Raw genomic sequence first — 288,358 nt, forward strand, 5'->3', positions numbered from 1 at the left:
AAATTAATAGAAGACTTGGAAATAGGATGATGCTTTTCATGTTATAGTTGATAGATCACCCCATTTCTCTTAATTTGTTTTTATTTCAGTACAGTTAATCACAAATTGAATTGATGTGTGCAAAAACAGCTATATATTTTCAAACATCTTATTTAAATAGTTCTTTTATATACTGTTAAACTGTATCAACTACAAAGTATTTAGCAAAAAATTATAAGGTAATAAATTTTGTAGATATAATTTATGAAAATTTATAATATATAGAGATTAGAACACAATCCTCTGAAAGAAAAAGAAATACTCAAAAACTCATTAAATATATTTTATTAAAAATAACAACATACAAAAACATCCATGCAAACCGTAATAATCAGAACATTATCCACATTATACTTTATTAAATTTGTGTCCACACTCCTGTCAGGAAAGCCAGAAATGTTTGTTTAAATATTAAGTTATTTTAAATTGCCAGAAACACATGAGAATATATCACAACCACAACTATAGGTTAATCAGTACTAAATTTTATACCTAGTAAGTGATGCGTTAACTAACAAGTAGAGGATAAAAAACAATTATTAATATAGAGTGTACTATACAATGTCCTGCTTATTTATGAAACGACTTTCACTTCAAATATGAGGAATACCAGTAAAATAAAACATAATTTTTGGTTTGGTTTGGTGTTTGATATTCTAACTACATCTATTACAAACCTTAAGTGCTTTTAGTGAGTAACTGTATTTTTTTATTATTCTTTGTGTATCCTGTAAAGTAAAAAATATATATTTTAAGAAATATAAAAACAATGCAATAGATATCAAACAGATTCATAAAAACTACTTACAATTATTGTACATAATTATATATTTCAAGTGTTATTTGATGTTTCGTCCCATTACCAACATTACCTCATTTAGGTCTTCTCTACTAACTCAACTTTTAAACCTGTTTTAAACCTTCTTTATATTTTAAAACTGATTTACAACAATCTGTAATGCCCGCGTTTCCTGAAATATAAGTTTTAATCTATTTATTATCATATAGTACATATTACAAACCTGAAAATTACTGATACGAGGAAACTTCTCAAAATAATATAATTAGAGACCTTTTTACAAACATCTGGACTAATTTATTTTCACGAATTTGTGAACGAGTCAATGTTTTCTAATACGTTTTTAAGCGTTTTACACAATTTGAATATCTTCCAGCCTATTCGTCAATTCTTGACCGGTGAAAAGATTATTAATAACTATATAATTAGTACTGCAGGTTGCAGGTTAAATAAAAGAACAAAATCAAGTAGAATTTGTGAATAAAAACTCAAAAAATAATGAAAATATTTAGAAAAAGGCACCGTAAACGTCAATGTCAGCCAAGTGTCAGAGTTCAATTGGATTTACCACAGATTATCAATTTGAACGATTTGAAGTACAGTCGATTCCAGTTTAGAGATTTTCGTTTTTTAAGCCTCCCATACTGAAGTCCGCCATATTGGGAAGTTTTAAATGAATACAAGTATATAAGGCGTTAGAAAAATAGTGCTTAAGAAGTTTTAGAGATTTTTTGAAACAAAAAAAAGTAAAATTAAAGAATTGAAGCAATATGAAGTGCCACTAGAAATTATCTTGAGTACTTCCGTTGTTAATAAATTCGAACATTATCTTATGCATAAAAAACACAATTTTGAAATCATAATTTCATGAATGAAGGTGAACGGTATCATGCTTATTATTCGTGTATAACATTTACAGCTATCTTTTTTACCCGTTTTATTGCCCTTCGTTTTTTATACTTCTAGAAAATCTCCATTTACTCGTCTATAACTACTTTAATGTTCGCATTATTTGATGCGTTTTCAACGGCGACGTTGCCAAAATTAATATTCTACAATTTAAGGAATGTTGTCAATGTAACAGATCAAACACACCAGCTAATGGGGTTTTCTCGTTTTTATGAATAATTTAACCAATAGCATAATGTTAAAATAATACTAAATGCAATCATCCCAAATTTTCTACAACTTCATACAGTCAACTTTATACAGGGTCCGGCTATAGGGCGCCGGGCATCTCTAGCCCCTAGAATAAAAAACTTGGAAATTTTGTTTAATAAAGTTTGGCGTAGAATTTTGAACATACTGTATGTTTTACGACTACCATATTTATAGCAAAGAAAGCACAGACCATCTAAAGTAAATACCTAATATAGTTTTGATTTCAGGACAGTTCTTGCATAATTAATAATTTTTTTAAAGCTTGTTTCATGTAGACGCGAATTACGAATTGCGGAAAGCGATTCGCCAAAAAATATTCATAAAATTTGGACCTATTTCATACAGTCGCGAATTTTTAGGGACATTTCATTTTTGCTCCACTGAAAGTTACCAAAAAAAATCATAACCTGAGATAACTTAATTTGTTTACGATCTTTATTTTACGTGTTTACGATCTTTATTTTATATTTTGTAGCATACAATATGATATGAGTGATCAAAAAGGAAGCCAAAAATACAATAATATACAAGGTGTTCCATTTAAAAAAAAATCATCCTTATTCACTCACACTTTTTTGAGGCACCCTGTAGAGATTAAAATATTTTCCTGAAATACATCCTAATACATGCTTTAGATCTGCAGTTAAACAAAAGTCCTAACTTTTTGTATGATATTGTATAATATTTTTTAATCAATATGGGGGAATAAATATATTTAACGATATTAAGTAATATATTACATATTTTTTCTGAGCTGATACACACTCTCTGGCAATGGAAATTTGTTTAAAAAAAGTTTTAAAATGAAACAAAATTATTGTTAACTTCAATCATAACGTTACTCTATTCTGTTACCGTATTTTAAAACTTAATTTAATTGATTTATATTTATGGTATCTTTTTATTATTATTATTATTTATCTCCTATAATTATATTTCAACGTTTTATAAAATCTTTACATTTGTTTATCAATCGGTCTATTTGCGTTGTCGGTTGGGTTTTCGATTTCTGCACTTGGGTTTACAGAGTTCCAGCTCTAAATTTCGCGAAGGCCTTGCACTGCGTTGGCTTCTATCCAACCACACGACGTCATTTTTTAAGTGAAACCCCGTCTAATCTCAGGAAATTAAATATTTTTGTGGGCTTTTCAATTTGAATGTGACGTCTCGTTCTTTGGGGCAGCGGTTGTTTTTTTTCTCGACTGAACAATTATTTTTCCGTTTCTAGTAAAAATATACAAGAGGATAAATATTCCATAAAGACAATGTAATAAATTAAATATTAATTTTTTTTTGGTTATTAGTAGCTAAATATTTTTTTTTCAAAGTAAGGCAGTCAGTGTAAATCGATTAATAAATAGAGTACTTATCGAAATATTGAATTTTATTATCATATCATCAGTATAGAGGGTTTTTCAAACAGTCCGTTTATTAAAAGAATTTTAGGATTTTAGGAGTAGGTACTAGCCCTAACAACTAAATATTCGGACAAATATTTTTTTTTTTGAGAACTTTAATTTACACAATCGAACTGAATTTTGATTAAAATAAAGGTGTTATTCGTCCTTGTATTCTTTAGTCATTGACTTAAAGTTATTCTGAATATAATGTTTATCATTGTTTTATGAGAACCGTGTATAACATTTTACCAATAACTATAAAAATTCTAATAACTATTAAAATTTAAAAAAAATAATAGAAAATAATTACTTTTCCAGACTTGCAATAAATATTTATTAAAAAAATGCTAAAAAATTGTTTAATGACTCATTAAACACGATCAATATGACCATTAAGACAGAAGTGTTGTCTGGATTTGAACGTGTGATGTAGGCAGCTTAATGGAAAATCAAATGTATTAAAGAGATAAAAGTTGGGTTGATACATTTCTTCTATGCGGTATTGTCGGATTTTGAATCAAACGTTTAAATTGCACAAGTAGGCGTTTATGGAAAATGTTGCATCTAGGGTTCGAACCTTATTTTTCACAATTAGTTACTCATTTTACTACAGATGTACCTAATAGATTATATTTAGCTTAGATATATTATCTTCATTTCAGTAGTATAGTCTATAAAATGAATAACTTTGAATTTTGACCGTTATTTTTTACCAACATGGCAAATATAAAATCCCTCTGTCAAAAAAGTTACTGATATTCTTTCAATTGAGTGCCTGAACGAATCAGTTAGGTAACTCTTTTTACTTTGGTGAAATAGAAAAGGAAAATAATAAAACAAGTGACAGTTCTTCCTCTTCTTGCAAAAATCAACACGAAATGTCATGATTGTCAAAAGTAAAATGTCATCAGCTTCTAAATATCAGACCAATGCCGTCTCTAATAGATCAGCCTAGGAGCGAGATTTATGACGTCACGCTAGTTAGATAGTACGCATTAATAAATATGTTGTAGAATACATAGAAAACGTAATTATTCCTCGTATTTTTGGTTTGTATTTTAAAAATGATATAGTTTGAAAGTATACATGAAATATACATAATATGCAGTTAATAAATACAATATATCTCTATATATATTATGTCTATGTCTATTTATAGTAATAAATACTTTGGCAAATAAGCTATGAACCATACAAATGCAGCAAATGTTTTACAATATACAAATAATGAATAGGTACATAAGATAATGGGTAAAATGTAAAATATATTTTAAATTTTGGAGTTTGAAAATCGATCTAATTTAACAAAAAAACATTTAATATCTACTAAATGTGATGTATTAACATTTGCATTCACAAAATTTCTATGTATATTGTGCAAGTATCAATGTTCGAAAAATTATATTTGCAAATAATAAAATATCATAGAAAAAAAGGCGTCAGCGATGGCTATGAAATAAAGATCGCTGTCATTTTATATGTAAAATTATTCTAAAATTTTAGATTTTCTTGGGATTTAGGTTCGGGAAAAGCGCTGATTAAGTTTTCATTTGGTTTTTCATTATTTTTATTTGGTTTAAAAAAACGTTTCGGCTAAGACTATAGCCTTCATCAGTGTTGTGTCATATGAAAAAATAGTGTCGAATATAATCCAGAAAATTACATATAAAATATTCACACCACACACTACATAATGTTTACTGCAATTAATAAACTAATACAAACTTGTCAAAAGATGACCACAAATTTTTTAAAATTATTATTCTTAACACTAAAACTATCTACATTGACTATGGAGTACGATTTCAGCCATAGTCAATGTAGGCAGTTTTAGTGTTTTAATATTCTACAACATATTTATTAATCCGTAGTATCTAACTAGCGTGACGTCATAAATCTCGGTCCGAGGCTGTTCTATTAGAGACGGCATTACGTCAGCATGGCCGCAAGTTGCTAACCTAATAAAGTTAACCCTAGAAAAGCCCGCGGGAACTGTCAAATTCAAAGTTATTCGTTTAACAGACTATACACACGAAAGTTTTTAAAATATATTTTTTTCTACACAAATTTTCCTACAAACGTAAAAACCGGCAACACTGTATGCCGCTTTTGATTTTGTCTCTCCGTCTGTCAACCGGTCATTTATATTCTCTGTCTTACACGTTAAAATCCAAACCAGACTTCTAAAATGACCAAATCGGTATATTATTATACATATACAAAATACAAATAATTGTATTTAAAGTAGCTTCTCATACTTTTAATAAACGGGTTGTGTGAAAAAGCCTGTATTAACAGATAGGCAGATATTTAATATTACCAATATCTATGACAAGAAATAAAATGCTAATCTTTTCTATCATTCTGTCTGTTAAAAAAACTATTATATAGATATAAAAAAGAGAGAATGCACAGCCAGATTTATAGGAATTGTGATGTAATTGTGGTAGTAGATTTGCAAAGATTAGATTTTGAATATAAGAATTTTAAATGACATTTTTTGGCCCCGATGCGGATGTTTTTTCATCGTGTGCAAAAAATTATAAGTGGTTTTATATCCATAGATACTGAACAAAAAGATATTGTATAATACTTACTAATTTCCTTTTGTATATGAAAGTAAAAACTATACTCCCCGGCACAACATTCCGCAACCCGAAAAAATTTGACCAAGTTTGATGTTTCATAACTTTTTTTTTATTGCCGACAAATTTTTCTAAAAACTAATACCATAATCATAAAAATCGAATTACAAATTAAAAAGTTATGGAACATCAAACTTAGTGAAAATTTTAGGGTGGCGGAATTTTGTGCCGGCGACTTTATATTGGATAAAGCTTTAAGTAGGCAATTGTAATGGGAATGGTGTAATGAAACCTACAAATTTTGTTCTTGATTGTCCTGTCTTTTCATTCTGCAAATGTAGATTTTCTATAATTTGTTTTAATTCTACAGGATTGTTCACCACATACGACACGGAGTATTGTAGCTAAACGATTAGATTTTTACAAATTGTAAGTTTGGGGTTCGTTGAAGGTCTATTAGAGCTACAATTTAAAAATATTTTTACAATATACAGAGTGTCCCAAATAAATAAAAAATATCAAAGTTGTATTTTTTTAAACGGAACACCCTGTATATTATTACATTTTTAGTTTCTACGATTAAAATAAAGGTAAATTTGATTAAGGTTTATTATACTTAAAACTTACCGTTTTTGAAATATTTTCAATTTTGTGAAATTGCAGTAAAAATTTTAAAGCTTCATTTCTCCAAGGGTATCAATGTTTTTAATACTAAATATTTAATGAAGTTTATTTATTGATCAGTTATTGTGTTGCAATAATAAAAATAATACTACCTTATACAGAGTGTCTAAAAATTTATTTTAAATAATTATTAGCTTCAAACGGCAATAACTTCTTTAATTTAAATGGAATGCCCTGTATATTTTAGGAGAATCAGATCATAGATTTAGTAAGAACAGATATCACATTAGACATTTTAACCCGATCAAACAATCGGAGGTTGACTACGTACTGTAAAAATCAACTGAGATAGAGAAGGCGACATTGCCGCATCTCAAATTTGCGCCTATCTCCTCAGTTTGATTTGCAGAAAAGGTGACTTTAAAACCTTCACCGGATATCAATAAATCTCAATTTCTTAATTAAATTAATAGTTTATTTTTAAAGAAGCATGCGGAATAATATGTTATTAACCAGAGGATATATGCGTTACTATTAAAGGACATTTTTACTGTTTAATGTGCTGAAACGTCTAGAACTATTGGCAACGTCGCTGCTAGTCTTCCAGAATGAAATGAGCCGTCCGTCCCACCACCCCTCGCGACGGCCCTTGGTCCGTTATAGCGTACTACGTTTAGCTTGCGGTGTGTTTGAAGTCGGAATCAAGACGAAAGTGAACTTTCAGTGTTTTTCGGTGGTTTTTGTTTTTGTTTAACGTACTTTTGAATCTGCGAATTCAGTATGGTACGACAGTGTCAAGTGTGTGGAAAAATAAGCTCAAATTACCCGAATTTGTCTTTTCACAGGTGGGTATTGTTTTCGTCATTGTACATAGGCGTCCCACAAGGGAGCCTCTCACAATCAAAATAATTTCTAATTATATTTGTAATAATTAATCTATTAAAACAAGAACGTAGTAGCCAGTAATTGAATTATAATTCGTCCCAATGACTGTTGTAGATCATAACAAATTTGAATATAAACGTTGCATTTGAAATTTTATTATAAGCCAGAAAGTGACATTTTTTTCTTAAAATTGCGTCATTTCTGGTCATTATATACGATATTCTAAAGGAATTTTGCTCAACAAATAAACAAAGGTGTTACCCGACCTTTTTTACATTTTATTGCTTTATTATATCTGCCCCTTCGGCCTTGTTTAGACAAGTCTGTTGAACTTAATGCAGAGAATAAGCATATATGTAGGGGTTAGGCCTTAATAATTTTTTGCTTCTTGTATTTTGTTTATTTATACATACCCTACCAAGCCTTGAGCTCCATCTACGGTAACGTAGATGAAGCAAACGTAATTCATTATTATGCGACAGAAATCCCATACTGTAGCACACATGTTTGATACTTTTAATGAATCAATTTTCAATTTTCTCATTAAATATTGATTTTAGGTATAGGAAGTTATTAATAATACAAGATTAAACAACTATTACACAGTACTTGGCAGGAAGCTATCGATTGCGAACTAAATCGTTACTAATTACTAATTTTGAAGTTCTTTTTAAGATCAAAAATGGTAAAACTAAAACCTAAACTATCATTCGAAATAATGTTGCCTATTCTAAACAAGAAAAATTTATTTATAAGTTTTATAACATCTCTAATTAAATTTGGACGCAAAGAATATTTCTGTTTGCTGTAGGTAATTTTCTCAGGGAAAATACGAAAATAAAATGACTTTTAAGTCAAAAAAGTCAAAAGGACAAGTTATTCCAAAAAGGACTGTCCTTTTCAAAAGGACAGGTGGCAACCCTAGGTATTTCTGGAATGGAAATTTAATGGCAAATCTACAACTTTAGTTTGAAAATATGTTCCGGCCACCTATGTTTACAAAATGTCTAAAATGTGCTTTACCATTGCCTCCATATTCTGAAAAAAATTGAAAGAAATATCACCAACCACAAACCTAATATAGAACTGTTTCGGAAGCCTGAGTCACCCTGTGAATATTCAAACGTAACTGAAAGTTTATATAGAACTAACAGAAAGTTTAAATTGAAAATCGACGTTGGAGCGATTTTCGAAAACCACCTACTAACGTTTCAACATAGGTATATGTGGGATATTAATTATAGTATTATATTAGACCTTATAACAAAACTCATCTGACGAAAAAGTGTTAATATAGTATATCAATATGGAGTATAAATTTTACTAATTAATTTACTTTTACTTTACTAATTAAATGCTTTCCAAAAAACGATACGCCACTGGCCATTAGAACAATCGAAATGCTCCTAGTTGCCGGGGTCGGAAATTTTAGACTTCTCTGTCTCTTCTGTCCTTGTTTGATACATTGGAATGTTTGATACACTACCAACGAGTATTTATGAATGAGATGTTCGGTCTATCTTTATAATGTCTTTGAATCAGATGCACAATTAAATTGTCTATCAAATTGTATTATACCATTTTTTACCTATCCCTTCAAGTTTTCGTAGAAAATGCATTTTCTTATAATTTAGACCTCATTTATCAATATATCCATGGAATATTGATTAATTAATTACATTTTAGATTGTTTTTAAAGCAACAAATGTACAAAATGTACAGACTAGTAATATTATCGTTTTTAGCAAAACGATAATAGTAGCCCATTTGTATGCAAAAAGAAAACTATTTAAATCTTTATAAAAGAGTATACCATTAATTAAATATAACACCATTATTTCCGCCCATATACTAATTAATTACATACTTAATTGTGTTCGTTAATAAATTATTATAAATAAATGTGGATTTGAGTCAGAAATCAATATAATAATAAGTTATCAAATTAAAGTCTCTGTTGTTATAAATAAGCATTTATTAAAAAATGAAATATCATTTTTAAGGTGTTACTTTTTATCGCCCATACAAAATTCAGTTTTTTAGTATTTGGAGCAATTATTATTAATCAACGCAAACAGTCAGTTAATGTAGTTTGAATACTGGAATCATATTAATTGGTCCTCTTTAATAAATATTTTAACAGTTTTTTTTAATTTTTTAATGAAATAAACGAATTATATCGACAATATTAGTATCTGTACTCTTTAAAAATTTGGTACATCTTTAAAAATAATCTAAAATGTCAATAGTCCATGGGTATATTGATAAATAAGTTCTAAATTACAAGAAAATGCATTTTCTACGGAAACTTAAAGAGATAGGTAAAAATGGTATAATATAATTTGATAGACAATTAAATTGTGCATCTGATTCTCGTAAAATATACAGGGTGTTCCATTTAAATTAAACAAGTTATTGCCGTTTGAAGCTAATAATTATTTAAAATAAATTTTTAGGCACTCTGTATAAGGTAGTATTATTTTTATTATTGCAACACAATAACTGATCAGTAAATAAACTTCAGTAAATATTTAGTATTAAAAACTTTGATACCCTTGGAGAAATGAAGCCTTAAAATTTTTACTGCAATTTCACAAAATTGAAAATATTTCAAAAACGGTAAGGTTTAAGTATAATAAATCTTAATCAAATTTACCTTTATTTTAATCGTAGAAACTAAAAATGTAATAATATACAGGGTGTTCCATTTAAAAAAATACAACTTTGATCTTTTTTACTTATTTGGGACACTCTGTATCTTGTAAAATTATTTTTAAATTGTACCTCTAATAGTCCTTCATCCAACCCAAAACTTACAATTTGTAAAAACCTCATCGTTTAGCTACAATACTCCGTGTCGTATGTGGTGAACAACCCTGTATATTAACCATAACTTATTTTATTAGATAAGGGAATATGGGCTTACACTTTATTACGGCAAGTATTTTAATTACACATACTTGCCTAATTTTAATGTTGTAATTATTGGATTTTTTATAACTCACCTTGCACTCAGTTCAAAAAATATGTGTTTTTAATGCGCACTCGGTATATTTTCGGTCCTTTGAGGTTATTAGTTAAATTTTTATAATATTCTGTTTAGGTAAATACTTTCTGATCTTAAGGCTGACTTTTTACTATATATATTTCTTTCGCTAGATTCGTTAACGCTATTTTTAATACGATTTAGTTCCTTAAACAAAGTGTTACACGCATAACTTAAAAATTACTCAAGGTGCGAAAAAAACGTGTTCATATTTATGCATTAGATTTAGAAATAAAAATATAGAGTGAATTTTTTAATATAAATATATATCCTTATAATACTAATTATAACATTAAGGGCTATAAATAATTATGGGATATTAGAACCGCATAATAAATAAGCTCCTTTAAAATGTATCAAGGATATTTTTGTTGTCGAAGCATTTAGGGAAAAATATTTTTATACACTATGTCTCATAGCTAATAAATAATAATTATTATAGTTACCTATCACAGGTAATATCTCATGTATATAATATTATCTTCTACTTTCATTTATCATATTTATTGAGTGTTTTATTATTATTAAGTAATGCTCTATACTCCGGGACACTGATGAGACATCCTGTATAATTTTGATCTGCAGACTGTTTATTTCATAATACACTAAATGTATTAAATAATGGAGATGCAAGGTTGGTTATTGCCATATGGGGAACATTAAAGTGACTTTTCAATGTGTTTAAAAAAATTAGCTTCAAATTGGTAAACATTTTTCGATGTGTTTTTTATCTGTTCACTGCTATATTAATGAAAAAGAAGGCAGGGTATAATGAGATCTACGAATTTTGATCTTTGGTATCATGCTGTATATAAATGTAGCTAACATTTTTAAATACATTGTTAATTTGTAATATTATATATTTTTTTGTATGTTGATTATTGTAAGTAATCAATTGTCCAAATGTAAAAGAATTATTTATAGCTTACAAATTAAATAGTGCTGTTGCATCTATTTATTTTTTCATGTTTTTGCTAGATAATGTTTGAGTTTCTGTTTTCACTTTGTTTTGTCGATTCGTTTGTGTTAAAGTTATTACTCGTATACATTAAATTAGTAATAAAAATGTAATAACTTTTCTACACCGGAAATTTTTTGGTTGCAAAAAGTAGAAATTAGTGCAATAGGTTTTTTACCCTTCCATAGGTTTAAAATCTAACGTCTGCTATAAATTGTAACAATATTTTTTAAGGTTAAAAATAAGCCACATGTTTGTAATAAAATTAAATTTTTAAAATACAATTTGTATGGTTTTATTTTATGATACATTATGTACAAATTTATTATTTGTTTCCTTTTCATAATCGTCCTTAAATACGTACCATTTTTCCTTGTTTAGAAGGAAAAGTATCATGAGAAGTGGTAAATGTATTAAAGAGTACCTAAATAATTTTCTAGATGATGCACTCGAAGAATCTTTGTAAAATTGATATCCTAGAGAAATTAGCATGATTATAATATCAAATATATATTTTCTAGTTACTTACCTAAGTAAATAAAATACAGGTTTAATGGAGTACACTCCAATAAAAACCACCAATTAGTCACATCTAATATTGGCGCTAAACAACTTAAACACTGAATGGCAACAGTATGTCTTAAAGCTACACGTCTGCACAAAGCGGGATCTGTTACGGCCATCATCCTGTAACCTGCTCTGGAATAGTCTGAACGTAGATTCCATGATAACGCATTAAAATGAGGAAATTGCCAGCTATACAATAGGGCGGCCATAAGAAAAGCACCTGGACCTAGAGAATTTGCACACGCAGCCCAGCCCATTAAAGGGGGTATTGCACCTACTAAAAATAAATATTTTTATATCACTTTTTGAAATTAATGAGTAAACCACAATTTAGGGTTCGAACACACTGGCGACCAGGTCGCTGCTATAGTCTGTAAAACGAATAACTTTGAATTTGACAGTTCCCGCGGGCTTTTCTAGTGTTAGTTTTATTAGGTTAGCAACTTGCAGGCCATGCTGATGCAATGCCGTCTCTAATAGAACAGCCTCGGAGCGAGATTTCTGACGTCACGCTAGTTAGATACTACGGATTAATTATGTTGTAGAATACATGGAAAACATTCCTCGTATATGTAATTTTTTGGATTATATTCGACACATTTACATTCGACATTTTTTTCATATGACACAGCGCCGATGAAGGCTATAAACGTTAGCTATAATGTTTTTTTAAACCAAAAAAAATAATAATGAAAAACCAAATGCAAACTTAATCAGCGTTTTTCCCGAACCTAAATCCCAAAAAATCAAAAATTTTAGAATAATTTTACATATAAAATGACAGCGATCTTCATTTCATAGCCATCGCTGACGCCTTTTTTTCTATGATATTGTATTATTTGCAAATATAATTTTTGGCACATTGATGCTTGCAAAATATTATAATAACTAATAATAAATATTAATTATAATATTTTATGAATGCAAATAATAATACATCACTATTAGTAGATATTGAATGTTTTTTGTTAAATTAGATCGATTTTCAAACCCCAAAATTTAAAATATATTTTACATTTTACCTATTATCTTATGTACCTATTCATTATTTGTATATTGTAAAACATTTGATGCATTTGTATGGTTCATAGTTTATTTGCCAAAGTATTTATTACTATAAATAGGTATATATATTGTATTTATTAACTGTATATTATGTATAGTTCATGTAAACTATATCATTTTTAAAATGCAAACCAAAAATACGAGGAATAATTATGTTTTCCGTGTATTCTACAACATATTTTTTATTAATCCGTGGTATCTAACTAGCGTGACGTCATAAATCTCACTTCAAGGCTGTTCTATTAGAGACGGCATTGATCTGATATTTAGAAATGTCAAAGGCTGATGACATTTTACTTTTGTCAATTATGACATTTCGCGTTGATTTTTGCAAGAAGAGGAAGAACTGTCACTTGTTTTATAATTTTCCTTTTCTATTTCACGAAAGTAAAAAGAGTTACCTATCTGATTCGTTCAGGCACTCATTTTAAAGAATATCGGTAACTTTTTGGACAGAGGGCTTTTATATTTGCCATGTTGGTAAAAAATAACGGTCAAAATTCAAAGTTATTCATTTTATAGACTATACCTCTAAACCATTAAATCAAATGATACCGCGCACACTAACGTCCTGGCCGTCCGTTGGTCGTGGCAATTATAATTTTCTGCCGCTTGTTGCCAGTTTTCTTCCAAATTAATAATTTTTGAAATGAAATCCCTCAAATTCAACGCACAATATTTTATTTTCTCTAAGATATAGTGTTTTAGTGTAGTTTTTGCACACGTGCAGAAAATCCAAAGAAATAGTATACAGACTGGATCAAAGGGAAACTTAAATCTAGTCCCTTTTTTATCAAGGGTCGATTCTAGTAAAAATTCAAAATATTTTTATATGACATACTCTATTTATGGTTGGTATGATACCTGTTATTATACCTTCGAGTTTTTCTACAACCACTTGTTTTTTTTATTAAGTTATTTTTTTTTAGTTGTATTGTAGTCATGTACAAGGAGGACAACTGTATTTTAAATATTATATTTAATTTAACGTTTTTCAAACAGACTATATTTCTACTAGGTACATTATTTTTTTAAAAAATTAAGAGTAAAAGTAACTTAAACATTCATAAAAATAGAAGTATTTACTGTTGTAGATTCTCAGTAACAATAAAAAAGAGGAATTTATATTGTAAACATTGAAATAACTGGACGCTAAACTTTCTACCTGCTTATATTTAGAGCCAGTGTCTGACGACCTTTTTTTACGATGGCCCTAATATGTTTACTTCTAAAGTCGATAAGAGCCATCAGTAGAAGTCCGTATCCGTAGAAGAAAGAAACAGAATATCTCTCTTTTTGTCGGTCGCGCGTACACAATGCTTTTTGTTCAGCCTATTTGTTCTACTTGTTCGTGCGCGCTCGGTTCGTTCGGGCTAAAATGCTCAAGTCTGGACGCACCTTTAGGAACAATACTGTTTTTGTCCTTTATTGATATAATGCTGAAAATCTCACGAGTTACATGTCTCACTCTACACATATTAAATTACATAGACGTAGGATGTAGAATATTCTGTTATGAAACGACTGATGGAATAACGACGTTCTCGTATAGTCGGGGTTGGAGATTTTACTTACTCCATTTACCACACCAGTATTTATTAACGAAAAATCCAAGAATATTTTAAATGCATTATTTAATATTAGAACATTTAATAAGCTCATGAATAGCAACTTCGCTTTTTAGTTAACTCGGATATTTTAACATTTCTGAAACAATATTTTCTAATTGGTAAAACGTAAAAAAACATTAGATCTGACAACTCTGTTGAAACTGGTCGTTCATCTGGCCGCAGCTATAAGGGCTCGAACTCACTGACGACCAGGTCGCAACGACCTGGCCGTCGGCTGGCCGGATGTATTGCGTTTTTAGCTGCGGCCAGATGAACGACCAGTTTCAACAGAGTTGTCAAATCTAACGGTTTTTTACGTTTTACCAATTAGAAAGTATTGTTTCAGAAATGTTAAAATATCCGAGTTCACTAAAAAGCGAAGTTGCTATTAACAACAAACAAAAAGTATTGTGTACGCGCGACCGACAAAAAGGGAGATATTCTGTTTCTTTTTTCTACTGATATGGCGCCCTTATCGACTTTAGAAGTAAACATATTAGGGCCATCGTAAAAAAAGATCGTCAGACACTGGCTCTAAATATAAGCAGGTAGAAAGTTCAGCTTCCAGTTATTTCAATGTTTACAATATAACGAAGAATCTACAACAGTAATTACTTCTATTTTTATGAATGTTTAAGTTACTTTCTTAATTTTTTTTTTCAAAATAATGTACCTAGTAGAAATATAGTTTAATGAACCCTGTTTGAAAAACGTTAAATTAAATATAATATTTAAAATACAGTTGTCCTCCTTGTACAAGACTACAATACAACTAAAAAAACTAATTTAATAAAAAAAACAAGTGATTGTAGAAAAACTTTAAATATTATTTTTTTTATTTTTTAACATCGAAACTCAAAGGTATAATAACAGGTATCATACCAACCATAAATCATAAATAGAGTAGGTATGTCATATAAAAATGTTTTGAGTTTTTACTAGAATCGACCCTTGATAAAAAAAGAGGGATTAGATTTAATTTTACCTTTGATCCAGTCTGTATACTATTTCTTTGGATTTTCTGCACGTGTGTAAAAACTACACTAAAACAATATATCTTATAGAAAATAAAATATTGTGCCTTGAATTTGAGGGATTTCATCTGAAAATTATTAATTTGGAAGAAAACCGGCAACAAGCGGCAGAAAATAATAATATTTCCGTGCAGTCTTCTGGTCGCAACGACCAACGGACGGCCAGGACGTTAGTGTGCGCTATATCATTTGATTTAATGATTTTAGAGGTAGCTGCGGCCTGGCCGGTGCGACCTGGTCGTCAGTGTGTTCGAGCCCTAAACGCAATACATCCGGCCAGCTGAGTTAGAGCCCTTACCTATTGAACCAACCCAAGTATTTAGAATGCTAATTCTTTTTAATGGTGTGTAAATTGAAGTATAAATAAATAGATTTGCAAATCCTAATAAAGCAGTAAGTCCATTCACACCATAATAAAGTATACTAAGTCCACTTGCACTAGCAGCGCAGGCAAATAAAATTGAATGGAGAGGTCTAAAACAGTTTAGTCCTTTGAAAGATACAAATACTTTTATAAAATGTCACTTACGTTAGTCGTCCACAAACTAAAACTCTATGCTTTGTTCTGGACATCTGTGCATCGAAAGGTACTTCGTGAAATTGGTTAACGGCATTAGCTGCACCAGAGAGCAGACCTGTGCCTGCAATGCTTAAAGCAAAAGTAGTCCACTCGAAGGGAGCAGGAGCTACAGCATATCCTGCCATTGAGGTGACCACAACAAGTGCTAAAATTTTTTGTTTACTGAGATAAAACTGAAAACAACTATCTATATCTATTTACCTGTTAGTCTGACCTTGGACAATTTCAGATAATGCTGAATTAAATTTGTTCGATCTGTAGAAGGTGTCGGTCTCCATGCTGGTTCGATTTTAGGTTTATCAGGTAGAGAATCTGCTAGACTCACATCCGCAGTAGAATTATTGCTCGACTGATGGACATAAAATAAAGCCGGCGGCGGCGTTTGGGTATTGACTTTGATCTAGAATTATACAATATATTAGATTCATAACTTCTTAGGAACAAAATTTCTTGCCTTTGACAAAAATAAAATATTTTGTAAATGTATACCCCCTGAAACAATATTGTGCCTTAGTAGTTTAGATTGTAGCTGAATTAACTTTGACATTATCTTATTGCAATCATATTTTAATCAATTTTAAACTTTATATAATTCAATTCAGTTTTGTTTTGAAGTGAAAAAAATAGGTTATAGGCAGAGAAATAGAAGGGATAGAGAATGAGCTTCAACATGCGCGGAAGGTCTAATCAAGTTGGGCGCCATATTCCAGGTCTTCCTGTGATTCCTGTCATTTTGTATATGAGTGGTAATCTATAAGTTCTATAAGTAATCAAATATCAATTTGCTGTTTTCAACCATACGGGGGGCAATTTACATTTAGTGAAATTATATCATTTATTATGGTTAGTTAACATTAATATGATTTATTTAATTATCAGTTTCAAAACTGCGTACAATATTGGTATATAATACACTAAATATACGAATATTCTGACAAAAGACGCTCGGACAGATGACCTTTTCGTCGTAAAACACTCGAAATGATATTAAATAAGTATTTACAATATTTCATGTTTACTTGTACTGAATTACGCGTTTCAATTTAAAATTTTTGCAAATTTGGTAAAAATTGTTCTAAACAACTTTTTGTTCAAGTTGTATATTCATAAAAAACATTTGGTTCATAATTATTTTTGATGATTATCTACCTTGTATTTTTAATATAAACCTAGAAAAAATATGTTTTTGTTTTATTTTTTTTATTCGTCCCTTCAAATTATGTTTCAAAAACTGTTACATAACATGTCCTCTAACAAATATTTTCATAATACATAAACATCATTGATTTTATTAAGGGTATTATTATTAGTATTTATCCTGGTTTTTGTCGACAATAAAAACTCAATCTTGTAATAGAACATCAATTTTATATTTCGTAAAATTATTTTGATACAAATTCGATTTGTCAAAATTCAAGTCATTAATATATTGATAAACAACCCAAATTATTCCTAAATATTTTATTATAAACAAAAACTGTTACCGGTAAGTTTGTAAAACACATTATGGTTTGTCGTAATACTAGAAAAAATCATTTATTTTTTGCACAAAAGAAGCTTGTCGATCCTTATTTGTCCATAACAAAATTCTGTATGTACATATACCTAATTTATTATTAAGAAAATTAGATTATATGATCTCAGAATTTTAAGAAATTTTTTTTTAAGATAAAATAGTTTCTTCTCAACTGTAATATTGTCAACTTTGGCCTGTATTTTATCTATTTAAAAACATGGGATTGACAATCCCCTTACTAAAATACATACTGGAAGGTACCGATTAAGTTTCATTGCATCAAATACCTTTACTATAAATCCTGGCTCACAACTCACAATTTAAGGCCATTGCAAAATGCTTTTGAACTTCATCATAGATTTTACAAGAATAAAAGTGTAATATTGAAACAAAGTAACACTGTAAGCTTCATGACTAATAGTCTCATTTTTAACACTCTTTAAATATCATCTCGTTAACAATTATGAATATTATATGATTTTTCTCAGTGATTTGTGGCACAGATACAAATTAATATATGCCCCATAACAGTTTTTAAATAAGAAACTTCTGCCTACAGATTTAATTTTCTTATTGGCATAATACCCTTTCTTCCTATATAAATCTTGCCATTTTTTCAGTCCAATGTTCCTTATTTTTACAGTTGTAGGAATACTAAAAATGTTGACTATAGAACTTGATACTATGTTTGAAAAAGCCTTCATACCTGTAACTGTGCATAAATCTAATTAACTGAATTCTCCTCTTGACACTCTGAACACTGCTGCTGCTAATGTTAGAAATATTTAGCACAAAACTACAACTACCTACAACAAACTTTACAATGAAAATGTTAAATTTCCGCTGTTCGATTAAAATACCCTATCTTATGTTTTCTTTTCCTCCAAATAATCTTCTTGTCAAGTAAGGACCAATCTTATTTGACATATTTCTGGTACACTTGAACTTGTGCTTTCATGGACACTATAAGAGTGCACTGTTTTACAGAAGCACGAACATTGATTCCAAGTATCTTCTTCCTCCACACGTAATAAAAACATCCTCTTTAAATGGCCACATCATACACTTATTTTTGACCATTCCCAATTACAATCACGATTTTTACAAATCGCCTTTAGGAAAACTAAAAATAAACAGTTTTGGATCATCTGTAAACACGATTATGTTGTATAAACTTACACATGAAAACTAATCGTTTTTCCCGGCGTATTAGCTTTCTTAGAATAACTATGACAATATACAACAAGCCTTTTTGAATTAGTGTTTAGAATAATTGAGATAATAATAAATTTTAACTAGATAACAACACAAACGAAAAAAAAAACAAAACCAACAGATGTCAATTAAAGAGGGGAAGTGACAGCGAGACCTGGAAGATGTCTGCCATCTTGCCGTCGACAAAAATTTGGATGCGCACTCGTCGAAGCTCATTCTCCCACTTCCATATCTCTGGTTATAGGTTATAGTGTTCCTTGGTTTAATGGCCACAACTGCCAGAGCTATCCAAGAAAAATCTTCTTCTTTTTGAAATTTTTATCCTTCTCTCACTATGGCCTTATGGGTTTAAAAAAAATAGTACCTACAGACAGGGTTCGGAAGTAGTTAATTTACCTCATTAACTACGTGTAGTTTTTCTTCAAAAACTACGTCTTTTCCCCTTCATTAACTACATGAAAACTACGTTAATAAACTATGTATTGATATTATGAATAATTTTCCTTTGTATGAGGTGTAATAGAGATAATATGATGTAAATATTATTATTTACATCATATTATATCTCTATTACACCTCATACAAAGGAAAATTATTCATAATATCAATACTTTAAATATAAATTTAAAGCCATATTTCTTCTGTTTTCTTAAATACATTATGTGTTTTTAAAGCTTCAACTTATTATAACCTCACCTCAAATCTTTGATATTTGAAAGTTATATGCATAGGTTACATAAACTATACCCTCTACATAAACTACATTAACTACATGTAATGTAGTTTATGTAGTAAAAGTAACATGTAGCTTTCCGAACCCTACCTACAGATTAACATGTAATTGATAAATAGTCCAGGGACGGACTAAGGCTATAAATCTCTGTTAAGTTTGCGGTTTGTTTCTTTAATCATTAAAGTTTGTTTTTCAAACAATATTATACAGGGTGTTTCAAAAAATATGTGCCTTCTCTCGTGGGGAGATTCGATCCTCACATAAAAAATAAGATTTATTTTTCATATCAACATAGGCCCGATTCTGCTTTGTTTCGTAGCCACAGGGTGTTAAAATCTTAATAATCTTTCGATTTATTATAATTTTCTTCCAAGTACTTTTAGTGATTCGAATGAAATTTTGAGGGTAAAAGTTGCTATAAGTGCTACATATTTTAATGCGAAAAAAGTGTCGATAAATTTATCAGGTTCATGCATATGGGATATAGGCAGGGTTCGAAAAACTACATGTTACTTTTATAAACTACATTTACTACATTACATGTAGTTAATATAATTTATGTAGAGGGTGTAGTTTATGTAACCTATGTATGTAACTTTCAAATATCAAAGGTTTGAGGTGAGGTTATAATAAGTTGAAGCTTTAAAAACACATAATGTATTTAAGAAAACAGAAGAAATATGGCTTTAAATATAATATTTACATCATATTATCTCGATAAATTCTATTACGCCTCATACAAAGGAAAATTATTCATAATATCAATACATAGTTTATTAACGTAGTTTTTATGTAGTTAATGAACGGGAAAAGACGTAGTTTTTGAAGAAAAACTACACGTAGTTAATCAGGTAAATTACGTCTTAATTAACTACTTCCGAACCCTGGATATAGGTTATCACTGGACTATTTTCCAATAAAAAAACATGTGCGACATGTTTTTTTTTTGGCTCCTTTTTTATATCAAAATTGTGTAGGCCGTTTAATGCCAATTAAAAGTTATCTCTTATTTATTAATCACAATAAAATTAATAAATTATATATTTTACCTAATTTATTATTAAATATTATTACTATTAGTTATTATTACTATTAGTTCAACATACAGCAATTTGAAATAAAAAACTAATGGTATTTAAAATACATAATTACAAAAAACCTATTTTTAAAAAGTTTTAACATCCTGTAACTCTAAAACTATGCATATTTTCATATTTTTTTTTATAAAGAATCAATGAGTACGTATTTAAAACTTTCGCAAGTTAATGATAAAACTTTTTAAAGGTTGCTATTAGACTTGGATCAGACTTGGGTCAAGGCAAATTAATAAAATTACGTTTATCTCATCAATGAGGCCGAAATCAACAAAATATTAACAGTCAAGTTTTAATCGGCTTAGACTATTTCGCTAACAAGAGAAAAAAAAGTCAGTGGCGTACATGCTTTTTTTAGAAAAATATTCTATTGATAACCCATATGCACGTCCCTGGTGAATATGTCGATACTTTTTTAGCTTTAAAATATGTCGCTTTTATAGTAACTTTTATTTTAAATTAAATTTTAGTTAATAATAGGAAAATTAAAAATTCGAGTGTTCTCAAAAACAAAGAATTTCCGCGGCAAAAATCAAATTATGTAGCGCTAGTTTTCTTGTATAGAATCATCCTATAAACCGATATTTATGTAACTGATTTCGGCTAAACGAAACTTGAGCCCAAAGCAGAATCGGACCTATGTCGATATGAAAAAAAAATCTAATTTTTACGTGAGGAATCTCGGCACATGCTTTTTAAACACCCTGTATAAAACTTATTAAGCATTTTTTGTAAATTTATCTTTCAGTGGCGAAATTAGCCCGGCTTTTTCCAAGCGATTCACAGACGGAGGTTTCTAAAATTTATTTTTATATAAACTCGTATACAAAGACGCGCGGGCACTTTAAAGTTAAAGAAATTAAGTCTTCAATTAAAATGGAGAGGAAAATTAAACGGAGAAAAGAGTGAAGCGTCGACGCAAATACTACACCTAACTGAAAAAGGCCAAATTATGGCTCGACAGTATAGTAGTAATAAAAACATACTTCCAATCTCATTACTTGGGAATAAAAGGGGCTCCCGGAAGAAATAATTTGGTCCGCGTCAGCTGCCTCGCCACTTAACGCCCTCGCGCTAGATCCGCTCCGCAGGGCGTAGAATATGGGGAAAGGCTGAAAATTTCCATTTTTACTAAAGCCACTTTCTACACAGAAAATCTTTAAATAAATAGTATTTTAAATAGTCTAATGTAAATCAAACTCTGACAAAAGAAACAATATTATTTCTCCGATTGTTTTTTTTATTGTTCAATATACAGTGTGGTCCGAATTTAAATCGAGAAAACTCCGTATAACTCAGTATATCATGCAGATAAAAATAAGTAAAAAAGTCCGTATAAATATAGTTGAATCATGAAATCAACAAGTGTCCCGCTTTTGGAAGAGAGTGCAATTTCTGTAAAATTAAGAACCATTTTTCTAATATGTGCAGGAAAAAGAAGCAAAGTAACAAAAACAATAAAGTGAATGAAATTCAAAACACAGAACAAATTAATGTTGTAAATAAAATTAATGATAATTTTCATTTTATAGGATCTGTAGAAGTAAATGAAATTAATAATAATTGATGGTTCTCTGTACTGGAAATAAACAAAAAAGAAATTAAATTAAAGATTGACACAGGAGCACAGGCAAACATTACCGTTAAAACTATACAACAGTTTGGGTATAAAAAGTAATTTAAGACGAGCACAAGTAGCATTAACTTCATATACAGGTAATAATTTGAAAATTGTTGGTAAATGCTATATTCCTTGTAAAAAGGATGATAAAACCTTTAATTTAGAATTTTATATAGTTGATTCAAATACTCAGGCTATTTTCTAGTCTGGAACTAAATTTAATTAAAAGAATAGATTCTCTAACAAAAAATTGTCAGTATAATGCCTTAATAAATGAATTTAGCGAGCTATTTGAGGGTATAGGTTATACTACTGTTAAAATATTAAAATCTGTCTTTGCCAGGCATGGCATTCCTCTAACGGTTGTGACAGATGGAGGACCACAGTTTTCTTCAGATTTGTTTCAGGCTTTTGCTCAGGAATGGGAATTTGATCATGCTCACTCGAAGTATTTGAAGATAAAAAAGATATTTATTTAGCTCTTCTTTTATATCGTAATATGCAAATTCATGGAGCTTATTCTCCAGCTCAAATTCTAATGTCCAGAAAACTCAGATGTATTATTAAGTTAATTGATACAAATAAATACAATAAATCTTTACAAGATACTCAGGTTAAGCAACAAATTGTGTTAAACAACAAAAGTATTATAATAAAAAAGGAGTCTTGAATTTAAAACCTATCGAAGTTGGTTCACATGTGTATGTACAGGTTGAACCTAATTCTAGTTGGTCTCCGGCTTTAGTTTTAGAAAAAGTTAGGAATAGAATGTATAGAGTTCAACTTACTAATGGTTCAGTCTTGTTAAGAAATCGGAAGTTTATTAAGCCTGTAGATAAAGGAAAATCTGTAATACCTGTTAGACCAACTACATCTATATTTGTACAAAATAATATTCAATACTTTATAGAGTTAGAACCAGATTGTGACTTAAATAATAGGGGTGAAGGTAGAAATTATAATGTTCAGGAGGAGACTAATGTAAATACAAGGAAAAGTGAGGATGATAATAGTGTAGAGACACGAAATGAGATATCGGTAGATAGAAGTCATGTTATGAGCGAAAACGAACTAGATCTTGATAATTCTGATAGTAATAGTTTTGTATCAGATACAAACTCAGATTATGAGCTTAAATATTTATATCCAGAAAAAACGATATCAGGTCGTTTAGTAGTGAAACCTCATAAACTGAATTTGTAGACAGTTTGTTTATTTTTAAATGTTACTACGTTGTGTATTTAAAAAGTATGTTAAGTTTAATTTAAAGAAAGGGGATGTGGGGTAGGCAACCACAGATACATTATGTAATTACGAAATAGCTTTTATATTATCTGTGGAAGTTAGTAGAGATAGGCGGTTATTGGTAAAAAACCGGTTATAGGTTAACCGGAATTATCTTTAAAAAATAATAACTTGACAAAATTAACCGACACAAATTAACCGGTTATTCAAATAACCTAACCTAGCAAAACTAAATATTTAGTTTTCCTATAGGTTTACTTGGTTTACTTACCTCCACACTCCATAGGTCTACTTCAAATTTAGATAATAAACTTAGTTATAGTTAAATAGAGAGTGTAGCAATGTAAATATGTATATGTACAAAATGAATTTAAATAAAAATGCTAACCTCACTTTTTTGAGTAGACATGTATATGATATTAAAACTAGTAATTACTTAACGTTCAAATAAACCACACAACTCACAAGTTCTACAATCTACAACCAAGTTATTTTAATCAAATACCAAAAAAAAAATAAGGAGACTGAATGAATAGATAATGAAAGATTATCTTCATTCATTACTTGAACTTCAATTTTGTATTCTTTAGTCTAAGCTTCAAGAGAGACTTCAAACTACAAATAAAATATATTTACGGTGAAACGTGGGTGAAACTAGGCGAAACCATGGAAAACTTTTGAAGAACCGTTGAAAATCCGTTAAAGTGGGTTAAAATTTAAATATAGAATTTAGAGAATCTATTTGAAGTTAGGTTTGTATCACTTGGCTAGCTGGTGGCTAGTAGTAGTCTATGCCATTAGTACTTTGTTTTACGGCCTGACCTGTCAGGGCCATTCGGCTGTTGTTTTGATTATTATCATCAGGTTTCGCCTGATGCCTGATTTAATTTTGACATTTGATGTTTGATGTCATATATTTTCGTTTTGGGAGCCGGAGCGGGATCTCCCGTTATCGTCGTAATATCTGGAAGATCCGTGCCGTTCGCTCCTTCGAAATTTACGATTCAAACAGCTAATATTTAATTGTTACTTGTTTTAAACAAGTACGATTTTTTTAAAAATAACCGGCTATAAGTTATTGACCGTAATGCAAGGTTATTAGGTTAACTGGTGAAAAAAAAAACTACCTTTAAATAACCGGTTATTTTAGAGGAAAATACCGGTTATTCAAAAAACCGGTTACTTTTGCCCATCTCTAGAAGTTAGTTGTTGTAAAGTAATGAACATGGCGGGCTTACAGAGCTGCATGTTAAATAAATAAGAAGTTTATAACTTCGGGAATAATATTGTGTTTTACTAAATACTAAAGAAAACATAACGTTACGGAAGTTCCATTTTTATTTCGATTTTTTCCAAATAATTTCTGAAGCAACGTCAATATTTGGATGAAAATTGGCCTCTGGGAGTTTTTCGACATGAGAAATTTGATTATTTGAAATTATTTGGAAAAAATCGAAACAAAAATAAAATTTCTACACCCTGTATCTCCGAAACTAAGCATTTTAAGACATACGTTTATAGGAATATTTTTACTTATTTTTATCTGCAGAATATGCTGCCGAAGTTTCCGGAAAACAGTTCGAACCACCCTGTATATTACTGCACATCAATTCCAAGACCAATTTATGATATACAAAAATTTGAAAAAAAATGTCTGTATGTGTTTTGTTTCATAATAGGCTCATATCTCGCTTGTTCTAAAATTGTTTGTTCCGCCACTGAGCTCAATCAGTCTCCACGGTGTTACCGAATACTCTCGGAACAAGGGGCTGTTGTCTTATCGCTCGTTATGACAAAAGCCTTGATGGCACTTGACTACATACCGATTTCGAGCCATTGTGTTCGGCGCTATAAGAATATGAGTCTGACACCGCCACTCTCGCTCTTATTTTCCTTCGGAGATGGATGATGATTGTAGAGATCCAATCTTCCCCCTTTCATATCCGTTTAAAATATAATGCCTAATATATTCGTTATTTATTCAGCATAATAACTAGGGATTGCAAATTTACCGACTTTTCAGTTTCGGAGATAAAGCAGAAATCGATCGGACCTTTTTTAAAAAAAAATATTTTTTTACTAAGCAACAACTCTTGGAGACACGGGTTTCTACAAATGTTTTTATACATACATATTATTGGGGAAATGAATTTGTACACATAGTTAGATATTTTATGAAATAATTTGAGATTAGAAATACTTCTTTTTATGAATTTATATTTTGAAAATAAAAATGGTATTCCACACCTATTACCCGAAATTACTATAATATTTTAACTAACCAAAATCCCTTTGAATAAGAAGACTAAGGAAGGAGCATATCAAAAATCTTAGGTACACCGCGATGGGCCTCAAATATGGCCGACTTAAATTCCGGTTTATCAGTGTCGTTCTAATTTTATTTAAAAAATGTAAAACTATGATGTAGGGTAGACGTGGGGTAGACTCAATAATTTGTTGTTTTATTTTACGTTGTGAATAAATGTTGGTAGTTATTAAAATTGTTATAAAAATATATAATTCTAATAAAAATAGATAAGTTATAATAAGTATTTATTAACACAAACATCCGATACGCTACTGAAGCAGGTAAGTCAAATTAACGTATCTAAATTCTTTGACATCTAATCTTTGACAAGTAATAAATAAAAGCTAAAATGCAAGAAAAATATATAATTTAGTTAATTTAAGTGAATTTCATAAATGATCGGTTTACTACACGTATGTATATTATATAGTCACTTACTAGCGAAAAGTTGTTCCATTATTTCACTCAATTTTTGCCGAGATCTACCGCACGTTACACAACCAACTATTTTAGAGTCTTTTTCGATAAATCGCGATAGTGTCACTGTTAATTTAAGTTCTGCCACAATTTCCATCTGGATTTACTACCTGTATACAACTATCAGTAGTAGAATAAATAATAAATAACATAAAATAAGCTCCGCAAAGACTGACAAATCCACAAAATTTCAAATCAAATTCAAATGTGTCAAATGAATCGTCAAACAGAACTGTCAAGGATCCCTACCCTAGAGAGCTTTTATGGTGGCTTTTCCGCCCACCATGCATGAATACATGGATAGCATTATGCTCCTTCCTTAGTCTTCTTATTCAAAGCAAAATCCCTTTACTGGGACTTTCGTGTTCTCATTAAGAATATTCCATCAAAAAAAATTTCAATATAAAACTACATTTAAACTGCATATAATTCGGTTGCGTTCTGGTAAATACGAGAATAACTGTGTGGTGCGGGTACTATTATACACCATAATAGTAAAAATATTTTGAAAGCGTCTACGCTAAATAGGAACCTATAGTTGAAAATAGGTTCGAGATTGACGAACATTGTAGTGCCAGGTTGTCGACAAAGACGTTGTGTGCGTATTTAGGGCTCGTCGTGGGCACAATGGAGGGCCACCGCGTTACGCCCAGTAGCCCCATATCGATTACACGCAGCTTAAGGACACAATCGTTAATCCCTTGTTTGCCGAAGGAACTGTCTGTCGGGTAGGTAGAGGGACCTCACACGAATAGAACCAAAATTGCATTTTAATATTTCTACTGTGAGTATCTACAAGTTCTAAGCTTGACCGGCACAGTGTTCCCCACTTTTATATCTTTTCTTTTAGTCAAAATAGTTTAGGAATCAAAAATAAATTAATTATAAATATATACTTAAACACTTATTATTTACATCAAGAAAACTCACTTTCTTAACAGCACTTAAGGGATATAAAGGGTTATTACTACCGCTTTCCCGTTCAAAATATTCTAATAAAATTTCGATGAGTTTTTTACGGCTATTAAGTTATCTTGTACCACTTCGCACTAAAAGAGGTTCTAAAAAGAACAATGTTCGACTGCTAGTAAACATTTTTAGGAAAGTATCACATAACTATTTATTTAAACCAAAAACTTAATGGATGACAATGTCAGGAAATAAATAAATAAATGCGGCAACAAAACGCTACAAGATTTTGGTCGAACCACTAATAAAAAATATCTTTCCTAAATTTTAACAAATTTATATTATGTTTAAAGGACAATTCACTAAACAGAGATAGAAACCACATAAAAATACATTAATAAAAAACGACTATACACTATCTTTTATTGACAAAACATTAAACGAAATACAAACCCCAAGTCATAGAAAGAATACACACAATGATAACAAAACACAATATATATACAACATACAATTCCATACATACGTAGCGTTTCGGAAAAAATAAGAAGGATAGGAAAATAATACAGGGTTGTTTTAAAATTGTAGGCTTAAGAAACCAGATAAAATTTCGAAAAAAAATTTGACCCTAAATCAAATGATGATACTGAAAAATTATTTGGAAAAGCGGAAAGGGTAGTTTCTGCAAGGGTAGGAGGTTGTTTTGTGAATAACTATTTTGAGGTTATTTATTTTGCAACGTGGGTTCATTTTTTGAAAACTACATACTTATTCCTACAAAAAAGGTACTCTTGTTGCACATCGCCTAGAGTGATGGTTTTCGAGAAAATTGAAGATAAAGAGTTTGCTCCGATGGGTTGCTAACTGGTTAATCAACATAAACTTATGAAAGTTACGGAGTTTCGAAAGTAACCAAGTAGTTATCAAATAAATAATTGAAAAATCAAAATTTCATGATTTTTCAAACATCATATTGCTTTAAAAAACGAAATAATCCAATTACCAAAATTCCTTATTAAAATAATGCATTCCTTAATTCATTCACAGTAAATGTTCAAAGTGACCACCATTCATTTCAATGTAGACATCTGATCATCTTCTCCACGATCTGCGTACCCTGTGGAATATCCTTGGTGTTGTCCGAATTTGATTGGAACCATAGACTTAAAATAAAATATAGACTGAGCATCTCATTCATAAATAGCTGGAACATGCGGTCAGACACTGTCTTGTTATTGTTGTGTTATTGTTTTAGGTTATAACGAGTGCGACACGAGCGATAGATAGGTTGTCTCTGTCGTAACGGTCGTTCCCTGACGACTCTGCCGAGAAACACAACACTGTCTTTCGTTTCTCAAGTACACCTGAACTCTCCGTATCATAGCCGGGTAATTTTTTTATTTTAATGAAGCTATAATTAAATTAAAAATATATCGTATTTAAACTTTTTTATATTTTATTAAGATTTAGGACAGGTTTTTTAAATAAAAGTTTAGAAAAAACAATTTAGAGTCCAAAAAGGATAAAAATAATAAAATACACGTTATATACACGACCCGGTATATTAAAAAATATTGTTTCATAATGTAATATCATTTTAAAATTCTTGTATGTTATTTTAGATTCTGAAGATAATTTTAGAATAAACCGGAATATATTTTTAATAAAAACATTATTAATTATTAACAGGGTTATAATTATGATTTTGTTACAATGTAAGTAAGTAAATAATGTAATGTAAGAGAAAAAATTCAGATTTTACATTTTACTAAAATATTATCTAAATAAGCGCCTTTCTACAACAACGCCACTGACTCCCAATGGGTAAATTGAGAGTTGCCTACCGGTCAAAAGTCGTTTCAAGACTTAAATGGATTATTTAAGTCAAATTTCTTGCAAATTTGGCACTGGCGAACCATATTTTATAGTTCTTGAACAGAAAAAGTCAATAAAATAAACACTTAAGCACTACAAGCTAAGAAAATGCGTTAATACAGCCGGGGAGATAGCGGCAACAAAGCTTTACCGCACACGTGCGACACGTACTACAAGGTAATAAATGAATGAATAGGCTCCCTCGCCTCTAATCGGTGTTGTCATATTGTAAAGAACTTATCCTTTTTAAACAGTATCCGACTTATAATTTAGTAGTATAAGGACTATTTAATACATCTCTGGAATATTAAAACCTACTTTATTAACTGTAGTATTAATATCTCAATATATGTGTATAACAAGAAAAAAAATATTGATAATATTAAAGACGTGACAACATAGGCTGGATGAGGAAGGCTCGGTCGACTGTACCCAGAAGTAAACATGTGTACAAAAAAGGTTGTTTGTCCGCGTTGAGATGTAAATAGTGTAGTCTATATTTTATTTTAAGTCTATGATTGGAACAGTCAATAATGCGTTGCCGTAGTTGCTCTTCAGTATTAGTCGGCACTGAGTAAACAAATTTTTTTTAAAACTAAAAAAGTTAAAAAACGGGATAAAAAAATATAGTCTAAGCTTTTGAATAGATTCCGCATAAGCTTGAATTTTCGAAAACACAACAATGTAATTTTTAAAAATGACATTCTTAAAAATGATATTCAAATAATACAAGATTCCATACTTAGAGGGAACATATAAACGTATTCGCTCAAAAATAAACTTGTCAATAAACCTCCCATATTTATTCATAAGCCATACGAGTCTAATTTCTCCCAACGACCCACAAATCGATAAAGATATCCAGATCTTGTTTGCGACAAATTCGATTTGAAACTGCATTGTACCGTAGTGGATATTATAAAGAGTGCACGCACACACCAGATGTAGATGCCGAGATTGAACCAAGGGTTGAAACTAATCCCGCCCCTAATCCGCACGCTAGATTAGCCCCATTCAATAAATAACATCACGGCCATATTCTTTCTAATCGCTGCGTTTGACAGTTTAACGTTAGCGTTGACGTAGGTCCGGTACGGTTTCATTTCCATCATGAAAGGATCTAGCTATAATCTCAAAATTAGGTTAATACAATATGCGAATTCCTATTGACGATTGATCAAATCGGTGTAAGAAATTATGAAGCTATAAAATGTTGTTTCGGGAGAGTTGAATATCCGGGAAAGTTGAGTTATTGAATGTTGTTGCACCCAACAACGCCCTAATTACGCTCTCCTTTACGCGTTAACATTTTAGGGCAATTTTATTAACGTTTGAAATTGTTACAACACAACAAGACGCCCAGTTCGAATTCTTTTTCGCATATTTTTTACTTCCCGAAACAGCTAGCCTAAGAGCTGACGACATATTTAGAGAACATATTTTAGGCAAGCTAGAATAACTAAAAATGTATAGTTTATTAACTGGTGAACCCTGAATCCTAAGTCTGGCTGGGGGGTTGGGGGTATTTTGCTACTACGCAACCCATAACATTTGCAAAAAAATAAATCCAAAAAATTGAAATTTGTTTATTCTTAAATTTTAGCATCTATTTAACCTAGAAATAAGCATGCCAGACTTTTTTTTCGGGTTTAAAGTGTAACCCGACCATTCCAAATATGTTTCATTATTATACCTGGAAAACATACTTTAGGCATTCTGAAATTTTTACAGCGTGTTTATTACATGATATTAAAAAATATGTGTTAATTGCCAGACGAATTCAATGGGATTTAATACTTGCCAGACGCGAATAAAGATTTTAAATAAGCCCGATAAGAAAGTCTTATGAGTATCTATAAGCGCGAGGAAGATAGTTTATTGAGACCCTGTCAGCAGCCGATGCGGCTGACGTAACAGCATTTTGGAGTTGTAAAAACTTAAAAAAAACTAATATTGAAAAATAAAAAGAAACATTTTTTAATAAAAATGTATGATTGAAATCCTTTCAATAAGAAGACTTTTCAATTTAAGTATTTTGTATCTGAAAGAAAAAAAAGACGAATAATTATTTAGAAATTAGCATAATATAAAATATATTTTTTTTGAAACGTCATAAAAGTATAATTATTATTATACTTTTGTGACATATTATATTATTATTAATTTTTGCGACCTGATTGAGACAATATAAAAAAGTCATTTTAATGCCTAAGCATAAAAGTAAAGCACTTTTACTTACTTTTGAATCTATTTAGAAAGATTAACAATGGTACTTTAATAAAATTCCAGATTACTTATTTTTTTAGCACTGTACAGTTGAACAAATATAGGAAGAGACTTGGGGATAGCACCGGTCGCGTGTTATTTTATATTTCTCATGTCTCTAGCTATACTTGTTAAGTTGTATATGGTACCTTTTTTTCGGGACTACGTTTTCTGGTAAAACCACTTCTTTAAATTTTAAACCATGTTGTTGGCGCACTTTTAAAAATTCTTTGCATTTTTGTAGTCTATAACTTTGTCACTATAGTAACTTTTTTACGAACTACACAACTTAAATGTTTTTTATCCATTGTGATTTAGTAGTTAGTACCGAAATTAGTAGTTGCTAAAATATTTATTTGCAGTAAGTATTCTAAACTATTTACACTATGCACGTCAATATTTAATTTATAAATACATATTTGTACATGGTAACTTAATTCCAACAAAATAATCTCTGAATTAAAAGCCTGCAAATAACTGAAATAAAACCGAAAAAAAATTGTTTTTATGAAAATTTGGAGTACTCCAAAATTCTGTTACGTCAGCCGCATCGGCTGCCGACGGGTCTCAATAAACTATCTTTCTCGCGCTTATAGATACTCATAAGACTTTTTTGTCGCGCTCATTTAAAATCTTTATTCGCGTCTGGCAAGTATTAAATCCCATTGAATTCGTCTGGCAATTAACACATATTTTATAATATCATCTAATAAACACGCTGTAAAAATTTTAGAATGCCTAAAGTATGTTTTCCAGGTATAATAATCAAACATATTTGGAATGGTCTGGTTACACTTTAAACCCGAAAAAAAAGTCTGGCACGCTTATTTCTAGGTTAAATAGATGCTAAAATTTAAGAATAAACAAATTTCAAGTTGCCTAAAGAATGTTTTTTGGATTTATTTTTTTGCAAATGTTATGGGTTGCGCAGTAGCGAAATACCCCCAACCCCCCAGCCAGACTTAGGATTCTGGGTTCACCAGTTAATAAACTATACATTTTTAGCCTAAAATATGTTCTCTAAATATGTCGTCAGCTCTTAGGCTAAGCGTTACATCACACAAACCTCGTACCTGAGTGGTTTATAGTCTCAATAACTGCACTAGCAAAAAACTAAAATACTTAAATATTACGACAAAATGCCGATTTCAATATTATTTTAATGCTATCGATATGACAGCGCGGCGCGGCGTGAACTATTTATTGATAATTTCTGATTTCTGCCGTAGAATGCGCTGCGGTCGGAATTTGTTGAAATCAACTGAAATGCACCAAACCTATAAGGATAAAAGAAGTAACAAGTGCGTGCTTCCAACAGTACTTTTTAATATAAACTTTTTATACCACAAGCTATTCATTGTGTTTAGATTAGAAGTTGTGGAAAACAAAGCAAGTACGTTCTTTAGATGTGTGTGTGCGGCCGAAAATCCAGATTTTTTCTTTTTGTCGGTGAACCTATGTCGCTACATACGTTTTCCATGAAAACCAACGCCAGACGGAAACAAAAGAATCTGTTCTCGTTTCCAGTATGTGGAAACAAAGCTGGAAAAAAGGACGCAAAACTCCAAAACTCGTAAAACACAAAAATAATAAATTGTCAAAAGAGAAAGTTCGCCGTAACACATGCACAGAAAATAAATCATAACTTTTATATTTTTAATACCTTAGCATTATAGTTAAAAAAGTATAATAAGAAATTCTATTGATGAGAAGAGGTCACTGGAATTATTGAACTCCATGTCATTGATCAGTAGCTTTAAAAATATCAATGCTTCCTATAAATTACTTTTGCTCCATATCACACTCTCTGAAAGGAGAGTTCAGAGGTCTTCAGCAAAATATATCTATAATTTATAGGAGATTTTGAGGTCTTCACATCCTTCACATCTTCAATGTGCACTTTGGTGACGTGCACTTTGTTGACACTTTTGACGTTTTTCTGATTTATCTTAACTCGCATATAGGTAATGATTTCTTAATTTCACCACGATAGTTTCTGGTATTTTTAGACTTCATTTTGCGTAAAACTCACAATGTTATCGAAGCTGTAAAACTGTTTTGATTTTGTACTTTCGCCCAATTTTCCTTATTTTGTCACTGATTCCTTTATAGTGAGAAATATGAACAGTACAGTTCTGTAATAGATTCTCGCTCGGTTGGTTTTCTTTTAAAAGTAGTTTTATGTCATATTTCAGCATTGTCGACCGCTTTAAAACAAAAGTGCGAAAATTTAATAGAAATATTATTGTGAAAATGGCATATATAAAAATACGAACACTGACGCTCATTTAGTCTCTTCTTGGCAACAAACAGAACTGCAAGCTCACAGAAAACTTAAGTCTCTTTTAGATTTATATCATTTTAATAACTTAAGTCATTTGATTTTAAGTCATTTTTCGAAAGCTGACTTAAAATTTAAGTAATTTTTAAAACGATTTTTGCGATTTCAATTTTTATTCCGAAATAGCAAAAAATAATAAGGAGTAAGTAAGTCATTAACAAGATTTATGTCCTTTTATAAAAAACTTATAAATATATAAACCGATAAATTTTTAACAGCAACATTTCTTGTTAAACTAATATTAGGCGGCAGCAAGGCAGCAGACAGAGTCGCGTTAAGGTTATTTGGTACCCTAGGTACCATTTATTTTGCCGCCGCCCCCTTCAACTAATAAAAATTCAAGTAAAACTTGTTTTTTAAAAAATGTCGCCCCCTATCAGCCTGCCGCCCCAGGCAGCTGCGTATCTTGCCTAATGGATAAAGCGGCACTGGCAGCAGATAAAAAACAACACTCATTACTACTAACAAATACAACATTAGTTTTTGAACTATATGTTATTTCTTTTGCTGCTCAGCATGGCCCAGAATTCATCTTACAACAGGATAATGCCTCATATTTTAGTTACTCGATACCTTGAAGAGTCGCCAATATCACAATTTTATTATGGATTGGCCTACTAATAGCCCTGATCTCAATCCTATTAAGCACCTTTGGGACCTACTAAAGAGAAGACTACAAAGTCGTCCACAAGCACCAGATCTTCAAACTTTAGGAGAAAATCTTCGGGAGGAGTGCAACGCCTTTCCTCAAGAGATTATTCGGAGTTCGGAGCCTCATTCAGTCAATTATGATAAAAATTGTTTAGCATTGTTTTCGATACATATTGTAGATATTCACAACGTAATAAAAATAGAATTTTCAGCAGTTTGACAACTTTTTTCACCATGAACACCAAGGTGCATCCACTACATTCAAACTTAATTCCTAAGGAACATATTGCTAAGTTTATAAGTTTCCATAAATATATTTTCTTTGTTTAAACGAAATTTATCAAAGTAATCTCTAATTCGTTAAGTTATTTTGATTTAAGTCATTTTGCCTACTTAACTCGCAGATCATCATGATTTAAGTAAATAAAACGACATAAATGACATTGATTTAAGTCTTTATGAAAAAGACTTGACTTGAAAGTAAATGATATAAGTAAAAGACTTTAGGTTTAAATCATTTTGATTTTAGAACTGACTTGTTGCAGCTCTGGTGACAAATACCTGTTTATTTTAAAATGTAAATATAAATGCGTCGTCAATTCGACGCTTTTCGCTTTTGATGTCCAGGAAAAAGGGCAAGTAAGCGCTCGGATAATGACAGGCAGTGTCGAATAAGGGGCGGATTCTTTGCTCTCGTCTCCGGAGGCGATGCTTATTTAGCTAATTTAAAACTTTTATTTCGACGACTTTAAGCTTAGAAGCCGGCAACGTAGGCGAAAGTGCCGAGCCGAGCCGGATTTGCATCGCTGTCACAGTTTATCCCGTGACAACGCAAAGCTGTCGGGCTTTGGATTTGCCATTGCGATAATTACTTTATCCACGGGACAGGGATGGACCGGGAGACGGTAATTTTATGAAACGCTAGTTGGAAGTTGGACATTTTTGGTATATGGAGAACAGGGGATCACGGTTATCCATCTAGGTTAACTTTTCCTGGTCGTATACATCTGAAATGTTTAAAAAATTAAAAGATACTGCAGATTTTGTAAATAGTTTATCATTGGGAAATAATTATCAAATAATTGTATAACGCGTCCTATCTTTCATAGATCTTCTCATCTAGGACATGTCCGGATTTTTAAAGTGTTCTAGGCGGTCCGGCCCGGATTTGGAAAAGCGTCCGGGAAACCTGCCAGCAAAAACAATTTAACCTAGTAAAATATTTTACTGTTACAGTTGAATTAATTTCTCAATTAGTTTCTTGAATATTTTAGTTTCTACAGTTCTAATTAACCGACACATGTTCGAAAGTATCCATTTCTATACTTTGGCGCTCAAATTTTTCGCTTTTCGTGCACTCCTGGAAAGTGAATGTTTTCTTGGTTGATATTTTGTTGATTCCGAGGCTATTATTTGCATTCTATGGATATATGATATTAATTGTGTACGCAACGGCAATTGATATAAAGCTGGTTAAGCTGTTTCGCGAAACAAAAGGTGAGCCGCTAGTTTTTTTCGAAACAATAACAAATTTCCCTTGGGTTGTCTAATTTAATGAATTTGAAAACAATAAGTTACACAGTGATCACCACAGACCTTTAAAAGTTCATAAATAAATTTATAGTTTCTTTTTTGCGACGACCGGATTTTTTTTTGTCCGGAATTTAGAGTTCACTTGTCCGGATTTCTGAGTTCATTTGCCCGGAATTTCCAAAAGCCTTTATGGAAACCCTAATCGTAAATAAAACAAACCAAAGAGGACCGACAAAATATACAGGGAGTTTCAATATTCCGTGGACAGAGAACAACTACGTATTTTTTGTCACTGAAAATCACATGGATTTGTTAATACCAACAGTTTCTTTTGAAACAGTGCACTCGTCTCCATGGACTGAGTTAGCATGGATTTTCCTATTAATTTTAGTAGTTCCAATTTAAGTACCGTATGATCGAAAAAAAACGTCGTGAGCGATGGCTATGAAATGAGGATCGCTGTCATTTTATATGTAGATCTATGGGAAATGTCACCTATCGTCATTTTCCAGCCAACTGGACGCCGTTTTTTTCGAACAAACGGTATTATTTAATGTTATCACTGTGATTTTAGATTACGATCTAAACGATCTCAAATACTAGTCTTAATAAAAATAATAAAGTGTTTTTTAAATAAATTCAACGCATTTATACTCAAAATACAAATTTTGAAGTATCTCAAGTGTAGGGTTTCCATAAAGACTTTTGGAAATTCCGTATAAGTGAACTCAGAAATCCAGACAATATCAGGACGCCGCAAAAAAGAAACTATAAATTTATTTACGAACTTTTATAGGACGCAAATAATAGCCCCGGAATCAACAAAATATAAACCAAAAAACATTCACTTTCCAGGAATGCTCCAAAAGCGAAAAATTTGAGCGCCGAAGTATAGAAATGGACACTTTTGAACATGCGTCGGTTAAGTAGAGCTGTAGCACTGTAGAGACTAAAATATTCAACAAAGTAACTAAGAAATTAATTCAAGTGTAACTGTAAAATATTTTACTAAGTTAAATTGTTTTTGACCTCAGGTTTCCCAGGACGCTATTCCAAATCCGGGCTGGACTGCCCGGACACTTCAAAAATCCGGACATGTCCTGGTAAATCCGAACGTTTGGAAACCAGGGTTGGCATGATTTAAATCAAATGATTTTTTTAATTTTAATCATGTGATTTAAATCAAAAAATCAACTTTTTTAAAACTTTACAATAAATCGAAAAATAACTGTAAAAGTTATAAAAATGTGTCCTAGAAAACTATAAAAAATATTTCTATAACTAAATTTCTACTATAATTCGTTAAATAAAATGGTACACTTGCTATTTGTAACGTTTAAATACGTTTAATAAATCGAAAAAAATTGTAAATGTTATAAAACTATATAAAAAATGATTTGCATAACACATATACCTACTACATATCTATTCATCAATTAAAATGTTGGACCGATTTTTGAAGTAATTTCGTGTGAATTAGACTTCCATTAGACTTCTAAAGGGCAGGGAGATAAATAAAAAAAATCCGATTTAAATAAAAAAAACTGATTTTTTTGATTTTTTTTAAAATATTGTTACGTTTTTCGTCGGTTCCGTGTGGATAGAAAGTCACAATTTATTTAAACACTATTTATTTAACACTAATTAACAAAAATAATAACGATAAAAGACTTATAGAACTATTTACAAACGATTTATAACTAAGAATTTATTTTGAATTTTCGCGCGTCAACTGCACTGGTATATTTATAACTGCCCTAAAAATTACTCTTGTTGATACTTATATCTATTCAACTAAGAAACAGAATACAGATGTTAAGAAAAAGATGTTGATTTTCGAATAAATCCTCGCCGACAAAAGGAACTGTTATTTATTCGAAATTATTTGCGTAAATCCAGCTAACCTTAGGGCTAAGGGAGGGCCTTAGATCGACTGCGGCATACGAATGATAATCGCCGTTAAGGGGCGTAAAACGATTCTAAACAGAAACCTGGGCGGCATAGAGAATTTGTCGAGCATAAATTATCGTACGGACTGATGTTAAACGTGGTGTTTGTGGTTCGTGTTAGGGCTATTGGCGTAAAATCCCGTGAAGAAACGGGACCTAGACAAGTATAATGGCCCTTCTTTCATCCCTTAAGAATGCCGGGTTTGAAAGAGTTCCACGCCGTGTCGATTTTACTTAAAACCTATCTATAACATGTTTATTTCTTTAATGCGAATATGAAAGTAACTTATTATGTTTAGTTTTACGAAATCATATAGATAATGATTATGATATACGATATAGATATACAAAATACATCAACAAAATACGTCAACATTTTAGATACTTCTTTTTGAAATTTTCAAAATTTCATTGTGAATAAATTTCGATAACACCCTATATAAAAAAAATTGGCGCCGGGAGACACGTGTAGCCGCCTATACTAACATAATATGTTAATAAAAACTTGGTAGGCAGTTCTTTTAGTTTCAATTATCTCAAAAACTGCGACTTTGACTGATTTTGATGTTATTACAAATTTTGTTGCAAATATTATTCCTAATCTTAAATTGAAAACCGCGTTTCGCTAGCTACTGTAATTTTGGAGTTACGATTTTTTAAAATTTTTAACCCCCTCCCATACCCCCTTACCAATCCCCCACCCCCACCAAAAACTAATGGCCAGATTCTCGGATGCCACAGTATTTTTGTGCCAAATTTGGTTAAAATCGGTTTAGCGGTTTTTGAGTTATCGTGTTACAAAGTTGACAAAGTTTGATGTTTCATAACTTTTTATTTTGTGATCCGATTTTTATGATTATGTTATCAGTGTGAAGATAAATTTATTGGCATTATAATTTATTATTTTAATGGCTTATATTTTTAGTCATTTTTACGTATAGTTCTCTTTCTAATAAGGAAAAGAAAATAAACAATGTGTACTTAGCCAGGAGATCTTACGATTATCTGGCTGCCCGCTGTTGCTAGTTCATTTAGAATTACCCAGGGTGCACCACGTGGAGGCGAACTAGCACTGCACCCCAAAAGCTGAGAACCGAACATGGCAGGTGCATGGATTCTCTCTATAAATGGGGAAAGACCACCACTCCGGTATGTAATTGTGGAGCTCTACGACAGACTGTTATATGTATGAGGTTATATAAGTATGAGGGAGATTTTGGAAATTTCCTGTGTGAAGGCAACACCAAGTGCGATTGATTATATAAAAAGCCTAGATGTTTGTTTGTGACAAGTTTGTTTTGTACTATATTTTAAATTTTCCTTTCTTACATTTTGTGTTTGTCATGTCGAATTTTTGTTCGTATTCTTATTATTAGTATATTTACAGCTGTGATAATGACAGTCATGGAACGACAACTTCTTGAAGGACATCCTCAATATAACGGTGGGCATTGAGAGCTCCATTTTCAACAAATTCAAAATTGTAAAAATATCAGTACTCTATTTAAAAATGTGTAGCTCATAAAATAATAGAGATAATAGGATAATAAAAAAATGAAATGTTAGGAATACATCTAAGATTACAGGAAAGTATTTTTTATCGAAAATGCCCGTCCCGTTTCATCCACAGGGTGTTTTGAATTTATTGCAAAAAACGAAGTTGTGATTTACCCCCGGTATAAACCCCCCTAAGAGAAATATATAAGCCATTAAAATAATAAAAAAATAATTCCAACAAATTTATCTACAAACTAATACCATAACCATAAAAATCGGATTACAAATTAAAAAGTTCTGAACCATCTCAAACTTAGTCAAAATTTTAGAGTGACAAAATCTTGTGTCGGGGAGTTTATTTATATTTCAATTAATATAGTCACAGTACAGAAGATATTTTTTGAAGAAACAGAATTAAAAGTTTTTATTTTCCTATTCTTTCATCGCGATGGCCTTTTCAAATCAACGCTACCAAATGAAATATAAAGAATGAACAAAACGTACATTCCGCGTTTCTTTATTCATCTATTTTCCTTTCCATTCTATGTCAGAACGTAAACAGGGAAAAATATAAAAGTTTATCCATATAGAATTGGGTCCCACATATATGCACAGCGAGAGTATTATCCATATTTTATAGGCCTTAACTCCATGATTAGGAAAGCAAATTTAATATCTTTGTTTTCCTTGGCGCAGTGTAAACCCATATAAAACCAAAATTAAACAGCGATGCGAGAACGTTTCATTTTTAAGCAGAATCAGTGGCGGAGATCAGGAAAAAATATCCTTAGATAGAAGTTTTTTACTACAGTATTCCAACCCTGGTCTGGTTTTGGAAGTTTTTCTCGGTTGTTCTCCTCCTCCTAATTTATGTTAATTTCATTTTCGCAGGGTATTTTTTTGGTTTTTAGCTTTGGCGGCTTATTCGAGTATATTTCTGTTTATTTTATATTTTCTTATGCTTTATTTTAAAACCATTCAAGTCACATACCCACTAATGTGGAAGATGGTTTATGGAAACTGGGAGAATGATGGATGATTATTATTATTTGGATATAAAACTAGGTGGGTATATTGAACATGGCTCTTACTTCACAATTATCCTGCACAAGAAAACACTAAATCACCACAGTCAATCAGCACAATAGAACATTAAATCACCACAATACGCCAAAACACTTTTACTTTTACACTGGACGCGCGTTTCGCTAATCATGTTAGCAACATCAGCAGAGATGACGCTAATCATGTTAGCGGTGTGAAACCATGTTCGCATAATCTGCTGATGATGCTAAATGTTAGCGAAACGCGCGTCCGCTGTAAAAGTAAAAGTGTTTTGGTGTATTGTGATGATTTAATCTTCTATTGTGCTGTTGTCAGGGGGGTAGATAGGTGTATGCTATGGGGGTGGTACTATGAATAAGTCGCAAAAAAAATCACCGTCGGAATTTTTTTGTCGAATTAAAACGACGGCGATTTTTTTGTCTTCAAAAAAGATATAAAAACATAACACAAAAATTAAAATATAGATTTGTAAATAACATAAACAAAAATGAAACAACGACGTTTATTAGTTAATTTTCTATAAACTATAAATAAAAAACTCTAAACTATCAAAAAAAACTATAAGAACTATAAACTATAAATAAAACTACAAAACAAAATCAAGTTTTCTAGTACGATGTTTGGAAAACCTATCAATAACAGCATCAACATTTTTTTCAATATCTTTATGGATATTGATTAGAGTTAACCCCACTAATCTGTCCTGGCCAATAAGAACACTTTGTGTGCTTTTAATTAGGTCGAACATATTATAAACGATAAATCAACATAATTAAAAGCATACAAAGTGTTCTTATATGTCGGATATTAATTAAAAAAAATCCTTTTATAGTCAATGACTATTTCAATTCTCGTATCTCGTCAAGCGTCAGGGGGGGGTACTGTCCCCCAGTACCCCCCCCTTATCTACGCCCTTGGCTGTTGTAACATCAAAGTTTCCAACCCCCAACTGTAATATACAACTACTATCCTGTTTAGAAAAAAAATTCTCCTTTTTTTATTCAATCGATTATACAGGATGTCCCAGAAATAAGTGCAAGTATTTTAAGAAGTTGTAGATCTCGATAAAAGGAACATATTTTCTCTTTATCGTTTTTCAAATAAGTCCAAAATACCTAACGAAGTTATTTTACTTTGAAAATTTCCAAAAAAAAATGATTTCTTGCTAAAATTTTGAGAACCACTGGATCTTTTTTTCATGTACATTTAATCTAATACCTATGTTGCCATATTATCAAGAAATTATGGTTTTTGACTAAAAACGAAAAAAAAAATTCAAAAAAATTTTCAAAAAATTTCGAATCTTCAAAATGTTTTTTTCGCGAAAAAAAACTCATTGGCGTGTTTCGGGGGTTGAACTATACTACCAGTTAAAATACTTGCACTGATTTCTGGGACACCCTGTATGTATAAAGCTTAGTTAAATCTTAAGTTTTACTGGAAGGTTTAAAATAGAGTCTAAGCAGATTGTCGCTGTTTTCTATCTGATTTTGAGCATGGCTGTTTAGAGTCTGGCTGAATATTGAAAGCCAAGTAGCCATAACCCCAAAAGAAAACTATCTGGAATGATTTATAAACAGTTATGTCGAATAATAGATTTATTTTTTGACAGTCTCCGCCACTGCAGCTCTATAGCTCTGGGCTCCTTTTTAGCGGGGATTCTTATTCTCGCATCCACATATACGTATACTTTAGATATTACTTATTCTCCCTCGGGCTGCCTTATTAGCGTCCTCAGTTTTGAGCATTAAACTCTCGGTGAGACGACGACATGCACTGGCTCAAAAATTGACTAATAAAATATGTGAAAAATAATGAAAATATTAATCTGGCATACATATCAAGTATACGTTAATGTGAACTTAAATAAATTCGTTGAAATAATAATTTCCGAATATTTTTCAAAACGTAACTCCCTATGGAAAAAATATTGTTTTATACACGACGATAAAATTACATTATCGTCTTCCGAAATTAATCTTTTCGGTCGATATGTATAAAAATAACTATTTTAGAAAAGACTTAAGTCATTAAAAGATTTAAGTCTTTTATCTTTAAAAATAAGTCAGATTTTTATATTTTTTGTGATAGATTTTTAACAGCAGCATTTCTTTTTAAACTATTTTAAGCAGCAGAACAAAAAAACAATGCTCAAATATAAAATTAAAGCTGAAATAAAAAAAATCCCCCGAAATATCGTCAACAAACCCGGACATTTTTTTTTAATTCGCTTCTTTTTCGAGTCGTCTTTCTTTGTCCAAGATGTAGTGACAAAGATCTTTAGCGCGGAGATTAGGAAAGGAAAAGAGCAAGGAAAGCTTAAAAAACAGGTAAGCATTAAGAAATAAGTTGAAAAGAATCTGCGAAAAGGATTAATCCGTCGACGGCAAAATGGGCAACCGAAGATTTCCTTTGTTAGACACTTTTTTAGCAAACGAACTGAAAGATCCTTTCGGTTGCTTAGGCTTAAATCGAGAATTAGCTAATAATAAAATGAGAGACGGCCATTCGATCAATAAATCGTCGGAATCTCGCGGTTGGACCATTTAAAAGTAGAAATTTTCACTTATAATATCACAAGAGCTTAAATTATTTTCGGAAATTTTTTTGAGGGCACGAATATTTTGAAAATTAATAATTTTCCTAAAATATTCGTGCCCGAAAGAAAATTTCCAGGAATAATTTAAGCTTGCGTGGTATTCGGTAAGAAAATTTCACACCTAAATTTGAAAAAAAAAATATTAATCCAACATGACATTTTAAAATAATTTCAATTTGTTAAGTTGGCCAAGGTATTGATGTTTTTGACATATTATGTGTTTTGTCATTTTTGTTTGCGATTCTGTCATTAAGCTATTACTAGTTTTAAAACGTCTGTACGTAGAGTAAGAAGTGTATAGCGAAATGTCGCGATTTGGAAAAGTAAACCAACAAGTCATTAAAGAAGAAATTGAAAATATAAAACCAGATAACACCCGAAAATCAAAATCAAGTGTATGGAAACAGTTTGTTGAATTTTGTGATGAAAAGTCGTATAATATTCATGAGTGTATGAGTGTAGTACAGCTGGCTACTATACTGGAGGACTACGCATTTAATATGAAAAAGAAAAATTTTGAAGATTATAAGGAAAGTGTGGTCAAAGTGATGTGGAACTCTACTGCTAAGCAGTTGCAAGAAATTTATTACGAAAAATATAAAATAAAATTTAATCCGTTTTCTGATGTGGAATTTGTGACCGCCAGAGCTGCACGCGATGCTAAGCGCAAAATACTACAGAGAGATTCAGCAAAAAGAAAAGTGAGTGCTTCAGCCTTAACCAGTGACGAATACAAAAAAATTATTGAAATGTGGGATGAAAATACTCCAGATGGGTTGCAGCGTAAATTTTTTCACATAGTTTCACATGAGCTGGCATGGAGAGGAGGGGAAGGACATTCTGCTTGTATCCAATACTTCAAAGAAGAAACTGATAATTTCGGAAACCCAAAAGGTCGGATAGAATATAATCCAATTTTCTCTAAAACCACACAAGGTGGTTCTAAAAAACTGTCGGATAGTAAATGGTTGATTAGAAATTTCGAAAATCCACAAATGTGTCCGGTTCGCTTGTTTAGAAAGTTGATGGAAAAAAGGGGAAATCTTATTCAAACCGACAGACTATTCTTAACACCAAACCCATACTGGAATCAACCCAATTCGAAAGGATGGTACAAGAATAGCCCAGTTGGTAAGAACATTGTATCTTCATGGTTTAAATCAGCAGCTTCAGATATAGGAATTGACACTAAAAAAGTTAAAATAACCAATCATTCTGCAAGAGCAACAGCTGTTTCGAATTTGGCCAAGAAAGGAGTTGGTGAACAACAGCTCATTAAAATTACTGGACATAGTAATAGTCAGTCGATCAAACCTTACTTACAGTTGGACGCTGAACATCATCAACAGATGATTGAATCCATGAGGAGCATTTCATCAAGTACTAGCCAGTTCAATCATGATCAGAGCACAATGCAAAATAAAACAGAAAATACCCAGATTCAAACCACCAATTCAAGCCAGCCTACAAACATTTACAATAATTGTGTTTTTAATATTAATAAAACCTATAATTACTAAATGTGTTTCGTTATTATTTTGCTATATTAGTCGATATCATTAAAGATTTGGCATTGAAGATAATTCAACATGAAATAAATTCTAAAAAAATCATATAGATATATCCATCATATTTCGTTAAATAGAAAAATACCAGCTTTAGTTAAATAAAGGCGGCAGAACTATATTTTTTAGAACATGGCAATTTCGAAGAAATTCATATGTAGGTATATCTAACATATTTCCTTAAATAAAAAATATTACCAACCTTAGTTACATCAAATGCTAAAACTCAAATGGGTAATATTTCAATATATAGACATTGTAGTTCATTCACATTATGATTGTAGATCTTATGTTTACCTTTTCAACTGTCAAAAAATTTCCACTAAAGTTTCGTGGCGCCTCGAAAAAATTTCCGGAAATTTTTTCAGTTGCCATGGTAACTAGTCAACATTAAAGCATGTTATTGGTTGAAAAGTAGAGGTGTGAAATTTTCGGGTTAATTATTATAGTCTAAGAGCTGGCTACATAAAAAACCTTATCATCGTTACATGGCTAATTTTTTGTGTGAAGTATCCTTTTGTGTATCCATTATGAAATAGTCATGTCTGCCAGCGCGATCCCGGTGCTTAAAACGGGGGCGGCCAATCGAAAGGGTGAAATTTTGACACTAAAAATATTATAAGATACATGAGTTATAATTGCGAAACTAGCTTTTATTTATTATTAAGAAACGTGGAAAATTGTTGGCAGACATTTTTCTAGTCGCTAAAATGCCGACAGACAACGCGAAAGAGGCATGAAATTTTAAAAATTATTAAAAAATGAAATTTGAAGAATGAAAAAAATTATGGAATATTTGCATGCCGATTGGTGAAATGTCATATTTATTTATTTTAAAAGCCGTATGCAAAAGGGCAGACAAAAAGATCGTGGCTCAATCAGCTGCAGACAGTTATCAAAAGCGCGATATTACTCTAGGGCTTTATTCAGGGAACGCTGGCCGCCTCATCCGTTTAAGTATAGATAAATCATATAATATACGAATATATTATAAATATATTTTTTTATTATTTCAATAACGATTTTTTTGTCTGCCCTTTTGCATACGGCTTTTTAAATTAATTAACAATAAACATGACATTCCACCAAAACACATGCATGTATGCGATGATTTTCTTTTGTCAAAATTCTATGCCTCTTTCGCGTTGTCTGCCGGCATTTCAGCCACGAGAAAAATGTCTGTCAACAATTTTACACGTTTCCTAATAATAAATAAAAGCTATTTGACAATTATAACTCGTGTACCTTATAATATTTTTAGCGTCAAAATTTCACCCTTTCGATTGGCCGCTCCCGCTTTAAGCCCCGGGATCGCGCTGGCAGACATGACTATTTCACAATGGCTACACAAAAGGATACTTCACACAAAAAATTAGCCATGTAACGATGATACGGTTTTTTATGTTGGAGATTTTTTGTATCGCCTAAAAAGCTCTCGGTCTATTATGTTGTTCTATTGATAAAAATTATATAATGGTATTAATATTGTTTCCTCATTATACATATATACATATACAGTGTGGTGCATCGGAACACGGGACATAATATGTCATCCCTTGTTAATTTTGAAAAGGTTATATTTTTAATTAAGATTGTCCGTAATTATTGAGATGATTTTATGCAAAAGTTTTATTAGACTTTTTGGAAGAGGCGTTAAAGTTGTACTTTTGTGTAGAATTTAATTACATTTTGTGTGTGGAATAGTAATTTAAAAATTATTTGCAAAAATATACCTTCAAATTAGTAAAATTTATATTACGGCCCAGCTATAAGCAAAAATGTGATTGTGTCACAAAAATTTGAAAATACAGAGTCATTTTGTATAGAATAATTATGAATTTCGATTTGACAATTCACGAGTCAAATTCCATGACAGTCACTCAATTCAATGACAGCTGCGGCCACTATTATATGACATTCCAAGAATTTAATTTTTGAAATAGATAGCCACATGCCACCCTTTTATCTCACAGTGCCTATGGTAATCACTAAATTTCATGTTTAGCCTATACAAATTTTTTGACGGGCAGTTTTTTTTGTCCAAAAATTTTAAATATTTTTTTTTTCAAAAACTGTTAATGTTAGGTATAGAGTTTTTAATATCAAAATTCATAAAACTTTACAATATGGAATAAAAAATGGAGGCACCAATTTAAAATAAGAAAGTTGCTGTCAACTTCCGGTATTTCCGGAAGAGCCACCATATTGAAAATATTTTTAATCGATAGATATCGCTGTGAAACAATGATACAAAAAATCTCCAATCTAGATATTGTAGTTTTCTAGGAACTTCTAATGCACGCACACCCTGGGACACCCTGTATATTTCTACAGGTTAATAATTTTATGTGATTTTTAATGGAATTCAAACCAAAAGTTAATACTAATTTTACTTAAAATTTTGAAAAAATTAAGATTCAAAATACACAAGGTTTAGGGTTGTTATATCATATGTTCTAAATAAATACCTAAAATTTAGGTCGATATTACCCATCACATATGCTTGCGATGGTCATTATTAGCCTTTAAAGTTTACAATATTCGCCGAAAGACCGCTCCTAAACGTATACCTACACCTAATTTATATTTTATCGTTGCATATGTGCCGAGATCAAATTACGCATCCGATGTGTTAATGGATTTACATACGACAAACAGCGGAGAAATCAAAACCAATCCAGTCCATTAAGTAAATGTTTGTTACATTTGATGCTCCCTTATGTCCCGATTTTCATAAAAAGCTTGCCTGCCAATAGTGTCAATCCAAAAATATGAATAAAAATATATTTGTAAGGAACAAAAAATATGCAAAGTCTATTTTTTTAACTACTGCTAAATTTCTGAGACTATTTATTAGAAAATATATATGCGTTTTTGTACCCAGAGTGGCTGTAAAAAAGAAGGAGCCAAGAGCTTCATCAGTGACGCGATTGTATCATCATTTAGCTTATTCCGTCCACTGCTGAACAAAAGCTTCCATCAACTCTTGCCATTTCTTTCATTTTTGTGCCACTTGAATCCAGTTTCCAGTCACTCTCTTAATATCATCTGTCCATCGACTAGGAGGTCATCCTCTGCTTCTATAGACCTCGTGTCTTGGTCTCTCTTCCACAAGTCTCTTGGTCCACCGTCCATCTGTTATCCTAGCCACATGTCCTGCCCAATTCCATTGAAGGTCTAAAACATATATCACCGCATCTCTTACTCCGGTTTAATTTCGTATGGTATGATTAGGTATCTTATCCCTATGTGTAACTCCCTTTTCATAACCTGTATTCTATGTATGTTCTTTTTTGTCAAAGTAAGTGTTTCAGCTCCATACGTGAGGACAGGCAGGACACACTGGTTAAAGACCTTTCTTTTTAAACATATTGAAAGATCAGATCTCAATATATACTTTAGTTTATCGAATGCAGCCCACGACAAACCTATTCTTCGTAGAATTTCGTGTGTCTGATTATCCGTTCTAATATCGATCTCATTTCCTACGTATTTATATATATGCACTTGTTTCAGAAGTATGTATTGTGTCTTTGATAAGTTTATTTTCAATCCGACTTTTTTCGAAGCATCATTTAATATATCCAGCATATTCTGAGCTTCCTGTATATTGTCTGTTATTAAAACAATATCATCTGCAAAAGAGAGATATTTATCAATTTGTCATCGATTTTAATTCCTGCTGAATCCTAGTTCATCATTTTTAACATACTTTCTAGCACAGCAACGAATAGTTTAGGGGAGAGTATGTCGCTTTGTCTTACCCCTCGATAGATATTGAATTTGTCTGTGCATTGATTTGTCGATTTGCTGTAGCATTATCATAATGTTTTATGATTGCTCTAGAAGCTGTCATTGTCTACCGAATCGAAGGCTTTCTTAAAATCCACGAAGACAAGCATTAGTGGTCTATTATACTCAATGCATTTCTCGATAAGGAACTTGACTGTTAGAAGATGGTCTTTTGTTCCGTAACCTGATCGGAAACCTGCTTGTTCGCTCGAAAGAAAAAAGTCTATTTTATTTGTCAATCGCTTAGTGATTAAGGTCGCAAGTCTGATTAGCCTATAGTTTTTATGGTCTGTATATAGCGTCACCTTTCTTGTGTACAATAATGATGGTTGCGTTGTTCCGCTGTGATGTGTTTATTTCTTCTTCAATGCATTTATTAAATAGGACATTTAAAGTTTTGATGATTTCTGGTCCTCCTTCTTTGTTGAGCTATTGATTAGGACAATAAGACTTTTGTTTAACGCTCTACTAACCGCCTCTTGGTGCCGCTACTGGGAAAATGGAATATTAACAAAGGCGAAGAGCCATAATTATTTAATAACAAGAGAAAATGTCTTTAGTCTATTTCCAGGTTAAGCGCGCTCGTTCCGATTCTTGCGACGACGACCCGCGTCAATATTTGCGTTTCATTCAAGTTCGGTACAACTTAATACAATTAACGGAGGCCTAAGGCCCTGTCTCGACGCCGCCGCTACAAGACGCGGAAGAAGTTTGACATATTAAAATATCGTATTGGGATGCAGATCCGAAAATGACCTTTATACTGAAACTTTCAATTGTCAGTTTTCATGGTGCCCGATTTTCGGTCAGCCCAGTATAGTATTTGGAGTTTTGGAAATTTATTTGATATACATTTATTTTTTTTTAATTTACCCATATTCACTAACAATTACGCGAATAGAAGCAAATACCCTCTGGTAGAACTTTAGATACTTTTCTTCCCAAATCTCCTAAGAACCAGACTAGATATTTTTGGCAAAAATTCAAATAGAAAGGGACCCACACTCCGTAATGTCAATATTGACAAGCTAATTGAGGAACTGCGCCGCGCCAATGGCAATTTGTCATGTTGACAATACGTCGTCGTCAAAAAGTACGGAGAGACGTGGCTGCAGGCGAGCGACGACGGGACCTAACCGGCAGCTGCCTATATGGACACTTTTTAAGTGTTTGTCAATTAGGGATGTCCATTTGGGAACAAAAATATCGATATATGGATTTCGTTGCTTATATATGGGAGATGGTAGAGCATGTGGCCCAGAGGGAGTTCCACATATGCGGAACTCATTAAATCTGGAAGCGAAAAACTGTTTAGAATGTTAACAAACATAATTAATCAATGCTTAAATGGTTATCCAGTACCTGAACAGTGGAAAAAGACATATCTCCTCTATACAGGGTGTCCCAGAAATAAGTGCAAGTATTTTAAGGGATGGTAGATCTCGATAAAAGAAACATATTTTCTCTTTATCGTTTTTCAAATAAGTCCAAAATAACGGAGTTATTTTATTTTGAAAATTACCAAAAAAATGATTTTTTGCTCAAATTTTGAGAACTACTGGATCTTTTCTGGATTTTCTTTCTTGTAAATTTAATCTAGTGCCTATTTTGCCATATCACCAAGAAATTATGTTTTTTAACAAAAAACTAAAAAAAATCCAAATTTTTTTTCAAAAAATTCCGAATTCTCAAAATTTTTTTTTCGCGGAAAAAACCTCAGAGGCGTGTTTCTGGGGTTGAACTATACTATCAGTTAAAATACTTGCACTTATTTCTGGGACACCATATAAAAAGGGCTCAAGGAAGGACCCAATAACTACCGGGGAATTTCGATCACCAGCACTTTGAGCCGGCTTTGTGGAAGAATATTGAGGAACCTAATTGAATAGGAATATTCCAGCTGCGAAGAAGAAGAACAGAATGGTTTCAGAGGCGGAAGATCATGTACAGATAATATTTTTGCATTGAAACAGATCATCGAGAACAAATATGCAATGAAGTAGTCCAGAATTAACGCAGCTCTGATAAAAGCTGTACAAAATCTTTACCATGGAAGAAAATCTCAAATAAAAACGGTGAACGGTCTCTAAGAGGAAATTTCTATCACTAAAGAGCTCCGACAGGGTTGCTGTATATCCCCAACATTATTTAAAATTCATCTTTGAATAAGAAGACTAAGGAAGGAGCATATCAAAAATCTTAGGTACACCGCGATGGGCCTCAAATATGGCCGACTTAAATTCCGGTTTATCAGTGTCGTTCTAATTTTATTTAAAAAATGTAAAACTATGATGTAGGGTAGACGTGGGGTAGACTCAATAATTTGTTGTTTTATTTTACGTTGCGAATAAATGTTGGTAGTTATTAAAATTGTTATAAAAATATATAATTCTAATAAAAATAGATAAGTTATAATAAGTATTTATTACCACAAACATCCGATACGCTACTGAAGCAGGTAAGTCAAATTAACGTATCTAAATTCTTTGACATCTAATCTTTGACAAGTAATAAATAAAAGCTAAAATGCAAGAAAAATATATAATTTAGTTAATTTAAGTGAATTTCATAAATGATCGGTTTACTACACTATGATCGGTTGACTATATAGTCACTTACTAGCGAAAAGTTGTTCTATTATTTCACTCAATTTTTGCCGAGATCTACCGCACGCTACACAACCAACTATTTTAGAGTATTTTTCGATAAATCGCGATAGTGTCACTGTTAATTTAAGTTCTGCCACAATTTCCATCTAGATTTACTACCTTTATACAACTATCAGTAGTAGAATAAATAATAAATAACATAAAATAAGCTCCGTAAAGACTGACAAATCTACAAAATTTCAAATCAAATTCAAATGTGTCAAATGAATCGTCAAACAGAACTGTCAAAGATCCCCACCCTAGAGAGCTTTTATGGTGGCTTTTCCGCCAACCATGCATGAATACATGGATAGCATTATGCTCCTTCCTTAGTCTTCTTATTCAAAGAAATTTATATTGCCAATGCCTTACATCTACGGAAAAGAAAATGTAACGGAATGGGTATAGAACTAAATGACATATTATGCTGATACACCTGGCAATTTGCAGACGACCAGGCCATAATTGCAAATGACAAAGACGACATGGAATATATGGTGCGAAAAATAATTGAAGAATATGCTAAATGGGGTCTCACATTAAAACAGAAAAAAACGAAATATTTTCCAAATGGGACAAATACAGAAAATCTTATTTTAGACAATAATATGGAAATTAGTGTACGTGAAGACGACAGGTACCTGGGTTCGATATTCACAGGAGATGGAACAGGCGATATATAGAGAAATAAACAACCGTGTAATACAGGCACGAATAGTTATCAGATGCGTAAATGGCATTCTATGGAGCACATGAAATGAAATTAGAAAATTACTCATTTAGATTTTCATCGACATATGTTCATATATCGATAGTTTTTCATCGTTCTTACTGTCAAGTAGATAGGGTGTGTGTGCAAGCGGGGTAAGAAGAACGGTCCGGGGCCAAATTTAAAATCAAGTTGCCGTGAAATTTTGTGCGCCAGCAACCACGGCCAATGTAAACAGAGATCTCGACGGGTTTGTTACCTGTAACTTACGTTGTGATTGCGGGAAAGATACATTTTATAATTTAGAGGATGCACGAGTCTACAGAGTATACAACAAAACTAACTTCAGTGACATTCTCAAAATTATTATGAAATAAACAAGAATAATTTTTACCTAAAACATGTGAAAGAAGAAGCAAACAAATCAAGTACAATTTTAAAAATAAATGTATAACAATTTTACTTTCGACTACAATGTAAAACACAAAATAACAAGATCTAAATGTACTGTATATTTATGTTTATATCTGAGCAACGACCAGATATATACTTTACTTATATACAGCACTTTTATAATTTTGGATATTTTATACAGGGTGAGTTTTCTACGATATTCTCTATGGGTATCTCGGAAACTACTGGAGATAGAGAGTCGGTTAAATGGGGAAAGAAATACAGTTTTGTGGGCGCCTCCTTTCTGATTTTTGAAAAAGTTCACGGCTTACTAGATATTTCGAAAAAAACAAATTTAGGCTATTTTAAAAATTGTCCCTAATTCCATTATAATCTATTTTAGACAAAAAGTTTTCAGACAAAAATTGTAGATAATTACATCCTTAATGAGATTAATTCTCCTCCGTTTTTTTTCCAAAGCTTGTCATTTTTGACATATGATTTTTTTAAATGGAAACCATAGTTGATCATGACTTCATAAAGAGCGCAATTTTTTAAGCTTTTCAGCGATATAAGCTATAATATGCTTCTTTCACAAAATTACTGAGTTATAACCTATTCTTATATTTCTTGACTAATTTCACTTAGTTAGCCATGGAAACAAGTTCAATCGTTGTTGCTCTCAGAAATGCGAAACTGTCACATCCAAACTTTGTAATTAAAATAAACAAACAGAAACAAAAATTGTAAATATGAATTTTTCAAATGAAGAAAAGCCTGTACGATTATTGGTTCAACTTTTTTTGGCCATACATTTTCGGGGATACGTTGACCGGTGAACGTTACTTACGTTTTTTAGAGAACGGTTTTCAAGACATAAAGAAGTTTGGCGGATTTTTTGTTTGTAAATTGTAAAGAACCGTTTAATATCATATTCTGTCTTTTTAGACGTTATAAATCATAACAGAATAAGAATAGCATGCCAACTAAGTGAAATTAGTCAAAAAATATAAGAATTGGCTATAACTCAGTAATTTAAAAAAAAAACTTATATCGCTGAAAAGATGGCGCTTTTTAGGAAGTCATGGCCTACTATGATTTCCATTTAAAAAACATATGTTTGTGTCATATGTCAAAAATGACAGTCTTTAGAAAAAATCGGAGAACACAAGCTCATTAGGGATGTGATTATCTACAACTTTTATATGAAGACTTTTTGTCTAAAATAGATTATAATGGAATTAGGGACAATTTTTAAAATAGCCAAAATTTGTTTTTTTTTTTCGAAATACCTAGTAAGTCATGAACTTTTTCAAAAATCTGAAAGGCGCATATTTATGACCCCACAAAACTGCAATTCTTTCTCCATTTAACCGACTCTCTATCTTCCAGTAGTAAAAATAATAAATCATTTTATACATTGTAAATTTTAATATTTTAATATATTAATGAAATAAGAATTAAAAAAACTGTAGGACTTTTAATTGAATGACTAAGTGATAATGTCAATGTTCAATTAAAAGAAGAGTTACTGTCATGAGTTAATAGGAAATATACATTCATCTGTATAGAGAAGCGAAAATAGGCGACTTTAGAAATTGAGTTTTGAAATTGACTAGCACAGGTAATGCAAACAATTCCTATGCGGTATTGTTAGTATTTCATTCAATAATACGCGTCGGAGTGTTTGTTGTGAGGCTTCGTTTCCAGGATTCGTTTGCGCTAATATGCAGAGGCAAGTAGAATCGTATTTTGGTTTTGACTAACTTTTTAATATTTTCGAGTTTACATTTGAACAGAGATAGTCATTTGCCGTTTGTTATTTTCCGTCAAAGTTTCAAATACCTACCCTTTTTAGCCGGCCATACCACCAGGTATGGTAGGCTATTAAACTATTAAGATCGACAAAAAAAAAGTTTTTTTAATTTCACTCAAAATGAGTTATTTGGGTCATAAATGACCTAAATACAAAATATTTTCATGATATCGTGTGTCTGTAACACGATAACTCAAAAACCGCTAAACCGATTTTAACCAAATTTGGCACAAAAATACTGTGGCACCCGAGAATCTGGCCATTAATTTTTGGTGGGGGTGGGGGGTCGGTAAGGGGGTATGGGAGGGGGTTAAAAATTTAAAAAAAATCCAAAATTACAGTAGCTAACGAAACGCGGTTTTCAATTTAAGATTAGGAATAATATTTGCAACAAAATTTGTAATAACATCAAAATCAGTCAAAGTCACTGTTTTTGAGATAAAAAAAATTGGAAAAATTCCTTTACTTTGAAGCTAAAAGAACTGCCTACCAACTTTTTATTATCATATTTTAGTATGGGCGGCTATACCTACGTGCCTCCCGGCGGCGCCAATTTTTTATTAACGCGCTGAAAGATTTTTAATACAAAATAAATTTATTTCATTAACTAGTTTTTGCTAAACATATACCCTCAAACATTAGATAAAAAACAGACGCATATATAAGGTATTTATTCAAAATCATCAGCTTAAAATATAATGAACCGACAATCTGTTTTTAATTTATGATTAAAACAAATAGAATAAATAAATTATTAGCGTGGAAATAGCAAAAAGCCTATACGAGTCTACGAAATAATTCATTATTAATTGGAATAATCATAAAATGTTATTTTAGCAAAAAACAACAAAGCGCAGTAATTATTGCCTTTTGTTGGTACAGTTTACACTCAAATGGCTTACAGAGGCCGAAATGTGCAATATTGCTAATTAAAATATAGACCTATTTGTTATTCATTATTGTTTAAAAACGACACATCGGCGGCGATTTGCTTTTGAAATGATCGTCGTTGTTTGTACAGCTCTTCGTATTGTTCGTTTTGTTCAAATAATGCCTAATTAGCAATTTACCGATATAATTTTATTTTCAGTTGTTAATGATTTACAGTATGTCACCGGATTTTCTTTACAAGAGGAAAAACTTTTTTATTATTGACATTTTGAAAAAAATGCATTTTTTATAAATATTTTTGGTTGTTCTGAAATGGTTAATCCCGTGCCGCTTTAGAGAAAATTAAGAAAAACAACTGTTAAAATTGCCTCATATCTCTAGGCGTAGGAATTAATCAGTTTAAGTGAAAATTTGCAGTTTCTTTCAGAACGAAAGAATACTACTATTATAAGGGAAATTATAAAAAAAGCAAAAATTGTACTGTTTTATAAACATATTTATTTATACATAAAAATAAATAAACTTTTTATAATATAATAACAAAAAATAACAGTGTTTATTCCACCCACCTACCAATTTTAACTGCAGGAGAATTGACTGTTGCAGGAAACGATCGGCCAATTTTTTTAAAGGGCATTAAAAATCTCATTTTCGAAAAAACTGCCTAATTGCAATAACAAAGTGAATATCCAAGCAAAGAAGACTTTACGAGAATCATGATCCTGAACCATTTTCAAGTCCAGTTTTAATCCTAAAACAAAAGTAAAATAGGTGTATTAATAAAGTTTCTGGTTACTATAAACCAGCTATAAACTACCTACCCAAAAAATGAAAAAAATTAATTGTATTAATTTGTTATGTTAAGAGAGGTTCGAAATATTTTTGACACTACTATACTTCTACTTTTTTCTTATTAAGATGATAAATATATAACTACTTACTTTTATTTTACCGGGTGTCTTTAACACATCTATCAGAGAAAGGGGGCACCAATGCATATAGAAAATAGATGATACTGGCTCTTGCAGCAAATAAAATAACAAATAGTATAACCCAAAATTATAAGTAACAAAATATAAATACCTATATGGAACAAAGGAATTTGTTCCCTATATTCATAAGTCAATAAAATTGAGGTAAATCACCAAAAGAAAAATTAACAAACATGACGAATTGTCATGATGTTGTCATCTTGACGAAAACGAAAGGCGATTGTTCTAATTTCTATTTAAAAATTACCTTTTATATGGCTGCTTCTTTCTCTCTTGTTATATTAGAATGAGATAGTGGGCCCAATAGACGCAATGCGCAGATCAACATAAATAGAACGAAATTTTGCGTTCTGAGTTGCGCTACGGGAACGTTGTCCCTCTCTTTGCCAGTCTCTTTTTATTTGTTTGTCTATGGTAGAAACCAACGCCAACCCAGCACAATATTTTTTCTACTCGTAATAAATTCCTTGAATTAATAATTTCTGAATATTTTTTAAAACGTAACGCATGGAAAAAAATATTGTTTTATACACGACGATAAAGTTGCATTATCGTATAAAATACCATTTTATCGTCTTGTACAAAAAATAATTATTTTTATATTGTCATTCACGTCGCAAAAATTAATACTGTTGTGAGATTCGAAAAAAAATATTTATCTTAAAAAAATTTGAGAGCAACGGGATTTTTTTCTGTATTTGCATCACTTATAGTGCCGTAACCTTAGAGTAAACAGGTAACCATGGTAATATCAGAGATTAAGAAATTATACCGTGGGAAAAATTGCGGTAAAAAGACAGTGCTAAAAAGTTTTCTAAAATCTACGGAAAAATTTAAAAGAAAATGTACGATTTTCAACTTCTTTTGAACATAGACGTGTTCCTGGGGTCGAAATATTCCAGCCCTAAAAATATTTGCACTTATTTAAGATTCACCCTGTATAATAAGTAAATAAATTAGTTTTTTCGTGTCTTTTATTATTAAAGCTCACCGAATCCATAAAGATATTATAAAAATATCTAGTTTATTTTCCAAAGTTTGTCTTTTAAAGTTTTTTATGGATTTTTTGTAGGGGTTTGTAAATCAGAAAACTACATTCAATTGACTCTTAGTTTGTTAATATGCAGAATAATAGAGTTTTCTCTCCATTTTACACAACTGGTTTGTGTAGGATTCACCGTTTCTTTGCAAATAAAAAGAGCCCCACATATTTCGTTCTTTTTTGTCATTTTTAATTGGTTTACACAATTTAATATAAAAGTAAATTATTAATTATAGGTTTAATTGCAATAATAATTTCATTATAATTTTGTTTTCTCGATTTTTTTTATACTGAAACTTCTTAATAAGTTCTTAGGGATTTTTTAAATAAAACAACCAAAATTTAAAAAAAATGATTTATATATTTTACAGGAAATTATAAGATCACGTATATAATTTAAAATCTAAACTTATACATGAACAGTTATTATTAGATTATACACAGTATGTACAAACAAAATATACAGCAAATCACTATATACGTCTACCTATGTCTAATATTTATGATTTTACATTATAGATATGTGCTATGCAATGAAAAAATGTATACAATTTTAAATAGTATTAATTCAAAATTAACGTTTTATACCTACTAACGTTAATCAGTTTTAAATTTTGAGGCGTTTTTCTTTCAAAGGTTATTCGTTAAAATTTGAAATACATGCTAGTATATTTTTTATTGGGTTTAGGTAAAACTTACCAATACATATTCTAGAAATACATTTATTATACATTTTATACAAAAAATATTTACAGTAACAATTGACTAGATCTCAGAAAGTAATATTTCGTCGGTCTACAAGCGAAACACACCGAGTCCAAAAAATAAGAAGTTTTCAATGTGAAATACGATCGCAAAAAAAAACGACGTCAAAGACGGCTGCGGAATGACAATAGATGATAAGTTTGGCGAGGTCAAGCCCTAGACGCCCTTTAAATGGTGTAGTTTAAAATTCGAGAGAAAATATTTGTTTTGGAAATTGATTTGTGTGTCTGGATATTTTGTTTTATGTCAATTTTTAGCAAGTGACGACTAGAGGATGACCTCGCTAAAATTATCATCGATTGTCATTTCCCAGCCATCTCTGACGCCATTTTTTTTCGATCGTACGGTATTTTCCTGAACACATATAAGGCTATTATAGACCTCAAGACAATAATTAAAAATTAGTATTTTAATAAAGCACGCTTTTAGATGTTTCAAAAAACTTTTAATAAGAGTAACTTTAACTCTACATATATGTTTCGGCTTGTTAGGCCTTTTTCAAGAGTTTTTTAAGAACTAATCGTCTAACTACACTGTAACTATATATATATATATATATATATATATATATATATATATATATATATATATATATATATTTACTATAGAATTGGATTCAGAGAGTTTACAATAGGGGTAATAAAAATGTGTTTAGAAATCCTTGTTGGTCTCGTTAACATTATTTTCGTTTTTAACAGATTTAGTATTTCTAACTTTGTTCAGTAACTTTCCCAAGCGTCTGCCTTTGTTTCTCATAATGTAGTAACTAATTGTTTTCATTAATTTTGTGATTGTTGCTGTACGTGAGTTGAGACCGGAGACTGTGCTGAGGAGATTATTAATAGACTTTGCATGTTCTTTAATCCTTATATCTAGAATTTCTACATAGGCCAAACAGGTAGAATTTAGATATGAGATTAAAAGAAACATGTAAAAGTCTATTATACGATATGTCACAAGAGTGAAAACTCAATTGAACACCTGAAAGAAACAGGTAGAACGCTTAAGCGGGCAGTTAAGCTAAAATCTGATAAGCTGAAATAATTGGCACGGCTCAGCACATTTTATTACTATTAAGCTCTCTGAACCCCACCCCAATAAATATATATATATAGTTACAGTGTAGTTAGACGATTAGTTCTTAAAAAACTCTTGAAAAAGGCCTAACAAGCCGAAACATATATGTAGAGTTAAAGTTACTCTTATTAAAAGTTTTTTGAAACATCTAAAAGCGTGCTTTATTAAAATACTAATATTTCAACGATGTTTCACAAGGAATCAACCCCAGCTTCAGTACAATTTAATAATTAAAAAATCGGTCTTAGTATATTTTGCCTAGAGCGACGATATGAGGAAAAGTTTGTATAAAGAGAATAAATATTAATATCTATAAAGAAGCCTCCATTAAAAAAAAATAAACATTAATCAACTGAGGTAGGAAAGGTGTATGAAGTTAGTAAATTTTTGTAAAAAGTCCAAGAAAATACGCTTTCAAATAAGAAGTTTTGGTAAAAACTTGAATTTTTCATATGAGTTGCCTAGTTTCTTGGACTATAAATCAGGTCGGCACAAACCGCAAAATCATATTCGTCTTAATAAGCGAGAAAAATCTTAATCGCAACTAAAATGGGACACCCTGTACATTTAACACCCTTAAATTCCCATTGCATTGTGTTTGTAATTTTGTCAGCGGCCACTGATAAAAATCACAAAGCTTTGTTTTGATTTTTTCGTTATATCGTTAACAATAATTAAATTGTTTTGTAAAAAAGAGAATTAATTAAGGTAATTTTATGCTACTTCCAGGTCTGAGGAATCGTCGTCGCTGAATTGTTGCGGCGGAGGCAAAATCCGTTGGGGATCGACGTTCGATCGCGTATCTTCCTCCTGTATCTTTCTCAGTCTTTCTTGTTCTTCTCGTTTCTGTTTCCGCCATTTTGCCCGACGGTTTTTGAACCATACCTGAAACAAAACGAAATGGTAATTAGTAGCTCATAAGCAGAACCGGATCTACATGTTGTACAGAAATTAAAAAGTAAATACAGTGTGATAGCGATTATCTCAGTTTACAACCTTTATTAGACGCATATTTGGAAAAAGCATTTTTTTACGAATAATTTGGTACCTACACACTGGGTATTTCGAGTCAAATTGTCGTTATGAACCGCATGTTACAATTTCAAATAAACCATATGCGAAAATGTCAAAAGTTGACATATGATATGTCATTCTATTCAGAGTGTCCATTTTCTATCGACTAAAATAAACAAAAGCCGAGGACGTTATTTAAGAATCAAAAGTTGTAGTCATTTCCGGTGAAACAGGAAGTGACCGAAATCAATTGAATACGCCAATAAATCCTAATTTCTGTCATATACTAAGATACCAAATCTGCTTTTTATATCTAAAAAAATAAAAAAAGTTATACAGGAGAAACACCCGGTATAACAGAAGTTAAGTTAAAGTTCTTTTTGTTATTAGGCCTACTATGAGGTCTTTTATTTACGCGGATTCTAGACTGCGATCCTCAGTCGTATAATGTTCTGTTAATCCGGTGTTTAACCATAGTTAGTAAATTTTTGTTATTTTTAATATAAAATTCAATTGAATGATTAAAAAGTACTCCCTCAATACAAATTTCACTGGTTTGAAAAGGACGCGTAGAAAATTGTGACGTCACCTATCAGTATTTAACTGAACAGTAGACAGAGGGCGCTGAAGAATAATATTATGGCGTGTCTAGTTCTCTGCTACCGTATTTACACCATATATCTTAAAATCACGTTAGATTTTTCTATTTTTATTAAGATCGTTAAGAAATAAATAATAAAAATTTAATTATTTATAATCAATATTAAATTTACTTTTATATTGTTTACTATACTAGTTACTGCCATTTTTATCGAAGCACTAAACACTATGTTCGAGGCATTCGAGGGTTTGAGGTTGGATTTGTATTTTGGTGGATTTTGCGTTTGGTGTTAAATACTTTGAGTTTTCAATTTTGTTTTATTGTACCCTCTTTATTATTTTTGTAATGAAGGGTTTTAAAGTTTGTTTTGTGAAGGGCTGTCTAAATAGCTCTGAAGGCTCTCCAGAAAAAGTTTTTATAACTGTTTTTTTGGATGAAAGCCGTTTTAGAGCTACTCATATTTCATATGAAAGTTAGATTTTGTGGGTATTATACAGGGCAAGTCTTGAATAAGTGCAAATATTTTCAGGGCTGGTAGATCTCGATAAAAAACCGTATTTTCTCTTTACCGTTTTTCAAATAACTCCAAAATAACTGAGTTATTTTACTTTAAAAATTTCCAAAACAAATATTTTTTCGGGTGTTTCTGTCTTGTAAATTTAATCTACTACCTATCTATGTTGTCATATTATCAAGAAATTATGGTTTTTAACTAAAAACTAAAAAAAATCCAAAAGGTTTTTCAAAAAATTCCAAGTTTTCAAAAAAAAATTTCGGGAAAAAACTCATAATCGTGTGGGGTCAAATATACCTACTACCCCTAAGAATAATTGTTTAAGACTCGCTCGACAAAAAATCGAATAAAAATAAAAATTTTATACTGCTAGATGTTATAGTAATGCATTTTCGTACAGCAAACTTTCATTCCCTATTCTACTCCCTAAGATTATAAATTTCATAAAATCGCTTTATCCAAATAATTAACTCATGTCTTTTCAATGATCCTTTGTGCCAATTTTTATGTGTATAATCCAGAGGTCACCAAGTTTTATATAAATTTTTACTAACTTTACCCATTTGGTTGATGAATTTCAAAAATCGCTTCTAATTCTTTTTGTTGGATTTCATTCTTCTAGACCACATAGTAAGGAATTTTCATACAACAAATTGTTCCGACATAATTTTACTCTCTAAGAGGATGAATTTCCTAAAATCGCTTTGTGTAGCTAATTCACTAATGTCGTTTAAACGAACCTTTGTTCTAATATTTATGTATCTAAAGCTGGCTGTATGAACTGATTCCTAAAATATCTAAAAACTTGATATATAATTTAACTGACAATGACAAATAATTTATTTCTGGAGGTATTGTGTGTAGGTGTTTTTCAGGTATGTTTTAATATTTAGTCGATTTACACAAAGAAATAGCCATTCAACAATTTAAAAATACTTCATAACAAATCTAGACATATATACCTTTCATTTAAAAAAAGAATCACCAAGATTGGTAAAGTAGTTTCGGCGGGATGGATGTAACAAAAAAACCCTTTGAGCTTTTATATCTGTATGGATTTTGTTGCAAATATTATTTCTAATCTTAATTTGAAAACCGCATTTCGCTAGCTACTGTAATTTTGGAGTTACGATTTTTGAAAATTTTTTATCCCCCTTCCATACTCCCTTACCAACCCCCCACCCCCACCAAAAACTAATGGCCAGATTCTCGGGTGCCACAGTATTTTTGTGCCAAATTTGGTCAAAATCGGTTCAGCGGTTTTTGAGTTATCGTGTTACAGACGGACAGACAGACAGACAGACACCATCAAAATATTTTGTATTTAGGTCATTTATGACCCAAGTAACTCATTTTGAGTGAAATTAAAAAAACTTTTTTTTTGCCGATCCTACACCACTACCCTCGCCCATTTTGAAGAATGAAGTAATTCCTTAGTAGATACTCCAGTTATTTTTTATTAGGTAAGAAAAACAAAACGCTGCAAAGTGTGCAATCGTGTCGCTAAATCTCCCACACACGGCTGCTCCTTTTTACTTAAATAACCCCACCCTCAATTAAGCGGAGTTAAGGGCTAAGGTTTCGAGAGGGATCTAGCCGAAACTTAGTCTCCAACAATAACATATTTAATACTCCGCCGCCATTGTTCGATCCCCGATGTTAAATCCACATCGGCCCATATCATCGCATTAATAAACACACAATCGTTCCCTTAAAATAATTTTCTTGTTTGTTTTAGGTTATATTCGATGGATGATGATGTGGTGTGAGGGTGAGGGGGGGATGGAGCAGGATTGGTATGAAAAGGAGAGGGGAACAATAGGTACGCTTAGAGTGAACGATTGTTTTTCGAAAGGGAGCTCAATAGAATTTTTTTATTTGTATTTTTTAATGATGTTAAATTGATAAACTAAAATGAATGAAACTAAATACTTGAAACCGTTTAAAACATCTAGATTTTAAAGTATTTTTCGTTTTTATAAAAACGAAAATACTCGAAGCAGTCCTTTAATTCCCGATATTTATTGCATTCTTCAATTAGGACGAAATATATTTCTGCTTCGTCAAACAACTCCCTTGTGAGATTTTGTTATTTTGTAATTTCTATTTCTGGAAAGACATTTTATATTACGAAATATTTCCCCAAAAAAGTGCTCGACAAAAGAATTTTCCTACATTACGGAGATTTTAATATCGCCAAATTCTCGGATATAAAAAACAAGTAATTTTTGTTTAGGATTTTCGTGTTATTATAGGTTTTGTTTTATTATAGTTTTTAGTGCGATCGGAAATATTACTTAAAACAGTAGTAACTTAGATGATTAAAAAAATAATCTTACTATAGAATTAGTAAAGAATTACGATCTATATAAGAAGTTATTAACAATAATTTATATATACCGTGTGGTACATCGAAACGCGGGATATCCCGTGTAAATTTTTAAAAGGTCAAAAATTATTGCATCACTTTTTAAGAGGCGTTCAATAATTGTACTGTTGTCTACAATTTTACTTTTATTTGGAATAGGCATCTAAAAGTCGTTGCTTGCAGATTCAGGAGTGGATTTATTAACGGCTCTGGTGCACAATAGGTCCCCACGCATTTAACACTTTTTTGGGATTTTTTTGCAAGATTATCTTAAACTGAATATTTTTAAGCATAAAAATTGTTGGATGAATGTGTTTTATCTTTAAAAAGCGGCAAAAAAACGTATTTTAGGTACAGGCGACGGACAGTAAATATGTTAAATTTTCTACACGGATTCAGTAAAAACATCACATATTAGTACTTTATTACCATAAATAGACGTGGAATGATCTAATTTAAGCACAAAAATGTAACGAATCTTCTTTGTAAGCATAAAAATTAAGAAAATATATTTATTTACATCAGCTCAAGCTAGCAATTTTATGACTTTTTCGATTGACAGTTAATCGATCATCGGTATGTCATCTATGGCCTTCGCATAGAATTTGCGACGTTGTCAATAAAATTACTTTATATGATTTTCTTCTGAAATAAAGTTGTTGTGGAGGGACTTAAAACGGTAAGTTATCACTTTAGTGCAACAAAAATTGAACTGTCTAGTAGCTTATTCGTTAGTGTGGATTATTTTAAAGCAATTTCTGAAATAAAATTTGCGGATTTTTCAGGTTCTACGAAAATATAAGTTTTTTTAATATATACTGTTTTTCGACGCGTAATCAATGAAGTTTTGTCATTAGGCTCAATTAGGTTAGCCTGGTTATTTGGAAGGTGGTAATGCATTGGTTAGCCTGGTTATTTGGAGGGTGTTAATGCAATGGTTAGCCTGGTTATTTGGAGGGTGGTAATGCATTGGTTAGCCTGGTTATTTGGAGGGTGTTAATGCATTGGTTAGCCTGGTTATTTGGGGTGTTAATGCATTGGTTAGCCTGGTTATTTGGAGGGTGGTAATGCATTGGTTAGCATGGTTATTTGGAGGGTGTTAATGCATTGGTTAGCCTGGTTATTTGGGGGTGTTAATGCATTGGTTAGGTTAGGTTAGATAAGCTGGTTATTTGGAGGGTGGTAATGCATTGGTTAGCCTGATTATTTGGAGGGTGTTAATGCATTGGTTAGCCTGGTGATTTGGAGGGTGTTAATGCATTGGTTAGCCTGGTTATTTGGGGTTTGTCTTTATGAAGGTTATAATAGGGAGTTTTCGCATTGAAATGTAGTGAAAATTTGGAATTTTCAATTATTTTTTTTCGTAGAAAAAGTGGTTCATCCAACATTTTTTTTCTTTTAAACTATTCCATTAACTATGGGATCGACATTAAAAATTAAAAAAACCACGATTTCGTGGGGACCATGTGGGGACCTGTTCTGCACAAGACCCTTTATTAACTGTTATAAGACATGGTGGTTGGCGCTCTAACACAGTGGCAGAGAGCTATATAGAAAATTCCAAAAAAAAAAAGAAAAGTAAGAATACGAAAGAAGATAAACGAAAATAAGAAAAAAGTGTCATGTAATATTTTGGGTAACATTTCTGGCAATGATGGGTCTTCAACAAGTTCCAGCACTCAGGAAATAAATTTACTTTCTAAAAATTCAACTCACCTGTCATCGTCTGGAATTAATTTAACCAATTGTACTGATTGTAATTAATGTTTACAATAAATAAACGTATTTAGGTACCATTTTTTGCTTGATTCTTATTTTAAAATTTGCGTGTTATGATGAATTCATAATAGCACTATGAAAGCCATAATGACATCCAAATGACAATGTTAAATACATAGATATAATAATCTACTATTAAGATAGATATGAACCTTAATTAAAAATAAAATCGATTTTTTTGCTTAACATCAATGGTACACCACTGCTTTTTTAAAGAAAATATATTTTTTTCTTGACTGGCCATCCTTTTTCAACAAAATTGATCTTTTGAGTTTTTCTTGTTCATCAAACGGTTGTCGAGAAAAAAAATAAATATACTTATTAAGAGCCCGCCTTAATTCGTTTTCTAACGATTTTTTATTTTTTAGATTAATTAGGAAACACCCTGTATACGCATATCACAGGCATCCAAATAAACTAGTAACCTCTAAAAATTATTTTTCCTACCACTAGCGACATACCGTGTTTTTAGTGTGTAGTAAATTATTTCATCAAAATTTCACCATATAAGTTTCCAGGCAATGGTTAGATGCGTTATAATGACATTGTCGTAGATTAAGTTGGATTAAGTTATTAATGAGCATTTAAATTTGCCTTTTTTCAAAATTTTGTCATCTAACCCCATTTTAAAACCAAAACTAATAAATATTTTCTTCCTATTTATTGCGGACATTTTTGCACGCCCTGTATATACAACTGACGTATTAAATTAAAAATACAGTTTAAATTATGTTACCAAATCTTTTTCCTAGCCGACTTAAAATTTAGGTGGATTACAACTTAATCCCATTAACATAATTTTACACCTACTTCACACGAAAGGACCGAACCATTCTTCGCTTTTACTACTCAATTATCACAGTATTGACGCCCAGTAGGAAGTTACTGTTTGCGGTTTTTCGGTAAATCGCCACCAGAAATCCTAAAGTAAGTGGATTAGATTGGACAATGGATAAAAATTTCAGTATCGCCTTCAAAGTCGGTCTCTCTGTGTATCTTCGTACATTTTAGATGATTCCTAAAAAGCTTTTCGGTCACTGTGTTCACTCTTCCTTCTGCCTCTTTAACAATGCAAAAGGTATTTGAAGTCTGGGGTGGTCAGGAAATAGACTTTATGTGTTTCTTTGGTTTTAATTATTTTTTTCAGATAAAGAAAAGGTTGCTCAACTATCAAAAAACAACCCCCACATCAAAAAAAATTATATAAAATCTCCCCTTTATGCTTTAACAAGCAATCAGCTGAATTTTTTCGCACTTATACACTTACGAGCCCTAACAACTATATGTTGGGACAAGGTCCTTTTTGCAATAAAAAACGACTCAATTTATTTTGTTTATTATTCTAAATTCAAACATTACAATATGATCTAAACAATTTTACTATATTTTTATAACTTTGCAAACAAATCACATTTGATAATAGCTTATTTTGCCAAAATCAAGCCATATTTGCTGACAACTATATATTGGGACAACACAACAAGAAATTTGTTTAATACGGAGTTACATCACCTTTCACCTGAACTCTTAATGGCATTGTATTTACCAAAGATAGGCACATTTCAGGAGAAAAATTATCTCAAATTTCCTGCAGTTTTGTCCGCAAATCAAAAATTATTCGTTGAGGGTGGTTTCTTAAATATTGCTTCATTTTATGCCACACGGTTTCTATAACATTTAAGTCCGGACTACTTGCAGGATGGGATAGAACTTTTATATTATTATTACCGAACCAATTTTTAGTTGATTTTGCTGAATGGCATGATGCTCCATCTTGTTGGAAAATATAGTCTTCGTTTGGAAACAATTCTTGAGCACTAGGCAAAAGTGAGGTCTCAAGTATATGTTGATATTTTTGGGCATTAACAGTGTCATCTCTAAAATTTAATTTGCCAAAACCTCTTGCTGACATGCAACCTCAAACTATAATCCCCTTAGGAAATTTAACAACCCTCTTTATGCAATCTTTATGAAAGACTTCTGCTTTATTTCGTATTATTCGTTTTCGATGATCTCCAACGCAGACATCAAATTTAGACTCATCGCTAAATATGACCTTATTTCAATCATTTTGTGTCCACGATAATTTAGATTTTGCCCAATTGTAGCGATTTTTCTTTTGAATTTCTGCCAGTAGCGGCTTTTCTTTGGCCTAAATAAGAATTTGTATCAATAATCTTCAGGTAATTGATTATCCACACAAAATAAAGTTTACCTTGTAAAACCCCAGACCGCATTTATGGATATATTTTCGGCAACATTCTCTTGATATATTTAAACCAGTTACAGTATTCCATTTAACTGTTACTTCGCGAAGAGTACTTCTTCTTGCAGACTTGCAAATTTTTACTAAATTTCGTAAATCTCTTTGAGATACAACTTTTGGCCTTCCCGAACTTTTACCTCTAACGTCTACATTGGCAGATTCGCCGTATTTTTTTTATTATATTAAAGACCGTGGTTTTTGGAATACTTAAATCATCAGAAATTTTTCGAATTTTTTATCCCGTACTGTATTGACGAATGATAATTTCGCGTAGTTTTTGATTTGTAGCTTTTCCACGGACCATTACTTTGAATTAAATAATTAACAAAATTGAAAATTAAAAAAATTAAAATTACTTACAGTAAATCTCACTACTCAAAGTATCGAGTCACTTACAAGCTGTCAATGCTGAAGTAAACAGTTTGCGACATTTGTAACTTTTATAGCTAAGCCGCCTATGATGATATTAATTATTTAAAAATATTTGTCCCAACATTTAGTTGTTAGCAAATTTGTCCTTTTATGAACAAAATCCGCTACTGTAAATATGGATTGATTTACAAATTCATAAAAATATTGTCAAGTTGTTTAGGATATATGGCTATGTTTATATTTAAAAAATTAAACATATATTTTTCAGTCATTTTGAAAAACTAGGGCAATAATTCCAAAATATGACCTTGTCTCAACATATAGTTGTTAGGGCTCGTATACTCTGTATGTTGTCAACGACTTATTCTGAACGCAAAAAAATATTTTCCCATATCTTGCACTCAAAGGTATTAATAATATCACAAACAACGGTTTACCTGTATATCCAAAGCAAACGTTCACCTGCCTTGGGTAGCGTTAACATATTCAACCGAGAGAGGTATAAAATTATACAATCAAAATAACCGTAGGTGGTTATTATCTACTTAAAAGCTAAAATTTTTGTTTAAATACAGTGGCGAAAACTTGAATAAATAATAGTGTTAATACAGGATCGTCAAGTGCTTGGATGACATCGGAGAATATAGGTACGACCATTTAAAAGTCAGTGGCTATGCTATTTTTTTTATTTCAGTCTATATCACTTTATTTGTTCTGTGGCAATTTTATTTAGCTACATATTAGCTTAATTTATTTTTAACAGATTTTTATAGTACAGAAATGATTCTGTAATTACAGGGAAAAAAATTACATACTTTCTTCAGTTCAAAATTTACGATGCACAACCCGATATAAGACAAAAATTGTACGACACTGTGTGTTAATTCGAAGCCGTGCCACCCAAGAAAGTCTTTTTGTTTAAACAGCACATATCTAGCCTTAAAAATCACTAATCGTTAGTGCTAGGCAAACAACTTAGGACCTCGGTATTCTCGGGTCCGTGTCAATAGAAATTTAGATAAAATCGGTAGCCTGTTTACTTTCGGACACTCGAGTGGTGAATATTAGATATCGACCAGAGTTTACGCTAGTATAGCCTAAAGAAATATTTTACAATAGTTAAACTATAAGAACTTAATATTTCAATAGAAGAGACATTTCATGTTGTTTAAATTCCAGTAGTTGAGAAACTCATATGGAATCGGAATTCATTATAAACTGTTTGTAATCATCTGCTGATGATGCTAACATGGTTGGCGAAACGCGCGTCCAGTGTAAAAGTAAAAGTGTTTTGGTGTATTGTGGTGATTTAGTGTTTTTATTTTGCTGTGTAACACCAAAGGTTCCAACCCTCAACTGTAATCTTAAAATTAAACATAGATAGTATTTTGGAATTGTTGACATTTGTTAAAACTACTTATTTCCAATTAGATAATGCATTTTTTCAACAAGATTTCGGTATGGCAATGGGATCACCTGTCTCTCCTGAAAGATTTTGAAAATAATACCATAAATAGTTTTTCAAAAAAGCCTGTAATATGGCTGCGTTATGTTGATGATATTTTTGCAATATGGCAACATAACGTTTCTGAAATAGACATTTTTTTGGATTATATAAATTCTCGCGAACCTAAAATAAAATTTACTTTAGAAGTAGAGAGAGGTAATCGTTTGCCATTTCTTGATGTTTTAGTGTCAAAGTTTCAAAATAAACTAATTTTAGATGTTTATAAAAAACCCACAAACACAGATAGATACTTAAATTTCACATCTAATCACAGTATCAGTGTAAAAAAGGTGTTATAAAAAGTTTATATGATAGGGCAAAAATAATATGTACAGACGACATTTCACTAACTAGAGATATAAACCACAAAAATACATTAATAAAAAACGACTATCCACCATATTTTATTGACAAAACATTAAACGAAATACAAACCCCAAATCATAGACACAATGATAACAATACACACAATATACAAGTTACAATTCCATACATACAAGGCGTTTCGAAAAAAATAAGGATAGGAAAACAATATAACATACGAACATCTTTCAAAACACAAAATACACTTAGATCCATTTTATCACATATACTAAACCAATGAATACAGAACAACAAACAAAAAATGTAATATACCAAATACCCTGTGAATGCGATAAATTTTACATTGGTGAAACATCTAGACCCGTAAATGTTAGAATTAAAGAACATAAAGATTATTTAAGAAAGGGAGATTTTCACAAATCTAAGATTTGTCAGCATTCTTGGGACACAGGGCACAGAATAAATTTTAATAACGCCAAAATTATAATGAAAGAAGCGATAGTCTCTAAAAAGAAAAATAAAATCTACTAAAAATAAATGTATTGCTCATGCATCTGTAGATGTTAGTAATGTATGGCAATCGCTTCTTTGATTTTAAAGAACAATAGATACAACAAGATAAATAAACATAACATACGTAAAATTTAAAAATAATCATACCGAAAGTTTGGGGCTTTTTGGTTTTACCTTATTAAGTAATTGTTATCAGGTAGTAATTGTTAATTTTGAAGTTTAAATATCAAGTTAAAAAAATGTCATTTTAACAGAACGTCAACGGTTTCTTGTAGACGTATCTGTTTTAAAAAAGTAAAGTGTTCTCGAATAGTTGAATTTAAATATTTTAAATAGTTTTTTTCTTTATTCTTTGTATTTTTTTTGCTTCCGACGACGGAAAGAGATAACTTTCCGAAACGTTAAGCATTTTTTTTTGCTTTGTTAGGCAAATTTGTATTACTGTAAACATAACTTCTGACAAGCAGCGTCCGTTTAGGTTTAACGCCAGAAGTGTTTACAAAAAATAACTATTTTATTTTGTAGATTTTCTTGCAGTGCAGTGGCGAAATACCCATAAAGGATTTTTTTGGAAAAATAAGGAATATTTTGTCGATGTTTGACCATCAAAATCTTAAAAATAAAGAAGTTGCCTAAAAATGTGCAGCAATACCGATATAGTATAATCCTTTTTTTTTCGCAACTACACTCTGATTATGAAGTTTTTACAATTTAGATGTAGTAAATGTAAACCGCCACGGAATAATTCGAACTCCTCGTGCCGGTTTAACTCGCAAACCAAATATTCAGTCTGAGGTTTAACTCTCTATCGGGTCACCACCCTTATTTCTCCAGCGTCAGCGCCCCCTGTCGGACTGCCCTTTCGCTTTGGCATCGCCAGTCAGATTATTCTATTACCGCGTATCAACATCGCTACGGTCTAATTTTGTTTAGTTTGAAAACAGACCATTGTTTCGGCGCGGATGAAAAATTCAACGCGAGCTTAATTACGATGGCCGAGGCGATGGCGGCCGAGACCGCCCGGGGGCGCAGCGCCTGTTTGGGGCCACCGCGAACCAAAAAAGGGCGCAGTCGGTTTTACTCGGTTAGGTTTGGGTGACGAGTCGATCGCGACTCGTTATTCATTCTGTGAATTGAAAAATCGAAGAAGTCGTATTCGATTTTTTGTTAACTCGCAGTTTCGGCCAGAATGGCATCGTTAAATGAACCTTAACATACATCGAAATTAATTAAATCAAACTGTTTCAAGTGATATTTTCAAAAGTCAATAACTCGGAAACGGTTGGTTTGAGGTACATTGTGTGTATTTCGATTTTTGCTTAGGATTGAAGGAAAAATTGAAATATGCAATAATATATCGGGGGTTCTATTTAAAAAAAAAAATTATGTGCCACGACTTTATGACCGACCCTGTATACTTAACTTTATTACTTGCTAATAGATATTTAAAAATCCTATATAACTTTTGTATTTAACTTTTTGCGGTACCTCCTATATTTTACCTAATAATCGCCCGTTTCATTAGAGGTGGGCAAAGACTGAACGAGTCGTTCATTCGAACAAGTATTAAAAATGAATCGTGAGATTCGATCCATTGTTTGCAATCCGGTTCGTTCAATTGAATCGTGGCCAGCACGGATCTATAAGATTTGAACGATGAGACGTAAAAAAGAATCGAGTATTGAATCGGATCACAATGCGATCGTTCGTTTCAACGGCGCGGCGCACAGTGGGGTATTTGACACCGATAGTTGATCGAAATTTTTTTATGTAGACCTTATATAAATTATTGCTATAGTCTATAAAATGAATAACTTTGAATTTTGACCGTTATTTTTTACCAACATGGCAAATATAAAATCCCTCTATCAAAAAAGTTACTGATATTCTTTAAATTGAGTGCCTGAACTAGCCTGAACGAATCAGATAGGTAACTCTTTTTACTTTCGTGAAATAGAAAAGGAAAATAATAAAACAAGTAATAGTTCTTCCTCTTCTACCACAAATCAACACGAAATGTCATAATTGTCAAAAGTAAAATATCATCAGCTTTTGACATTTCTAAATATCAGACCAATGCCGTCTCTAATAGAACAGCCACGGAGCGAGATTTATGACGTCACGCTAGTTAGATAATACGAATTAATAAATATGTTGGAGAATACATGGAAACATAATTATTCCTCGTATTTTTGGTTTGTATTTTAAAAATGATATAGTTTACATGAAATATACATAATATACAGTTAATAAATACAATATAATATATACCTATTTATTGTAATAAATACTTTGGCTAATAAACATGAACCATACAAATGCAGCAAATGTTTTACAATATACAAATAATGAATAGGTGGTACATAAGATAATGGGTAAAATGTAAAATATATTTTAAATTTTGGGGTTCGAAAATCGATCTAATTTAACAAAAAACATTCAATATCTACTAATAGTGATGTATTATTATTTGCATTCACAAAATTTATTTATATATTATAATGTTTACTGCAATTAATAAACTAATATAAACTTGTCAAAAGATGACCACATATTTTTTTAAATTATTATTTTTAACACAAAAACTATCTACATTGACTATGGAGTACGATTTCCGTCATATTGTAAAACATTTGCTGCATTTGTATGGTTCATAGTTTATCTGCCAAAGTATTTATTAATATAAATAGGTATATATATATATATTGTATTTATTAACTGTATATTATGTATATTTCATGTAAACTATATCATTTTTAAAATACAAACCAACAAATCGAGGAATAATTATGTTTTCCATGTATTCTAGAACATAGTTATTAATCTGTAGTATCTAACTAGTGCGACGTCATAAATCTCGTTCCTAGGCTGTTCTATTAGAGACGGCATTGCGTCAGCATGGCCACAAGTTGCTAACCTAATAAAATTAACACTAGAAAAGCCCGCGGGAACTGTCAAATTCAAAGTTATTCGTTTTACAGACTATATTTTCAGTTAAAGAGGAAATAATATGAACAAAATAAAGGATAACTCGTCGATTCTAAAAAAAGAAAGAAAAATCACTGTTCCAGTGTTTCCACGGTCAATGCCACTATTGCCAGTAGTAATATCGCAACTAATACTACTAATGCTACGACTGATCCGCGACCAATGCCCATACCACTAAAGCCGCTACTAATGCCAAATTGTGCTATAGTGCTAATGGCACTAATGTGATCGCTTTGTACACAACAATGCCATCGCGGTTTTCACCTCGCATTAGTATATCGCTGAATTGCAAATTAGAGGAAACCAAGAATGTTTTTCTCGTTTTATCAGCAAAGTCGCAAAAAGTCGCAGTATTTTATTTTACTGTATGAAGGCCCAATGTTTACTAGGTAAAACGTATATAGACGATATGCTGAATTCTTCGAAATGCGCAACTAAATCTCTAACTATAATAAAAATATCACAAATTTAATCACATTTTCTGAACGCCTAACTTTTAGTTGCAAAAAAAATCGCTAGTATAGAGAATATCAAAATAAATAATATGTTTTTGTAGAACACATACCTGCAGCGTGCTCAGCCATTTTCAATCAAAACAATAATATAAACGTAAAAGGAGCACAAAAACAACAACAATTTATAATTTTAAACATAAAATTTAGCCATTTACCTCTTATCTGTGAGAAGTAACAACTTTGACGTTTCGTTGAAACAAATGATTGCAACTAAACACACCCATAGCAACGCCATTCATGGCAGACATGATTTAACTTATCATTTACCTTTTTTTGGGAAATTTTAAACACATTTGCTTTTTCGAATTTCGATCACCTTTTTCATGCTGGGCATAAAATGCAAACGATAAGAAAGTTATTTACAAGAAAAAAAACTTATTTATACTGTGCTTAGTACGGGAGTATCTGTAAGGTATTTAATTTTCACGTTAATATTTTTGTTAATAATAAAATAATATTACCGACTATTAAATGTCGAACTAAAAGACGAAACGTGTTTTATGCAACGCCAAATAAATATTGTTGGCCTCTGCTCAATGTGATAAAAAAACGGCGTCAGCGATGGTTATAAAATGAAGAACGCTGTCATTTTATATGGAAAATTTATTTTTAAGTAAAATAATGGATGTTTACGAAGTTCATGAGAAAATTCAAATTGTAAAATGGTATTTCCAAAATAGGTCTTATCGGGATATACAAACAATATTTCCACAAACTTTTGTAGACAGACCAATTCCATCTTTACCTACTTACTGTATCAAGAGTTATTAATAATTTTGAAACATATGGGTGCGTGTTCCCACAAAAACAAAAAAAGCCTGATGTGTTGATTAATGAAGAACAGGAGTTAAAGCAAGTGTTCCTTTGTGCTACCGCGGATCAAAATCCCACGTTTTCAAGTAATCAAATTGCTGAGGCGGTTGTCCTGCCCACAATGCCCGTATTGTTCACGAATATTTGAACAATACTTTTCCCAACCGTTTAATTAGCGGATATGGAACTATTTTGTGGCCCGCTAGATCACCAGATCTTTCTCCCAATGATTTCTTTTTGTGGGGTTATGTAAAATCCAAAGTGTATGGTCATAATAGGGCTAATAATCTGGATGAGCTTCAAGTAAAATGTTACTAGTAGCTTGGTCTTCTCTGTATATAAATTATTGGATTGATAATTTAATATTTTTTTTCTGGTCCCTTAAGTAATTGTCCGGCCAAATTATCGCCGGTAGAGCATGTGGTTCGTTCAAATGAACGAATCGTAGGAATCGATTCAATATGAGAAATTGAATCGTGTGATTCGATTCATTAAAAAATCGTAATGCCCCTTACTAGTGTCCATACATAACAGCGACCTTGTTTATAATGACCAAAGTTGGGATCCGGGCACCCCGATGGCTCCCCATAGATCCGTCCCTGCCGTTGACTGTTGGTGTGCTGTCGCCGTCGCGTTGACGTTTATTGAAATCGGCGGACCAATATCGTGCTCGGCAGGTAGATTTTCCGACAGAGGAGAGAGAGTAGAGAAGAGTTTGGCTAAATTGGAATCGGTTCCGGTCGGGCGGTCTCGAAATCGCGCGCCTCGCAGCGTCACATCAAAGAGAGGCGTCGCGGCGCCACTCGTCGCCGTCGCGCGTCGTTCTCATAAAGCCGACGGCAAATCGGGATCCGCGCGACAATGTCGATTTTTGGGCCAGGACTCGATCTCAATACTACCGGATTTTAAATAACGCCTGAAAAATTGAGAGAATCTGAGTAATAGTCCTATATTATTTTAATTTAGGACCCCTGTAACTTTTTTATTTTTCAGATAATAAAACGAAATTGGGTAGGTACGTTACTATATGACATAAATCGGAATCGACTGACGTATTCAATTATTTCGGTCACTGTTTCGCCCGAAATTACTACAACTTTTGTTTTTTAAATGGTACCTTCGGTATTTTTGCGCTTTATTTGATGCAACTTGTATGCGTGTGTTAAAACCATTATTTTTTTATGGAGCTTTGGAAAAATAGATTTCATCGTCTAATGTTGTATGTGTCTTTTCTTGGTCAGTTAAGAAGAAAAATTTAACCATATTTTCAGGATTTTCTTCTCAAAACCGGTATGGAAATTTAGAAAAGTATAAACGGGATTAACCGTTTTTGAACAGGCAAAAATATTTATGAACAATGCATTTTTCACAAAATGTTAATAATAAAATAGTTTTTCCTCTTGTAAAAACCTTTTTCTTTTAGTAAAAATACGTGGAATTGAGTGGGTGTTCGACAGTGGTTGCGCTATTAGAACTCTGAATTCAAAAAACGATATATGGAAATCCATTAGAAATAATTGATTAAAATTAAGTCATTAAAATTACAAATAGAACATTCATGGACAATTGCAGAACACAAAAAACGTATCAAAAAGAGGTATCAATAAAATTTTAGAAGAGGAAAATTCTAAATGGATATAATTTTAAGAGTTATAAAATATTAAATACTCGACCTTTGACCAGTGTGTGAGATGATCAAAATTTTAAAATTCAAAATTCTTCATGATTAAACATCAACAAAAAAGTCGTTTACCGCATATAGGGCTCTCTCCAGCAAGTATTTTAGAGCTTTGCGAAATGCGGGAAAAATGAAAGCGACTTGATATTCAGCGGCAGATGATTGTACATTTTTTTTGGCATTGTACAGTATTGAGCCTTTAACTAGTTCTGAGCTCGGGGTTGGCAGATAAAGATCGTGCTCCGCATTCCTAAGTGGATAATTGTGAGATGGCCTTTCGGGAATAGCAGATATGTGCTTGCGGATTAAGCAAACGGATTCAAAAATGAATAAAGAAGAAAGAGTCAGTATCATTCAAAAGCTGAAGATTTCTGCCAGCTTTACGAAAAGTGTGAGCCTTTATCAAAAAAATCATATTTTAAATCCGTTCCTGGAATTTGTCATTCGGCCGGTATAACAAAGAGTCGCAGGCGAACAAAATGAGCGACATAATTGGTATTATTTGCGCTAAAGCGAAAAGCCCTAACGAGCACCTGAAATTATTCGAAATCGAGCGGCGTGCTTTGTTGCTGTTATTTGACTGGTGACGATGATGTCGCCGCTGTAGAAACGCCAGCGTTCGTTATTTGGTTAGGTCGGTAGAGGAGGGTGGCAAACGACATGGAAGAAAATGGAAAAACAAAAGAGCAGATAATGAAGCAAATTCATTTTTGTTTGGGGGGAGTTTTAAAACGTAAAACCTAATATTTAAAAATTAACCTTTTTTTATTTTTTTTTAATAGGGTGTGATTTATATTACAGTGACATTACAAAAAATAATTAGTCAAGTGCGAGTCGGACTCTTGCACGAAGGGTTCCGTACCATTCATTATCTATACAACATCAGACACTATAATTATAAACTTTTTTTCCGATTTAGCTGAAATTTTGAATGCGCGTATAAGTAATTTAAAAAAATGAAGAAACATTAAAAAAAAGTAAAAATAAATATGTAAAAATTAAAAAAAAACGATTAAAAAAAAGTCGCCTTGACTAGGATTCGAACCTGCCTTACTACGGCTCCAACGTCATAGCAGCGTAAAGTCCTAACGCTTTAAACCACGCGGCCACCGAGGACTTGAAAGATTCTATGTAAAATTCTTACTTAAAAGATAATGTTTAGTGAAAGTACTTTTTTATTTATAAACATTTATTTAATTCTGTTTTTTGTATTTGTTTTTATAACGGCAACATAGATACATTATCTGTAAAAATTTCGACTGTCTAGCTATAACGGTTCATAAGACAGACCTTTGTGACAGACAGACGGACGGACGGACAGCGAAGTCTTAGTAATAGGGTTCCCGTTTTTACCCTTTGGGTAAGGAACCTTAATAAAAACAGTCAAACTCGTCGATAATAGAACACCCCGTTTATATAAAATATTTTTCAATTATGGTTTCTATTTTTTTTCAATTGACTTTTTCCATAATAGCTATTTATGTAACTAGTACCTAAAATGATGTTTTTTAGGACGAATCATTACTGTTTGCGGACGAGGCGTTAGCCGAGTCCGAAATAGTAGATGAGTCCTAAAAAACATAATTTAGGTACGTGTTACATACACTATTTTTTGTCATACGCTTTTTACAGTTTTTTAGAACGCATATTTGCAAATTTTCCATATTTGAAATTATAATGTTTGAAAAAGTTGGCTTATAAATTCATATCTTAGTAACGAGTTTGTTTATTTCATCGCATTTTGACATGTCATTCGAAATTTGTCACAAAATCACACAAATTCATCAACAATTTTAAAATGTTCCAAAATCCCGAACATATTGCTAATAAGGCCAAAGAAATCGTGTTGGATTTACTTCCTGTGAAGTCTCGTGCCATTTACCAGAAAGAATATGATGTTTTTAATGAATGGAAAGACAAAAATGGCGTATTCGTTGTAAATGAAGATGTATTGCTAAATTATTTCCACGAAAAAGTAAGTACCTAGGTACCTATTTAAAGAGGCTTTTAAATTAAAATATTCTTAAATTACAGTCACAAACATTCAAACCATCGTCAATTTGGTCGAAATATTCCATGCTGAGAGCAGTGTTAAGTGTTAAAGAAGATATTTATATTGACAAATTTCCAAAACTTATTGCTTTTTTTGAGAGGAATTCGGTTGGTTACGAGCCTAAAAAGTCTAAGGTTTTGTCCATAAAAGAGATCGGTGATTTTTTTGGCCACGGCTAGTGATGAAACTTATTTACTTACTAAGGTAAGTTTGCGATAATGATTTTTAAAATATATAGATGGTTTCTTATTCCATTGTATTTGATTTTTAGGTAGCTCTTGTCATTGGCCTTTGTGGAGCATGTAGAAGAGAAGAATTGTACTCTCTACGAGTGCAAGACATCATAGAAAAAGACAACAGCTGCCTTTTAGTTACCCTTGCGGATACAAAAACTAATATCAAAAGAGTGTTTCCGGTGGTGAACGAAGGGAACGTTGTCAATCCAGTTGAGTTGTATAGAAAATATGCTTGTCTTAGGCCAAAAAATGTACCACATGATTATGTCTTCATCTCTTATCGTAAAGGAAAATGCACCGTGCAACGAGTCGGCATTCATTCATTTGGGAAGATGCCATCGATTGTAGCAGCATTTTTAAAGTTGTCGAACCCAAACGAATATACAGGTCATTGTTTCCGACGTAGTTCTGCTACTCTTGCTGCAGATGCAGATGTGGATTTTACATCGCTGAAACGCCTAGGAGGTTGGAGGTAAAAATTTTAATATTTTCCGATCTTGTTCTAAACAACAATAATTATTTAGGTCGTCCACAGTGGCCGAAGGTTACATAGAAGAATCTATTGAGAAAAAGAAGAAAGTTTGCAAACTGCTAATGGGGGAAAAGAAAATCGCGACCACTTCCACGGATGTATTACCAAGTACATCATCGTTCGCATTTACTCCACCTCATCAGAAAGTAAATTTACCTGCCAATGGAGGAGTCGTTTCGATTGCAGATGCAAGTTTTCAAAATGCACAAAATTGTTCATTTCATTTTTATTTTTCCAAATAACTTAGCTTTTGATATTGTTAGTATTTAATAATTTAAAAATCAAATACAATGGAATAAGAAACCATCTATATATTTTAAAAATCATTATCGCAAACTTACCTTAGTAAGTAAATAAGTTTCATCACTAGCCGTGGCCAAAAAATCACCGATCTCTTTTATGGACAAAACCTTAGACTTTTTAGGCTCGTAACCAACCGAATTCCTCTTCAAAAAAGCAAAAGTTTTGGAAATTTGTCAATATAAATATCTTCTTTAACACTTAACACTGCTCTCAGCATGGAATATTTCGACCAAATTGACGATGGTTTGAATGTTTGTGACTGTAATTTAAGAATATTTTAATTTAAAAGCCTCTTTTAAATAGGTACCTAGGTACTTACTTTAAACAAATAACTTAGCTTTTGATATTGTTAGTATTTAATAATTTAATTATAAATATATGTATAATTTTATGTGATTTTGTGACAAATTTCGAATGACAAAATAAAACAACCAAATAACGAATTTAGACATTTTAGTCCATAAAGGTTGCCATGACGACCTTTACGGCCTAGGCCGAAAAAGAAACATTTTACGGACTGAAATGAGTCCGTAAAATAGCTGTTTTTGGGAGCGTATGACAAAAAAGTGATTTTTTTAAAAAATGCCTCCTAGGCCTATTTAATAATAAACTAGGAGTTTTAAAAAAATACAGTTTTAAAATAGAATTTTTTATATCGTTTTTTTTTAAACGCCGTTACAAATAACAAGTTTAAAAATGATTTTTTAAAACTATTTTTATGTATAAAAAAATGTTATAATCTATTTTCATGAACCCCGATTTAAGTATGAAATTTAAGACGAAATCTGCATCAGCGTTACCTGGGTTTATATCAAAATTCTCCCTATCATACTAAGATTTAATTTGACAAATTGAAGTGAAGTGCGTATTATAAAGGTGATTATATTCGAGTAAAATCGACATCAAAGGTTCGAACGCTCAGATTTGACAGATGTTTTAGTCAAAACGGGGTTGCGCAAGATATAACAAGGGGTGCTAATAAAGTCGCTAGGGGCAGATTCACACTAATTTATTACCTATCTGTCTGAAATTATTTTACCAATGGATGATTCCATCCTAACTGTTAGTATTAATATCGTGTATTATTTGTACAGGGTGGTCGAAATTAGTCTGTTTTAAGAAATTAGTCTGTTAAACAGAGAAAACCTATTTCCTGACTTGATAGAGTAAAACCGACATAGATGCCATGCGCTCGATGCGCTTCCAACAGAGATACGTTTTTTTTTAATATTTTGGCATTTTGAAAATTGCCCATAACTTTTTTTTATTTCGCGGAATAATAAAATTCTGTAAAAACGTTCTTAAGGCACTTTTTTAAGCTCAATCCAGTGGCGTAGTCAGTTTTTTTCCTATGCTTACTATTTTTGTCAGACATAATAAAAAATATAATTTTTTAAATGGAAATCGTAGTGGGCTATGAACTTAAAAAAGTGCTGGCGTTTCACCCTTTCCAACGATATAAAGTTATGGATATCTATTTCAAAAAATGAAAGAAATATTAGGGTTTTTATCTTTATATCGAAACGGGCTTTGATTTTGAGTTGACCTATTTGCCTAATTATTTTTTAAATCACAATTTAATATTCTATATTATTATTTATCTGCATAATTAAAGACTTTTGAAAAAATAAATTAACATTCTATTATTATTAGTAATAGTAATTATTAGTATTAGTAATAATACATTACAATTCACATATATTATATGTTATATATATTCTATATATATTTATTTATCTGCATAATTTATCTATATTATTATTTATCTGCATAATTAAAGACTTTTGAAAAAATAAATTAACATTCTATTATTATTAGTAATAGTAATTATTAGTATTAGTAATAATACATTACAATTAACCCTTAACTGGTCCGGTAATAGATATGTATCATAAACGGTCCGGCGTAGTCTGTGGGACTACGCCTTCTAAAAAGTGAAAAAAACACACAAAAGCTAAAAAATAACAAATTTCTATTTTATTATATATTATATTATGTATTATTGAACTAATATAGACAAAAATGGGTTCAATTAATATAAACTTTAAGAAAGTATAGTACAAAATAAAATAACATACATATAAATTTGAAAAAAAAAACAATTAGATTTTTACTAAGCTCTAAAAAATAAAACCAAATTACTAACAGTCATTACAATACAGAAATATGTTTTAGTACTATATATAAAAAAACTAAGCTATAAAACTGAAGTTAAAGAAAAGGTTTTTAGTTACAGCATGAGGCAAAGTTCATTGTTTTCCTGAATATGTTTTACAAAATGGATTCGTACATTCTAGGCATTAAAAACAATTAAACTAGGGCATAACATTGTCTTTAACTAAGATAAGAACGCCGGGATAAGAATATCTGCGTAGGCGTGTTCTGGTTTTACAGGAATTGCAAGTATTATACCAATTGTAAAGTATATTTCTCTTGGAATATTGGACATTGTCAAACGCATTTGTCTGGCAGATTGTCATATTGTCACTGTCACAGTCCTCATCATATCATTTTAATAGAGTTTCTTCATAACTAGAGTCTCCTAAACGCACTCTTTTCGAAGGCCCGGCCATATTTTACAAAAGTTTGTCAAACACAAAATCTTACGCAAACGGTCCGGCGTCGTCTGAGAGACTACGGCTTAAGTAACTTCTGCCATAACTTCTAAAAAACTAATCCAGTTTGGGCATAAATATGGCTATCAGTAGTTGACCGAGAGGGGGAGGATTAGCTGGAACGCCAATTGTGTGAGCGGTCCCAGTAACTAATGAGAATGAGTTAATTATTTGGCGTAGTCTGTCAGACGACGCCGGACCAGTTAAGGGTTAAAATTCACATTAACATTCCAGTATATTTTGTTGATTTTTTGTTTATCTTACTTTGTACTCTCTATATTTGTAGACAATTTTTTTGTATTACCTGTAAGATATATTTCAATACTGTAATAATATTTATTGTTGATTCCTATTTAACTAACATTAAAGTTAGTTTATACTAAAATAATACACTTTGTATATATCCATATTTTTTGTTCTTGTGTACCTTTCTTTAAATATTTTTCCCAGGGCACAAAAATCACAGTAATATCTTACCGTTCGGACACGAATGATAAATATGTATTAAGGCCCCGTCTACAAGGTAGAAAAACACGCCGATGTCGAATCGACGGAACCGTAGCGCCATCTCGACGGTAAGATAACAAACGAATCTCAATTTTCTCTCGATTTGTTTTTCTGGTTTCCTTGGTAAAGAGGGTTAAGGGTGTTTTATTTTATAATTTTATCGTAATCGAGTTATGATATTCCGCAGTTAGACGTCCAAAGGAATACTGTTGCGGCGTTGCCTGATGTGATCAAGTCAGTATTTTTGTTACAATTCAAAAATTTTATTTTCTGATTTTTTTCATTGCAAAATAAAAACACTATATCACCACAATACACCAAAACACTTTTACTTTTACACTGGACGCGCGTTTCGCTAACCATGTTAGCATCATCAGCAGATGATTATAAACTGATTTAAATGATATTTTTGCTGTTTTTGACACACATTCAGCCACCATAGATAATTTTATTTCTAAGTTAAATAATCGTTTTCCTTCCACTAAATTTACGCATGAAATTGAGAACAACGACAGATTACCATTTCTAGATGTATTAGTTATTAGAAATACTAATAATTGCCTGGAATTTGATATTTATAGGAAAAATACGACCACACGCAGATATATTCCTAATGAATCACATCAAAGTGTTGAACATAAAATGGCTAGTTTAAATTTCTTAGTTCATAGATTACTTAGTTTTCCACTTTCCAACGAAAGATATGAAATAGAAAGAGATTACATTAGGAATGTAGCTGAGTGTAATGGATATTCTCCTTCACTAGTTGATAAATTAATTAGAAAACGTAGCTATAGGTTAATGATTTCTAAAAATTCGACTCTTCAAGTGGAGAAAGATACGTCTAAATATTTTTCGATACCGTTTGATAGAGAGTTATCCTGTGGTCTAAAAGGAATTTTTAAGAATGTCAATTATAAACTTGTGTATAGTGCTAATAATAAATTACAACAATTATTAGGTAATCCAAAGGATAAAACACCTCCACTGGAAAGCTCGGATATTTATGAAATTTCTTGTAAAGATTGCAGTCAGAAATATGTTGGGCAAACTAGAAGATCAATATTAACTAGATTTAAAGAACATTTAGCTCAGATAAGATATGGTAGACCGGATAAATCTTGCGTTGCCGAACATATTGTTTATAAAGAACATTGTATAGATCTTAATAATTTAAAATTAATTAAACAAGTCTCAAATTATTTGCATATGTATAACTCTGTCTATAACAGAGACAACGGTCCAATTCCTTCAAGTTCTTTGTTCCTACTACTCTAGTGGCGGAAATCTAACTGTTACGCTCAGTTGGCTCTGACTCGGTTGGCTAGATTTTGCCACGCCCACTCGGTGTCCACTGAGCGAGTATATAAACGCTCAACTTGTAGATTGTGCTTTAGTTTATAATCATCTGCTGATGATGCTAACATGGTTAGCGAAACGCGCGTCCAGTGTAAAAGTAAAAGTGTTTTGGTGTATTGTGGTGATTTAGTGTTTTTATTTTGCTGTGTAACACCAAAGGTTCCAACCCTCAACTGTAATGTTAGGTTAGGTTATTATTAGTAACATAGTGCTCTTTTTCTTAAAAGAAAACTATCGAATTTACTAAAATACTCTCCTTATTATAATTGAGCTGTGTATGAGACGCATTTTATATTTTCTAAATCATTTTATTTTTAGTTTTGGTTTGGAATGTTGTGATGCAATTCTTGGATCTCAAGTCTCTTAGTGACGATGAAAAGAAAGCTGTTGAAACCCAGAGACCCAGGTGGAAAAAAAGCATTTTACTGGTCACAGAGTTCAAGTTTAACACCCAAGTGTTTTATTTCAATCGGCTAGTAGAAAAACGAAACAAAAACTCGTTAAAGGTTTAGTAGAAGAGCATTCGCAAGAAGAATTGGGTTTTGCAACTACTATAGGCTTTAGGGATAGTGGGAGTTAGGATGCTCTTGTAATCGTTGAAACCTTAACTGAAACTACTACTTTAGATTTTATTTAAGTCCCAAACATCGTTTCTGAGATTTTGTCTCGCTAGAATTACCATCCGCTGCACTGTGCGGAGCGAAGGAAATTATTACATGTGTCTAAATTAGAAGAAAGAACAGAAATCTTGAATATCAAATAAAAAGAATAAAATAAAAAAATAGAAACACCAACAATCGAGAAAAATAAGGCTATAATATTTTCCTAAAATTTTAAGATGAATTGCTAACGAGTATTTTACACGCATCAGAAGATCGTCACGCCAGGCGTTTTCTTTCATGAGCTTTTCTGTGACTGAAAAGCCCGATACGTGATGTTATCTGTCTACCGCACTCCGGACATTCAAAAATCTCATTGCTTTGTTGTCTCTTCACTTTTTGGTTGTCGCTGTTAACTTTTAGTTTACAATTCTTCTCCATTGCGTACAATTATGAGTTGCTTCTTCGCACTCATTCAATGCAATGATGGCATTGATTCTGAAGTTGGACAACTAAAATTTGGTAGGAGTATTTTATAGAGATATAGAAAAAGACCTATGTAAAGATATTTTAGTTAGATGTTACAGGGTGTTCAAAATATATTTAGGAATTTATACTACTTAAAATTAAGGAATTTCAATTTTTTTAAATGGTACACCCTTTCTATTATCATCTTTTCTGATAGATTTTACCAAACTGTTCAACTTTTATTAAGAATGTCATATACCTATTTTTATTAGTTTGCGATTTATTCCATTTTTTTCTATTTTTACCCATATTTTTAATACAATTGCGCTATAACATCATAGTTGCCATGACAAAAAGTAATAATTATCACAATTTCATGTCTGTTAAGCAAGTTAATAACAAAATTTGAATTTTAGTTTAATTTGTTGTAATAAGTGTAAATGGTAGAGATAATAGTTACAGATTTTCTTGAAATGAATTAGTCAATGTGATTGATATACACGGACAAGCTTAGAAAACCACATTTTTTAGTTCAGTACTATATATTATATAGTACTTTGCTAACTACTATTAGGATAGATGTATGTATATTATCTAGAAAACATCTTCAGTGTGTAATGGGACGGTTTCGCGGCAGTAGTAATATCGGCTTTACCAAATAAATTATAAACCAGAATTACTACGAGAAAAAACTTTACTGTATGTCGAAGAAAATTCATATATCAGTAGTCTTCAGCAATTAGGTAATCTAGTATTACCCTAATCTGTGGCTATTCGCCCCGACGAAAAATCCCAAGTGTCATCTTTCATAATATAGAAATACACCAAGAAATTCACTACTGCGATTTAGTTTATTTGAGTAAAGTTAATTAATTTTAACTAATACCAGCAATTGTAACTAATTATAAAGCTACTTGTTAAAGGTAAGTAATAAATAGTTTTGTTTTGTCATGGCAACTATGATTTTATAGGATAATTGTATTAAAAATATGAGTAAAAATAGAAAAAATTGGAATAAATCGCAAACTATTAAAAATAGAGATATGACATACTTAATAAAAGTTGAAGAGTGTTGTCAAATCTACCAGAAAAAATGATAATATATTTAAAAAATTTGAGATTTTTTAATTTTAAATAGTTGAAATTCATAAACATATTTTGAACACCCTGTATCATTTAACTAAAATATCTTTACATATATCTTTTTTTTCATCTCTATAAAACTCTCCTACCAAATTTTGGTACTCCAACTTCAGAAACAATTTTTTTTACCACACTGCAATTTAACATTAGTTTAAATAAATTGAAATATTACAAAAACTATTAATTTTAGATATACAACATGATATATAAAGGTGCGTATTCATTATCCGCACGAACGAACGAACGAACGAACGAACGTACGCTAGTGGTATGGACGGGGACCGCACGATAGGACCGCACGAGAAGACCGCACGCATTTCTTCATTCGCGCGCCAGTTCAAATCGTCAAGATATTGTTATAAACCTGTTTTTTTTTGTTTATATACCGTCATTGAATTATCGCTAAGCAAGTTACTGTGGAGCAGTGCATAAGGAGTCGGGCTAGGAAGCGAGAGACCGGAGTTCGAATCTCGGCCGGAACATCACTTTTTATTTTTTTTAAATACTGTTGTATTCTATAGTTTATTTTTGTAGTATAAGAAAAAGAACTATTTATTCTGTATTTTTTAATCTCCGTTATTAATATAAATTGATTGTTAGTACAATACCTCATTTAATATAAAATAATATTCTACTTTTTGAAATGTATCGGGCCCTAATTGTACCTAAAAGTAATATATTTTTAGTGATATACCATATTGTAAACTATTTAATATTTTAGTCACTTAAAAAGTTAATTTGCATTGAATAATTGCCTACCATTAAAGGAAATTTGAGCTATATAATCCTTGATGGGCATATTCTGGGTATGCAAATACTTCCTTTAAATTTTGGGTGTCGTTCAACCGATTTATTCTCAAAACCAGAAACTTCTACATATAAAAAGAAGCAGAGGTCACTAATTATAATAAACTTCACCCTTGGTATTACTTCCACTAATTATAATAAACTTCACCCTTAGAATTACTTCTATCACAATTACAATACGTTCATCTGCATTGGCATTTTCTACTTTTCGATGGGAAACAATAAACTTCCCAATATTTTTTAAATGATGTAACAATTCCTCTTGTGGTTACTTTTCCATAGATATCCTCAACTCTGTCCTCATGTGAATTCAGAGGCAATGAAAATGAAAATTATTTACCATAAACATCGCAAACTAAAAACCTAATAACAATTTTATACCGAATATAGAAATAAATTTAGTATTTTTACCTATTATCGTCCAAATCCATGTTAATATATAATTATTATTCTTAAATATATTTTTGGAACTGCTGGTTTTAGTAATTATTAAATTAAACGAACTAAAAAGTCTTAAAAATAAAAAATTCTTAACCATAACCTCAAAAATGCAGATCTCCTGTCAACTTTCTTTATTTTTTATTTATTCCTCATTTTCCTAGTGACGTCACAGGTGGTATGCGCGAACTGAACGAAATTGGAGCCGCTATCGATCATACCGTGTATTCTTTGTACCATGACGTCTAAACGCCTTTGATGTACCGACTCGAAGCGGATGGTCGAGCGCACGAACGAACGAACGGCCGCATGCGTTCGGTCCCCGTCTAAATATACCGCACTTTCATTCGTTCGTTCGTTCGTTCGTTCGTTCGGATAATGAATACGCACCTTAAATCTGAAAGCGCACGCAGGCGAACGCCTTTGATGTACGGACTCGAAGCGGATGGTCGAGCGCACGACCGAACGAACGGCCGCATGCGTTCGGTCCCCGTCTAAATATACCGCACTTTCATTCGTTCGTTCGTTCGTTCGTTCGTTCGTGCGGATAATGAATACGCACCTTAAAAAAGTTATGGAATTTTACGCAGAATCGAAAAATAAAATAAAAAATAGGGTGTTGCATTTAAAAAAACATATGTTATAGCCGCCACACTTTTTTGAAGCACCTTGTATACTCTATAATAATTTTAAAATGTGTATCTTAACCATCCCTATAACTTTTATATTAAACATTTTTTTGTAAACCTTGAAACAAATGAGATAATGGACTTTACTCTATCGTTGATTCACCCTGTACACCGCAGGGGCGTAGATAGGTGTATGCTATGGGGGTGGTACTATGATTAAGTCGCAAAAAAAATCACCGTCGGAATTTTTTTGTCGAATTAGAACGACGGCGATTTTTTTGTCTTCAACAAGATATAAAAACATAACACAAAAATTAAAACATAGATTTGTAAATAACATACACAAAAATGAAACAACGACGTTTATTAGTTAATTTTCTATAAACTATAAATAAAAAAATCTAAACTATCAAAAAAAAACTATAAATAAAACTACAAAACAAAATCAAGTTTTCTAGTACGCTGTTTGGAAAACCTATCAATAACAGCATCAACATTTATTTCAATATCTTTATGGATATTGATTAGAGTTAACCCCACTAATCTGTCCTGGCCAATAAGAACACTTTGTGTGCTTTTAATTAGGTCGAACATATTATAAACGATAAATCAACATAATTAAAAGCATACAAAGTGTACTTATATGTCGGATATTAATTAAAAAAAATCCTTTCATAGTCAATGACTATTTCAATTCTCGTCAAGCGTCAGGGGGGGGGGGGTACTGTCCTCCAGTACCCCCCCTTATCTACGCCCTTGGTACACCGACTGAAAAACCGGTTGTCATTAATATCTAAAACTGGTTTTCAAATATCAAGACACCGAACAGGTCTAAGTCTATCTTGACCATACAAAAAAAAACTAAAATAAAATGCTTAGAAATTTAACTCGGTAAGAAAGAAGCGACAACGCCGAGATAAGAAGCGGCCTCTCTTCTTCCGGTTGCTGCGAAAACAGCCGCCCCATTTGCTAAACTAACTAAACTGCTTTGCTCGGCTATTTATTTTTCCGGGACCGAAATCCCCACCACCGGCTTCCGACCGGCGGCGGCGACGGTGCCATCCATTTCCTCAAATTTAAATATTATCCCTGGAAATGTAACCGGCGAGAGCGATTATTTGTATTAGGTAGAGGGACCGGTGGGAAAAGGGCGGCGAGTGGGGGCGGCAATGCGGGGTGGCGCCGCGCCGTGTTTTTTTTGTCGGGGTTTCGTTCAGCGGCCTAATTTCATAAATTATCTCGGCAGGATTTTGCGCGCCGATTACAGCGATGAGTTTGATATTACAACGTTAAATCGCGAAATTAGTGTTTCGATTCGGATTATAAACGTCAATTTATACAGGGTGGCCCTCGGTTGACCTTGTAGGTTGTAAATTTTATGGAAAGGGGAAGTTAATCACCGCGACCTATACACGGAAAAAATCATTTCTATATTCAAGAACAAGCATACACTTAAAATTTTACACTTTCTTTAAGGATAGTATTCTTTCCATGAGTACAACAAATATTTGGAACTCTTTTACTTTTACACTTGCTTTTTAAATATAGTTATAGTCACTTTAAGTAATTTTGAATCTAAAAAAAAGAATAAAACGACTTATATTTAAGAAAAACTTATATTACTATCAAGTGAATAAATCCTTTAGCAACGAAGAAACTATTATTAAATGAAGTATAAATGCTTTTATATAATAATAAGTCGTATTCTTAACTTTTTTAAAACTTTTACTTGAAATCGGTGTATTAAGACTAAGTATAAATAAGTTTAAATAAGTATATTATTCTCGGCGCGCGAGAATAATACCCCATTTCCAAGAGTTACTATTCTTATATTAAGTGACCATCCCCAACAGCAACAACGCAACAGTGCATTCCTATCTTCATTTCATTGGGTTTCTGTTTCTCTTCGGGTACTTTATATAAAGTTTTTTTGTTATCGTTTGTGCTTGTGATATGTTAAAATGGCATGGAGGACCTTCTTCAGGCATGGGAGATGACGGATTTGATCCCAAAATTTCAAGGTAATTTTAGCAATAATCCTACATTATTTGATGACATTGGTTTGAGGTTAGGGGGACTCCATTTTAATATGCATTATTTCTTATATACTGGTGGTAAACTAGGTATGTACGCTTTTAGAATGATTCAATTATGTTTTAACAATTTTTATTACTGTTTCTCGTTTTTAATTAGCGATGCCGCTGTCCCATATCTACCTATATTGGGAAATTACACAGTTTTATTGTATTTTCTTATTACGAAAAGCATATAATTTGGTAGGTGATGTTTGGCTAATCTAATTTAAAAAGTATTAACCATATTCGGGGTTATTCTGGTGATATTTCAAAATGCCATACCTATTGTAAATGGAAATTAGGAAAAGATTTTACCAAAACAAGAGTTTCTAACAAGATCGAACCCGAACCTCCGAAAGCATAGGGAACACGTTACCGAATTTTGTGAGAACTATATAGTTTTTCGATCCCGGTTAATATTCGTCTTAAGAAAAACTAGTTTATCCTAAAATCGGGTTTGCCCGGTAACATACATGAATATAATAGAGTTGGGACATGCTAAAAAATTTAATTTCCATTTCCCCCTAACCTCCAACCAATGTCATCAAATAATGTAGGATTATTGCTAAACTTACCTTGAAATTTTGGGATCAAATCGTCAACTCCCATGCCTGAAGAAGGTCTTCCTTTTTCACATATCACAAGCACAAACGATAACAAAAAACTTTATAATTTTATAAACTACCTAGTCGGCGCGTCTAGTAACTAACCTAAAAGTAAGAAGAGGCTTTATTTTATAGTAGGTGATATTACACTTGAATAAAGTAATTATTACATGTACACAAAGAATTTCTATACTTAATGCAATAATTTGCTAATTTACAAATAAGTATAAGTAGTACTCGAAACAAGATTTTATCTAGAATTGTCTGGAGTGTAGTTATAATCTTATTTTCAATACTAGGTAAATTTTAAATAAAAGATAAATTTTCTTAGCTTCTAAGGATAAGGTTCTCTTGAAAAGAAGTATAACTAGATTTGCGGAATGGAGAAACTAGCATATCGTTGGTTCAAGATTAATAATTTTTAAGCCAGTTTAGCTTTTTTTTCGTGTATCTCATCTACTATAATCGACCTATAGAGGATGCTAGCTATGATGCCCTCAAAGCTACGAAAGCCAGTACCTGAGACGATTTTACAGAGATTAGTTCTCTGTATGGTGGTCTGTACTGTATTCCAGAAACTTCGGCAGCATATTCTGCAGATAAAAATAAGTAAAAAAGTTCGTATAAATGTAGCTTATTATTACAGTTGAGGATTGGAACCTTTGGTGTTACACAGCAAAATAAAAACACTAAATCATCACAATACACCAAAACACTTTTACTTTTACACTGGACGCGCGTTTTGCTAACCAAGTTAGCATCAGTTATCATCAGCAGCATCAAAGCAGATGATTATAAACTTCAGTTTATAATCATCTGCTGATGATGCTAACTTGGTTAGCGAAACGCGCGTCCAGTGTAAAAGTAAAAGTGTTTTAGTGTATTGTGGTGATTTAGTGTTTTTATTTTTAAATGTAGCTTAGTTTCGGAGATACAGGGTGTAGAAGTTTCATTTTTACTTCAATTTTTTCCAAATAATTTCCGAATTAACGTCAATATTTGGATGAAAATTGGGGTTTGGGAGTTTTTTGACATGAGAAATTTGATTTTGGTGTCAATATGACTCCTACTTGTAGAGGGCGCCACCTACATATTTTAACTGGTTTGAAGAGCGATAACTTTTCTTCCGTACCTGTATAAAACTACTGAGTAAAAAAATATACATTTACGACGTTTTTTTACGTAAGAAAGATCTCTTGGTAAAAATCGCTATGAGTAATGGATCTTTTATCTTAATTATCTTGAAATTATAAAATGCGTATCATATACAGCTCAATTATAATAAGAAGTAATAAACTCACTAATTATAAACTACTGTAGCTATAACTACTGTCACTATAAACTACTGTAGCATACACAACATACACTGTAAAATACACTACATATACGACTATAAGTTTATAAACTGAGCTGCATTTTCTTGGTTTACTTTATAATTTATAACATTTCTTGAAATTTATCGACCTATTAAACCTTTTTCGCAGTTGATTTGTTCGAATTTCCGTAACGTTTAGCTAATTAGAAATTCAGATTTTCCCATTTTCCGTTGTTTAAGATATTTTATTACTTCGTTAATTATAGCCAATTAAATTTAATATTCGCTAAATAGAAAATTAATAATACAAAGTCGGCAAGTTGGCGCCCCGCGTCGCTGCTTTATATTCGCTCAGTTGCAAAACTTTCCCGTACCGAAACGATCTTTAATACGATTTTAATTAATTTTCTGGAAAACTGACGGCGGAAAAGTGAACGGAAATTGCAAGTTTTCCGAAACTTTGTATTTAATATCTAAGAAGGTGCCGGGTTAGCGAATAAATCATTTCGCGATTCTTTTGTATCACCCACCGTTCAAAATATTAAAAAGGATTGATTAAAGACGCCTTATTACTACCGTTTATTTCCTTGTTTGAAGCTAATTTTAAATTAGAGTTTCAATCCGATATTAATTCTTATACAGATCATTTTATATCAATGTATATGTCGTAGGCGTATAGAATAATCCGGATTTCTGCAAAAGACTAGTCACTTATTTATGTTATATACTATCTGAAAAAATAAAGAAGTTATAGGAGTGAGCCACTTTTGAGACGCACCCGATGTAATATTGTATCCCTTTGCACAGTGGTTCCCAGATAGGTCATTACTTAGAAATACTAATTTCAAAATGTTTGCATGAAACCGTTGCTAATACTTCTCTTATATTCCCCTGTAAACGATACATAATAAATAACAAAATCAAGTAAGTCTAGTGTAGCGCTTTTTTTTATTAGAAATGTCACATTTTTGCTACTGGTATCAAGCTGACATAAACAGTTGTCAGATAACGCCAATTAATTACTTATTTTATTAAAATTGATAAAAGCTGTTGCCTTTTCTGTAATGGACGTTCGAAAAGAGGGTAAAAAGAACTGGTTTTTCTTTTTGGCACTTAATTAAACCTAAGTAATATTAGTTTATGACAATTTATTTGAAGAAAAATACACGGTACATTGTGAGACAGGAAATTGTAGAGAGAAACAAGCCCTATAACATAGGATACAACATTTTAATGAACAGTGCTTTCCATAAAATCAATAAAATGAAAAATATAGGAAATAATATACAGGTACTGATTTCTTTCGAAAATTGACAACTATGAAACTATGAACCCTTCCTGGGCACAAACGGTACATTGTGAGACAGGAAATTGTAGAGAGAAATAAGCCCTATAACATAGGATACAACATTTTAATGAACAGTGCTTTCCATAAAATCAATAAAATGAAAAATATAGGAAATAATATACAGGTACTGATTTCTTTCGAAAACCGACAATTATGAAACTATGAACCCTTCCTGGGCACAAACGGTACATTGTGAGACAGGAAATTGTAGAGAAGAAACAAGCCCTATAACACATAGGATACAACATTTTAATGAACAATGCTTTCCATAAAATCAATAAAATGAAAAATATAGGAAATAATATACAGGTACTGATTTCTTTCGAAAATCGACAACTATGAAATTATGAATCCTTCCTGGACACAAACGGTACATTGTGAGACAGGAAATTGTAGAAAGAAACAAGCCCTATAACATAGGATACAACATTTTAATGAACAGTGCTTTCCATAAAATCAATAAAATGAAAAATATAGGAAATAATATACAGGTACTGATTTCTTTCTAAAATCGACATCTATGAAACTATGAACCCTTCCTGGACACAAACGGTACATTGTGAGACAGGAAATTGTAGAAACAAGCCCTATCACATAGGATACAACATTTTAATGAACAATGCTTTGCATAAAATCAATAAAATGAAAAATATAGGAAATAATATACAGGTACTGATTTCTTTCGAAAATCGACAACTATGAAACTATGAACCCTTCCCGGACACAAACGGTACACTGTGAGACAGGAAATTGTAAAGAGAAACAAGCCCTATAACATAGGATACAACATTTTAATGAACAGTGCTTTCCATAAAATCAATAAAATGAAAAAAATACGAAATAATATACATGTACTGATTTCTTTCGAAAATCGACAACTATGAAACTATGAAAGCTTCCCGGACACAAACGGTACCGTAAAATGGGGTTACTTAAGGACAAATTCACTATATTTTTTTAGTCATGTGGTAATTTATAAAAGTTTTTGTGAAGACAAAGCAACAATTTAATGAACAGTGCTTTCCATAAAATCAATAAAATGAAAAATATACGAAATAATATACAGGTACTGATTTCTTTCGAAAATCGACAACTATGAAACTATGAACCCTTCCTGGACACAAACGGTACATTGTGAGACAGGAGGAAGTGTGAAAGAAACAAGCCCTATAACATAGGATACAACATTTTAATGAACAGTGCTTTCCATAAAATCAATAAAATGAAAAATATAGGAAATAATATACAGGTACTGATTTCTTTCGAAAATCGACAACTTTGAAACTATGAACCCTTCCCGGACACAAACGGTACACTGTGAGACAGGAAATTGTAAAGAGAAACAAGCCCTATAACATAGGATACAACATTTTAATGAACAGTGCTTTCCATAAAATCAATAAAATGAAAAAAATACGAAATAATATACATGTACTGATTTCTTTCGAAAATCGACAACTATGAAACTATGAAAGCTTCCCGGACACAAACGGTACCGTAAAATGGGGTTACTTGGGACAAATTCACTATATTTTTTTTAGTCATGTGGTAATTTATAAAAGTTTTGTGAAGACAAGCAACAATTTAATGAACAGTGCTTTCCATAAAATCAATAAAATGAAAAATATAGGAAATAATATACAGGTACTGATTTCTTTCGAAAATCGACAACTATGAAACTATGAGTCCTTTCTGGACACAAACGGTACATTGTGAGACAGGAAATTGTAGAGAGAAACAAGCCCTATAACATAGGATACAACATTTTAATGAACAGTGCTTTCCATAAAATCAATAAAATGAAAAATATAGGAAATAATATACAGGTACTGATTTCTTTCGAAAATCGACAACTATGAAACTATAAACCCTTCCTGGACACAAACGGTACATTGTGAGACAGGAAATTGTAGAGAGAAACAAGCCCTATAACATAGGATACAACATTTTAATAAAGAGTGCTTTCCATAAAATCAATAAAATGAAAAATATACGAAATAATATACATGTACTGATTTCTTTCGAAAATCGACAACTATGAAACTATGAAAGCTTCCCGGACACAAACGGTACCGTAAAATGGGGTTACTTGGGACAAATTCACTATATTTTTTTTAGTCATGTGGTAATTTATAAAAGTTTTTGTGAAGACAAAGCAACAATTTAATGAACAGTGCTTTCCATAAAATCAATAAAATGAAAAATATACGAAATAATATACAGGTACTGATTTCTTTCGAAAATCGACAACTATGAAACTATGAACCCTTCCTGGACACAAACGGTACATTGTGAGACAGGAAATTGTAGAGAGAAACAAGCCCTATAACATAGGATACAACATTTTAATGAACAGTGCTTTCCATAAAATCAATAAAATGAAAAATATAGGAAATAATATACAGCCAATCTTGATATCTAACAGTTATGACCGCGCAGCTAATTAAGGGGAACCACTGTGCTTTGGGGTTATTCTGATTTATTATTCAGAGAAAAGAACTCTTATTTCTTTTAAATTTACCGTTTAAACGTAAAAAAGTGAACTATCCGGTTCTGGCATACCTACCAAACTCCTCAATTAAACTATAATAGCCATTTTTATTTAAGCATACCAGACCTCGAGAGCGATACTAATTTTATCCCTACACACATTATCCCCGATAATCAAATCGAGACTGATTAGATCATCCGCCCCGCCGACACCCCACGTCCAAATAACGTTGGCGACGCCTTACAAGCGCGCCCGTTTTATTTACATAAGATGAACCGCGCGGGGTCTCGAGTTAATAAAATCTCGGGGCGCCCCATTATCGCCGCTTTGTGGACCCCGGAAGCCCCATCTTTCCATCGGCGGCGACACGCTGCCAACAACCACTGGCGTACAAACTTTAGACTCGTATATCTACACTCTACACGCACGAAAAACGGGCACATTAAAATTTTCGTGCATTTTAAACCTTTTTCCATAGCAACTGTTAAAATTGCCTTATATCTATCAAAAATAAATAAATAAATAAATGCCTTTATTGTCAAAAAAATTTTACAATTTGTAGACAAAGGTAAAGTAAACAAACAAGGTACACAAACAAACAAACAAAAGATAATACAAATAATTATTGTCAGTCTTATTATTTAAAATAAACATTTACAAAATGTTTACAATCAATGTCAAAGAATAAAAAAAATAAAAATAATATTCAAAAATATATAGTTAGTTTATAGTAAATATCAATGACCTCTAAATAAATTCATTTCGGTGTCATTGGTAAATACAGCAATAGCAAACATTAGACCAGTGTTTACAAGATCAAATTCGATTATCAAAATATAATTCATTTACGGCGTAGAAAGCCTAGTCTAGTAAATAAGAGTTCAATGCTTTGCGAAATGAAGAAAATGATGTTATGGATTTGATTTCAAATGGCAGGTGATTGTGCATTTTTTTCGACTTGTATAATATTGAACTTTTAACTAACTCTGAGCGTGTGGTAGGTAGATATGATAGTAGGTATGATCTTGCTCCACGTTCCTGAGTGGATAAGTGTGAGATGGCCTTTCTTGAGAAGCTGATACATGTTTACGTATTAGGCAAACGGATTCAAATATAAATAAGGAAGGAAGAGTCAATATTTTTATTTTTTTAAAAAGTCCCGGCAATGAGTTCTGCTGTATAATCCCAGTGAATATCGAACAGCTCTCTTCTGGAGCCTGAAAATGCGGTCAAATTGAGTCGCACAACACATACCCCAGAATGGAAGGGCATACCTGAGGTGCGACTCAAAAAGTGCATAATAAACAGTTTTAGCCACTGACAAGTTAAGCTCCTTAGAAACAGACCTTAATGCAAAACAGGCAGAGCTCAATTTTTCCGACAAAGCTTCCATATGTATGTCCCATTTCAGAGAATTGTCCACAACAAGCCCTAAGAATTTTACAGATTTGACGACGTCAATGGTGGTGTTGTTAAGTACAAAAAGCTGCAACGAGTTTTTATACGACAAAGCTTTAGTTTTAGAAATGTTGAAACTTAGGAGGTTCGAATTGCACCAAGATTTAATGGTGATTAAGTCATTTGATATAATCCTATGAAGTGCCGTGATGTCCTTGTTGCTCCAACTGATGCTAGTGTCATCCGCAAAAAGACATATTTTGCCACTGATGTTTATGTTAGCAATGTCGTTAATAAAAAGAAGAAACAAAATAGGGCTTAGTACTGAGCCTTGTGGTACTCCACATTCTATTGGCTTGCTAGAAGACAACGTGGTATCCACCCTCACAAGTTGACTTCTGTTGCTCAGATATGACTTAAACCATTCGAGAGATGATCCCCTGAACCCATAGTGCTGCAGTTTATTAATTAAGATCTTATGATTTACACAATCGAACGCCTTAGAAAAATCACAGAAAATTGTTGCTGTAGAATGATGGTTGTTTAGGCTGGAGTAAACTTTATTAAGGAGGGAAAACATAGTGTCATTTGTGGACTTGTTGCTTAGAAATCCAAATTGATGTTCAGTAAGTATTTTGTACTTAAACAGAAAAGATACCAGCCTTCCTTTAACCAACCTTTCTATGACCTTAGATAGCGTTGGAAGGAGTGCAATTGGGCGATAGTTAGAAGCTTCATCGTTGTCTCCTCCTTTATGCAGAGGAATTATTATTATTTATTTGTAAAATTACATAGAAACCAACGCCAACCCAGCACAATATTTTTTCTACTCGTAATAAATTCCTTGAAATAGTAATTTTTGAATATTTTTTAAAACGTAACTCGCTATGGAAAAAGATATTGTTTTATACACGACGATAAAATTGTATTATCGTCTCCCGAAATTAATTCAGTCGCGATTTCATCGCTCGTGAATTTTTTTTTTGGTCGACGATAAAATACGATTTTATCGTCTTGTATAAAAAATGACTAGTAAGGGCAATATAAACCAAGAGCTACACCTTGTGTTCGTGGACCTGCAGAAGACATACGACAGCGTTCCCCTTGTGAGACTTTGGGAAGCTATGGAAAAAAACAATATAAATGTAGAGCTAATAAAAGCAGTGAAATCATTATATAAACAAACAAAAACTAGAATAAAAGTCGGCAAAAAGTTAACAACAGGATTTAATGGAACCAAAGGTCTGAAACAAGGGTGCTGTATTTCACCAACACTGTTCAAGATATATCTCGAACAAGTTCTCAAAGGTTGGAAGAAAAAATGTAGAAATATGGGAGTACCCATAGGGCATAACATGCTCTACACACTTTGCTTCACGGACGATCAGGTGATCATAGCACAAGATTACGATGACATAAATTATATGACACGTAAGCTTATAGAAGAATATTGATTTTATATTGACAATTTAACATCGGACCCACTTGATGCGACTTGGAAAGCCTGTTGCAAATTCGTCTAGACGTTATCAAGTCTAATATAATGAAGAAATGGTCTTTTTATAGAAATCTCTCAGAATATCGACTGGTAAATTAATTTTCTTATTATAATTTACCCTAAAATTAATAATAACATTACTATTCTCTTCGTCGATTCGATTTTTTTAATTTTTAATTTGTATATGCTATATCGAGTTATCGTCCTTGTCTCAGATAACGTCGGAGATTCAAAGCAGATGCTCGGAGAATTAGTGCAGGCCTCATTAAAAGTCGGTCTCCGGATAAATACGAGTAAAACGCAAATAATGACAAACTTAGTGCTGACACAGAACATCAGAATAGGTGACGCCGACATAAAAGAAACACATATATACAAATATCTCGGGCACGAAATACAAATCGGAACGAACAACCAAACACACGAGATACAGCGCAGAATAGGTTTGGGTTGGGCTGCTTTTGGCAAACTCAGAAATGGGGACTCGAGATCAATACTAATAAAACAGAATATATGTGTATCGGAGGAGAACAACAAGATCTAATACTAGAAGAAGGGAAGAAAATTAAGTGCTGCACAAAATACAAATATTTGGGTAAGCAAATCACAAATGATGGACTGTTGGATACAGCAATTAAAGAACGAAACCAACTTGGAAGGAATGCTATCACGGTATTGAATGGGATACTGTGGGACAGAAGCATAAACAACAAGAACAAAACTCCCATACAATACCATCATAAAGAGTATAACCACTATTACAGCTGTGAAGTCTGGCCAATTAAGGAAACAACAAAACGAATGCTGGAAGCTACAGAGATGGATTTTTGGAGAAGATCAGCAGGCAAATCAAGACTCGAGCGAATAACTAATGAACGCATAAGAGATTATGGAAGTTAAACATACGATAGTGAGACGACATAAGAACAGTCAACTACGGGCATGTCCAAACAATGGCAGAAATAAGAATCCCAAAACATATTATAAACTGGAAACCTGCAGGAAGAAGAAAACCGGGTAGACCGAGAAGAACTTGGCAGGAAGGGATTGACACGTTTATGGAGGAAAGATCTCTCGGAGACGGTGCATGGAGAGACAGACAGGCATGAAGAGATGGCATCGGAAGACGTAGAACGTTTTAAACCGATTAATATATATATATATATATATATATATATATATATATATATATATATATATATATATATATATATATATATATATATATATATATATATATATATATAAATGACTATTAATATATTTTATTATAGTAGGCCGATTTTGACGATCTCTTAAGCAATTTGTAGGTAAATTATATTTTTAGTATCTCTTACTAAATTAAAAATTAAAGTTAAAAAATTGTATGAGGGAAAACAAAATGTTGATACTTTGGTAAAAGTTTGAAACACCTGATGATTGCCCTGTACCTACGCCTATGGATCACTAGCAAATCAAGTTATCGAACGAGTAAACAGCTAGCTATTTTACTTTTTAATATGAAAATCGATCTCCGAATCCCTACTATTCTCCTTTAAATGCATTAGTGTCGGAAAATCCTAATTGTGCGCGGAGAAAAGTTGTTTTTTCGGATTTTTCCGGGCTTCCCGATCGGTGGGCGTGGGACGGGGTTGAAAAGGGGAAGAAACAGGAGAGAGGGTAAACGAAATAATGGGAAACACGCCAAAAAACGCTGGTAAGTGTGACTGTTTATATTATTAAATAAAGGTTGTTGATGTTGACCCAAATACTAAAGGGATAATCTAAAAATTATGGATTACCTATTGTTTGCTTAATTACTGACTATAGGTCAAAATATTTAAATATAGTCTATCCAACGCGACAGGGCATATTTCGATTGACCGTAAAATTCAATTTTCCTGAGAAGTAAAATGACAGACAACAATACAGGGCGAGTCTTAAATAAGTGCAAATATTTTCAGGGCTGGTAGATCTCGACAAAAGAAACATATTTTCTCTATACCGTTTTTCAAATAAGTCCAAAATAACGGAGTTATTTTACTTTGAAAATTTCGAAAAAAAAATTTTGAGAACCAACCACTGGATCTTTTCTGGATTTTCTTTCTTGTAATTTTAATGTACTACCTACGTTGCCATATTCCCCAGATAACACTATTAAAACTCTTATTATATATATATATATATATATATATATATATATATATATATATATATATATATATATATATATATAATAAGAGTTTTAATAGTGGCGCCCAGTATATTATAAAGACGTAAGTATCACAATTTAATTTTCACTAGCTTACGACCCATTGCTCACCGGCGAACAGCTCCGTCGCATAGTATTAATTGTTTTGATATTTTTTCCAAAAGAAAATTCTTATAAAAAACATTCCATCTTTTTTTATAACTTCTAATGCTACAAAGTTGTTAATAATGGTTTATACATTAAGAACAGCTTTGTGAGATAAGGTCATTGTACAGACCCTATCGCGATGAAAATGAGCCCACAATCCGTTTTAAGTTTTAAGCCTACCAAAAGAAAACATCTTAATTGATAATATATGGATAATTAATAGATAAATGCCATGCCTCTCATTTTATCTTTCCGGAAAAAGGAGATTCAGAAGAAAAACTAATATTTAACTTAAAATGAAACTGCAAAGCAAAATAAAATTTCGATAGTACAAAGAACTTTAACAATCAGAAAACAAACCTTCAAGAATATTCTCAAAAAGACATAATCCAGTGCATGAAATGTAAGAGCTGGGTGCACGAAAAATGTACTGGAATAAAAAGTCTTGAAAAAAACAATTAATTTTAGTAAATATTAATTTTATGTTTACTATAAATATAGTAGTTCTTTGAAATGGGACAATAACTGATATGACAATAATTACTAATTTGGCTCTGAGTAACAGTTTCCACATTTAATAAAAATACATAAAAAAACTATTAAAAATCTACTACTAAAATACTTATAATTCATAATTTACGCTTACCTCTACTCTTTCCTCCTTCAAATCGACTTTAAGGGCTAGCTGTTCCCTCAGCACAACATCCGGATAGTGGGTTTGTTCGAAAGTGGCTTCCAACTGTTCTAGCTGTTCCTCGCTGAAGATCGTTCTGTGGCGGCGTTTTCGTTTGGGTGGCTGATGGTGATGACCTCCGGAGGAAGCCAAGGAGGCAGCTTGGGAGGCTGCTGCCAGTGCGTGGACGTAGCCAGGATATAAGCCGGGGTAGGCCATAGCTAAAAATAAAATTACGGTTGAGAATATTAATCACTATCAGAAACAAAAGTGTACAGGGTGGGTCAAATTCGTCGCTTTTAAATTTAAAAAAAAAACACCCTTTTCTATAGGAGATAGACGAAAACTAATATCGGTGTCTGGAGCTCAATTTTCATCAAAAACATGATGGTGAAAACCGCACGTCAATATCTGTTACCGTTTCGGAGTTACGGGGTGTTTTTAAAAAATGTGCATTTTTTACAAATCGCTGTAACTTTTTTGATATGGAAAATTTAGTATTTCTATGAATACATTTCCAAAACACCCTTTTACGTAGAATTTAATGGTTTAAGTATAATTTTTTTTAAATTAATAATTTAAGAGTTATCAACAGAAAAATTGATTTTTTATTTGGGACACCCTCTATATTTTTAATTAACTGAAAAGAATTTAAAATTACCTTTCCAAAAGTATAGCACACTTGATACTTTGTTATAATCCCCTTTGAAATACAGAATTTTTAAAAGTTCGCCACTTTTAACTAGTTGGCTTTGGACCCCTTATTGATGATATGTCCTTAATGGAACTCGAAAACATATTTTTCCAGCAAGACGACGCACCGCCTCTGAACGCTGAAGTTATCAGCAAATTTTTGCAGCCAATTTCAAGAATAATTGAATAGCTAACCAAGATCCCAGCCGTTGGCCGTCGAGGCCGCCTGACTTAGTGCCCATGGATCTAATCCTATGGAATATTTGCGGAAGAATAAATGTTCCTTATTCTTCCGTATAATCTAGACAAGAATTAAAAATACTTAGCAGTTATGAGAGAGTATCTTTCACCCCCACTGAGTTAATGAATTCCGCGAGAAATGTTCAAAAACTGCCCAGTCTGTCCATAACAGAAGACGGTCGATATGTGGAACACCTGTAGCAAAATCTCATGTCTTGGTTTGCTATTTATTTTTATTGTTATTAGATATAGTTTAAATGTATTGATGTTGGTTAAATATATTTTAAATTGTTATAAAATTCTGCATCTCTCATAGCAAATATTATTTTCGTTTTAATTGATGCTCACAGCTAGAATTTTTTGCATTATAGCCGATGCCCTTCAAAGCCTACTTATTTAAAGCGGGCGAATTTTTATTTACTCCATATCTCGAAGAGGAATCGAGCAAAATATCAAGTGTGTTATATTTTTGGAAAGGTAATTTTAAATTCTTTTCAATAAATTAAAAATATACAGGGTGTCCCATATAAAAAAAATAAATTTTCTGTTGATAATTCTTAAATTAATTTTTAAAAAAAATATACTTAAACCATTAAATTCTACGTAAAAAGGTGCTTTGGAAATGTTTTCATAAAAATACAAAATTTTCCATAGCAAAAAAGTTACAGAGATTTGTTAAAAATGCATATTTTTGAAAAACACCCGGTAAGTCCGAAACCCAGTACATATTCAGGCTGCAAATTAGTAAATGTAAAAAAATTCAGGAGGCGGTTGCTTCTTTAAAAAATAGGGTAAAAGTTTTAGATTTAACTTTCCTTGCGACAATTATCGCATAGCATAGTCATTTTTTTGTAATCAGAAAAGCTGAAAAAAAATATTGTACTAAACGTGTCCCCACGTTGGGCACCAAAAGCAAGTGTGTTTTTCTGTTATACCCTGTTTCCACCACTTTCTGTACAGAATCGTGATAGGTTCGTGGATTCTTTTAAAAGATAGCACCACCTTTATAATACGATCGAAAAAAACGGAGTCGAAGACGGCTAGAAAATGACAATCTATTATAATTTTGGCGTGGTCAAGGCTTAGACGTCACTTACCCTCGTTTTTTTTCTTTATTAGATGACAACTTCTGACATTTTCAATTAAAAAAAATAGTATTTTAATTTGACTAGAAATACTAAGTATGTGGTATCAAATTATTCGTAAAAAATGCTTTTAAAAAGATTTAGAGTGTTTAGGAAGGGAGTTAATCACCGCGACCTTACAAATCTATTGTGTGTTCCCCTTTCTTGAGTTATAATTCATCATACAGTCTCAGGGCTTTAACAAAAGCCAGTATCTGAGACAGCTCTCCATCCTCGACATCAGCCGTACCAAAGTTCATGGCACGTACGGTTGTCGTCTCGGCGCACTCAGTGATAAGATTCTAGTGCTTCCCCATTTTCCCCACGGAATCTGCATTCGCCGTTGTTCCTCAACTTCAGCTTACTGAGGTGTTCGTTGAGGAGACAGTGTCCTGTTAGAAACCCCGTGAAATCCGAAGATTGTTTCTACTTAAATTAAAGAATTTCTTTTATTCTGATTTGTCTCGATCGTAAGTTCTGAGGAACTTTTTCGAGTGTCTTAGACCGTTGGAGCACACCCATTCCAGGTTACGGATGGAGTCTTGCAGATTCTTCAGTTCCGCTTTCAGTTGGTTCCCGAGTTTGGAAAACAGAACGGTTCTGGTCCAGTTAGTGGGGTGTTCGCTCCTTTTCTAGCCAGATCATTTGCTTTTTCATTGCCTTCTATCCCTTGGTGAGCAGGCACCCAGAGCAGTTTCTCTAGGCATTCTTTGGCCAACTTCGAATTGATGGTTACTGAGTTGATCGCGTTTAGTACTGCTTAACTATCGGAGAAGATGACTCTTTCCTGTTTTCGATAGTTCATATCTAAGATAAATTGTACAGGGGGGCTCGAATTCGACGCTCATCATTGGGATTTCGGAAACCGTAAGAGATACAGGATCGGTTAAATGGAGGCAAAGTTGCGCAATTTGATGCTCATTTTAAATGCCGTATTGCATTTTGAAAAATTCCGAATATATTCGAAAAAAAAACGGAACTTTCAATTTACTTTTCTATTGTTTCCTGGCTTTATTTGTTAAGATAGCTCTGTGTGATTAAATATTGACTCTGACGTTTCGGCTTTTGGCGACCATCATCAACTTAATTTTTTTAAATACGTACCTGATTTTTCTTAATTTAATTAAATCCTTTCATCACTCTTAAAACACTATATATAGTCACTTTGATATTTGCCGACGTTTCGTACAGAAAATTCCATCACCAGAATATTCTAGCAGAAAAAATGCAATACGGTATTTTATTGAGCATCAAATTGCGTGATTTTGCCTCCATTTAACCGATCCTGTATCTTTTACGGTTTCCGAAATACCAATGATGAGCGTCGAATTCGAGCCACCCTGTACACATCTTTCGATAGCGTAGATTTGTGCCTGAAGGATAGGGGTCTGGGGTAGGTACCCATTTTATTTATGACATACCTATACTAACATACCAAATTTCGTCTTTTTTATCTTAAAAAATAAAAACGTTATACTACACTTTTAAAAAACACCCGTTATAACTGTATCGGCAAATTTATCATAATTTAGCATTATTAGCTTTAAAAAAATGGCGAAAAAGTTTCAGATCCGGCTCGACGCCCTAAAGGAAAACATAACAGAAAACCTGGATATCCAAACAAAGGCGACCGACGGTTTTTCTCGTCGACGGGAAAAAGTTTTCCGTCGTGGCGGAAAGGAACGGTGCGGGATAATAAGCTTTTAAACGGAATTCCCGCAAGATTAAAATCCCCTTACGGGGCCGGCGAAAAAAACAAACAGCCTGTACTTTTTAAGTTACTTTTCTTTTAGTGGGAACCGGCCATGCATGCTAAGGAATCCGCCGCCCGGGGAACGAGAGATTTTTTTTAAACCCACGTCGTTAAATAACCCCACCGTTTTTAAGGCTCTACGGCCCTGATCCCCGATGTGGCGCACTCAAAAAGCATAATATTATTATTTCATATTTAAAAAGCTTGCGGGAATTCCTTCTCTCTACATCAGTATCGATTTAAATATATAGGGATTTTTTTTATTTTTAGTTTGTACCTATTATTTTTCCTTTTTTTCTTTTTTTAGAACAAGATATCTACAGGGTGGTCCGAACTGTATTCCGGAAACTTCTGCAGATAAAAATAAGCAAAAAAGTTCATATAAATATATGTTCTAAATTGTTTAGTTTCGGAGATACAGGGTGTAGAAATTTCATTCTTATTTCGGTTTTATCCAAGTAAGTCTAAGTAACGTCAATAATTGGATGAAAATTGGTGTCTGGGAGTTTTTTGACATGAGAAATTTGATTTTGATGTCAATATGACTCCTTTTTGTAGGGGGCGCCATTTACATGTGTTTTAACTGCTTTAAAGAGTAATCATTTTTCTTCCGTACCTGTATAAAAGTACTGAGTGAAAAAATATAAATTTCCGTGACCTTTTACGTAAAATATGCGGGCCCAAGTCATGAATGAAAGACTATGAATTAACCTGCGCATGACAGATTTTTATGACTTCGCCTTGTATAAAAATGTGTAGTGGTGGTTTTTGTATCTTTATGAATATTAACTTGTTCGATTCAAAACCTTTTTAAAACAAAAGAGAACTATAAAATTAAATTGAATGACTTGAAAAACTTATAGGTTTTTACAGTTAAGAAATCGAAATTTTTAAACCAACCCACAAATCTTTCTTCTGTTTTATACACCGCTAAACACCCCAGCGTTTTTAAACCCGTATACATCCCCATCCTCCCTCCGTAGCACTGTCGAAAATCATAATATTATTATTTCATATTTAAAAGGCTTCGGGGTGGCCCCCTCTCCACGATGCTATCGATTTTATTTTTACCGAACCCTTTTTGCCTTTTAAATGGATACAAATGTTATGAGTTTTTCCTTTTTTTAATATACGTACTTTTTTGGAAAGATATTTTTATTAAAACGCAAAAATATTAACTTGAACTTTTAATTTATCGTTTTTTATTAATTAAATTTTTGTCGTTCTTTCAAATTACAAATCTAAATATAACTCAAATAGTACCAATTCGTTTATTACAGTTATAGGTAGTCAGTTTTATATTTATGTTTCTTTATTAATACCAGACACCTAAAATACAGTTCATTTTATACATACTTATTTATTTATATTTTTATTTTAAAATACTCATAATGTGGTCGGAAAAAGTGGCCTTGGCCTTTGAAATTCGAATAATTGACGATAATTTCTGCCATTTAATAAAAATAATGAATTCAACAAGTTTTTAGTAGTAATAACAAGAATGGTCTTAGTTTTGCTGTCTTGGTCTTAGTCTTGCACAAAAAGCAAGACCAAGCATCTTTCTCCGAAATTTAAGAGTCTATTACGTTGTACTATCGAGTCGCTCTCAGGGGTCGGGTACAGCGGGTGTATGGCCGAAGGAAATATACACACACCGGAAAAGTCTAGGGATATTACAATTTTATCCAGCCATCATCAGTAATTTTATTATTTGCATTTCTGATATAATAAAATTAAAATAAACAAATAGTTTACAGGACGTATTGGAAATAAAAATGCGAAATTTACCAAATTTTTAAAATTTACCTTGATTTTTATTCTCTCAAAAAAAAACTCTATTCTCTCAGAAACTCCAAAAAATATACACATTTTTTTATTCTAAACTGTGAATTAAGAAAAAAAAAGATAAAACCATTTTTACTTAATAAAGGGTATGGCTTCCTCTACTCTTCATTACAGCCCTACATCGCGTCTCCATGCTCCTGATCAGGTTGTCGATCTCTTCTTGAGGTACAGCCTGCCACGCTGCATTCACGGCCCGAACCAGATACGAGTTTCACGAGGCATACCCATTCTCAAAATTCTTCTTTGGACCGCGTCCCATACGTGCTCGATGGGGTTGAGGTCAGGAGATTGTGCCGGCCAGGGTAAGATGTTTAATTGATGAGCATTGATAAACTCGCACCACTCTGTGTAAGAGGCCGTGCATTGTCATGCATGAAAATGAAGTTTCTCCCAAAATCGTGGCATATGGTAACACGACAGGCTCAAAATTAAATCACGATATATGATTCCTGTTAAAGCCTTTCAAGAAAAACGAGATCGTTTTTCGGCCTAACTGGACTCCTCCCCAGACTATAACTGTTCCACCTTGATAAGGGTGCACTTCCTGAACATGATCCAACCGAATAAGATTTCCCGGTTCTCTCCATACCCTAAGCCTTCTCGAATCCGGATGAATTCCAAAGCGTGACTCATCCGTGAAGAGAACATTGGCCCACTGTTCATTCGACCACTGAACATGATCTTGAGCCCACAAATATCGTACCTCTTGATTTCCTCTCGTTAAGGGTTGAACTTTCCAGGGGCGTCTGCTTCTTAAGTTGACCTCTCTTAATCTATTGCGAACAGTGTCAGGACTAACGGTTACATTCTGTGTTTCCTGGAGAATTAAACTAAGCTCTGGTGCTGTAAGAGTCGGTCGGCGTCGAGCATTTAATTGTAAAAAATGATCTTGCTGAGGGGTAGTAATGCGATTGCGCCCTGTGTGCCTTTCAGCAACATCACCACTTTCACGGTAGCGTGCACTTAATCGCGATATTACACTTTGCATTGTATTTAATGCTCTAGCTACGTCGATTTGGCGCATTCCAGCTTCGAGCATACCCATGGCCCTTAGCATTTCGTCTCTGTTAAGATGTCTATGCTCCATAATGTCGTTTAATACTAAACAGAGTTATTGAATGAATTCTGGCCAGTTATCATAAAAACATAGCCAGTACAGGTTAAATTCGAACAATTGAGGCTAGGTGCTTTTTATACATTTGACAAAAAATGCACAAACACTTCTGCAAATATCCCAAATTTAGAAATAACTAGTGTGACTACTTCGTTTCAATCGAAGTAGAGAGAATCGGTCTACAAATACGTGGTTGTTTATTCAAAACATTTATTTTTAACTTTAATAAAATGATATCCTTAGATTTTTCCGGTGTGTGTATTATATTTCAGAAATCTGCCTAAGGCTTAGCCCGATCCTGTCGTGTTAAGCCACACCCAAAATTCCAAACACACGAGCTTTGATTAAGGCTTGATTAAGGTTTGCAGAGCTTCAGCATTTGCTATAAAATAGCGAGGAATTTATTACAAAACCATATAAATTATATATCACTGTAATCAGAAAACTTCAATCTATTTCCGTATTGTAATGGAATTTTAAATTATGAGTTTATTTTCGAGAAAATTTAGTCCAAACCTACGGAATATTTTGTTGATAATTGACCATCAAAATCTTAAAAATAAAGGAGTTGTCTAAAAATGTGCTACAATACGGATATAGTATAATCCTTTATCTTTAATTTCTTTCTTCGTTTGTTTAAAAATACATACAACCCTAAATTTTCACCCTTCTACCATCAACCCCTATTTTTTAATAGCGACATTAGTAATTCAATAATTTTCAACTCCGTGAATAAAAATGAGAATGACTTTTGTCCGAAATGCATTTTTTTAGAAATTAAATTTATATACATATATACGGATGCAGTTTATTATTTTTTGTTGTTTTACATTTACTGGATTTTTTAAAGAATATTTTTGTTAAAAACGAAAAATATTTAATTAAACTACTGATGCATATTTTACGGGAACGGGGTTTTTTTATTATTATTTTTGAGCAAGCTTTCCGCTTTTTTTTTAATTAAATTCCCATTTGAATCGGGTTTTATTTTTTTAATTATTAGTCCAAAAACAAAACGAAAAATTGTTTTCATTGCCTTTTTTTCGTAGTTATTTTATATTTATGTTGCTTTAATAATAATGGATGAATTGATCAGTTGTTTTTTTACATATACAGGGTGTTAAGTAAAATAATCGTTTTCATTTACATGATATAATATTTTATGTAAACGGAAGGGAGCTGATACGGAAGGTATAGTGAGAATCAACCCTTAGTAATAAAGAAGATTGTAGTGAAAATCTCAATTCTTTTTATGTTGCCCTGTATAACTGAATTTAATAGTTGTTACATTTGTTGTAATCTATACTAATATATAAAATCCTTAAGTGACTGACATACCTACTGATTAATCACGATCCTGCTCAAACCACTCAACGTAAGAAGCTCAATTTTGGCACACAGGTTGATTCTAGGGTGTAGAGGTGCGATAAGAAGGGATTTTTCGAAATTCCAGTTCCAAGGGGGTGAAACCAGGTGAAACCACCTCTCAAATATTACAATATTTTTTATTTAAAAAAACGGTCAAGTTTCCGAAAGAACGCTTAAACACGTATATTTTATTTTGTTTTTTACACATTTTAAGATTTTTTTAAATGTATACAGGGTGTTTCGAAAAATCTTGTCATTGAATAATCACGATCCTGCTTAAAGCGCTTGGCGTAAAAAGCTGATTTTTGAAAAACGGATTAACTTTAGGGTGTAGAGGTTCGATAAGAAGGGGTTTCTCGAATCTCAAATTCCAAGAGGGTGAAAACGCCTCTCAAATATTACAATTTGTTATTTAAAAAACGGTTAGTCTTTCGCGAAAACGCTTAGACACACATAATTTATTTTGTTTTTTTACATATTTTGAAATTTTTTAAAAAAAAATTACAGGGTGTTCCAAAAAGGTAGGTAATTGATTAACCACGATTCTGCTTAAACTGCTTGACGTAAAAAGCTTATTTTTGGTAAACGGATTTTTCGAAAGTCAAATTCCAACGAGATGAAACTACCCCTCAAATATTACCAAGTTATATAATAATATCGCTATATTGTTTTTTCTCATGCTGACATAAATGTGAGAAAATTTTATCCAGTTTGTATGTTAATGGAAATTCTTGCTTTGCTTTATCATCACCATTAGAAATGATTAATTCGACGCGAACGAAGTCGCTGGTCCACGCTAGTTTTATATAGGTTCGTTCCAACCATGAATCATAAACAGATTTGAAACAATTTGCAAATCTTGTCCAATGCGCATGTCTGTAAAATAGATTGTTTTCTAACCAATTTGAAACTACGGTTGGAACACCAGACACATTTTAATATTTCCGGTGACAAATTCAAATTACTTAAAAACATAGAAACTCGATAAATAATCCTATTTATTGAACTAATTGTCACATTAAATCTATCGACAACATCTCGAAAACTTGTAGTCTGGTGTCCCGTATACCACAATAGATGAGAACCTGAAATTAAGTTATATCTTTAAAGAAAATACCAATTTCAGCAAATGATTATTTTATATTTTACTTGATGCAAAGCAGGAATATTGCCATATTGGCCAACTTGGCTATTAAATTGGAATTGGAAATTAATTGGAATCTTGAGGCACAGTTTCCTCTGAAAATATTAACACAATAAAATACCGGGTGTTGCATCGTCGAGCGGGACATAGGAAATCCCATGTAAATTTTAATGGAATCAATTATTGGCTTCCCTGATTATTTTAGAGAATAATTCTATTTAGGTTTATTGAAGAGCACTAAAACCCACATTCAAAAGAATAACTTTAGATATTTTTGATTAGCCCGTTTACGAGTTATCGCCGATTTCTTTTTAAATATTTCTCCTTTCTTATGGCCCTGTATTTACTTATGAGCACCAGTCAAGGTAAAAGATAACTGTCAAATAAAGTTGTCATTTAATGGTACCTAAATTAATAAGTTATTAAATATTGTAATAATACTATAATTAACCTTGTAATTGATTACTTTATTTTACTTTAATTCATATTAATTTGTATTTATAAATACATCTTTAAGATTTCCGATGTAGGAATGAGTTTTCAATAATAATAAAGCACTAAATAAGTAAATTTATGAAATGACAACATAATGACAACTTCATTTGACAGTTATCTTTTACCTTGACTGGTGCTCATAAGTAAATACAAGACCATAAGAAAGGAGAAATATTTAAAAAGAAATCGGCGATAACTCGTAAACAGACTAATCAAAAATATCTAAAGTTATTCTTTTGAATGTGGGTTTTAGTGCTCTTCAATAAACCTAAGTAGAATTATTCTCTAAAATAATTACGGAAGCCAATAATTGACCGCATTAAAATTTACATGGGATTTCCTATGTCCCGTCCGACAATGCAACACCTGGTATTAGATAAATTTATGTGCAAAAATGTCGATTTTACCTCAATAATTTTGATTATTAATTCTGTGCTCATCTAGTAGTAATTCTAAATCCTCCTCATCATTACTTTCCATGGACAACACGTCACTAATCTCACTACTATACTCTTCGTCGCTCATTGCGGTTTAATTATGATATCTATTTACAAGTCTTTAATTGGTTAGAACAGCCCGTTTAAATTATTCAAACAGATACGAGTATAATCAAATTTGCTATTATTTTATTATTTATGAAATGATTATGAGTTATAACGGTAATACGCATGCGTCGGATAAATGATAGGAGAAAATTTTGCAAACCGTTCTGACAGTTTTCAAACAGTTTTCAATTTAAGTTGGAACAGAAAACAAATGATTTACTAACCGTCAGTAAATCCGGTTGGAACGCTTTTCAACTTCTGCGCAAACTCCTTACTGTAAGAAACCGTTTCTTACGCGGGTTGGAACGAACCTTATATTTTTAACCATCGTTTTAAATCAGCTTTGTTGGAAATGCCTGCATCAGCTTTGAGAGAGCATTGCCTCCTGGGGGGCCCACCTGCACTCAAAGACGAAGCGCTAAAAACCTAAGCCGGCGTGAATTTCCAGTCGAAGGGAGGCGTACATTAACCGCCAAATCTCCATATTCTTACCGGATTTCTTAAACGGGGCCGCTTATTATCGATTCCGTACTTAGTTTTGCCGTCAGCGCGATGCCCGATTCGGCGATTGTCGGTGTGAGAACCGAGGAAGGAATGGAAAAAGCGAAAAAATCTGCCTTTTGTCTATTATTCCGGACCGATTGAGTAGAATCGAATGGATTCGGATCGATAAGATTACGACCGACGTGCTAGAAGAGGTTTTAACATGATGAAAATGTTTCTGTTAATGCGCATTCTCACGACTAGTGTACTTGACAAACATTTGTTATTGGAATATACTCGCCATGTCGTGAGAACGGATACTTGGTCACTCGACGCGTTCCCACTCTCTGTCGGTAAACGTATATAGCCCGAGTCAAAGGATCACAATTATTCGTACACTTGCCAAGTGTAGACTTGGCCAGCTGTTGGCTATACTTGCCGAGGCGCAACAAAACGACTGCGCAAATAATTGTACTGTTATAGTCAGTATGTCCTGTTTATTTCCGGATTGTAATGTTTTTCGAGTTAATTGCGGATAATTTAAAACGTCAAAACAATAATACAGATTACATATACAGGGTTGTTCACCACATACGACACGGATTTAAAAATATTTTTACAAGACACAGAATGTCCCAAATAAGTAAAAAATATTATAGTTGTATTTTTTAAATTGAACACCCTGTATATTATTCTATTTTTGGATTCTACGATTGAAATAAAGGTAAATTTGATTAAGGTTTATCACACTTAAACATTACCGTTTTTGAAATATTTTCAATTTTATGAAATTGCAGCAAAAATTTTAAGGCTTCATTTCTCCAAGGCTATCAAAGTTTTTAATACTAAATATTTACTGAAGATTACTTATTGATCAGATATTGTGTTGGAATATTAAAAATTTTACTACCTTATACAGAGTGTCCAAAAATTAATATTAAATAATTACTAGGTTTACACGGCAATAACTTGTTTAATTTAAATGGAACACCCTATATATTTTACGTGAATCGGATGCACAATGTAATTGTCTATCAAATTGTATTTATTACCATTTTTATCCATCTCTTCAAGTTTTCGTAGAAAATGCATTTTCTTATAATTTAGACCTCATTTATCACTATACCCATGGAATATTGACATTTTAGCTTCTTTTTAAAGACGTAACAAATTTTCAAAGGGTACAGATACTAATATTGTCGATATAGTTCGCTTATTTAATTAAAAAATAAAAAAAAACTGTTTAAATATTTTTTTGTTAAAGAGGACCAATTAATATGATCCCAGTATTCAAACTACATTAATTAACTGTTTACGTTGATTAATAATAATTGCTCCAAATACTAACAAACTGAATTTTGTATGTGTATTAGACAGTGTGGTAAAAAGTAACGCCTTATAAATTTTATTTCATTTTTTGACAAATGCTTATTTATAAAAACAGAGACGTTCATTTTCATAACTTATTAATATATCGATTTCTGAGCCAAATCTACATTTATTTAGAGTACTTCATTAATTAAAACAATTTAAAAGTATGTAATTTACTAGTTTCAGGGTCGGTCATAAAGTTGTGGCACATCAAACTTTTTTTTTTTTTAAATGAAACCCCCTGTATATTATTGCATATTTCAATTCTTCCTTCAGTTTTAAGCAATACTCGTAATACACGATGTACATAAATTGAAGAATTCAAATGTTAAACGATAATTTTGTAATTTCCAGACTTAAATGAAGCTGAACATATCGAAATTAATTAAATCAAATTGTTTAAGTGATATTTTCAAAAGTCAATAACTCGGAAACGGTTGGTTTGAGGTACATTGTGTGTATTTTGATTTTTGCTCAGAATTCAAGGAAGAACTGAAATATGCAATAATATACAGGGGGTTCCATTTAAAAAAATGAAACTTTGATGTGCCACGACTTTATGAACGATCCTGTATACTTAAATTTATTACCCGCTAATAGATATTTATAAACCTTATAACTTTTATATTTAACTTTTTGCGGTACCTCCTGTATTTTACCTAATAATCGACGGCTTCCATACATAACATTTGTTGAGTAAATTAAAATGTTTATTAATGGTTTAGTTATTTATTCTAATAATGTAATCAGATTTATATCAGATTATTGGTACTGCATTACGATTATTATTAGATCTGCAATTATTATTCTTATTAATAATTTCTGGTGTTCATTATTCCCACGGGAGAGGAAGAGTCTGAAATTTACTTTTCCCAAATAAAACGCATAAACACCGCGCTTCTCGGTCCCCGTATTTGTTCAGGCCCCATTGCCCATTAATAATTAATCATCGGTAAGGTGTGTCAATATTGTCTCTATACTTTCATTAATTTAAATTTTTAATTCAATATTTATTTTATATAAAGGATCGACTGAATTACTGGCCATCGGGGCTCGAATCTTTTTATTTTTATCGCATTTAGACGAACAAAAAGCAAGTTATTTTAAATTTCAAGACTTGTTTCATAAAAATTTGCCTTTTTGGCAATTACACAATGTTAACCTGAGATTAATCAAATAAATAAAAAATACATTTTTCAGCCTTGTTTAAAAAATTAATTAGAAATATAAGAAATGTCTTAAATCACACAGGAAAATTTACACACGAAATTATTGCACAGGGTGTTTTAAAGGTAGGGTGGAAAAACAACCCCTGTATAATATGCCAAATACAAAAGTTTATAAAACTTAGTTTACGAATTAAAGTTAATATAATTATATACAGTTTGCTAAAAAAAAATCAAGAAAATAGGGCTAAAAATAAGAAAAATATAACACTTCAAATTTGACCAAAAAAATTTCCGTTGCGTTTTTTTTGCATCTGATATTATTAATAATAAATAACGGTTTATTGTGTAAAAAGCCAAAATAGCTTCAAGTTATGTGAGAGGAAATAGCATGGTTTTCCCACGAAGACGCGAGCGAAACCGAACTTATAAATATAACCAAGCGCATTAAAATTGTCATTCTGTTCTTAACCATTGTATTCATTGTATCTGTTAAACATACTTTGTGAAAAATAAAATTTTTTAAAAAAGTATTTTCGTTGTCGAAATTGCAGAACACAAAAAAAGGCGTATCAATAAAATTTTACAATATAGGAAAATTGTAAATGGATATAATTTTAAGAGTTATAAAATATTAAATACTCGACTTTTGACCAGTGTGTGAGATGATCAAAATTTTAAAATTCAAAATTGTTCATGATTAAACATCAACATCGAACTGCTTTTTTATGAAGTTTGAAAATACGATCATATTTTGTTGCCCAGCAAGTACCCCAGAATGGAAGGGCATAACGAAGATGTGACTCTAAAAGGGCATAATAGACTATTCTAAAGGTTGATAAGTTAAGTGCCTTAGAAACTGATCTTAGCGCAAAAGAGGCAGCGCTTAGTTTCTTTGATAAAGCCTCGATATGCCAGTCTAATTTTAACGAGTTGTCTACAACAAGTCCTAAGAATTTCACAGAGTCCACGACGTTAATAGTGGTGTTATTAAGTACAAAAGGTTATATAGTACTTTTATATGACAAAACTTTAGTTTTTGGTAGGTTGAGGCATATAGGAGGTTAGAATCGCACCAAGATTTAATGCCGCTCCAAGTGAAACTAGTATCGTCCGCAAAGAGGCAGATTTTACCGCTATTGTCTAGATTTGCAATGTCGTTGATAAACACCAGAAACAAAATAAGGCCAAGTACTGAACATTGAGGGCATGGGCGCCGGAAGAATGAAATTTAGGGGGGGGGCAAGGTAAAAATGAATAAAAAATTGAAACACATTTTTGGTAATTATTGGGAAAACTGGAAATCGTCCGATTTTCACCAAAATTGGTATACACACTATTTTGAAGTCGTAGATTACGAATCTGGACCTTTTCTTGGCGGTCTCTTACCGTTTTTCAGAAAAACGGAAAATAATTTCAATATCGAATTTTTCTTAATTTCTTATATTTTTAAGGTTTTCTAGCACATATTTTGTTAGGTATTCAGTAATCAATGATGTTTTTGCTATTTTCTGTTACTTTTTTAACCAATTCTATGCATAATAAAGGAAAATTTGCTAAAATAAATTTGTAAAGAATATGAAAATGTTAGGTTATAGCTTTGTTCAGGTTCTTGTTATTACCGATTCTGAACCGTCCTAGAACTCTCTAGCGCATGCGCAAATGAAATAAGGTCTTCGTATTTCCTTCTGCGCATACGCATCACAGTTCAGGACGGTTCAGAATCGGTAATAAGAGAAACCCGAAGTAAGCTTTATGTGTTTCTGGCATTTAAAGCAACGTTGCCAATGCTAAACCTGTGTTTTTTTCGCTCATTCTGAATTACGAAAGGCGGTCGCCAGAAGAACGGCTCCTTCCCATAACTGCTATTTTACCAACGAGATCTGACTATTTATAACCACGAAGTTGCACGAAAAGAGTTTTGATTGCGTTTACAACTTCCACATGTGAGGGTGTTAATCTTTTGTTGTTATATTATATCAAAAAAAAGATTAACCCCCTCCGCAAAGAAGTTAAAACCAATGCAATCAAAACTCTTCCGCGTAACTTTGTGGATATAGGTGTATATTTAATTATTGTCGATCTTATAATAGGTAATTTATTTAAAATCCATAATCACCCGAAAAAATAGAAGATATGGCAACGTTGTAAATTTTCAAATTTCTAGAGTAGGTCTAGAATATATTTGTCTCTCTCATTACATAGGAGAGAGAAAGAAGGATATATCAAATGTCAAACTTCCATCTGGTCTCAATTTTCTTTGTTATTTTGTTAAGAAAAGTGTTTTTCAGTAAAATGTTGGACATTTTTCTATCCCCAATCAAGTGTGGCTTTTAAATAAACCATAATATAATGAAAATATAGCGAAATTATTACTTTAAAGGGGCGAAACAAAGAAAAATTCAATGTTGAAATAATTTTCCGTTTTTCTGAAAAACGGTAAAAGACCGACAAGAAAAAAGTAGATTCGTAATCTACGATCTCAAAATAGTGTGTATACCAATTTTGGTGAGAATCGGACGATTTCCAGTTTTCCCAATAATTACCACATTTTTTATTATTTTACAGGTAACACCTAAAAATTTCATAATAATGATTATTTTTTTACAGATGGATGTAAGAAGATAGCTTTTATTTTTATTGTTTCAATGGTCCAGGGGCAAATGCCCCCTCTTGAGGGACACCACAAGGCTTACAAGATGACATAGGCCGATAGGCTTACAAGATGACATAGGCCGATAGGCTTACAAGATGACATAGACGTATCAATCCTCACAAGCTGCCTTCTGTTGCCAAGATATGACCTAAGCCATTCGAACGGCACTCCCCTGAAGCTTGAAAGTAAATAATAGTTCTTTTTTATATTTTTTTGGTATGTAGTGTCTTGTTCTTGTTTGTTTTGTATTAACACATACCGTTTTTATTAAATAAAATAACTCGATTACATTTTTTCATTTTTATACAGTTTTTTTCACAATATTTTGAAGTAATCACTTGTCATCTTGTCAATCAAATTTTAAATATATCCTGCTATGCGTTCCAGTTGTACCAACTTATTTCTTTGTAAAATAAAATAAACTACTTTGAAATTAAAATGACAGACACATCTATTACTGTCAAGGATCTTCTCGTTGGACAGACTATACATGGACATTGCATGAACACTTTATGCGGAGGAATAATTATTGCTGTCTTAAGGCAGTTTGGAAAAACTTCTTTTTGGAATGACTCGTTAATTAAAGTAGTAAGATGGATTAATGTGCATTCCGGAAGTTCAGAGAACATTTTGAGTGTAAGCCCATCAGTCCCAGATGAGGATTTGTTTTTAATACTTTTAATTGTACTACGGAGCTCATCTGAGTGTATATGATCTAGGTTAAATCACTAGAAGCGTCTCAATCCTATATGGCGGTTCTTCGGATGATGTTGGTAAAGGAGGAGGGAAACTCCCCTTTGAGAGGAAGGAAACTTTGGCTTCAGTAAGAAATATTTAACAAAGTACTTACCTAGAAACTCAGCCGAAGCCGATCCAAATCCACCGCCGGCCGCGGCTATGTGTCCGAACCCGAATCCCCCCGCGTGGCCCCCTTGGAACATCGGCGGTCTGGGCGCGGTGGTCGACGTGGTAGGCCTAGGCCGCGCCAAAATACTATCTATGGTAAACAAGGAACTACCGCCCGTGGTCGAGGCTGAGGTTTGGGCCACAGCCTTTCTGTACACCGGCTTGAAACCCTCGCCCATTTGGTTCAGGAACATAAAGTGCTGCGGCAGAACCGGGCCTTGGGGCACGGATGTTTCCACCATTCTGGAAAAAGACAATTTTGTTTCACGAAATCGATATTATGCCGGGTCCAGACCAAAACGACAAAAAGTGAACACGATTTTGAGACAAAAACAAGACAAACTTGAGACACAAATTGTCCATATCGCAAGGACAAAAGTACAACAAAATCAAAAGTTTAGTTTTATTAACCATGTGTGATTTCACTGGTCTCCTACTGTTGGCAGCACACGCCATCCACACTGCGCCGATAACTTGTCGTGAAATATACGAACAAAACATAGACACTTTGAGCTTTACCGACTCGAGCCGGGACATTGAAAAGTCTCCGAATTTTGAAACAAAACAAAAATGAGACAAAAATGTCGCAGAAATAATGTATTGGATTTGTCGCAATTTTGTCGTAAAACATGAATGTTTCTGTCTTGTCGATGTTTTGTCTGCTTGGTCTGGACCCGGCATTAATCTTGGAACTTTCCGTTTTTTTGTTGCAAAACATTTTGGAAAAACTGTTATTTCTAAAGAACAGTTAAAACAGTTTACTGTGTTATCTATAAATAACAGTTAAAAATAACAGGCTTCTGTTATATAGGGTGAATATGCCAGTAGTCGGACATGCACCCGTGGTCGGTCAAAATGTATTATTTATTGGGAAATAAGTTAAAAATATGGCTTTAGAATTTTTTTAGAATTTAGAATGAGTGGGAGGGGGGTAAGTCACTTCGACCTTACAGATCCATTGTGTCCCCCTTTCTTGAATCATAACTCATCATACAGTCCCAGGGCTTTGACAAAAGCCAGTATCTGGGACGGTTTTATAGAGGGTAGTTCTCCATCTCCAATATCAGTCGTACCAAAATTCATGGCACGAATGGTTGTCGTCTCGGCGCACTCAGTGATGAGGTGTACTGGTGTTTCACCATCTTCCCCACAGAATCTGCATTCGCCGTTTCTTCTTAGTTTTCAATCTACTGAGGTGTTCATTGAGGAGACAGTGTCCTGTTAAAACCCCGTGACAATCCGAAGATTGTTCTTACTCAGACCCAGGAAGATCTGTGATTTTCTTGATCATAAGCCCTCAGAAACTTCTTCGAGTGTCTTAGACCATTGCAAGATTTCCATTCCAGGTTGCGGATGGAATCTTCCAAGTTCTTGAGTTCCGCCTTGAGTTGGTTACCACTTGGAAAGCAGAACGGTTCCGGTCCAGTTAGTGGAGTGTTCGCTCCTTTCCTAGCTAGATTATTTGCTTTTTCATTGCCTTCTATCCCTTGGTGAGCAGGCACCCAGTGTAGGAGGACTTTGTTTTCTTTGCCTAATTTATTCAGCTTCTCTATGCATTCTTTGACCAATTTCGAATTGATTGATACTGAGTTGATCGCCTTTAACGCTGCTTGACTATCAGATAAGATGGCTATTTCTTGTTTCCGATAGTTCCTATCTAAGATAAGTTGTACGCATCTCTCGATAGCGTAGATTTCTGCCTAAAAAAATATGGCTTAGTATTGCTTAAAATAATTCAAAACCCAATGCTGCCAATTCTTCTGCTTTGTTCTACAGGGTGGTGCGAACTGTATTCCGGAAACTTCGACAGCATATTCTGCAGATAAAAATAAGTGAAAAAGTTCTTATAAATGTATGCCCTAAAATGCTTAGTTTCGGAGATACAGGGTGTAGATGTTTTTTTCCAAATAATTTCCGAAGTAACGTCAATATTTGGATGAAAATTGGTGTCTGGGAGTTTTTTGACTGCAAAATTTATCTGCAAAATATGCTGCCGAAGTTTCCGGAATACAGTTCGGACCACTCTGTATAGCTTGCTAAAAAAATCATGAAAATAGAGCTAAAAATAAAAAACTTTAAATTTGAGTAAAAATTTCTCCGTTGCGTTTTTTTGCATCTATCTGCTGAGTGTATTTCATAAAATTTCATTTCCATGCCATCAATAAAGAAAATTTGATCAATAATTTAAACTCGGCTTTTTCGAAACTGTCCGACCACTGGCATATTCACCCTATATCCAATAAAATTGTTATTTGAAAAAAAAATTACGGGCCAGCTGATTTTTTTGTAAAATAAACAAAATAGGAAATTTTCCCCTTGTGGTTTTTGAGCAATAGGGCTGTTTTTTTTAAACTGTGTTACAACAAAATAATTAGACGCAAATTGTACATAAGAACATTCTCTATAAATTTGCCTAATTAATTTTTTTACAAGTTTATTATTTCCGGACTTAGCGGCCGTTTCATGAGCCCTTTGGGGTGGTTTTCAAAAAGTTTGTTTTACAGCAAATAGCCCGCATGAAAGTTGTTCATAATAAATGGACAAGCAACTTTTCCTCATGATTTTTTTTGTAGCTTCATTATTTTTGGAGATAGCGTCCAGTTCATGAACAAATTGGGGTAGTTTCATAATTTTTGTTTAGTTTTACAAATTTGCCATTATTTTTATGTTTTTAAGATGTTTGTATTAAAATTACATGCAAACTTCCCTATGATATGTATTTATTTCCCCAAAACGAAACGCGGAATTCATCAATTTTTCACATAAACACTTGTGAATTTCCTGAAAAAAAAGACATTTAAAGCTACCAATACTTGTTCATGATCTGGGCGCTATCTCCAAAAATAGTCAAGTTACAAAAAAAGTTCATAGGGCAAAGGTATATGTACTCTTATTTTGAACGAGTTTCCTAGGGTGAATTTGCTGAAAAAAGAGTAACATTGAAAACTACCCTAATTTGTTCATGAACTGGACGCTATCTCCAAAAGTAATCAAGCTACAAAAAAAATCATGAGGAAAAGTTGCTTGTTCATTTATTATGAACAACTTTCATACGGGTCAATTTGCGGTAAAACAAACTTTTTGAAAACCACCCCAAAGGGCTCATGAAACGGCCGCTAAGTCCGGAAATAATAGACTTATAAAAATTCATTAGGCGAACTTATAGAGAATGTTCTTATGTACAGTGTGTCCCATTTTGGTTGAAATCATAGGGTATCTCCGATATTAGTGAAGATAGAAGGGTGCGGTTTGCACAAACCTGTCCCACTTTTTCGTCAAACCGAAGATGCTGCAAACAAAATTTTCATAGCCCTCTTCATTTCTGAGCTATAGGGTCTTTTCAAAAATTTTGCAATTTGGGACACCCCCTGTATCTCTGTTATTGTTAAAGGTATCGAGAAGGCGAAAACTGCTTATTGTAGAACTTTTTACGTAGAATACAGTGGCATAGTCTGTTTTTCTACCAAAAAAATATTTTTGAAAATATGAACTAAAGTTATGTTTTTTCAAACGGAACACCCTATATATTTATAAATCATATGATCTGTTTTGCTATGAGCTTCTCAAAAATATATATCACTCTATATTTATTTTTACTATTTACTGCAATATTTAAAATATATCATTTTCTTATTAGTAGGCCGTGATAAATAACAAAAAATCAAAATGGTATTTACTAAAATAGTCATACACATATTAAAATTTATCTGGGATTGATATATTTTACTTTCGAAATAACTGTTACCACTGAAACTGTGAATATATTTTTCTTTTTTTATAACGGGATGGGTTTGCAAATATCTAAATCTTGAATTATTAAAGCATTTTTCAGGTGTTCGAAATTGTTGTAGTGCCCACGATATATTTCGTATTTCGAAAATCCTCAAAATCAGAAATCGAGAACGACGAAATCCGGGAATCGAGGAGGCTATCAATATGTGTTCATTGGTTCCAATTCATTGATTTGAAAAATAATAATTTAACAGTATTCTAATATTTCCATAGTTATGTGGGGGAATGTTCCCCATCTTGCTGAAAGTATATTTGACGTAAATTAGCTAAAGGAATATCTAAAATTGCCGATACGATAGATTAGTCTTACGTATACACGTAGTCCAAGATTTACAAATAGCGGTAGAGACTTAAGTTTCCCTAATATATAAAGAATTTATTAGCGGCTCCCAAAATAAAACAAGAGACAGATAGCAGTATACTTTTAATAATTCTTTAGTTTCTTTTATTACCAATCATGGCCTACTAATAAATATGATCTTTTAATAAAAACTTTTAAATATTGCAGTAAATAGTGAAAATAAATATACAGTGATATATATTTTTGAGAAATTTATGGCAAGACAGATCATATGATTTATAAATATACAGGGTGTTCTATTAAAAAAAACATAACTTTAGTTCATATTTTCAAAAATATTTTTTTGGTAGAAAAACAGACTACGCCACTGTATTCTACGTAAAAAGCTCTACAATAAACAGTTTTCACCTTCTCGATAGCTTTAACAATAACAGAGATACAGGAGGCGTCCCAAATTGCAAAATTTTCAAAAAGACCCTGTAGCTCGGAAACGAAGAGGGCTATAAAAATTTTGTTTGCGGCATCTTCCGTTTGACAAAAAAGTGAGACAGGTTTGTGCAAACCGCACCCTTCTATCTTCACTAATATCGGAGATACCGTATGATTTCAAGCAAAATGGGACACCCTGTAGAATTTGTGTCTAATTATTTTGTTGTAGTACAGTTTAAAAAAAACACCCCCATTGCTCAAAAACCGCAAGGGGAGAATTTCCGATTTTGTTAATTTTACACTCAGAAGACAGTCGCTGACGAACTCTGAAAAAATCAGCTTGCCCGTAATTTTTTTTTTCACTCTCTATATGGCGATACAATTTTACTGGATTATTCAAAAACTGTTTCCGGTAGGGTACTTATTATACCGTATTATTCTTATATACATAATCTAATATCTATAGGTACCTGTAGTCTTCCTCGCCGTAGTCCTCAGCTCCGCTGGACTCGCACCACTCCAAATCCGTCTCCCGTTTGACGTGAGCAGCCAGCTTAAAACGGTCGGTCGATCTCCAACAACGTCTCTACTACTATCTTTTAAGGACCTATTCACACGAACACGACCGCTGTGCACTCCGTCGCGTATAGAAATCGCGTCGCGGAGCCCATTTCTAAGGGACCGCCGGCCGAGACGCGGCCACGCCCTCCCCGGCCCCTCATTGGCCGGACGCGACCAATGGAAGCTGTCCGCGGCTTACCCCCGGGGGTGTGCAACGCGAAAACGTGGTAATATGGAGGCGGGGGGGCCGAGGCAGAAGGGGGCGCGAGAGAGAGACGCGGAGAAATCGAAATCGTTTGTCCCCCTTTGTGATATTTGCTGGGGCGTGTATCGGTAATCGGCTAGTTATTCAAATTAAGGGCATTATGCTTTCTGAGCGGGGGGTGGGGGGGAGGTAAGGGAAAAAAGGAAACGAAAAAAAAATGTGCGTGTGTGCGTTCGGAACTGCCGAGATTAGCGCGTGGACCCGGATTATCTCTTAACGAATTTTGTTGCTTATATACGGGGTATTACCAGATATTTTATTTAATGTCTATAGCGATATCTTTATTATAATACTGAGCGACGGATTATCTGTACAGGGTGGGTCAAATTGATATAATTATATACAGTTTGCTAATAAATTCATGAAAATAGAGCTAAAAAAAGTAACAAAAATATAACACTTTAAATTTGATCAAAAATTTCTCCGTTGGGTTTTTTGGCATCTAAGTGTATATTATTACCCGACCATACCAATAGTTATGACAGGCTATTAAGATGGGCAAAAAAAAAGTTTTTTTAATTTCACTCAAAATGAGTTATTTGGGTCATAAATGACCTAAATACAAAATATTTTGGTGGTGTCTGTCTGTCTGTCCGTCTGTATAACACGAAAACCGCTAAACCGATTTTAACCAAATTTGTGAGACAGGAAATTGTAGAGAGAAACAAGCCCTATAACACCTATAACATAGGATACAACATTTTAATGAACAGTGCTTTCCATAAAATCAATAAAATGAAAAATATACGAAATAATATACATGTACTGATCTCTTTCGAAAATCGACAACTATGAAAATATGAACCCTTCCCGGACACAAACGGTACATTGTGAAGCAGGAAATTGTAGAGAGAAACAAGCCTTATATCATAGGATACAACATTTTAATGAACAGTGCTTTCAATAAAATCAATAAAATGAAAAATATACGAAATAATATACATGTACTGATTTCTTTCGAAAATCGACAACTATATGAAAATATGAACCCTTCCCAGACACAAACGGTACATTGTGAAGCAGGAAATTGTAGAGAGAAACAAGCCCTATAACATAGGATACAACATTTTAATGAACAGTGCTTTCCATAAAATCAATAAAATGAAAAATATACGAAAAAATATATATGTACTGACTTCTTTCGAAAATCGACAACTATGAAACTATGAACCCTTCCCGGACACAAACGGTACATTGTGAAGCAGGAAATTGTAGAGAGAAACAAGCCCTACACTGATAAAAAAGATAGACTTGAACTAAAGTCGTCATCGTTCTTGAAAAAAAAAATTAGTGGCAAGAGAATTTATTTTACCGTAAAAGAAAATATTTTGCTTGAAGAAAAACTCTCTTAACTCAAGAAAACTGGTTCTCTTGAAAAATTTGAAAATTTCTCTTGAATCTATTTTCATTCAACCAAGTGCAAGTTACTTTGTTTTAAGATAATAAGAAAAATACGCTAGGAAGTACTTCATTCAAGAAACATGGCCATTTTTCCAATAGCTAAATACTCTTTTGATGAAAAATAAGAAGGACACGCAAAGACGATGACGAAGGACGGTATATACAATCAGTCGGCAGTCCGATCAGTCGTACGTCGCATTTCATAGGTCGCACATCATAGTACGCACGGGTTTTGTTGCTTGGAATTTTCCACTTGGAATTTTGCATAATTTGCTTTTTAAACGCATATCGTTAACAAATTAGTGATCGTTATTAACATGCATTTGTCATTTTTTATAGACAAATTTTAGGATTATGGATTCTTTAAAGGAGTTTCTGAAAAAATGGATATTAGAGCATTTATTTGCTATATTTGAAGGTAAGAGACATTTACCTAATGCACCTGTTTAGATAATGCGTGTGTGACTATAGATAGAATAAGAATATAGGTTTCGATTTTTTTATGCAAATAATTACTAAAATTTTAGAATTTCAAGTCGTCGTATTAAAAAATTCAAAATGTGACCAAAGCTAATAATTTTAATAATTTATTTGCTTTACTTTGATTAATCGTGATGTAACATTTTTTTGCAATTTGTAGAGTGATGAACCACCCAAAAAAATACCAAGGAGTGAAGAAGCAGAAATAACTACTATCGAGGAAAATAATATCACTTTACTTACTACAGACCAGGAAAACCTATAAATTTATCAGAAAATAATATACCTCGTAATATGCCTGTATATGATGTATAGACTTCTCTTAAATCAAAATAAATTTTATTTGAGTCAAAATAGTATTCGCTATTGGTTTAAGAAAAGTGTCTCTTTAATCAAGAAAGGTCCCTTTTCAATCAAGAATTTTTGCATGAATCAAAGAGACTATGGTTCTTGTAGCAAGAACTTCTTTGCATATTCATTTTGGGCCAAGAGTGAAATACTTTGGACAGGTAGATTCTCTATTCTCTAAAGTAATTTTTTAAAGCTTGTGAAAAGATAGTTAATGCTTTGGGTAAAGAAACGTCGTTCTTGGCCCTATTGAAAAGCGCCAATCTTTTGGGTCAAAGTCATATTCATTTCGACTGCGAGATCCGTGTATTTTCAGTATATAACATAGGATACAACATTTTAATAAACAGTGCTTTCCATAAAATCAATAAAATGAAAAATATACATGTACTGACTTCTTTCGAAAATCGACGACTATGAAACTATGAACCCTTCCCGAACATAAACGGTACATTGTGAGACAGGAAATTGTAGAGAGAAACAAGCCCTATATAACATAGGATACAACATTTTAATGAACAGTGCTTTCCAGAAAACCAATAAAATGAAAAATATACGAAATAATATACATGTACTGATTTCTTTCGAAAATCGACAACTATAAAAATATGAACTCTTCCCGGACACAAACGGTACATTGTGAAGCAGGAAATTGTAGAGAGAAACAAGCCCTATATAACATAGGATACAACAGTTTAATGAACAGTGCTTTCCATAAAATCAATAAAATGAAAAATATACGAAATAATATACATGTACTGACTTCTTTCGAAAATCGACAACTATGAAACTATGAACCCTTCCCGGACACAAACGGTACATTGTGAAGCAGGAAATTGTAGAGAGAAACAAGCCCTATAACATAGGATACAACATTTTAATGAATAATGAACAGTGCTTTCCATAAAATCAATAAAATGAAAAATATACGAAATAATATGCATGTACTGACTTCTTTCGAAAATCGACAAGTATGAAACTATGAACCCTTCCCGGACACAAACGATACATTGTGAGACAGGAAATTGTAGAGAGACAAGCCCTATAACAGTTTAATGAACAGTGCTATCCATAAAATCAATAAAATGAAAAATATAAGAAAAAATATACATAGATACAGTAATTTCAACAAATGACATAAAAAGCTGGAACTAAAGGAAAGGACTGGAACTATTTGGTATGGAAAATTAGATACCTATACCTGAGATATGATGTTAACTTTCCAAGTCAAAAACGCAACTTTATCGGCAAACTTTTTGATCACACGGTATTTTGTATAAACAAAAAATACAGAAAATACATCCTCGACATCTGTTGTCTCCCACCCGGTTGAAATTTGTTCTGGGCGGAGTGAGTCCCCATGAAATATGTACGATTGGCCGAGGCGGAGTATTCTCATTTCCTTCGCTAATCCCCTTAATCCTGCCTGCCTTCAGCGCATCGATTTCACAGCCAATGCCTGCCCGAAACCTACCAAGCCGTTTCCAAGTTTCTGGTTTTAATTCCATCACGACAACGTTGCTGCTAAGATTTATGTTTAGCAATAAACTACAGGGTGTTTCGTGCACTTGAAAAAGTGGACCAATATAGGATATACAGGGTGGCGCCTCTCATACGCCGCGAAAGCTCCAAGGAGAACGGTAGTTAAAATATACAGAATTATACAGGGTGCCTCGAAAAAAAGTTACACACTCTATATATTAATTGATTTTCGGATTCCAGGAAAAAAATAAAGCTAAGTTTTATTAAAGAAGCATATACCTAAAATCTAAGAATTTTGACATATTTCACAATTTGTAAAAAGGAAGAGTAAATTTTAAATTTTGATAAGAGTAGGTAGCTCTCAATTTTAGTTGACCTTGTATAGCCTTATATTTAACTACAGTAACCATTGTATGTTAAACCAAATTGAAATTTGACCCGAAAAGTTATACAGGGTGAGACAAAATGAATATGGAACATTAGCACAAATTAACTACAACAGATGCGAAAGAACACCGAATTACGCGTTCAGGTTTCTCAGAAAGAGTTCGTAGACAATCCGCATCAATGTATAGTTTGGGTGAAAATACTCTGCACCAATATGTTATCGAGGCATATAATCTCACAGTAATTTAATAGATTGCTCGTCATATTATATCAGTTCGTAGGAGATTAGGAAAAAAAAGATATTTATAGTATAAAAAATTAATTTATTTAACAAAATTTAATTAAAGATGTGACAAAATAGTTACTTTTCTATTGGTTCTATCGGACTTTTTTCGACTATATAAATCTTTATTTTTTTAATAAATAATTTAATGATGTAAATAAGAGGAAATTTCTCACATGGGTGGTCAAATTCTATAGTTTTCATTATATCAAACAGCCTCTGAATGTTTTCTTCAGTGCAAAACTCATCAAAATTTAATATAAATAATTTTTCCATTTCCAGTAAATAAAATGAACAAATTTTTCCACTTTCATGATCAAAGGCTTTTAAATGGGTAAATAATTTCGAGTTATCGAGAGATTCGGATTCTTTTGCAAATTTTAGACAAATATCACATTGATGTATTTGAAGAACCTTTTAATTGATGTAGTCAAACATAATTGAAGGCATTTTGAGTTGAAAACATTTCTCAGAGGCTGTTTGATATAATGAAAACTATAGAATTTGACCACCCATGTGAGAAATTTCCTCTTATTTACATCATTAAATTATTTATTAGATTGAAAATATTTGATGTATTAAGTTTACAAAAGTTTACAAATAAAGATTTATATAGTCGAAAAAAGTCCGATAGAACCAATAGAAAGGTACTATTTTGTCACATTTTTAATTAAATTTTGTTAAATAAATTAATTTTTTAAACTATAAATATCTTTTTTTTCCTTATAAATAAACACATTTGTATCCCATTTTAAATAAGATATACAAATTACCAAAACTTAGAAATAACAGTTCAAAAGTTCAACAAAAATCCTACGCCCGTTTTTAAAAAGAAACATATAACCACGCACTATGTCATTCCAGCAAGCGAATACGACACAGCATAGGTTTCCGGACTAAACGACTGGTGTATTTACACCACTCAATAGGCGTGTGGGGTTTACCGAGCGGTTTCCGATGCAGTCGCTTTCTTTCGGATCTGTTATAGGTAATTTGTGACATTAGTCACTTTTAAAAATAAGTTACTCTTTTATTTTAAGTAGAACACCCAGTATATTTTTCCGGTATTCTATGGGGAATTTATATATGTTTAAAATATTATTAAGGCTGCCTATCCGTCAGACAAAGATTTTCCTAGATATTTTAATTTTTATGATTTTGCGTCAGTATAGATCTTTATTATTTGAAAAAATAATAAAATGGCTCTGCAACCTTTTGTTAATTTAACAAAAATGAAAGATTGTAGAATAAAATACTCAACGGTAATAAAAAGATACACGTTTAAAACATATTTTAATTATTACAGAATTAAAACTAGTTATAAAAATATAATTATGTGACAAAAACCAAACCAAACCAAACTACTACGTATTTTTGAAATCAAAATAGGTTCATTGGACACAATTTACCTCTATAAAAAATATTCACAAAATAAACAAAATGATCTCTGAATTAAAGATCGATAAAAATAAATCTTATAAAGAACTGTCAAAAGCGAAAAAAAAGTTATAGACCGGAATATGAACATTATTAGAATAAAAAGAAAAGATGATTGTCCATGGATAAATCAAAATATTATAAAAGAAATAAGAAAGAGAAATAAACTTTATAAGAAACATCGAAAACACCCAAATAACGAACTTCTAAAAATAAGATATATTGAACAAAAACAATATACATTAGCCCTTATTTTTATGAGGAAAAATGAAGGACAAACAATATTTCAAAAGGAAATTTAATTAAAATAAAAATGACAACAAAAAAACTTGGGAATTCATTAATCCAAGCAAACACACACCAATAAAAATGTCAATACTATTAAAGAAATTACCAAAAATGATGGAATAAATAGTACTGATCCAAAAATTATATAGCAAATGAATTAAATAAAACTATTTTACTACAGTAGGGCAAATATTAAAAAGCTGAAGAACAAATATTAAAAAGCAAAGGAATACCTAAAACAACAACTAACTAAGGAAACTTACGACAAATGCTACATTAAAATTAAACACATAAAAGAAGAAGAAATGGAACAAATTAGTAATGAACTAAAACGAAACAAAGTACCAGAATTTGATAAAATAACAAATATTATACTCACACACACACAAAGATAACAAGAAAACTTTAATACCAATACTCCTAAAACTAACAAATGACATATTAAATTCAGAAATATACCCACAATACCTAAAACAATCCACAATAATCCCTATATACAAAAAAGGCAAAAAGAACGAAACACAAAATTATAGACCAATTACTTTATCAAGCACCGAACAAAATAATAGAAAAATGTTTACACAATAGAATGACAGAACACGCAACACAAAATAAAATAATAAATGCAGCACAATATGCTTTCCAGAAAAAGTCAGGCACAGCTCGGCTGTATATGACTTGATTGAAAACGTTACAGTATTTTTTGATATGAAAAGAGCATTCGATACAGTCAGTAAAGAAAAACTCTTAGAGAAACTCATTTCATACGGATTTGAAAATTACATCAACCTAGTAAAAAGTTATTTGAATAACAGAATCCAGAAAATAAAAATCGGCGACATAGAAAGCAACAGTAGCATAGCTCCATATTGCCTACCACAAGGTGGCAACTTGCCACCACTACTATACATTCTATATGTATACATACGATTTATTTGAACAAAATTTTTTTGGTTAGGTTAGGTAGTGATAAAAAGATTATAACAAATTACAAGTGAACCTAAATAATGATCTAAAGAAATCTGAAATGTGGTGCTTCAACAATTCGCTAACTATAAATGAATCCAAAACAGAATTTATAAGATTTTAATATAAAAAAGCAAACAAAAGACTTAAATAACTCTGAACGAGCAAAAAATAAAAGAAACATCTGAAGTTAATTACCTCGGCATTAAAATTCATAACAATTTAAAATGGGACACACATATAAATAGAGTTTAAAAAAAGAAAACGCCAGAACAATCGCCACACTCCCAAAACTTAGAAACGTAATACCACCAAATATGAAGATACCAATATATCATGCATTATATTTTCATCAAGGAATATATATTTAATTAATACGTGGAATAATACAACAGAAAAAAACTTAAACATGCTACAAAGACAACAAAATAAAATACTAAAAATAATATTTAACCTAGATAAACTAACACCAACAGAAGAAGTATACCAAAAAATAAAAGAACTAAACATCAGACAATTAATAAAAACAAATATTTACTTAAAAAAAACAAACAAAGACACACTTACGAAACTAGAAGAAAATCAGACATCAGAACAGCCAAGAGAACTCAAATAAAACTTTCACAAAAACTAACAACAGAAACTACCACAATATACTAATATGTTACCAAAAGAATTAACACAATTAAATTATAAAAATTTTAAGAAAAAAAACTAAAAACATGATATTTGAGAACAGCGTATAAACGTAGACGACATAGACAAATTTATTGAAAAAAAGAACAATGCCTTCGGTACTAATTTATATGATTTTCTCAACATATCTAAAATATAAAAATATACGATTTATTGTTTCCACACCACAAAGCGTAATATGTAGTATAAGGGTAGTATTAAGCCATAAAAAATATTATAAAAAAATCTTAATATCAATCCAATATGCTCAAAATTCAACCTTCACCATATTGTCAAGATTTTATTTTGGCATAACAGGAAACAAGAAATTACAGTAAATTAAGAAAAGAATAATCATAAATATACCTAAGAAATATACCAATATCGTATACATAATATATCAATATACCAAATACAGGGTGAGTCAACGATAGAGTAAAGTCCATTATCTCATTTGTTTCGTGGTTTACAAAACAATATTAAATATAAAAGTTATAGGGAAGGTTAAGATACACATTTTAAAATTATTATAGACTATACAAGGTGCTTCAAAAAAGTGTGGCAAATATAATATATATGATTTTTTTTAAATGCAACACCCTATTTTTAGATTCTGATATGAGATTTTTTTAAATTTATTTTAGAAAAAAAAACGTTTAGTTTTTATAGTGTTCCTGTGATTTTTTTTGTAAGAATGTATGGTTTAATTTTGCTTGTATCTTTTCAAACATTTACTTATTTGTAGTTCATATTATTTATATTTTTAGTATTAAACATGCAGAAGTAAAATTCAACGTTGGAAAAATAATTTGTGTCTTATTTTGTGCCATAGAATATTTTTTTTGTATTTAAAGTCTTTATGGACAATAATATCAAACATTTCAAATTGTATTGCATGGATTTGCGTTATGGATTGCGTATTACAAAAAAAAATAAGATGTTAGTTACAAAATATTTTTACTGCATTTTTAAAACCTTTGAAAAAATAACAGGCAAAAGAAAATACATAATTCCTATATTTCGACATATAAATTTATTGCTCTATACACACACGATCTATTAAAATTATTATAGTGGTTAGAGTGTCGCAACTTACTGTATATTTCCTGTGATACCAGACTTTACAATGGTCTGCTACTTTTGTGTCGTCCATTATCAACTCTATAGGTATCTTTGATTTTTCCCTGTTTTAATGTATATTTCCAAAAAAAAATTATCTAAAATGAAAAGAAAAATATCAATAAATAATATATTAGAGAAACCAGAGAGTTTTTAGGAGATACAAGATAAGTTAACGAAATGTTTACCAATTTTTTTTAAGTCCATCGCTTCACAACTGCCTCCCATCATCAAATTCTTGCAAGAAGGAACACCCAACATAGTTTTAACCTGAAATATTAATAAACAATATAAAATCTTTAGAAAAAATAACAATAAGAGATTAAAAAATAATATAAAGTAATAATTGTTGTTCTCACCGTAGCGAGTAGCTATTTCAAAAACTAAAATAATTTGGCAGCTGCTACTAATATCTTAAAATTTTATCTTCTACTCCTATCCATGCCCATATATTTCTTTTTCCATTTTCCAAGATTTTCTTGACATTATGGCGAAGGAAGATATAATTGGATTCAGATTTCCGATAAATATTCCCTAGAAATTTGATACAAAAAAAAGTATTAGTATTGATATAATGACTATAAAAATACAAATATAATTATAAACTAGAATTTTGTATTATAATAATAAATATTATGGTTTACCAAAATAAAATTCACAAATTTGCCACATATTTATACGTTTTTTTTTTATAAAATTTCTTACTTAGATATCCAATATATTTTATTTGTACACTTCAGTTTCGGTGCAGATGATTTTATCTAAAAAATAAAAAAAAAACATATTTAAAAACCTAGAAAATTATGAAGCTGTAAGAAGATACTTTCTTACCTGTAGCAAAGGTACCATGCTGTAATTTTTCTGGCCCATCTGTGGTACGTCCTTCTTGACAGGTATCCTGCCTATTGCCACTTGAGGATTTGAGTTTTGAGGGTCTTTTGTCGTATCCACTCTATTCATTTATGGTCTCTCTTGGTCATTCCCAGCATATTTCGTCCCATTGAGCGTTGTGCGACCTACAGTTTCCTTATAATGTCCGTTTTAACTGTTCAGGTTTCGCCTGTTTATGCCATGACTGGTAGCACACATTGGTCGAATGTTTTCTTCTTTAGATAAAGTGGTTTTCTGGATTTGAATATGATTGAGTTTCTTCCATAAGTACTCCATGCTAACTTAATTCTTCTGTTGGTTTCTGGTGGTAGAGATATCCCGAGCTCTGAATTAGTTGTCCCAAATATATTTAATCTTCTACTATTTCTAGTGTTGTGCTATTTATTAGAACGTCTTTTCTGTCTACTAGTTCGTTGTACATTACTTTAGTTTTTGCTTGTAGAAGATACATTAATTTTGAGACCTACTTTACTGCTGGCTGTATTTAGTTCGTTAATTTGGGCTTGTAGTTCTTCAGGACTATTGGCAATTAGGACTATGTTATCAGCGAATCTTAGATTGTTAAGATATTCCCCTTCTATTTTTAATCCTTTATTGGTCTAGTCCAATTGACGGAAGATTTCTTCTAGTGTTGCTGTAAACAGTTTTGGGGATATCGCGTCCCCCTGTCTTACCTGCAGTATATATCGCTATATGTTTTTTACACTCAATATTTTTTTTCACACTCAAAGTCTGTCTGATATCTTCACAGCACTCAACACTACCCTCCCAAAAATTCCACATATAGCGCCCTGAAAAAAAGGATATGCAACAACCAATCCACAATACCTACAGTGCAGCTCATACAGAGAACGTTAGCCCCTGAAGAGCTTGGAGCTGAATAAATTGAAACACTGAACATGAGCCAATGTGAACATGTAAGACATTCAGACGACCTTAACGATATCTACTCAAAATGACCCTGCTGTGGTTTCTTGGAGACTCATACAAAGACTGATAGTACTAGAGCATCTTGAACCAGTGCTGTAAAAAAATAGGAGCAACAAAAGAGTATCATATACATAGAAATTGTTTAGACTTCAATTTGGCTTCGACATGGCTCTCTAACCTGTTGCATACAGCTTCAAACAAAGTAGATGTTCAATCAACGTAAATCTATAAGATACAAGAAGAACCATACAATAATTTTCTGAAGGCGTTGAATCAAGTAGGCTGCAGTAGTTCCTAGGAAGCCTCGTACTTATGGATCATTATATTCCCATTCTTGCTTCAAACGTAGTAGAACTTCAACCCATGTGAACCTATGAAACACAAGAACCCCACAAAAATATTCTGCAGGCATCGACTCAAACTGGCTGCTGTGGTTCCCTCTTAGGCTCATACCAATACCTGTAAAAAATAGTGACAAAAAAAGACTACCATATACATAGAGATTGTGTAGACCTCAATTTGGCACCGCCATGACTCTGACTTGTTGTATACAGCTTCAAACAAAATATATCTTCATCCAGCGCGAACCTATAAGACACAAAAACCCTACAAAAATCATCTGAAGATGTCGACTCAAACTGGAAGCTCATAGTGGCTCTATCAGTCTTTGTAGAGCGCCAAGACCTACTGTTGTAAGAAAATAAACCAGACTTAGATAATATGACCCTGTTAAGTTTTGGACCTCAAAAATTTCAACTTCAACTAATGATGATCTCCAAAAGACCTAAAAATTTCTGCTGCACTGCTAAAAAACTCGATTCCTTTTTTCTAGGCCCTAGAATCATACCTGAGCTTCAAATGAAAATACAAAAACAAGTTTAAAACGTTTAGACTATTTGTAGTGAAAATTTAGTTATTGGCATGCGTTTACTCTAAAGTAGTAATAAGTAAAAGAAAGTGAGTTAAAAAATTAGGAAGTTATAAAGAGTTACCTACACCTACACGTTTAATTTAAGAAAATAAAAATATCTGTTAGACATTCTCCAGATTTCAATTTGATTAAGATAATATGAAGATTGATATTAATTATAGTTAATATAAGTTCTTTTTTTGAAATAGTTTAAATCAGAGAGAATCTAATCCCAAATAACGTTAAAAAGAAAACACTAAAACAATAAAAGAACCTTGGAATCCTCATTATCTTAGCATCTTCGATTCAACATTACAGAGGCTAGAATAGGATGATTATTCTATTAAATTTAGTTTAAAATTACAGAAAATACTAATATTAATAGTGACCTAGAAAGTCATAAAAATCTCTACTACACAACTTAAAAAACTTGGTTCCTCTTTTCTGGGGCCTAGAATTATATTTGAACTTGAATTGAAAATATAAAATAAATTTAGAAAATGTAGACTATTTGTATTAAACATTTAGTCATCGAAAATTGACATGCGTTTACTCTAAAATAGTAATAATTAAATAAAAGTGAGTTAAAAAATTAAGAAGTTAAAAAAATTACCTACACCCTACAGTTAGAGGTTTTTGTAGATTTTAATTTAACTTAGAAAATATGAACAGAGCTATAAGAACATCAAATACATCCTTAAGAAAAAACGATAGACATAACAACCCAATAAAAAGACCGATAGACATAACAACCCAATGGACCTCTGCTGCTTTCGAGAGGAAAGCATGTTCTTTGCTTCTGTGAGGAGCCTCCACAGAGGACGTTAGCCCCTGCGGATCTCAACCCAACGTGCTTCTGTGAGGACGCTCATACGGGGGACTTTAGCCCCGGTAGAGGTCGACTCCACACTCTGCTTCGCTTCTATGAGGGGCCCCACAGGTGACTTTAGCTCCTGCAGGACCGCGCTCACGCCATCTCCGGGAAAATAATCGAACAACCAAATAAACCAGGAAAAAATTTAAAAAAAACTTACGTTTTTTGCAGAGCGCTCCCCACGATTTGCATTCCATGTACAAAAAATATACGCTCACTAACCTGAAACAACAGAAAAAATACGTTAGTTGAAAATAATAAAAAAAGAAATAAATCTTATAACATACCTGATTTTATCTCATTCCATGCTCTCCATCCTACTGTCCTTTTCCAGAAAATCTTCGTTCCAGACCTGCACCAATCGTCGTGCCTCCTCAGAAACAGCCTTAAGGACAAGAGTACCTTAAGGCAACAGTTAGTGAAGAAGGTACTACGACTGAGACCTTGCACATCGGACATCTCAAGGCCACAAAAATTATAGATTTACTACTATAGGTAACAAGAAAGATTTAAGGTGTCTTTAACGCGATAAATCTGTACAGAGAACTATAGAGATTGAATAATAATAAATGAGAAAAATATGAGTTAATGTTAATTTCAACGAGAATTTACTTTACTCGAAAATACAATTAATAATGTACAAAATGCATTATTTTAAAATTATCAAATTTAAGTTTTATTATATTAAAAATGAACAAAATTAAAAATATTTTGAATGGTTTTAGTATAAACGTACAAGTTTATTAAGAAACATGATACCTTCACACCTTTTTTTAAATGTAAATGCAATTAGAGAATAATTAAAAAATAGTAAAATGATGATAGAAAAAGTTATATTTAATCCTATGACAATGCCCTACAGAAAACTGTTACAGAGACTGGAATAGAGTGATTATTGTTTGGAATTTAGTTCAAAATTACAGAAAATAAAAATTATGTCCTCTAGAATTTTTTGAAAAGAACCTAATCCCAATTAACGCTAAAACGAGAACACTAAAACAATGGAAGACTTGGAATCTCCATTGCCTTAGCACTCTCGATTCAACATTACAGAGACTAGAATAGTAGAGTTATTAAATTTAGTTTAAAATTACAGAAAATAAAAATGATATCCTTTAGGATTTTTAGGAAGAATCTAATCCCAAATAACACTAAACAGAAAACACCAAAATAAGAAAGGCTGTGAACCTAAATTACCTTGGCACTCCCCATTCAACACTACCGAGACTATAGATAAAAATATAAAAAAGAGTAATTTTTGTTATAAAAATACTTGAAAAAAAGAAAATAGTTAATTGAAGATTCGATTTCCTGGCACACATTTCATTAAACTTTAAGCAAAAAAATGTTTTTCAATATTAAATTAAACATAACAGAGTAAAAGTTAAATTGGGTTTAAATTATTTTGAGAAATAGACACCTCGAAAAAATTAAAGATATTATTTCTTGTGATTTTTACAAACGACAAGAGATACAAAGGATTATATATGATTCGAATCAAAGAAAGTATGAACGCAAAAAAAAATTTTGTCACCTTAAAATGCTGTGAAAAGCCTTAGAACAGTCCCAGAACCACGAACCGACGCGACCGTTATAATTATGCTTTAGAAATGGTCCTTCTAAATTTCCTCTTCATCTGCATAGGTACTGAAACAACGATAAAAAAAAAGATCAGTAAAGATGCCCAAGTCTAGAAAGTCCAAATAAATTCAACTCACCTCCATTCCACATTCTTTCACTGGCGATTCCTGCCACACGGCGTAAAAAGCAGTGTCGTCACACCGCGGGAGCAGAAGGACGCCCCTGGTCCCTCGGGAACTACGGACGGTCCCTGGGGAATCCCATTTAACGCGTCATCAGGATCGACAGAACCTGGAATTACTTTTTAGCAGCAGGACATCTAAAAACACAGACCGACTAAATTCACAAATAACACGCGCTGCGTACACGATCATAGTTCTAGAAAGATAGAAATATTTCTGAATTAGATTTATGGAAAAGAACTAGACAGGTGTGTGTTCAGACTTACCTCACTATCACTAACACTAGGCTGAATATGCTGGACTACGGCCCATCCCATCATTCCGATTAGACGTCAAGAAGTATGTCCCTCCCCCTCAGTGTTGGCTATCCATCCAGGGTAAATTTTATATTTTGAAAGAGCTCTACCGCTTTGACATGAGATTATTAGAAAAATTAGTTTAGATAAGATAGAGAGTTGTGCTCAAAAATATAGTTTAGATACAGCGATAGAGCAGAGAAAAATTTGATGGGGCAGAGCAAAATTTAAAAAAGAAATGGTCCCTTATTCCAATCTCTTACAACAGTGAAAAGAAAACCCTAAAATAACGCCAGACTGGAACCGGCACTACTTTAGCATTATCAATTCATTCATCTCAAAGACCAGTAAACTAAATAAAAATTATTATAAGTTTGATTTGAAAAATTTAGAGAATAAAACAGTTTAAATCAGAATGAATTTACTTAATTTATACGTGAATGGGAATACTAAAACAAGAAGGCTGTTACTCTTCGATCGTAATTGTATCATCCATTCACAAGAGACCATGTAAAAAAGATTATTTTAAACAAAAATTATGTTTTTTATTTTAGTTTTTAAGAGAGAGAATCTATTATAATCCCATTAACGCCAGAAAGAAGACCTAAAACAAGGAAGGTTGTAAACCTCCATTGCCGTAGCAACCTCGATCCAACATCACTGAGACTAGATAGCATATTTTAAATTTGTAGAAAGAATATAGTCTCAAATAACACTAAACAGGAAACGCTAAAACAAGAAAGGCTGTGAACTCAATTTTTATGAGAGAGAATCTAATCCCAAATAACGCTAAAAAGAAAACACTAGAACAATGGAAGACTTGGAATCTCCACTGCCTTAGCACTCTCGATTCAACATTACAGAGACTAGAATAGGGTGATTAAATTTAGTTTAAAATTACAAAAAGTAAAAATTATATTCTTCAAAATTTTTAGTGCGAACCTAATCCCAAACAACGTTAAAAAGAAAACACTAGAACAACGAAAGACTTGAAATCTCCATTGCCTTAGCACCCTCGATTCAACGTTAGAGACCAGACTAGCACTAAACAGTAAAATAAGAAAAGATGTGTACCTCCATTACCTTAGCACTCTCCATTCAGCACTACCGAGACTTGATAAAAATAAAAAACACGAATTTTTGTTACAATAATACTTAGCAAAATGAGTGGTTTATTGAAGATCCGATTTCCTGGCACATATGCCGTTAAAGTTTTAGAAAAAATAGGTTTTAACGGTCATAACTCCAAGAAATAGAACCTGCATAAACCGTTTAAATGGACAGACCAAAACACCGGAGAGACCCAAAGGCACGGCGGGTGATGTTCCAGTCAATTCGAACCTTTACGGAATCTTGGCCAAGCCTCGACCCTCCGATACCAGCTTGATCCTCCATTCCTGAGGACATTTGTTCCTTGGAACCCTGGCCAGACCAAAAATCACCGGGCTACAGGGCGACCCACCTCAAAAAGAATCAGATTAAGAATTTGACGGTGTCGTCGAGAAAAACCATTCGACAACGGTTTGATATTTTTCGAGTAACGAGGCAACCCGGAAAACAAGTTTATATGCCTGCGTTTTTCAGTTTGAAGAGGAGAAGGAAAAATATAAAGACTTTCACTAGTAAAAGCTTTATATTGGTGGTTAATTAGCAAGGCGACATCGGAGGCTGAGAATAACCACATAGTTTTATGACGTTCCGATCGGACAATTTAACGTAACGTCTTCTGCCAGATTCCCCACACTCAAGGACCAGCGTTTACCTGCCCTTTCCGGTCCAAGAGTGCCAGATGATCCCAACCCACTGCGCCCCTTTGCAAGCCTCCTAGTCCTCTAATTGAGCTGAGCCCCACTCCCCAGACACCCTTTACGTTTAGGACAACAACCCGGCCCCATGGGATAGCCTGCATAGCATGATATAAGCTTACGCCCGGTAATGGAGCGGTCGAATAACATACCCACTAGCAGCTACAACGCAACGAGCACCTGGGAACCCCGGCCTGTTACCGGGGCTGTAATAATATGCGAACGAATCCAGGGCGAAACAGTCCCAGGCCTCCGAGACTGGCCCCTCGCGACAGTCCCCACAGCCCACAGATTGCATCGCAACCACCCCGCAACGCTGCTTTTTTGTGTCTATCGATTTTAGAAAAATACGAGCACTAAGAAGTACTCGTATTTATTATATTAAAATACTAGCACTAAAAAGTACTGGCATTTAGTAGATACTTCATGTGGAAGATTCTGTTAAAGTGACATTTATTTAATTTAATTATACTTTCAAATATATAGAGATGAAAATCTCTGTTTTCATGGATAAAAGTCTATAAACATTTCTTATAGAGTTTTATTTGCTTTAGAGAAAAAGAGTGACACTTGTGATATTGAACCCAGACTATGTAAAACGACGGATTAATCTAACACGAACTCAGCGGTCATGTCTTTAGAGCCTGATAGTAGAGACATTAAACCGCACGCTTACTAGCTGGGAGCGTTGATGGATTTTCACGTGATAGCATTCCATGAGCCGTCTGCATGGGTAAAGTAAGTGTAGTTTGGTAATTACAATTGTGTGTCCCCATTCGATTGCGATCTGAAAAAAGAAAAAAAACTTACAAAAAGACCCCAAACAACCCTCTGGCTTTTAATAATATGTAATCTTGAATAATAATCAACCACTGTAGTTATTGAAAGTTAAAATAAAAAATATATGTAAAACTAAAAATTTAAAATAAATATACAGGGTATGCCAATATTCGCGCTTCAATAAAATAAAACACCTCAGTTATACAGGGCGTTAAAGAGTGTAGGTCTTATTAACTTTTAACTGCTCTATGTGACAGAGAAAAAATGTTTATAGAGAAAAAAGTTTCCAAATTGACTGATATATCATTAGAAAAATATTTATTTACAAATTGGTTGTAGAAAAAAAATATAGTAAAATATTATAAGTTAAGTGGCTGCGTGAACCCCCTGTATACTGTATACAACCAAATAATTATTCTCAATTTAAAAAAAAATTGTATTTAACTATATTCTAATGTGATTTGACTATAAAAAAATTAACTTTTTATAGTGTGAGCTGTTTTTGAAAAAGTAGGTAAATAATATTGCAATTTTGGTTGAGACAAAATTTATATAAATAATTTCAAAAATAAATATAAGTAAGCCAAAAAGAAAGAAGTATAAAAAATTTAAAATTACAATAAAGTAGCACTATTTTAAAAAAATCCTATGAAATTATATCAATGAAATCAGCTAATATTTTTTCTTAAAAATGTATATACAAATATTATAAAAAAAATAATACATATCCACATATTTCTGCAGAGATTAGTAGTGAATACGAAAAATTAATAAAACACCAGTAAAATATTTCAAAATCTTTGTGTGATCTGTTTTTGAAAAAGGGAGTGAATAATATCTGTTGTGATTTTGGTTCACCCTGTATACCTATGATCCTCTATGAATGCTCAGAAAAATTGTTACCAAGAAATTTAAATAACTATTTAATAAAAAATTATTTAAAAAATATACCTATTATTATGTAGATGTCATTAAGAAATAGAATAATAAAAATAAAATTACAATAAAGTAGCCTGGAAAGTAGCATTATTTTAGGAAAATCTAATGAAATTATATCATTGAAAACAACTAATTTTTTCTCTTAAAAATTTCTATACCAAATGTCCAAAAAAGAAAACAAAAATATATAAAATATATTTCTGTAGAAATTAGTAATGGACGAAGAAACAGTAAAATATCATTAAACATATGAAAATCTTAGTGTGTCTGTTTTTGAAAGAGTAGGTGAATAATATTGTAATTTTAGTTCACCCTATATATCTATAGGTACCTACTAAAAAAAAATTTACCAAGAAATTTCAATAGCTATTTAATAAAAAAGTATTTAAAAAATAAATATAGATAGATAAAACAGATAAAAGTCATAGAGACAGAGTATAACAGAGTATAAATAAAATATTACAATAAAGTACCATTGTTAAAAAAAAAACACCTGTTAACATTCCTTAAAAATTTCTTCGCAAATATTAACAAAAAAATAAAAATATATACATATTTCTGTAGAGATTAGTATAGTGTGTGAAAAGTTAATAAAATATCAGTAAACTATTTGAAAATCTTGGCAGAAGCAACAAATAGATATAATAGTTTATCAACCCCAAGCACATATTATAGTCTCTAGGAAATAAATAAAATCAATAATTTAGCAAGCAAAATTTACTAGCTTCCGAAAAACTATTAATAACAATAAACTACCTACCTATATTAATTTTCTAAATGTTATTTTGTTTAAATGCATCTTTTGTAAAAAAACATCTAACCAGTGCTTTTATAAAATGAATACAAATATATTTAGAAAAAAATAATCAGTGCACAATTAATAACATAGACTATAGAGAAATATTTCACAAACTTACAAAACAAGGAACCAGTATTTTAATTTTTAGGGTTTAGATCAGTTTCAAGAAAAAAATCAGCTGATTATCAATATAAATTTCACTAGTTATTCTTCATTAAATATTTTACTAATTAAAGCAGTTACAGGCAGATGCAATTATGTGTTTTACAGCTTTCTAAACTTTATTTAGATTATTTTATAAAAGATATGTAATACATAAGTATTCCCCTATTATATAATATCTTTAAGAAAAACCATATCAAATGCACCACTATAAAATATTCTTCATAAAATTCAGTGATTATTATATATTCACTTATTTCTAAAATTAATTAAGCTTTTATTTCTAAAATATATCTCAGACTTAGAAAAGGTATCTAAGTCTAAAAATTATTTATTTTAATACATAGATATCCTGGACAACCATAAAATAAATAAATTTAGGAAACTGTCAATCCACAACAAATTACATCTTTTTATAGCAAGCAGAAATTATAAAAAAGGCAAAACTTTTATACACTGCCCGATAAAATTTCGACCAATCGGAAAAGAAATGACGTTACATTCAGCCAATAGAATTGCTTTCAAGCCAGCCGCTTTAAGAACGTCCGATTTGTCGAAAAATATCAGGAAATTCATAGGAAAATGGTCGTACTTACCATCTCTCGAGTCCAGCTGGGCCCTACCCGCGATTGTACCGAGCAAAATGTGTAAAGGCGCACATTCACTCCCGCAGTGCAGCACGTCTGGATACAGCGCCCGAGCTCAGGTACGACCTGCGCTATATGACGTGTCCAGACCCATACCGATCCTTGGTCCATTCCATCCAAAGGCAGCCTGGTTTCTTTGCAACTTGAAGATCTGTGTTGATGTGTTGATATTCGTCATCTCCTTCTTCACTGGCAGCGTGGTCCTTGGATATCCGTAACCCTGGATAATTTCTGACATAATCTGAAACAAGACAAAATATCTTTTATTTACATAGTTCATATGTTAATAATTTTCTATATACAGAATTTCAAATAGATTATCTAATTCTATACTATACAGGGTCCGGCAAGCATATTTGTAAACAACGTCCATGATCGCGATTCGGTTCTAGGCCTAAGTACTAATTATTACCTTATATCCTTGTTTATATTAAGTTTCTAAATGTTATTTAGTATAAATATAGGCAGATGTAATTTCTGAGGTTCCTAAACTCTATTTAGATTATTTTATAAAAGATTTATTACATAAGTATTCTTCTGTTATATAATATCTTTAAGAAAAACCATATCAAGTGCACTACTATTAGAAATATTCTTCAGAAAACTGATTGACTATAATTTATTCACTCATTTAAGGTTTTTATTTCTAAAATACTATACTCATCAAACTATTTAAGTCTGAAAATGATTTATTTTGATACAGTCAACCATAAAAAAGAACTATTTATAGCAACAGAAAGTATAAAAAAGCAAACAGAAAGACACGGAAAGTTTAACAAAATAAAGGTGGCTTTGACTTTTTTTGTTGGTCTTGCGCTTCTACCGGGCGCCTTCAGATGGTCGGATTTTTCGAAAAATTTCGGGAAATTCGAAGGAAAATGGTCGAACTTACCCTTTCCAAGAGTCCAGCTCTGCACTACACATGATTTCCGAGCACAATATACAGGAAAAAGGCACTTTCCTTAAAAATTCTGGAGAGCCAACCGACAAAGATCTTACATCGTCAACGGTCCGTCTAGAAATGACGTAAATCGACCGAAACGACCAATGATATTGAGTTTTGGCGCTCGGTTTCTGATTTTTGACGCTAGAGCGAGCGCCAAATCGCGCTTTTCTTCTGTTTTACCGATGAAAAACTATGTAATTTTATGACCTAAATTTCAAGTTTAAATGAAAATTTAGCAATATAACGCTACATTGGAGACAAAACTACTACCAGGGAAATGTAGCTACGTGTTTTCTGAATAAAATGACATCAAACAATAAACGAATAAAGCCAAATTCACATAGATATCGCATTTTAATTACTCTAATGTCCCTAATTGTTAATATCATAAAAAATAGATTTTTTGCCTTAAAAACGATTTTAAAGCTTTAAAATAGTTAAGGAATTATATATTATCATTAAATATAGTTAACTAAGCAGTTTCAGATCTATTAAACCCATATAAATTAAAATAAAATTCAAAAATATGGTGGCGGTTCGGTAGCCTTCAGATTCTTCAATTAATATAACTTTGTTGTTCGATATTTTCCGAAATAATGTAATATTTAGTTAAATAGAGACTTATTACATCTATAAATTATAAAACAAGGCAGTTATACCCCTATTTATAACTTCTACAAGACATTTTCTTAGTCAATGTAGTGGCCAAGCTTTTTTGCTTTTATTTCACCTATTTTGCTATGAAATCAATAAAAAACTTCATTTAACATGATTCTGTGCTGTACAAATTATGTATTTGTAGTTTTTGTCAATTTCTCCAAAACAAGAATATATAACTCCTACAAGATAAGTATTTACTTTTTTTTCACTAATTTTCCCTTAAAATCAATGAAAAAAACACATTTAACAAGATTCTGTGTCCTATTAATTATGTTTTTGTAGATTTTTAACAATTTCCAACCCCCAAAACAACACAAGAGTAAAGAAGAATTTGTTGCCTCTTCGATACAAAATTTGTTCGATGAAAGCTTCGAGCACTATGTGTAAACAAGATGTTTTCCACATATAGTCTAAAAAAAATACGTATTTTTAAGAAAAAAAGCTCATATAAACATAGGGTCGTCTAAAGTGCTCCCTGTTTGATCTTCAAGGTGTTAAAATTTGTCACATACATACACCCAATAATTAAAATTTACATTTTTTTCTCATTTTTAATCTGTCAATTTAATTCACAAATAAAATGTTGTATTTTCTGTTATTTTTTAGATATCGTCTTGCGAAATCTTCCCCGACTCTTGGATTAACTATAGCCTTTATTTATTAACAATAAATATTTGAATTAAATATTAATACGGTCCTGTTATATCTCTTTTAGAGGTGGGTTGTGAAATCGCAGTCCGCTACTTTGTCACAGCTCCACCAACGTCGCAGTATGTGACTGCTCCAGTTCCAAGAAAATCGCAGTGACATTTCGGAGCAGTTTACAAGTTTAGGACATCTGCGCTCGTGAGTAGCAATAGGAGCAATAGCAGGCAATAGTGTAAATTCTGAAAATGCTCCTAGCCCTGTCGCCCGGTCAGACTGTCCAGTCACAGTCGTCGCAGGTCGCAGTCGACTGGAGCATAGTATATTGAGTATATTCTGTGTACTGGAGCTGTTGGGAGTTTGGGAACGGGAAACGTAGCAGCGTTCGCTTTTTCTTTCATGAATCTAAATAAGATATTTATGTATTATATATTAATCACAAACAGATGTTTTTGACAAAGGTAATTTTTAACTTGTTAGTATGTTTATTTGTTAGTTAATTTTGTATCTGTGTTTTGTTGTATATCCTAAATCTTTTATTTGATCTTATACATTCATATAAGTTTTATTATTTATATCTATTTTTAAGGTCTGATGATGGCTAAATAGCCGAAACCGGTCACTAATAAAGATTTTTTTGACAGTTTCGACTTTGAATTGAATATAACATTAAGTTTTTACCATGGGCCACCACTCTGTGAAAATGAACAGACTCTTTAAGATATTTATAGCAAAGTGCTTGGTACTTAGAAACACTCAAATTCTTCTGAATAGACTAAAAAAATATAGCAACATCTATCAAACTAAGACATCAGTATAGTACCGTACAGCCGCGATTTTAAGAGCTCTAGGGGCCCGTAGTTCGGAAAAGTTCGAATCTTGTTCGCAAGGGCCCGGGAGGCTTGGGGCCCGTCGGTGACTTACCCCGATTGCACAGACGTTAAAATCGCCACTACTGATCGAAATAAAAAACGGCGTCCAGTTGGCTTGGAAATGACAATCGATAACATTCCCCATAAATTTTACATATAAAATGCCAGCAATCTTCATTTCATAGCTATCGCTGACGCCGTTTTTTTCGATCATACGATATAAATAAATAAAAACTAGACGATGATGTTGCCTATCATAATCACACCTATAGTCCTGTACTTTTTTAGTAATGCAACGAACGGTGCCGAACACCGAGTGCGATTTTTCGGAGCAATTAACCTATAAAACTACATTTTTAATTTATAGGTTAATTGCTCCGAAAAATCGCTGCTACTTGTCACAGTGCTTTTATTGGAGCAGTCGCAGAGCGTAGCAGCTCCACAAAAATCGCAGACTGGCCCACCTCTAATCTCTTTTATTTTCCCTATGATTATATGCATATGTAGCATATGTAACTAATGCCCTGAATCTAAAAAAGGAGATTAGGTTTTCCCAGAGATATAGGGCTACCGAGATTGGGTGGCTTTGGTACCAAATGTCTTCTAGGTGTCATCGGTACGGTAGCTAAAACTCTCCAAACAGAAGAGAAGAAAAATTGGTTTGACATTGTATATGGGTGACAGTGACAGTTTTAGGTTAAATAAAAACACAAAAATTAAAATTAAGTAAAAGTTTTATTTATTATTAAATATTAAATTGACTCCAGAGGAAGCAAAATACGAAATGTTACCAGTAACTTCATTCCCAACTATATGCCGAACATGCTTAATTCACAGTGAACTGTATTTAATTGACGACGTTAACTGGGAAGGCCTTAATCTTAAAGAAGTAATTGAAAATTGGACCCCTCTGCAGGTACCTGAATTATTTGATCTAATACTGTCTCGATTTTTGTCATTTTTTTTATTTTTAAGTATTATGTAGTGCTATATTTCCACCAAGTAGGTACTTAAAATACATATAATTTTTATTGCATATGATCCTATTTTAGCTGAAAGAAAATGATATGCTGCCAAAAAACATGTGTAAATGTTGTATTCAACATATGTACACAACATATCACTTTTTATTCAAATGTAAGAAGTCAGAGAACACTTTACAAGAAATTATTCAACAAGAAATACAAAATGAACCAAATAAAGAAATATTGGATATAAAAGCTTCTGAAATGGGGATTGGTGAAAATACATATGATAAAACTGGTGTGTTAACATCAGATAATGATATTGATGATAAGTACTCAGTACACAATGATAATCTATCTGATTTTAATGATCCTGAAGAATTGAAAAGTGATCTGTGTGATGTCAGTGAGAAAAATAGAAATACCATTGATTCATCTGGACCGACAAAAACTAAAAAAGCAATCAAACATGTCGACGTAGAGAACAAAGTTAAGTTAAGGAAAAGAGCAAAAGCACAACTCATTACTTATAGCAATTTAGTAAAGAGTAATAAGAGATCGTATGTTTTTCGAAAAGGTGTGTTGAAGTTCAATTTTTGGTAAAATACAATTTTATTTACTGTTTATAAAATACTGCAAGTTTCATTTGTTACTAGGTCCCCCATATACATGCATTACATGCGATTCCTCCTTTCAAAACTACGAGGAACTGAGAATTCATAAAATCGAGACCAAGCATAAAAAAGCATTAAAGTTCATTTGTCCATATTGTCAACGGAAACACGATGCGTATTCTAAATATCTAGAACACATCAGAACCCATACAGGAGAGAAACCGAATATATGTTCTACTTGTGGCAAAGCCTTCAATTTTAAGACTGATTTAAAAAGGCACATGATCATGCATATGGAAGTGAAACCGTACAATTGTAGATTTTGTAGTAAAGGTTTTACACGAAGGCAGTATTTAACAGACCACGAAAGAAAACATACGGGGGAACAATTAATATGCTTATTTTGTGGAAAAGGCTTTCATTCGTATTCCACATTATCGTATCATGAAAAGACCCATAAAGGGCCTCCAGGATGTGTTAAAGACCCAATGTCAAAAGATAGATTATTCCAATGTCATCTGTGTGAAAAGGTGTTATTAACAGAACATACTTTAAAATCACACATACTTCTACACGGGCCGAGGAACTTTAGTTGTGATATATGCGGGAAGCTTTACGTTAGTAAAAACAGGTTACAAGATCATATTCGATTTTCTCATCAAGGTATAATTGTTTTAATATACATAATATATATTTTTGTTTTAAATTTTGATAATTTAAGAAAATAAATATTCATGTAATATATGTAACAAAGAATATAAACAAAAACTTGGCTTGGAAGTTCATATTCAGTCCCATTATGGTAAAAATAGATATGACTGTGACACCTGTGGAAAACAATTTTCGTGCAAAGGTACTTTGTATCAACATAAGAGAGTACATACAGGTAAAAATTTCTCTTTGTATTTTAGATTGTAAATAATAATTATAATAAATTTATGCAAGATATAATATATAAATAGTAAATAATTTAATAAATAAATATAATTTTCGAAAAAAATGAATATGAAGTTTTTGAAGTGCTTGAAAATACCTTTTAAATTATTTTTAAAAGAAATTCGTAGCTCAAAAACTCGCGGTGTTATGAGAAAAATAATATTGCCTAAAATAATGTCACCTCATTTTTTCCGAAAAAAATTAACAACAAAATTTATGAATAAAATCATAAAAATAAAAACTATGAATTTGTAGGAAATTACACGAGCTACAAATTAACCTCTATAGTTGAACAGTGTTGAACTCTTCATTTTTACGAGATTTTTGGGTTTTAAGCGCTCAAAGAAGGTGGTCCTTACACGCAAGTCAGACTGAAAAAACGTAATATCAAGTAATATCTACAGAAAAATGGAAACAGAGCAAAAATATTGCAAAAAAGACCTTCAATGTCTGTTGCATTTTTTACGTATCTTGCTTAGTTTTTGAGATCAGAAAAAATAATTTTCAACTTTTTTCCAAATTTAGGCATTCTAAACCGCTCGAACTTGCAGATACCTAAATATAGCCAACTGTACAGGGTGGGTCAAATTCGACGCTTTTAAATGGAAACACCCTTTTCTATAGGAGATAGACGAAAACTAATATCGGCGTCTGGAGCTGAATTTTCATCAAAAACATGATGGTGAAAACCGCACATCAATATCTGTTACCGTTTCGGAGTTACGGGGTGTTTTTCAAAAATGTGCAATTTTAACAAATCACTGTAACTTTTTTGCTATGGAAAATTTTGTATTTCTATGAAAACATTTCCAAAGCACCTTTTTACGTAGAATTTAATGGTTTAAGTATAATTTTTTTAAAATTAATAATTTAAGAGTTATCAACAGAAAAATTGATTTTTTATTTGGGACACCCTCTATATTTTTAATTAACTGAAAAGAATTTAAAATTACCTTTCCAAAAATATAGCACACTTGATATTATGTTATAATCCCCTTCGAAATACAGAATTTTTAAAAGTTCGCCACTTTTAACTAGTAGGCTTTGGACCCCTTATTGATGATATGCCCTTAATGGAACTCGAAAACATATTTTTTCAGCAAGACGACGCACCGCCTCTGATCGCTGAAGTTATCAGCAAATTTTTGCATCCAATTTCAAGAATAATTGAATAGCCAACCAAGATTCCAGCCGTTGGCCGTCGAGGCCGCCTGACTTAGTGTCCATGGATCTAATCCTATCGATATATTTGCGGAAAAATAAAGGTTCCTTATTCTTCCGTATAATCTAGACAAGAATTAGAAATAATTAGCAGTTATGAGAGGGTATCTTTCACTCCCACTGAATTACTGAATTCCGTGAGAAATGTTCAAAAACTGCCCCGTCTGTCCATAACAGAAGACGGTCGATATGTCGAACACCTGTAGCAAAATCTCATGTCTTGGTTTGCTATTTATTTTTCTTGTTATTAGATATAAATAGTTTAAATGTGCTGATGTTGATTAAATATATTTTAAATACTTATAAAGTTATCAGTAAATTTTTGCAGCCAATTTTATTTTAATTATATTTTTTTAGGTGATACAAAATATCAGTGCAAAGAGTGTCTTCACATATGTGTGAATAAGCGGCATTTAGACAATCACGTGCGCGTCCATACCGGAGAAAAACCTTTCGCCTGCGTTTTCTGTGGAAAATCGTTCGCTCAGAAAGCCAACATGCAAGCTCATACGAAAATCCATACGGGCGAAAAGAACCACGTTTGTAAAGTCTGCGGGAAAGCGTTCTACGATGGTAGAGGATTGAGGAAACACATTTCAGTTCACGACAAGGATGGAAAACTTGAAAACTCGGTATAAGTAGAAAATTTTACTATATTATGACAGTTATTACAACCGTGTGGTAATTTACAAAATAATGTAGAGTACGAACCCTAGCTAGTAGTACGAGAGCTAGCAACGTCGGAAAAATAAGTATTTTAAGACGTCTGGCTCTTTGGTATATCTTTTACTATGCTCTCTAGAACAGCATGCGGCTCGTCTGGCTGCCTGTAAACGTTGCGTTCCCTACTGCGCATTGAAAGAAGATCCTATATTTTTATTAGTCCTTTAAATTCTGGAATTGAATATAAATCGAACATGTCTCCATAGCGCAGTGCGTAGAGTTTCCGACCACGAACCGAGGATTCAGAGTTCGAATCTGGGTCAGGGCAAAGACTTTTTTATTTTATTTTCGTTTATAGTTTGATAGTAAAGTATTAAATATTTGTTTTTTTTTTCAATTACCAGAATTATTTAATACTTCACTATCAGAATATAAACGAAAACAAAATAAAAAAGTCTTTGCCCCGACCCGGATTCGACTCTGAATCATCGATTTGTGGTCGGAAACTCTACGCACTGCGCTGTGGAGACATGTTCGATTTATATTCAATACTAGAATTTATAGGACTAAATTTAAAAAAATATAGGATCTTCTTCCGATGCGCAGTAGTGGCAGCAACGGGTATCAGCAGCCAGAGGGGCCGCATGCTGTTCCAAAGAGCATAGTAAAAGATATATCAAAGAGCCAGACGTCTTAAAATACTTTCTCGAAAACGTTGCTAGCTCTTAGTCTAAACGTTCCATAAGTGCAATAAAGAGGATTTGAAAATGGCATGTCGTGATGCCGGGGACATATTTTTTAATGCTAAACTTATGGCGTTGATGTATCCACACGTAAGTAATATGATCTAGGGTACGAACCATAGACTTAAAATAAAATATAGACTACACTATTTACATCTCAACGCGGACAAACAACCTTTTTTGTACACATGTTTACTTCTGGGTACAGTCGACCGAGCCTTCCTCATCCAGCCTATGTTGTCACGTCTTTAATATTATCAATATTTTTTTTTCTTGTTATACACATATATTGAGATATTAATACTACAGTTTAATAAAGTAGGTTTTAATATTCCATAGATGTATTAAATAGTCCTTATACTACTAAATTATAAGTCGGATACTGTTTAATAAGGATAAGTTCTTTACAATATGACAACACCGATTAGAGGCGAGGGAGCCTATTCATTTATTTATTACCTTGTAGTACGTGTCGCACGTATGCGGTAAAGCTTTGTTGCTGCTATCTCCCCGGCTGTATTAACGCATTTTCTTAGCTTGTAGTCCTTAAGTGTTTATTTTATTGACTTTTTCTGTTCAAAAACTATAAAATATGGTTCGCCAGTGCCAAATTTGCAAGAAATTTGACTTAAATAATCCATTTAAGTCTTGAAACGACTTTTGACCGGTAGGCAACTCTCAATTTACCCATTGGCAGTCAGTGGCGTTGTTGTAGAAAGGCACTTATTTAGATAATATTTTAGTAAAATGTAAAATCTGAATTTTTCTTTTTACCATTACATTATTTACTTACTTACATTGTAACAAAATCATAATTATAACCCTGTTAATAATTAATAATGTTTTTATTAAAAATATATTCCGGTTTATTCTAAAATTATCTTCAGAATCTAAAATAACGTACAAGAATTTTAAAATGATATTACATTATGAAACAATATTTTTTAATATACCGGGTCGTCTCAAAAGTGGCTCAACCCTATAACTTTTTTTTATTTTTTCAGATAAAAAAACAGATTTGTATGTTAGTAGGTATATGACATAAATTAGGATTTATTGACGTATTCAATTGTTTTTGGTCTCTTCCTGTTTCACCGAAATGATTACATCTTTTGATTTTTAAAGGCACCCTCGGTATATTGCTACTTTATTCGATAAAAAATGACACTCTGAATAGAATGACATATCATATGACAACTTTTGACATTGTCGCTTAAAAACATATCCTATTTTAAATTTCAATCCAGTTTTTTTTCAATCCACTAAGTTTTAATCAAGGAGCCTTGGAAAAATAGTTTTGATCGTCTAATAGGTTTCGTGTCTTGTCTAGGCCGGTTAAAAGATGTACAAATCGTATTTTAATCATACATATATCAATTTTTTCAAATGGAACAAGGGTGACTCATTAGCATATTTGGAAAAGCATTTTTTATGAATATATTGATACCACACACTTGGTATTTCTGAGTCAAATTGTCGTTATGAACCGCGTGTTACAATTACAATTAAACCATATGCGAAAATGTCAAAAGTTGACATATGATATGTCATTCTATTCAGAGTGTCATTTTCTATCGAATAAAGTAGAAATATACCGAGGGTGCCGTTTAAAAATTAAAAGTTATAGTCATTTCCGGTGAAACAGGAAGTGACCAAAAACAATTGAATGCGTCAATCAATCCTAATTTATTTCATATACTAACATACTAAATCTTGTTTTTTTATTTGAAAATATAAAAAAATTATGGGGATGAGCCACTTTTGAGACGCCCCGGTATAATAAAGACAGTACCGAGTTAAATAAATGTAGTTTTTATTTTATCCACTTCCTATCACCTTCCTTGCTTTAATGGAACAGATTTATGTTTTCTCTAATTTACATAATAAGACATCACTTAACCAGAAAAAAAATTGCAACAATCATATTTTTTTTCTCTCCCTGTCGCCGTTTCTATTATATCTGTGGAATAGATCCTGTTTTCATTAATATTAGGGGTTGTAAATGTTTGACTAAAATTAATAATTTATTATTAATTTCAAAAATTACCTAATTTCGATTATAAAATTTCTTCTATAACGTGTATTTTATTATTTTTATCCTTTTTGGACTCTAATTGTTTTTTCTAAACTTTTATTTAAAAAACCTGTCCTAAATCTTAATAAAATATAAAAAAGTTTAAATACGATATATTTTTAATTTAATTATAGCTTCATTAAAATAAAAAAAATTACCCGGCTATGATACGGAGAGTTCAGTTGTACTTGAGAAACGAAAGACAGTGTTGTGTTTCTCGGCAGAGTCGTCAGGGAACGACCGTTACGACAGAGACAACCTATCTATCGCTCGTGTCGCACTCGTTATAACCTAAAACAATAACACAACAATAACAAGACAGTGTCTGACCGCATGTTCCAGCTATTTATGAATGAGATGCTCAGTCTATATTTTATTTTAAGTCTATGGTACGAACCAACTAAGAAAGTGTCACACGCGTCATCGTTTAGGCATCGTTTGTCTCGCTTGTACTGGCGCGAGTGGCGCGTCCTTGATTTACATAATACAACTGCATAATTATTAATTCATTACTTGAGCGATTTGAAATTCTTGAAAGAAAATCTGTCTTGAAGGAAAACTGACTTCAAGTTTTGATTTTGGCGTCAGTCATTATCATATACATGATTTATAGGCTTGGTGCATTTTATTCTATATTTTATATAGATTTCAACAAATTCCAACCGCAGCGCACTCTACGGCAGAAATCAGAAATTATCAATAAATAGTTCACCCCTCCGCCGCCGTCATGGCGATCGCATTAAAATAATATTGAAATCGGGGTTTTGTCGTAATATTTAAGTATTTTAGTTTTTTGCTAGTGCAGTTATTGAGACTATAAAAACACTCAAGTACGAGGTTTGTGTAATGTAACGCTGTTTCGGGTAGTAAAAAATAAATAAAAAATAATCGAACTAGGCGTCTTGTGTTGTGACAATTTCAAATGTTAATAAAATTGCCCAAAAAAATGTTAACGCGTAAAGGCGAGCGTAATTAGGGCGTTGTTGGGTGCAATAACATTCAATAACTCAACTTTCCCGGATATTCAACTCTCCCGAAACAACATTTTATAGCTTCATAATTTATTACACCGATTTGATCAATAGTCAATAGCAACAATGGATTCAAGCAGTTCGACGAAACTAGTGAGTAAACAAAGTGGTCGTTCCATAATCAAAAAATTAAATAGACATATAATATGAGAGGATGAAATATAATTTGTGTGCAATATTAATGGTATACTTTTTTAATCCACTAGTGTTAAATGTTTTATGAACATCTAAAATTATAATTATGTACCTTTAAAAAATGTTATAGCCAAAATAGCCCCAATTATGCATCACTAGCAAAACCGGTGATAAAACTATGCTCGCTACCATAGTTGTCTCATCTAAATAAAAATTTTAACTGGAATAATAAATTATAATGCAAGTTAGACCTTCTGAAGATATCAAAATATTTACCTTTTTATTTTTTGTTTAGAATTTCCACACATTATACTTTCTAACACTTTTAATATAATTATATAGTAATTTTTTCGTTTGCTCGCCATTTAAACCCATGTATTTGTATGGGTTTCGTTATTTACGATATTCTCGGGCAGTGGCAGCACCGGCGGAGAATGCACCAAGCCTATACCGACTTGGTCATTTTAGAAGTGTGGTCTGGATTTTAACGTATAAGACAGTGATGTAGGCAGCTTAATCAAATGTATTAAAAAGAGATAAAAGTTGGGTTGATACATTTCTTGTATGTGATATTGCCGGATTTTGCATCAAAAGTTCAAACCGCACAAGTAGGCGTTTATGGAAAATGTTGCATCTAGGGTTTGAACCTTATTTTTCACAATTAGTTACTCATTTTATACAGATGTAATAGATTATATTTAGCTTAGATATATTATCTTCATTTCAGTAGTATACATGATACATGAAAGTTTTTAAAATAGTTTTTTTTCTGCACAAATTTTCCTACAAACCTAAAAACCGGCAACACTATATGCCGCTGTTGATTTTGTCTCCGTCTGTCTGTTAACTGGTCATTTATATTAACTGTCTTACACGTTAAAATCCAGACCACACTTCTAAAATGACCAAATCAGTAGATATCCAGAAAAAGAATATATGACAATTACCTGTTGTTTTAATATCGCTGCTGCTGTGTTAAAAGTAGATTTATTTTTCTGTAATTTTTTTTGGAGGTCTGTTGAAATTACATATTCTTCTCACTGGTTATACTATACCTATATGTTTATGTTATGTACATACATTATAGCGTTACAGTAAAAACGGCATCAAGTTGGCTTGGAAATGACGAAATGGCGATCGATGACATTTCCCATTTACATACAAAATTTCAGGGTTCTTCATTTCCAATCCAACTCCAACGCTGTTTCTTTATCGTGTTATATTAATCTTCTAGGAATATTAAGTACCGTGTGAATGAGAAAAAAAAACAACGTTAATATGTTTTGAAAATGATTAATGACATTCCGACAGCGATAATTTCTAAATAGTCAACTGGGATGCTGTTTTTTTTTGCACTCTTATGCTAGATTGATTTAAGGTTAAAATAGTCATCGGCTTACTTCGGGTTTTTCTTATTACCGATTCTGAACCGTCCTAGAACTCTACAGCCCATACCCAAATGAAAAGATTGCCGCTTATTTTCTTCTGCGCGTGTACCTATATAAGTTTTAGGACGGTTCAGAATCGGTAATATGAAAAACCCGAAGTAAGCTATCATCAAAGCCAACAATATTATCTGTATATATTTAATTTATAAAACTCAAATTATGTTTATATAACTAATAGTTATATTAATGACTAAAGAATATAAGGACGTGTAACGCCCATATACGAACTGCAACAGAATTTGTGAGCTTTAGACGCCATTTATTTCGAAGTAACCAATGAGTCATCAGCGACAATTTTAGAGATTTTTAATACTTTGTTGTATGTAGTGAACTTTGTATAAACTTTATTACAAGCGTAATTTGTTCAGCTTTCAGCTGTTCAGCGTAATTTGTGCGCAATGATAAGAAAGAGCCAGTAGTTACGTTTCATAGAGAAATAAACAGTCCACTCCACCTTTTTAGCGTTTTTTTATTGAATTCTATAATTATTTTTCTGATACTATATGGACTTGATATGTGCTATACGTCGATACTAATTTTGCACCTTTTGTTAACATTTTAATAAGTTTTTTTCGTAATTAATTAGTATGACACCACCGCATACGCCATAGGCGTAGTCAAAACATTTATCATAAATATAAACATGGCTTCAATCGACTATGTTAAGAAAAATATGTGCCACGGCACTGCTTCGTAACAGTTTGGTCTCGGGTGTTATTTGTCCTTGTATTCTTTAGTCATTGATTATCCAAATCCACATACCGTATGATCAAAAGAAAACGGCATCCAGTTTGCTGGGAAATGACAATCAATGACATTTCCCATATAAAATCTTCATTTCTTAGCCATTTCAAGCGATCTTCATTTCATAGCCATCGCTGACGCCGTTTTTTTTTCGATCATACGGTATAACATTATTACTGGTTTTTGTTTGTTATGGATTTCTAAAATATCTGTAAAAACAGTAAATTTGGTATTCATAAAAATAAAATTGCATTTTATTCATTTAATTTTTTAATAAAATAAAAAGTTTTTATTTTTTACGTATAGGCTGTCAAAAGTACTACAAAATCGGTTAAATTTTATAAAAAAAAAACATATTTTTGTGGTTTTAGTTGTTCTGAAAAATAACCATTTTAGTCTCATCTTTTCAGTCATTTTATTGACTTTCTTCGAGTCATTTTATTGATTTAACTTGCAGATCAATCAGATCATCATGATTTAAGTCTTTACAAACATGACTTTAATTAAAATAAAACGACTTAAAGTCAAACACTTAAATCATTTGAACCTTATGTTGAATTTGACTTAAAACTTAAATCATTTTGATTTTAGAAATGACTTAAGACTTGAGACTCAAGTCTTTTTAAAATTGACTTATTGCATTTTTTTCTCACAGCTTCCTTTTTCCTTAAAGCAGTATTTTCATGGCATTGTTATACAGCATATGGGATAATAAATAAAAGAACAACAAATGATACATTTCATAAGTTACATATATTTCAACCTAATTTAATAAGTTACAATGTGATTCTTACTTGTTCTTATACTCACCAAATAGTAAAACATAAACATAGTTAAATTTATAGATTGAAAAAGAAGTTTATTTGCAATGAAGGGAAAGCCTAAAGAAATATTTTCAATAGGCAAGGATTGTGGACAGGAAGTTTCAATGGGCATGATGTTGGACATGGAGTAGGTGACTGACAGAAGATAACGAAGATATTTTGCAGCCATAAACAAACTTGTTTTTTCATAGAAATATTTTTTTCGACCGAGATAGATTTCATTCTTCAAATGGAAACTCTTGTTTCAATACAGTTTCTTGTTTTCATTCATTCAATTTTTTTCATAGTAGCGATAATGCTTCGCAACGTTTGATATTTTTATTTTCATTCATTTCTCAATAAACTTCAATTTCATCCAAAAGTTCCTGTTCTCAACCCTTTTTAAAAACACAGAAAAGCGAGATTAGTCAAAATTGATTATTTTATTTATAATCTTAAAATCTATTTCACATTTATAAGAGCGGACAAAATGTAAAACAACTAAGTCTAGATTAAACTGCAAGAGCTGCTAAAGTTACATTTAATACATCACTAGAGGAAATATCTACGCGAAACGTTTTCCTACAATAAATATATGGAAGTTGTAATATTCAAAATTGTAAGATTCTGGTAATCTTAAAAATCATATATGAAATGTAATATTAGCATCAACTCTTGGAAATATTTGGTGGACATTCAAAAAGAGCAATCTGTGCCTGAAGTCAATCATTTATAACGACGCTTTCGAGTGAATTTTGAAAAAAAATTAAACCCAAACTAATGTATATATTTCTAAGTAAAATAAAATTTTAATGCAGGTATGGCTCAAGTTACTGAGCCTTGAAGCATCCAAAATCACTGACCAGCTCCAAAGCTATTAACGACCTGAAATTCATATCAAATGAAAATAAATTAAAATAAAGGATAATAGATCGTCAATACAAAATTGTTATGAAAAGATAGCGAACCACTGATAATATAAAATGAAATATCTATATTACAATAGGTTCAAAAATAACTCCTAGAAAGGCAACAATTTTCCCTCCCTTACGAACAATTCAAGTTTTTGGTTTGATTGACTTTATGCTCTCAAATATACGAAAATTAAAATAATTGCCGAAAGAGAAACATCCCAACCAAATTATTTTGCTAAGCTCTGCTTTTTTTCTGTCCAAATGTGAGCGCGAATGAGCAACGATTTTTTGCTATACAAAAATTAGACAGATAAACAGCAGTTATTGCACCATCAAAAAGAAATCGAGAAAAATATAGAGTTTATAGAGCGCGCCGCCAACATCAAAGGTTTTTTAGAGCTTTGGCACAAATTGGACGTTGAGGATTTAAAACTAAACTGATCTCAGCAGTTGGCGAATAACACTGAAGATACCATATTCTGTGCATAGAATTAGACGGTGTATATCACTGATCTGTATTTGTTTCAGTAAAAGTGTGACTAACAAGATGTTTGTTTTCTGTCACTAATTAAAAAAAAAATTAAGTGAGAGCTCTTAAAAAGTTTATTTCTATTTGAATGTTGCTATCATAACAAAACTCATGGGGTGATTGTAGCTTAGAGCTTAGTAATAATATACAGGGTGGCCCAAACTGTATTCCGGAAACTTCAGCAGCATATTCTTCAGATAAAAATTAAGTAAAAAAGTTCGTATAAATGTATACTTAGTTAGTGTGGATGTGAAATAATTAATTTTATACTTTTAGATATTATTTTAGAATTATGGATATAATAACTTTGTACTTATTATTGTAGTAATGAAACCTCAGACAAGGATTTACCTTAAGAGGATTCTATGTTTATCTTCTATTGGATATGAAGTGTTATATACTTTGTAATTGATTATTTTGAATAAACATTTTTATTATTTATTATTATTATTATTATTATTTCGGAGATACAGGGTGTAGAAGTTTCATTTTTATTCCGATGTTTTCCAAATAATTTATGAAATAACGTAAATATTTGGATGAAAATTGGTATCTGGGGGTTTTTTGACATGAGAAATTTGATTTTGATGTCAAAATGACTCCTACTTGTAGAGGGCGCCACCTACATATTTTTAACTGGTTTGAAGAGTAATAACTTTGTACCTGTATAAAACTACTGAGTAAAAAATATACATTTACGATGTTTTTTAACGAAAAAAAGGCCTCTTTGGAAAAATCGCTACGAGTAATGGTTCTCGAGATATTTGGAATCGAAATTATCAATACCTGTTACCAATGACACAAATTAAACTAGTTCACTAAATAATTATTGAACTGAAATCATAAATTTGAAATGTTTTTGTGCCAAAAGATCAAAAGAAACTGTTTTTTCTTCGCAGAAAAATTTATGGCTAATTTAAAAAATAAAAATTTCGCGAATTTATTATTTCAGTCAAATATCTATGTACTCAACGTGTTTATTCTTTTTTGTCAAACATGACGTGTATTGACTAGCGATGGGAACTATCGAATGAATTAGACTATCGAATGGTTAATGAATGAATGATTTCAACTATCGAATGGTTTTATTCGAATAGAATCATTCATTCATTTGTATACTAAAGCATATGTGACAACCTCGCCGTGCGACTAAATGGTTATCGTTGAGCCACGACTATCGAATGCTTTCGATAAATGAAATTTAGTATTCGTTTGATTTTTGTATGCGTCAGTGCATTATTAGTTCTTCCAAATTTTTATAACTTCGCTGTATAAATACTGTGCTATTTTTGCGTTTATTAAAATAGTTAAAATAAATGAAAAAAAAATTGTGTGGTTTTCCGTAGTCCGATCTTTCAATTATTTAATTTTATATGGTATATAGTCTATTTTTTAATGGGAAATTTTGAGAAGTAGCAATTTTTAAGAGAGATGAGATGAACTTACAATTAATTTTAAAAATACATATTTGTATTTTAGATGTTTTAATAATATGAATTAGTTGAACTTAATAATCATATTTAAGTAATGTGGTTAAGTAAATGGGGTTATCGAACTCAAACTACGGGGTGAGAAAATTAAAATGAAAGTTTTACACGTGCCAATTTAATTTGGCTAATTCTTTATGCTAATTCTTTTACATGTAGTTTTTTGCGAAGAAATATTTCATTTATTTTTTAAAGTAAATGCCAGTAAAAGTAAATATAATTTTTAAATAGTAATATAAAGCACCTAATATAAATAATTTTGATTTCGAATATTTTATTTATATTTTCCTTCCATTACACTGCATGCTTAGAAAATTAATAAATGTTTATATTTCATGATTTTAAAATTTGTTGTTAATATAACAAATTAGTTCTGTAATTATTATTTAATAAACCAACGTTGCCACACACAAAAAATTTAGAGACTATATTATTTTTAAATAGGATCTAATATAAATAATTTTGACATCTAATTTGTTGTTTATATTTTGCTACTGCTTAAAAAAATATTTATATTAAATGATTTTAAATTTTGTTGTTAATGGGTATAACGAATTATTCCTGTTATTATTATTTATTAAACCAGTCTTTGCTTAAAAACATTAAAAATAATTTTCCTACATCCAAAATAACAAGTATTATTGCAGTGTAACAACAGAATATTAATAAAAAAAATGCAGAATATATAGACATACTATCCCTAACTAACTAAAGCCAAACAATAATATTCTTTGCTAATATCAACTAATACCAAAATATGGCAACAGCGCCCATCATAATGTATTTTCTGTGTAAATACTAGCACCTCAATAAAAAAATAATGTGTCCTTATCTATATCTGACTCCGCAAAAAATCAAAGATGCCGCCTTCTTTCATAGCATTGCCGAAACCTACGTCTACCTACGTCCTCGACAACTAAAATTCAGTTAATATTTTATTTAATCGATCTTGACGAATAAATGAATTTCATAAATGAATGAATTTTATAAATGAATGGTTTTTGCTGCCGAATTACTCGAATACAATATTTCAAGGCAGATGACGGATCTATTCGATAATTTTTATTCGAATAGTTTTCAAAGAATGTTTTCTTACTAACTATCGAATTATTCGAATGAATTGCAACTATCGAATGTTTCGATAGTTCCCACTACTAGTATTGACTAACTATTTCCATTCTAAATATCTTGAGAACGGTTACTCTTAGCGATTTTTACCAAGAGACATTTTTTATTTAAAGTCATGGGGCAACGGCCCAGCTACGTCGAAACACCGGTTCCCATTAGAACACCGAAGTTAAGCGACGTAAGGCGATACCAGTGGATGGACGGGTGACCGGTTCGGTTGTTTTATACTGTATTGTGCTGTTGTCCAATAAAGGCAAAAGTGTAAAATCTATTGACACACGCTGCTCATTCACGCCGGTTCGAGGCCGGATGAGATCGGATATCTCGTGAGTAAGAGTTTAGACGCTTGCCAAGTCGGTAGGCCATTGACCGTGATATGGCCGAGGACCGCGGTTCGGATTCCGCGTAAACAAAGTAAGCCCCGTCCAGATTAGCCCCGGCAGCAAAAAGGAGACGCTATCTTTACTTTACTTTTAAAAAGTCATGGAAATGTATATTTTTTCACTCAGAATACTTACTCAATTTAGTAAAGGTACGGACGAAAAGTTACTACTCTTAAACAAGTTTAAAAAAATGTAGGTGGCGCCCTCTACAAGTAGGAATAATATTAGGACATCAAAATTAAATTTCTCATGTCAAAAAACTCCCAGACACCAGACATTTAGATTTTCATCTAAATATTGACGTTACTTCAGAAAATATTTGGAAAAAATCGAAATAAATATGACAATTCTATATTATGTATCTCCGAAATTAAGCGTTTTGGTACATACATTTTTATGAACTTTTTTACTTATTTTTATCTGCAGAATATGCTGCCGAAGTTTCCGGAGTACAGTTCGGACCACCCTGTATATTGTGCCTATTTTCCTGTTTTTCAGATGGTCGTAAAATAAATATGTTACCATTAATAAGTTAGTAGTTTTTCTTTCCCATGCAGATAAACAAATCTATAAGCTTATTAAGATGTCAAAATATCTCGATTTCTTTTCAATATAATTATACTGTACCGTAATAAAATTTTCAGTAATCTTGTGTCAATTCAAAATTCTATAACTACACTCAGATGCAAAAAAAAAACGCAACGGAGAAATTTTTGGTCAAAGGGTTATCCTGCATTGGATACTCTATACTAAATTAAAAAAAAACAACGACGTTAAAGACTAACAATACAGCCTGGGTTTTAATAAACATTAATAACGGTAACAGAACTAACGATATTTAAAAAAACATCTTTCTGTAATACTCAAGTACACAAACAAAAAATTGTAAAAAATATCCTAATACTTTGTGTTGCCTCCCTTGGCAGCTATAACTGCCTATATACGTCCGTTTATACTGTCTATGGAGGCTAGAAGGAGGAGGCGAATCGAACGCAAAAATTATGGGCCCAGTTTTTGAGATCTAAATGAAGTTCGAAAATCGCCGTTAGGGGCGCATGTGATCCGATAGATTGAGAAATACACAGCTTCTTATGGCAAGAATTACTATTTTGTTATAAATTATAGAGTTCAGTTAATATTTGGGCATATTATTACCAGATTTAGCTTTTAGAAACGTGTTTTTCTAATTGAACAATGTGCGTGGCTAAAATTGTGAATACAAAACCTTAAATTTGAGTTTGAAAAGTAAGTTAGAAGTTAGGTTATATCAGATGCCGGTTTTAGATATTCTTTTTCTAAGTTGTTATTATAAAATTGTTTCATTATATGGTTCTTTTTAGTGCATACACGACCGAAGAAAAATATAAGCTGTTAAAATAAATCTTCCCTATAACTGTTGAACAAAAAAGATAGAATTTCCAGCAACAAATATCACCAGTTCAACCTTTGATTTGATGTAAACCTGATGTAAACAGTAATTGTTTCTTGATGACAAATGCGAATTAAATAGTTTATGGTGTGATTGTGTTAGTGATTTATTAATAGTTTTTCATAAAAACATTTGAAATTGATATGTTTACAAGCAGTTCAGTGTGATATCATTTTAATAAACATTAAAAACTTTCGTAACAAACTAGTAGTGGTTTTACCGCAATTGACAGAAACTGAATCACGAAAATTAAAAGTATTTTATCAGGAATAACTTCAATGGAAAGTGAAGATGAACACTACTGTTGCACCCTTTGATCAGTGTTATCTATCTCATAGCTTTTTATAGCTGAAACCAGAAAATAGGTACATTAAGCTGAAATGTTTCCCGTGTCCAATAGTGTTTTTTCTTTAGATTTTCTGAATTTAAGTTTTAATGTCATTAGCAAAATTTTGCAAATTGTCACTGTTTCGTAGACAATTAAATTCAAGATGTATTATATTCAATGTCACCTAATAATTGTAAAGGTAAATTTTTGTAAATAAAATATTAATGAATAAATAATGAACTCAATTTATTTTAAAAGAGTTGTAAATATGTATATACCCTGACTTATTTCATCATATATTTATTTATTTAGCAATATTAATACTTTACAACTTTTGTTTTTAACTGACTAATTCCACTAAATTTAATAAATAAAATATACAGTATATAAATTTAATATACAATTTAGCACCTATACCAAAAAAATATAACAGGAACATGTTATATCAAGAACACAAAGAATTATAATTTAAAAAAATGCATTCTAAATAAATACCTGGCTACAATATACCTACATATTAATTTAAAGAGCTTATTCATAAAAACTATTCTAAATGGTTTATATACACAATCAAAAGTCCTTCAACCACTCTACATTTTTTTCAATTTAAATGAAGCATCTCGGGTAAGTCAATTATTTTATATTAGAATACTATATTGCTTTGGCGTAAATTCACTTCCAATAGCACTGTTCAAATGGTGATTAATACATATCAACAGGTAATTTTAGCCACCAGCTAGTAGGTAAATTATTTTTATTTTATAACAAGGTCTCCTAGGTTATGTTACGCAGATGTTGATTTTAGGCTATATTCTCTATTAATTTGAATTAAAAATTAATCTGTACACTGATAGTATATAATTTGAATGTTTTTCTTAACATCTATCCATATTTTTTTAAATAAATAGTTATACCACTTACATTAGGACCTTTGAAAAGACTTGGGTTTCTTTCACCCCGTTCTTTATTTGCCTTTTTTCCACTGAAAGTCCCACTTATACAGCCAGGTACGAAGCAAGATCTATTATATAGGGTTTTTTAATCACACTCATTGTTACATTGCTAATAGTTCAATAAAATAACTATAAATTTTAAAGAAAACTAGTAAAAACACAGTTAAATCGTATTCTAACAATGCAAATGATCAATCTAACCCGCTTACAGTGCCTCTGGTGTCAAACCGAGAAACTTGCTTTAAAGTAGGGACAGAAATTTCAAATATGCCCATTGTCGATTCGCCTCCTCCTTCTAGCCTCCATAATACTGTCATTGAGGCTGCATAATATATCATATTGCGCTATGTTTTCCTATTCTTCTTTAATGACCAAGCGAAGTTCATTTAATGAAGCTGGTACTACTTCGCGACCTCTAACCCTCCTGCCAAGCATTTCCCAAACGTCGAACATGATGGGCAGTTTATAGTGGTATATAGTTTACAATAATCACCAAAGCCTCCCTGTCATATTGAAAAGTAACTTCAAAAAGAAATGATAATTGAAAAATTTGCAAATTGTTGGTGGCAAGTTCATTTTGCTCTTAAAAATTAACCAAGGCATGTATTAAGATGATCCAAAAAACAAAATACTCAGCAGATATTATGGTTCTAACCGTAAAATTATATTTTAGAAAAATTTACACACGAAATTATTGCACAGGGTGTTTTAAAGTTAGGGTAAAAAAACAACCCCACGATTAACCCTGTATAATATGCGAAACACCAAAGTTTATAAAAAACTTATTTTACGAATTAAGTTCGTATAATTATATACAGCTTGCTAAGAAATTAATGAAAATAGAACTACAAATAACAAAAATATAACACTTTATCCAAAAAAATTCTCCGTTGCGTTTTTTTTGCATCTGAGTGTATAAGAACGTAATTAAATTGTAGTAAAATTCAACTTGGCAAAATCAATAGAAGGAAATTAACTTACGTGGAGAATAGCTTCGCGATCTGGAATATCTTCGTCGACTTTTGCTGCTGTAGTAAGGAGAAGGTGAACGACGGTATCTGGTAGAGCTCCGATAATAGGAACTGAAATATAGAAAGCGTTTATTAGTGATATGTAACAATACGTATAAAGGTGCGTTCACGTCGGCCGCGCCGCGCCGCGCATTTTTTGGCACGCACAAAAGTATATGTTAAAAAAGTGACTTGGGCGGGGCGGCGCAGCCGGTGTGAACGCACCTTAATAATTTATCATAATATAATCAATGTGAAGACCAGATTGACAACAAAACGTGATAAAAAGATAGCGGCAATTTCAATAATCTTTCTTCGTCCAACATGAGTCAGAATAAGCAGGATTCATATAACTATCAAGACATATGATGCGAATTTGCAGCTACCTTTTTTACACGTTTGATTGTTCTGGTCTGTTTAAAATAAAAAAATGCTTAGTAGGTACTTACTCTCTGTCACGACGTCTGTCTCTGTATTTGTCGCCGTATCTATCACTGTACTTGCTAAAAAAACAAGAACAAACCTATATTCTGAGCTATATAATAAAACTGTAGAAATGTATAAAGTTTCCTTTAAGTTGTCACAAAGCTCAAAGTGACAACTCCTAAATACTTTTAATAATATATTCCAATATACACTTACTATTTCTCAAAATTACATGAAATAGAATTATTTGTATACTGGAAATGAAAAAAAAAATACAACACATGATCAAAATACTACTTCTATCAATATTAAAAACACCATTATTATAACTATTAGTTTAGTTAGAAAAATAAATGTATAAACTTACTAAGTAGGTTTTCCCATGTATATGCCTGGAGTGGGAGTATGTGCTCTCTCAGTAATCGAAAAATCTACTCTGATATTTTTATCATTAATTTTCATACCGCAGCATTCCTCCTTGGCTACTTTGGCGTCCTCTGTTTTTTCAAAGTACACAAAGGCAAATCCTCTAGATCTGCCAGTCTGGAAAGATCAATAATTTGGCATTTTACTATTAATTACACCCTACATGCAATTAAGTTAAAAATATGTTTTCAACAGATTATTAATAAAGCCGTTTCCATTATTTGATTTTTCTAATCGAATAATGGAAACAATTTCAACCAATACCTCCTAAAATAACAAAGGATAAAAAATCAAAACTTGTCAGGATATTAATGAATACATTAAATCAAGTGCATTATAATAAAGAATACATATTAAGAATTTCAATATATTTGCTATCTAGTTGTTTTTTAATGTACTTAAAATTATACTATGCTATTTCAATTTAATAAAATTCTAAAAAATAAATAAAATAAACAATTGTTTTGATGAAATGTCTCAAGATTTGTTGTCAATAAATGTAGTGAATATTATATCAGTGAATCAAGACTGGATAATGCATTTCACAAGCCATATTAAACAATTTTTCCAGAAAACGTCTTTCCTAATAACTAAGGTTAGTTTTTAAACAAGCTCAGTAAGGTTAAGCTTAACAAAAGTTCTTAAACTAGATTGTTAAACTAAATTTGCGAACATTGTCACAACTATTTAATGACTGATATCTATATATTATGTATAATTATTAAAATATTGAAATTTCAGGACGGGTTTTTTTAATATAGGGGCACGGTAGTAAGAGATAGGTATTCGCGAGAATACGCTACCAAGAGATGGCGCTTTTCGACGATCAGCAGTTTAAAAATCAAATAAAGTAAAGAAGCCGAAAAAACACAATAAAACAAAACACATTTAACACATAAACTAAATAATGAAGGATCAAGTCAATCACTCACATTGTAATTCATCCTTTCTTTGTAAGATGGCGCTCGAGTCAGGCGTATTCTCGCGAATACTAACATATACATAACCAAGCTGGTTTATTTTATTTAGTCTCTCTTTAAGCACCTATTCAACAATTTTGTTATAAATTGTTAGTATCAATATTAATCATCTTTACTTCTGTAATAATTATAATGACTTAGTAATTGCACGATATATTCTATTCTAATTAAAAAAAACTTTTTTAAGGGCACTGTTTAGATTTACTTAGTATAGTCTATAAAATGAATAACTTGACCGTTGAATATTTTGACCGTTATTTTTTACCAACATGGCAAATATGAAATCCCTCTATCAAAAAAGTTACTGATATTCTTTAAATTGAGTGCCTGAACGAATCAGATAGGTAACTCTTTTTACTTTCGTGAAATATAACAGGAAAATAATAAAACAAGTGACAGGTCTTCCACTTCTTGCAAAAATCAACACGAAATGTAATAATTGACAAAAGTAAAATGTCATCAGCTTTTGACATTTCTAAATATTAGCCCAATGCCGTCTCTAATAGAACAGCCACGGAGCGAGATTTATGACGTCACACTAGTTAGATACTACGGATTAATAAATATAGTATAGAATACATGGAAAACATAATTATTCCTCGTATTTTTGGTTTGTATTTCAAAAATGATATAGTTTACATGAAATATACATAATATACAGTTAATAAATACAATATAATATATACCTATTTATAGTGATAAATACTTTGGCAAATAAACTATGAACCATACAAATGCAGCAAATGTTTTACAATATACAAATAATGAATAGGTGGTACATAAGATAATGGGTAAAATGTAAAATATATTTTAAATTTTGGGATTTGAAAATCGATCTAATTTAACAAAAACCATTCAATATCTATTAATAGTGATGTACTATTATTTGCATTCACAAAATTTATTTATATATTATAATGTTTAATGCAATTAATAAACTAATATAAACTTGTCAAAAGATGACCACATATTTTTTTTAAATTATTATTCTTAACACAAAAACTATCTACATTGACTATGGAGTGCGATTTCAGCCATATTGTAAAACATTTGCTGCATTTGTATGGTTCATAGTTTATCTTCCAAAGTATTTATTACTATAAATAGGTATATATATTGTATTTATTAACTGTATATTATATATATTTCATGTAAACTATATCATTTTTAAAATACAAACCAAAAATACGAGGAATAATTATTATGTTTCCCATGTATTCTACAACATATTTATTAATCCGTAATAGGCATCTAACTAGCGTGACGTCATAAATCTCGCTCCGAGGCTGTTCTATTAGAGCCGGCATTGCGTCAGCATGGCCGCAAGTTGCTAACCTAATAAAATTAACACCAGAAAAGCCCGCGGGAACTGTTAAATTCAAAGTTATTCGTTTTACAGACTATAGTAGTTATTCTTTTATAATTATGGTGCTGTGCAATTACCAAATCATTATAATTATTACAGAAATAAAGATGACTATTATTGATACTAACAATTTACCGTATGATCGAGAAAAAACGGCGTCCAGTTGGCTGGGAAATGAAGATCGCTGTCATTTTATATGTAAATTTATATGGGAAATATCATCGATCGTCATTTCCCAGCCAACTGGACGCCGTTTTTTTTCGATCATACGGTATAACATTGTCTCACAGTGTATCTCACAACTTTTTATAGAGGAAGAATTATGTTGCGAGACTTGGCTTTTTTACACTCTATGTTTTTGATGTGATCCATTTCTATATCAAATTTTATGAGGTATCGGTCAAAAACACCGCTCCAATATCGTAAACGACACAAGAAAACCTACCTTGGCATCGATGACGACTTGAACTCGTTCGACTGGACCGTACTTGCTGAAAATGTGGTACAGTTCGTCCTCGTTGGTGTAGACGCTGAGCCCGAAGATGCCTAGACAGGTGTTCGGATTGGGATTGTCGCGCGTGCCCATGTGGCGCCTGCGACTAGACATAGGACTGTGAGAGTGAGAGCGCCCGTATCCGGGCGAGCGTGATTGGCTGCGCGAATGTCTCGAGGACTTGCGACGTTTGTCTGAGCGCGATCTACTGCGCGACCTAGAAGGTCAAATTACAAAAAGACATGTTTAGTTCTCGACTCTCCGAGTGCGCAACCGTTTTTCCTTCGACCGATATTATGTCGTCCCGGGGGCTTAAAATTTACGTTAGACATTGCTAGTAAAACCGTCGAGTCTATTTACACAAAGAACGTGCTCCATCCTCTATTATGAACATAATATAATATGCGAAAATTTTTATTAACATTGCGAATAGTAAAACGATAATAGCTATAATTTTATTTCGGGTCTAAATTCTAGATCATACATGCTTTCGTGAATACATCGAGGGTGCAAAAAAATCATTTTTTTTAAAAATTAAAAAAAACATTTTTTTTACTTTAATCAGATTTTTTTGATTTTAATCAATTTTCTATTCCAGTGTTGCATCGTCGAGCGGGACATAGGAAATCCCATGTAAGTTTTAATGGGGTCAATTATTGGCTTCCTTAATTATTTTAGAGAATAATTCTATTTAGGTTTATTGAAGAGCATTAAAACCTACATTCAAAAGAATAACTTTAGATATTTTTGCTTAGCCCGTTTACCAGTTATCGCCGATTTCTTTTTAAATATTTCTCCGTTCTTATGGCCCTGTATTTACTTATGAGCACCAGTCAAGGTAAAAGATAACTGTCAAATGAAGTTGTCATTTTATTCAATAACTTATTAATTTAGTACCTAAATTAATAAGTTATTGAATATTGTAATAATACTATAATTAACGTTGTAATTGATTACTTTATTTTACTTTAATTCATATTAATTTGTATTTATAAATACATCTTTTAAGATTTCCGATGTAGGAATGAGTTTTCAATAATAATTAAAGCACTAAATAGGTAAATTTCTGAAATGACAACTTCATTTGACAGTTATCTTTTACCTTGACTGGTGCTCGTAAGTAAATACAGGACCATAAGAAAGGAGAAATATTTAAAAAGAAATCGGCGATAACTCGTAAACGAGCTAATCAAAAATATCTAAAGTTTTCCGCCAAAAAAAATCGGCCGCTTAGATCAAAGGGATTTTTTTTGGAAATAATCATGACTGTCTTAAGTCGGAGAATAAAATTAGTACCGTTTAATGTTCAAAGTGCAAAAATCGGTCCAACATTTTAATAAATGAATAGATATTAGGGATATGTGTTATACATATGTTATATCTTTTACAATTATTATGTTTCGATCTATTAAAATATTTAAACGTTACAACAGCAAGTGTAACTTTGTGAATAGGGTATATCTGATATAGGAATATTTTTTATAGCTTTATAGGAAAAGGTTTTATAATTTTTACAGTTATCTTTCGATTTATCATTAGTTTTCAAACAAGTTGATTTTTTTTTAAATTTAAATCCACGATTAAAGTAAAAAATTGCACCCCGAATACATCTAACGCATATTTAAGATAATAGTCTAAGAGCTGACACCGTTTTCGAGAAATTATTTTAAGAAAGCGGTTTCTTTAACATATTTTTTGCTATGCTCTCTGGAACAGCGTGCGAGTCATCTGTTTCGTTAACTACTGCGCATTGCAAGAAGATCATATATTTTTTTATTTAGTCCGTTAAATTCTATTATTGAATATAAACAAGTCTCCATAGAGCAGCGCGAAAACGTTTTGCCTATAAAGCGAGAAGTACCTACCGAGTTCAATACCGGCTCGGGGTAAACTTTTTTTTAATCGCCAGAATTATTTAACACTTTAGCACATTTATAGTGGCATATTTAAAACTTTAGGGGTTATTGATCCACGAAAATATGTATGAACTGAGATTTTATAACCAAGATGGCTTAATATCGGAATCAAAAATGACATGATGTCAATTTAGCTGAAAAACTACTGGGTGAATTTATCAATACATTAATATTAAATAAAATTTTTTAAAAAAATTTAATTTGGTTCAAGTTAAAACTATTAAAAGCTTTTAGAAAGTGAAAACAAAAAGTTTGTGTACTAAATAAACAGTGTACATAATTTATAGTGCAGTGGAAACTAATGAAAAGTATGAATAGTTATAAAAAATTGTTCAACAAACGCTATCCACAACAATATTAAAATAAAAAATATTACTTGGTAGAAAAATTTAATTTTAATACCTAATTTTGAATGAGAAAATATACATAATATGATCCATTCACTGCACAGTTAACTCCACTTTTTGAAAAATCTTAAATTTAAGTGTAAAACTACTTAGTATATTCATAACTTTTTAAAATTATAACATTTGCCAAACACCAGAGGTTACCATTTATCTATTTGGAAAAATGTTATATAAAAATTATGAAATACCAAGTGGTTTTACACTTAAATTCAAAAGTTTTCAAACATGGAGTTACATTGTGCAGTGAGACATGAGACTGGCTCATATATAAACTGTTAAACAAAAGTATTTTGTACCCTAATTACATTTAACATCAACTATGATAAATGTATAATTCACCCAGGCATAACAAAATGAAATAATTGTAAAATCAAATTAATACAGACATCGCTTTAGTCCAAACGTGTAACATTAAAAAGCAGCTATAACCAATCAATTTAAAGAATTCATAATAATTAAACTTACCTATCACGCCTAGAACTGTAGTCTCTGTCCCGGTCATCACGTCGATGGTCTCTATCATACTTATGCGACTTTCTACCTCGACTTGGACTCCTATATTTATAATAAATAAATACATGTAAAATTACTAAAATACGAATTTAATACGCTATTTTACCTTGAGTAGCTCTTCTCCTTGCGGTCTCTGGGCGAATCATCGCGTCGCGGGGAAAAGTCGGTTTTAATTCTTACCTAGCAACAAATAAACAATGTAAATATTGATGAATTGATAGTTTACATTCATCAAAAATAAAATTATTTTATATTATTCAGTATTTACCGACAAGATTAAATATGTAATGATTATAAGAAAGTATGCAAGCTTCAAATTTCATTAAACCGAGGAAGCATGGCTTCCTCAGACATACCGCTTATAATAGTTGGGATATTAAAAACCTCTCTAATATGTTCTTACCTCTCTATCACTCATTATGAGAATCTATTCTCAATTGATAATAACGAAAAAATAATAGCTTATAATCTTTTTAAATTTATAATTCTTATTCACAGCTAAACCACGAAAAAGACGATACGATGCAAAAGCTAAAATGGAAGTGAAACGAAAAATGGCGTCGTTTGGCGTTTGCCGCTTTGTCCTTTTAGGAAACCCCGGCGTTGTCAGATTTACGGACATTTACCGACTGAATGAATTTACAAAAATATTTAAAATCAGTTTGAAACTAAAACAATAATTTAATGAAATTAAACAAAAGATAATCTTTTCTTTTTTGAACGATGGATAAAAAATAAGCTCCAAATTATTTTATAGACCATAAAAATTTAAAAAGAAAACTAAAATTTTCATTGAATTAAATAATTTGGCAACTGTGTGGCAACAACGCCCCTAGCGCACCTATATGCAAAATTCACATTTAAAAAAAAATCTTATCAACCGGAACTTAAGAACTTAAATTTGTTTGTACAAATCTTAAATATTTGTTTATTATGTTAATACACACTTTATTAATACATATAAAAAGTACAAAAGTCAAACAAGTGCTTTGCTGAAAATGGCGGGAAGGGCGGGCTTCTGTTACTGGAAGAAAGGTCCATTTGGAAAATTAACGAAATAATTCAGTTACAAAAGCCGACGCCAAGGAAACGCTCAAAATGTGCAACCCTGGTGCAACCCATGATACAAAGAATACAAGGTATGATATTGCGCAGGTTGGTCACTACGTCACAGGTGATAAACGGTACCATTGGTCGGCAAGCTCCGCGCGCCAATTTCAAATTGTCAAACAGATGACACAAAAAATGTGAAAATAATTTTTCAAATGTCAAGCTCCATGATTTGACATAACTTTTGGGGTTATGTCCTAATTCTTCCCTATTTTAGGTCTTTTTTTATTAGTGGCAATTGAACAATACGGATATTTTTTGTATGGCGTATGACGTCACAGGTGGTATGCACAAACTTAACGAAATTTGAGCCGCTATCGATCATACCTTGTTTTCTTTGTACCATGGGTGCAACCTAAAGCCATATACATATGCCCAAAGGCCTTAAAGTACACAATTATCGACCGGTTTTTTTTTGATAAAAAATGCAGAGATATCAAACGGCCGTACAGCCCTGGCAGATTAGGCCGTACAGCCCTGGCAGATTAGGCCGTAAAACCAATCAGGAAAAGAAGAAGACTTTGACAGATATTTTGGATTTTTTGGTGTTTGTTTGTCTTAGTTGTTTTCTTAAAAGATTGGAAAACTACCCGGAATTCCAGAGATTTTGTAGAAAAAATCCAGTAAAGATGAAAACGATCCACCCATAATGAAGAATTACAAACCGCAAGCAGAATCTCGAATAGATGATAACTCATATATCAACTTTGTTGGTGTCGAACAAATAAACTAATATGAATTATCAACCTCTGCAAAGTTTGACTTGAACAACTCAAGATATCACTACGAAATGTTACCATTAAATTCATATCCGAAGATATGCCGAACGTGCTTAGCTCAAGACGAGCTTTATTTAATTGACGAAGTAAATTGGGAAGGTCTTAATCTTAAAGAAGTCATACAAAATTGGACCCCGCTTGAGGTAAATTGAATAATATTATTTAACTTATATGGCTTTTACCTAGTTAAACATAGTAAGTTGTATAATAAAGGACGTGTTTCCAATTTACCAAATTTTAACATCTAGAATAGAAGATAGTTTTAAAAGTATATTTTATTTCAGTTAAAAGAAAATGATAAATTACCAAGAATGATGTGCAAATGTTGTATTAAAGATATGTACCAAACATATCATTTTTTATTTAAGTGTAAGAAGTCAGAAAAAACTTTACAAGGTATTATTGATCAAGAAATAGTAGACAAACATGTGTTAAAAACAAAAGTATCTGAAATAGAGGTTTATGTAAATAAGAGATATGAAAAAAATAACTTGTTGAAATCAGGTACTGAGAATAAAGATGATAATCATTCCGATATTGAATGCACACACAATCGACCTAGGCTTCGTTCTAAAGAATTAAAGAATGATATGAGTAAAGACAGGGAGAAAAATGAAAATACTATTAAGTTATTGAAGATTACAAATATTAAAACAGAAATTAAGCAGCATGATACAAAAAGTAAAGTGAATATAAAAAACTACCAAGAGACAGTAAACAGTGATAATTTAACTGATCTTGATGATACCAGAGAGTTAAAAAACGATGACAGTGATACAGAAGAAAAAACTAATGCTCTACCTGATATTTCAAAGGTTAACTTAGAAATGAAACAGACTGAAATAAAGAACAAAGTTATGTTGAGGAAAAGAGTTAAAGCACAATTAATCGATAAAAGCGATTTACCAAAAAGAAAAAAAAGAAACATTTTTCGAAAAGGTGTGTTGATTTTAAATATGTATTGGTAATAAATTTTAATTTTTTATTAATACAATTTTTTTAAATTTTTTATATTTTGTCAATAGGTCCCCCATACACATGTATTACATGTGACACTATTTTTGAAAATTACGAGGAATTAAGTAAACATAAAATTGAGACAAAGCATAAAAAATCTTATAAGTTTATATGTCCATATTGTCAAAGAAAGCATGACGCATATTGTAGATATGTAGAGCATATTAGGACGCATACAGGAGAAAAACCAAATAAATGCTCTACATGTGGCAAGTGTTTTAATTTTCAGACTGATTTAAAGAGACACATGATTACCCATATGGAAATAAAACCATATAATTGTAGATTTTGTAATAAAGGGTTTACAAGAAAGCAGTATTTAACGAATCACGAGAGGAAACATACTGGTGAAAAATTAACTTTAGTATGCTTATTTTGTGGAAAAGTTTTTCATTCGTACTGGACATTGTTGTATCATGAAAAGACACATAAACAATGTGCTAAAGACCGAAAATCCAAAGACAAATCATTTCAATGTCATCTCTGTGAAAAGGTCTTATTAAATGAGAAGACTTTGAAAGCACATATACTTTTACACGGTCCAAAAAACTTCAGCTGTGAAATATGTGGAAGAACTTACGTTAGTAAAAAAAAACTACAATATCACATTCAGTTCTCCCATCCAGGTATAGCCGATTTATTTTGCACGTAGGCCAGTTTTATTTTTCTGTTTAATTTTAAGAAAATAAACATTCGTGTAACATGTGCAGCAAGGAGTATAATCAAAAAAGTGACTTGGAGGTTCACATTAAGTCACATTATGGACAAAATAATTATCCCTGTGAAACATGTGGAAAAAGTTTTACATATAAGGGTTCTCTGTTCCAACATAAAAGAATTCATACTGGTAAGCTTTGCTATTATATTACTGAAAATTATATACAGGGTGTTTTAAAAAACATCTGCCAAGTCTCGTGGGGAGATTCCTCACATGAAAATAAGATTTATTTTTCATATTAAAAGTCTTAATATTCTTTCGATTTATTATAATTTTCCACCAAGTACTTTTAGTGATTCAAATGAAATTTTGAGGGTAAAAGCCTTGTATATGAATTTTTAAAGTAGCTCAACCTAAAACGTTTATGGATGTAAAGCACCAGATGGCGGGGCGTATTTCACAGTCTTTTACTACAGAAAGAGAAAGAAAGATAAAAAGAAATATTTTTTGTCACTCTGAATTTTGAAGCGACCAATAAAAACAGAAAATAAAAATCGATAATTTTCGGACTGTGCCAATTGGTTACTAATCGACCAGAGACTTTTTGTCTATTAGATATGCTATAAAAGCTGGTAATTATACAATTCGACCATTGTAAATACCCGACAAATTTCGCAAGGTCGACGAGGCCGATGCTTTTCACTGATAAGAAAAAAAAATGTTTGTTTAGATAATTTTCGAGATATTTTTTCTTTCTGAATGCACATTTTTAAAGTATTTTATATTCTTTGTCCGCTTGATCTATTATACTGGTTGCACGTATCAAGGTTCTGTTTCTTCTAGTTTTAAAAAATGTTCTTATTTCTTTGTAGTTGTAGTGGTTGTAGTGTAAAATTAGATTAATTTTATTAAGTTTAATTATAATGTTTAGTGTAGAATACCAGAAATAGTTTAGTAGTGTTTTTATAGTTTATTATTTTGCAGTTAAGTAGTAGGTGAAAGGATAATTTGGTTATTTTTCTTTTTGTTTGATTAATTAGTAAGTTTGATAATTGTTTCAGTGTAGAAGTGGTTGAGTAGTGAAGAAGTAGTTGTGTAGTGTTTTTATAAAAGATTATATTAGTTTATTTTGTAGATGAGTAGTAGGTGAAGGTATTTGGGTATTTTTTCTTTTTGTTTTTCTTCTAATTGTAGTAATTCTATTAAGTATTGTGATAGATACACTATATCTTCCTTCAACTTCGTTGAAAAGTGCGTTATCATATAATTTTGGTTTTCTGGTAGTAGAATATATGAAAAAAAAATCTGATCAAATTTATTTTAAATTAAATTAATCGAGTTTTATTAATCAAATTAATCTAGTCAAATAATAATAATAGTTAGTTTCTAAATACTATACAGGGTGAGTTTCCTACGATGTTCTCTATGGGTATCTCGAAAACTACTGGATATAGAGAGTCGGTTAAATGGGGAAAAAATTGCAGTTTTGTGGGGTCATTAAAATTTTCAAGACTGGCACAGAGTTAAATCAATTTATATTTTTCAGGTGACACAAAGTATCAGTGTAAAGAGTGCCTTAAAATATGTATCAATAAGCGTAATCTAGAGATCCACATGCGCGTCCATACCGGAGATAAACCATTCTCTTGCAACGTCTGTGGAAAATCGTTTGCTCAAAAGACTAACATGTACGCTCATATGAAAATCCATACCGGAGAGAAGAATCACGTCTGTAAAATATGTGGCAAAGCTTTTTATGATGGCAGAGGACTGAAAAAACACCTTGCAGTTCATGATAAAAATGGAGAACTTGAAAGCTCAGAGTAGAAATTTCCATTTTCTCTTTGTATATCATTTGTAAATTTATTTTATGGACAAAAAAATATTTATTCTTTGTTAATATTTACCTATACAAAAAGTATCTATCAATGCACAGATCATATACCATATACTGATCGATTCTGCTATAGGTAGATAGGAAAAAAAAATGGATTTTTGGATTCAAATAATAGTCCTCAGAGTTAATAAGAATAAAGAAATTACATTTTTACATTTGTGTTTTAAAATTTATATTTCACTTTTCTTTTTAAGACATTCATAATGATTCTTTTATATGTATATAATTAAATTTATAATGTATTTTAAGTCATTTAATCAGTAAACATGATGTCCTTCACAAAATTTATCTACCTGAATCATTTCCAGCAAATTCCCAATCCGTTATTGATTGTAAATTCCAATAGGCTTGGTGCATTTCAGTTGATTTCAACAAGTACCGACCGCAGCGCTTCAACGGCAAAAATCAGAAATTATCAGTATGTATTTTATGCCGCCGAACACACGACAAAATGCTATATTTAGCTGGGCAAAAATCCAAATTAATTATTTTTATTGTATGTCTATCCACACATTTAATTCGCTAATTTTAAATATTATAATTTTTTCTATTCAACTAGAGTAGTGCCAGCGTTACCGAAAATTGATGCAGTTAGCACTTTTTGTGGAGCGCAAAAGAGTGTCATCATATGTGTCATTTACACCCAGCACTGCCATTTGAAATTTTTTCTAGTGTCAATAATATGTGAAAAAAAAATCTGTCTTTTAAAACAAAAAAATCTTTTCTTGATATTACAAGACTGACAGGGGCGGATACAGGAATTTATTTTGGGAGGGGCCCAAATAAAAAGCTGCTTTTTAGGGCGCCATCTTAGCACAAACTGCGCCGTGCCGGTTAGTCCTTGCTGATCGCAATGATCGCATTAAAATAATATTGAAATCTTGGCTTTGTCATAATATTTAAGTGTTTTAGTTTTTTGCTAGTGCAGTTATTGAGACTATGAATGTTTTTTTTTACTCAGCCACTACGCGCACTTTAGTATAGAAACAAAAGTATCGATATCGATACTCTAATTTACTCGTATCGAATCATCCCTAGTTATGGCTTTTTCTTAAAGTCCCTAGATATATATATCTAGGGACTTTACTTTTTTTATTTTACGTTTGGTGATACTGCTGCGCGTGGACTTTTGTTTACAAAATCAGCTGTTTAGCAGTAGATATTCAGCAAATACCAGTATGTATTCAGTATTCGCTCACATTCGAGCATTTTCATTTTTTCAGGGGATTGATTTTAGGTATTATTTGTTATTTTAGTGCAAAAAACTAATCACTTTGATGCATTTGATGTTTAAACGTGGTTTAAACTCTGTGTTTAAATGGCTTAAGAGTCTAACAATTCAGAGTGTGTTTTTTTGTGATGCGCCTCATCTTTGTTGTGTTCCTGATTGCAAGAGTAAATTGAGAACATATTAATATCAAATTCACATCAATAACTTCAAGATTGACGACGTACCTAAAGTCCTTCTAAAGTGGACCATCACCCTTTGGTGCTTGTTGTACTCCTGTATTATCAATTATTTTAAGGTAAGAACTAGAAGTATTTATCAAGATATTACACCTAAATGAGTAAAAAGCCTTCACCGCCAATCTTTATAATGGTTACTTACAATAATCAAAAGATAGGTATTAAAGGGTTAACATTTTATTGTAGCATGCCTTTTTCATGCTCTGTTCCAAATTGTCGCGGGAATTATAGAGGAGGTCCCAAGGTTTCTGCTTTTATATTCCCCAAAAATGACGAGCTTCGTAAAAAATGGTTGACAGCTATTAAAAGAGATAATTTCACTCCTACTAGCAGTTCTCGGGTAAGCAGTGCATTAAATATGCCTCAAAAAGGCCATCAAACTTAAATTATGATTAAATATAGGTATGTGAATTACATTTTCGCAATGAAGAAGTTGAAAGGAGTACAAAATTTTATGTTACAACGGGTGAAGCATTGGATGTACCTTTAAAGGTACCGAGGCTAAAAAAAGGTATGTGCAAATGTGTTATATTCTCCATAATACCACCTTATAAAAGCATATTGATTTACAAAATAGGGATTTCTACAGAACCCAAATTTTGTCTGTCCCTGAACCCTAAACTGACCATAATAGTATATATTTATCAAACATTCAATAAATTCTAAACTTTGATAGGTAAGTGTTTGCAATTGAATATTTAGTTTATATTGCTATTTTCTGTCATATATTTCTGGTTATTTCTTTTTCCGATGATTTTGAACACCCTATCACACCCTATATATGCTACCTCAAGTTTGAATATTTTAACACTACCTATTTTCTGAGAAAGCAGACCTTTTTATAAGAAGTAACTTACTGATGTTTTCATAAAAGTAATAATACAAAAAATTCGACACTTATGTGGAGAACTTTAGAATCCCTGTAATTTCCCTGTAACTCCCTGCTCTTTCTTTGTCTTGAGTATCGTGGGTTTTAGCCTTGTCTATAAAGGGTTTTAGTGTCGTCTAATAATTTCATTTAAACATTTAAAATAATTACAGTTACTGTTAGATTTTGTATAGTCGCAAAAATTTTAAATCTTTTTTTAGGTGCGATTCCGAGTAAACTACCAGGTTGCCCAGAATATTTGTCGAAACAAACCACATATCGAGAGGGTCCTGAATTAAAAAAGCAAAAAGAAGAAAATGCTTTGTTTCAAAAAGCTGTTGCTGAGAGTGTAGCTAGTGCTAGTACATATGACGCGGTACATTCATTATCAACTTTCAATGAATTATATTCAAGTAATGTAAGTAAATGCGAAATAATTTATTATAAATAATTTTTTTTAATTTAACGAATGCGTTTCTTTGAATAAATACATTTGTAGATTAATATCGTGATTAATATGTTCCATATAAATATGATTTGTTTATTATTCATGAAATACCTATGCGTTCCAGATCAAGTGCCTAGACAGGCGTCTCATATTTGTATAGTTAAATATCCCGCCAGAAATCATCTACTATCGACGCCATTTGCAATCCAGTTAGTTGGCTTTGTTTTTTAGTCGGTAGTGATATCGCTGGCGGTAACAATGAAATATTAGGTTTGTTCCAACCCCAAGTTTTAGATCGGTTCTGGAACCGTTCTGAAATCATTGGGACTAGTCTTATACGCATGCGTTAACTCGGCACTGTTTTTGAACGATTCTAGATTGACAATCGGTTGGAACAGTTTCGGAACCGTTTTTAATCTGTCTTGTCAAAACACCGGTTAAAATAACCTCACTTTTTGTTTGATGTAAGATGTAAACAAAACAACCTTAATAATATTCTTCACAGATATTCTTATTAATTGCATAGAACAGTGGAAACTGTAAAAAGTGGTAAATTACTACCTACATTAATAAATAATTGACACAAACCATAATTTTCGTAAGTTTCACTTGGTTTACTATTCGTTTTTTTTTTGTTGAAAAGTGTGAACTGTAAAATGTTAAACCCTAGCTAAATTAAATAGACAATTTCTAAGTATAGAAAGAATTCTAAACACTAAAACCCATTAAACTCCAAACAAATCCACAAAACAAAACAAGCAAACGCCCCGGCCCAAATGTCAATCAGCTGATAAAATTTACTAACTGCGCATGTCATTACAAACAGTTCTCACTTACTGGCAAGTATCGAAATTACGGTTCCGAAACCGTTCTAATAACGATCAGAAAATTGGTTGGAACGCAACCAGAATCGTTCGAGAACGATCCCCATCAAGGTTGGAACGCTTTTAGCCCTATGCGCATGAACGGAACCGTTCCTGAACGGTTCTCAGCGGGGTTGGAACAAACCTATTGAAAATCCGGATTTTATTTTATTTATACTTTCTTATTAATTTTGAAAAATAGCGGTAGCGATATTAAGTTGATAAGAATAGATATGATATTTTGATCTATGTTAAAGGTTGAGAACAGGATCACAATCTATGATCACAAAAGCGTTCGCCGTAACCGAGTTTTGATTGCGTTGATTACAACATTTTTTTTTGGGGGGGGGGGTCGTTTTTGGTGTTATTTATGGACGATCCGTACTTTTTTCGTTAGAAAATGTCATTATAAGTGTTCCTCTTCTCAATTCTGTATAGCAATTTTTCATGTACCTAAAATACTAAATACTGGACCCAACATTTATTCTATTAGGTTTATTATTAGTATTAATATTGTCTCAAATGGCTCTTGTAGGTATGCGAATTACGCTTTCGGCCCCACGAAATTGAAAGAGTAGCTTCTTATTATGTGGAAAGAACTGGCGAACTATTAACTGCTCCATTAAAGAATCCAAGAGTTGCTAAAGGTACATTAAATTGGATATTCATATCTACTTAACCTAATAATTTTGTATAGAAAACAGTGAACTTTTAGTAAAAAAATTTTGTCAATCATTTCTCTAATTCACACAGTTTTGGCTTTATCAGGTGTTGTTCCAAACCATAATAATATACCATAATATACGTATTATATGTATGTTCTAGCTAGCGTACACTGTGTGTTGTATTTTTAATGATCAATGAAGTTTCTGATTATCCTAGGTTGCTACGGTAGTACTACTTCACATAATCTGGACTCCACTGTAATTTTTTATGCCAAATAATAACAATATTTCCTTACTTATAAGTAGTGTAGTACTTAAGTAGTGCACTAAAATTATCCTGGGCATAATTTTAAATAAGTGCAACTATGCACGAACTCAGTTCTTTTCTCGTCAACTGAATAATTTGGGCTAAAATGTTCAACTCTGGACGTACCTCAAGTGACAGCAACAAACACTTCTTTTTGTAGATGCAGTACCTTCTAAACTACCTGGTTGCTCCACGTACCGTTTTAAAAAACAAAAGCCCGATAGGTCTCGGAAGAAAGCGCCAGAGGAAAAAAAGGGACCTTTGTCTCTCAGGTGGGTATATTAGTCCCCGAGTAATAAACAGGGTTGTTCACCACATACGACACGGAGTATTGTAGCTAAACGATCAGATTTTTACAACTTAGAAATAATTTTACAAGATACAGAGTGTCCCAAATAAGTAAAAATATTATAGTTGTATTTTCTTTTAAATGGAACACCCTGTATATTATTCTGTTTTTAGATTCTACTATTGAAGTAAAGGTAAATTGTATTAAGGTTTATCACACTTAAACCTTACCGTTTTTGAAATATTTTCAGTTTTATGAAATTGCAGTAAACATTTTAAGGCTTCATTTCTCCAAGGGTATCAAAGTTTTTAATATAAATATTTACTGAAGTTTATTTATTGATCAGTTGGTTAGGACATTAAATTGTGTCCCATTTAAATTAAATAAGTTATTGCCATTTAAAGCTAGTAATTATTTAATATAAATTTTTGGACACTCTGTATCAGGTAGTATAATGCAGCAACTGTTAAATTAAAATAGCGTGATTAATACAAAATGTTACCATTTAATCCAATAAATATGTTTCCTAGAGTATGCCGAACCTGCTTAGCTCATAAGGACCTGTATTTAATTGACAATGTTAATCGGGAAGGTCTTGATCTTAAAGAAATAATCGAAAATTGGACCCCTCTTAAGGTAAACCCAATATATAGTATTATTGAATTTAGTTAAAGTTAGTAAAAATAGGTCTCTCATCTCATCTTTATCATCTTGAATAACTTTGTGTATATTTTATTTCAGTTAAAAAAGAATGAGAAACTCCCAAGAAAGATGTGTCAACGTTGTATTAATAATATGTACCAAACATACCAATTTTTACTTAAGTGTAAGAAGTCAGAAGAAACTTTAAAACGATATTTTTATCAAGGCGTACAGAATGAACTTAACGAACAAGTTTTAATTGCAAAAAACTCTGAAATGGAGGTTTGTGAAAACAGTACATATAAGAAAAACAACAAGACGAAATCTGATAGTGAGAATGTAGATGATATTCAATCAGATATTCATTACACAGAGGATCTGTCTGATGTTCGTGAAAATAATACATACAAGAAAAACAAGGCAAAATCAGATAGTGAGAATGTAGGTGATATTTATTCAGATATTCATTACACAGATGATCTGTCTGATGTTGGTGAAAACAATACATATAAGAAAAATAACAAGGCGAAATCAGATAGTGAGAATGTAGGTGATATTTATTCAGATATTCATTACACAGATGATCTGTCTGATGTTGGTGAAAACAATACATATAAGAAAAATAACCAGGGGAAATCAGATAGCGAGAATGTAGGTGATATTCATTCAGATATTCATTACACAGAGGATCTGTCTGATGTTGAAGATTCTAAAGAATTGATTAATATTGTATTTGATGACCCAGAGAGTGAGAAAGGAGAAAATACTAATACTTTATCGAGGATTACAAATATTAAAATAGAATTTGATGAGAATGAAGTAATAGACAATGAAATTAAGACAACCAATGATGAACAAACAGTACACGATGATAATTTAACAGATCTTGTAAATAAGGAATTAAAAAATGATGTAGGTGATGACAGACACGAAAAAGATAACGCTGATGTTTTATTTGATATCGCAAATGATCAAACTGAAATTAAGCAGATCGAAGTAAAGAATAAATCTATGAAAAGACGAAGACTAAAGGCACAGCTAATTGATAAAAAACATCTATCAAAAAGTAAAAATATATCATATGTTTTCCTAAAAGGTGTGTTGATTTTAAGTTCCATATTAAGTTTTAATTGTTGTTAAACTTTGTTTGTTGTTAGGTCCACCATACATATGCATCACATGTGATGCATCTTTCCAAAGCTACAAGGAACTACGAAAGCACAAAACTGAGACCAATCACAAGAAACTGTCAAAGTTTTTATGTCCATATTGTAATAAGAAACATGATAGTTACTCTACACACGTGGAACACGTTCGAACTCATACAGGAGAAAAACCAAATAAATGCTCTATATGTGGCAAACGCTTCAATTTACAGTGTGTCCTTAAAAGACATATGCTTACCCATATGGAAGTCAAGCCACATAGTTGTACATTTTGTAATAAACAATTTACACGCAGGCAATATTTAACGGACCATGAAAGAAAACATACGGGGGAAAAATTGATATGCTCATTTTGTGGCAAAGGATTTTCCTCGTATGGTTTATTACGCTGTCATGAAAAGGCTCATAAAGGGCCTCCGGGAAGCGATAACAAATCAAACAAAAGTACGGACCCAATGGCAAGAGATAAGTTATTTGAATGTCATGTTTGCGGAAAGGAATTACAATCACACCCAAGTTTAAAAGCGCATCTACGTCTTTTACATGGTCCAAGAAATTTTAAATGTGAAATATGTGGAAGAGCTTACGTTAGTAAAAAACATTTAGAAGATCATATACGAATATCTCATCAAGGTACAGTTTTTTTGCTATCGGCTATATTTAGGGGTTAATCATTGGAATACGTTCTGTACACTATTTTTTTGGTATTTATTGTTTCTCCAAAGCCAATTGGAATGGTTTGGGGCTCTAAATTTCACAACTGTTTTAAATACTCCATTCTTAGTAGCAATGAAAATACTCTTATACAGGGTGGTCCGAACTGTATTCCGGAAAATTCTACAGTTAAAGTTCGTATAAATGTATGTCCTAAAATGCTTAGTTTCGGAGATACAGGGTGTAGAAGTTTCATTTGTATTTCAATTTTTTTCAAATAATTTCTGAAGTAACGTCAATATTTTGATGAAAATTGGTGTCTGGGAGTTTTTGAGTCATGAGAAATTTGATTTTGATGTCAATATGACTCCTACTGGTAGAGGGCGCCACCTACATATTTTTAACTGGTTTGAGAGTAGTAACTTTTCGTCCGTAAGAAGGAAGGAGCATATCAAAACATCTTAGGTCCAAGACGTTTTCTACCTCAAATATGGCCGACTTAAATTCCGGTTTATACAGGTGCCGATTCTCCAGATATTTGGAATTAAAAAATGTAAAACCTATCATCATGTAAATTAGACATGTTGACTCAATAATATGTTGTTTTATTTGACGTTGTGAATAAATGTTGGTAGTTATTAAAATTGTTACAAAAATACATAATTCTAAGAAAAATAGATAAGTTATAATAATTATTTATTAACACAAACATCCGGTACGCTACTGAAGCAGGTAAATCTGGTAAGTCAAATTGACGTATCTAAATTCTTTGACATCTAATCTTTGACAAGTAGTAAATAAAAGCAAAAATGCAAGAAAAAATATATAATTAGTTAATTTAAGTGAATTTCATAAATGATCGGTTTACTACACGTATGTATATTATATAGTCACTTATTAGCGAAAAGTTGTTCTATTATTTCACTCGATTTTTGCCGAGATCTACCACACGCTACACAACCAACCATTTTAGAGTCTTTTTCGATAAATCGCGATAGTGTCACTGTTAACTTAAGTTCTGCCACAATTTCCATCTAGATTTACTACCTTTATACAACTATCAGTAGTAGAATAAATAATAAATAACATAAAATAAGCTCCATAAAGACTGACAAATCCATAAAATTTCAAATCAAATTCAAATGTGTCAAATGTATCGTCAAACAGAACTGTCAAGGATCCCCACCTTAGAGTGCTTTTTCCGCCCACCATGCATGAATACATGGATAGCATTATGCTTCTTCCTTAGTCTTCTTATTCAAAGGGTTTGAAGAGTAGTAACTTTTCGTACGTACCTGTATAAAACCACTGAGTAAAAACATATACGTTTAAGACGTTTTCTACGTAAAAAAGGTCTCTTGGTAAAAATTGCTACGGGTAATGATTCTCCAGATATTTGGAATCTAAATTATCAATACCTGTCATCATTGACATAAATTAAACATGTTGACTAAATAATTATTATACTGAAATCATAAATTTTAAATGTTTTTGTGTCAAAAGTTCAACAGAAACTGGTTTTATTATCATTTTTTCGCTGAAAAAAATATGATTTATTTGAAAAATTAAAAATTTCACAAATTTATTATTCCAACCAAATAACTATCTACCTAACGTGTTTATTTTTTGTCAATAATGACTTGTATTGACCATTTCCATTCTAAATATCTTGAGAACGGTTACTCGTAGCGATTTTTACCAAGAGACATTTTTTACGTAAAAAGTCACGGAAATGTATATTTTTTCACTCAGTAGGTTTTATACAGGTACGGACGAAAAGTTATTACTCTTCAAAACAGTTAAAAACATGTAGGTGGCGCCCTCTACAAATAGGAGTCATATTGACATCAAAATCAAATTTCTCACCATGTCACCATGTCAAAAAACTCCCAGAGGTTATTTCAGAAATTATTTGAAAAAAATCGAAATTAAAATGAAACTTCTACGCCCTCTATCTCCGAAACTAACCATTTTAGGACATACATTTATACAAACTTTTTTCTTATTTTTATCTGCAGATATGCTGCCGAAGTTTCCGGAATACAGTTCGGACCACCCTGTATATTTATAGTTTGTCTAAAGTCCATTAGAATGGTTTGGGGTTTTCAATTCCAGCCACGGATATAACCATAGATAACACAGAGTGTTATCTATGATATAAAACCCATGGATTTTTATTACGCATGAACGGTAGTTATGATTTTTATATTTTTTAGGCATTAAACATTTCTGTAACGTATGTGACAAGGCATATACACGAGTAAATGACTTGAAGTTTCATATGAAATCACATCTTGGGCCAAATGTTTATCCCTGCGAACTATGTGAAAAAACATTTACATATAAAAACTCTTTAGTTCAGCATCGGCGAATTCATACTGGTAAGTTTTGGGCTTATTTTACTAAACCTATTATGCCGTTGGCTTGGAAATGAGGATCGGTATCATTTTATATGTAAAATTAATAAGATGAAAGTCGTCATTTCCAGGCCAACTTGAGTCGTTTTTTTTTCGACAAAATCCAATTTTAAAAAAGTGGTAGCGGCTTATAAAAATATATTTCCGTTTGTGTATAAAATTAGGAATTGTACATGAATAAGTATTTTTTTAGGCGATACAAAATATCAATGCAAAGAGTGTTTTCACATATGTGTGAATAAGCGTAATCTAGAGCAGCACATGCGTGTCCATACCGGAGATAAACAATTCGTCTGCAATTTTTGTGGAAAAATGTTTGCCCAACAGACTAACCTGTATGCTCATATGAAAATCCATACCGGGGAGAAAAACTACGCTTGTGAAATATGTGGTAAAACTTTTTATCGAGTCAGAGTATTGAACAAACACCTGGCAACTCATGCCAAGCATAAAGAACTTTAAGACGCCGAGTAGAAAATTGTATTTGATATTTGTATAGTTTTTTTTATAAATCCATTTTTTGTAAGATATTTTTTATGTAATATTTGCTGTAGTGTACAAAAATTACTTATAATTACACAGGACATACTTATTTACTTACATGTATGCATTTATCTAGGTATATAAACAAATATTGGTTTAAAATTTAAATAAGCATCAAAGTTAATAAGAAAATATTTTACGTATATGTATTTTTTATATTTCATATTTGTTTATAAGGAGTTACAAGATCATGATATTTCTCTATATAATTAAATTTGTTTGCAAAGTAATTGCGTCATTTATTAATGGTTTGGACTATTTTTTTATTTATGTAACAACAGTTCGGTGATAATTACTGTAAGTATAAACTTATAAAAATGAAAAATGTTAGGGTAAGTATAAACTTATAAAAATGAAAAATGTTAGGGGACCTACGGACCCTAGATCATACCTTTGAATAAGTAGACTAAGGAAGGAGCATATCAAAAATCTTAGGTACACCGCGATGGGCCTCAAATATGGCCGACTTAAATTCCGGTTTATCAGTGTCGTTCTAATTTTATTTAAAAAATGTAAAACTATGATGTAGGGTAGACGTGGGGTAGACTCAATAATTTGTTGTTTTATTTTACGTTGTGAATAAATGTTGGTAGTTATTAAAATTGTTATAAAAATATATAATTCTAATAAAAAATAGATAAGTTATAATAAGTATTTATTAACACAAACATCCGATACGCTACTGAAGCAGGTAAGTCAAATTAACGTATCTAAATTCTTTGACATCTAATCTTTGACAAGTAATAAATAAAAGCTAAAATGCAAGAAAAATATATAATTTAGTTAATTTAAGTGAATTTCATAAATGATCGGTTTACTGCACATATGTATATTATATAGTCACTTACTAGCGAAAAGTTGTTCCATTATTTCACTCAATTTTTGCCGAGATCTACCGCACGCTACACAACCAACTATTTTAGAGTCTTTTTCGATAAATCGCGATAGTGTCACTGTTAATTTAAGTGCTGCCACAATTTCCATCTAGATTTACTACCTTTATACAACTATCAGTAGTAGAATAAATAATAAATAACATAAAATAAGCTCCATAAAGACTGACAAATCCACAAAATTTCAAATCAAATTCAAATGTGTCAAATGAATCGTCAAACAGAACTGTCAAGGATCCCCACCCTAGAGTGCTTTTATGGCGCTTTTTCCGCCCACCATGCATGAATACATGGATAGCATTATGCTCCTTCCTTAGTCTTCTTATTCAAAGGATCATACGTATATACGTACGTGGATAAATCAACGCCATAAGTTTAGCATTAAAAAATATGTCTCCAACATCAGGACATGCCATTTTCAAACCTTTATTGCACTTATGAAACTCTCTATAGGTTTGTCTTTTCCGAGGACCTTAATTTACGCATGCGCTTTAAAAGTTGCACGTATTTCCAAAAGAATCACAATTTTATACGGTTTAAAAAGTAGAAATTCTACATTGTTGCGGAAATCAACTTTTCATTGTCATCATATTGTCATAATCATATGTTATCATCTTATTTCCATTGTGTAACGACGCTTGTTTTTTGCGTTTTTTATTTTAAAAGTTGTATTAATTACTCTTTTATCGACCGCTTTTATATAGCCAAGGATGCAAGTGTGTTGTGTGGAAGTTCTAATATAAAGGTCCCCGAATTATCTTTTCATAGGCAAGTGAAGTATTCAGTTGCTCTTTTATTTATATCAAACCACATGCATACTTTCTGGTTAGATTTCCTAAGAATATTGATATTCGTACGGAGTGTGGCTAAATGTATTTTTTATATTTTTTTAAGTTTTGCGACAGTAAACATTCAATTTATTGATCAAATAAGTATATGCATTTTACAAATTAAATTTTTAAAATTAATGTTCAAATTTGGCGCGTGGACGAAAGGTCCTCGACAAGGATAGATAGAGTAGAAGCACCGCGTGTGCAACAAAAAAAAAGAAGTTAAATGGAAGTCGTTGATATGTTTGCGACAGTTTCCGTAGTGATTTACTTATCCACGTAAGTATATAATATGATCTAGGCTACGGACACACAATGACTTATTTCATTTCAGTCCCGCGTTCTAGTACAGTCTTTGAATAAGAAGACTAAGGAAGGAGCATATCAAAAATCTTAGGTCCACCGCGATGAGCCCCAAATATGGCCGACTTAAATTCCGGTTTATCAGTGCCGTTCTAATTTTATTTAAAAAATGTAAAACTATGATGTAGGGTAAACGTGGGGTAGACTCAATAATTTTTTTTTTATTTTACGTTGTGAATAAATGTTGGTAGTTATTAAAATTGTTATAAAAATATAAAATTCTAATAAAAATAGATAAGTTATAATCATTATTTATAACCATAAACATCCGATACGCTACTAAAGCAGGTAAGTCAAATTGACGTATCTAAATTCTTTGACATCTAATCTTTGACAAGTAGTAAATAAAAGCAAAAATGCAAGAAAAAATATATAATTAGTTAATTTAAGTGAATTTCATAAATGATCGGTTTACTACACGTATGTTTATTATATAGTCACTTACTAGCGAAAAGTTGTTCCATTATTTCACTCGATTTTTGCCGAGATCTACCGCACACTACACAACCAACTATTTTAGAGTCTTTTTCGATAAATCGCCATAGTGTCACTGTTAATTTAAGTTCTGCCACAATTTCCATCTAGATTTACTACCTTTATACAACTATCAGTAGTAGAATAAATAATAAATAACATAAAATAAGCTCCGTAAAAACTGACAAATCCACAAAATTTCAAATCAAATTCAAATGTCTCAAATGAATCGTCTTGTCAAACAGAACTGTCAAGGATCCCCACCCTAGAGTCCTTTTTCCGCCCACCATGCATGAATACATGGATAGCATTATGCTCCTTCCTTAGTCTTCTTATTCAAAGAGTACAGTCCATCTGGCATCAAAAAAGGTCTAGACTCCTATCAAATTACCCCCGCCCTCATACTTTGCCAGTCGTAAGTGGTCCACTGGAAAAAAAATCCGAAATTGGAAAATTCGTATCCCTCCACCTCACCGTTTTTAAGAAACTCAAAAAAAAATTGGATTCGATTTTCTGGCCGAAACTTAGGTCCCACAGGAAATTTTATGGAACAAAAAATGAAGAGAATTAAATTCTCTACATTTTCATCTCTAAGTAACAAACCGCTAAAACCTACGCTGAAAAAGTGTCAATAAATTCATCAGGGGTTATCACTGGAATATTTAAAAAAAACGTGCGCCACTGACTTTTTTCTTTTGATATCAAAATTGTGTAGGCCGTTTAATGCCAATTAAAAGACATCTCTTGATATTTTGTACAATTTGGCCTCCTTGATGAGATAAACGCAATTTTATTAATCACAATTAATAAAATTAAAATTAATGAATTATATATTTTATCTAATTTTTATTAAATATTATTACTATTAGTTCCGCATACAGCAATTTCAAATAAAAAAATAATGGTATTTAAGATAATTACAAAAAATCTATTTTTAAGAAGTTTTAACGTCCTGTAACTCTAAAACTATGTATTTCCATACCCATGTTTATAGGACGTTTCTTTTTTTCATATTTTTTGATGAACCAATGAGTACTTATTTAAAACTTTCGCAAGTTATTAATGATATTAAATTTTTTTAAAGGTTGCTATTAGACTTTGATCAAGGCAAATTAATAAAACTGCCTTTATCTCATCAGGCTGAAATCGACGAAATATAATATACTTTTAATCGGCATTAAACTGCTTAAACTATTTTGCCTTTTTTAGAAAAATATTCCACTGATAACCCATATGCACGTCCCTGGTGAATATGTCGATAATTTTTTAGCTTTAAAATATGTCTCATTTATAGTTACTTTTACCATCAAAATTTCAAAGTACCATCAAGAAAGTACTTGGAAGAAAATTATAATAAATCAAAAAAATACTAAAATACCATGTAGCTACGAAACAAAGCAGAATCGGACCTATGTTGGTAGGACAAATATATCTTATTTTTACGTGACGAATCTCCTCACGACAGATGGCACATGTTTTTTGAAACACCCTGTATATTAAAATAAATAATATTTTTCAAACATCACTAGGATAGAGGAGAGTGTTTTTTACGTGGCGGGCAAAATCAGACTAAATTAACTACAAACTAGTAAAAGAAATATCGTCGATGTGGGTCCGTACGTAAATTAACAACGAATTGTTTGTTTTAGTATGAAAATGCTTAACAACTATAAATTACTTAAGTTTCAATGTCACTTATTCCATAATATTACACCGTCCGAACGAGGTATTGGATTAGAATATAAAATGCTCATTAAAAGAGAAACAGTCTGAGTCTGAAGCTTTCTGATAAAACAAATATATATTTAATTGCAATCTTTGACAACTAATTTTTATAGGTATTAAATTAATTTAGACATTTTCGACTAATTTCCAATTTTAAAAGAGTTTTTTAAATTTTAAGTTTTTAGATTTCATAGAAAAATAAAATTAGTCAGTATACTTGACGATTTTTAATATATGTATAAAGTGCTTAACAAAAACAAGACTGGATAAAAACTGTGGAAATTTCTGATATAAAATACAGGGTGTTCCATTTGAAATAAGGGAGTTTGAATATTAAAAAATTAGTGTAAAAAGGTTTCGGTGAACTATCCAGACACACGTTAAAATTAACTTAGATTATTTGAATAAAGGCTGATTTGGAAAAATATGTTTCTTATAAAAGGGAATGTTATGAAAAAAATGTTATTTTGTGTTCTATACCAAATTAATAATAATATATATAATTAATAATTAATATTTGAAAATGAAAGTCATCCATTTTTAATCCAATCTCACATTCTAAATAGAATGACATCCTGATGTGTCAACTATTGACATTTTTGCATATGAAATTGTAACATGCGGTTCATAACGACAATTTGACTCGAAATACCAAGTGTATGGTTCCAAATTGTTCGTAAAAAATGCTTTTTCCAAATATACTAGTGAGTCACCCTCGTTCCATTTGAAAAATTGAGATATAATTAAAAATACGATTGGGGCATCTTTTAACCGGCCTGGACAGGACACTAAAAACATTAGACGATCAAATCTATTTTTCCAAGGCTCCTTGGTTAAAAATTAGTGTTTTAACACAGCCATAGTACTCTGAATTGAAATTTAAAATATTTTTTAAGGTGAGAATGTGAAAAGTTGACATATGATATGTCATTCTATTCTTGAGTGTCATTTTCTATCGAATAGAGTAAAAAAGATACCTAGGGTGCCCTTTAAAAATTAAAACTTGTAGTTATTTCCGGTGAAACAGGAAGTGACCGAAAACAATTGAATATGTCAATCAATCCTAATTTATGTCATATACTAATATACCAAATCTGGTTTTTTATGTGAAAAAATAAAAAAGTTATAGGGGCGAGTCACTTTTCAGACGCACCCGGTATAGGCAGTAATGTCCAACTACCTAATTATGAACCTATAACTATTACCCACTAAAAAATATTGAAGTAAATTTAATTAGCTACTCAAATTGTATATTAAATTTTATCTTACGTTTAATTTATAGATACGTTGACGTCAATAACAAATAACCGTTTCATATGAATCAATTATTTAAAGTACATATCTATAATAGTGATATATTAACATTTAAATTATTATTTTTAACATTAGGGTATATGTTAAAAATGGTGATTTATAGTTATTTCAAATTCTGTCGTAAGAGTGCACTTTATTGGATTCAAATACAAAAAAAATGGGTATGCTGAACCGAAAGTAAGGAGCTCTCCACCCTGAGGCAACTACTAGTCTGTCGAAAGAGTCAGACAAGATTTCGACAGATGACATTTAAAAAATGACAGAATACAGTTTACTTGTCAATTAAAATGGCAGTCGCTGTCACCTGTCACGGACACTCTCGTTGGACACAGCATTCGTGGACTGTCGATTACCAAGACGCAACATCATTTTCATCTCATTCTACATTCAAGCAACAGTATTACCGGAGAAGAACAAGAAACAGCGGTTGTTCTCTGCTATTACCATTATTGTCAGTTGTTATGTAAGAGAACAATGTTGTCATTTTATTATTGTGGTGTGGAATTTGAAAAAAAAGGGAAATTATTAGGGCAGTAGTATATATGTTGCTAGGCATTTCCTATGATCTACATCGTTCCTGGATTAATATGGACTTTAACCGTATTTTTATGTTTTTTTTATTTTCTCTAAAACCGTATGGAAATTAGGAAAAGAAAAGAAAAAAAATGAGATTAACCATTTTAGAACAAGCAAAAATGTTTATGAAGAATGCATTTTTTCTAAAATGTCAATAATCAAAAAAATCTCCTTGTAAAGACAATCCGGGGACATACTGTATATTTAGTTAATTAAGTAAATATTTAGAATGTTTTTGATTTTGTCAGATTAGTGTAGTTTACGTAATATTTGGAAATTATTCTTTATTAATTGGAGATAAAAGCAGGTAAATCGACAACTCTATATAAATTACCTGTTAGGTATCGAAAAAATATATTAGGAAAGTATTCTGAAGCTTTTAATGGAAAATAACTTTGTTTATTTTTCGTTTTTTTTTCAAGAATCTATCTCATTAAATAATTAATATCCGGGTATCCTCCTATGCGTCAATTCAATATTTTATTACAATCAATTTATTATGCATATTTTATATTGAAACTATTTATGTTAGTTATCTGCTATTATTTATTGCTGGAATATTTAGAAAATTAAGTTATCATCTCTCTCACATAAGTTTGAGAGTTTTATTGTGAGCCTCCTAGTCCTGATTAAGGAAACATCCAAAATCTTAAGGCGGGTTTTCATGACTCGTGTGCTTGGCAAGTACGCCAATATTTGCGTACTTGGCAAGTATACTATCTTTGTAAACAACATTTTTTTTGCAACAAGCTTGACGCTCACGCGTCGGGATGAGTGATAAATAGTTGCACAAGTAAACCGTTCACACACCCACATGGCAACTATATGTCAATAACAAATGATTACTATGATAGTATACTTGCCAACACTAGTTATGAAAATTCGCCTTTAGGTAGTAGTGCAGTCTGTCTAGCCTGTATATCGATAGCAAAAGTAGCACGTCACAAAATTTTTGTTTTTGTAAATAAATATTTAAATAATATGTTAGGTATTAAACCGATATAAAAAAATAATCTATACTAATATATAAAATCCTTAAGTGACTGACATACTGATTAATCACGATCCTGCTCAAACCACTCAACGTAAGAAGCTCAATTTTGGCATACAGGTTAATTCTAGGGTGTAGAGGTTCGATAAGAAGGGATTTTTCGAAATTCCAGTTCCAAGAGGGTGAAACCACCCCTCAAATATTACAATATTTTTTATTTAAAAAAGGGTGAAGTTTCCGAAAAAAACGCTTAAACACGTATATTTTATTTTGTTTTTTACATATTTTAAGATTTTTTAAAAATGTATACAGGGTGAGTTTCCTACGATGTTCTCTATGGGTATCTCGGAAACTACTGGAGATAGAGAGTCGGTTAAATGGGGAAATAATTGCAGTTTTGTGGGGTCATAAATATGCGCCTTTCAGATTTTTGAAAAAGTTCATGGCTTAGTAGATATTTCGAAAAAAAAACAAATTTCGGCTATTTTAAAAATTGTTTCTAATTCCATTATAAGCTATTTTAGGCAAAAAGTTTTCAGATAAAAGTTGTAGATAATCAGGGTGTTCCAAAAAGTTGGGTAATTTCTTAACCACGGTTCTGCTTAAACTGCTTGACGTAAAAAGCTTATCTTTGCCAAACGGATTTTTCGAAAGTCAAATTCCAACGAGATGAAACTACCCCTCAAATATTACCAAGTTATATAATAATATCGCCATATTGTTTTTCCTCATGCTGACATAAATGTGAGAAAGTCTTATCCAGTTTGTATGTTAATGGAATTCTTGCTTTGCTTTATCATCACCATCACAAATAATTAATTCGACGCGAACGAAGTCGCTGGTACACGCTAGTATATTATAAATAGATATAAGAATAATATATGTTTCTTTTATCGAGATCTACCACCCCTTAAAATACTTGCACTTATTTCTGGGACACCCTGTATATTTTAAAATAAAGTAAATCGTAATCTGGCACTACAAATAAAAATTTATCTTGTAGTCCTAGGGACCGCACAATGTTGTTAGTGTTACACTATTCTACAACGGCGGTTAAGGGTTAAATAACATCTTTTTGCTAATTAACATTGATTTACGTCATGCAAAAATTTACTCATACGTAAATTTCATTTATTCAAAAAGTCATTGTAAACAGGTTTAAAAATCATGAATTAATTTCAAATCAAAAGTAGAGCAACTTATAAAAGAAAGTAACATTATTTATAGCAGAAATCAAGATATTTTTAGAAAAAAAATGACAAATAAAGGAAAAAAAAAGAAAATAGGCAAATGAAGAAAATAATCATCCAACCCAGAGAATCATGAAAACACGGTGTTCCTGTACCAAGTACCGAGACAAATCGTCTGTATTTTTCTATAATATAGGAGTTCTAGTTTAATTTACTACATTTGGGATCTTTACGAAAATTAAGAAGATTAACCAAAAAGTATGGGTGCAGAAGATCTACTTGAAAAAGGGTGCAGAAGATCTACTTGTAATATTCAATCTGCACAATTTCGTCTCTCTATTCACATAACTACCTAATATAAGGCTGATATTCTTTTATGAACTTATCTTTATGCAAATTTGTTTGGCTAAAATGTTACTGTAATCTTGGCATTGATTGGTTTACCTCATCTTTAGATCACCATTATTACCCACAAACTCAGTTATGTATCGACCTTAATTTTTTGAAGGTTTATGCAGTTTTTGTTAATTTCCTATTCTTAAAATAATAATAATACATTTTTATATAAATAAGATATTTTGGAGTGTGGACATCCTTGAATATATTCATATAAAGTTGTCGGAATTTTTTGATGAAATTAAAAGTCAAATATGTATAACGAAGAGTTTAATATTCACATCAATATTATAAGTTTGTTTTTTCCCAATAATGATATTTGGCGATCAATAAACAAAAGGCTAAACATTTATTTAATACACTATCACAAAAGAGATTTCTTTATTTATACTTTTTCTTTTACGTAACAAATGTGTAATATAATGACGTTAAATATGCAGGGTGGTCCTAATTGTATTCGGGAAATTCGGAACCCTGTATACCTATTATACTTTTTGAATATACAAGGTGTTTCAATATTCCGTGGACATATGTTTTGCTAAGTTCTTTAACATTTGATTTTTACAAAAATCAAGAAAGGGTACGAGAAGGGTGAAAACTACCCCCACCCCTACATAAATTTTAGATTTTAGTCTAAATATTTTCCAACTCAACCGGAGACCGATTTTTTTTCGTAAAATGGTCCTTCTAGTATTTACTACATTTTTTATCACTTGTAAAAAACGCTACATCGCATAGTTTTTGAGGAAAAAATTATTTTTCCGAAGCTGATTTCCAAAAAATGTTTTTTGTCACATCAAGCTATGGAGGGTCATAAAATCTATTAAGCTCTAATTATCTATAGTAATAAAATATAGAAAAATATAGAATTTTATGTTAGTATCACACAGTATATATTTGACAATAATCTTCATAAAACGCTTAAAAAAATAATAAATTTTAAATTAATACTTTCGGTTTTATTTTTCATTGATGTCCTCTGATGCGGACAAACGAAGCACGTTTGTATAGAGGTAAACTGTGTCTAATGAACTTGTTTTGATTCCAAAAATACGTTGTAGTTTTATGTCCATGGAATATTGGGACACCCTGTATAAGTAGGTACCTATACATTAAATTATTTTGAAACATTTTAAAACCTTTTTTAGTATCGTCAATAATTTGGTATAAAGAAAAAAATCATAAACGTTTTTCTTGTTTAATATAAATTTCATTCGCATAAAATTATCTTAAAAAACGTCCTTTGACGCAGTGTGAGTTCATATTAATGAATATCCTCTAATGAGGGAATAAAGACAGAAATCACAATCTTGTTTCAAAAAATATTTGAAAAAAAAATGAATACAAGATTGTGAGGATTTGTGTCTTTATTTCCTAATTAGAGCATATTCATTAAGTAACTTAAGTCTTAATTATTATTTTCTCTATTTATTTTTCGATCTTTGATATTTGACAAAGCGAAACTTCTTTACGCGCGCTGGAAGGAAAAATTCAAGGCCGTGACACGACACGCGAGACGACATGCCACACGCCTGGCGAGAGGAACGGCTTAGAAAAAAATTGGCGCCGGGAGGAACGTATAGCCGCCCATACTAAAATATGTTAATAAAAAGCAATTTTTTTTATCTCAAAAACTGCGACTTTGACTGATTTTGATGTTATTACAAATTTTGTTGCAAATATTATTCCTAATCTTAAAACCGCGTTTCGCTAGCTACTGTAATTTTGGAGTTACGATTTTTTTAGATTTTTAACCCCCTCCCATACCCCCTTACCAACCCCCCAGCCCCACCAAAAACTAATGGCCAGATTCTCGGGTGCCACAGTATTTTTGTGCCAAATTTCGTTAAAATCGGTTTAGCGGTTTTTGAGTTATCGTGTTACAGACGGACAGAAAGACAGACAGACACCATGAAAATATTTTGTATTTAGGTCATTTATGACCCAAATAACTCATTTTAAGTGAAATTAAAACAACTTTTTTTTGCCGATCTTAATAGCCTACCATACCTAGTATGCATTGGTGTAACTACAGAGGGGCCCGGGGGTGCCGCCCCCCCCAGGTACTGCTGGGCACACCCCAGAGAAATCCTGAATTATGACTCTTGGCTACGTATTAATTTTTATTTGCTTGTGATGCAGTAAAAATGACGTTTTCTAGTTTTGTTTAGTTAATATTATTTTGTTGTGTTCAAAAAATGTGTTAATTTTTATTTTATTAGAAAATTTGTATTTGGTATTTAATAATCTACGGGAACACGGTTTGAAAACCGTCTATGAAATTTATTGATAGAGAAATTCATGTAAACGTTTTATTCAAAAAATGTGTTTTTTTAAATTATTTTTCATTTTTAAGAAAACAAAGGCCCTAGGCCCCCCCTGGGTTCAACCCCAGGCCAACCCCAGGATAAATTGCTAGTTACGCTAATGCTAGTATGGTCGGCTAAAAAAAAATGTCCTTCAGATAATTTAATTTAATAGATTCAATAGCAACAAATTTCACTTCAAATAACCGCACATTTGATTCAAATAGGTATTATTACAATAAATACAATCTTTTTTTATTCAAAACAGTATTATATTAACAAAAATTGAATGCAATTTGCGTATAACAGGTTGAAAATGCATTTTCCAAGACAATATAAGTTCAAGCAGCATTATAAAAAACAAATTATTTATTATGATAATATGTTCGGTGTATCATATCGTAAATTTATAGTACAGTCAAAATTAGCGTAAGAAAAATTGGAGCCAAATCATTATTTGGAATTGGAGATTTATTTGAAGAAAATTGGTATTTGGGTTGAATGTAGGGTAAACGACTGTTCAATATTGGGAAATCCGTCCGAGTCAGGAAATATTTCGACAGACGACATACAAAAAAGGACGGATTTATCCTTTTGTTGGACTATACATGGAGTTTATGATAGCAAAATAAAAACACTAAATCACCACAATACACCAAAACACTTTTATTTTTCCACTGGACGCGCGTTTCGCTAACCATGTTAGCATCATCAGCAGATGATTAAAAACTGGTGATTGTGATTGGTGATTTAGTGTTTTTATTTTGCTGTGTAACACCAAAGGTTCCAACCCTCAACTGTAATGAGTTTATGATACATGAAAAGTTCGTAGCTAGTTTTGTTCTTTGAAACGAACTCCATAGAGGAGATTCTTGGGAATTGCTTATAGGATAGTTTGTATTCGAACAAGTTTTATTTTTATTTTGATTTTTTTCCAATAATTTTTGAACCAGTGTCGATATTTAGATAAATATTGGCGTCTGGTTTTTTTTGGCATGTGGAAATTTAATTTCGATCGAAATGGCGTCAGCGATGGCTGGTGGCTGTGATTTTATACGTAAAATTATACGGAGAATGTCATCGATGTTCATTTCCAAGCCAACTGGACGCTTTTTTTCGGTCATACGGTAGTATTACAAAAAAAACCCTCCCATACCCCCTTACCAAACCCCCACCCCCACCAAAAACTAATGCCAGATTCTCGGGTGCCGCAGTATTTTTGTGCCAAATTTGGATAAAATCGGTTTAGCGGTTTTTGAGTTGACGTGTTACAGACAGACGGACAGACAGACAGACACCATGAAAATATATTTTGTATTTAGGTCATTTATGAGCCAAATAACTCATTTTGAGTGAAATTAAAAAAACTTTTTTTTGCCGTTCTTAATAGCCTAACATACCTGTTGGTATGGTCGGCTAAAAATAGTTCATTATTTATTCTTAAATACACTGAAAGAATAAATTGTAATAAACATGCTTGATTATATACGAAAATAGCGAATAAGTGTGGTGGTAATTCTCACAATTTGTATCAGAGAATATACAGATTGTACTCGTTGAAATTTAAATGAAAATCATTATGACAAATTGTAGCACTACTAATAACTAATTATATATTTATATGTGTTTATTCAGTGTAGAAATAAAACAAAAAAAAAAATGACTGTAATATTCTCAAAAAAACGTCAAATACTCCAAAGTAATTTAAGCATTTTTTGGAACTTTGGATTCGCCCTGTGTGTCAGTATGACTTTTGCTTTTAATTTTTATGTGAGAAGATAATGGAATAACTATATCAACGAATCGGTGACCTCCCGAAATATGGAAATACATTAATATTGATTAGGTTGTAAGTATTATAGATCGACAACAATACAATACAAAGATATTAATTATTTCAGAATATCCGGTCATTCATTTCCCGATATAAAAAAATACCATGAAAATGGGAATAGGACTAGTCTAGTTTGTTCTCTTAGACAGGTCAGTTTGAAAGATCGGAGGGATAGAAATCTTTGGTTAAAACATCGTAAATGTATCTCGTACCAGTGGCGTAAAAAGTAGTACTTCGGACTGAATAAGCGTTATAAGGTTGATTCTCACTATACCTTCCCTATCAGCGACCTTCCGTTTCCCTTCCGTTCACATAAACTATTATATCATGTAAATGAATAGGACAATGCACACTATCTGTTCCATATTTTTTCCTTCCATACATTTTTTTGCCGAACGGACCGAAGCGTATCGGAAACGACGACTTTTACCTTTTAATTAAATCTATTACCTCTTTCAAAAGATACTAATGTTTAAAATAAAACTTTCGTGATGATATAAATTGTACAATAAAAAGTATGGAACTGATACGGAACGGCAGCTTACGTATAGCGTGCCAATACAATAAAAAATACGGAACGGATATGGAATGGAAACGGATGGTATAGTGAGAATCAACCTTTATGGTGCTGCCAACAAAATAGCAATTCGTATATCCGTATACCCAGTACTCTTCCTACAGTATTTCCGTTTTTTGGAAGAATTTGAAGTTTGCATTACTTGCAGTGAAGTGTGATAAACCACTACGTAACTGAAAATTTAAAAAGGGTAAGTTTTTCATTTTTTTTCAGTAATAAAGAGTCGTACTGTACCGGAAACACTGAGAGCTATAGGGTCTATTGTGTGTTTGTCCCCTTTCTAGGTCTGGACCCACTCTCCTATCCCTGCACCAACTTGTGCAGGTCGTTGATAGGACGGGATCATAGTTTCTCCAATTCTAGCTTTGCTTTCCCAAATAGAATATATCGCTTGCGATCCAGAGACTTGCAGTGACATATAGATACGTGGTCCGCTGTATCAGCATCTTTACCGCAGAGTCCGCAGCAGTGACTTCCTTGATACAGTTTATATTCATTTTACAGTTGGTAACCAATATCTTAACCTGTATCCTCAATTTTACGAGTAATTATTATACCTATAAATATTATACGTTATTACACTCTTTAAAGTGTACTTGGTCTCACCCCATACAAATTGAAATTAAGAAGTATATTATGATTTGGTCTCACACCATACAAGCAAAAACTCAGTTCAAAAAACGACTAGATTATTGAAAAGAAAAAAAAATGAAAAGACGAGAAACCAATCAGGGGCGTAGATAGGTGTATGCTATGGGGGTGGTACTATGATTAAGTCGCAAAAAAATCACCGTCGGAATTTTTTTGTCGAATTAAAACGACGGCGATTTTTTTGTCTTCAAAAATATATAAAAACATAACACAAAAATTAAAATATAGATTTGTAAATAACATAAACAAAAATGAAACAACGACGTTTATTAGTTAATTTTCTATAAACTATAAATAAAAAACTCTAAACTATCAAAAAAAACTATAAAAACTATAAAACTATAAATAAAACTACAAAACAAAATCAAGTTTTTTCTAGTACGCTGTTTGGAAAACCTATCAATAACAGCATCAACATTTATTTCAATATCTTTATGGATATTGATTAGAGTTAACCCCACCATTCGTCATGGTTAATAAGAACACTTTGTATGCTTGTAATTAGGTCGAACATATTATAAACGATAAATCAACATAATTAAAAAGCATCTCACCATACAAAGTGTTCTTATATGAAGTTATATTAATGAAAAATCTCTTTCCATAGTCAAAAACTATTTCAAAAAACGACGTATTATTGAAAAGAAAAAAAAATGAAAAGACGAGAAACCAATCACCAAAAAATATTGTGTGTGCAAACAAACAGCTATTAAATTGAAGGATTTGAATGACATATGTTTAAAAAAGTGTAGTTTGAAATGTTGAAAAAGAAATAAATTAAAAATTAATAAATAATCTCATTCACTTTCACAAAATTTGCATTAAAATGTCAATAGGCTAACTAGGCTATAGCCTAGGGCGCCGAAGAAAAATAGGCGCCACGGCGACGGCATAATTATCCCTGGTTTGTAGGCACTTTGCTACACCAAACTGGACATTCAACATTTTTGGCGGGTATTTCTTTAAAAACAAAACACATAAATAATTGGATCCAGAATTGTCATTGTCGCGATAATCCTTTGATATTTATCGACAAAGTGGCGCAAACGAAAAAGACCGCCGGCGCACAGTGGAGTATTTTTCATATCTACGAAATAACGAAATAATAATTAGGAAAATCAACCCTTATAGATTACTTTAATTTAACTGAATCTTTGTTGGTAAGGTTATAACAACAAAATTGGTATGAGGGGGGGGGGAGAGTATTGGCGCCAAATTTTATTAGCCTAGGGCGCAAATATGTCTTAATCCGCCACTGTACATTTGTACCAGCTCTGTTAACATTTTGCTGATATTAATTTTTTCTCTCACCTCTTAATTAAATCTATTACCTTCTTCAAAAGATACAAATTTTTAAAATAAAACTTTCGTAATGATATGAATTGTACAATAAAAAGTGTGGAACTGATACGGAACGGAAGCTTACGTATGTATAGCATCAATATAATAAAAAATACGGAACGGAAATGGAATGGAAACCGAAGGTATAGCGGGAATCAACATAAAAGGTTGATTCTCACTATACCTTCTATATCAGCTCCCTTCCGTTTCCCTTCCGTTTACATAAAATATTATATCATGTAAATGAATAGGACAATGCACACTATCTCTTCCGTTTCCCTTCCGTTCCATATCCTTTCGGAATACGGAACGGATATGGAATGGATATGGAATGGAAATGGAAGGTATAGTGGGAATCAACCTTAAATCGGACGATTTTTTCGCTATTGATGACGGGGTTTCGTAGATGGGGCTTTTCGTAAATACCACTTTTTCTCGCGTGTCGCGGCCTTCAATGATTACTCCTATAGCGCGGAAAGAGGTTTCACTGTTTTCCGCGCATAGCGCAGAAAGAAATCACCGTTTTCCGAAACGAGAAAACCGTCGAAAATTCGGAAAATCCTTTTTTCCGAGCCTTGAAGATCGAAAAACAGCGCAAAACGTATCTTGGCCAGGTGTAAAAGTAGTGGGGAAGGTAACGTATAAAGTCATAGTCTTGGACAGCTGCTAGCGCGCTGAGCTTTATTATTTACTGGATTAATTTAAGCGTGATGGCTCAGCAAGAACAGTAGTGGCGACTGGGACGCTCGGTAGTAGTTTGTAATTTTATGTCGACAAATCCGCGCCATTCTTCGTCTTCGAATTCCGCTCGCCGTTATCGGATATTCCGCATCGACGTCTACAGTGGCTGTGATAAATAAGAGATAGTTCACATAGAAATAAGAAAAGGTGAGTTTTTCTTTGTTTTTTTTTAATTAAAACTGAAAAATTGTCAATAGATATTTTGTTATTATTTCTCATCGTATTAAGAAAATTTAAATGATTTTAAATAAGATTGGAGTATGTATTAAATAAAAATTTTAAAAAAATATACGGGGATTTCAGGGGTATTTAGTACGATATATACATGCGAGGAAATGTGACTTGAAATGTAGAAATTGTAAAAATAAACAAAAGACAATATCAGAAAGTTAAGAAAAATGTATAACCACTTTTTTTCATATACATCCTCTCTACTTTAAGGTTTTTCGAAAGATTACTGATTTCTTGAGATTTGCAAACATAGACATTTAGATTTTCTACTGTATGTTTCCGACATTATTGACAATTTGAGAAAAATGCTTGATAAAAATTTTGCTTGTTCTAAAATTGTTAATACCTTTGTACTTTTAATTTTTTTTAGCACTTTAAAGAAAAATAAAACAAAAACATGAAAATTCTTTTATACCGTATGATTGAAAAAAAAACGGCGTCAGCGATGGCTATGAAATGAAGATCACTGTCTTTTATATGTAATTTTGTATGGGAAATGTCTTCGATCGTCATTTCCCAGCCAACTGGACGCTGTTTTCCTTCGATCATACGGTAGATGATTATTATTAATTCTAATTAGTGTCATATTTTTTGTTGTTGTTAAAGTATCCTCGCATTGAACTAAATAAATTTTGTGTTTCTCTAACATTTTAAAACAGCAAAAAATATGACTTTAATTAAAATTCTATCAAAACAATCTACTAAAGAATAAAAACTAATGAAAACGAACTTATATTACCATAGAAACGCGTTTTCATTTTTTGGGAAAAAATTCAACTATATTCTCATGTTTTGTTTTTAAATTTTCTCTAAAACGGTATGGAAATTTGGAAAGGTATAAGCGAGATAAACCATTTTAGAACAAGCAATTTTTTTATGAGGAATGCATTTTTATCAAAATGTCGATAACAATAAAGTTTTTCCTCTTGTAAAGACAATCCTGAGACGTACTGTTATAACGAACGTGTGAATTATTTTGGTTTAATCTGTGTATTTAAAAATTTCTTTCAATAAAATTGTAGACTTTTTTTCCTAGAGTTTCCAGAGATATTTGCATGATAATAACTGCATGGCTACATATTGGAGGTAGTAAAAAACTTTAAATGTAGCAGTTGCATAATAAAGACGATAAGTAAGTTAAGAAAAAAATAGAACACCCTGTATATTTTAAGATTTCTGAAAGGTGTATTTGGTCAATTTCAAAGATATTAGAGACTAAATCTCTAGATTAGATTCTTAGAGGTGGCTTTCGGCCTGATCCACTGCGACCTTCCCAGATCTATTGTGGTGCTCTTCTGATCCTGGGATTACAGTCTCCAGTCCTATCTTTTTCACAAAGTTTAGCAACTTGGAGACTGAACCCTCTATGTAGCTCCCTGGCAATGGCCTATCGTTGCCTATATTACTGAGAACCGCACATTTACCAAGCTGTCACACCGACATAAATGTGTTCTGTCTTTTCTTCTTCAGATTGGCAGAAACTTATATAGCTTGCCTGTCTGTCAGTCCCATCAGCTTATTTATATGCCTATTTAGCTTACAATGCCCTGTTAGTAGACCTACTACAGCTTTGACTGAGAACTTGGTTTCAAAGATAATAATTTTACTATAGTAAGCATTTCCTTAAATCGTTTTAAAATAATTTTGGTTTGATCAGTCTTTGTAAAAAGAAATTAAATCTGTATCAAAAAATCAAGACATTTTTCAATATATATTACTCATATTACTCATATCTTTTGTATCTCTTCTGATTTACTAGATCAATGTAGTGTGCATTTAGTGTATTCTCATATGGGACATCGTGTATGTAATCATATTAATATACATAACACTGCAAGAAAACTATTTCCAATTTGTATAATCATATTTTTATACACTTTTAAAATACTTTTAACCTACATATTCAAGTACATACATATAACATATTTGTAATAATTTTTTCTACATTTTAATATTTTAATTATTAGAGTTAAAATTGGATTTTTGTTAAACTTTTTGTTCAATAAATAATTCATAATTACTTACGTCCAAAGGTTGACTTTTTAATATAAAACACCTTTTTTGAAAAAAATACTACATATAGTTCATATCAAATAAACTTTTAATCACGTGATTAAGCTTGACCAGCACAGCGTTGCCCATTTTACATATTTTCTTTTAATCAACATATTTTAGGAAACAAAAATAAATTAATTTAAAATATAAAAAGAGTTATTATTTACATCAAAAACTATTAAAAATCGCAAGCTCTAAGAGTCTTGCAGCTAGACCAAGACTATGACTACATGTTAACTTGCATTTGCTGATCACTATCAATCATTTTAAAACAATTTTCTTCAAATGATATGTTATTGACTGAAATTCTCGTAATTCTTTGAAAAGTTTAATTGTCTATATTCTAGAGATGGTTGATATTACTTTAATTAAACTATTAAAAACTATGCTTACCGAATTATAGTTTGAAGGTGTCATAACATAAATATTAATAATGAATAGATATTAATAACGTAATAGTCTGTACTAATAAAACTATGAATAATATTAATAGTTGTGCACTTTGTTTTTGTAAATATTGCTGATGATTAAACATAAAATTAATGTATAATTATAGAAAACTTGTTTCATTTTTAATTTTTGGTACTCTAATAAATATGTATATGTGATGGCAAATTCGTTTAAAAAAAGTAATTTGTTTCCTCTTTCACATACATTAATGGATGGAAATAATAATATGTAAATAATAAAGAAGAAAAAATCATATATAGATGACACAGGGGCGGATCCAGGATTCAGGAGGAAGGGGAGGGGCTTAGACACAATTAAAACTTTACTCAAAGAGCATACTCCGGAGTCGTTTCTGAAATAAGAAATTAATAATATCGTATTGCATGACTGAAAAAAATCTATTTTATTTAAAAATATTGGCAAGTCGTATTTATAAAGGTGAAAATGTATTTAAACTATTTTATATCCATAATTATAATTATGTATTATTATTTACTATGACATGGCAGGAACAACAAATAGTATTGATATAGGTTATTATCCTTCTAATACATAATTAATTTATTGAATTAAAATATCTGTATTTTTAAGAAATTTATTTTTTTAATTTTTATTTTTTAATTGCATATTACTAATTTACCTACTAGCACAATAAGTTGAAGTTAACAAAGGAAGAAGGAAGTTTTATACAGTTAAACTCATCGTACACTTGGTATGTATACGTATTTGTTTAACCATTATTATACAGATTTAGACAAATATGTCAAGTGCCTATTATGTTAATATTACCCAGCTTAATAATAATTGCATTCGGCTTGGGTATGTGAATAATAATTATAGAAATTAGGTTTAATAGGTTTTACATCCTAGTAGGCATATTATTAATACTGACACTCTACATAGTATATTTTTATTTAAGATTATTTATTTATACCTATATATTTGTATGAGACTACTTTCATTTTTGGTTTACAATTGCAAATTTATTTTATTCTTTTTAACATAGGTAGTACTAAATTATTTGATTTTTGTTAAAAGTAGATTTATAAACATATTCCTGAAATAACACAGACATATTTTAAGCTTAATTTGTAATGATTGTGCAATTATATTTTTGTAATTTATAGCAAAATGAGATTATTGAGGTAAATCGTCAATAACCGTTAGGAAACTAGCGGTTTGGTTACTTTTAAACAAATTAATGTTACGTCTTTATTTATTGAAATGATATACATTTTCCTGTTTTTAATTAATTTTGCACTAAACTGTCTACAAAAAGAAACTTAAATAAACTGATGGGAAAACTGATGTGGAGTTAGCAGTGTTTGTGGCAGTGTCATATTGAGTATAACACTTAATAAAAAAGAGCCATAAAATAAATTCTAAATTAGATGAATAGTCTGATTGAACATGGGTCCGATTCTGCTTTGTTTCTTAGCTACAGGGTGTTAAAGTCATATTAATCTATCGATTAATTATAATTTTCCTCCAAGTACTTATAGTGATTCGAATGAAATTTTGAGAGTAAAAATTACTATATGTGCTACATATTTTAATGCTAAAAAAGTGTCGATAAATTTATCAGGGACGTGCATATGGATTATCACTGGAATATCTGCGTGCCAAAAAACGTGTGCGCCTCTGACTTTTTTCTTTTGATATCAAAATTGTGCAAGCCATTTTTTAATGCCAATTAAAAGTTATCTCTTGATATTTTGTTGAATTCGGCCTCCTTGAGGTAAACGCAATTTTATTAACCACAATTAATAAAATTATAATAAAAATAAAATAAATAAATTATATATTTTACCTAATTTATTATTAAATATTATGACTATTAGTTATTATTACTATTAATCCAACCTACAGTAATTTCAAATAGAAAAATAATGGTATTTAAGATCATTACAAAAAAAAATAATTTTAAAAGTTTTAACATCCTGTAACTCTAAAACTATACATTTCCGTACCCATGTTTATAGGAACTTTTTTTCATATATTTTGATGAGGAATTAATGAGTACTTTTTTAAAACTTTCGCAAGTTAATGGGTATTAAAATTTTATAAAGGTTGCTATAAGACTTGGATCAAGGCAAATATATGCGTTTATCTCATCGAGAAAATATGAAGAGATAACTTTTAATCGGCATTAAACTGCTTATACTATTTTGCTAACAAGAAAAAAAAGTCAATGGCGTACATGCTTTTTTTAGAAAAATATTCCAGTGATAACCCATATGCACGTCCCTGGGGAATATGTCGATAACTTTTTAGCTTTAAAATATATCGCATTTATAGTAACTTTTACCCTCAAAATTTTATTCGAAACGCCGAAAGTACTTGGAAAAAAATTATAATAAATCGAAAAAGTATATTAAGACTTTAACACTCTGTAGATACGAAACAAAGCAGAATCGGATCTATGTTGATATGAAAAATAAATCTTATTTTTACGTAAAGAATCTCCCCACGAGAAATGGCACATGTTAGGTATAATTACTATAGAATATTATATCGTGCAATTGCCAAGTCATTATAATAATTATTACTGAAAGAAAGATGACTAATATTGATACTAACAATTTATAACAAAATTGTTGAATAGGTGTTTAAAGAGAGACTAAATAAAATAAACTGACTTGTATTTCCTTGAGATCTCCACAACTTTTATAGCGGAGGAATTGTGTTGTGACTTGGCATTTTTTACATTCTATGTTTTTGGGATTCGCTTTTTGAAGAGACACCAACATTTTTCATATTTTTTACATCAAATGCCTTTGCTTTTGCTAGAGAAAGTCCCAAATACTGAAAAATCTTTAGAAGATGTTTAGATTACATATGAAAAGTATATAAAACAGTGATATATGATATATACTTAATGGGATAATTACCTCAATCTTGTCACAAAGAGCATTTCTATGTTTAATTGCCGCATAAGGGTCATTATTATTGGGACAAGAAAAGTTGGTAAGTATAGTGATGGATTTACTATTAATTTACTAATAAAAATATAGAAATGTATTTAGAAAACATATCAAGTGGTATAATATAATGGATACACATATATATTTACATAAATATACCAGACATGAAGTAGAGGAATGCTATAATGGGACTTAAGTTATTTGATTGTATCAACCATTTATCAAAATTACATAAACATAAAAGTGCAATATTGCACTATTTGTGTTGGGTTGGGTAATATATAATATAACAATGAATCTTGTAAACTGTTTTAAATTTTAAAATAAATGGTTGTGCACTGATAAACCAAACAACATTTATTATCCATAAAATTTAAAACAAACAAAATAATAAACACATATATTCAGGATATTAATTTAAAATGATATTTGTTTTACAGCAATCATAGATAGAAATCACTTTCTAATTTTATGAAAGAGAACTCTTAGATATAGCTCCCATTTCTGTAGCTTAACAAATTACACACAATGATCAGTGTAATTTCAATATCTATAGAATAGTTAGAAATTCATAAAATTTCATAGCAAGTGTCAACTAGGTTTTAATGCAATTTTTATCTATTAAATTGACAAATGACAAAAGTAGGTACTCTTTTCAAAATTCATATCACATTTATATATTTCAAAACATTAACTAATTAGTGTTAATTTACACCTGGGTTTTAAAAGAAGAATTAGTCATAGTGAATGGACAAATAATATTCTGCTGGAATTACCCAATAAAGGTCAAAAAATGTGAAAATTATGAGCAATAACATTATAAATACCTGTTGGTAAATTGATATTTGCTGATGTTGTAGATATTCTGGCATATTTTCCTTAATAACTAGTTCACTTAATTCCAATCCCATATAATTACCAAGGGATGGATATGCATTTCCGACATCCACTGACACAGCTCCTGCATTATAAGTCCCAGGATTGTACGGTGGAGGATTGCTATAGCTGCTAAATGCCTAATTATAAAATACATAATTTTATTAATTATACTTCTTACAATAAACGATCAGTGTGCGTAGAGTGCATTAATTGAATAATTATTGATCAAAACATTATTTGCACTTGAGAAACATATTTAAATTAAAAAGAAAACAATGTATACTTACTTCTGCTTGAGCTCTACCCAACTGATCAACTTTCATATCCTCCAGACTAGGATAGAGAGACATTTTCCTGGATACTTTAATCAACTACTATGGAGGGCTTAAAAAGCTTTTAGCTGCTTTTAGCCTCGGTATCAATTACCTTTTAATCAAACGTTTTATAGTCAACGACAATTAAATTTCTACAGCAATAGACTTGGTCTAAAACTATGCCAATGTCTGATCTCCACATAAAAGAGATCAAATTTTTAATAATATGGTATAATCACGGAATAATTATGATTCACAAAAAGATAAAAAATACTTGGAATCTTGGAATTCGCAACCAACTCCAATTTGTCAGAATGAAAAACAAACACCATAAAAAATAATAGATATAAAGGAAAACACTCGGACCTTAACTTGGACCTTGGACTTCAACAATGTCAATAAGAGTAAGAGACAGTTGCGACAACCCGAGCAGAAAACGCCAAAGGTGTATGAATCGATTGGAATCGATTATAGTTTTTGATTGGTTTTCGACCACAAGGCACAAAATAAAAATAACCTATTCTGTATCTCCCGTTTTATATATGATACTGGTTAGATTTGGGTTAGATTTAGATTTATAAATTTATATTCTGCGGCTACAGCGATAGAAGAGCGATAGCGATCCTCATATCATATATATGTCATTCCCGTCATTCTTAATTTCCCGATCTAACCTAACACCTAACTTAAAACTTTATTATTTAGCTTTTGAATTTTAATAATTTTAAATAAATCTCAGATCTCCAATTCTGTAATTTTAATGTATACTCCATATACTGTATCTTAGTTTATTCTGTATCTCCATATATTATATTAATATAATAAACAAATATGACAATTCCGGCAGAATTCCAAGCTGTTGTTTTAGCAGCTGGAAAAGGTTCACGTATGTTAGAATTTACATCTGGAAAGCCAAAATGTTTACTTCCAATAGGAAGTAAACCACTTATTTGGTATACACTCAGCAAACTTCAAAAATCAGGATTTACTGGTACGTGTATGATTATCTTTTTGTGACTCTTTAAAATCTTATTTTTGTAGAGGTCATTATGATTGTTCTTGAACTCCAGAAAACAGAAATTCAAAGTGCAATCGATATTGAAATAGAAAAAAATACTTTAAACATTAAAATAGATTATGTTTCTGTTTTGGATGATAAAGATGATTTGGGTACAGCAGACAGTTTGAGACTGAAGGAAATACAAGAGAAATTAAAATCTGATGTTTTGATTTTATCTTGTGATCTCATTACAGATGTAGATATATCAGGCGTTTTAAATACATTTAGAAAGTATAATGCTTCTGTTACCACATTATTTTTTCACGAAACGCGAAAACCGTCGAAAATTCGGAAAATCCTTTTTTCCGAGCCTTGAAGATCGAAAAACAGCGCAAAACGTATCTTGGCCAGGTGTAAAAGTAGTGGGGAAGGTAACGTATAAAGTCATAGTCTTGGACAGCTGCTAGCGCGCTGAGCTTTATTATTTACTGGATTAATTTAAGCGTGATGGCTCAGCAAGAACAGTAGTGGCGACTGGGACGCTCGGTAGTAGTTTGTAATTTTTATGTCGACAAATCCGCGCCATTCTTCGTCTTCGAATTCCGCTCGCCGTTATCGGATATTCCGCATCGACGTCTACAGTGGCTGTGATAAATAAGAGATACTGTTCACATAGAAATAAGAAAAGGTGAGTTTTTCTTTGTTTTTTTTTAATTAAAACTGAAAAATTGTCAATAGATATTTTGTTATTATTTCTCATCGTATTAAGAAAATTTAAATGATTTTAAATAAGATTGGAGTATGTATTAAATAAAAATTTTAAAAAAATATACGGGGGTTTCAGGGGTATTTAGTACGATATATACATGCGAGGAAATGTGACTTGAAATGTAGAAATTGTAAAAATAAACAAAAGACGATATCAGAAAGTTAAGAAAAATGTATAACCACTTTTTTTCATATACATTTTCTCTACTTTAAGGTTTTTCGAAAGACTACTGATTTCTTGAGATTTGGAAACATAGACATTTAGATTTTCTACTGTATGTTTCCGACATTATTGACATTTTGAGAAAAATGCTTGATAAAAATTTTGCTTGTTCTAAAATTGTTAATACCCTTGTACTTTTAAATTTTTTTAGCACTTTAAAGAAAATTAAAACAAAAACATGAAATTTTTTTTATACCGTATGATCGAAAAAAAAACGGCGTCAGCGATGGCTATGAAATGAAGATCACTGTCTTTTATATGTAATTTTATATGGGAAATGTCTTCGATCGTCATTTCCCAGTCAACTGGACGCCGCGTTTTCCTTCGATCATACGGTAGATGATTATTATTAATTCTAATTAGTGTTATATTTTTTCCTGTTGTTAAAGTATCCTCGCATTGAACTAAATAAATTTTGTGTTTCTCTAACATTTTAAAACAACAAAAAATATGACTTTAATTAAAATTCTATCAATAATTAACAATCTTCTAAAGAATAAAAACTAATGAAAACGAACTTATATTACCATAGAAACGCGTTTTGATTTTTTAGGAAAAAATTCAACTATATTCTCATGTTTTGTTTTTAAATTTTCTCTAAAACGGTATGGAAATTTGGAAAGGTATAAGCGAGATAAAACATTTTAGAACAAGCAATTTTTTTATGAGGAATGCATTTTTATCAAAATGTCGATAACAAAAAAGTTTTTCCTCTTGTAAAGACAATCCGAAGACGTACTGTTATAACGAATATGTGAATTATTTTGGTTTAATCTGTGTATTTAAAATTTCTTTCAATAAAATTCTATAGACTTTTTTTCTTAGAGTTTCCAGAGATATTTGCATGATAATAACTGCATGGCTACGTATTGGAGGTAGTAAAAAACTTTAAATGTAGCAGTTGCATAATAAAGACGATAAGAAAGTTAAGAAAAAAATATAACTAAAAAAATAGAACACCCTGTATATTTTAAGATTTTTGAAAGGTGTGTTTGTCCAATTTCAAAGATATTAGAGATTAGATTCTAATCTAATCTCTAATATCTTTTTTAAATCTCTAGATTAGATTCTTCGAGGTGGCTTTCGGCCTGATCCACTGCGACCTTCCCAGATCTATTGTGGTGCTCTTCTGATCCTGGGATTACAGTCTCCAGTCCTATCTTTTTCACAAAGTTTAGCAACTTGGAGACTGAACCCTCTATGTAGCTCCCTGGCAATGGCCTATCGTTGCCTATATTACCGAGAACTGCACATTTACCAAGCTGTCACACCGACATAAAATGTGTTCTGTCTTTTCTTCTTCAGATTGGCAGAACCTAATATAGCTTCGTCTGTCAGTTCCATCAGCTTATTTATATGCCTATTTAGCTTACAATGCCCTGTTAGTAGACCTACTACAGCTTTGACTGAGAACTTGGTTTCAAAGATATGGTAATTTTACTATAGGCATTTCTTTAAATCGTTTTAAAATAATTTGGGTTTGATCAGTCTTTGTAAAAGAAATTAAATCTGTATCAAAAAAATCAAGACATTTTTTCAATATATATTACTCATATTACTCATATCTTTGTATCTCTTCTGGTTTACTAGATCAATGTAGTGTGCATTTAGTGTATTCTCATATGGGACATCGTGTATGTAATCATATTAATATACATAACACTGCAAGAAAACTATTTCCAATTTGTATAATCATATTTTTATACACTTTTAAAATACTTTTAACCTACATATTCAAGTACATACATATAACATATTTGTAATAATTTTTTCTACATTTTAATATTTTAATTATTAGAGTTAAAATTGGATTTTTGTTAAACTTTTTGTTCAATAAATAATTCATAATTACTTACGTCCAAAGGTTGACTTTTCAATATAAAACACCTTTTTTGAAAAAAATACTACATATAGTTCATATCAAATAAACTTTTAATCACGTGATTAAGCTTGACCAGCACAGCGTTGCCCATATTACATATTTTCTTTTAATCAACATATTTTAGGAAACAAAAATAAATTAATTTTAAATATATAAAGAGTTATTATTTACATCAAAAACTATTAAAAATCGCAAGCTCTAAGAGTCTTGCAGCTAGGCCAAGACTATGACTACATGTTAACTTGCATTTGCTGATCACTATCAGTCACTTTAAAACAATTTTCTTCAAATGATATGTTATTGACTGAAATTCTCGTAATTCGTTGAAAAGTTGAATTGTCTATATTCTATATGGTTGATATTACTTTAATTAAACTATTAAAAACTATGCTTACCGAATTATAGTTTGAAGGTGTCATAACATAAATATTAATAATGAATAGATATTAATAACGTAATAGTCTGTACTAATAAAACTATGAATAATATTAATAGTTGTGCACTTTGTTTTTGTAAATATTGCTGATGATTAAAACATAAAATTAATGTATAATTATAGAAAACTTGTTTCATTTTAATTTTTGGTACTCTAATAAATAGGTATATGTGATGGCAAATTCGTTTAAAAAAAATTAATTTGTTTCCTCTTTTCATACATTAATAGATGGAAATAATAATATGTAAATAATAAAGAAGAAAAATCATATATAGATGACAGGGGCGGATCCAGGATTCGGTAAGGGGGAGGGGGGGGGCTAGACACAATTAAAACTTTACTCAAAGTGCATACTCCGGAGTCGTTTCTGAAATAAGAAATTAATAATATCGTATTGCATGACTGAAAAAAATCTATTTTATTTAAAATATTGGCAAGTCGTATTTATAAGGTGAAAATGTATTTAAACTATTTTATATCCATAACTATAATTATGTATTATTATTTACTATGACATGGCAGGAACAACAAATAGTATTGATATAGGTTATTATCCTTCTAATATATAATTAATTTATTGAATTAAAATATCTGTATTTTTTAAGAAATTATTTTTTTTTAATTTTTATTTTTTTAATTGCATATTACTAATTTACCTACTAGCACAATAAGTTGAAGTTAACAAAGGAAGAAGGAAGTTTTATACAGTTAAACTCATCGTACACTTGGTATGTATACGTATTTGTTTAACCATTATACAGATTTAGACAAATATGTCAAGTGCCTATTATGTTAATATTACCCAGCTTAATAATAATTGCATTCGGCTTGGGTATGTGAATAATAATTATAGAAATTAGGTTTAATAGGTTTTACATCCTAGTAGGCATATTATTAATACTGACACTCTAAATAGTATATTTTTATTTAAAATTATTTATTTATACCTATATATTTGTGAGAGACTACTTTCATTTTTGGTTTACAATTGCAAATTTATTTTGTTCTTTTTAACATAGGTAGTACTAAATTATTTGATTTTTGTCAAAAGTAGATTTATTAACATATTCCTTAAATAACACAGACATATTTTAAGCTTAATTTGTAATGATCGTGCAATTATATTTTTGTAATTTATAGCAAAATGAGATTATTGAGGTAAATCGTCAATAACCGTTAGGAAACTAGCGGTTTGGTTACTTTTAAACAAATTAATGTTACGTCTTTATTTATTGAAATGATATACATTTTCCTGTTTTTAATTAATTTTGCACTAAACTGTCTACAAAAAGAAACTTAAATGAACTGATGGGAAAACTAATGTGGAGTTAGCAGTGTTTGTGGCAGTGTCATATTGAGTATAACACTTAATAAAAAAGAGCCATAAAATAAATTCTAAATTAGATGAATAGTCTGATTGAACATGCGTCCGATTCTGCTTTGTTTCTTAGCTACAAGGTGTTAAAGTCTTATTAATTTATCGATTAATTATAATTTTCCTCCAAGTACTTTTAGTGATTCGAATGAAATTTTGAGGGTAAAAATTACTATATGTGCTACATATTTTAATGCTAAAAAAGTGTCGATAAATTTATCAGGGACGTGCATAAGGGTTATCACTGGAATATCTGTGTGCCAAAAAACGTGTGCGCCTCTGACTTTTCTTTTGATATCAAAATTGTGCAAGCCATTTTTTAATGCCAATTAAAAGTTATCTCTTGATATTTTGTTGAATTCGGCCTCCTTGAGGTAAACGCAATTTTATTAACAACAATTAATAAAATTATAATAAAAATAAAATAAATAAATTATATATTTTACCTAATTTATTATTAAATATTATGACTATTAGTTATGATTACTATTAATCCAACCTACAGCAATTTCAAATAAAAAAATAATGGTATTTAAGATAATTACAAAAAAAACTAATTTTAACAAGTTTCCTGTAACTCTAAAACTATGCATTCCCGTACCCATGTTTATAGGAACTTTTTTTCATATTTTTTGATGAGGAATTAATGAGTACTTTTTTAAAACTTTCGCAAGTTAATGGGTATTAAAATTTTATAAAGGTTGCTAAATATATATAATACTCATTGGATCAAGGCAAATATATGCGTTTATCTCATCGAGGAGGCCGAAATCGAGAAAATATGAAGAGATAACTTTTAATCGGCATTAAACTGCTTATACTATTTTGCTAACAAGAAAAAAAAGTCAGTGGCGTACATGCTTTTTTTAGAAAAATATTCCAGTGATAACCCATATGCACGTCCCTGGTGAATATGTCGACACTTTTTTAGCTTTAAAATATGTCGCATTTATAGTAACTTTTACCCTCAAAATTTTATTCGAAACGCCGAAAGTACTTGGAAAAAAATTATAATAAATCGAAAAAGTATATTAAGACTTTAACACCTGTAGGAACGAAACAAAGCAGAATCGGATCTATGTTGATATGAAAAATAAATCTTATTTTTACGTAAAGAATCTCCCCACGAGAAATGGCACATGTTAGGTATAATTACTATAGAATATTATATCGTGCAATTGCCAAATCATTATAATAATTATTACGGAAAGAAAGATGACTAATATTGATACTAACAATTTATAACAAAATTGTTGAATAGGTGCTTAAAGAGAGACTAAATAAAATAAACTGACTTGGTTTTCATGAGATCTCACAACTTTTTATAGCGGAGGAATTGTGTTGTGACTTGGCATTTTTTTACATTCTATGTTTTTGACGGGATTCGCTTTTGAAGAAGACACCAACATTTTTTCGTAATTTTTACATCAAATGCCTTTGCTTTTGATTCTATAGTCAACAGAACTAGTAAGTTGTGGTCCCGAAGCAGGTCTTCTTGACATAAGATTTGTTTCGTTTAATCTTCTTCTTACTGTTGGTACAGCTGAAATTTCGACTTCTGATAAGATTTAATATTGTGAATCCAATATAAGCTGTCGATAATTTGACTAAGTAATGATTGTGTTTACGCGGCGCACCTATAAATCCAAACAATTTCCGTCTAAAATTAGCGCTTTTCCGCGCAAAAATCTACGTATCGCCGCTCGAAGCGAACAAAAACTCTTCGAAAACGATACTTGCTCAACGGAATTTCGTACCGAGCGAGGTACTTGTTATTAAAAGTCGATTTCGACACCGCCCGGTGATCATACTACTACGGTTTTTAGGCTAAACAACATAACTACACTTTTCCTTTCGACGTTCGCTTTGAATTTACCAATCGCGCATTATTTTACAGATTTATAAATGTAATTAACTTATTTAAATCGCATTTTGCGACATATACCTTCTACTCGAGTACCACTTGGTGGCGCAAGTCCAAATCCGTCATAAGTAGGTGCAAAAATACTAGGATCTATTATAAGATATAAATACTCATAATAGGCTTGGTGCATTTCAGTTTTAGAATGTCTTTTTTTCAGAATTATTTCAGATTTTAAAAATTCCGACCGCAGCGCTCGATACGGCAGAAATTAAAAGTTTTCGCTCTGTATTTCACGCAGCTCCGATGTTGATCGCATTGAAATAATATTAAAATCGAAGTCGAGAAAAAAAAATTGTTGAAAATTTTATATTTTTTCTTGACATTTTCCGGGAACTTTTAAAAAACTTTTTAGTGCCACTGGTTTATTCAGATGAGGCGTAGAATAACCTGAAAAAACTCGTGAAAAATCCTTAATAACCGGTTATCGCCAGCGGTTCTCAAAATGTTGCCATTATTTTTTTAAATTTTCAAACTGAAATAATTCGGTTATTTTCAATTTAATTTAAAAATGTTAAGATGCTTCTTTTGACCAGATCTACCACCCCTTAAAATATCTGCCTTTTTGGAGTCTGGGACACCCTGTACCTAAATAGAACTAAAATGTAATACATACAAAAACACACCTAAAAAATTAAATTTTCGATTTTCTTCTAAATGTATTTCTTGCTATATCTCAGTATAGACAAATCTTGTTCAGAACTATGTAAATCCTTGAAGTTATTCTTAACCTATCTTAAAATTATTAAGGATGCAATTTAATCATCAGACATGCATTAAATGGAGATTTAAACGTAAAATGCTTAAGTTTACGCTTTCAATAACCTATCTATTTTTGTTTATTATTGAGTCAAAATAACATATTCATAAAATCCAAGGATATTCTTACAGGTGACATTTAACGGTACAAGTTTTATAATCTTGGCGTTTTTTCCTTTACGAATAACTAATAAATATCTAACCATTAACCTCTACTAATATCTCATGATTTGTGTTAGTTCAATTTTGACAATTATTAATTCTGACTTGTAAAAAATCTCTTTAGAAAACTATTTGAGTCCGCCTTAAACATATATTATTTTCTTTAAAAATTATCACCTAGGAATTAGTAATATTAGCATGGTATTTACACAAAACCAACTGTCACTAAATTGTTAGTAAAAATACCCAGACCGTGCCATAACCGTTACAGCGAATTATTTTTAAATTAATTTAGAAGAAATTTCTAGAGTGGAATAAAGGACATCTGGTCGTTTTAAGTGGAAGAAATAAGTAACTAGAATGTCCAAAGTAAAACGTAATAGAGTACCTATATATTAATTTTATAGTAAAATATTGTAATTATTGATATTATTAATGATATTGATACGTACCACCATTAGAATAGGAAATTTTGTAAGTAATTAAAGAACTATAAATTAGTATTAAGTAAATATTTACGTATGTGGGTTATTAATTATACTAAATATTTCTGTAATTGCCAAGTAGTTTAATTTTTTCACATTTGTACCAATTATTTTTATTTGTTTTTTGTTATTGACAATACGCCTACGAAATGTTCTTGTTTTTCTATTTTATTAGTTTTGGTTGGCATAGCCCTCAAATAATATGTATTAAATGGTAGAAGGTTAATACGCGAGATTAGTAATATTGATTTGTTAATTTTAATAATAATATTAGTAATATTTGTTATTTCACTCAGATGCTGAAAAAACGCAACAAAATGAGAAATTTTTGGTCAAATTTAAAGTGTTATATTTTTGTTATTTTTAGCCCTATTTTCATGAATTTTTTAGCAAGCTGTATATAATTATATCACCTTTTATTCGTAAACTCAGTTTTTTATTTTTGTCGAAATACAGGGTGTCCCAGAAATAAGTGCAAATATTTTAAGGGTTGGTAGATCTGGTCAAAAGAAACATTTTTTCTCTTTACCGTTTTTAATTAAGTCCAAAATAATCGAGTTATTTTACTTTGAAAATTTCCTGATTTTTTGCTAAACTTTTGGGAACCACTGGATCTTTTGTGGATTTTCTTTCATGTAAATTTAAGCTACTACCTATGTTGCCATATTATCAAGAAATTATGTTTTTTAACTTAAAATTAAAAAAGTTTCCAAAATTTTTTCAAAAAATTCCAAATTTTCATTTTTTTTTTGCAAAAAATACCTCATGGGCGTTTCTTACGCCGAAATATACTATTAGTTAAAATATTTGCACTTATTTTTGGGACACCCTCTAATAAATCGATAAATCGATAAATCAATAAGTCGATAAATCGATAAATCGATAAATCGATAAATCGATAAATCGATAAATCGATAAATCGATAAATCGATAAATCGATAAATCGATAAATCGATAAATCGATAAATCATTAAATCGATAAATCGATAAATCGATAAATCGATAAATCGATAAATCGATAAATCGATAAATCGATAAATCGATAAATCGATAAATCGATAAATCGATAAATCGATAAATCGGTAAATCGATAAATCGATAAGTCGATAAATCGATAAACCTATAAATCTAATAAAAATATAAGAAAGTAATAATTAAACAAATTACGTAATATTTGCACCCCTTTAACGAGAGAGAGAGGGAAAGAGAGAGAGGTAGAAAGAGAAATAAATCAATAAATCAATAAATCAATAAATCAATAAATCAGTAAATCAATAAATCAGTAAATCAGTAAATCAGTAAATCAGTAAATCAGTAAATCAATAAATCAGTAAATCAGTAAATCAGTAAATCAGTAAATCAATAAATCAATAAATCAATAAATCAATAAATCAATAAATCAATAAATCAATAAATCAATAAATCAATAAATCAATAAATCAATAAATCAATAAATCAATAAATCAATAAATCAATAAATCAATAAATCAATAAATCAATAAATCAATAAATCAATAAATCAATAAATCAATAAATCAATAAATCAATAAATCAATAAATCAATAAATCGGTTTAATGCAATGTTTACTCCCCTCTGAAGGTCAATACTATAATTAATTGCAGGGATAAATCAATAAATCAATAAATCACAAATCAATAAAATAAATAAATCAATAAATCAATAAATCAATAAATCAATAAATCAATAAATCAATAAATCAATAAATCAATATAAATCAATAAATCAATAAATCAATAAATCAATAAATCAATAAATCAATAAATCAATAAATCAATAAATCAATAAATCAATAAATCAATAAATCAATAAATCAATAAATCAATAAATCAATAAATCAATAAATCAATAAATCAATAAATCAATAAATCAATAAATCAATAAATCAATAAATCAATAAATCAATAAATCAATAAATCAATAAATCAATAAATCAATAAATCAATAAATCAATAAATCAATAAATCAATAAATCAATAAATCAATAAATCAATAAATCAATAAATCAATAAATCAATAAATCGATAAATCAATAAATCAATAAATCAATAAATCAATAAATCAATAAATCAATAAATCAATAAATCAATAAATCAATAAATCAATAAATCAAATCAATAAATCAAATCAATAAATCAATAAATCAATAAATCAATAAATCAATAAATCAATAAATCAATAAATCAATAAATCAATAAATCAATAAATCAATAAATCAATAAATCAATAAATCAATAAATCAATAAATCAATAAATCAATAAATCAATAAATCAATAAATCAATAAATCAATAAATCAATAAATCAATAAATCAATAAATCAATAAATCAATAAATCAATAAATCAATAAATCAATAAATCAATAAATCAATAAACTCAACTAAATCAATAAATCAATAAATCAATAAATCAATAAATCAATAAATCAATAAATCAATAAATCAATAAATCAATAAATCAATAAATCAATAAATCAATAAATCAATAAATCAATAAATCAATAAATCAATAAATCAATAAATCAATAAATCAATAAATCAATAAATCAATAAATCAATAAACCAATAAATCAATAAATCAATAAATCAATAAATCAATAAATCAATAAATCAATAAATCAATAAATCAATAAATCAATAAATCAATAAATCAATAAATCCATAAATAAATCAATAAATCAATAAATCAATAAATCAATAAATCAATAAATCAATAAATCAATAAATCAATAAATCAATAAATCAATAAATCAATAAATCAATAAATCAATAAATCAATAAATCAATAAATCAATAAATCAATAAATCAATAAATCGATAAATCGATAAAAAAGTAATTAAACAAATTACGTAATATTTGCCCCCCTTCCCCGAGAGAGAGAGAGAAAGAGAGAGACAGAGAGAAAGCGAGAAAATCAATAAATCGATAAACCAATAAATCAATAAATCAAGATCCTTATCTTGATTTATTGATTTCTTTCTCCCTCTGTCGCCTCAAACTGTCGTCTAAAGTGTTGTAGTGTCGGGTTTCTAGTGCCGGACAGCAGGTGCTCTATAGTTTTCTTCCTCCTCTCTGCGTTCTTTGCAGTACCTAGTTGTCGTTGGAAATCTTCCATCTCACGAGGTTTACCCCCAAGAAGGTCAATACTATAATTAAAATTAAAGGGATATATTTAGAGGAAAGTTTTTTTCTTATGAAGGGTTTGCTCATCTTCCTTCATAACTCACGAGTCGCCAGTGTGAATTAGTACAGCAATAAATTAATAGAACGTCGTGCATTTACAGGGTGTTCTTTACTTGAGTGTGACCGCTATTACTTTGAAAAGAATAATGCTCTAGAGAATCAATTGAGGCAAAGTTGCGCAATCAAGTTCTCGCTGAGTCAAAAGTCAAAGTTTACAGAATAATAATTTTTGCAATATAGACTTTGGCCAAGTTAAAGGTCAATTAAAATATGAATAATCTATTCAGACAAAACTTTTTACTCCTAGTAATTCATTACTTAAGAAAGTAAAGAGTCGCGCCACTTTACACAATTTTATTTTTTTGTATATATTTAGGACATCATAAGCATAGAATAACATAAAGTACCGTATGATCGAGAAAAAAACGGCGTCCAGTTGGCTGGGGAATGACGATCGATGACATTTCCCATATAAAATGACAGGGATCTTCATTTCATAGACATCGCTGACGCCGTTTTTTTTTCGATCATACGGATAGACTTTGTATATAATTACATAGATGCACTTGTAAACACTGACATATAATTTGCTGTACGTCTTTCCTCAATAAATCTTTAATCATCGCATATCAAATTGTAGTTTGGTGTATTTCATTATTTTTGCTATAACATACCCGATTAGTTATTAATTTAATAACAAATATTGCTAATAAGTGACCTTTAAATGAACAACAAAATATTTATAGTAAAATCAGGTGGGACATACCCGAGCGATACTCAAGTTATAATAAAATAGAAGCAAAGTGTGTCACAAACTAGTTAAAACTGTACTGCTAATGGGTTTTTTAAAGTTGACGTTACTTCATACATCATAGAAAAAGCGCTCGACGGTTCAGTGCAGACAACAGGTACCCTTTTTATTGTAAAGATTATTACAAAATTTTGGTTCAAATTTTAATAGTATATAATTTAATATAATAATTCATTTTTTTATTTTTTTCTGATAAGTGTAAAACAAACTTTTTTACAAAAAACATGTGCCTCTCGCATCTCATGGGGAGATTCCTATCAAAAATAAGATTTATTTTTCATATTAATATAGCTCCGATTCTGCTTATTTTTCGTAGCTATTAAAGACATCTTTTTCCAATTTATTATAATTTTCTTTTAGCGATTCCAATGAAATTTTGAGGGTAAAAGTTACTATATATGAGTGTAACATATTTTAACGCTAAAAAAGTGTCGATATATTCACCAGTGACCATGTGGGTTATCACTGGAATATTTTTCTAAAGAAATAAAATATTTTTAAAATAATGAAATAAATAAGAAAATATTTAAAAAAAAGGATTAATGGTTTGGAATCTGGCCGCTGTCCACTGTCCTTTTTTTGAGTTTCTTTCTATCTAGTTCATATCCTTAAATGGTATTATTAAAACAATATTTCAATGAACTGCTATCGTTTACACAACTGAGCGGACATATTTAGACAGTTTACTTAATATTCGTATAAAAATAATTAATTAATATTAACCGTGGTGTCTAATTGGTCGAGTGTTATTTGAAATTTAGTAAATATTAATTGGCATATATTTTGAGCATGCAAATTTATTTTTATTTGCAGAAAATTTTACATAAGGCAACAAACTGATCTAATAACATAAAATGTACCTTCACAAAAAGTTTAGCACGAATTAAATAGCATATATTAGTTCTCCTAAAAGACTTAAAAATCGAAATATAGTTCATATCAATTAAACTTTCAGTTACGTAATCGAGGGCGCGATTTTTAAATTCATTATTGCCAACGTCAACCATGGACATATTCGGCCACATGCTGACTAACTGGAATTTAAATTTCGCGCTGGAGATTTAGGTGGTAGATCTGCTGTAAAAAATGCCGCATTTATTTATTTATTTCCTGACATTGTCATTCGTTTTGACACTTTAGTTTTGTATTACGAGTTATTGGTTTAAATAAATAGTGTTGTGATGCATTAAGCTTGAAATTACTAGCAGACCTTGCAGTCAAACATTGTTCTTTTTAGAAAATCTTTTAGTGCCAAGTGGTACAAGATAGTCATTAAAAAGAAATAAATCTGTATAGACTCTCGGTTCTTTCATTATAGTTTTAGCATTGTTTCAATATACCTTTTAGTTGTGTTGCAAAGTTTGGAAGTTTCTTTTTGCATTCTGTATAATATGTTACAATTAGATATACGAAATAAAATGAAATGGAAAGGCATTGAACTAGAACATATTTATGTGAAGATTGAGTAACGCACCGTTGAAATTTTTCCATTTAATCTCGACTTGACGTTGTTCCCTTTCAAAGATCTTGCTTTCTGTAGGTAGTACTAAGTTTAGCATAGGACCAATTATTTTCCGCACTTATTTGGAGATCCCAGGGTAAACAGCATATTTTTAGATTACACTTGTCAATTTTAATGTATTGGTGTAATGGTGAATAATATAAAAGTCAATACAGGAAAGAGGAGCAACACACACACGAAGAATATAATAATATTTTTTTATAATAGGTCAATATTACAGATCTTAAAAATAACAGAATAATACTATATACAGGGTAACGCATATTTCCCAAAAATGCTACTTATATCAGTATCTCTGTGATATTTTCACTCCAAAAGTGTTTTTGGAGTGCATTTACCTGCATCGCCCGAAGTTCCTGCATTTCCTAATGGTATCCTAAAACTTTAAAATACCTTATGATCTAAAAAAAAACGGTGTCCAGTTAGCTAGGGAATGACGATCGATGACATTTCCCATATAAATTGACAGGGATCTTCATTTCATAGTCCTCTCTGACGCTTTTTTTTCTCGATCATACGGTATATTTTACACAAATGAAAAATTGGAGTGAATATCTGAAACAAGAAACCCAATATAATTTTTTTTAATAAAGCTTGAGCATCCTGTATAATGTAGGTCAGTGTTATGTGTTATGATTCTTAAAGGTAATTAAATAATATTATATGTTGGTTATGTTGGTAAAATAAGAATAAGAATCTTTGTTTCCGGTTTCGATATACAGAAAAAACCTGAATTTTCGAGATCAAATTAGCAATTCTAATAGGAATGAGTGAGTGGTTTGAAAGAATTCCCTAAAGAATGTTTTCAGTCCGAAAATGAATAGCAAGATTTGCGAAAATATATTTCGGAAGGTGAAACGTGACAGCCGTTATTTTAATTAATAAAAATAAAAAGAACATATATACGAGGCCGGAAGCGATGGTGTGGTCAAAACCTCTAAATTCAATGACTCTTGTTTTCTTTTTTGCAAATCCTCTTATGCGTCGTAGCTTCATGGTAAACCAGTTAATATCAGGTATTTTCTATGGTTAATATCATTATTATACATGTATGAATGGGTTTCTTACACGTTATAAGATATTTACAAGCAGGGGAGTAGCTACTATGCCGCTAAATCCCCAAAAATTACGAAGGAAATTGAGAGTTTTTTATGAATTTATATGCAATAAAATAATGAATATACGTGGCCAATATTTACAAGCAAATAAAGTCAATTTCACAAGAAATTCAATAAAGACAACATTACCTATAAGTTATATTACTCTTCAAACTAGTTAAAAAATATGTAGGTTAGGTCGTTACTTCAGAAATTATTTGGAAAAAATCGAAATAAAAAAGAAACTTCTACACCCTGTATATCAGAAACTAAGCATTTTAGGACATACATTTAGACGAACTTTTTTACTTATTTTTATCTGTATTTTATCTGCAAGCAAAATACAATGTATTTTGCTTGCAGGATTAGTATTTTATATTGCCCCACTTAACTTTAACCCAATTAACTCAATTATATCTCAATTTTTTTAAATGGAACAAGGGTGGCTCATTAGCATATTTGGAAAAAGCATTTATTTACGAGTAATTTAGTACAACACACTTGGCATTTCGAGTCAACACGTCGTTATCAACCGCATGTTACAATTTCAAATAAACATTCTATTCAGATTGTCATTTTCTATCTAACAAAGTAAAAAGATACCAATATAAATAATAAGGTGTCATTTAAAACAGCGGTGAAACAGGTGGTGATCTAAAACAATTGAATACGTCAATCATTTCCTATGATCAATTCTATTTTATGTCATATTAATTATTAGCACACCAAATCTCGTTTTTTATCTAAAAAAATAAAAAAGTTATAGGGCTGAGCCACTTTTGAGACGCACCCATACAATAACATAAAGATAAAACTACGCTATTTTTAGTTCCTTAATTTTTCTTCATCAACAAGACTTCGACGTACCATCAAGTATTATTTCGTTAGGCCAATGATTCTGTATATTTTTTTAAAACGACCTTCACAAGAATCATTTTGCATATTACATTAGTATTAACAAAAATTTCACGTTTTTCTTGAATTCATCATTGGAAGCGATTGAGCTGGGTAGACTGCGTTGATTTTAATTTCATATTAAAATATTCTAGTTATTTTCCGTAGGCACCTCATCATTGGTCACGTTACCTTGATTTACTGTTCTACTTCTTTGTTACAAGTTGGTTGAATTTTGTAGTAATTGTTATGATTAAATAATTATGTTGGGGCTACTATTCGGGGTACTTGATTATTACGAAGATATTGAAGTGCCATTTTCTATCGAATAAAGTAAAATTATACCGAGGCAGCCATTTAAAAATCAATAGTTGTAGTCATTTTCGGAATTGAATACATCAATCAATCCTAATTTATGTCATATACTAACATACCAAATATCGTTTTTTTTATCTGAAAAAATAAAAAAGTTATAGGGGTGAGCCACTTTTGAGACGCATCCGGTATACCACGTTAAATTGATTAGTTACACAAACTTAAGTTGAAGTAGGAGATTTATATTATTTTTATAAAATTTCAAATACTATAGTTATTATAAAAAAAAATTAACGAGTGAAAATAATGAATATGCATAAAAAGTATAGTGCATCATTGGAAGTGATTGAGCTGAGTGCGTTGATTTTAATTTCATATTAAAAATATCCTCATTATTTTCCGTAGGCACCTCATCATTGGTCACATTACCTTGATTACACGCTCAAAAAAATCAACATTTCAATTTTTATAGCTTGTAAAAACAGATATATATATACCTTCATCTTAAAACGATAACTTTTTTATTGTTTAGATTAATTTGTATTCAAGTAAAGCACGATTTGGACTCCGACAATTCGGAATCCACTAAACTTTGTACAAAAAACAGAGATTTTGATTTTTCTGTCTCGTTTCTTTAACGACAGTCCCAGATATACCGTTATAAAAGCACAATAACAACTTATCTACTTGATTGATCAAATGGGAACAAAAAATCAATTTAGTATCAAAATCAAGGTGAACAATAACTAATAACATACGTACAGCCAAAAACAATACGTGATGGTGTTTTGGGTAATATGTTACAAAATATTTGCATAGCCACGATCGCCTCATAGAAACGATCATCAATGAACAAGGAAAAAAATTCATTTGTGTAACTCGTACGGCGTTTGGTGTACTCGCTAGAGCTATAGACAATAAAATGCCACGCTACGAAGTCACGGCGAGCATTAATTTGATCGATTCTTACTAAACGATTATTTGGCAATTGCGATTGCTCAATGGACGATATTAGTTTTCCCGCACTAATGAACAAAATCAATCAAGAATAACTGTAAATGTATAAGTGCGAAAAAATTAGTAGGTTATTATTGCTTGTTTAAAAGTAAGTTTGGTTCTTCGTATGAAACTATTCGATGTGACATTTCGCTACAAATTTATGTGTAATAAATATTGACTTTCCTATTGATTTTACAGTTAAGTCGTAAATAGATTTTGTAAAGGTCACCATATGCTGCATATACATATCAAATTTGAACAATTTTGGGCAAGCAGAAAAGCTCTTTCATTGCTTTTTCTGAATGAGAAATTCAGAAACCAATTATAATTCAAAAACTGACCTAGGAGACGTCATATTATTCTTCATCGTCTTGCTAAAATTACCGAGAAGAAAATTAATTTCCAGTTTTTATTTTAGTTGGCTTTATAAATTGATAAATCCATAACTCGATAAATCCATATATCAGTAAAGAAATAAATAAATAAATGTATTTCGTTCATAGATTTACATCCATCCCATAACTAAAGTTAACTAAGTTAAAAGTTATACATATAAGAAGAGTTACTTAATACTAACTATCAAGGCTTTTTTGAAACAGAGAAAAGCCTTTTCATTGCTTTTTCTGAATGAGACATTCAGCACGAGCGCTTAAATTATAATTTGAAAACTGACCTAGGAGTCGTTATATTTTTCATCGTCTTGCTAAAATTACCGAGAAGAAAATGAATTTTCCGTTTTTATTTTAGTTGATTCAATAAATCGATAAATCAATAAATCAATATATCGATAAATCGATAAATCGATAAATCGATAAATCGATAAATCGATAAATCGATAAATCGATAAATCGATAAATCCATAAATCGATAAATCAATAAATGTATTTTTGGACCTAAGAAATTACCGAGAAGAGAATTAATTTTTAGTTCTTATTTTAGTTAACTTTGATCAGGGCTTCTTTGAAACAGAGAAAAGCTTTTCATTATTTTTTTTAAATGACAAATTCAGACCGAGCGCTGAAATTATAATTTGAAAATTGACCTAGTAGTCGTTATATTTTTCATCGTCTTGCTAAAATTACCGAGAAGAAAATGAATTTTCCGTTTTTATTTTAGTTGATTCGATAAATCGATAAATCGATAAATCGATAAATCGATAAATCGATAAATCGATAAATCGATAAATCGATAAATCGATAAATCGATAAATCGATAAATCGATAAATCGATAAATCGATAAATCGATAAATCGATAAATCGATAAATCGATAAATCGATAAATCGATACATCGATAAATCGATAAATCCATAAATCCATAAATCCATAAATCCATAAATCCATAAATCCATAAATCCATAAATCCATAAATCCATAAATCCATAAATCCATAAATCCATAAATCGATAAATCAATAAATGTATTTTTGGACCTAAGAAATTACCGAGAAGAGAATTAATTTTTAGTTCTTATTTTAGTTAACTTTGATCAGGGCTTCTTTGAAACAGAGAAAAGCTTTTCATTATTTTTTTTAAATGACAAATTCAGACCGAGCGCTGAAATTATAATTTGAAAAATGACCTAAGCAAAATCTTGTTGATTTAATCTAAATTTCTTATTTTAGACCCCATTTCGATTCCTGTACAATTAATCAAATATCAAAGCATCATCAATTTATGAAAAGTTTATTTTTCAGCCCGATTTCACCAAATGTGACAAAAACTCGAAAAATGGGACGGCGCTGAAAAGAGGCTTTAACAACCTTTCAAATGATGTGCTACTCGACCCTCATTACATTTAAGGTTTTAAAGGTGGATGTCACCCCCGCGTGAGGTTTGAATTAGGGGCTTCAAAAATAGTCGCATCTTATTAGCCCTTCGAAAATAAAGTTGACGTGTTTCACCGTTTTGTCCTTTTCACACCAGAAATGCCTTTAAATTGCCTTGTTTCGTTTGAACTGAGAGACCCTGTATATTATTTATTAATTTACATTATGATAAACCTATAGTATCCCATCTACCATTATCCCAGGATTGACGAGAATCCTTAAAATCACAATGGCACCCGGACATCTCAGGCCCACTCCGACCCTGGTAACGGCTTTATTTTTAATATCTGAAAATGGAAAATTTCACACCGGCATCATCATCATTAACCCTTCTCAATGTTTTGTTAAAAATTTCCGAAATGGATCTAGTTTTTTTATATATCTCCGGTCCATATCTTACAAAATCGTTATGCTAAAGCTGCCGGTAAATCAATGAAACGAAACCTGTTCTGACGTTTCGGGTTGAATGGTAGAACAAGTTTGCTTTGGGATAGTCCTTGATGGTCGAAGTTCACCTTACTTACATTTTTTTTGCTCTTCGCATTTCCGATTTTCAAGTAAGGAAATGTACCAGACATCTGAATCGCATCATGGTAAAATCCGGAATACCTGTGCAACCATATGACCACATACGAATATTTTATTGAAAAGACAGGAATTTTAATCTAGTAGACTTCGTTTACAGTTTAACTTGCATTTGCTTATATTTAATACCATTTATAAGTTCATTATACTTTATTTATACAGGGTGGATCTCTAACTCGAAATAGCTTCGGTAAATTAAAAACATTTACGTATTTTTGGAGTCAAAATAAGTTAATTGGACACAATTTATCGCAGTCACAAAATAAATCCAAAAAATTATGAAATTTATTGTCAAAAATCAAATTCAAAAGCATAGACTCAGTTCATAAACAAAATGTAAACGTTTCTGCTGTCTAGATTGGAAAATTTTGAGTTCTCGCGTAAGATTTTTTTTTGTGTGAGGGGTAAATGTTTTAAAATGCCCGAATAACTGTACCAACTATTGAAGTTATACTGTATTTCTAAAACCGAGTAACGAATCTTCATACCCAACATTAATTCTTCATTTTAATCCCTAAGGGAGCGAAGAGCGAGATATATGCCTCTAAAAACAGCAGTTACGTACTATAATCTTTTTCGGGGACAAATTTCCAGAAATCATTTTTTATTGTCCCATTACGTCACTTCGGGAATTTTTGTGCAAAATTCGTGCTTCTAGGTTAAATGGCTTTGGTTAACAAGTCAGTTTTCATATATATCTTGAATATCTTTTACTTGAGATTTTTTTGTGCATAATTTGTTGGAATTTTTGGAATTACCCAAATATTAACGAAAATGGAATCACCCAAATACTATTCGCAAAAGCAGAACATCGATAAAACAATAATGCTATTAATTACATCAAGATTTGTCTAATAGTTGCTTGAGTGTTTTTTTATTAATAAGATTATCTCAGGAACTCCAGTGTTGATTATGAGTCTATTTTTTATTGAGGATAAAATTTTAGGTAAGATTATTGATGATGGACAAAAGAAAAAAAACTGGCTACTTTAAAATGTCTTGTACAAGGTCGTAAATATTTTGCTGATATTCTCGTTAACTAGGTAATAATTAAATATTAACTTATTTTTTATTCCATCCATTAACGACAAGTTTAGAGTGTGCTGATTTAAAAATATTTAATTTATAGTTAGTTTAAGTAGGTAAAGAACTTAAAGTGAATATTTAATGGGATAAAATTAAATTTTATAGGTATACTATGTAGCACGGTGTAGTGTTTTGGCAACCCATTGGCATACTTAAAACGTAAATCTGAAGAGAAATAAATGGTAGAAAAAAGAAAAAAAACTTGATCTACTAGAGTTTCAAACAGGAACTAAACATTTGGAGGATTAAAAAGTACATAATAATAGTTATTTTGAATGTTTTAGAAAATGATTCGATAATTACACTAATTAATAAATTAAATAATGGAGCTTATACAGCGTTTTTTTTACTTGCGCACCTTTTTTCTGTTTCAAACTTGGGTTGCCTATCTAGAAGCATATTGTTTGGACATTTTTCTAATTACAAATATCTTTCTTTAAGCTATATTTTTATTCTTTTATTATGTATTCTATTAATTTTAATTGTATTTGTAAGCTTCATTCAGAACCTCCAAATTAGTAGAATAAATTAGTGGTTTCAATTAGCAGTAGAAGTTTGTTCCTCTAATTTCAATGTAAGCATTCAGAACGTCAAAATTAGTGGTAATAATTTTAAAAAGTTAACAAACTTTTAACTTTTCCACTAATTATACTTTAAAATTAGCGAAGGTTGTCATTTTATACTATGATTAGCTTTAGACATTTTGAATGATCGTAATTTTTTAAGTATACAGTATAATTGAAACCACTAATTTATTCCACTAATTTTGATGTTCTGAATGAGGCTTAGAATTTAAAATAATTTTAATTTTACCATTTTTTTTTATTCTGAAGTATGTAACTAACTATGGAGTGACATGAACGGAGTAAAATAAATAAAATATTTTATTAATAAATTCTCTTAAATAAATCTGCAGATAACTAAAGATAATTCTGTTTTTTTTTTCAGATGGCAGCATTACTACGTTTTGTATATAATGGATATAGGGATGTAATGGACAATTATAGTGGTGAGTAATCTAATGTTAATATATACAACAATACATAATACAAATAAAATACCCCTCTTAGTAAAATAAGCACCCTTAACGTCTTTTTTTGTCATACAGTATAAACACCAGTGCAATGAGACATTTATCAAAATTTAAAATTCTGTCAAGTTTTTTCAACACACTATACAGAGTGGTTCGAACTGTATTCCGGTAACTTCGGCATCAGATACTGCAGATAAAAATAATTAAAACAGTTTGTATAAATGTTTGACCTAAAATGTAAGTACGTAGTAAGTAACGTCAATATTTGGATAAAAATTGGTGCGTGGGAGTTTTTTGACATGAGAAATTTGATTTTTATGTCAATATGACCCCTACTTGTAGAGGGCGCCACCTACACATTTTCTAACTAGTTTCAAGGGTAATAACTTTTTGTACCTGTTTAAAACTACTGAGCAAAAAATCTCATGTTAAAGATCTCCCAGACACCAATTTTCATCTAAATATTGACGTTATTTCACAATTTATTAAGAAAAAAATGGAAATAAAAATGAAACTTCTACACCCTGTGTCTCAGAAACTAAGCATTTTAGGACATAAATTTATAAGAACTTTTGCTGCCGAAGTTTTCGGAACACAGTTCGGACCACCCTGTATAAATAGAAATTCAAATAAAATATTATCGCACATTACGTCCTTAATAAATTTTTTGCAACTTTAAAACTAAACTAACTTGTAAAAACTGAAGTTTGACTTATTTTTCAGATCCTAGAGTAAAAGACTGGTTTTTGATGAGTTCACCATTCCCTACATTATTCATTTGCCTCACCTATGTATATATTGTAAAAAGACTAGGTCCAAAACTGATGGAAGACAGAAAACCATATCAGTTGAAGAAGATATTAATTTACTATAATTTGTTTCAAGTAATTTTTAGTTGCTGGATATTTTATGAGGTAATTACAAATTATTATTATTATTGTTATTGTTATTGATTTTTATCATAGTCATATTTGTTAAATTTTACATTTATTAATTTAAAAACCCACAATAAGTGCGACCAAAATATAAATATTTAAAAGCTCTCATAAATTTAACATACCTTTGCGATGTCTATTTTCAACATATAATTATTATAAAACATATATAATTACTAAGTAATAATTAGTTTTAATAAATACACATGTGTGTAACCTATCAACGAATCGAAATTTTATAACATTAATATTATTAAATAGTTTGTGTATAATGTGTTCCAATAAATAATCATATCAAAATATTATCAATTATCTCATAAACAATAATTTTTCCATTTCCATATTTTCCATTACGTTTAAAGTTTTTGAATAATAAAGCTGAAAATAGTAAACTATCATTAATATTACTAGTTTAACTACCAATCAACAATAAAAGTAGGTTTGAATATCGGAAATATTGACGAAAATGTATTTTTTAACGGGTTTGCAAATTAATATACAGTCTCTATAATAGTCACTTCTTTAAAATTCCGCCTACCAATACTTGCAATCTTGTTTGATGTATACAGGGTGGATGAAAACTAAATGATGTATTTTTCTCCACTATTTTAAATGGAACAGCCTATATTTGATGTCGTCTTCAAACAAATTTTTGTCTAATCTTTTTGTTGTGCGTTCCCAATGCTTCCAAATTACGTCAAAAATAGAAATGAAAATCACAATACAAAGACCTAATATAAAGTTTTATTGAAAGTCTGGGCCACCCTGTATTAGTCTGAGAACAAGAAATACAAAACGGTTATAAATAAATAAATTATTATGGAGGTGCTAAAGATAATTTGCCGTGTATTTTGAATAATTTAGCGAAATTCATGACATCTGTTTCATCCTCTTTTTTCTGTTTTTATTTAGGCAGCAGCTAATGCTTGGCTTAATGATTACAGTTACCGATGCGAACCTGTAGATTATTCAAATTCGCCGCGAGCCTTAAGGGTAAGTTTTTATTCAAGTTTTTATTCGATTAAACATTAATAAACTAATGAAACGTTAACCGGCCTAGATTACTTTACTAAAAACACCTTTTCCGCAACCAGTTTTGTATAAAAATAAAAAATATAACTATATTAACTGGAATATAACATGGTTATTTTAATATATGTTATTTAAGTTTAGTTATTATTATTTAATTATGAATTGAAGCTTAATAATTGTGAAATAGTTTACATACCGTAATAAAGCATATATCACCGATTTCAATGAAAATACTGGTGAAAAATTGCGGTACTACAGAATCTGCTAGAGGCTTGTTTTCTGGACCTTAAAAGAGAAATATCGGGTGTTATTAACTTATTTTAACTTTTTTATTTTTTTAAGACAAAAAAGCGAGATCGGTATTTACTCAGTATACAGGGTGTCCCAGAAATAAGTGCAAGTATTTTAAGGGGTGGTAGATCTCGATATAAGAAATATATTTTCTCATTATCGTTTTTCAAATAAGTCCAAAATAACGGAGTTATTTTCCTTTGAAAATTTCCAAAAAAAATTATATTTTGTTAAATTTTTGAGAACCACTGGAAATTTAATCTAATACTAATGTTGTCATATTATCAAGAAATTATGGTTTTTAACTAAAAGCTACAAAAAAATTAAACATTTTTTTTAAAAAATTTCGAATTTTCAATTTTTTTTTTCGCGAAAGAAACCTCATAGGTGTGTTTCAGGGGTTGAACTATACTACCAGTTAAAACACTTGCACTTATTTCTGGGACACCCTGTATAAATCAGGATTGATTTATTCAGTTATTTTCGGTCACTTCCTGTTTCACCGGAAATGACTACAACTTATGATTTTTAAATGGTACTCCTTGGTATACTTTTACTTTATTTGCTACTTAGAAAATGACATTCTGAATAAAATAACATATCATATATCAACTTTTGACATTTTTGCTTAAAATAAATAGTACCTATTTTAAATTTCAATCTAGAGTCAATGGCTGGGTTCATAAGGAGAATTTGAATCGAAATACCAAGTACATATGTGGTACTAAAAAATTTTTCTGTAATGAATGTAAATGTAATGCGATGGTGGTCTCAATTCTTATTCTTTTCAACATATACGATATATCTTCAAACGACAGCTTTTTTCCGTCCAGAAATTCCTAATATTAGAAAATTTATCATAATCTTTAAATTAACATACATTTTGTTCTTAATGGAAACTTTGGTTTCGATTTTGAAAAACTGGTTTTCTAAACTAATTTTTGTAAATTATGCATCCGTAATGTTTCAGATAGCCCGAGCATGCTGGTGGTACTATTTTTCCAAATTTACGGAATTTTTTGATACGGTGAGTATTTTTTTTAATATAACAAAGATTCCTTCCAGATAAATCAACATATTTCATTCCTTTATTTTTAAAATGACATTCAAAATATTTTCATTCAATTTTTGTATAATATATAATTTTAAATTGATTCTTATAGGTACCATTTTTCTAGTATTTATTCATTCTTTAAAGTATATTATACCTACGTATATTTCCTTTCATCTTAAGGGTCGTTTAGACTCTAACAATAATATTTTCATGGTAATAACTGTTATTCTCATGAAATTCATCTTTTTTTGTTGTTAGTACAGGAATTTGATTTGTTGATTATTCATGTTGGCTTGTAATAACAAGCAAATGGTTAGAATAAATTTGAATGAAAATTAATACACCTATTAAGACAAAAATTGGGATTATGTACCAGGTTATTACATACATATTCCATATTTAGTCGATCAACTTAATTAAAATGAGACTGCTCATACAATTAATTTGAAGGTCTATATACCAAGACAGTGAGTTAGTTAAAACCGAATTAACAATAAATAAAACAATAAGGAAAAAAGAAGAATCGCTTTTTACTATACCCTTCTTGAAAATTATAATTTTAATAGTCTTTATATAGTACCGTCTTAGTGTTATTTTCGTATTGTGTTATGAATTCTAATTAAATAGATAAATAACTTCAATCCTATTAGCCATAAAGTACACCATTAAAATGTTTACTGTTTTGAGTGGGCTTAAGGAAATGCATCCATGTTTATAACTATACAGGGTGAGTCTTAAATAAGTGCAAATATATTTTGAGGGGTAGTATATTTCGACCCCAGAAACACGATTATTTATGAGGCTTTTTTGCGAAAAAAATCATAATTTGGAATCTTTTGAATAATTTGTTGGATTTTTTTTTAGTTAGAAAACATAAGTTCTTTATAATATGGCTACATAGGTAGTAGACTAAATTTACAAGAAAGAAAACCCACAAAAGATTCAGTGGTTCTCAAAAATTAAGCAAAAAATAATTTCAAAGTAAAATTACTCGGTTATTTTGGACTTATTTGAAAAACGGTAAAGAGAAAATATTATGTGTCTTTTATCGAGATCTACCAGCCCTGAAAATACGACCTAAAAGTTTTATTAACAAGTGTGTTTTGACGGTTTTGACTTTGAAAGTTGAAAAAAGTAATTATTTTTTTCGAATTTAAGCTTTGCCAGTGGACCACTTACGACTGGCAAAGTATGAGGGCGGGGGTAATTTGATGGGAGTTTAGACCTTTTATTGATGCCAGATTGACTGTACTATTCATTACATATTTGTATTTAAAATGTTGACTATAATGGTAATTTTACAAAAAATAATTTGTTTTCCATTCGATTTAATTAGCCTTCGAGTAACATTGCTTTTCTTCTAAATCAATATTTGTCTAAATAAAATCTCTATAATCGACCTTGCATTTAGAAACACCGGAATTACTATTATTATTTGATTATAGCATTTATGAATTCATAGAATGAATTCTGTAAACTTTGCTTTTATGAAGACTATGTAATACGTAGAATACATTTTTTTGAATCCCTTAAAACAAAGTTCGATCCCATATTTGTTCAAATCTTAACACAATTTTATTATTCTTCAAATATGGAATTAATAGATATTTTAACTAGAATAATATACTTTAGACTATGATAATATTTTTAATTAGTTTTTTATTTCAGTTTTTCTTTGTCTTGAGGAAAAAGTATGACCACGTTTCAACGCTCCACGTCATCCATCATGGAATTATGCCAATGTCCGTATGGTTTGGAGTGAAATTCACACCAGGCGGCCACTCTACCTTCTTCGGCTTCATAAACACCTTTGTCCACATTGTGATGTACTTTTATTATTTCGTCGCAGCTCTCGGACCTCAGTACCAAAAGTACTTATGGTGGAAGAAATACCTGACAGCATTCCAAATGGTATAGCTATTAGTTAATTGTTAATTTAAGCATGCTTGTTTTATTTAAAATAATATTTAGAGTGTGATCCAAGATTACCACCTTTTAAATTGATAGGTCCCATTTTAATAATATTTTTGTGGATATATTATAGGCTAATTCGAATATTTTTATTTTTGTAGTTTTTATTACAACTAAATCTAGTATTTTTTTCTTTTTAGATTTGTCATAAAATTCTCAATATAAAAATAACGTATCTAGTAACAGGTACTATGATATCAAAATCTATATTTAGTCGTTTTTAAATATAACCATTAAAAAAACATTAATTGCTAAATTTTCTACTCATTAAAAACTCTTACAAGATTAAAAAATGGTAAATTCCCTTTATTGTTTTGAAATCTTAGAATACTAAATACATTACTTGTGTTGTAGTTACTTGAAATTTATTTGACGTTCCTAAAAGTGTTTGAAATTTGCTTCCAATTTAGACTAATTATAATTATTATATATCACCACTCTAAACACTTTTCGAACCCTCACAGACGCTCTGGTATTTAATTTTATCTACAATGAATTTCAGCATATTTTTTTCTAAATGAAAATGTCCTCCCGAGATACAGTTCTGCCTTGCATTTTGCTCTTTTGTGCAATAAATAAAAAGCAAAATCAACGGTTACTTAATAGAAGCAAATACAAAAGATTGGCTTTTTTAAAGGAAATAATTATTCCCAGGTCAATTTGCTTGCTGATTTAACAGATTTGAAAAATAGGATTTTTTAACTGGTTTTAACTACCTAAAATTGGACGACGAAACTTACTTTGAACTATTGAAAGTGATGTTAGAAAAACTTCCACAGTATGTATAGCGACATCTTGCCTTACGGTGGATGAGATAGTAGATATAATAGTAGAGACTAGCTTTATAAGCAGGAATAATATGCTCAATGAAGTAAAAAAGATCACTATAAACAATCTATTCTCTAAAATAATTCTTGCATTTACTGCATCAAAAATTTTATTACACTATCAATAATTATATTAAATGATCTCACCCCAACATTAAATATTTGAATGTATTTTCTGATAATAATAAAAATTTATATTTCGTAGTACAGTGACAAATCTCTTTTTCACTAATTAATTTTTGTTATAAAAATGATTTATTGAATAATTAGCGAATCTTTAATATTCGCTAATTAGTGAGTATTAATTTAATAATTATTGTTTTACTATTTTTAAGCAAACCTTTATAATATATTTTTGGTGTCTGTCACTTGGAATATAATTATTAGATTATAAAATAACAAGGAATAAAGACTTTATCTTCAATCAAAGCTAACATGTTCATCGGAGTTTTTTCATTAATTTGATCATACATAATTAAAATTCTGAAATATAATAGATAGTTAATTTTTGTTTTCTATTATACTATACGATCTAAAAATAAACGGCATCAGAGACGACTGGAAAATGACAATGGATGATAATTTTGGTAAGGTTTACATTTTCTATAAAAAGTAATTAACAAAAAAGCTTAAAAAGGCTTAAAAGTTAAGAAGCAAAAAAGTCCCACTTTTATAAAAAGAGAAGGCAGTCGTATTTTTGAGAAATAATAAGTATCTTATTATTAGATATTATAGGTATTACAAAGAAATAATTAGATATTACACAGTTTTATAGAATTCTGATAACGAATTTAAATAAAGATCTTCAATACATTACACGATTTTTACAACTAAATAATTTTCCACCAAGGATATCTACTATAACTGCATGTCTTGTGCAACACTTGCCGAGGTAAATATATGGAAAATAAAAATGAAAATGCATATTTTGTTGGTTTAATTCGTTATTTCCGCAAAATTTGAGATTTGAATAAAAAGAAATAGAGATTTTGATAAAAATACGATTTGTGCATCTTTTAACCGGCAAGGACAAGACACGAAAAACATTAGACCATCAAATCTATTTTTCCAAGGCTCCTTGATTGAAGATTAGTATTTTTAACATAGCCATGGCACTCTAGTTAAAAAATACGTTTTTTTAAACCACAATGTCAAAAGTTGACATACGATATGTATACGTCAATCAATCCTAATTTAGTCATATACTAACATACGAGATCTCGTTTTTTATCTGAAAAAATCAAAAAGTTATAAGGGTGGGCCACTTTCGAGACGCACCCGGTATATTTGCATACCGGGTGCGTCTGCAGTAGCTGCATATTTATTAAGTATTCCTTTAGATTAGATTTCTCATTCTGAGAATCAATTTCCTGATCCAGGGATTATAGGTTCTTATCCCGGAATTTCACGACGGGATCCTCATCCCGAAAATTGGAAACGTTAATTGTAGTCATATCTGGTGAAACAGGAAGAGAATGAAACTAACTGAATACGTCCAATCAATCCTCATTTATGTCATATACTAACGTACGAAATCTCATGGAGTGAGCCACTTTTGAAAAACACCCGGTATATTCATTCGATATCGCTGTGGCATTAAAAATCTTGACATTTTACCAATACTTATGAAATATACAATTTAAGAGGAGCGGAGGATTTTTGCTTATGCAAAATACGCATTCCCAATATTTTTTCGTCATTTCATGTTTCATGTACAGAAAGTGAATTCAAATGCCTTGAAATTTAAAGCGTGATATTTAATATTAATACCATATAGTCTCAATTTTGATACAGGGTGATTTTTATAGTGAAACAAAGTAAAACATCTATATTTTGCACGGACTAACTTATACAGGGTGTCCCAATATTTGGCGGACATAGAACTACTTCGTATTTTTGAAATTAAAATAAGTTCATTGGACACAATTTACCTCTATACAAAAGTGCTTTCTTTGTTCGCATCAGGCATCAAACTTATAAAAAATAAATACATTTTTTCAGATATTTTAAGGACCGTTATTTCCATTTGAATGAGATCTTGGGTTTGGGTTTTGAGTGTCTATGTTTTGCTAAGTGCTTTAATATTTGACTTTCACAAAAATCTCTCTTGACAGGTAATAAACATGAAAAAAAATGCAAGACCGCAACTGTCTTACGTGCTTGGTATTGGTCTTGCGAAAGTCTTGCACTTGAAGTCTTGGTCTCGGTCTTGCACATGAAAAAAAAAGCAAGACCAAGACTAGTCTCGCTCATCACTAAAGGGACTATATCGTCTACTAGTCCTAAATTATATATTTATATGAACTACTTAGGTGGTTGAAACTTTTAGTAGTTATATTTTAGTTATATAATTTTTCTTATTTTTTATTTACTTATTTCAGGTACAGTTTGTTCTCGTTATGCTCCATGCTTTCCAACTGCTCTTTATTGAATGCGACTATCCCAAAGCATTTGTTTGGTGGATCGGTATGCACGCGGTTATGTTCTATTTCCTTTTCTCCAACTTCTACAAAGAAAGCTACATCAAAGGCAAGAACAAGAAAGCTAAAATACAGGTTAGTAGAATTTTTTTTTGATAATATCCAGAAATATATTTCAGTTTAAGTTAGTTTCGTTTATTTTAAAAAATTTACCTATGGCATCGTTTCAATAGATTTGCATATAAGCTGAATTTTTGTATGCATTGATGGAAAGATTGTGTATGTATGTTAATTGATACTTGGGTAATTGTGTAGTTAACCAGGTATTTTAAAAACTAACTATAAGCGCCGTTATTTTGAAAGGCTCCGCATATTTTTGTAGTTTTTTCAAGAATGGGTGGATTCTTTTAAAATAACAGGTCATTAGTTAGTTTGCTAAGTTTCTGGTTAGTTTTAAAACTTGCCAAGTACCCATTTTAGCCGTAAAATATAATATAAAGTCTATATCGAATGAGTCAAAGATTTCAACATATTACAACCAAAAAAGAACCAGGGATCCTCTTATTAGACAGATTATACACTATAAGAAGTTTTAGTCATATAGATACATCTTATCAAGAATAGTATACCCTATCAAATGTCAGAGTGTTATTGATATATTATTTAATTTGATTTTCTTTTTTCCAAGGCAAATGGAACATCCAATGGTACCTCACCCAATCAGACAACGAAAAATGGAAAATCCCAAATTGGCATATGCTTCACATCACAAACGGCCCTGTACGAAGATGTAGATTCTAAGAAAATGTCTAACAGCTACACGACAACATCGGACTCTCAACTGAGAAACAGAGCATTTTTAGATAGTGCAAAAGCAGATAGAAAATCGTAGTAAAAATCTCAAAAATGTAGCTATTTCCAAAGACTTTTTTTGGTACGCTACAGCCTTAGTAAGAGTTCAGGAAAATGTGATTTGTCCAGAGATAGAGATGGGGTAGTTCCAAGTCTCCTTCACATCTCTGGCTTTGCCTTTATAAAGTACATTAGGTTTAGGAGTTTAGAATAGAGTATTTTTTCTTGTAATGTTAAATTATATGAAAAGTGTATCTTTTATATTGTATTAGTTTGAGAAAAAACGATGGTATGTAATATTTTTATATATGTAAATTAGTGGTTGTGACATTATTTCCCAACAGACTGGGTTATAACATTATGACGTCATTTTGACATAATCTAAATTATGAAATGCGTTATTTTAATTTAGTGTAAAAGTACCTAGTAGTCAGGTACATATTATAGTCCGATCGAGATCTTTAAGCCTGTAGAGAGATTTCTGAGACCTGCAGAATGGTACTGAACATTTCGCAGCACTTGAGAAATGTATTTATTATTGGGTTATCCAAAAAAATCATCTAGACAACAAAAGTAGCCAAGTCAATCAATAAAAACTCTTTATGTTTGCAATTTCTCTCATTAGCTATATTTAAAATTTGCTATAAACAGTTTAAATGTCAATATTAAATATAATTCTCTAAGCAGTGTCAGTCAAACTCAAAAACTAGCAAAGATGACCAGCTGGTAGTGAATAGCTGTAGTAAAATAGGCCGCGTAAAGTTGAAAATTTAAGATAGGTCTAATAAACAATCTAAAAATAGAAACAAAGAAGAAGTAAATCTGAAAATAAATAATGTATAGAACATAAAAACAAAACTGATTTTTATTTTACTCATTAAGCCTTCCTAAGAGGTAAAGGGGCAGTCTAAGTTAGTTTCCCTCTATAACCGTCAAAAAGTATAATTGAAACCAATAATTTATTCTACTACTATATGGGGCCACGTTTTGTGTTTAAAACACGATCAATAAAATAGTTCATTATAAATCAGTAATCATACTTAGGGTAACCGAAATTAACAAACTGTCTATATTTAAGTATGATGTCTTGTATATATTATATTAGAAACAATTATCCTGTAGATTAATGATATTTTTTATAATTATTTAAACATGGAAAATAAATAAGTTGATTTGGTGGTTTATTAATACTATTGATTTTATTTATTTAAATTGTCCCTTGCTTTTCATTCGTATCCTTCTAGTATTTTCCAACTTTAAAAATATAACAAAACCGGCAACAATTTTCTTGCTAAATATTTTTATTCAAAAAAAGACATGGAGCAGAGGTATTTTAGCAAAATTATCAATATCTACATATAAAAAATGCTAATGTTTATCTGTGTCGTCTCTACTGAAGTAACGACTTGCTCTAGAAAGTTGCTTTATTTTACTAAAAGATAGCTAAAAAGCTGGCTCTTCTAAAAACTGTCGTCGAAGGATTTTTTGTTTTTCATTTAAAAAAATAAAAATAATTTCTATTTCCTGATATCGTGGCGGATGCGCCAGGCTTCAACTAGTATTGATAATAAAAGTTTTAACATATAGAGTTAACCATAATATATGGCGTTAACCATAAACCGTGTTTTAACCATAATGTTGATGATGGTGGTCAAAAGACATTGGATGACAAATTAGAAAAAAAAAACTGTTATGTAGCTTAACTGTAGGGGGTGCCAGCACTGCCAGCTACATCATTTTCAACTGGTTTGAAAAGTAATAACTTTTCGTCCGTATCTGTATAAAATTAGTGAGTTTAAAATATACATTTACGACGTTTTTTACGTAAAAAAGGTCTCTTGGTTCAACAGAACAAAGTTCAACAGAAACTGTTTTTTTGTTTTGAACAAAGTTCAACAGAAACTGTTAATTATACTGATTAATTTAATAATAAACTTTTTCCAAATTTATTATTTCAGTGAAAAGGTAAGGAAATAACTATCTACTCAACGTGTTTAATAGTTTTTTTTCAGTAATGACATGTATATTGACTATTTCCATTCTAAATATCTTGAGAACGGTTGCTCGTAGTGATTTTTACCAAGAGACATTATTTTTTACGTAAAAAGTCACGGAAATGTACATTTTTTCACCCAGTAGTTTTATACAGGTACGAACGAAAAGTTATTACTCTTTAAAACAGTTAAAACACATGTAGGTGGCGCCCACTACAAATAGGAGTCATATTGACACCAAAATACAATTTTTTATGTCAAAAAACTGCCAGATACCAATTTTCATCCAAATATTGACGTTATTTTTGAAATTATTTGGAAAAAATCGAAATAAATATGAAACTTCTACACCCTGTATCTCCGAAACTAAGCATTTTAGGACATACATTTATACGAATTTTTTTACTTATTTTTATCTGCAGAATATGCTGCCCAAAGATATTTTGATTCTGCCGAAGTTTCCGGAATACAATTCGGACCACCCTCTATATTTTATCTCTTTCTTTTACAACAATCTTCGGTCTCATATCCTGATCTTTACTGGTCATAATAAAAATAATAAAATAAATTGAGTTTTTTTTAATTAAACCAATGCAATTATACTTAAAGTACAAATTTTGAAAGATCTCAAGTGAGATTAAGAGGGTGGGCAGAGAAGGTCCAGACAAATTTCACATCTCACCAAAGGGGAGGCGGAGGTCAAAGAGTTCTCAAAATCGCCTCTCGAAATGTATTGACGTAAGTTTAAAATAACCGAATTATTTTACTTCGAAAATTAAAAAAAAATTATTTGCAATGTTAAAATTGCAAAAACCACTGGTATCTATTCTAGGTTTTCTCTCTTGTAAATTTAATCTCCTGCTTATATTGCCGTTTTATCAATATATTATTTTTTTTAGCTAAAAATAAACAAGTACAATATTGTTGATTAACAACACACAATTATCTATTTAAAAAAAAATCCTTCGCCAAATTGTCACGATTCACAATTTAAAACGGTGTATTTTCAAAATTCAAACTCTCTCAACTGCCGATCGCGCTCGCCTTTTTATACTTTACCGTTTCTGGAACCTTCTAAAATTATCGGTAGCTTTCTTCCTCCTACTAGTAAATTCTATTGGCGCCTGATTTGCTTTTCTACTTGGCTAAGAAATAGCGCCTCAACAACAATGTCCTTACATAATCCTCAACCAGCAATACACTTGCGTTTGTTTCACTTTTCCAGGAGATGGCGCCACATACAGCTTGACAGTATTTTTCAAAAAATACCAACCCATAATACCAACTCTTCACATTTTTTACATACCAACCCTAAAAATATTTGCACTTAAATAAGTGCAAGCCACACTCCTAAAAACGGCGTATCGGCGTAACGGCGTAACGACCTTGAATCGATTTCCAGTAATTCTATTGGCTGAAATTTTTGACAGATGAATTTGACAGATAAAATTTCTAACAGATGAATGTTTCAGCCAATAGAATTACTGGAAATCTATTCAAGGTCATTACGCCGTTACGCCGATACGCGTTTTTAGGATAGTGTGGCTGCACCCTAAGACTCACTCTGTATATGATATAATAATGTGACAATGTATATGATATAATCGTGAATGTATATGATATAATCGTTGTAGTAAACATAAATCTGCATTATTTTTGAATTCGTATTAATTGAATATGTGACGGGATTTAGCGAAAATTTCCTATTTTTATCATTCCATTAATTTTTACATAAATTATGCAGCTCTATGTCCTATGTCTAGTTGGTAGGTAAAAGGTGAAGATCATAGTCCTATTAATTTTAAAGCACAAATAAGCAATGTTCGTCGATTATGTTTATTTTACTTAATTACCTTAATACAACATACAACTGCATCTTATGTACGTAAAACTTATATTATTTTTACGTCACAGGAGGTGTACGTTATTATCTAATTATGCAATAGTAATTGTGCCTACTATAATTATCCGTTCAATATAATGAGATTTTATTTTTTTTAATTGTAAAAGTATATTTTTAGATACATACTCGATAGTTCATAGCATTGACTAATTCTTATAGCTTTCCTTACAAAGCGCTTTTTCGAATTAATGGTGAATGCGACAGACTCGGCAATGTTCGCTCAATTATTAATAATTCCTTTTAAAGAGAACAATATCCAGAGACAGTCCACAAAAAAGTTCCATAAAAAAAATTATTTTGTATATTTCCATACTTAAATTTATTTTTTAAAATTTAACCCTTAAAGGTTGATTCTCACTACTCACTACACCTTCCGTATCAACTACCTTCCGTTTACATAAAATATGATATCATGTAAATGAATAGGACAACGCACTATCCGTTCCGTTTCCCTTCCGTTCCATATCCTTTCCTTCCATACATTTTTTTGGCCGACGGACTAATTCGTATCGGAAACAGCGTTGTCAAATTCTTACATTTGTACCAGCTCTGTTTTGCTGATATTTTTTTATTCTTTTACCTTTTAATTAAATCTATTAACTTTTTCAAAAGCCTTACGTACAAACGGAAGCTTACGTGCACAATAAAAAATACGGAACAGATATGGAATGGAAACGGAAGGTATAGTGAGAATCTTAAAATAAAAATAGCAAAGTACAACGATTTAGAGAATGCTCTCAAAAATTAATTTAAAAAGACCGGACCATCCAGTATATCCCTCCGCAAAGATCAGATGTGGATGTCTAAGAAAATGATTATTTATTACCCATTAGGACAATGCAGGGGCGTAGATAGGTGTATGCTATGGGGGTGGTACTATGATTAAGTCGCAAAAAAAATCACCGTCGGAATTTTTTTGTCGAACTAAAACGACGGCGATTTTTTTGTCTTCAAAAAGATATAAAAAACATAACACAAAAAATTAAAATATAGATTTGTAAATAACATAAACAAAAATGAAACAACGACGTTTATTAGTTAATTTTCTATAAACTATAAAAAACTCTAAACTATCAAAAAACTATAAAAACTATAAACTATAAATAAAACTACAAAACAAGATCAAGTTTTCTAGTACGCTGTTTGGAAAACCTATCAATAACAGCATCAACATTTATTTCAATATCTTTATGGATATTGATTAGAGTTAACCCCACTAATCTGTCCTGGTTAATAAGAACACTTTTGTGCTTTTAATTAGGTCGAACATATTATAAACGATAAATCAACATAATTAAAAGCATACAAAGTGTTCTTATATGTCGGATTTTAATTTAAAAAAATCCTTTCATAGTCAATGACTATTTCAATTCTCGTATCTTGTCAAGCGTCAGGGGGGGTACTGTCCCCCAGTACCCCCCCCCCCTTATCTACGCCCTTGGGACAATGGCATTGAAATTATATTACATTAAATTCAATACAATCCAAGATTTTTTAGCAAATTATAATAAGTCGGGATGATGTAAGCAACCTACGTTTTATCAAATAAAATTTTATTTTTTTTACGTAGATACCCGCGTTTTCTGTATCAAAAATGTTTTAAGCCGGTTTTGCTTACCGGTTTTTTAATGATTAAAATATATTTTTTATATTCTTTAAAATTCCGAATATCAAAATACCGGTACGGGCAGATTAATGATTTTTTTTAACAAAAAAAACACACACTTTACATAAAAATGTTTTTTGGTTAATTCAATTTAAAAACAATGTTAAAAACAATCAGCTACCCACCTGTTAAGATTTTTAAAGACTTTTTTATTACTTATAAATTCATTAGAATATCAATTTCAAATCAATTTGTATCAATTATTAAAAAACTAACAATACAAATCAGTGTTTAAAAATTTCACAGTTGTTTACAACAAAAACAGAGCATGCTAATTATAATATGTTTTGCATATACAGGATGGTCCGAAGTCCGAACTGTATTCCGGAAACTTTTGCAGAATATTTGCAGATAAAAACAAGTAAAAAGGTTCGTATAAATGTAAGTCCTAAAATGCTTAGTTTTGGAGATACAGGCTGTAGAAGTTTCATTTTTATTTCGATTTTTCCAAATAATTTCTGAAGTAACGTCAATATTTTGATTTGGATGAAAATTGGTGTCTGGAAGTTTTTTGATATGAGCAATTTGATTTTGTGCTTATATTTTTAATATTGTTCTTTTCACTTTTGTCAAGGACTTCAGTTGGACTTCAATCCGCTGCCACTGTAAAGAACTGCAGCGCTAAACACAGTAAAGCCCGAACAAAAATGTGATTTGTATGCCTGCTACTGTGACGTCGATTTTGTTCGATACAGCGGTATTTTAAAAATCAATTACATACCACATATTGCATTGGATAGCGCAAATTTTAAAATAATTGTTAATGAAAAAAGTACTGGCCTAAATTATAAAATCGCTTAAAAAGCATTAAACGATTTAACGATTTACATAAAATTTTTGTTAATCAATGAGTTTTGTACTTTTCCGACTCCAAAGACTTTCAAGTCTATGTCCGTTTCATATTCCTAAAAATATCATTTTCCTAAAAAATCCGCAACCAGTGGTGGATCCAGGGTGTATGGGCTAAGGGGTCTCAAGCCCTCCCTTTAGTTCAGTCAAGTAATACGATATTAAAAAATTATTTTGTCACAAACGATTCTGGAGTATGCCACCCCTTTCCCGAATCCTGGATCCGCCACTGTCCGCAACCCCTCTTTCCTAGTGAACGGTTAGCAATATTAGCAAAAATTTAGTGTCTACAATGTCTACTACATTATCTACCTACCGCCTGACATCATGATAGTAGTCCGCGAATCCGCGCCTAATATTTCAGTCTTGTATAGGGAGGTGTAAAAGTATCGATTTATTGAACTAGAGATATTTAAAAAAATTATCAGCAAGCGGGTTTTAGTAATTAAAACATTCTATCGCACAAAGAGTGCTTGATAACACATCCTTTTTTAATTGTACCTATTGATTACTTTATGTTAGCAAATCAAAACTTATTTGTTTCTCATTAGCATACCGCCTGATACCATACTACCACTCCGCCTAATATTTCTCTTGTATAGGGAGAAAATAAAAATATCAATTTATTAAAATATCGATATTTAAAAAATACTGATATATACGACAAAAACTATGATCAAGCTGGTTTAAGGTTGGAGATTTTTAATGATGATTATTACCTCATGTTAGACTCATATTAGCAAAACAAAATTTTTATGTATTTGTTTATTATTCAAACTCCTTAGCAACTTTTTTTTAACATTGTGGATTTTTACCTCGCTAAACCATACTACAGGGTGATACTTTTTAATCTCATCCGGTTTCTACCCGACCAAGTGAATGAGCAATGCGTTTCAATAAATATTACAATCTTTTCAACAGCACAAAGGAGATTTCCAGACGTCTACCAGTCCAAATATTAACGTTGTTTAACGTCGCTTAACTTTCTCAGTGTTTAATAAAGATTCCCAGTAGCACAGCAATATGGGTAAAATATTATATTTACATATTGACCCAACGATAGAAACCACGGATTTTTTTAATGGCCCGATATATATTTTTATATGAATCCGATATTAAAGATAGGGTTAAAAGTTAAAAGATGTCTATTCTATATAGAAAAATAGTATAATATATATTTTATAATATATTACCAATATTGTACCAATATTGGGTAAATCTATAGTAATATATAAAATCCTTAAGTGACTGATATACTGATTAATCACGCGATCCTGCTCAAACCACTCAACGTAAGAAGCTCAATTTTGGCATACAGGTTGATTCTAGGGTGTAGAGGTTCGATAAGAAGGGATTTTTTGAAATTCCAGTTCCAAGAGGGTGAAACCACCCCTCAAATATTACAATATTTTTTATTTAAAAAACGGTCAAGTTTCTGAAAGAACGCTTAAACACGTACATTTTATTTTCTTTTTTTACATATTTTAAGATTTTTTAAAAATGTATACAGGGTGTTTCGAAAAATCTGGTCAGATTAATCACGATCCTGCTTAAAGCGCTTGACGTAAAAAGCCGATTTTTGTAAAACAGATTGACTTAGTAGAGATTCGATAACAAGGGATTTTTCGAAACTCGAATTCTTAGGGGGTAAAACTATCCCTCAAATATTAAAATATTTTTTATTTAAAAACCGGTGAGTTTTTCGGAAAAACTCTTAAACACGTATATTTTATTTTGTTGTTTTACATATTTTAAGATTTTTTATAAATTTATACAGGGTGTTTCATAAAATATGACCATTGAGTAATCACGATTCTGCTTAAACTGCTTGACGTTTAAAGCTGATTTTTGGTAAACGGATTGACTGTGGGGTGTAGAGGTTCGATAAGAAGGGGTTTCTCGAATCTCAAATTCCAAGAGGGTGAAAACACCCCTCAAATATTACAATATTTTTTTATTTTTGTTTGCTACTGGGGGTTGTTATTCAATATATCCATGAAAACTGTTATATGGAAATAATGTACTTATATCGATATTTTATCGTAAAGTGTGTACATTCCTAGTTTCGGTGACAAACTGGGCAAACTTGCATTGAGCGTTCTGTCTCGGACCAGTTCGGCAATTTCCGTCTAGAAAGCTATATATACCCAGAAATCCAAAAGCCGACACCCGAGGCCGGCACAAATATCGTCTGGTGACGAACGGTTGGTTTCTGATTAGTGCAGTAAAGTTGTGTTGGATCGACTGAATTAAAGGACCCGTACGTAACCGCGTCGCGATTTAGGCACGCCTAATTTAGTAAGAAATAATCACCAGAAATAATGTGTTCAACTTAGTGATAAAACAGACTTTTAGATATTAACGGCTAATTCAAAAATCGTTCGGTTTTGATATCTATGATCGTATTATCCCAAAGTTAACTGGGAACTATCTGTCGCAACTGGAATTTAGTTCTATGATAAATCTGTGATTTGCCAGATTTCCACTGAATAACGTAATATAAACAGGATCGATAAAAAGGTAAGTCAAGTAAGCCAAAATTCCAAATTTTGTTTCGCTTGTCAAAATCGACACACCCCTGATAATAATCTGTTATTATTTTATTTTAAGCCGTAGTTCTGATGACCGTCAAAAAATTCATATAAATATAAACAAAACAGTTATTTATGATAGAGATATAAATGAAATCTAAAGTGCAGTTACACAAACTTCAGTATTTGAGAGGTTATGTTTATATTATATGCCAGACGTGCGTTGCCTGCCTACCGTGCCATCCTTTTCAATAAACCGGTCAGGTATCATTTTGCATTACTAAGGAAAGAAAGTACTTAACGTGAACTTACTGAAGAGTTTGCATTTGGCATACGAAATTTCTTTACCCTTTTTTGAAACTACCCGTAACTTTAACAAAATATTTAATACAATAGTCAGTGGCGGATACAGGAATTTATTTTAGGGGGGGCCAAATAAAAAATAATGTAGAATATGCTTTTTAGGGCGCCATTTTTAATCCAAAAGTCTATATTTAAACCAAATTATAAATTTCATGGGGGGAGGCGAGCCCCATGGCCCTCCCCTCTGTATCCGCAACTGGCAATAGTACTTCCTCAGGTGTTAGTCAGATACAGCTTCTATCAAATTTTGTACGACTGTCTTGTAATTACCTACTTAGGTAAATATCGTAGGTATGTTCGAGAAAAAAAAACGGCGTCTAAATTACCTTTGACGATCGGGGATGACATTACGATTTACCATATAATAATAACGAATCAAGCTACATCATAGTTAGCTTGGGAATGACGATCGATGACATTCCCGATATACTTAATTTTATATAAAATGACAACAATCTTTTTATTACCAGGCCAACTACAACGGCGTTTTTTTTTCTAACATAGTAGGTAGTAGGTACCGTATGATTGAAAAAAATATGGCTGGGAAATGACTATCAATGAAATTTCCCATATAAAATTACAACTATCTTCATTTCATAGCCATCGTTGACGCAGTTTTTTTTTTCGATCATACGGTATTTACGACAGCGAAACAAACTCAAAATTCGATAGGAGCTTATATCTGACAAATACTATTATTTGTAGTTGGAAATACTATTGTATTAAATATTTAATTAAAGTTAAGTCAAAGAAACAACAAGGTAAAAAAATTTCGTTTTCATATAAAAATTTTATTAACCTATAAAAGTCCATCGATCGTCACTTCTAAGGTAACTTTGACGCCGATTTTTTTTTTGATCATATGGTATTGGTTGTAGATGGAAATTGAATGTTCTGTAGTAAGAAAATATTTACTTACATATTAAATTAACCACCAAAATATACCTACCACCTACCTATAGTTTAATTTTTAATTGTTTAAAAATAAATGATATAAATTTTGATTGATAATAGAAATATAATTTTATATTGAAGATACACACATGCACAAAGATCAATAATCTTATACAAATGTTAATTCAAGAATATAAAATGTAAGTTGTTATTAACTGACCAACCTAAGATTGTTTATGTTAAGTCGATAATAATTAATAACACTTTCTGATATCGTCTAAAAATAATTCATTCAATTTCAACTGCCTTATTAAGGATATTTAAATCTTGTAGCTGTGATTGTTTTCATAAAAGATAACCTTCACACTGCAAAAATATAAAAAATATTCGCTTTTCGTAAATTATAGGTATTTTGGAAATAAAGTAATACTTACATACCTACCTATAATATTATTTTTTCTAAATAAAAAATATCAAATAATAGGTGTTTTAATTAGCAAGACATAACATTTTAATTAACATTTTCATTTCTAAATCTACCTACCTACCTGTTGTACTACAGAAATGCAGAATGATAAAAAAACAATTTCCATAAAAAAAGGCAACACATTTTCCCTTGTTTAGCAATTTTCTTTTATTATGTAAATTTGATTTACAGGATTTAATTGTACGATAAATATGTTTATTCCCGTGTTTGTGTCTGATATAATGTTTAAATAAGTGAAATTAAACGGTGTTAATTTATGTTCCTATACCTAAAATAAATTGTTTTTAAGTTATTTAAGATATAGTTTTAAAGGGTATATTTTTCTTGATTTTAACCAGTAAGTAACCTATGACTTGAAACGTCAAGTGATGTAAAACAATAGATATGGCCATGTCATATTGTGACACTTTGTTCAAAAAGCGGTATGTTCACCACCGACTAAACAACAAAGCGAACTAGTTTAGTCGGTGGTGGTATGTTATGTTATCGATCATCATTTCCAAGTTTGCGCTGTTTTTTTTTTCGATCATACCGTATATTTTTAATAATATTAGGTAGGTACCAGATATCACTAAAGAGCGAAAATAAGAGATATATTTTTATAAATACACTTTTAAACTCTTAAGGGTGGGGGGCAGCAGTATTGTAGGAAAGTAGGTATATTAGAATTGTAGGTATAATATAGGAAATTCAAATAATTCGTTTTCTGACAGATGGAAATAAATTGTCTGACTGTTTGGCACTTGATGTCAAAATGTTAAAATCAAGAAAAATATTTGTTAGTTTCAAACGAAATCTTAAATAACTTAAAAACGATTTATTTTATATATCGAGAAACTATGCTTACGCTCGTTGAATTTGACACTTTATATCAGGTTAATAATATATTGTCGTACTTTTATGCTTAGATGTAAAAGTGCTTTACTTTTATGCCTAGGCGATAAAATGACTTTTTAATATTGTCAGTCATGTCGAAAAAATTAATACTTTTGTGACGTTTGAAAAAAAAATCATTTTTACTCAGTATAAAAATAAATTCGCTTCTTAAGACCAACCGGCAGTAAGCGCCATTAAGAAATAAGATGAGTATAGGCTAAGTAAATGACGTCTAGGGCTTGACGTTGGCCAAAATAATCATCGATTCATATGATGTAATTTGAACTGAACTGATTAATAATAATAATAATAGTAAATATTTGGATCACGATCACACATCATGTCTGTTGAGGCATTGGTCCATAAGCTACTTTATTGAAAAAGTAATACCATTGACAATTTGGATAGTTTAATAATATTTTTCATTCATTCATCAACAATATAAAACGATTAATTTTTTTCTGAAACTAAAAACTTATATTTCGGATATAAATCATCTTTTCATTAAAAAAAATAAAAGGTACCTATACCTATCTATTTTATATACGTAATAAAATACTTGTTTTTAGTTTATGGTACGTCAATGGTATTATTGAAAAAAGAGGAACATAAAGACGTAACAAAATCCAGTGCATGTTTTCCTAAACTAATTTAAAAATCATTTAAGTGCCAAATTAAAGTTTTAAAGTAAATGACACTTTGCAATTAATACGACAGCAACGGAAAGTTCAAATTAATTTAATCATAAATGTTCCCTTTTTCGAAAAATTCACTAATGAAAGGAAAAATTATATACAGTTTAATGGGGTTTTGTTGTCTAAATAGTACGTCTTTGGTGTTTTTTTTTTCGTTTTTCCGTTGTTTAGAGTAGTTGTATGCACGCATTCATTACTCGATCGTAAAGTGAACGAACAGACGCCAGATTGTAGTAGGTGTGACATTGAACTGGTCAATTTTAATGTCGAAGTTAGTACTATAATCTGTTAGTGGTTTGTCTATTAATAACGTTGTTAAACATTGGCTAATAAACTTGTGATTTATTTCTGACGAAAAATATTTGCCAATAGGTTAAATCAATATATTATTAATAATACTTAAAAGAAACAGTTTTTTACAACAAGAAAAATTTTTCTACAAAAATAATAATAATAATAATTTTTGACAAGATTTTTTGTCAATTCTTAGTAAAAAAAACTTAAGTTTTCTGTGAACTTGCAGCTCTACTGGCAACCCTACGTAAATCAAGTTTCAAATATCAAAAATTGGAAAGGACTGACTGACAACTGACAATAACATTTACATTCCTTAAACTGTGATTAAGGTTACAGGGCGCGGGTTTTCACTGATATTTATAGCGTTGTCGGGTAGGTGTTTTATTAACCTATTTTTTTCTATGAACACCATCCCTTTTTTTTTATAAATAATTGTTTTCAGAAGTGAATGAAGTAGTAATCATAATAGGCAGGTACTTTTTTATTTATACCTATATTAAATTGTCCAAAAAATGTTTGAGGTAAATAGGAACTACAAATTAAAATGTCTAAGTATTAACAAATTAAGCAACTTATTATTAAATCTGTTTATAATAGTATAATTATTTTTATAATCATACCATGTAATTTTGACATTTAATCATTAATTATAAAAAATATGTTTTTTACTACTTTGAAAATATTTATGAAAAGAAATAATAATGATAATATCAGATAATAACATTAGACCAATCTGATTTGACTATAACTGATAAACAAGAACTTTAACTCTTTAAAAATTGTTTCCTTTAAGTAGTACCATCGCCTAGTTTTCATGCAAGAAATTCTGTTAATTCTTATAAGAAATAGGTACGCCTTAACTTACTATTTTATTTTAGCCTTCCCTTCATCAGTCCATCGACATTTTCTTTTTCTGCTAACTCGACATTGACATACTAAATTTGTCTTTCATTAACACATCCTAGAATTTGCCTTAAGTAACTATATATGAAAAATAATTACGTTTTTTCCGATGGTGAACCAGGTTTTCAAGTTGTTAGAATAATGAACTTTTAAGTTATAGAAAAATATTAACTTTAAACTTGGAAATAAAGAGTATGATCATTCTAGTGTTTTTTTTCGTCGTTAGAAATTATTTGGGAAAAAATCGAAATAAAAATGAAACTTCTACACCCTGTATCTCAGAAAGTAAGCATTTTACGACATACATGTATAATATGAACTTTTTTACTTATTTTTATATACATAATATGCTGCCGAAGTTTCCGAAATACAGTTCTGACCACCCTGTATAAGGTTTGCATTCAAATATATGTTGATAATGGTGTTTGGTAATGCAACTTTATACATAGTTACCTTTTATCACAGATAACAAAGAATTCTCTGTAATATAAATAGAACGAAAGTGGGGAGTGGGGTTCCCATTATAAAAATAACTTTTTATATTATTTTGAATCTATTTTTGATTACATTTTCATGAGCATAGTATTATTTTATTCAAGTAAAACACATCTAATAAATAATAATAGTATTAAAACTAAATATTTTATTTTTTCTATGTTTAATAATAATTTTACTAGAATCAACAAACATTAATGCTCTATTGCTTCTTTTATTACTTAATTAACTAATGTAATTAAACTGTTTTGTTAACTACTGTATTTACGAAGTTAAAATTGTTAATTAAAATTTTATGTTGGTAGTAGTGAAAAAAACAAAACTGAACTAATTCTGTTAAAACTGTTTTTTACTAAAAATCATTATTAATTAATTATTTTCAAGTCTGGAATCAAACCCACAAAACGAAAAAAAAAATAGAAATTTTTAAAAATAAAACCAGGAACGTTAAAAAATAATAATTAGGTATTTTAACTTCAAACTTTTATTATTAAGATTATGGAAGTAAATTTATAGTCTTGTTTGTTCACAAATATGATTAACCACAGAGTTTAGAAGAATAAAATTTAACAAAAGTTCTTTAAAAATTGATGATGACTGTTTTTTGCAATTCAAAAGCCAATTGATTTTTTTCATAATTAATTTTTATCTTTTTTTTCTTAATTGTTGTTTTTTAAATTTGTTTTTATGTGTTGTTTTTTATAGAAGTTACTCTTACTACTGATAATAATGTATGATAATGAAATAATTTTATACTTTAAAAAATTATGCAGTTTTAAAGACAATTATTTTTTTTAGTTGTTAATCGTTTACCATTTAATTTTTTTGGTAATAATTTTCGTTTGTTGAACTCGTTTTTAATGTGTTAATTTTTTTATAGATTACTACTGACATAATGAATAATTGCCAAAATAATTTTATAACTGAAAATAATATTAGAGTTTTTTCGAGTGTTTTTTTTAGCAATTTGTGACTACAGGTTACATAATGAATATACAGCTATTTAAAATAAACCGTCACAGTAGGCATAGAGCTGAGAGCTTATCAGTTCGAACTGAGTTATGTGGAATCAATGGCGATAAACTGATCATACCAAATAAATTTTTAGTCACGTGATTAAGTTTGGCCGACACAGCGTTGCCGACTTTAATTGAAATGGCTGTTAAGCTGCTGATGAAATGAAACCAAAGTAATCGACTGCAAGATCTGCTAGTAAAAAATGTTAGACTTAAAGTATCACAACACAATTCACTTAAACCAAAAACTCGTAAGACAGAACTAAAGTGTCAAAACGAATCAAAATGTTAGGATATAAATAAATGTGGCAACATTTTTTACAGCAAAGCAACCACCTGAATTGCCAGCGGGAAATTTAAATTCCAGTTTATCAGCCCAGCGCCGAATTTGTCCATGGTTGGCAACAATGCATTTAATAATTGCGCCCTCGATAACGTACCTAAAAGTTCATTTGGTGTCGCGTATATTAGGTACGTTTGTGTCATTTCCTAAAAAAAGTATAATTACTTTAATGCAACAACTGTTTGCTCCTCCAACAACAGTATTGCTCCTCCAATGGCTAAGACCGCCCTAGCTATTTGAAATATTAGGTAAAAACCATTTACATAGTTATTTTTATATCAAGTTAGGGGCTAATTGCGTTTTGTAGTTGTTTGCTCTATACATGTAGTTACCGAACTTTAATAGATGTTTTTTAAGGCTATATAAACAGAAAAAAAAATAAAACAACTATCAATTCGATTATGTTAGACACAACACCTTTGTATCTTGTCGCTGCCTAAATATTACGTCAAATCGTACCACCGTATTTTGTACATATTATATTACGATAAAGTGATATAGCATAGATAAAGTTACTTTTATTATTTACACAATATTACAATAAAAAAATCTTTATGAAAATGTTTTGTGATGGAGTGATTACGGTGTCACAGAATGTTTTGAAATCCCATTTCACTTAAGCCCTGTCTATCTATTACGTTTTACCTTATGTCTTATACAGTACGTGTGCGTATAGTCTGTTTCAAAAAGCCTGATATCACAGAGAGAAGAGCTGATGCCATAAAGCATCATAAACCATAGGCGCTACAACTTTTACAAATTCCATCAGCCGACTTTTTAATTTAATAAAATATATCCAACATAGCTCACAATCCCACAATAGATTTCTGTAGTTATTCTGTGGTATAATAGCTACCTCATCACTTTATGGTTATGTACCCCGCCAATTTATACCTGTAAAGATTACGTGCGTCCAGTAGCTCTGTGCCTTACGATGTTGATTTGCAAACATGGAGATATTTATTCCAAGGGAGATAAATGGTAATTCTTGATTTAAGAGGGAAAACTATATTTTTGAATGTTCATTATTTCTGTGTGCATCAAGATCCCTCGGCTACTGTTGGTAGTACTACGTACGTAAATGTTCAAATATTACGGGAGTTGGTGAAGCTACGATTTATAGACTTCGGAATTTTTTGCTTCAATTACTATGTATTTTGAGTATAATTATACCTAATTTGTTTCAACTATGTTTGTATAGTACCTACTCGATTTTTTTAAGTAATGTATTTGAAATACATTGTTGTGTATGTCTGATACATCATGCACAATGTTTTAATTGCATAATATGTATTTGAAGTATTACAAATGTATTTCAAGTATCGGCTAGTATACAAAGTAAAAGTAGGTATAGGTATATTACAGAAAAGCGTGTAAGTGTAGTTTGAAGTAGTTTTTTCATTGTGTGGTATTCATTTTTATTTTTCGACTTAAGGGTTTTATACGTTTATAGATTATGTATGTTGAGTATACTTGGGGTTCGACTATTTATTTCTAACCAGACTGAAATAAAATTTTAGTTCGAGATTTACTGTCTTCCGCTATGTTCCCTCTGGACAAACAGTGATAGTTGATCGTAAGTTATTTGAAGTCTTTGTTGAAAGTTAATAAATAGTTTCCAAAACAGAAATTAGGTAGCTATTTCAAAAATGTATTCAATGTTTTTGTGATATTCAAAATTCTGCTCACGCTGGCATTCTTCCGTATGCGATCTATTAACCTTTATTTTTAACAAGCTAGACTATTTGTTATGTTAATTTTGTATCAGTTAATTTTGTTTGGATGCTTCTTATCCGAAATAAGACTTTTAGGCATTTTGTTTCTTGTCCATGTATTGTTGCAAAAAAAGAAAGTGACATTTCGTTTTAATTATGCAATATAATATATGTATGACGAAAGATTAAAATTTTATATTATATGCGATTAATTCAGGTTTACATGCTGTGTTATGTAAAAAAATTAAAATTTTAACTTAAATTTTCTTTGGAAGTTTTCATATTTTGAGTTAATACAGTTTTTTGAATGGGATGTGCGAAATTAAATCTTTTATATGCGACTTTTCGAATATTTTTGCATAGTGTCAGAAATAATGTAATTTTAGAAAATTGTTTTTTGATTATTACCAAACGATACTATTTTCACAATTAACTTTGCGTGTTTACGAATGAAATTTAAACTAAAAATAACATTTTCTAGGAAAATTCCCAATTATTAAACTTCACTAAACACAATGGTGTAATTTATAAAACCGAAGGTAACACTTGATAGAGTATACTGACTGCGAAACGTAATGTGTAGACCGGGGCTAAAACGGACGACTTGTCTTGAGTCTGCCGTCAGTTTTTTACCTGACACGCAAAACTGACAGGTTAAATGTTAAGCGTAGGCGGGGCTTTACATACCATATAATATGTCAAATATCCTTTAAAAACGGTGGGCTCTTGATTTTTACTGATCTAATAAATACAGAATCTAAGACAATTATTTTCTATAGTGTTTAAAAAATTAATTTATATTTATACCGGGTGTTTTTCAAAAGTGGTTACTTACACCCCTACCTGTACACTTTTGAAAACCACCCGGTGTATTGTTGGTTAAGAAGAAAAGCTAATTTTTTTAGAACATTCTTGACTGAATTTTTTCGAGTCGCGTATTTCTTTTTATGTTAATTATGAATTGCTGACGTAAGAATATTAAGTTTATACCGCATTTGAATGAATAAATTTGATAATTTGTCCGATTCGAACTTTGTTTGTTGACGAAAATGCGAAAATTTAAATATGGGGAAGATTTTGTGACCGCCAAAAAGATTCCCAAAATATAGGCATTTGCATAATTTTAAAGGATTATTAGCATTTATTTATTTTTATTTTTCTTTGTTAACTAGAAACAATATGATAATCCTACAGCGTTCATTTGATACAGTTACACCACATAATATAAATATATAATATATAAGATCTAGATGAAAATTGGTTATGTATCCCTACTATGTATCTCCTCCATTTTTTTTTCTACGAGTTTCCTGGTTTTTTATTTATAGTTAATTTTTTAATACAATTTTGTGGTGATTTTTAATATGTATTAAATTATTACATATTAAGTTTATTAACCACAGTATTTCCCTGAATTATATTTACCTCATCAAAGTGACCTAATTAGTTAATTTAATACAGATAGTCAATAATTATTATATGAATCAAAATATAAATATTGTTTTTTTTATAAGTAAATGTATATTTTTTTTTACAGGATAAAAATGGCACAACTAGTCACAAGTGTGATAGACAAATATCACGATATATTACAAAATAAAAGTGGTAAGTAATGCATTATATATTAACATATCGTACGTTCAAAAAAGTCGTCAGAGTTCGCTTGCAATAATTGAAGATCGTTGTTATTTTATATGGTGAATGTCAAAGATCGTTATTTTCAAACTAACCTGACTTTCTTTTGATCATACGGTACATAATATTCATAATAGAATTTTAAGTTAATTCGTAGCAATATGAGTTAATGGTATGCTTAAAAATTAAAATCGACACATGTAAAAAGTAAAAAGAACTTTTTGGAAGAATTAAATTGCTATATCTGCTAATCTGCTGTCTATTCATAATGTATCTACATATTTTCTGAATTGCCAAGATGAGACATAATTACCCTTTTTCTAAAAACTCTAAGTTTTTATTAAAATTTTAAATGATTCATGTTTGATAAGAGTCGGTTTAAGTACATCTACTATAACGTACTACTAATCCCATCTGTTATGATTAAACAATAGAGAATGTAGATAAACATTACGTAATTATTATAACTGGAACTGAAAATAAGAATAATATATAAATTTCTAAAGTTTCCTGAGAATCTGAATTATCAAAAAAAACTAGGTTGTTTTATTTTCGATCATACGCAATGTCGATGGGAGAAAAGATTTTACGATTTTAGGACATCCTGTATACTGTATAGATGAATTATTCTATAACGAATTGTAGGTATTTGCCGTATAACTTTCTTTTTTATAATAGTTTGAGTAAGAAGAATATGGAGACGAATATGAGTAAGAAGGATATGGAAGACTGAGCTGGTTTATTTTAACAATTATCGCTATGCTGAAATTATTTAATTATATGGAACGTAAATAACTGAAAAACGGAATCGTACATATAATTATTAATTAAGGAAATCATTATAAATTTATTTATTTTCGTTGAAAATTTGAAGGACGAAACTTTTAAATACCAGATGCCAAAATATAGGAAACGATACTGGAATCGTTGATAGAATCATGCGTATACCTAGTTGTGATTTCAGTTCGTTTTAATCCACTTTTATAGAAAGCTTAGCTATAAATAAAATACTTGAACGAGATTAACTATAAGTGAGTAATTTTGAAGCTAATATTGCTGTATACACTGGCTGGAATACTCGTATCAACTTAAAACAATATAATGACAATGACAGTTGTCTGTCATTTCAATTAAATCTATTTTTTCGATGTTGTCTGTCAAAACCGTTTCTTGTCTTGATAGACAGACTTTATACTATTATAATATACAGGATCGTTTTAACGAGAGGAAACACTTTTTTACTATTAACCTTTTGAAAAAAAATGCATTCTTCAAAAAAGTTTATGCTCCTTCTAAAATGATTAATCCTGATAAGGAACAACACAGCGCAAGCTGCGCTAGAAGTAATTCTGGACTTCAAGCTGCAATCAATCGACTGGCTCGGGAAGGATCTGGCCGCTAAGGGTGTCCTAAGATTAAGGAAATCCAATCTGTGGAAACAGACGATCATTCGAGAATATTTGCCAATGATAGGGAAAATTATGGCTAACTCGAGTCCACATCTGCTAGATTAGAAAACGGGCTATTTGCTCACCAAACATGATTATGGAGAAAATATGAGGATTCGCATCCCGACAAGAGAAGAATGGGAAAGCAACCGAGTAATAAAAACTCCAGAGATAACAGTCTATGACGCTTCGTTGACTTCAGAAGACACAGGTATGAGCATCTTCTCAGAGAAACTAGACATCCGACGATCTTTAAGATTATCGGTTGGCTGTAATGGTCTGCAAGCATCAGAGGTTTACGCTATAAAGGAAGCGGGCAGTTGCACATAAGGTGTGAATTCGTTTGAATTTATTTGTTAAATAATTACTTTAATGAATGACGATCCTTATGTATATTGACCCAGTATTGTTTTGATTAATAGTACAAACGAACCAGTCTTTTTTTAATGAGTATCTGCGGTCAGGATGTCTTTAAATTAAGCATAAATATTTATTTAAATGTGCGAATTCTTGTGCATCTTGTGGTTTTTTTAAGCTTACCTTTCTGTTAAATTAATTTTGTAACTAATTTTACTATGTAATTATTTGTAAAGACATTTCTATTATTTGTAAAGCCATCTTTTGACTTGCGTCTGAAGTGGAAACTTGTTTTCTTTGCTTAAGTAATTACTTGGAAATGGTGATGTTCAGAGCAAGTTCCAACGGTTCTACGTGCAATTTGGCTCCTGTTATAATGTATTCAATGACGACTATAATCGTCTGCAGATAAAACTATTTTGTTGTAAACATAGTTAATTGAAATGTTTACGAGCGACAATTGTTCCAGTTTGATTACGACGATCATCTACAATGCGATCAAAAAGTTTTAAGATCGGGAGCCTAAAGACCACCATACACTTCAGTTATTTTGCACGGTTTTAACCGAACGGTAAGAACTAAAAATACATTTAAAAACGTCAGTGTATGCCAGTGTTCCATATTTAATATATAAAATTCTCGTATCATAGTTTCCATCTCTGATGATATCATAAGATGAATCAACATTTCAACATATTAGTTACTGATTTATCGTATTGTTTTATTTAGGACTCATCATCCCCCGTCATTCCGAACTTCTCTCACTTGTTCAAGGTCACTTAACACAAAAGTTTTGTTTATTTCGTCCTGTGTTGTTACACTGCCATGCTTAAATAATCTTGGCCACGATTAAAGTAAAACTTTCTTCTTGACGGAACAGTTCGCATCGAGAAATGTTACATAAGAATTGCGCTTGTTTATGTACCTTCGATCATAGGCGTGCGTGGATTTTAGCGAGATTGGTAAAAGTAAATACTGAGAACCATTTAGAATAATAATCTTACTTACCAATTGAATTGTTTCTTTTTACGTCGTTCTTTATTTATAATGATTTTTTTTTAATTTAGTATTAATATATTTTGGCGAAGAAAATATAGCATAGTCATGTTTGATTTTGTAACAGTTTTATTAGTAATGTGTTTTTGCTTTATTTAGTGGTATACTTTAGAAAGTACGTGGAATTTCTATCACTTAGTTATTTACATAAGATGTGACATTTATTTTAGTTGTGAATATAAATTTCTATACGTTTATTTCAAAAAGAATCTTATAATATCCAAATATAAGTTTGTTTTGTCAAGACATTTTGGAGAACAAGAATCTGTCTCGTAATCTTGATTTTTTAACTTAAACAACTCGAGTCGAACATAGTACGAGTGTATATCGGCTCCGTTAAAATTCGCATTTTAGTCGGAATAAACTGTATAAAACGCATTGAATCGGGTATCTACTTAAACGGAAAAATCAGTGTAATCAGTTTGACATAGATACTTTTCTTAATTTGTGATAGTAATAAAATAATTTGGTTGAAATCAATTTGCCAAATTTTACTCTCCACCGGAAAAAAACGGACGCCGGTAAAAAAACACTAGAGATAACTTCGTCAACAACAACGATAAAACCACGGAGAGTTTTCGACTTTCGGCAAGTGTATACCTTAATTGAACCATCAATATGCCACCAAACAAACTACTTTGTGTCTGCTGCAATTCAACATTTGATAAACAGTTTGTTGTGTCTTGTACAGTCTGTCATAAAACATATCGTAATACATGTGTTAAATTATTACGAATAGTGAACTACGAATAGTAAACATGGGTGCAAAGGATACGACTGGTCTTGCACACAATGTCGTAATATCAAGTGCGATATGAATGATTTAAAGAGTCTTATTGTACAGCTGCAGGAGGAAGTTAGAACTTTGAGAACATCTCAATCCCAGCACATAAATATAGACCCCGATCATATAATAGAGGAAGTTGTTGTAGAGGTAAATCAGCGCAGTCTCCGTAGAAAGAATCTTGTCATACATGGTATTTTGGAATCTGATAATGGTCTTGATGTTTCAGTCAAAAGGGAGAATGATAAGAAAGCTGTTCAGAGTGTGTTGAATTTGCTAGACAATAGCATTGATTCTAGTGACATTAAACCTATACGGCTGGGAAAATTTTCAAATGGACGTAATAGGTTGATTAAAATTTCGTTAAGAGACGAGGACCAGGTGCATAATGCAATTAAGAGTGCACACAAACTTAAAGGCACTGATATATATAAAAAAGTCTTTGTGTCCTTTGATCGTACACCGCTGCAATTAAGACTTTATAAAGAACTAAAAGAAGATCTTATAAAACGCCAGAACGAGGGAATTGCTTGTAAAATAAAGTTCTTCAACGGTACGCCGAAGATTGTTGAAAATGATAATTTAAACTAAATGTGCCCAATCGGTCATCATCGGAATTTACAAATTACTGCTCTTTAAATTACCAAAATGTGCGGGGTTTAAATACTAAAGTGGCGGAGTTTTGTGCATCGGTGTCGCAAGAGGAATTTGACATAGTTGTATTAACCGAGACGTGGCTTAAGGAAGAAGTTAATAGTAGCGAATTATTTCCAAATTCATACCACGTCTATCGCTCGGATAGAAAGTTCGCACAGTCCGGCACATCAAGGGGTGGAGGTGTTCTTTTAGCCTGTAAGTCTAGCATTAGATCTGAAAGACTTAACTTAAGTAATTTTGATGTTTTTCCTTCTGTCGATATTGTGGGATGCAGACTTGTTGTTGATCGTGCTACTTTCTGTATACTTGCTTTGTATATACCTCCTAATATGCCAATTAATTTATATTCGGAACTATTTCAAGAAATGTATAGTTTAGAAGTTCTTTTAAGTGAAAAATTTTTGGTGTTGGGCGATTATAACATGCCTGTTTTCTTGATGTTAATAATTTTAGCGCCAAAAACAGTTGGTGACTGAGTTTCAGTCATTTTACAATCTGAAGCAATGCAACTCTGTCTGTAATTCTTTGAACCGCATACTGGATCTTGTTTTCTCGAATTTTGACTGTGTAATTGTGCGCGATAATAATCCCCTTGTTGCTGAAGATCTTTATCATCCAGCTCTTCACATCACTTTCGGAAGTAGATATTAAATCTAAAAATTTGTTCAGAACCGAAATGTAAAAGATATAACTTTAGGAAGGCAAATTATATTGAATTGTATAATTCTATTCTGGAAACAGATTGGAGCTTTTTTGAATATGTGTGAGGATCTGGATATGGCTATGGATCTATTTTATCAAAAAGTTTATAGTGTGTTTGACTTGCATGTACCTTTATATAGAGACTATAAAAGAAAATGCAAAGTGGTATGGATCGGAACTGATAAACAACATCAAACTAAAGTCATATAATCTTAGAAAATATAAACAAACTAATTTAAATATTTATTTGGTGGAATATAAGAATTTGAGAAAAAAATATCAAACTACAGATAGACATGGCATATAAGAATTATTTAAGTAACATACAAAATTCAATTCATGATGATCCTAACGTTTTTTGGTCATATATTAACGCGAAAAAAGATTGTACAAGAATTCCTGGAAAAATGACTTATGCGGATCAAGAACTTGATACACCGGGTAGTATTGTGAATGCTTTTGCTGATTACTTTGGCAGTGTATACCGTACACCTAGTGTTCAAGCACTGAATGGAAAATATGAGGGAAACACAAGTGGTGATATTTTTAGCATGTTCTTCTTGATAGCAAGGATGTTGAAATGGCGATAAAAAAGCTTAAGCCTAAATTAACATCTGGTTATGATAATGTGCCAGCATTTATTGTTAGAGATTGCGGCAACGTTTTGCAAACCGCTTAAAACAATTTTTAATATTTCCTTAAGATTGGGAACTTTTCCTACGATATGGAAAAACTGCTAGAGTGTGCCCTATCTTTAAAATGGAGATGTGTCTGATGTAACGAGTTATAGACCAGTTGCATTGCTGTCGAGTTTTGCTAAGGTATTTGAGATCGCACTGCATGGTCGGATCTACTCAGCTACAAGGAATCTACTCTCTCCCTATCAACATGGATTTGTGGCAAATAAATCGACAGTTACTAACTTGGTGACGCTTTCCCAGTTTCTTTCAAATGCTTTGGATAATAATTACCAAGTTGATGTGATATATACTGATTATATCTAAGGCATTTGACAGAATTAATCCTAATGTTTTTATAAAAAGATTGTGGGTCTTGGTTTTAATAATAAATTAATAGATTTCTTATTTTCATATTTGATTAATCGCAAGTATTTTGTTTCATATAACGCAACACATGTCGGATTGTTATCATGCAAGTTTAGGGGTTCCAAGGATCTAACCTTGGCCCACTAATATTCTTATTATATATCAATGACCTTACCTATTATTTGGATTGTGAAAGGCTACTCTTTGCTGATGATTTGAAAATTTATTGTTTAATTGAGTCTGTGAATGACTGCCAGCGTTTGGCAGAAAAATTTAGATCGTGTTAGTAGTTGGTGGTGGATGGAATGGGCTTCACATCTAAATTCAGCCAAATGTAAAGTGGTGACATATTCGAACAAAAACAATTTTCGATTTGAATATCGGGTGAATAGTCAAGTTTTAAGTTGCGAATCTACAATTAAAGATTTGAGAGTAACGTTTGATACAAGCTCTCCTTTACTCGCCCATATTTATCAAATAAAGAACGACGCCACAAAAATGTTGGGGTTTATAATTCGAAATTGTAGAACATTTACTAATGTGGATTGTTTAAAGGTTTTATATTACTCTTATGTCAGATCTAAACTTGAATATGCTGGGATATAGTATGGAATCCGCATTATGATGTTCATAAGAAATTATTAGAAAACACACAAGGCGCTTCTTGAAATTCTTGTTTTTATAAGAGCAGTGGTTCCTATCCTGTAAGGGGTATTGACGAGGGCTTATTATTGAGTCAGTGTGACGTTCAGTCATTAGAGGTGAGAAGATGTTGTCACAATATTAAAATTTTACATAAGTTATTAAACAACTTGATCGATAGCCCATACCTACTGCAACAGCTCAAATTTGTGGTGCCTAGGTTGGAGTCCAGGAATAATGTCACATTTTATATGCCTTTTCCTCGCACTAATATCGCATTAAGATCTCCTTTATATTCTATGTGTAAATTATATAATTCAATAAGCGCGAAATGTGATATTAGTGCTGATTCAGTGGATTCTGTGATTCGCCATCTTTGCGATCATTTTAGCTCAATATGCTAATTTTCTTTGTGTTCATATAATGTTTGGTATCAACTCTACTATCAATTTAATTTGCTTTTTATTATATAATATATTTTTTCTTTATATATATATTTTTTGTGAAAAGGTTTTGTATCAGCTGTTAATATTGATGAATTTGATTTTATGACTATATGATGAATTTAATTCTATTTTTGTTATATGTTAGTTTTTTATATATTTTTTGAGTCAATTGGTGAATTTCTGTTTTTTTTTTTCTGATTTAGCTCTGTAATTGGGATTTCCTGTTGGGCTAATAAAGTATATTATTATTATTATTATTATTATTATTATTAAATTAGAATTAGAATTAGAATTAGAATGAGTGGGAGGGGGGTTAATCACTTCGACCTTACAGATCCATTGTGTCCCCCTTTCTTGAATCATAACTCATCATACAGTCCCAGGGCTTTGACAAAAGCCAGTATCTGGGACGGTTTTATAGAGGGTAGTTCTCCATCTCCAATATCAGTCGTACCAAAATTCATGGCACGAATGGTTTGTCGTCTCGGCGCACTCAGTGATGAGGTGTACTGGTGTTTCACCATCTTCCCTACAGAATCTGCATTCGCCGCTTCTTCTTAGTTTCAATCTACTGAGGTGTTCATTGAGGAGACAGTGTCCTGTTAAACCCCGTGACAATCCGAAGATTGTTCTTACTCAGACCCAGGAAGATCTGTGATTTTTCTTGATCATAAGCCCTCAGAAACTCTCTTCGAGTGTCCTAGACCATTGCAAGATTTCCATTCCAGGTTGCGGATGGAATCTTCCAAGTTCTTGAGTTCCGCCTTGAGTTGGTTACCACTTGGAAAGCAGAACGGTTCTGGTCCAGTTAGTGGAGTGTTCGCTCCTTTCCTAGCTGCTAGATTATTTGCTTTTTCATTGCCTTCTATCCCTTGGTGAGCAGGGCACCCAGTGCAGGGAGGACTTTGTTTTTCTTTGGCTAATTTATTCAGCTTCTATGCATTCTTTTACCAATTTCGAATTGATTGATACTGAGTTGATCGCCTTAATGCTGCTTTGACTATCAGATAAGATGGCTATTTCTTGTTTCCGATAGTTCCTATCTAAGATAAGTTGTACGCATCTCTCGATAGCGTAGATTTCTGCCTGTAGGATACTAGGGTAAGTGCCCATTGGTTCGAGTAATTAGCTCTCGGCCCAAACACTCCGATCCCTGTTCCCGTATTGGTTTTGGAAGCATCAGTATACCAAGTTATGGTATGGTCTCTTTAACTGCTGGGCAAGCGTTTCGCTCTTCCAATCCTTCTTATTGCTCAATACTACATTGACATGTTTGTCAAAGTTGTACGTTCTTAGCATATCGTCCATTGGGAGTTGCAGAAGTGGTATTTCCTTTGAGGGTGTTCCAAGCCCTGATCTGACAATTCTCCCAGTACTAATTCCGTTAGTGACCATTCTAATCATTGTCGCATTGGCATATCTACCAATGACAATGTGCAGTGGTGTTAGATCTAGAATGACCTCCATTGCTGCTGTTGGACAGGTTCTCATGGTCCTGTGATGCACACACATGCTAGTCTCTGATCTTTGCATAGGTTTAGCCTTGCTGTCCGTTGCTCTAGTTTTGTGTACCAGGCAACTGCTCCATAAGTAATCATGGGTCTTACTATCATGGTATACATCCAGCGCAAAATGTTAGGGGAGCAGCCCCATCCATTTCCGGCCAGTCTTCTGCATATCATGAGAGCCTTTGTATGGCTTTGTTGGTAGTGTTCTTAATATGCCTGTTCCACAGGAGTTTACTGTCCAGGGTTATTCCCAGGTATTTAACTTCCTGGGTTGGCAGTATTTCCTTTCCATCTAGTTGGATTCTTTTCAAGTTTTTCAGACTTCGCCTTCTGGTGAATGGCACTATCGCGGTTTTGTCTGAGTTGATACTCAGCCCGACAGTCCTACACCATCTCTCAGTGATACGGAGTCCTCTTTGGATAATATCACACAAGGTGCCTTCATGTTTCCCCCGAGCGATTATTATTAAATATACTTAGATGTTATTTTTTAAACTGTCACCCTGTATATACACTGAAAAATAGCTCAATCATCTTGTATGAATGCTCCTGGATAGTCATTTTTTTCAAGTTACATATGATTTTTAAAATTTTAAAAACGAACAATTGGCTACTTAAGTTTAGCGACATACTTTCAGTGGATAATATCGCTTCTTCAATTTTGTTCCTAATTGTATGAGGAAGATATTTCGTTAATGATGAGTAAGAAAGCGTAGCGTAGTGGTTTCTGTAACAGAAATTTGACGATTTGCTTCTACAATGAGGTGAACGGATGAAATCTTTCAGTTTATAGGAAAAGAAATTAAACGCTACTGTTACATATGCAGGACGGAATATAACGAGATAGATTAATCATAGTTGGCTCATTTATTTCACGTTCTGAATAATTTCAAGCGACTCACAGCAGTTCTTTTTATATAAAAAGATAAAAAAGTTAAATATTTAATTTCAGGACATTTCTTGTATTTTTAATATTTTTTATATATTTCTACTGTATGCCAATAATAAAAAATACTTGAGATGGGTATTGACAAGAGTCGTCTTGAGTCTGGCTTAACTATCAGCAATATTAGTATTGAATGGTTTAAAAAATTACATTTTACCCAATTCCTTGACATACTTCTATTTATTTTAACAACTCATCGTGTACTGGAATGACATTTAATTTATTGTTATTTATTAGTTTATGTTTATAATAATAAGAATGAATGATCAAACAACACTGGGTTATATCCGCTATTGGGTTTTTATTATTTCGTAAATGTGAAGTATTCGCAATAAAACCTCTTCAGTTAATAAAATTATAACAGACGTACATACACACGCGTACCATTCGAATGTGTGTCGCAAGAGAGTAAAGTGTTCGAGAAGATTCAAAAGATACAAAATCAATAACCAATTCAGATGAACAAAGAACGTGTGGACCCACCTTTACGAGTTATATAACATCGAAACCGTTCGGTATGTGTCACGATAAGGCTGGGTATTTGGATATACCTACATTACTTCAGAAGGAATTAACTTTTTTTATTTTATTTTAACTCAAATTTTTTTACGTATATTTTATTTGTATAAGTAAAATTACATTTTACCCCCCAAAAAAAATATATTTGGTACCTACATGTGAGGTATGTCGATGCGATGCTCGCCGCGATGCATCCTACGCGCACTTACTCGCCGTTTTAAAACGGTGCTTAAAACGTGCGCGTAGGATGCATCGCGGCGAGCATCGCATCGAGGTGAATGTGTTTGTACCCTTAGGCCTATTAATTAAGAATGGCATCGTCTTTCGCGAATTGGAAAAAAATACACTCAAAAAACTGTATAGTTTCCTTTTTTAAAAATAAACGTGGCAAAATATTGACTGAGGTTATTATACTATGTTGATTATCTAAGAAAAAGTACTAATTCTTTGATACATACAATCCTATTCAATTGTCTTCACAAAGTATATTTATATGCAAAATATTCTAGATTGATGTTTAAATAAATAAATTTTATTATTGTTCTTAACACCGACGAAACCTAGACTTTACATTTACATTCCTATTTATAACGCAAAAAAATATATTTTTTCAAACGTCACAAAAGTATTAATTTTTGCGATGTAACTGACAATATAAAAAGTCATTTTAACGGCTAATTTTGAAATAAAAATAGTAATATTTAAAAAAGCTGTTTTTTTATAAATCACCAATGTTGCCGTAATATTACCGATTTATAAATTACTGGTAATTTTTCATCACTATTCATACCCATCCCTGGTGTCAGACGATGTCGCTTGACATAATAGTCAGAGGCGTGCGTACGTAGGAGATGAAAATCTCTCCGCAGTCCGCGGGTATCGAGTTTCGTGCATACTTAATAATATGAAAAATGAAAGTGGTGATCGTAATAGGAGAGTAAAACATGCCACCGATTTAGGTTACTAGGAAAATTACGGCACGGCTTTAATCACTGACGTACGTCTGGGTTTTTAGTAGGTGTTCCAGTAAAATTATAATTATGCCAGAAAATTAAAATATTCGTACAGAATTGATAATATCTTGTGTAAATTCCCGTTTAAATAAAATGAACGAAGAAATGTAATTCGTAATATTTTTTAATAATTTAGAGTTGAGGTTGAGATCAACTACTATCATCATTTCAATAAGAATATTTTAGATTTTCTATCACAAATATGATAGATACTCTGGAATATCAAATTTGAATTCGTTATCAGACTTTTATTAATTATTAACTTAGGTTAATTAAATTATGTAAAAAGAAAATGTGTTTAGTAAAACTAGAGCTTTTTCAAGAATAGATAAATATCAAATTAAAATTATTTCATTTATAATCTACAATAATGGATAAAACTTATAAATTTAAATACTCGTAGTCACGCACTGTTCTGTCTGGTATACTCGTACGTATATTATAAGCAGGTGTCACTAGTAAATATGTATATCTAAACAAGTGGTATTATATTTTTTCCATAAGTACGTATATTTCCAATCCTGTTTTTTTTAACAAAATTTTATATTCATCTTTGTTAACACGTATTTAACTTGTTGCATCCTATGGGTTGGCTTTTTTTCTATAGTTATGTTGCTAGAACTGGCTTGCTGAAATATTAATTTTATCTTTTTTTAATGAGCACCAACGGTCTCCTCCAATAATAAATAAAAATTAGGTTGTCTTTTAACTAAAATACTACTACATATTGTTTTTTTTTCAATTAACAACCGTCGAATAACGACTTTAATAAAGGTTAAGTGAGATCAATTATTGTAAAACATATATTAGTGTTATCGAATTTTTACTGTAATAATGGAACTGACCGATGCATTTTAAGGGTGGACGATCCAATTCGTAATTGTTTTACGTAAACGCTTAATAGCTGATCTAATTTATATAATTAAATAATTTTCGACGCGAATGAGAGCGAGTAATTATTAACCAACCAATTTTTTACAATTAGAATTTGGTATAATATCAATTATTTGTTTTTTTACGTGCAACGGAAAAAAAACACAAAAAAGCTGTGTACTGTTAAATTTATGTTCTTTTTTTCGAGGTATTTTCCTTCGTAAGCGCATTAATTAAAAAAATGCGTTCAATCGACCGAATGTTGCAACCTTAAATTTAATAACTGACCGGCAAATATGCAGCAATTAGCAGTTTTGATATGTAATTGTTTGAAGCTTCTGTTGAAATATTTACCAAATTAATATATGGCGGTGTATAAATAATTTATGCAAGTGGGCATTCTTTCGATTAGCAAAGATTCAACAATTATTATTATCGTCATATATGACATTGTTTTTTAGGGGGCGTCCATTAATTACGTGAAGCATCTTTGAATATTTGACGTCCCTTCTCCATTAAAAAAAAAAAATAAAAAGTTTCCAAATTTATAATTTTAGTCAAATATATATCTACTTAACATGTTTATTTTTTGATAATAATGACATGTATTGACTATTTCCATTCAAAATATCACGAGATAGGTTCCTCTTAGCGATTTTTACCAAGAGACATTTTTACGTAAAAAATCACGGAAATGTATATTTTTTATTCAGTAGTTTTATACCGATACGAACGCGAAGTTCTCTTCAAAACAGTTAAACCACATCAAGTCAAAAAAGGCCTCACGTAATTTCTGGACTGGTAGAATAGTTTATTCCATCACAACTTTTTGTCTTCATCAGTATTTAATTTATCTAAAAATATTCCGAAAACTGGATTTAAAGTAATGTTTTTGTTATTGATAATCAATGTAAAGAAAGGTCAGATTCGGCTTTAAAAGATCTAATTTTGCATTAATTTAAATCTTAGAAGACGCCATACCTACTGACGTACGTAGTTTTGAGTTTCTACGTCAAAAATATTTCTCGATGCTTTAATTTACATAATTATTTTTTTATATTATGAATTATTAATTAAAATTTAATAACAAAAAATATTAAGTAATTTGGAAATGATGTCTGCTTCCTTATGAAGGGTTCGTGGCAAGTTTAATTAGGGATATTACTATTGTTATCATTTTTTTATTTTTTTTTTAAATTTTGTGCCGCACATCTAACTAATATACAAATAAACTACGTATTTGAATAAAAGTTATACATATGTATATTTTATTTTATTAATACACGTAAGTTTATTAATACGCATTCAAAAATACCATTTGATTGAAAAAAAAAGTTGTCAAAGATGGCTGGGGAATAAGAATCCATGATAATTTTGGCGAGGTCAAGCCCTAGGCATCATTTACTTGGCCAGTACTCTTCTTTACCTTTTAATGGCGCTTACTTCCATTTGTCCTTGAGAAACATAATTTCTTGGTAATAATATGTATAGTAACATAGGTATATTAGATCAAAAGTTGCAAGAAAGAAAACCCGGTAAAGATCAAGTGGTTCTCAAAATTTAAGCAAAAAATTATGTTTTTGGAAATGTATCTTTTTTATATATTTGTACTTATTTTAAACTCACCCTTTATATTATATAACAATTTCTATCGATTTATGGTAATACATACTAATGAATAAGAGATAAAATACAGAATGATCGAAAAAAAAAACGGCGTCCGTTGGCTTAGAAATGACAATCGTTGGCATTCCCCATATAATTTTACATATAAAATGACAGCGATCTTCATTTCATAGCCATCGCTGACGCCGTTTTTTTCGATCATACGGCACGGTACCTGCTTTTAGTTTTTAGCTAATTAAATTTATATCTTTATATTTATTTCCGACCGTTAATTATTTACGACTATTTATTTTAAAAATAAAATACATCAAATAATGTTTAATTAGAAGGTAATAAAGACTTTTATTATACAATTAGCAGTAGCGATGACGTTCAAATATAAACAACCAGAATCCATTAAAACTTCTCTTTTGAATCTAAATTGTCCTATTTATAATGGAAATAATAATACTATTCCAGGTTATAGCGTTATAATTATCATATCCATAGTATACTGTGGTATTGTCGCAGATTATTTTCTATCAGCTGATTACCTTTGCTGGTTTTATAGTGTGGTATTTCTTTTGATGCTTCTCGTATAAGAACAGACGAACCGCATAAACGCATAGTCAATATGAGGCCCTAATCTTAGGTTTTAGTGGTATGTATAAAACTGGGCCTTAATGACAGGTATACAATGTGGGTGTTTACCAATTTAAAATCCATTTAAATAGGAAAAATTTAGGCCGTCGCGTGAAAAGCCTAATTAATTATTCCTCATTCATACTGTGGGGTCGTTCGTATCATACCAGAGCCAAAAGAGATTTTTGATTATCGGTATGTCGACCACGCACTGCCGGAGTAAAATTTCATTTCGTTTGTCGCTCGTGAACGCAGCGTAAACGTGTCGGTATGTAACGAGGAACTAGGAAGTAACAGTATAACATATATCTCGCAATATGAAAAATGGCAAAGCAATATAGGTATGTAGAATGTTCACAAGTGGTTAATTCAGTTTACCAGAGCAAGAATAATAATGGCTGCATTGGGGATAATGACAAATACAACATTTTACAGCTTTTCAGTAAACAAATAGTTGAGATTTAAACCATGTATTCTTTTCAACTTCAGTAAATACAACGCTATAATTGATAAAACCGCAGGTACAACTTCCAGCGTATACACTAGTTTATAATCTTACCTGACAGGTTAGACGCTATGTTTTGTAGACAAAGTGTCACAAAATGTAGGCTTGTATAAAAAAGTCAGGGTGGTTACTTCATATATTTATAAACTAAAGTAGTTAATATATAATATAATGTATGACCAAATTAGTGTTTTATTTTGCTGTTGTGATACCAAAAGTTCCAACCCCCAACTGTAATCTTGCAAGATGTAATCAAAAATGCTTTCTCTGATGCTTCAATTCAAACAAAATATATTATTTTTTATTAATAGAAGACCTGGATATGTCCAGGTCTTGTAAAATAAATTGTTATCCAATAAACAATGTGATAAAAATTATATTATTAATGCTTTTTTTGTTTTACAATATTCTATAAATACATATATCATATCTGGATTTTTTTTAATTAGCCATATCGAAATATAACAATTCCTTTGCTGAATTTTAATTTAACTAGTTTATTTGTTAAAAAAACACTTGATCGTGTTGAAGGTTAAAGAAAAGATCGTAAAGCACTATGGAATGGAAGTGTATTATTTTTATAGTAAATACGAACTACCTTGAATCAAAATATAACTGGTTTAAAATATGGAAAATTATTATAAACACACACTTTTTGTTAAATAATTTCAGTGTATTTTTAATTCAGTTATGTTGGATTTTTTTTTCTGTCAAACAAAATATATGCTTTTAAATACCGTATGATTGAAAAAAAATGTCGTCAAAGACGCCTAGGAAAATGACAATCGTTGATAAATTTGGCGAGGTCAATATCTACGTCATTCACTAAAAATTAGCAAAAATTAACACTAGTTATAGGAAGATTAAAAAAGGATAGAAGTTTGCAGACACAAAAAACTATGTAAGTACTAGAAATTTTTAAGTCAGAAATAATACATTAAACAATATTTTATTTTTGATCGGCAGATTTAATGTGTTTTTAATGTATCCATTAACAATTCTATTATAATAAAAACTCTGTTTTAGATTAGTATTACATTTTTATGTACATTAAAACGACCTATATTTTTTACGAACTTTTCATTATTTAAAACCATCAATTTTATATGGTAGCGTGTCCGACCTGTCATGCAACCCCGACATGTGCTACACACACACACCCCATATCAGGGGAGGTTTACAAAAAGTTACTTTGATGAGGGCGAAGCCCTATGTAATTTGAAGTTAATGTATATGAATGACAAGAAAAATTAGTTTTTTTAAATTTCCATTTTTCCTACGTATATTTCAGCAAAATGAACATTTATTAGTGTTTGATGATGTAGGAACTTTTTTATCTTTTTATTTTTTTGTTATAAAGTTATAAAAATCACCAAAGTGAAAGGTTATACAGGGTATCCCAGAAACAAGTGCAAGTATTTTAAGGGGTGGTAGATCTCGATAAAAGAAACATATTTTTCTCCATATCGTTTTTCAAATAAGTCCAAGCCAAACGGCCGAACGAAGCAGTTTTGTGTCAAGGTAAATTATGTGCAACTAATTTATTTTGATTCAAATAATAAATAATACGTAGTAGTTCTATGTCCACGGAATATTGGAACACCCTGTATGCTTAAAAAAGTCTATATTAAATATTTGATTGATGTTATATTGATTGCCATTTTCAAAACTACTAACAACGCTGAAGAGAGAATTTTAATGTGTCATAAAAGAACCACATGATAAAAAAAAACGACGTCAAAGACTGCTGGAGAGTGACAATCCATGCTAATTTTAGTCTAAATTACACACATCTTATTTCTAAAAAATATTTTTTTGCTAATTTTATTCTACAATATTTCAAAATTATCTTTACTCAATATAAAAATAAAGTACAACCTTCTTAAGGTCAACTGGCAGTAAGTGCCATTAAAAAATAAAGAAGAGAGTACATATAGACCAAATAATGACGTCTGGAGATTGACCTCTCCAAAATTATCATCGTTTGTCATTCCCCAGCCGTCTTTGCCGCCGTTTTTTTTATCATATAGTGCTTTTCTTTCATTTTTCATTAAATAAACAATTGCTTATGGAATATGCAATTTTTACCATTACTTTTTATATGTACGAGTAGTATATGACTAAGCATTTTTTTTTGTTTCAGATCCTCGGGTCAAAGATTGGGCGATGATGTCCAGTCCTCTACCTACACTATTCATCTGCCTCTTCTATGCGTATTTTTCTAGAGTTTTAGGGCCCAAAGTAATGGAAAATAGAAAACCATTCAACCTTAGGAAACTTTTAATTGTTTACAATTTGGTACAAACCTTGTTTAGTACATGGATATTTTATGAAGTAAGTATACAATAATAAACAGGGTGAGCCAGTGTTCTGAAAAAGACTTTCTATATTATAGTATGTCGATACACTTGGGCTCATATTTGCGGAAAATATTTTAAATGGGCATTATTATTGCTCTCATATTTAAAAATAAAAGATTACAGTAAGAATCTGATATAAAAAACAGAGTTTTTCGGAACATTGGGTAACCCCATTAAATTTCATTTTTGTTATTGATTAATTTTTTTTAGTATTTAATGAGTGGATGGTGGGGTAGTTATAGTTTCAGATGCCAGCCTGTTGATTATTCTAATGATCCTATGGCTTTAAGGGTAAGTTATATTGTTATATTATATTAACTATTAGATAATAGCATCGTATATGAAAGAAATAAAATATTACTACAAATACTACTTGTTTTCGCAGACTTATAGTTTCTGGTTATTTAAACTTTATTAAATCAGGTTAAGTTTAATTGCTTTGCTTTTATCATTAAAATCAAGGATTAAATTTGAAAGACAAGGTTTCATTCAAGACATTCTAGTGCACTGCTTGTGCATAAGCATAATCTAACATAGTTTAAGTATTAACAATTTAGTTCAGTTTTCTCGCTTCAAATTCTTGATCTTGACCATCGAAATGTATTTATACTTTTTCACCGTAGTAATAAAAGTACCATTCAATCGCAAAAAAGGGCATCAGAGGTTGCTTAAAAATGAAGATCGCTGTCATTTTATATGTAAAATTATAATGGGAAATATCATCGATGGCCATTTTGAAGCCAACTAGATGCCGTATTTTTGCCCATTATACGGTATAAATTTAGTAAAGTTATATATTTGATTTTAGATGGCCAGAACGTGCTGGTGGTACTACTTTTCAAAATTTACGGAATTTTTTGATACCCTGTTCTTTATTTTACGAAAGAAAAACAGCCATGTATCAACGTTACACGTCATTCACCATGGATGCATGCCTTTTTCTGTTTGGATGGGTATGAAGTTTGCTCCAGGTATTTATCTCTATTATTTTTATGAGAGTAGTTGATGACTCAAAAATGAAAGCAACTAGCTTTTCTACGTTTGTGTGTATTTGATTGTTCCGTATCTATTCCCAATTGTTATTTTGAAATTGTCTCCTTCTATACAGGGTGAGTCTTAAATTCGACCCCAGAAACACGATTATGATGGTTTTTTCAGCGAAAAAAAAAATTGAAATTTTTAATTTTTTTGAAAAAATGTTTATTTTTTTTTTAGTTTTTAGTTAAAAAAACATAATTTGCTGATAATATGGTAACATAGGTAGTAGATTAAATTTACAAGAAAGAAAATCTGGAAAAGATCCAGTTGTTCTCAAAATTTTAACAATTTTTTTTGAAATTTTTAAAGTAAAATATATCGATTATTTTGAACTTTGAAAAACGGTAAAGAGAAAATATGTTTCTTTTAGAGAGATCTACCAGCCCTGAAAATATTTGCACTTATAATGGAATAATATTATTATTATGATACTTACCCTGTATAATGGAATCTCATTTCGATTTCCCATATCTTATAAAATATACAGATTGTAGATTGTCATATAAAAGTTTATCTAAAATATAAATATTTTTGTTCGATATTTGTAATTGAAAGATACAAAATTACTAAAGAAATTGTAATTAAGACAACTGAATTTAATAAAAAATCTCTTGTTAGACTCAAAATTTTTCTGACTGCTTTTCCACTATTTAAACAATTTTTGTTTTGTAGGTGGTCACAGTACCTTTTTCGCCCTTCTCAACACTTTCGTTCATATCGTCATGTATTTTTACTATATGATAGCCGCGTTGGGACCTGAATACCAAAAATACATCTGGTGGAAGAAATACCTCACTGCCTTCCAAATGACCCAATTTGTCGCAATATTTGCTCACCAGTTCCAGCTCTTGTTTACCGAATGCGACTATCCTAAATCGTTCATGATTTGGATCGCCATTCACGGTCTTATGTTCTTGTTCTTGTTCTCGGACTTTTACAAGGTCAGCTACTCGGGTGATAAAAAGAAGAAGAAGACTCCAGACGGTGCCTGTATGGTACGTATATTCAAATTGTACCACATAATCGTAATTACCATTAAAATTGTGATTTTAACTTTGTTTTTAACTTTTTTTTATACCAATTTCCGATTTTTGCACTCCGATTGCGCACTTATTCATTCATACTCTGTATAACAAAATTAAGCAGTATTAAATAGAAAATGTGACGCGATGATATTGTTTGTAAATTTATTCATAATTTTGTCAAACATATACTATGCAAGAAAATACTAATAAGTTTTATTTTATTTCTCTAGCCAGTGGAAGATTATGCTAACGCAGCACCTCTTAGGAAATCAGATAGTAATGGGACATTGAACAACACTTATTTACAAAGTGAATTCTCGGATTCATACAAAGCATGCTACTCGAACGGCAGCACAAAGGGTTTTGTCACACAATCTATCGAGAAGCCACAAAACACTAAGAAAATTGAATAGACTTAAGACAATCTTTATAAGTAATAATTTATTTTTTAAAGACGAAATTTTTACAATCTACCTTTCTAGGCTTGGAGAGCAATATCTTTTTATCTGTCTATTTATATCGCATCATAATTGTTTTAGATTATTTGGATTTTCAATGTCTTAAAAACTAAGTATAAGAAATAGATAGGTATATGTATTTAAATATATTTTATCTCCTACGGTGATCCAATATCTAGAGTGTTGCATTATGCTACCTAGCAATATTTTTACTATCTAGATATTTGATCACTAATAATATTAGCTCTTGCAACCTTTCAGGTGGTACGAATGAAACTTTTTTACACAGACATTTCGTTTTTTTTGTATTACTTGAAATGGTTCTTGGGAGGGCTGTGATTTAGTTGTAAAATATTGTATAATATTGTTGCAGTAATGATAGGTTTATTAGATTTAATGTTAAAGCTCTGAGGAGGTAAAATCTATTACAAATTGAATATATTTACAAGATAATCTGTTAAAGGGTACAATTATTTGGTTATTTTTACAGAATGTATTTAAGCTCTTTCAAAGAAATTCAAAATAGGTTATGTACTGTTTACTTTAAAAAGCTTGTCTTGTAGATTTTTGCTTGATCAGTTTGTACAATAGTTAGATTGCTAAATACAGAGTGACCCAAAACCTTCCAAAAAGCTCTTTCTATATCATGTTTCTGGTTTAAAATGTTTACTATCTTTTTAAGAAAAAATGCAGGCAATGGTATAGCACATTTTAAAAATATTTTTGTAATTATACCGGGTGACTGAATTAGGTATATTTTCAAGCTAAAGTTGGATTTTTTAAAAGGGAATTATGTTTTTAAATGAAATGCATTATGTTTGAATCATCCTTGTATAGACAAAATATATTTAAAATGTGCGTGCATATTTTATATGAAAGATTAGAGACAACATTTCAAACCAGGCACCTTATTTGGAGCTTTTTTTGGAATGTTTACCCTGTATGATCTAAAAATTATAATTACCTATACCTACTGTGTCGATGCGTAATAGTAATTCTCAGTTCAGTCCTATAATTTTTTAACACTTTTCTATATATGAATTAATATCAAAACTAAGATAAATTGAAACAAAATGTTTAACCTTTATCATACAGCTTTATACTATAGTAGATATAATTGTATTTTTCTCAGTAAAACAAAAATCTACGAACTCTATTGTTTCACTGCTTGCACGGAAATAAATAGTAAATAGGCGGCAGTGAATATTTTGCATGTTTGATTAAGGATCTTTATACTTGTAAATACGGTTTATGTTGTCAGCTGAAGGGACCATAGTGTTTCATAATTTGCTTTTGCAGTATTTTTTTATTCTGTGAAACCATTAGTGCCTAACATTGCAGAATAAATCTTATATAAAAACTTTAAGAAGAGGGCGGGATGATTTTAAGGTTTTTATTATTTCAGATATACACTGTATGTTAAAATTAATAATTGTGAGATATTTAAAAAATCAGAACATTTTCTGAACTTTGTTTTGGAAAAGGGTGGTTCTTGGAAGAATCACAACCAGTCAGCACTATGTACATGTATGCAATACAAATTTGAAAACTACTTATTCATTTCAAAATCTGGTTGAGGCTGACTGGAAAGGAACAACGTGTTTGTGAAATAACATTTTCTTTTAAAAATAAATTAATAATAAATCTAATAAAAATTCGAGTCTTGTCATCGAATTAGTAAGGAGATATTTTTAATTTAGTATTATAATTTATTTTTAGAGGAAATTTTATTTTAATCTTGACAAGAATGTACGTTTAGTATTAAATATTTGAACAGTATCAATGACTTATTTGGGTATTTATTATAAACAGAAACTGGCTTTTAATAGATTTTTTACAGTTTTGGTAATATATATTATATCAATAAACGTTTTTAGCTTTACCAACGTCTATTGTTGCAATTTATTTTGTTGGCATTTACTTAGTACTTATTAAATGAAAATATTTTGTATCTAAATTGTATTAGCTTTATAAATAGTTGCTAAGTATATTTGGTGTTTTGTTATCACTTATTAAAGATAATGTGTATTTACACTATATTTCATTCAGAATTAATCTTACTCTGAATTTGTATGAAACTGAAATGAAAAACTGAATTTTTTCACACGTTTTTTAGATAATTAAGGTTGTATAGTATTTTTGTAAATAAACAGGAAAGTCGCAGAGTTCTTTTTTTTTAAATTTTTTGTCACACTAAGTAGTTGTCAAATTGACATCTTTAAATGTCCCAAATTGGTCCCAAAATGCTTGAAAATTAACAATTAGCTAAATTACAAATTAAAGCAGCAATGACTGAAGCACTGGGTAGATTAATTCCACAATCATTGACAAAGCCAGAAACTCAAGTTGTTATATTAGCAGGTGTATGTTTTTTTGGATCATGGATACTCATAATGAAAATAATTCAATATGTATTTTCACTGATTTGGCCATTTTTATTGATTGGAACGCTAATTATCCTGTCACCTAATTGTTCCAGCACTCATATATTAAAAAGTGTACTAAAATATATTAATATACTTCACAGTTATTTGAAAAATCTGATGGAATATGTCAATATGAAATAAAGAAAATAATAATGCAACTCTATATACACGTTTATTGGAGTACATTAAAAATGCATTAAGGCTTCTGTAAGTATTTCATTTATATGTTCAGATTCTTCAGGTATTTGATGGTGATTACCAATTATACAATTTTTAATTTTAGATCCACTTTCTATGACAACATTATCAGAGATTATGCTATTTTCTATTGCAACTCTGAAAATATTTAAAAAATATTATAAATATAATATGAAAGTCAGATTTAAAACTCACTTTTCTTTGATTACTACGTTATTCATAACAATACTGTTAAAAACTCTGCTAAAACTATTAACAGTAGATTTTGCTCCAATGATGGAATTTTTAAATGACGTTTTTTCAAACAATTTTGCCTCATCCCAAATTATACATTTGTCATCTATTTGATTTGATTTTATTTCTGCAGTTTGACTTTTATTAATCATTTCAGTTTGATTTGATACTCTCTCCCAAATTTCATGAATCTACAATAAGAAGTTAGAGAATTTTGTTACCTTTTGAAATTATTTTCTACAACCTTCCCATTTATATTCCAATAGGCTGGTAATGTATTAATTCTTACACCAATTGATCCCTTAGGAGCAATATAAGAATAGCACCTAATTGGATCATCACTATATGTGGATCCTAAATTTCCTTTGTGATAACTATAAGGAGATGCCTCCCTAATATCTACTTCAAGTTGATCTTCAACAGCAAAGCTAAATATATCATTACTATCCTTAGTATTAACAACTGATACATTTGTGTCAGTGGATTTTGGAACTTTTGAAAGTTGTCTTTTAACAATATATGGTATCAATTCTCCCTTAAGGGACATGAAGTTATCTTCTGATTTTAAATATTGTATTACCCAGTTTTTCAATACATACACATGTGAATCAACTAAAGTGCTGTATATATTAATATTTGGATGTTTTTTTAAGAGATTTGTAGCAAGTGGTACTTGTTCCTCAAAGTCACTTGCAGAAGCTAAAAACACTAAACGGTTGTTCTGTTCATCAATACCAATTAAATCCTTCTCTAAAAAATATATTTTTATTAATTCATCGTAACTTCCACAGGATGTAAACTTAAAACAGATTTTAAATAAAAAACTGACCAGGCTTAAATTTTGATTTAGGGCCTGGGACAACAGAATGCTCTAAATTCTGTGAATGAAAAAATAATGTGGTAACAGAAGCATTATACTTTCTAAATGTATTTAAAACGCCTGATAAATCTACATCTGTAATGAGATCACAAGATAAAATCAAAACATCAGATTTTAATTTCTCTTGTATTTCCTTCAGTCTCAAACTGTCTGCTGTACCCAAATCATCTTTATCATCCAAAACAGAAACATAATCTATTTTAATGTTTAAAGTATTTTTTTCTATTTCGATATCGATTGCACTTTGAATTTCTGTTTTCTGGTGTTCAAGAACAATCATAATGACCTCTACAAAAATAAGATTTTAAAGAGTCACAAAAAGATAATCATACACGTACCAGTAAATCCCGATTTTTGAAGTTTGCTGAGTGTATACCAAATAAGTGGTTTACTTCCTATTGGAAGTAAACATTTTGGCTTTCCAGATGTAAATTCTAACATACGTGAACCTTTTCCAGCTGCTAAAACAACAGCTTGGAATTCTGCCGGAATTGTCATATTTGTTTATTATATTAATATATACCTAAGATACAGTATATGGAGTATACATTAAAATTACAGAATTTGAGATCTGAGATATATTTAAAATTATTAAAATTCAAAAGCTAAATAATAAAGTTTTAAGTTAGGTGGCCGTTAGGTAAGATCGGGAAATTAGAAATTAGGAATGACGGGAATGACATATATATGACATGAGGATCGCTATCGCTATAGCCGCAGAATACAGAATATAAATTTATAAATCTAACCTAAAATCTAACCAGTATCATATATAAAACGGGAAACGGGAGATACTAGGTTATTTTATTTTGTGCCTTGTGGTCGAAAACTATAATCGATTCCAATCGATTCATACACGTTTGGCGTTTTCTGCTCGGGTTGTCGCAACTGTCCCTTATTGACATTGTTGAAGCCCAAGTTAAGGTGCGACTGTTTTCCTTTATATCTATTATTTTATGGTGTTTGTTTTTCATTCTGACAAATTGGAGTTGGTTGCGAATTCCAAGATTCCAAGTATTTTTTATCTTTTTGTGAATCATAATTATTCCGTGATTATACCATACAGTGCCTTCTATTAAAATTTGACTCTTTTATGTGGAGATCAGACATTGGCATAGTTTTAGACCAAGTCTATTGCTGTAGAAATTTAATTGTCGTTGACTATAAAACGTTTGATTAAAAGGTAATTAATACCGAGGCTAAAAGCAGCTAAAAGCTTTTTAAGCCCTCCATAGTAGTTGATTAAAGTATCCAGGAAAATGTCTCTCTATCCTAGTCTGGAGGATATGAAAGTTGACCAGTTGGGTAGAGCTCAAGCAGAAGTATGTATACATTGTTTTCTTTTTAATTTAAATATGTTTCTCAAGTGCAAAGAATGTTTTGATCAATAATTATTCAATTAATGCATTCTACGCACACTGATCGTTGTAAAAAGTATAATTAATAAAATTATGTATTTTATAATTAGGCATTTAGCAGCTATAGCAATCCTCCACCGTACAATCCTGGGACTTATAATGCAGGAGCTGTGTCAGTGGATGTCGGAAATGCATATCCATCCCTTGGTAATTATATGGGATTGGAATTAAGTGAACTAGTTATTAAGGAAAATATGCCAGAATATCTACAACATCAGCAAATATCAATTTACCAACAGGTATTTATAATGTTATTGCTCATAATTTTCACATTTTTTGACCTTTATTGGGTAATTCCAGCAGAATATTATTTGTCCATTCACAATGACTAATTCTTCTTTTAAAACCCAGGTGTAAATTAACACTAATTAGTTAATGTTTTGAAATATATAAATGTGATATGAATTTTGAAAAGAGTACCTACTTTTGTCATTTGTCAATTCAATATATAAAAATTGCATTAAAACCTAGTTGACACTTGCTATGAAATTTTATGTCTGGTATATTTATGTAAATATATATGTGTATCCATTATATTATACCACTTGATATGTTTTCTAAATGCCTTTCTATATTTTTATTAGTGAATTAATAGTAAATCCATAACTATACTTACCAACCTTTCTTGTCCCAATAATAATGACCCTTATGCGGCAATTAAACATAGAAATGCTCTTTGTGACAAGATTGAGGTAATTATCCCATTAAGTATATATCATATATCACTGTTTTATATACTTTTCATATGTAATCTAAACATCTTCTAAAGATTTTTCAGTATTTGGGACTTTCTCTAGGACCACATTAATTGTTGAATAAATAAATTTTCCATTACTTAAGAGGACAACCTTTTTTCTAAATTGTATTGATAACTCGCAAAAAATAATGTTAAGATTTCAGAGGTTAAGAATAACTATAATATTCTATTCAATATTCATTATATTCCATTCAATCTAAAATTGATGATTACTGACTTCTATCTTTTTATAATTTCACTTTAATGAACAAAGTACAAATAAAAAAAAAATAAGTAAAGATAATTCTTTAATGTATATTTTAGAATGGATTTCCAGTAGGTAATACTACTATGATAGCACCTATTTCAAGTCAATCGGTTGGACTGCAAAGAGCTCAAGTAACAAATGGAATTAGAGAACTCACACTTTGCAAAGATAAGGACAATAAGGTATATAGGTTCAAGAATACATTAAAATAATATTACTAAACTATGTTCTTTAGGTTGGCCTGCGTGTGAAAGAAATAAACAAGGGTGTTTTTGTGTCACTTGTTGTTGACAAGTCTCCAGCTGCTTTAGCCGGTTTAAGATTTGGTGATCAAATTTTGCAAATTAATGGTGTTAACGTTGCCGGTAATTTATTAATATCCATATATTATTACTGATTTAGTATAATTTTTCAACATCTTTAGGCTTTTCAATGGATAAGGTCCATGAATTGCTTAAAAAAAGCCCTGTAAATGGTATAAAGGTTGTTGTTAGAGACAGGCCATTTGAAAGAAATCTAACTTTGCATAAAGATAGCACTGGTGGTCTTGGTTTTCAATTTAAAAATGGAAAAATTGTA

At 31.1% G+C, this 288,358-nt stretch overlaps 12 protein-coding genes and 1 long non-coding RNA gene across 21 annotated transcripts in view; 7 read left to right on the forward strand and 6 right to left on the reverse strand.

Annotated features, from left to right (window-relative positions):
- Window positions 1-11,767: 11,767 nt before the first annotated feature.
- On the reverse strand, window positions 11,768-27,224 carry LOC115885615 (protoheme IX farnesyltransferase, mitochondrial). The gene is made up of 8 exons (XM_030904578.1): window positions 27,210-27,224; window positions 25,601-25,711; window positions 21,913-22,023; window positions 16,555-16,753; window positions 16,303-16,498; window positions 16,072-16,247; window positions 12,027-12,341; window positions 11,768-11,973 (listed from the first exon to the last, which is right to left on the reverse strand). The coding sequence occupies exons 1-8, from the start codon at window positions 27,222-27,224 to the stop codon at window positions 11,798-11,800; spliced, it is 1,299 nt and encodes a 432-aa protein (XP_030760438.1). The 3' UTR covers window positions 11,768-11,797.
- A 31,877-nt stretch (window positions 27,225-59,101) lies between these two features.
- LOC115885605 (homeobox protein goosecoid) lies at window positions 59,102-123,802 on the reverse strand. Its single transcript, XM_030904567.1, has 4 exons — window positions 123,514-123,802; window positions 118,466-118,764; window positions 101,592-101,839; window positions 59,102-59,821 (listed from the first exon to the last, which is right to left on the reverse strand). The coding sequence occupies exons 2-4, from the start codon at window positions 118,761-118,763 to the stop codon at window positions 59,651-59,653; spliced, it is 717 nt and encodes a 238-aa protein (XP_030760427.1). The 5' UTR covers window position 118,764; window positions 123,514-123,802; the 3' UTR covers window positions 59,102-59,650.
- A 16,905-nt stretch (window positions 123,803-140,707) lies between these two features.
- Window positions 140,708-144,646, reverse strand: LOC115885595. The gene is made up of 3 exons (XR_004050766.1): window positions 144,424-144,646; window positions 143,481-143,772; window positions 140,708-140,991 (listed from the first exon to the last, which is right to left on the reverse strand). It is a non-coding gene; the product is annotated as an uncharacterized LOC115885595 (long non-coding RNA).
- Window positions 144,647-147,251: 2,605 nt separating this feature from the next.
- On the forward strand, window positions 147,252-151,178 carry LOC115885584 (zinc finger protein OZF-like). Its single transcript, XM_030904535.1, has 6 exons — window positions 147,252-147,270; window positions 147,351-147,570; window positions 147,707-148,196; window positions 148,276-148,896; window positions 148,955-149,119; window positions 150,748-151,178. The coding sequence occupies exons 2-6, from the start codon at window positions 147,439-147,441 to the stop codon at window positions 151,026-151,028; spliced, it is 1,689 nt and encodes a 562-aa protein (XP_030760395.1). The 5' UTR covers window positions 147,252-147,270; window positions 147,351-147,438; the 3' UTR covers window positions 151,029-151,178.
- Window positions 151,179-157,962: 6,784 nt separating this feature from the next.
- LOC115885585 (transformer-2 protein homolog beta) lies at window positions 157,963-173,283 on the reverse strand. 3 transcript variants are annotated; one of them, XM_030904539.1, is made up of 8 exons: window positions 173,123-173,283; window positions 172,826-172,899; window positions 172,672-172,761; window positions 169,836-169,989; window positions 166,986-167,161; window positions 166,642-166,695; window positions 166,164-166,264; window positions 157,963-158,429 (listed from the first exon to the last, which is right to left on the reverse strand). In XM_030904539.1, the coding sequence occupies exons 1-8, from the start codon at window positions 173,135-173,137 to the stop codon at window positions 158,404-158,406; spliced, it is 690 nt and encodes a 229-aa protein (XP_030760399.1). In that variant the 5' UTR covers window positions 173,138-173,283; the 3' UTR covers window positions 157,963-158,403. The 3 variants fall into 3 exon arrangements, with proteins under 3 accessions (XP_030760399.1, XP_030760396.1, XP_030760398.1); XM_030904536.1 differs by having other exon boundaries at window positions 169,836-170,100; window positions 173,123-173,282; XM_030904538.1 differs by having other exon boundaries at window positions 157,963-158,916; window positions 169,836-170,100; window positions 173,123-173,282.
- A 1,082-nt stretch (window positions 173,284-174,365) lies between these two features.
- Window positions 174,366-178,333, forward strand: LOC115885583 (gastrula zinc finger protein XlCGF57.1-like). The gene is made up of 5 exons (XM_030904534.1): window positions 174,366-174,751; window positions 174,893-175,547; window positions 175,634-176,251; window positions 176,308-176,472; window positions 177,830-178,333. The coding sequence occupies exons 1-5, from the start codon at window positions 174,620-174,622 to the stop codon at window positions 178,108-178,110; spliced, it is 1,851 nt and encodes a 616-aa protein (XP_030760394.1). The 5' UTR covers window positions 174,366-174,619; the 3' UTR covers window positions 178,111-178,333.
- Window positions 178,334-179,097: 764 nt separating this feature from the next.
- LOC115885581 (zinc finger protein 813-like) lies at window positions 179,098-188,737 on the forward strand. Of its 2 annotated transcripts, XM_030904533.1 has the most exons (12): window positions 179,098-179,356; window positions 179,437-179,706; window positions 179,834-179,987; window positions 180,050-180,158; window positions 180,737-180,933; window positions 182,362-182,473; window positions 182,959-183,070; window positions 183,618-183,723; window positions 183,829-184,825; window positions 184,887-185,528; window positions 187,766-187,930; window positions 188,160-188,737. In XM_030904533.1, the coding sequence occupies exons 3-12, from the start codon at window positions 179,835-179,837 to the stop codon at window positions 188,426-188,428; spliced, it is 2,862 nt and encodes a 953-aa protein (XP_030760393.1). In that variant the 5' UTR covers window positions 179,098-179,356; window positions 179,437-179,706; window position 179,834; the 3' UTR covers window positions 188,429-188,737. The 2 variants fall into 2 exon arrangements, with proteins under 2 accessions (XP_030760393.1, XP_030760392.1); XM_030904532.1 differs by having other exon boundaries at window positions 179,098-179,706.
- A 12,806-nt stretch (window positions 188,738-201,543) lies between these two features.
- On the forward strand, window positions 201,544-244,515 carry LOC115885566 (elongation of very long chain fatty acids protein-like). 4 transcript variants are annotated; one of them, XM_030904520.1, is made up of 9 exons: window positions 201,544-201,627; window positions 202,083-202,168; window positions 233,861-233,921; window positions 234,669-234,859; window positions 235,793-235,873; window positions 237,174-237,230; window positions 238,926-239,168; window positions 242,437-242,610; window positions 243,164-244,515. In XM_030904520.1, the coding sequence occupies exons 3-9, from the start codon at window positions 233,861-233,863 to the stop codon at window positions 243,365-243,367; spliced, it is 1,011 nt and encodes a 336-aa protein (XP_030760380.1). In that variant the 5' UTR covers window positions 201,544-201,627; window positions 202,083-202,168; the 3' UTR covers window positions 243,368-244,515. The 4 variants fall into 4 exon arrangements, with proteins under 4 accessions (XP_030760380.1, XP_030760379.1, XP_030760378.1 ...); XM_030904519.1 differs by lacking the exons at window positions 201,544-201,627; window positions 202,083-202,168 and adding an exon at window positions 204,593-204,858; XM_030904518.1 differs by lacking the exons at window positions 201,544-201,627; window positions 202,083-202,168 and adding an exon at window positions 212,984-213,252.
- On the reverse strand, window positions 211,091-211,971 carry LOC115885567 (syntenin-1-like). The gene is made up of 2 exons (XM_030904522.1): window positions 211,538-211,971; window positions 211,091-211,387 (listed from the first exon to the last, which is right to left on the reverse strand). Exons 1-2 carry the CDS (start codon window positions 211,598-211,600, stop codon window positions 211,106-211,108), a joined length of 345 nt encoding a protein of 114 aa, XP_030760382.1. The 5' UTR covers window positions 211,601-211,971; the 3' UTR covers window positions 211,091-211,105.
- On the forward strand, window positions 212,180-212,940 carry LOC115885616 (translation initiation factor eIF-2B subunit gamma-like). Its single transcript, XM_030904579.1, has 2 exons — window positions 212,180-212,555; window positions 212,606-212,940. Exons 1-2 carry the CDS (start codon window positions 212,396-212,398, stop codon window positions 212,938-212,940), a joined length of 495 nt encoding a protein of 164 aa, XP_030760439.1. The 5' UTR covers window positions 212,180-212,395.
- A 7,367-nt stretch (window positions 244,516-251,882) lies between the features above and the next one.
- On the forward strand, window positions 251,883-283,651 carry LOC115885568 (elongation of very long chain fatty acids protein AAEL008004-like). 2 transcript variants are annotated; one of them, XM_030904524.1, is made up of 7 exons: window positions 251,883-252,259; window positions 261,892-261,959; window positions 278,882-279,072; window positions 279,309-279,389; window positions 279,907-280,069; window positions 280,809-281,131; window positions 281,392-283,651. In XM_030904524.1, the coding sequence occupies exons 2-7, from the start codon at window positions 261,899-261,901 to the stop codon at window positions 281,572-281,574; spliced, it is 1,002 nt and encodes a 333-aa protein (XP_030760384.1). In that variant the 5' UTR covers window positions 251,883-252,259; window positions 261,892-261,898; the 3' UTR covers window positions 281,575-283,651. The 2 variants fall into 2 exon arrangements, with proteins under 2 accessions (XP_030760384.1, XP_030760383.1); XM_030904523.1 differs by lacking the exon at window positions 251,883-252,259 and adding an exon at window positions 260,197-260,215 and having other exon boundaries at window positions 281,392-281,823.
- A 547-nt stretch (window positions 283,652-284,198) lies between these two features.
- LOC115885594 (translation initiation factor eIF-2B subunit gamma-like) lies at window positions 284,199-286,028 on the reverse strand. Its single transcript, XM_030904555.1, has 5 exons — window positions 285,696-286,028; window positions 285,307-285,645; window positions 284,722-285,227; window positions 284,439-284,668; window positions 284,199-284,381 (listed from the first exon to the last, which is right to left on the reverse strand). The coding sequence occupies exons 1-5, from the start codon at window positions 285,853-285,855 to the stop codon at window positions 284,231-284,233; spliced, it is 1,386 nt and encodes a 461-aa protein (XP_030760415.1). The 5' UTR covers window positions 285,856-286,028; the 3' UTR covers window positions 284,199-284,230.
- A 401-nt stretch (window positions 286,029-286,429) lies between these two features.
- The window catches only part of LOC115885601 (syntenin-1-like), a 3,150-nt gene continuing 1,221 nt past the window's right edge, over window positions 286,430-288,358 (forward strand). The window contains exons 1-5 of one of the 2 annotated variants that reach the window (XM_030904563.1): window positions 286,430-286,679; window positions 286,826-287,014; window positions 287,836-287,961; window positions 288,015-288,144; window positions 288,204-288,358. The exon at window positions 288,204-288,358 is cut by the window's right edge and continues 189 nt beyond it. In XM_030904563.1, coding sequence (XP_030760423.1) covers window positions 286,617-286,679; window positions 286,826-287,014; window positions 287,836-287,961; window positions 288,015-288,144; window positions 288,204-288,358 — 663 coding nt within the window. In that variant the 5' untranslated portion in view covers window positions 286,430-286,616. The remainder of the gene's footprint in view (window positions 286,680-286,825; window positions 287,015-287,835; window positions 287,962-288,014; window positions 288,145-288,203) is intronic. The other variant, XM_030904562.1, reaches the window with a different exon arrangement.

Source organism: Sitophilus oryzae, unplaced genomic scaffold (assembly GCF_002938485.1).
Source record: "Sitophilus oryzae breed Bouriz unplaced genomic scaffold, Soryzae_2.0 scaffold_402_pilon_pilon, whole genome shotgun sequence".
Classification (NCBI taxonomy): Eukaryota; Metazoa; Arthropoda; class Insecta; order Coleoptera; family Curculionidae; genus Sitophilus; species Sitophilus oryzae.

What these genes read in the sequence shown, in the direction of transcription:
- LOC115885615 (XM_030904578.1), bottom strand. An exon ending in AACACAATGGCTCGAAATCG is followed by an intron (nt 22,024 to 25,600) that starts GTATGTAGTCAA and finishes GGAAATTTTCAG; the next exon opens with CCTTTCCCCATATTCTACGC. An exon ending in CCTGTATTTTATTTACTTAG is followed by an intron (nt 11,974 to 12,026) that starts GTAAGTAACTAG and finishes TAATTTCTCTAG; the next exon opens with GATATCAATTTTACAAAGAT.
- LOC115885594 (XM_030904555.1), bottom strand. Translation starts at nt 285,855, where the DNA reads ATGACAATTCCGGCAGAATTCCAAGCTGTTGTTTTAGCAGCTGGAAAA. An exon ending in TCAAAAATCGGGATTTACTG is followed by an intron (nt 285,646 to 285,695) that starts GTACGTGTATGA and finishes TTATTTTTGTAG; the next exon opens with AGGTCATTATGATTGTTCTT. An exon ending in TAAATCAAAATTTAAGCCTG is followed by an intron (nt 285,228 to 285,306) that starts GTCAGTTTTTTA and finishes TATATTTTTTAG; the next exon opens with AGAAGGATTTAATTGGTATT.
- LOC115885567 (XM_030904522.1), bottom strand. Translation starts at nt 211,600, where the DNA reads ATGTCTCTCTATCCTAGTCTGGAGGATATGAAAGTTGATCAGTTGGGT. An exon ending in TGGGTAGAGCTCAAGCAGAA is followed by an intron (nt 211,388 to 211,537) that starts GTAAGTATACAT and finishes TTTTATAATTAG; the next exon opens with GCATTTAGCAGCTATAGCAA.
- LOC115885566 (XM_030904520.1), top strand. Translation starts at nt 233,861, where the DNA reads ATGGCAGCATTACTACGTTTTGTATATAATGGATATAGGGATGTAATG. An exon ending in TGTAATGGACAATTATAGTG is followed by an intron (nt 233,922 to 234,668) that starts GTGAGTAATCTA and finishes CTTATTTTTCAG; the next exon opens with ATCCTAGAGTAAAAGACTGG. An exon ending in ATTCGCCGCGAGCCTTAAGG is followed by an intron (nt 235,874 to 237,173) that starts GTAAGTTTTTAT and finishes GTAATGTTTCAG; the next exon opens with ATAGCCCGAGCATGCTGGTG.
- LOC115885568 (XM_030904524.1), top strand. Translation starts at nt 261,899, where the DNA reads ATGGCACAACTAGTCACAAGTGTGATAGACAAATATCACGATATATTA. An exon ending in ATGATCCTATGGCTTTAAGG is followed by an intron (nt 279,390 to 279,906) that starts GTAAGTTATATT and finishes ATTTGATTTTAG; the next exon opens with ATGGCCAGAACGTGCTGGTG. An exon ending in CTCCAGACGGTGCCTGTATG is followed by an intron (nt 281,132 to 281,391) that starts GTACGTATATTC and finishes TTATTTCTCTAG; the next exon opens with CCAGTGGAAGATTATGCTAA.
- LOC115885605 (XM_030904567.1), bottom strand. Translation starts at nt 118,763, where the DNA reads ATGGTGGAAACATCCGTGCCCCAAGGCCCGGTTCTGCCGCAGCACTTT. An exon ending in GGCTTCGGCTGAGTTTCTAG is followed by an intron (nt 101,840 to 118,465) that starts GTAAGTACTTTG and finishes TTTTATTTTTAG; the next exon opens with CTATGGCCTACCCCGGCTTA. An exon ending in TGAAGGAGGAAAGAGTAGAG is followed by an intron (nt 59,822 to 101,591) that starts GTAAGCGTAAAT and finishes GTTTTGTTTCAG; the next exon opens with GTATGGTTCAAAAACCGTCG.
- LOC115885581 (XM_030904532.1), top strand. Translation starts at nt 179,835, where the DNA reads ATGCCTTTTTCATGCTCTGTTCCAAATTGTCGCGGGAATTATAGAGGA. An exon ending in ATGAATTATATTCAAGTAAT is followed by an intron (nt 180,934 to 182,361) that starts GTAAGTAAATGC and finishes TGGCTCTTGTAG; the next exon opens with GTATGCGAATTACGCTTTCG. An exon ending in TATACGAATATCTCATCAAG is followed by an intron (nt 185,529 to 187,765) that starts GTACAGTTTTTT and finishes TATATTTTTTAG; the next exon opens with GCATTAAACATTTCTGTAAC.
- LOC115885616 (XM_030904579.1), top strand. Translation starts at nt 212,396, where the DNA reads ATGACAATTCCGGCAGAATTCCAAGCTGTTGTTTTAGCAGCTGGAAAA. An exon ending in TCAAAAATCAGGATTTACTG is followed by an intron (nt 212,556 to 212,605) that starts GTACGTGTATGA and finishes TTATTTTTGTAG; the next exon opens with AGGTCATTATGATTGTTCTT.
- LOC115885585 (XM_030904536.1), bottom strand. An exon ending in GACAGACGTCGTGACAGAGA is followed by an intron (nt 166,265 to 166,641) that starts GTAAGTACCTAC and finishes TCTATATTTCAG; the next exon opens with TTCCTATTATCGGAGCTCTA. An exon ending in ATCGCGAAGCTATTCTCCAC is followed by an intron (nt 158,430 to 166,163) that starts GTAAGTTAATTT and finishes GTTTTTAAAAAG; the next exon opens with GGTTGAGAACAGGAACTTTT.
- LOC115885584 (XM_030904535.1), top strand. Translation starts at nt 147,439, where the DNA reads ATGTTACCAGTAACTTCATTCCCAACTATATGCCGAACATGCTTAATT. An exon ending in AAAATTGGACCCCTCTGCAG is followed by an intron (nt 147,571 to 147,706) that starts GTACCTGAATTA and finishes ATCCTATTTTAG; the next exon opens with CTGAAAGAAAATGATATGCT. An exon ending in TATTCGATTTTCTCATCAAG is followed by an intron (nt 148,897 to 148,954) that starts GTATAATTGTTT and finishes TGATAATTTAAG; the next exon opens with AAAATAAATATTCATGTAAT.
- LOC115885583 (XM_030904534.1), top strand. Translation starts at nt 174,620, where the DNA reads ATGTTACCATTAAATTCATATCCGAAGATATGCCGAACGTGCTTAGCT. An exon ending in AAAATTGGACCCCGCTTGAG is followed by an intron (nt 174,752 to 174,892) that starts GTAAATTGAATA and finishes ATTTTATTTCAG; the next exon opens with TTAAAAGAAAATGATAAATT. An exon ending in ACATAAAAGAATTCATACTG is followed by an intron (nt 176,473 to 177,829) that starts GTAAGCTTTGCT and finishes TATATTTTTCAG; the next exon opens with GTGACACAAAGTATCAGTGT.